Source organism: Rousettus aegyptiacus, unplaced genomic scaffold (assembly GCF_014176215.1).
Source record: "Rousettus aegyptiacus isolate mRouAeg1 unplaced genomic scaffold, mRouAeg1.p scaffold_m13_p_4, whole genome shotgun sequence".
Taxonomy (NCBI): domain Eukaryota; kingdom Metazoa; phylum Chordata; class Mammalia; order Chiroptera; family Pteropodidae; genus Rousettus; species Rousettus aegyptiacus.
In genome coordinates, this window is record NW_023416307.1 from 60,316,386 (window position 1) to 60,550,431 (window position 234,046).

The window sequence follows — 234,046 nt, forward strand, 5'->3', positions numbered from 1 at the left end:
AACAAAAATAGCAGAGAACTCTGAGTCTTTACCTCCATAAAAACAACAAATAAGCAGGCAAAAAAACCTGTCAGAACAACATATTCGGAACTCTGGAATTCAATCAAACATTTAACAATCAATGGAAAGCTTAATTAAGAAAAAAAAAAAACTGAGTCTCAGTAAAAGAGCTTTATGATGATATTTTAATTTACCCTGATAACATCTTCCACTCCATAATGACCTATATTCCCAGTGCTAGTATTGGAGGAAGCAGTACAGAACTTACTCTCAAAAAATTGTGGTTGTTTGCTTTGACCTGTTGGGTGGCTCCCTGAAGGACCAGCTCAAAGATTTGCCTTTATTTTACCTAACTCAGAATTCTCTCAGACATGAGACAGGCATCTCTAGGGTGAGGGGGACATTTGTTGAAAACATTTAAAGGTATATGTCTTAGCCATGGACACTTCAGGCTAAGAGAAAAGAGTTGAGGCAAATAAGAGACAATCTGAAAAGCTTGGGAAGAAAGGCTAGAGAATGAAATGTTTTGGGGAATAAAGGCGTTGAAAAGCTCCCCAAAATTTCTGAGAATCTAGAAAACCATCCACATACCTGCAGTTGAGAGCATGCACAGAAAAGACCTAAAAAGGCCCTAAACTCTCACCTCTGGCTGATCATCAGGCTCTGCTTAAGCAGGAGGGAAAGCTAAGGAGAAGTTAAAGCCTGCCTGAGTGTTGATGCATGACAAAGCGCATACACACAGCCCATCTGCAGAGACTGAGAGGTCTTTTATTCTTTCTTCCTTTTTTTTTTTTTTTTTTTTTTTTTGGTTCAAGAGTTTAAGGAAATCTCTGTCAAATCAGTAGCTGATCACTAAGCTAACAGAATAGATTTCTGTGGCCACACATGACAAGAGTACAAAATTTACAAAGTTAACTTATGAGATACCTAGAGTAGTCAAATCCGTTGAGAACAGAGAGTAGAATTATGGTTTCGGAGGTGGGGGGCACCGAATGAGGAGCTATTGTTTAATGGATACAGAATATCAGTTTGGAAAGATGAAAAAGTTCTGAAAATAGATGGGGGATGATTGGACAGCAATATGAGTGTACTTAATGCCACTAAACGGTACTTTCAAATGAATAAAACAGTAAATTTTATATTATGTATGTTTTACCACACGCAAAAAATAGTTCATAAAAGTCATCAAACAAACAATCAACAAATACCAGAAAAACAGCTACAACAAACCCCAGGGAGGGGATCAATCTGATTTCCTGAGTTACCACATCGAAATATTCAAAATGTTTTGTTTTCAACAAAAAATTACAAGACTTGAAAGAAACAAGAAAATATGGTCCATACACAAAGAAAAATTAATAGAAGATGTTCCTAATGAAGCCCAGACATTGAACAGATAAAATCTTAAATAAACTAATATATACTCAAAGAGCTAAAGGAAATTATGTACGAAAATGGAACCAATGCAAACAATGTCTTGCCAAACACAGACTACCAATAAAGAGATTATAAAAGTAATTCTGGGGTTGAAAAGGAAAATAACCGAAATTAAAAATTCTCTAGAGGGGTTCAATAGCAGATATGAGCAGGTAAACTTAAAGATAGTTCAGTTGAGATAATCAAATCTAAGGATCAGAAATTTTTAAAAAGCAAGAAAAAATCAACAGGATCTGAGAGCTCTGTGGAACATTATCAAGTGTACCAACATACACATAATGGAAGTCCCAGAAAGAGAGGAAAGAGAGAGAAAGGAACAGAAAGAATACTTGAAGAAGCAATGGCCCCCCTAAAAAAAAAGAAAAAAGAAAAAAAAATCTCTTTGAATTGATATAGAAAAATCTACAAAATAGGTTATTAAATTACAAAAGCGAAGTGCAAAACTACATATAGTCCCAAAAATGCATACTATGAATCTAATAATGAGGAAACATCAGACAAATTGATATTGGGGCATCCTACAAAATAATTGACTTGAATTCTTCAAAAAAATCAAGTTTATGAAAGCCATAAAAAGATTAAAGAATTTTTATTGCATATTAAAGGAGATGATAGACATATGGCAGCTAAATGCAATGTGCAGTCTTGGATTGGATCCTGAACCAGAATATATATGAAGCCTTTGTACTATTTTTGTAATTTTCCTTATTTCAAATAATTAAAAACTACTATAATCTGTCAAGAAGTGAAACCAGTCTGCATAGATGTGTGTTTTTCTGCAATTGCATAGATGCAAACAGAGAATGAGCAGAGTTGAATAGAGAAAAAGATCTAAAAAAGAGAAAGGGGTAACATTTTCTGGGAGAGTAGGATGAGATCCAGTGATAAAACAACTTCAGACACTCATAAAAGCTAAGGATACATGTGAAGAAGCTAGCGCTGGAGTAAAAAGAGAAGTGTAAGCTGAGAGAGTTCCTACGTCATTTGCTAAAGGTATTGGGTTTCCAGATTTCATTTCATTAATCTCTGAATTATTTAAATCTACCTTGAATCAATTTCTGAAATGGGATGCCATGTATTATATAATGTAGCACTATGATCTGTGGTATTAAATACATAAACACACCCAAATTTGACCTGCCATCTTTCACACTCCTCTACTATCCCTTTGCTTTAATGATAGCTGTTAACGTCACAAATTTATCATTGCCATTTTAAGTAGAAATGCTTGCTTTTACGAAGATAGAAACCAATGTTTTCTAATAGACTATTGATAGTGTAATTAAATTTGGAGATCATCAAACATGTTGAGACAATGTTTTCTTTTATGTACTACTGTTCCTGGAAATTAGACGTATTTAGAAACCACTTGTCTATTTTATTGAATCTAACAGGCTGCAGGACTATTATTTTTAAAAATCTCTAGTGAGATCACTTAAAATTTAGCAGTTATAATTCATGGGTAAGTGCTTTAATTCTGCCTTCTAAAGATAAGAATAAAAATTGTGCTTATTGTGATTAGAACCAATGCTAAATATATATAAATTGAAAACTATGTAGTATTTTTTGGGTAGCCGTATTTGTTGGAAACAGAGAAGCGAATACTAATATCAGTGAATATCTTGAGTTGGTTCACGCAATGGTGCATTTAAACCAAAGTACAACCCCAGAATACAGCACCTACATGCGATTCAGATCCTAAAACAGAAGAAAGACATAGAAAAAAAAGATACGGACATAAATTCTCAACCTCTGAAAATTGACTGCAATTCGAAGACCATATTTTGGTGAAAACGTCTCAAAACAAGATGTTTGTCTGACCATATTCAACCTGGCTGGAAAAATCATAGTAGTTATTTCTACTTAGTTTCTATGGGAGAGAAAGTGGTACAGATGGAGGAAATGGAAGGTAATGTGTTAAGTTCCGTTCCCTATAAGTTGAGCCTGAGAAAGAGATTCCTGCGAAAGTGGCTTACTGAGGGAGTGCTGCTCAGGTGAGACTTAACGTGGGTATGAGGGCAGCAGGAAAGGAGGGGCGAAGCAGATATTAATGTGGGTTCAGCTGAAATTTGTCCTCAGCCTGATCCCACCAGGAGCTCTAGAGCAAGGGTCTCCAACCCCCGGGCCACCGACTGTTAGGAACCAGGTCCGCAGTTAGGAACCAGGCTGCACAGCAGGAGCGGTGGGCTAGCAAGTCAAGCTTCATGTATTTGCAGCCACTCCCCAGCACTAGCATCACCGCCTCAGCTCCACCTCAGATCATCAGGCATTTGATTCTCATAGGAGCACCCGTCCCTGGTGCCAACAAGGTTGGGGACTGTTGACCTATATCATATCCTCAAAATGTATTTTCATGAGAAAATTAAATTAATCCCTAGAAACTTTGTAATCAGAAACATAGACTATTGAGTCAGTATATTGAGCAGAAGGGGAAACATAAACCTTGATTTTACAGCAAATTTGGCTGAAGTATAAGCAATATCGATTTAAGTGTTATAAATCAAAGATTCTAAAATTATACTTTATTTAAATAACTTGCTCCATAAACATGACAGGAGCAAGCCAAGAAGATGGGCTCGCTCTTTTGGAAAAGAATTCCTGAATTACGGTTTCATAATATGTTTAATTAAATGTATGTATATTTGTATTTCTTTATAGAGATTTAAAACATAGCTATTCTCATTACCATTTTTATCATCTCCCGAGAACTTCGTTCCAACAATGATCTCATCCTTAAAATATCATCAATTGCTCTGTTCCAACAGTCTGTTTCCCCTTTATCCAAGAGCTGGGACAAAATATCATGGTTAGAAGATCCCTTGCAAAGAGGCAATGTGATTGAGAAATTGAATTTTAATTTTAGTTAATATAAATTTAAATAGTAAATTGTGCTTAGTGGTTACTATACTGGAGAGCACAAGTCTAGATTCATGATTTCATACCTGTGATATCCAATTTTATCATACCATCTATATTTATTAGCTGGGATTTCTCTATGAAAAAGGTCTTCCAGGATGGCTTTAAACTAAATTCGCAGGTTGAAGTTTCTCTGGAACACCTAGGTAGTGTGAACATGGTCTGCAAAGCAGCATAATTGGTGTTTATAATTATAAATTTTCAGGCGTGTGCTCCCCAACCCACCTTCTCACGTCTTGCAGGCAGAGAGTGGAATGGGCCACGAGCTTATTTTAAGTTCGCTCCCAGCTCTCTAGGAAGGTGGTTTCCCATTAGACTCTCCACACTGGATCTTCTGTCATTCTCACCGGGCCATGAAAACTAAACGTTAGGGTTTGGCCAGATTGAGGGCAAAAGCAGCTTCATTACTTCATTCACTTTTCTGGGTTCCTTAGACATTGGCCTGATAAATCTTAGTACCTTATTTAGTTCTCTGATGACTTACAGATTTTTGGAAAAATTTAGTAAAGCATTTTTAGTTATTTTTAGTGATAAGGTTGATCCAGTTATGTGGCCCATCCTGTTACCAGAACTAGAAATGGAACTCAATCATGTATTCTGTAAACCTCACAACATCTCTAAGAAAGGGTTGCTTTTATTATTTATTTCCCTTTTTTCCAGATAAAGAAGAAGATGAGACACATAGAAAAACTTGTAAACAATCACCAATCCTACAGCTAGTGAACACTGGAGCCAGATTTTAAATCCACTTCTATTCTGCTCAAAGCCTTTTCCCTTAACCATCTAACGATATGCTTTATTTAGATTGAAGACTTTCAGTGACTTTTATGAAAAGTAACTTAACTTAACCTTTTTTATTTTACTTTTTAAAAGTATTTTTAAACCCAGATGCTAAATTTAAAAACAGTTCAAATATTAGAATCTATTTTTAAAACATGTTAATGGCTACTATTAAAAATGTTCTAGAGTGAAAATATACAACTGAAGTAAATTGGTGAGGTGTTATGATAAAAATTTTTTTTACCTGTAGTTGACCCTGTTGGTGACTTGCCCATAGCTCCTTTACCAGGCCAGTTCACCCATACTCCAACCGAGTGCTGGCAGTTAAGAACTCACAGCAGCACATTTGTACTGAAACTTGTCCTTAGCCAACAGTAAGGAGGTACCACATCTGATAATGCTTGGAAGATTAAGCAGTCTATATCTGCTCCGACCTCTCTCGGTGGTCATTTACGAGAATATCAAGGTAATGACATCCATGCTCTAGAGTAGTGGTCCCCAACCTTTTTGGCACCGGGGACCAGTGCCCCTATGAGAATCGATTGCCTGATGACCTGAGGTGGAGCTGAGGCAGTGATGCTAGCGCTGGGGAGCTGCTGCAAATACAGATGAAGCTTCACTTGTGGCCTGCTCACCTGCTGCTGTGCGGGTGGGTTCCTAACAGGCCAGAGATTGCCTCTATGCATTAAAATATATACTATTCATCTATCTCTCTTCAAAAACCATCTTGTGGACACAGAGCTGTGCTGTACAGATTCCCCTTCGAGGAAAGACTTGTTGCCCTGTTCCCAGGGTTGTGGTCGGCAGATGACCTCCAGCTATCAGCTACTTCTAGGTCAGGTCTGCAGATGTCACCTCACCAGAGGTCACACTCTCACGGGGCAGCCTGAACCTGTATTCCAAGAGAAGCAGGGTTAATAAGGTCTGGCCATTTTGGCCTGATGCCTGTCAACTCAGAGCAACAATATTTGCTCCGGAGCTTTCCCACAGGAGGGGCCATGGCCAGGGCTTTGTTGGGCTTGCTTTGTATTTTGATTTCCTCTATGTCCTACCCTGCTTCACCTCCTTTCTCTCTCAAGTGTTGAATCCAAATGAATAATTTTTACCCCAGCTTCCATCTCAGCATGTTTTTAAAGAATCAATGCTTTAGGAAATACTGTCCTAAATAATTTTTTTAGGACAAGTGTCAAAAGGTCTTTATAGACTTTAAGATACAATTTAGTGTAGGGCCATACCAACCTGAAAGTTCCTGATCTCATGAAGCTAAGCAGGATCAGGCCTTGATAGTACTTGGATGGGAGACCACCTAGGAATACTGGGTGTTTTGGCATTAAAAACAAGAAAAATGCAATTTAAAAATAAAGGCCATGAATATGGTTTTATGTGATTGAAGTCACTTTGGCTTTATAAAAGGTGTCCAAAATTCTCAGTGCAATTTTAAGAAATCTAGTAAATGCTAGATATACTATAGATATACTAGCTGTTTAGAAGTTGTAACAATTCAAGAGATATTTTAGACAGTTGAAAATCAAACTAAAAAAATTATCAAAATGGATTAAAGAAAAAAGAATTTTGATTCCTAGGACAAATGCTTTTTAAAAAATGGAATAAATTATATTCTTTCATAATTATATTCACAAGCTAAGCCTGTATATGACAAATTCAAATATTTCACAGAATTTTGATTCCTTTTTGAAATACCCTGCAATAAAGAAATGGGCAGAAGAGAAACTGCTGATCCGTTCAGTAAATATCTGAAAACCACTATATCAGAATCTTGTTTGAAATCCATATGTGTAACAATTATTACTGCTTGAATTTCATGATTTAGGAAAACTTTGTCCTACTGCCAAATCGTTCTGAATCTCAGAATAACATGTGACTCAATAGAGCACTGTTTAACATCAGTAACAAGGGACATTTCTTAAAGGGTAAATGGTTCAGGAAAATCTTATAATACTGAGGTTGTGGTAAAACTAGTTAACATTCAGAGAATACTTACTTAAATATAGGTCTCCTGTGTTACTTTTCCTATTTAAGCATTGAATAAAGATTCTTGTTTCCCCCAACTTGCCCCATGGTAAGAATTACCTAGGATTTAGTTAAATTGACTCCTGTACTCTTCCCCCTAGAACAGAGATTCCAATTCAGTTGGTTTGGTGCAGGCCCAGGAACCTATATTATTCATACAGTCCCATGTGTTTCATATTTTCAGACAAGTTTGGGAAACAGCTAATTAAGACATGTATAATTATTTAAAACATTAAACCTTCTTTTAAAAGTCATCCTCTGCTGCTTTGAGGACTGTAATATGTATTCATGGATACCCGAATATATATTTCTATGTGACTGGTTAAAGCACTGTTAATGAGCCGACAACATTCTGTGACTATGTGGTCTGGTTAGCTTCACTCTGTCCCAAATCCTGGTCAATTGTCTGACAAACTGATTGGTTGCAAAGAGAACTAAGAGTTCCTGAATTGAAAAATTCAAATCTATCACCCCTCCTAGAAAAGCTCAAGTTTAAAAATCAAACAAAAATGTAATTTTATTAGGTAAAATTTAAAACCATTTAAAAACCATCACTACAGAATTCTTAGTACAAAACTACTTTAAATAAATAGAAATCCTAAAGTGTATTCTTTGGGGGGGGGTAAATTATTAATTATGACGTACATACACAAAAATGCTTGATTCATGTGCGATTTTTTTTTACAAAATGAGCCCATCCATGTAAGGACCCACACCAAAAATCAGAACATTACCAGCACCCCAGATGTCCCCCATGTGCATATGTAGCTGCCAACCTGACTTAAAAGACCATATACTACTTTAATTTTAAATTCCATATAAATGGAATCATACTGTATGGTTCTTTTGTTTGGCTTCTTTAACTAAACATTAGATTTCTGAGATTCATGTGTTCTGTTCTATTAACTCTCATTTCTATATAGTGTTTCATACAATTTACTCAACTATTCTTCAAACTACCATTAAGTGGTTCCCAGTTTGGGGCTATTCCAAATAGTGCTGCCGTGAACATTCTAGTACATGTCTTTAGGCGAATATATATACATATACATATATGTATACACACACACACATATAAATTTCTGTTGTGTAAAGATCTAGAAATGAGATTCCTACGTCCTTAGGTTTTTCTAATTCAGCCATATAGATACTACCAGAATAGTTCCGCAAAGCGGTTGTACAAATTTACACTCCCATCAAAAAATCACAGTTCTGGTTGCTCCACATCTTCACTAATACTTGGTATTCTCTGTCCTTCCAGTGGGTATAAAATGTTATCACCTTGAGGCCACCGCCATTTGGGGCGGGAGGAGGCAGCGGAGGGACTCGCTGCGCAGTGAGAGCAGCCCCTGTGGAGGGTGGTCTGGATCGCGGAAAGGCAGAGCCGAGTGAGCTGCCTGAAGTGGCGGCGCAGGGAGACGGCGGGACGTGGCACCGGGGCCGGAGGGGTGAGGGTTGGAGTGTCGCCGGCCGGACCTGGTTCTCAAGCCGTCCCGGCAGCCCCGCAGCCTCGCCTCTCACAGAGGGCGGGGTTCTTGGGTAAGCACCGCGTGTTTCCCGAGACCCTAGCCGAGGAGAAGCCTGGTGAAACTCCTCTCCTCTGCTTTCCTTCCTCGGGGGTGCAGATCTTGAGGCCGAGCTCAGCCGAGTTCTTTCCCCAGCCTCGTTCGGCCTGGGCATGAAGGCGAGGTCCAGCGTAGCGGGACTCCCCCTTCGACGGGCGAGGTGCGAGCGACGCCAGATTCCAAAGCCTGGAGCCACGCGGGGAGGGTGGAGGTCGCAGCACTGGCCGCTGCTGCGCATCCCTCTGGCGTGGCAGTGAGCTGGGGCCTCCGAGGTGGGAGAGCCCATTGCACCCACCATCTACCCCATGCACCAAGGCCATTTGATGGCCCGGGTTGCAAAACGAAAGTCTTCTTCCCAGTGTAACAACCACTAATCTTTCCTGGGACCGGCTAGATAGGGGCATGTAGAACCTTCAGGAGCCCAATGCTTGGAAATTTCTGAGCGCTCTTGGCCTCAAGGTTTATCCTATCCAGTCCTGATTCGTGGACCTCGCACGCTGCCAGCCACTTTGGGAAAACGCCAAAAAATGTGCTGTTCCACTTCTCTTGAAAGTTTACACCAAAGGGGGATGATGAATTGTTGCTCTTGACAGGGTTGTGACACAGAATAACTTAAGAGTCGCCACGGCTCTGGGAATAAAAATGGAGTGGCCCATTTCGGATGCTTCAGGAACATCTGTTTGCATTTTGAAATCTGAGCCATAACTTTTACCAAAACTTGGAGAAATGTCTGCCCTCCTAGAGGAAAAAACGAACTGATTCCAATGTAATCTTTATTAGACTACAAATTCTTTCCACTTTAAAGAACTTTTCTCCACAAACTATATGGAGTATTTTGCCACTGGTGCATTGTTGCTAAGGAACCTCAATTTTGAAATTCCAAGTAACTGAGACTCTCTTCTGTAGAGCCTAGATGCTATCAAAATAGAAGTTGCAGGTTGGAGCTACTCCGTATGCGTGGTTTGGGGGGAGGGGAGACCTGCTTTGAAAAAAATACTCAATCTTACCAAAAAAAAAAAAAAAAGTTACCACATTGTAACTTTAATTTGCATTTCCTTGATAACTAGAAGCTGAGCACTTTTCTCATGTTAATTGGTCATTTTGTTCTGTGCCTGTTCAAGTCTTTATTCATTTATCTACTAAGAGCTCTTTTTCTTTTTGACTTGTAGTTCTTTATATATTCTGGATATAAGTCCTTTGTAATATGTTTATTATTCATATTTTGTTCCTCCCCACTTTGAAGACTTCTATATAATTATGGTAAAAATGCTTATCTATTCTAGACTCACCTTCCTAAACTCTAGCTCAAACTGATGTTTCTGTCACATTTTCCTTCTTAAAATGTCATCATGTTGCCCACAACCTTGTCTGGCCACTCTTTTCTCCTTACTTTTCTTCTGGTTACTTTATCTCATATTTATTCAACCCAGCTTCTTGGTTCTGAATAAGTACATACATAGGGAAAAGATATACAGTACTGTTTAGTGCAAAGAGACACTAAAAATCGGGAGGTCTGTGTTCTAAAATTAGGTAGCTGCGTGACACTGGGCAAATCAGTTAACATCTCTGGACTTCAATTTCCTCTCCTGAATTAATGAGGGGTTTAGAATAAATTATTAAAATTTCCATTAATCTGAGAAGCTGCTTTACTTTCAGGATCATTAAATCCCATTTAAAAGTCTGCCCACTTATAACCATAATTGATGTATTTGTTCTTAAAAAATCTTTTCTTACAAAAACAAACAAAAACTCTTGGAAGAATGTCCTCATCCTTTTACAGGGTGCTTCCTTATTCCGCAGAATGATGGCTTTTGTTACTGATTGAATGATGCTTCCCCCCACCTCCCACCCCAAACTTCTTAAGGAGTCTGAAGCAGTTGCTAGTAGTGCCCCATGTAAATCTCCCCAGCTATGACTACCATTGCAGTGCACACCAGCCTGACTTTCCAAGTGCTTGCACCTAAATCTCTTTGCAGAGGGTTTTCTGTGGTCACCAGTGTCTTATCTACCTATAGGTGTGTAGTGGGGATCGACTCTCCCTATCTTTGTAGGAACAGGTTTCAATGGATGATTGACAGGAGCTCTCAAGAACTGTGGAAAGTACCCTAGCTCCCTTGCACCCCAGAACTCCACAACAGGATTGTACTCAATAGTCCAAAGTATTGACTTGCTTGGTAATGAACACTTTTATGGACTTCCTTCAATCCTGTCTCAATTCTCTACTCCTCTACAGGTGTTTCTTAGGAGCACCTCCCAAATAAACTGCCTGTACTCAAATACTTGTCTCGGAGTCAACTTCTTGGGGAACTCCAACTAAGAGGAAGTCCTTAGAACAACTTCAGTGGCATCCTCACACCCTACTTGGGAAAGTTGGTTCCCTTCCTTGTGCCCTTATATTGTATCAATACATTAAAATTAATAATTGAAGATATTGGAATATTACCAAATGTACTAAAAATTACCCAAATATTCTATAAGCTTTCCCAAAATTTTAAAATATTTCTTCATATAAACTTAGCATTCAATAGTAATAATGAGTTGTTCACTTCATACTGCTTCTTTATTTACTTGGAAATTATTAAAAGTACATTTAAGAAAATAAAATATGTCCTAAGTAACATGTTGCTACATTGAATCCTAAGTAATTTGGATTGCAAAATCAAATTTACCAAAAATAGAAATTAGTACCACTGATGTCCTTTAATTTATAAGTGTATTTTTACAAACCATTTACTTCTTCGATTTAAAGTAATATTCAGAATGGTATGGAATTCTGTGTACTACATTTCCGAATCATAGTATATATGATTATATGACTTTTTATAGCTTATAATGAGGGCTCCAATTCAATTTCATAATCTTAAGTAACAATTTATAAAGAAAGGGAGAAATAAAAAATTTTAAAGTCATACTGAAAACATTAAGTCAAAATATAAGGTGGCATGTTTTCTAGCAGATCTTGCCCCCCCAACACACACAAATGTTAATTTAAATCCACTTTTTATTCTTTCATAGATTTTAACAATTATACACAACTGTTAACATAAAGATAATGAAATCTCAAGGATAAGGAGGCAATATATATGGTCTCTTCTATTCATTCCTTGGGATGGAAGGAAATTTCCAAAGGGTACAATGTGTGACACTTAACACTGGAAAAATACATATGAAACTTAACTGGCTCCACTTAGGACCAGGCACAGCACAATAAATATAGAACTGCATCATCTTTTTAAAAGACTGTTGTAATTTTAACACATTCTTACTAAAGAAATACGATCAGTGACCAATATGAAATTCTATAACATAGCTGAAGGAACACTTCTACTGAATATCTGAGCATAGTTTCTCTACTCTAGCATCTCCATACCCATATATCGACATTCTTAAAAAAGAATAAGAGTATACACTGCAAATTTGGAACGACAAAAAAACAAACTTGGTCAAGCTTTCTTTGTCATAGCATTCATCACCACCTAGTGTGCTGGTAAGTTTAAGGTAGAAATAGAAAGTTTTTAAATCCTTTTAATTTCCACTGGTCTTAGGACCTCTGGGCAGGAGGCCACACTGAAAGCAAACTGATTAAGCAGCACCATTAAATCCACATCTCAAGAGATCATTGTAAAATTTTTATCTTCCAGTGCTCTGAAAAGTTACAAGTTTTATGGAAGAGCCTCTCTCCTGAATAGTAGTCCACTGTAAGAACATGCAACCTGCAAGGATTTAAAAAAACCTACAGCTGAATTCTCTGACTGCATTTTTCCTTAACAGACCAAAAGAAATACATTACCTAAAAATTTAAATAATAATATACTGAAGCATAAAATAAGTACTTTATTTATGATATTATATTTAGGTATTTGAGATTGTTAGATATGTTTAAACGCCCTTCCTCTTTCCAAAGAGGAAGCGATCATGCCAGCACTATTGGTCAAAGTTAATGGGAAACTGTTGCTCTCAAAGCTGTTCTGCAGTGTACCTTATTGTACAAACACTGAAACTATTATTTTAAAATATATACTTCAAAGATAGGACGAAATGATCTTTCTTCACATGACCTAGATTTTGCCATCGGCAGACACAAAAAGTAATTTCATCCTTATTAAACCAAATGGAAACTGGTAAGCTGCTATGGCTACAGATATTCTGAGAACTCTTGAACCAATGAATCAAAACCCACATGAAAGAAAATATTATTTCTACAATTGGTAAACTGCTTGTTCAAAAATTCAATAAGCGAACAAACATGCAAACATGTGACACATGTCATTTTGTAAAAACATAATGCCACTCTGGCCCCAAGAATCAGTACAGCTCAGCTGGTCCTTAAAGGTGCAAACAGCCTTTAACCATTAATAAATATCTTCTTTGTGACATTTTATTGCCCATCAGCTGCCACATGATTCTTAGAAGTTTAAGCTCCTAAGATGTTTGAGTTACGGAAAAGGGTATGATGTGGATTAAGTTTTCAGTGATTGTTCTAAATGTAATTTAAAAGAGAATTTTCTAGTAATGTGGTAGACTATTCCTTGATACTGAATTTTTCCTAGTGAAACAAAATAAGATTTGATAAGATGACATTAATCTAAATTTGACCATCTGACTTTTTTACTTTTTTTTGAGGGTACTGATTCATATATTGTGCTGAGTCCCCACAAAAATACTATTTTAAAAACAGTATAGTCCCCAACAGTTTCCCATAAATATTCCTGATATATAGTGGGGAATCAATGCATAATTGGAACATTCATCATTCATCTTTTTAAAAAAGCAAACATTTCCTGCAAAGCAGTTACTTAGTAAAATGCTAAACTGCAAATAACCTTGACATGTAGATAGAGATCAAGTCACTTTATAAAGTACCTGTCAAAATGTATAGAAATCTGGCCTTTCATTCCAAATCTGTTGCAAAGTACATGCAGTAGTCCTGTTTACAATTTAATGGCGGGGAGGAAAGGGCAAACCTAGGACAAGGAGGGACATCACCCTACACACAAGTTTACAGTAGTGTAGCCATTGCATATCATATTTACTACATTCACCACTTTGGAGAAAGGATCAAGGAGGCCCTTCAAACACTGGAACAAAGGAATGTTTGTTTTATATAAGACCTACCAAATAAACAGGAAAACAAATGATAACACATATAGGCACGGATTTCAAAGCTGCACAATAAAAAAGCAAAGGGTATGAGATGAGAGATCTAGGAAAATATACACATATGAGAGCTTGCTGAGGAAAAGGAAGAAAGAAATCACAGTTCTAATCTTCAAGGCTACGGAATGCATTCTGCATATCTTCAAGAAGTTGTGCATAGTCTGCTTTGATCTTTGCCTCACCATCTTTCGCTGGATCCTATAAAAAGACAGTAGAGAATTCAATTTGCCTTTGGAAAATAACTTTCAGAACATGTAGTAAGTTACTTATATTTAATATATTCTGAGTACTAGGTTAAGTGAGGCACACTGGTAAACCCCAGGCAGGAGTGAAAACTATCCTTATTTCCCCTTTTCCTTTAAGGGTAGAAATGCATAAATGGAGTAATACTCCAACCAAACAGAAAGATGAAATTCTGATTTTGTATTTTGACTGTTGTGTTCAAAATTCAATGAATTTTATCTGCAATAATGTGCAAAACATTGGGAAATTATACAGCATCACATATTAGAGGCATTCCACTGCATGTTTATGACAGCTGGAATTAACTTAGTCAAACTAGAATTTACTGTTCGGGTCTGATAGTATCATATTGGAGCAGGAAAGTAAAATTTTTAAAATAATCTTAAAATACACCACAATTAAAATCCTTATGGAACGCAACTTAATTGAATAGTATGTATAAAAGAGACTTTAAAATGTATAAGCTCTCTGGCCCAATCATTCCACTTCTGAGAATCTATAGTTGGAAAATTCACAAAACCAACTACATGAACAAAGCATTCCATACCAATTGTAAATGTCCTAAGTGCCTAAGAATAGGAGAATATTACTCTCCATCCACAAAATAATGCTACAGAAAAATATTTAATGAATTAAAAAATAACTGTGATGTTAATTTGACACAATGTGCATGTAAATAGAAAAGATATCACCTTCAATCACTTTACCAGAAATCATTACTAGTAAATATATATTATCCTCTTCTTATATTTAATTTTTAAAAATAAATTTGAACCAAATTACATGTAGAATTTCTCTTTAAAAATTGATTTTTTTTCACTCATTATACCATAAGCATTTCTCCATGCCTTTTAATATTCTTTGAAAGAAAGATGTTCATTCCTTCATGATATTCTTGTCATAATGCACATGCCATATTGTACTATTCACTCTTGGATGGCATTTAAGAAGGGTAATAAACAACCCCTTACACATATCCATATGAAAATCTGATTATTTCCTTTGGTTACAAGCTTTGAAGTAGAATGACAAGACTCAGGATGTGAATATTTTTTAAATTCTTGAAACAGTGAGTATCTATTGTACAGTTTTAATTTCAGCCTATAGTATATATATATAATTTCACACATATACTTAGAATCATTCTCAATTTCTCAACAGGTAATTTGTAAATATATACTTGCATGGTATGGTTTAGAAATAATTAAATAGAATTCAACTGAAAATATTTAAACACCATCTTGCACATTCGAGTTTCTATTGATAATTCCATTTAATTATCATTTGTCTTGTGTACTTCCAAAAGAATGGCAGTCCACTTAAAAGTTAAAAATATTATACTTTAAAGTGGTAAACAGCAGAAGTCATTTCAGATGAGCATGGGGGTTAGATGATAATAGGCAGTTGAGGTAAGATAATTACTGCTTAGCAATGATTTTAGCACTAAACTGCCTGGTAGTTAGGACAAAAGGAAAAACATATCAGCATTTTTTTTTTAGATATGATGTACTCTAACTTTTATCACTAGACTTTCTATTTGAATACAAATTTGAGGCCTGTTCTGATTTTACATAACCTGAACATGTGTGAAAATGGCAAATGTTTTAAGTTTCACAAACCAGGTTTGGGACTCAAGTAGTTAAAAAATTAAAAAGAAACATTTACTACTAAAAAAAAGTTACAGTAGAAACTAAATATACCTTGAATTTCATGGAAGAAAGTTTATAGAGGATCTCCCCCATGTGCTCACGGATAATGGCCCATGTGATTTTATTATCACTCTGGGCAGTGGTTTCAACAGCTCTACGGGCCATATCATAAAATGCAATCATGTTGGACAGCATCCCTACTGTCTTATAGAATGGGCAGAACCTAGGGTAAATAAAAGTCAAAATAATTAACAAAAACAAAATCCAAAGCAGGTTCATTCTTTATACATAACTTTATAAAATACAAGAGCATTAGCTTCTTTATTTAAAAATGCAGACTACTTGTATTTATTAGATGATATATACAAAATAAAAAAGTAGAAAAGACAGTTTGAGAACAAAGATGTCTCAGGGTATGGGATAGATGGACAGATGGAGAAATATATACTTTTATTTGTCAAGGGTAATGTCATTTCTCAAGAACAATAGAAACAACACTGCTACAATCTAATCTCTCTCTAAGGGTTTGTTTTTGTATAATGCCATTAAAGGAATAACCCAAATGGTAAAATAGTTAACTGAGTTGTAAAGACTCCCTTGGGATAGCAGGTTAAGGTGTAATGAATAAGAGAACAGGAAGCAGCAATTTCCTTAAATTAATAGTAACCCCCTTTCTGTATTAAGTTCATTTTCATTTACCCATACTTTTAAATAATGAATACACACAAGCAATTTTCAACTTTATTCACACACATTCTTATTAACCTTGTGACACCTTTAAACACATGTGCATACAAAATTTCATGTATACTCTCTACTACAATCTTTCCAAAGAATTTTCCCCTTGTTGAGCTATGTTTGTGTGGATAATTGCTAGAGCTTAAGTTCCCAGTATAGATTTCTAAGACTTACTGAGTATATTGTCAAATTTTCTGCTTGTCATCCATTCTGGTAATCCTATTTGTTCAGTTCCCTCTTCAGTCTTATAAGAGGACAAATATAATTTGAGGGAAAAAAGCCAGCCTGTGATGAAAGGGCTCAAATTGTCAACGTTTAAAAGAAATGGGAACTTTAAATAAGTCATACTAGTAGCAGACACAAAAACAAAAAAAAGCAAGGACTAGCAAGGAGTAGTAAGGGCTGGCAGGGCACCTAACAGGGACTTTGGTAGAAAGAAAGAGAACAGACTCATGAAATGAGGCAGGAATGTAGAACATACTTATTTAGGAAAAGAGCAGAGGTGGCACAAGCAGTTGTAAGATGCAGTAAGAAAAGTTTCTGAAAGAGGAAATGAGCCCCAGGTTCTGCACATTTAGCCATAATTTAATTAAAGATGGTTGGACAATGAGTGAAAACACTGACATAACTGAACAAATGAGCAAAATCAAGACATGGGGACATATTAGATCATTGAACGTCTCCTGTAAAAATAAAAAAGGTTTTTACTGTAGACAGCTCTTTTTTCAAAACTCAATAAAGGGCTTTCCAGAACTGACTCGGAGCTTGAGGTGAGAGCCACAACTGAAGCTGCTAGCAGCTGCAATTTGCGACCCCTACAGCTACTCTCATCTTCTCGCCTCCTTCCCTGCTCCAGCATCGGCTGCCTGACCCAAGGGCTGCCCCAAGGGCTGCCGTGGGCCATGGAGCCCACGAGGGCGCCGCAGGCCCTGCAGCCCCTTTTGCGGTGTCACAGTCCTCCCACAGGACCGTGGCAGGAGCATAGAGCAGGACCCAGAGGAGAGGAAGGTGTCAGAGCCCCAGGCGGGAACAACGCCCTGGAAGTGTGCAGGCTGCAGGCTGCAGACTGCGGGCGGCAGCTCGCTACAGGGCTTTGGCCCACCAAGAGTATACCATGCTGCTCCTGTCATCTTCCTTGAATTGAGTAGGGCCTACTGACAACTCCAAGGTTAGGTGTTCTACATGACATTTTCCCTACACATTCCTCACGAGTAGTCTCATTCAAGGTGTAAAGGGCCTGCTCTTTTTCTGAGTGCCCGACATAGAGCTCTGTCCAATGTGTGGAAGAAGTCCTTTCTCTTCGGCACCTTCTTCTTTACTTGCTTCTCAATTCCACTGATGAGCGTCCAGCCCCATGGTTGGTAGTATTTTGCAGTGATTTCTATGTCTGGAGTGTTCTCAGTCACATTCCTTGTGATATTTGCCTACGTAATTGATGTTACTCAGGAGCATGAGTGAGATACTGCTTATGGATAGGGTCTCAGCCACCTCTGCAGCCAGCCTGGTCAGCAGCCCCGCCATTGGAGTATTTCTCTCAGGCATTTATGGAGACAGCCTCATTGTGCTGGTAGTCACAGTGGTGGATTCATTTTACTGACTGTTCCAGAATCCTTCCCAGAGAAAATGAGACCACTCTCCAGGGGAGTTCAGATTTCTTGGAAGGAAGCAGACCCTATTGTGTCACTGAAGAAAGCTGGAAAAGATTCTACTATCTTACTAATCTGCATCACTGAAACTGGACAGTATTCAAGTTCTTTCTATCTCAGACAGGTCATAGGTTTTAGATCTGTTAAAATTGTAACATTCATAGTTATGGTAGGAATTCTGTTTATTGTGGCTCAGATAGTCTTTCTTACTACCTTGATGAGATCATTAGGGAATAAGCAAACTGTCCTCCTTGGCTTGGGTCTCCAGATGTTCCACTTAGCCTGGTATGCTTTTGGATATCAGGCATGGATGATGTGGGTGGCGGGGACTGTGGCTACAATGTCCAGCTTCCCATTTCCAGCAGTGCCCTCGTCTCTCAGAATGCAGAGTCAGATCAGCAAGGAGTTGCCAGGGGATCATAATTGGCATAAGAGGACTGTGTAATGGCCTGGAGGGCTTCACATTCTACATGCTTCAAGTGTAACTGATTGAGTTGGAAGCGGAATTGAATTCTAATAATGCTGCCCTCCAGGGAGCTGTTGTCCCAGGCCCGCCATTTTTATCTGGGTCATGTATAGTTCTTATGTCTTTTCTGGTTGCCTTATTCATCCCTGAATAGAGTAAAGGCAGTGGAATTCAAAAACACAGCAACTGCATTAGTGACAACCTGATCAACACCCCATAACAGGGCAGTGATGAAGACAGTGAGCCACTGTTGTAAGACAGCAGCATCTGGGAGCTCTCTTCCTTTAAAGAACCTGGGAATCAGTGCAGTGAACTATAAACTTATTTTCTTTCTTCCTGTTTCTCTGAAAAGTGTCCACTTAGCCCATAGGTGTTGGTAAATGGCTGCTCCAGGAATCACTCAGTATCAGGGACCCTATTGCCTTTGTTCAAAGGTCGAAACAAACAAACAAACAAACAAAAACCCTAATCTTATTCTCCTTTCCTTGTCTCTACTTGATATTCTTGGCTAGAATGAAATTCAGCATATATACATACTTCTAGATATTAATAATATTGATTGGTGATAACCTTTACCAGTGAAAGAAAATTTTTAGTAAATTTAAATCATGAAAAACTAGCAATTCAGATTTTTGGACCTAGTGTCTTGATCAGATCCAAGGTGATTTTACTGAACACATACATCGAGCATTCTGGTGGCAACACAGAAATTGGAAGGTACTTCTAAGAAAGTTTTTAACAATGTAAACATTCCTAAGTGAGGATGAGAGTTAGTAACTGGATACCAGAGAAGTTTATATCCAAGTTCAGACTCATATAATACATCATTACTATTTGTTCCTTCTCACATCTCCTGTGTCCTACTTCTCAACTTTTCTCATTCATCACATTCCTTCCTTAACTGCTCTCTGTAGTATGCGTCTGTTTTCATTAGGTCTTTATTTCTGTTTATCTGATTTTTGAATCTCATGGAATACACACATCAAACTCCTTTCTAAAATATGATGATTTAGGAAGCTCAGTTTCACAATAAGTATCTTGCTAATTTTTCAAGATGTTTTATGGACAAAGAAAACTTTACAGATTTATATGTATTTTGCTGTACCAGTAAATGAACAATTAACTGGGACCTACCTTTCACAGAGCACTCCTTTGAAAGTTTTATAGGTATGAAATATATGTGGATATTTGTAAAAAGTTTTAATTGTTTTTGAAGTACTGTGCAAATCTTATATTTATAAATGTAATAAAGGTGTTGACAGAAAAATATCCCCAACTTTTATAAAAGACTATGTAGCAACTAAATATATCAAATATATACAGAAACCTGTTCTGCTATGAACAAAAATAACATCTTTTTACTATGGTGTTGGTTTTTAAGTTAAGCTGCCTAATGTATAATAAATTTGCAATGAATAAAAAAAACCTGACAAAATCCTCAAATAAAAAATGGAAGGAAAGGTTCACCTGTCATAAGGAGTATATCCATTTTGTTGTAGGAAATCATCTTTGATAAGTTTGGCTACCTCCAGAGTGATTTTATCTGTTTCTGCTAGAGAAGCCTATAAGAAAAAATACATGTAATTTTAGAAATCTACTTCCATAATGTGGGACAAGGTTAAAATCAATGAGCAGCAGAAACTATATAATCATATGCCATCACCTATTATTAATAAATTCACATCATAACTGCTTTTTGATGTTCTTTTTTATTGTGGTAAAAAACAACTAAAATTTATCATTGCAACCATTTTTAAGTGTAGTTCAGTAATGTACAGTATATTCATTGTGATTTTCATAACTTCATCTTGCATATCTGAAACTCTATACCCATTAAACAACAATTCTCTTTTTCTTCCTCCCCCTAGCCTCTGGTGACCACCATTTACTTTCTTATTTTTATAAATTTTCACTACTTTAGATAACTTTATATAACTGGAATCATATGGTATTTGTCTTTTTGTGACAAATATTTGTGGAAGAAGGGAATATATGCAAGTTCAATGACAGAAAGTAACTTCACAGGCCGATCTGATCATGGATTCTTAACTGAGCAGGTCATGGTGGGTAGTCACGCTCAGGCATATAACTTCTTTAGCAAAAGGTTTAAGCAAGCCCTGTCCATTGTTTTTGTGCACCTAGGTTAACACACTTTTGAAATGACAGTAGTAATCCTTTTTCAGACCCCGCCAAGGCTAACCACCCTCAAGGGAGCACACAACCATGTTAATTATCCTGTATCTCTCATAGTCAAGTAATCTTCCTTTCTTTCCTTAAAGGTATAAAAGAAAGGGATAAAAGAAACCGCAAAACTGTCCTTCTCTAAAGCATTTGAGATCTTGCTTCCCAGCATTGTTGTCAGCTTGCCTCAAATAAAGTCTTATAAAAATTCTCTACAGGTTTGGGTGTCTCTTATGTTGACACACTTCACTTAATTAAATGTCCTCAAGGTTCATCCAAGTCGTAACATGTGTTTGAATTTTCCTTCTTTTTTATGGCTGAAGAATATTCCACTGTTGTGTGTGTGTGTGTGTGTGTGTGTGTGTGTGTGTGTGTGTGTGTGTGACGTTTTGTTTATCCACTCATTGGTTGAAGAGCATTTGGGTTGCTTTAACCTCTTAACTATTACGAAAAAGTGCAGGCAGGAACAAGGATGTACAAAAAATGTTCTTTTTATGAAATACTTTCTTCTTCATATATTAGCTTACTATCTTAGTTATCTGAATTCTCAGTTTTAAGTTTCGCAAAAATCTATACTGCCCACAAAGTTAATTTTTTAGATTTAATAATACATGGTATTTAGAACAATGTAAATGCAAAGTAAGCATGTACTTAACTATGTTTGAGTGCTATTATTTTCTTTGGTATTGCTGTCATAGTTTCACTCTTTAAATATCACTGCCTCAAAAGCTTTAACTTTTACAATCACCCTATCAGCCCAACAAGTAAAGGTCTGTTGAGATTTTGTGGGAACGTGACAAGCCCAGTGAGTTAAGTGCAATCTTGTGTTATCTAAGTGCATTGAGCTCCTTAGAAGTTAAGATCAGGTCTTCAGTTTCTTTTCTTCTTCTTTTTTAACCCCTTTTATCCCTAACCCCTATTTGACAACATGTAAACTATAAAATGTTTTATGTTTACCCTTTTATTTACATAAATTCATGTAAAATGTGATTTTTATTTTATATTAGCATTTAAAGATATGTAGAACAGTCTTACTTGTGTTTTTGGCACTTTGTTTTTAAGACCCATCCTTGTTGCTGTGTGTCACATAGATTGCTGCTCCCAGCTATTGCAGTTTGTTCTCCATGGTATTCAACTTCCCTGTTTTTACCTTCCATTTTTACTCCCTGTAAAGGGCACTTAGATTTCCTCTAACTCCCTGCCATTACAAACACATTCATTTAAGGACCTGTATGAGAATTTCTTTTGAGATAAATATCAACAAGCAGAACAGCTAGGTCACAAGATATACAAGCAAGTACCATCAGACTGCTCTCCACAAAGCCAACACTAGATGACACTCCCACCAAGAGTATACCAGTTCCTCTATCTCCATAACTCTTGGCACTATCCAGCTTTCTCATATTTGCTGTTCTAACCAGTGTAACATGATATCTTACTGTTGTTCGAGCTTTTCTCCAGAGGCGTGTTAATCTTTTGTGTCTTCTCTTCTATAATCTCTCTACTCTTTCCTTTGCCCATATTTCTGTTGCAGTTCTGGTCTTATTAACTTCCAGCTCTTTGCACATTTTAAATATTATTAGTCCATCAGTTTTAGACGTTGTAAGCTCCCCCTCTCAATCGCTCACCTGTTTGCTAGCTTTATCCAGGGTGTGTCTTTTTTAAACAAAAAATCCTTACTTTTTATGAAATCAAAAAAAAAATTCGTTTCGTTTGTGCATATGGGAGTTTATTTAAGAAGTTTTTCAACCCTAGATCACAAAGATATTCTCTTGAGATGTTTGTTATTTACTTGAAAGTCTTATCTTTCACACTTAAATTGCTAATCTTTCTGGACTCTAATTTGGATGTAGAATTAGGAAGTGATTCTTATTTATTTATTTACTTACTTATTTACTTACTTAATATAAAAAAGAAACACTTTATTTCACTGATAAGGTTAACCATGAGCCAATGATAAGTTAAAGATCTATAGACAGGCTAGAGTGACATTTAGAGAAACTTGTTTAAGACCAAGGAAACTATTCTCCAAATAGTAAATAGTTTCCCCTCATTATTGAAACAAGCTATCTATCCATCTCTCACTTGAATTGTGGTGCCATCTTTATAATATCATGAGTCTGTTTGTATTCTGTTTCACTGATATATTTTGTTATTTCACCAATACCATATTATAGTTTTATATTTATACCCCATAGAGGAAAAGCTCCCTCTTTACTAATCTTTTTTTAAGGTTGTGAATCTTCATAACAAATAAATTTTGGAACAATTACTGCTTTGCTCAGAAGAGTCAACTGAAAATTTGATTGGCATGATATTAAATTTATAGATTAAAGAGAAGTTGTAGCTTTCTAATAAGTCCATCCAGGAACATGAACTATTTCTCTTTGTTTTCTTATCTTGCTTCGTTTACTAGTTTAAAAATGTTTCCTATAGAAGAAATATGTATTTTTGGTTAATTCTTATATTCTAGTTTCTGTTGCTGTTGTGGACATCTTATTTTTAGTTTTGTTTTCTAATTTATTACAAATAGAAAGTTAATTTTTTAAATGTTTATCTTTGACTCTAGAACCCTCACTAACCTCTTATTAGTTTTAACTGTTTCTTGGTTAATTGTTATTTTTCTAGTTACATGAGCATATTTATCTATAAACAATGACATTTTAATCTGTTTACAGCTTTTCTTTTTTCTTTTCTAACATTATTGATTAGGATCTCTGGTATTTTATTAAACACAAGCAATAATAGTAGGTATTCTTGTCTTAATCTTGATTTTTAAACGGAATGCATTGAAAATATTTTCATTAAAATGTTTTCCCAAGGTTTTAGTATGTTACTTTTAACAAATTAAGGATGTTCTCTTCTATTCCATGTTTGCTAAGAGATTTTTAAAGATCATAAATAATGAACTTCAAATATTTATTCGATATTTCTTCATTGGTTGAGATATCCTTTTTTCATTACATTAATTATATTTGTCAGTTACAATAATAGATTTTCTGTGTTGAATCATATTTGTATTCTTGAGATAAACTTTACTTCCTCTTAATATATCATGTTATTGTTTTCAGTGCCCTGCTGGATCTAGTAAGCTTAATTTAAAATTTAATACCTATATTCATAAACAAAATGAGCCTGCAATTTTTTCTTATATTGTCTTTGTCTGGTTTTGAATGCCTTCTGTTTCTTGTTCATCTTATGGGATACAGTACTCATTTATAAATAATGAGTCTTTAACACATGTTAGCTATCTAATAATGTTATCCTTTGTTGGAAAAAATTGGGAAGTGACTTTATAAGATATAAAGAGAGAGCAGAACTAGATAGCAAATTCTCAGAGTCCTGACTCGCACTGCACACTATCTGAGAAGTCATTCAATCATAGAATTTAATTTGGCCAAATTTAATCACACTATCTTCCTTTGAAACATCAAGACACAGACATATGAGTTTAAGCCCACTTGTTTAAGGTCACATAGCTAATTATTAGAGGAACTACAACCAAATCCAATTCTTCTTAACACTAGTGCTCCTGAAAAAAATGTATGTTAATAGATCCTAACTCTGCCATCTCTAATTTGGTTGGTGACAGGTATATTCTATTTCAAGAAATAAAAGTAAATCAAATGTTTCTTTGTTACCTAATGAAACCAAGACTACATTAAATACTATAAATAATTGAAAAGAATATAAAGGCCCTAACAATTTAGTTATTTCTTTTAACTGACCAATCTTAAGTGAAAGCCCCTCCCCTTGAATCTGGGTAAGCTGTGGTGGATTCTTTGATCAAAACAGTAAGACAGAAGTGATATTATACTCGTTTGGGAGACTAGGTTTAAGAAGCTGGTGGTTTCCACTTCCTTTCTTTTTTTAGTATTCACTTTGAGAGTCCTGAACGGCCATGTGGACACATCACACATAGAGAGAAATGCCCAGCCAATCCTTAGCTGTTCTAGCCATTCCATCCCCAGGCATTAGACACACGAGGGAAGAAATTTTCAGATGACTCCAGCTTTAGCCACCGCATAACTGCAATTGCATGTGGATCGCCAAATAACAATGCCAAAATGAGCCTATCAACCCCAAACCATGAACAATAAAACCTTGTTTAAGCCAGTAAGTGTCAAAGTAGTCTGTTACTTAGCAATAGAAAATCAAAATAATCATTGTTCTACCTTCCATAATAAAAGTAGGTCCCTGAAATATCTTCTGGATAAAGGAATAATCTAAAATTCTATTAGTTTAAAAATATTTTGTTAGGCAGGATTTTGCATATCCAAAGTTCTATCTATCTTTACAGCATGATAGTGTAACTCACAGATCTGTCCTCCATGGGATTTTATGACTCACCTTTCCCACGAGCTGTACAATTTCTGCCAGGTCTTCCTCTTCCTGCAGAATCTCCTTAGCTTTGGTTCTCAGCGGAACAAATTCTGTGAAGTGTTTGTCATAGTACTCATCCAAGGCACGCATATACTTGCTGTAGCTGATTAGCCAGTTAACAGAGGGGAAATGCTTACGTTGAGCCAGTTTCTTATCTAAGCCCCAGAATACCTGATTTCAAAACAAAACAAAACAAATTTGTCTTAAAAAATAAGAAGTTTTAAAAAAGTATTGATGTATATTTGTTCTAAATATGCAATTTTTGGTCAAATTATATATCTTTTTAGTACATACCAAGTATAACTGAAATAGAATAAAACTTACAATTAAAAAATATATTCCTTTCAAGTTTTAGGAGGGGTAGTATCTATAATCAAATCCAAAATTTATCTGAATTTCCTTAATAGTGTGTCAAATCAGATAGCAGAAAGAAAAATTGACTGTTTTGAAGTTTATTATGGTACAATATAAACAGATGAACCAGAAAATGCCTATTAAGATACAACAGACACTGTACTTTGATTGAAAACCTCGAAATGTTCTGATTATATTCAATTCCCTATTATGAAAGGACAACCCAATAAGATCTAACAAGTTATTTTTCTGAGGTAAAACATTCACGTGTATTTTATGCATCCCTAACTTTGCTCCCCCTTTACTTGCAATTTACAATTCAAAATTTTAGCAAAGGTTAAAGACCTTGAGAGCTGTAAATTTAGTCTCTGCCATTTCCTTTAATATGGTACTGACAAAAAAAAATTCTATTTTATCCCATATTAATAATCCATATACTTATGAATATATCAAGTTTTGTTTTTTTTTTAAGTACAGCACTATTTGTGCGCATCTTTTATTTGGGTTTCTTTTAATGCTCAAGTTAGCTAGCTTCCACAAAAATTCAAGCTTTGTCACTGAGAAGCAGCTGCTTGGACAGAAACTATATTTTCCAGCTTGGTTTTCACTGGGCTTGGCTAACAGAGTGGGTAGAGCAACCGCGTTTGAGCCGAAGGTTCAGAAAGTGGGTGTGCCTTCTCTAGTTTCCTCATGTGACAGCTAGATGCAGAAGACTACCAGGATAGGAGATGGTAGAGCCACAAAATGGAAGAAGCCCTGGTCTCTGAATTACTACTGACTTGAAAAGAGCTGCCTTCTGATAGGATCATCTGCCTTGGACTACACCATGAGGAGAAAAAAACTTCTGGGTTTTGCCATTATACAGATACATTCTCCACCTAGGGTTTGAATATATTTTCCGCTTATAGATAATTTTTATTATAAACCCTAGGAAAAGAGCTAAGAAAGAACAGACAGCATTAAAGGCTTTTGGTGATAAGACTGCTCCTAAAATACTAAAACAGATTTTACCATTGCCTATTCTTTAGTGACTAAATTAAATACTTCATGATGATTTGTAGAACATCAGAATAGCCCGTGCAGGAGGGGAGGTAGTGGTGAGCTCGGCAGTTAACTACATTAGAAAAGATATACCTGAACAATACCAAGAGTAGCAGATGTAACCGGGTCAGAAAAGTCACCACCAGGTGGAGAAACTCTAAATTTAAAAAAAAAAAAAAAAAGATTAGAAATGCTTATGAAAAATAACTTGTATCTAAAAGTCAATTTTGATATAAATGACTTTTTAATACAAATAACTTTAGAAATGACCTTTGAAAGAAAATCTTACATAAAAACTTTACTAGAAACCAGTATTAAATTGCCCATAAGAATGATAACTATTAAATACTTTCTATAAGAGAAATGAGACAGATTGTTTATTATAATCAGTTTCATTATTCTAATCAAATAGATGAAGCTCATAAATCTGCACATTTTTTTTATCATGAAATAATCTTTCCTTAATGTGTCTATAATTTTGTAAGTTATACCTAGGATATTGTGACTTAAATGTAATAAATCAGTCAAGTCACATTTATAGAAGAGAACATGTAGAAATGACCTAAGAGCTCCTTGGGTGACTCTGGAGTGCAAACTTGGTTAAGAATCACTGCCCTCAAAGAAGGCTAAATATTTTCTCTTTAAAATAAATGGTCCTTTTTTCCTTTAAAAAGTAAACAGTTTAGGTGCTTACGCTCCTACAATGCTGACACTCCCTTCTCTTTCAGGATTTCCAAGACATTTCACCCTGCCTGCTCGCTCATAGAAAGAGGCCAGACGGGCACCAAGATATGCAGGATATCCACTATCTGAAAAATGAAAAGAAATTTACAAAGAGAGGTTCTAGGGCAGCCCCCCAAATCCTATCAGTTTTGCTTACATAATGAGTAATTCCAAGACTTACCTGCAGGCATTTCGGCTAAGCGACCAGAAATTTCTCTTAGGGCTTCCGCCCATCTAGAGGTTGAGTCAGCCATCATACTAACGTTATAGCCCATGTCACGGAAATATTCTGACAGTGTAATTCCTAAATTGAGAAAAATATTACAAGTTATAATCCTACAATGTATAATCCTTACTTTTTCACCCTTGGGAAAACTTTAAAGCCATAGACTGCTACCTGTTCACCAAAATCTGTTCTTCTTCTGTTGGCACATAGCTGAATTCTATTTCCTATCCTCCTTTGCATTTAGGTGTGACTAAGTAACTGACCTCCGGTCAATAGAATATAATTTAAAGCAATGCGTCCCATCACCAGGCAAGCCACAAACCCTTCCATCCTCTTTCTTTCTTCTGGTTTACTGAGAGGGAGAGAGCTCCCAGGAAGTCTAGAAGGCATGTGCTAAAATGAAAGATCTCTTTTCAGGCTGGGTCCCAGCCCAGAATGACAGAGTAAAGAGTACCCTGAGCCCCTGAAATAAATATCTACTATATTGAGCAATTATATTGGGATTTATTTGTGGTCACAGCCTATACTCTACCTTAATATAATACACATTTTAAAAAGTAGGAAAGGCTTTTTCCTCCTATTCTTTTTCCTATTAATATAATTTAGTCTGAAATTAAATTCCAATATAGTTTTTTTTCCATGTAGCATATATATACATACAAAAATACCATTAACTAATTAGCTTATTTGGTTATTTTTCAAAAGTAACATGTTATTAACATGAGTAATAACTTAAATTATCCAGATGATTCTGCTATGCAGATCAGATCCTGTCCTGTAAAATTACATATAGTAAACCACTTAGAAGAACCTAATATACAGAAAGAAGCCCTGGGTTCTAGTTTCTAGTCTGTCATTAACCTTAGCGAAGTAACTCCATTTCCCAATGTGGTTTTCTAATCTGTTAAAATGGAAAAACTCCTGCTCTTTCTACCTGTACACATCAGATTAAATGATACATATAAATGTCCTCTGGAAAGTACAAAGAACTATGCTACTCTAAGACATCAGAAATATACGGTTGTTGCTAGATTATAAGAGTCCCAAAATTTATGGCTCTAATACCTTTATTTTACCAGTAAAAAACCCCAAAGGCTTAGATTAAGTAAAACAAAATAGTTGCTGGAAAATTCAGCACTTAACTATTTATCATAGTACATCTTTCAGAATAAAAAAATATTGATTTCTGAGGCTTCCAGAAAAGGGTTCTATGAACAAAGTCCTTAAAAATATATTACTTATCATTATTAAGGCTTTAAAAACAATAACTCTTACATATTTCAACCTGATAATAAAATCAGATCTGCTCTTACACAAGCACGACTATGTTTCTATGATGACATTCACTAATACTTGTGTGTATATACTAGAAAAACTTGGTAGAAGAGACAGATACACATGAGTAAACCTCAAAGAAGTTTCACAGACCTCTTTCATAAGATCTAAAGGTATCGGTGCCTCACCAGGGGGAAAAAATAAAACCTCGAACAAAATCGAAAGATGAGCAAACTGGGAAAACGTGCAACTTGGGACAGATAAAAGACTAATTTCAAAGAGCTTTTATAAATCAGAATGAAAAGCAACTATTATTCAAAAGGAAAACAGAGAGAAGGTAGTTTTCAAGTGATTAATATGCACAGGATAGATAACAGCTCACTGTTAAGAACAGACTACATAGGCATTTAATAAAGCAGGAATATTAATACGTTAATTGTCAAATCTAGGTAGTGGGTACATAAGTGTTCACTGTGACATCCTTCAATTTTTGTTATGTTTGATAATTATCATAAATAAGTACTGAAAAAACTAGCATTGGTGAAGCTGTGAAGAAAAAGAACTCTCATTGTTATTTCTTTTGAAGGACTATCATAATCTAAAATTTGTATTAACAGTTGTATTTTTTAGCAATTTTGTTTTTAAGAACTTAAAAAATTTACATAGAAATGTGCACACACAACATGCAAAGAAACAGTGTAAAAAATACGCACAAGAATGTTTTAGTGATGCAAAGTTTGTGACATCAAAAAAAACTACCAATAATCTATGGGTCCACTAAAAGGAAGCTGGTTAATAGATTTTCATATATCCATACAAAGCGATACTGAGTAGCCATTTAAAAGAAGTAGGTAGACTTTCTGTCTTAAAATAGTAGATGAACATGTCACTTTCTTCTTCTTGTCATGAAACAAGGAGAACAAGAAATACGGAAACGCAAACCCTATCATCAAAAATTAGGGTCATGTTTAGCTCTACAACAAAATAATGAGCAAAACCACTTAAATGAGGTAAAACCCAAATAATGGTGTGGGAAGGCACCAAGACTTCACCTGAGGCTGCATGCACATCTCAGATTAAGCTTCTGCAAACTAGGAGATACCTCCTCAGGGGCAAAACCAAGGATTGTTTATTTGGGACACTGCAAAAGGAGAACAGGTCTAGTGCTAGAAGTTCCTTAGACCCAGTATGGCATCAAGAAGAAGCAGTGAGATTGGGACAAATAAAATGCAAGTAGCAAACCCCTCTTTTTCATAAGTAAAAAGTTGGTGAGGCAGGGTGGAAGACAAAGAAATCATTGTAAGTGGCCTTGCAGCTGCAAATTTTTATTGGCATGAAATAGGAACAGAGTAAAACACGAAAAGAGTAATAAAGTAACTTACACAAATCCATGCCATAACAAACTTCACATATTATCATGAGGAATTCCTGCTACCCTGGACCATAGTAACAGTCACCCCCACCCATCTCCTGGAAAGAGGAGTAACAGTAATAATAAACATCAATATAAGAACCAAAAAAAGAAAAAAAAAACACACACAAGAAAGTAAAAGAGTAGACTATAATGGTGGTCAAACAACCTGCTAAGGAACAGATGAAAACTATGACCACAATTAATTAATAAAAGAAAATCCTATCACATAATGCATCCTACTAAAGTAAAATCTCAAAAAAAATATGGTAAGACCAGAAAAGATGTTTCATGAGCCAGCAGAATTCAACAAAAAGCTGGAAGAAATTGAGGGTTTTATTAGAAGCAACACAAAAAAATAAATATCATTATATTATGAACATATGGACAAAAGGCTAAATAAAAAGAATTAGAGAGAAAATGATAAATATGGAAACAGATAAACAAGATTCAGTATGTCTAGTTTAAAGAAGATAACCATAATGGAAGAGGAAAAGTTTCAGAAACAATTCTCAAAAATTTTCCAAAATAAAAGCATATTCACAGATTGAAAGGGTATACTATCTCAGGAAAAAGTCATCAAAACCACCAATACTGGAATACATCCTAATAAAGTTATGAGCTTCCAAAGTCAAAGAGAAATCCTTTGGGGCAAAAAGAAAAATCACCTATTAAAGAGAAAAAAGCAGGTCAGCAACAGATCTCTCACCAGCATTCAATGCCAGAATAAGAGTTCTCAAGGAAAGAAATATGATCCCCAAATGTTATACTCAGCCAAATTATTGTTAAAATTTAAAGGCAATAGAAAAAAAGCAAACCAATAAAAAAAAACAAGAATTCAGGGAATATAGTTTCCATAAGCCTTTCTTGAAGAAACTTCCAAAAATTTTAGACAATCACAAAACAAATGGAGAAACTGTAGCCAAACAACTGCCAGTGAGCACTGATTTCATTTTACTATAGGTCTAAGACCAATACAAATATTGAATTTATGGTTATGGATCAGAATGTATTATAAATCCTGGAAATATAAAAGTACTAAAAGCTGGGATACAAGTGAGAGCACAATGGAAGGTAATATATAAACATAATGATATTCTTATTTTTCATATCCAGCAGTCAAAATATACTAATTCAAAGCTGATAATTCAAGTTATAGAGATACAGGTATATTTAGAGATAGGTCAATGGTAAAAGGTATAAGGGGAAAAATACACAGTAGTAGAAGATACTCATTTCATAGTCATTTAAAAGAGTGGGGCAACTCTATAAATGTCTTACACTGATATATTCTCAAGATATAATAAGTAAAATATTTTTTAAAAACAAAGGATATGGTTGTAGGTATGGAGGTACTTTAGAATTAAAGAAAAGTTCTTAGGAAAAGAAAAAGTTTGGTGCTAGTTTTCAGCTTAAGAACAGATGTTAACTGCTTTTATTCCAATTCATATACTCACCAGTATAAATGGAGGCTTCTCTGGCAGCCACAGGCATGTTGGAGGTATTGGCTACCAAAGCTGTCCTCTTCATAATTGACTCTACCTTACCATCAACTTCCATAGTGAGCTAGAGACAAACAATCTATTAGTGATCCTCTAATTTCTAAATAGAACATTTGTCTCTTTTTTTTCCCCCACGTGTAAGTATATATTTAATCTCTCTTCTAATCAGTGTTCCCAAAGTAATATTCTCCATCCCTCCAATCTCTTCTCCCTTTCCCACTGTGCTGGGAAATCCATTATTTTTTGGAAAAAGCAACATTACTATAGTAACTAGTAGATCATATAAAACCTATGTCAAATTCACACCTATTGACTATTTTATCTTTCTACCAAAAACTGAAAACCAGCAGACTACAAAAAGAAACTTTCAAGTGTCTGACAAAAAAATTCAAATTCCTTTCTATGGATATACAGATTGAATTGCAAATATAATTAGAAAATTCTTTAAAAGATCTTTGACAAATGAGAGCATTGCTCCAGATCCAACACAAAGCTTTATTAATTGTCAATGAAAGTTGAATGTGGTATTTTCTATAGAATGTTATTTGAAGCTTTGTAAATACAGACCTCTGGGAAATCACGAAGGACTTCAGACATCTCATTTCCTCTTTCACCACATCCTACATAGATGATTACATCGCTATTGGAATACTTGGATAGAGACTGTGATATCACCGTCTTTCCACACCCAAAAGCCCCAGGGATTGCAGTAGTTCCTCCCTGAACACATCTAAACAAAGGAAACAAAGTGTGAATTACTTTTCTTGCTAATAAATACTAAAAAGTAGTAGGTAAGTTACACAGAAATATAAGTTAAAGAAAGCACTTTGAAATATTTTCATCTGCATCTATACATACACTTACAAAGACAGATGTAAAGATACAGATATATAATTGCTCCCCTAGTTTGGTTTGTACCTATACTAGTGTTATGTTCTTTATCATTAATTATTTCTAGCACCTTTAATAGTTGAAAAGTCAAAGTATATTCCACAAGGTACCTTAGGAAAAAGGATGCAAAAATAACGAGAAACAAAATAGTACTGATATTCTGAACCTTTATCTAAATTACTTAATGAAAGGATAATGTCGGAATTAAAAGTAAAGTAAAAATTTAAATAACTTTTGAAAGTTAGCTCCTGAGGCAAAAAATAAGACCTTAAATTCACATCTTAAAAGGGTAATGAACAAAGACTTTGGATAAGGTGTTAAGTCAATACCCTTATATCCATCCAACAACTATTTACAAAGTACTTCCTGAGTACTAAAAACTGTGCTTGAGGGTGGGGGGGGGGGGGGAAATGTGCTTGTTGATGCCGGAAAGACAACAGTGAATAAGAAAATCATGTTTCTGTACTCACAGAGCTCACATTCCAGTGGGGTAAACTGCAGTCAGTTGGTGATTACAGTACTACTTAGCAGCCACTTTCAAACTTTCCCTAAAAAGTGGCAGTGGAGTGTGAAATAATCTTAATGGCAGAAGAAAGTGAATGTTGCGGCATGTCTGTGTGGGGTGAGAGGGTCTGGGCAGGAAAAAAGAAATGTAACACAAAGGGAAATTTCTTTGTAATATTGTGTTTTATCATAAAAATTCACTGAAACATTGTAGCCCTAATAATAACAGATTTTTCGATATAAAACTGATATGCACTAAAATCTTCTCTTCTCCAAATCTTTCAGTGACTTTGATACATTGAAAAGGCATGTCCATTCATCTTATGGATTTGTGTATCTCTTCAAATCACTATTAACCCAGAGAGGGGAGGTGGGACTAGGTGTGTACCAGTTTGGAAGTTTAACAGGTCAATGTGAAAAGTACTATCATAGAAAACATCCAAGGTATTGGAGTACACAGGAAGGAATGCCAAGTCTGACACTGGAATGGAGTGGGGTTAGGAAATTAGCCATTCCAAGCAGAGGAAACAGCATGGCCGAAGGTCCAGGGGCAAGGGGAAGCATTGCTTGAGAAATTAACAATCCTTCAGTATGCCTGGAAGATAGTGTATAAGGAAGTAGTTGGGCAGTCAAGTGGCAAGGGCCAGATCTGGGTGGCTCTGTAAGGAGTTAAGGAGTGTGTATTTGTTTTAGCAACAATGAAGAGCACTTACAGGTTTCAAGCAAAACAGGGCAGGATCAGATATGTATTTTAGTAATTTAAAAGAAGGCAAGACTGGATATAGGAAGTCTGATTAAATGTGATTACTGCAGGAATTGGAGTAAGATGAATTACAGTTATGGAACAGGAATGACAGATGTACATAATAAATATTTAGGGAGTAGAATAAAAAATACTTGTTCAATAATTACAGGTGGAAGCGTAAGAATGATCCTTGAGAGAAGTCACAGATTTTAAATTAGGTATTCACCAGATGGGTGATAATGACATTTGTTAAGAGAAACGACAAAGAACGTTGAGCAAGTTTCAAGGAAGTAAGTGGTGATTCAGATGATTATTTTAGTTTTCAACATACTGACTTTGCAGCATCTGTGGGACATTCAAAAGGAGAGGTATAATCAGAGTGTCTTCTATATGAGTCTAGAACTCAGAAGAGATCAGGGATGAAGAAACAGATTTGGGAGTCTTTATATACAGATGAATATTTAAGTCACAAAGAGTAGGGGAAGTCATCCACAGAGGGTAAGATAAACAGTGACAAGAGAAGAGGCCCTAAAACAGGAAAAACTCTAAGAAATATTAAAATTAAGGGAGAAGAAACCTGCAATAGAGAATTAGAACTTGTGGAGAGAAGCTAACAGGAAGAACAAAGAAAGAGGGTGTTTCAAGAAGTTAGGAGTAGAAAGAAATATCCAAAGTCATAGGAATTAAGAAAATACTAAAATTTATTTATTGAATTATCCGTATGGGAGTAACCGATGATGTTAATGAGAAAAGTTTCAACTGAGTGATGGAGCCAAGGGCAGAGTAGTATGGTAAATTAGAGTGGGAAAAGTAGAAACAACTGTTCCAGAGGTGTGGCTGGTAAGATGAGGAGAAAAGTAGTGGAAGGTAGAAATGGGAAAAGAGTAGAGGGTAGATTTTTTTTTCATTAGATGGGAGATAAAAGGAAGATAAATGATAGAGGATGATCTTTGAGGAGAAATGAAGTGGAATGAATTCCATGAAAAGAAGGAATGAATGGGAATGTCTGATAAGTCAGCTGGGTGGCAGGAAACCGAAGGCGTTCCAACTCTGATGGCCTCTAACTTCTCTGTGAAGGGTCTAGCATGAATGTTGTTGAGAATGAAGGAGAAAGAAGAAAGGAGTTAAATATCTGAGAAGAGTGGAGAGGTTTCAAACAGGAGAGCAGGAGAATGATAATTAGGGAAATGAAGAAGGACTGCTACGCCGTAGTGAGATTATTTTCTTTTCTTAGCAGCCTTGCGTGGACTTGGAAGACGGAGATAACTGAACTGATTCATAGTTGGGATTCTTCCAGGTGGGTGCGGCATAAGACAAAGAAAAAAGAACATTTAGTATACTGGCAAATATTTGTAAAAGTGATAGACTATTCAGTTTAATCTGGATATAGAAACAGGAGGTGCTGACTAATAAGAATGAGAAAGTAATAGAACAATTCAAAGAGTAGGAGGGAAGAATAAGAGGTAGAAGGGTAAGTGGGATGTATATGGGTTTAGTAATCAGAGGTTGAGGGAGTTACTGTATCATAGCTTCAGTCTTTTCTGTGAATTAAATGAAGTCATTTGTTGAAAGTAAAGCAGTGTATGCTGAAGCCTGAGATTTAAAGAGAAAGGAGGTTTTTGAGTAGTTGATGAAGAAAATGGCAAAGAGCAGACTACAAATTAAGAAAGATTGCTAGGCAGTATAGTGAGCCCAGTTTATTTTAGAAATCATTAGTTTACAGTAACACCAACCTATGAATTCTAGGATAATTTAAGAAAAACAGTTATATTGTTTTGGCAAAGATTTTCTTCTGGAAACTACCCCTCCAGAAAGTTTTAGAAGTAACATTTTCCTTTCATAACTGTGAAAAAAAACAAGTCTTCTTCAATAGTTTGATTCTTTGATAAATATTGGCAATATACATATTTAACTAATTCACTATTACTTCTCTAGATAAAATTTATTATAAGATTAACATATAAAATCTTTATCTATAAAAAGTGAAACAATAAGGACATATAATAATTCTGAGGGAAAACTGTGGGACATAGCTCAAACTTACGGAAAAAGGGCATCAAGGACTCTCTGGCCAGTCAACAAAGGATGATTAGCCGGCAGCTTCTCAGTGACAGGCCGAACTTGACGTACAGGCCATATTTGGACCATGCTGAACTTCTCCTTTATACCTTCAAATTCAAGCTCCAAGACAACATCCTATGAAAATACACCAGGATTTTAAGAACAGTCAGATTAATGAACATCTATTCTTCAAAGTAACTGTAGATTCTTCTTGGGGGTAGGAAGGTGGTAGGTACATGGAAGTGGGGAGGGAGGTTTATACTTTTTACTGTAAATTTTATATTCAGTCCTAATCTTTTTAATCGGGTATGCTTGTTATTGTTCTAATGGTTAAAAACAGTTTAGGCATTTTTGAGAAAGAGATATCTCAAGTAATAGGAGAATAGTTAAATAAATTATGTGGATATACATAGAAGGAAGTCTTGAAAGATATTCCTGAGACTGGGGAAGTTGAAAATGAATGTTTTCATAATTTACTTTCTATTCTTTGTTTTATTTACTGTATGATAATGCTCTTATACTGCTTTAATAAAAAATACATATTAAAGAACCTTAAACTATTTAACGAAATTAAATGAAATGTTTTTAGATATTTATAAAAGCAAAAAGATAATGAGTAGTACTCTAACATTTATGATCTCTGAAATGATTTCAATTAGTTATAAATAATCCTAAGGTCCACAGACTACAGAAATCTGTAATTATGTTGATACATGAACCACTTCGGAGTAGTTCTTCCATGTAAGAGTGATGAGTCTCCAAGCTAGTGAATAAAGCTAGCTGATTGTCCAGAATTCCAATCTTAACTCTTTTGTTCTCTATATGTTATAGCATACGGACTTATATTTGTGGAATAATTACAAAATTATCTTTTACTGGGAAAATTACATGCTACAATGGTCTTCTTAATAGTTCTTTTCATACTCACGAAGACTATTTTGTACATGATATGATGTAACTTAGTACATGATATGATGTAATTATCAATAATATTAAAGACTTAAGTTTTAAATGGCTCACCCAGAACAAGAATTCATATACTCCATTATGTAACTAATTAATGTGACTATAGACTGACAATTAAAATCAAAGTTTTTTCTATGCCTGAAGAATCGGGGCTTCAAATAATGTAGCATAACTGAACAAGGTAGAAAAATGTTATATAAGATATCTCTCTCTTAAAAAAGAAACAATATGTTCTCCTATTCGCCTTTACCTAATAAGCCACCCCCATAACATAATGATGTAATGTACAGCACAGGGAATATGTCAATAATGTCAAAAACTTTGCATGATGACAGATGGTCACTAGACTTATGGTGATCACATTGTAAAGTACATAAATGTTGAATCACTATGTTGTACACTTGAAACTAATATAATATTGTATGCCAACTATGTGTTAATTAAAAAATTTACAAACAGAAACCATATATTTTTGTATTCCCAAGTCCAAGTTAAAAATAAATAAATAAATAAATGATTATGAGAATTACTTAAAACCTACACTTTAAATAACAATTCTATAACTAGTTATGACACTAAAACTGGGCAACTAGCAATATAATAAGCAGAGCCACTCAGTGAGATAAAGTTTATATGATACTTACAGAGGTATCATAATTTCCAGGTGGAGCGATATAAGTTACGGTTCCTCTGTTTCGTGGGGGTAACATGATTTTATGTCTGATGAGAGAATTCTCATTCACAATTCCATAAATATCTCCACCAGTGATGTGACTACCAACCTAGAGAACAAATGCATTTTCTGTTTAATGTTCAAATAAACATCAAGTAGACTTACCTTGCTATTATTTAAATCATCTGCCTCACTTATCAATAAAACATATTAGTTCTATAGTCCCTCTATTAGAGTTAAAGAAAAATTTAAACTATGTTTCTGTGGTCTGTTTTTATTTGTACTGAGAGTATAAAATAGTTCACTAAACATCCATTTTACAGTCTTTCACCAACTTTAGAAATTTTGGTTATAAAGACATACCCGTAGATTTTTGCAGGGTGTAAAATCCCATTTGATATCTCTGCTAAGAGCAGACACATTTATTCCTCGGGGAATGTAGATACTTTGGGTCTGACTGCTGATATCAGACAAAGGTCTTTGAATACCATCAAAAATGGCTCCCATAATGCCAGGACCGAGCTCTACTGAGAGGGGTTTACCAGTGCGGAGTACAGGATCTCCTACAGACACACCAGCTAGAAACAGTAGTTGAGGAAAACTCACTATGAAAGTTTAGAGATACTATAAAAAGGAAATATCACCATTTAACAAGAAATGATACTTAAAGGAGCTAAAATAGAGATTCTCAAACTTTCTCAGTTCACAACACCCTTAGCGTTTTAGCAACTTTTTCATAGTGACCTATGACAAAATACATATCTAATATTTCCATTTATTAAATAGTTATGTCCACACAATTTAATATATGTCCAAACAACTGAGTAGCACTTTGAAAAAAATATATACATAAATAGAAAAAATATTTTAATTTCATTCTTAAATAACCTTAGTTCTTATAAATGGGATATATGAGTGTGTCAGGCCCTGTACAATTTTCAAACCTTGGAATGAGATTAAATAGCTGATTCATATTCATTTTTGCATAATAGTTGCTTTTTACCTTAGCAATCACCAAAAACTCAACTTTGTAAAGAATGACATCATCGACAAGAAAAAAGTGCAGCTCAGTGTAACAAAACTGTTTATTATTTCAAGCTACTAGTTCATGTGGAATCTGACAAAATGTCTAAGATTCTGTGTTAATCTCAAAAATTTTAAATATCCTGGGATACCACATGAGTTTGCAGCAGCTGCCTAGAGTGCTTTGGTGCACAGGTGGGGAAACCATAGAACTAAAAATAGAAGCAAAAGCCTCTCCTTAATATATTGTTTCAGCTACACTTCTAAAGAGCATCAGTCTCCCAAAAAGGATTTTAGTACTCAACAAAAACTAAAAATCTTAAGACTTAAGAAGTGGTTTTGAAAAAGAATAATACCTTCAAATAAGCACACTGAATGCTCCTTGCTCTCATTTACTTGTTCATAGGAGTAAAATCAGTATAACTTTGATTGACGGCAATTTAGCAATATCAAAATTAAAATGCGTAAACCTTGATCCAAAAATCCAACTTCTGTGAATTCATACTATAGTTACACTGTAACGCTGTTTATAAAAGACTAGAAACAACCAAAATTTCTATCCTTAAAGATTAATAAATTGTGGTATATTCACATGATGGAATTCTATGTAGCTGTAAAAAAAGTAATAGAAGCTTCTATGAATTGCTCTAGCAAGATCTCCAAAATAGATTTTCGTTTCTAATATTTATGAAAATTTTCAAATCTAAAGTTAAAAGAATTTTACAGTGAACTCTATCTCTAACCAGCTAGATTCTACTACTAACATTTTACTATGCTTATATCTATCTATTTTCCACAATACATTTATTTTTAAGTGAAAAAAGCAAGGTGAAAATGTGAATATAATATGATATCTTTTAGGGAAAAAATGGAAGAAAAATACATATTTACATTGGTTTATATATGCAATTAACTAGAAGGCTGTACAATAAAAGGAATTAATAAAAATGGCTGCATGCAAATGTGTATATGTTTTTGAAAATTGGCCAGATACAGGATGACAAAGGCAGGGAGGGTTGTAACTGTATACATGTTCATTTGTTTATTTTAAATCTTCAAACCACATAAAAGATTAAATAAAAGATAAAGCTAACAGAAAAAAAGATCCTTTTGACTAGTTGTGATTTCATAGCTACAAAACTTCTCATTTTATTTAAACTTTTCACATTTGTTTTGAATTAGCTCCCCAGTGCTTGGACAGAGAACAGTTAGCTCAGTTACTGGCAAACATGTTTTTAGTATGGTGAAAAAGTTATACCAAATCAATGTTAAATAGCCAAAGAATCAATGCTGATCCTGAAAACCAATCTAAGGAAAATATAAGAATGAAGCAAAAAAAAAAGAAAGAAAGAAAAGAAAAAGAAAGTGGTTTCTCTTGACAAGGCTTAACCAGTTATCTTTTTATTTTTTAATAGAAAATTGAAAATAAATTCTGTTTAAAAGCCAAAATTATGGTAACCAAACGAATAGTAAAGATTCCCTAGTATTAAAGCTATAATGTAACACATCACCAAGCACTATTTATTAGAATAAAGATAGAGAGCAGTGGCTGGTTTATTTATGGATTTACTATTTTAACCAGCAATCATGATTGGAGAATTTTAACCATACAAATTGATGGCGTTCTCCCATTTATGGTTTCTTCTACAATATCTCTCCCTCTAACTGGTACCCCCCTTGAGTCTGTGAACTACTGAAATATTAAGAGTAATGAAAGTTCAGAACATAATTTTTAAGAGCACTAATTCCTAGTACCTTTCTTTAATATACTCCTGTATAAATCAGATTTCTAAATACCAACATTTCCTGTCTCTGATACCACTGGTTGTTATTGCTTCTACCTTTGCCATATATTCTTAAATTTTGGCTTGTAGAAAGTGGTAAAAAATTGAATCAAAAAGGATACAGGTTTCTTCATACACTTGGATAGTAGCCATATCCCCCTCCAATCGGATAATCTCTCCAACCAACTCGCTGTGGCCCACTCTCACCAGCTCATACATAGCGGCACCTGCCATGTCACAGGCTGTAACCACTGAAAAGAACAAATTAGTATTTTGATGGCTTAAGATGCTGTGAATAATTATAATTAAAACATCCAAAAATCCAATAATACAGCTCTCTTATAAATTCATAAAAAAAATAAAATACCCACCATGAAACATAGTTTCACAAAAAGATGCATTTTTTAGCATATGATTTAGAAAAATAAATAAATATACTAGACCAAAGATTATTCATTTATTTAATATATTCATAATAATCCATAATACTAATATAGGTTTTGATGAACCTAGATTGCTATAATACATGGAATGATGGGTTTAGGGACAATAAAAAGAAAAACAATTTTAAAACTAAAATTGAACAGAAGCTTTAGCTAGTAGCAGGGTAGGTTGCCACACAATTATCAGTTTGCTGTATTATCACCATTCCTTTGAGAGAAATATCTAAAACAACATCTTTACCCTTTCTAACACTTTATACCAGTGGCTCTTAAAACTCTTCTGGAACATGGACCATTTTCGTAAACTAATGACAGCCCTATCTAGCACAATTCACATACGCATCTACAAAATTTTTTCCATATATATGTTTATACCACTAGGTAAAGTCCTAAGAATACCTAACCAGAATTTGTACTTACTGTTTTGGACCATGTTGTCTAGTAGGCAAAAATTACTTTTCGGGCAGGGAAGGAAGGCTGCACATTTTCAGATGTGTATGGGAATAAATTTATTTTTAATATTAAGCCTTCTGATACAGCTGATCGGAACTATGAATTAGGTAATATTTAAGTGGAAACTATTAGCGTATTAAAATTCCACTAACTTGTGTTAGAACAGTGAAGATTTATTAACTCCATAAATATTTACCTCTATACCTACTATATGAGAATTAAGATACATTTAAATATATAGACATAAATAAAATTTTAAATTGTATTTCATAAACCAAAAGGTATCTCATTTCTTTATTATCTTATTAAGCACTTAAGAATTATAAATAGGTTCCAGGAACAGTTTATTACAAGTTTCAGAAAAATATTTTTACCTAAACTTTTTTGATTATATATTTTTTGCATTTTCTCTAAAAGTTCTTATGTGTAGCCTGTCTGTCCTAAAAACCCTTATGACTGTCAAAGGGAAAATTGTTTCTCTGTATGGCAGAAGAGATTTAAAATATGAAATGTATTATTTGCCAATGAGTTCCAGCTTAAACCCTAAGTTCTAAGTGGTAGAAGCTTCTTGGGGAGAAATAAGAGGCATAGTGGCTGACAGTCTTCATTTGCACAAACATCAAAAAGGATCATTACCTTCACTGTGATTAGAACAAGAAAAAGACTATCGCATAAGGTTCTCAAAAGATGTAAGAAAAAATGACTTTCCACTAAGAATTATAAATCGATGAGCAGGTTTTACTTATGAAAACCGTGAGTCACATTTTGCAGTAGTTATGTGAAATAACAAAATGAATACTAGAATGAGATTTATTATTTAAAATATAGTATCCCAAGTTTTGGCAAAATGAACATAAATTTTAAAACTGATTTCTATTATCATTGTCATGTCTTTGGACTTCTTTCCCATAGGTAGTTAGTTATGTGATCTCTGAAATACACATTCAGAAGGATTTATATGTATAAAGAGCCAGCGTTGATATTGCTGAGAAGTGCTCTGAAAACATTATTAAAGCTTAAACCAAATTATCATATTTACTGAATGCTTATAATCTGCAAGGTATTACATACTAAAAAGCTATAAAGATTATAGCTTTTTGATCACAGATTTAATAAAAAAAAAAAAAGGTAAAACTCTGAATAGTGATTATACATTTACATAGTAAACAGGATAATACAAATTTAGCAGTTATGAAATCTTTTGAGGACAAAATTTATGTAGGTGAACAGAAACTTGTGTATTTCTATCTAAAACACCTTAAAAAGACATTAATTGAAGTTAGGAATCTTTACTATTGAGATTATGATATATTACTTACCAGGTCCTGAGACCCCATGCACATAACCAAATGTGCTTTCTTTATCCTCATCGAGTATTTTGGGTAGCTTGGAGAAATCCATCATGTTAATTTACCTATGATATAAAAAATTAAGTTATAATTACAAACCCTAAAGCAAAAGAACCAATATAGGCAGTCAACTTTCATCTTTGGTGTATTCTTGAGTTATTACTACTTCTTCAATGTAAAATATAATATAAAATTCTTAAAATTCAGTTAAATGTACCTCATTCGTGAATACTCTATTGTTATTAATTTTCAGAATTATATACCCCTATGGAAAGTATTCCAAAGAAAATACCTAAGAACATAACAATGTGAAGTCTTTCCAATGGCTTATCCAGCCCTACATCTTGCCCTGTCCCCCATTCTCTCTCTCACCTTCTCTCCAATTACTTCTCCCCTTAATTATTCTGCATGTATACACTCTGTATATACCCAATGAACTCCTTGATATTTCTCAAAAACACACACACATTCTGCCTCAGGGTCTCTGTACACGTTCTCTCTGCCTGGAGTACTTGTCTCACAGATATCTGCTCCTATACTTCCTTCAAGTCTTTATTCAAATGTCCCCTACAACAGGCTTCTCTACCCATCTATTTAAAATTACAACACACCTCCCTCCTTCACTCCTTTATTTTTTACCATCTAACAAACGATGTCCTACATTTAATTTTTTTTTAATATATTACCCATCTTTAAAATTTTTGTGGAAGCAACCTCTCCCTTTTCTTTAGCAGAACACAGAGCACTTTAAGCAATTCGGTTCAACCTCTTTTCTTTAGAGATGTGCAATTGGAAAAACCCAAAGAATGGACTACTCAATTCAAATAGAAAATCAGTGGCAGATTCCAGAGTAGAAAGTTTATTTTTGACTACTGGTCTAACTTAATAATTACTGACTTAATAATTGAGATGAAATACATGTGTATATAAAAAGTAATGTCCCCCAAACAATTAAAGATTAAAACCATATGGAGGTATAGGAAACCTTCCTTCCAAGTGAGTTGAATATGATCTAAAGGCCAGGAAAAGTACCAAGAATTTAAAGATGGTATTGGTAGTACTACAGAGACTATCATCAGGTTGGTAGCTTACTGATAAAGATGAAAGTAGGGTGTAAGTAATTAGAAATAATTAAACTAAATTGGAAAGAAAAAATAAACCAGATACTACAGTCACAAATATCACAAAAAGGACATAAGAACTTGGGGGTCCTCAGTAAGAAAATTATATTGGAAGAAAGGCAGTTGAGGGAGGAAGTAAGGAAAAGGGGAAACTGGTTTACCAGGATTTTCAGCTTCCAATTAAGCAGGGATGGTACTGCGAAAGATTGGATTATAAAGAGATGGAACAAGTTTTTTTTAGAAACTACTTGGATAATAGGGAAAAAATACAAAGTTTAAAGACAAAAATTAGTTTGAGAAATGGCTTGGGCAAAGTTTTTAAAGAAGTAGTAAACAAGGAGATGATAGTTTAATTTTAATCTTCAGAAAATCAAAGATTTTCAAAGTCAGAAGAGAACTTGATAATCATACAGAATAACTTCCTCTCCAAATACGGGTATTTCCTCCATGGCATTCATGATACATGGTCATCTGCTTATTAAAGTGGAAACAGCATGACATCTTGAGTCAGCAGACTTAGGACACATCCTGATTCTACCAGTGACACACTACAGAAGATCTTGGACAAATCAACATCTCTTTACATATTCATTTGAAAAATAGAAATAATGCTATCACCTATCTCAGAGTTGTGATTAAATTACAGATTTGTTAAAATGTTCTTTGTGAAATGTAAAAAAATTGCATCAGTAATACTATGGTTTAAACAGGGCCTCAATTTTGAAAAACCTATTCTATTTTTAGAAATCTCCTCTTAGAGAATTGTAACTAATCTAAATCATGTTCCCAACTTCTATCCTCTGGCCTTGTTTCTTTCACATACTGAAGCCATGGATTACGTTCCCTCTCCAAGCAAATTATCTTTAGTGCTTTCAACTGGCCCTCAAAAGATAATCTACTTGCAGATCCTTTACTCCCAAGGCTACCCTTTGCTGGAGGTATTTCATGATGTCAATGTTTTTTTTAAATTGTAGAACACAAAATAAAAACAGTATTCTAGGTGTTTTATGAGTAAGTATTGACAAGTACCACTTCACTTGTGGATGCTTCTTTATATTGAGATAGAGACCAAGGCTTTAAGTCAGACAGAGTTTGACTTTATAAGTTGTGCCCTTGGGCAAATTAAATTCTTTCAACCTTATGCGCCTCAGTTGCAACTGTAAAATACAATGGGGTTGTTGTTAGACACCTAACAGTAAGCCTAACAGAAAAGTAATTCTGATGACTAATGTTACTCTGTTAATGCAAACGAAAACTGCCTAATTTCTAAAAAGTATCTAATGTATTCTTATTGTCTTGTTAATTAAACCAAAACCAATCACTTATCTAGTTTTTTTCTTAGCTATTATGCATATTTTACCATAACTTTATTTTCTAAAACATTAATGATGTGCCAGTTGCTGTATTATAGGTGAAAATATAATGGAGTAAGACATAATCTCTTCCTCAAGGAGCTTCTGGCCTTGTAGGATAAAAAGACAAACTGGTAGTTACAATAATGTGACATATGTATTTTCACAGAGCAGTGCAGGATGCTTTGGAAGAGCAGAAAGCACAGGCATCTAACCTAGACTTGGGCAGGATAAAAGTGACTTAGAGGAGGCTAAGCTAAGACTTAAACGATGAACAAAGAAGCAACAGAGTATTACAGCAGAGCTTCCTTACAGATGGTTCAAATCTCCTAGGGTTCATGAAGGTGTTCTAGAGAGTTCATGAGGCAATAATCGTGTCTTCACTAATTTTTTAATGTAAGTATTTACATACTTTCCTTTTAAAACAACAGCAAGCACCTCCAAATCTATGAGCAATGATTTGTGGAAATCAAATGAATTTGTTCATGATTCAGCTGCCTTGTGGGTTTATCACTCAGCTGGATTATCCTAGTCACCACGAGAACTGATGATGCTTTAATTTTTAACTTTTTTGTTTGTTTGTTTTTAGGCATATATAGGTTAATTCATGCCAAAGACAGCAAGTATTAGAAACAGTGACATCAAACTAATAAGACAATCAGGAGCCTAAGTGATAATTCTACAGATTTACTGCTTAGAGATGCTTTTTACCAGGTTCATAAATTTGCATTCATTCATCTGATTAATATTCTTATACAGGTGACACCTGAACAACACGGGGGTAGGAACGTTGACACCCATGAAGTTGAAAATCCACATATAACTTTTGACTCACCCAAAACTTAACTACTAATAGCCTACTGCTGACTGGAAGTCTTACCAACAACAAAGAGTCAATTAACACGTTTTGTATGTTATATGTAGTATATAATATAGTCTTAGAATAAAGTAAGCTAGAGAAAAGAAAATGTTATTAAGAAAATCATAAGGAAAATACATTTACAGTACCTATATGTATTCGCTGAAAAAAAAAATCACGTATAAATGGACAAGCACAGTTCAAACCCATACTGTTAAAGGTTCAATTGCATATTAACTCACAATAATTTTATTTTGTAAAAAGCCAGTGTTGAGGAGAAAAATATGATGATGATTATAACTTAGCTTTTTCTGCTCTACTGTGTTATATGCAGAGAAGTGGTTGCAAATACATCCTCAAATCAGCTTTTAATCCGTCTTTCAGGGTAAAATAAAGTTATGAAAACACCAGTTTTTAAAATATAAAATGAAGGAATTCCAAGCGCTTTTGTACACTTTTGATATTTCAACATAAATTTTAATCTCCGCTCCAGCAACACGAACCTATACACTGTGTCCTGCCTGAAATGTTTTTCCTCACTCCCATGAAATAGTCTCCTTCCTCCACTGCCAACCTCAATTCTCTTACTCTGCTTTTCTTCATATAACTATAACTACCTGAAAGAATGTATTCTTTTTAACTTACTTGTTTACTGTCTGTATCACTCCATAGAATGCAAGTTTCATGAGGGCAAAGAAAACAGTGCCTGGGCAAAGAAAACAATGACTTAGTGAATAGTTACTGAATAATGCCAGATCTCCCTAATGCTACTTCCATTTAACAAATAGAGAAACTAAAGAATGGAGATTTTAGTAATTCGGCACAAGATCACAAAACTTGCAAGCAATAAAAGTGGGATTTAAACCTAGACAATCTGACTCCAATGCGAATTACTAGGCTGCTTCCTACTGTCTACATCTAAACAACCCTATAAGGTACAAAGGACAACAGTCTCTGCCTCAAGGCAGCAGTTTTATCAAATTAGATGTGCAGAGATGCTGCACCCAAATTCCCCTTCCTAGATGGACAAGGAAGTGTGGATAGCCCACAGCTGTCAGCCCTTCAGGATAGGCTTCAGAAGCAGAGAGCTGCCTAGCTGCATTCACACCCTTCACAGGGCAACCTCTTAATACATCAAACTCTTTCTTGGCATCTGCTTCCAGAGAACCCAAAATACTCAAAGAAAAACATACTGAGCAGTTACTCTTAGAATAACTGAAACTTACTTGAATAATTGAACCCCTACAATTTAGGCCTGTTTTCTTAGTTATAGTAATTAGCTATTTTGTGAAATGGGAAAAGAAATACAAAAGTGGGTTTAGAAAACAGGGCATTTAGAACAGTGCTGAGGCTAAATCAAGCGACTGACACAGAGGTTGGGTCCCCATATAACCAAAGCCTTAGTTTCTATAAAGAATTTGCTCCTCATCCTTCAAATCTAAGTGGGAGCCCACCATCGGTAGTTATAGGAAAAGAAGTCCCAACTCATAAGAGTTTATTTAGCTTCTAAAGTACTATTTTCTGATGGAATGGGAAATATGTTTTCTTAGGTCCAGGCATTTCAGGTTCCAACTGCTTAAGAGTTAAACACTTAGAGAAATTTCAAGGATTGGTCCAAGGTAATAGGCTCTCTGAACATTAAAATCTGCAGTTCCTACAAGCACTGATATAAGGGTTCCTACTGTACTTCTAAAACTTTTTCATCGACGAACTCCAATCGTTGAAAAACAAGTAAAAACTGAATGTATAAATATCCTCCATACCCCCTTCTCCCCAGAATCTTGACCGAGAATAGCATATTATAGCAGTCTACTGTAAGCCTGGAAAATTTCTTTGCATGTTCTTCTTTATTCTCTTAAATCCAAACAAGTTCTCCACTCCATTTCATCATATACAAAATCTGTTTCATAAGAAAAATATGAAAGTGCTTCCTCACCACAAATAAAATAAAAATGATTTATTAGGTAGATATTATATTGTCTTAACCAATGAACTGGGCTAAGCATATAGCAGTTTGCTAAGCATAGTCGCCATAATAATTTGTATCCATTAACCACCCTTTGTTGTTATCTATGAAAACTGTGCAAATAAAAATACCCCACTAAAATCTTCTGCTTCACTCTTAAATGTTTATGCCTCTATATGAAAAAGTACAGGTTTTTAAAGATATAAAGAACGCAACCTCCCAAAACATTTTAACTTGCAATAAGCAAATTACAGTGCAAGTTAGATAATACTGAAAGTTAATCTTATCCTAAATCTCCATAAGGTCCCAAACTATCATATGATTTAAAGCTAAATAAAGTTTTATATGCTATTTAATTTAATAACACTTTCCCAATATACAGCTATTCTGTTGCTCTCAATCATTTAAAAAATGAAAGCATGACACCTACTTTAAAAACAGCTGCTTTCATGAAAAACAGTGTGGTATGCACAGGTGCATTCAGAGAAATCTACTAAATGATTACATAAAAAAATTGCCTTAAGCTGTTGGACTCCTACTTTAAGGATAAAAAGTAAATGTAATTTATAACTAAGAATCCTAAAGTCATACACCATAGGGTTCCCTACCCCTCATATTTGTGAAAGATTAAGAAAAACAAAACCCTGTTAAAGAAGGGGAAAAATCCAGAAGGTCAGAACAGGCAACCATCCCATCTAATGAGTCATCAGTCTCCCCCACAACACACTGCATAACACTGCAGTGGAAAATCATAACACCAGAGGCCCACTTTTTTTCTTTGCATTTTTCAAGGTCCACTCCAAATTGCTACTGGTTAATGCACTATACCTGGTAATTTCACTATTCCAGAAATAAAAGGACGAGGCGTTATATAAAAGCTAAATACCAAGGTTCCAAGATGATATTTATTTACATTCAATTCCCAGGGCACTTCATTAACACTGAAGTATTATTTTAATGCAATACTTGAAAAGTACATTCTATCCGACTGATTAAGGACTATCTTTAGAAATAATAAATAAAATATTTTAAAAATCTGGTTGATTATAATCAAATACTTATTTTTATACAGTTTACCTTCTTAAAGAAAGGCATCATGAATCTGTTCAATATTCTTATGCTTGGTCAAAAGTTATAGAATAGGTAGAATTCCAGCTAATAACATTACCTTATGTTTATACGATATTAAATCATCATTTTGTGAAGCACTTTTCTATTCATTTGATTTAATCTACCTACCTGGCAACCCATTAGAAAGATTTATGTGGCAGATTACCGACGATGAATAACTAGTTCCCCGAGTTTTTCATTGCCAGCAAAACCTTAACTCAGTTCCAATTCTGATAAACCCATCAAAGTAATTCTAATTCCCTTGCCAATGACTGGTTTGGAAACAAGCAGGTAATAATGCTCAGGTCAATAAGAGCTAAGGCAAAGTCTGCTGGGGAGCTCTAGGAATGATTTCTTTGCTCTTTTAAAAAGATATAGGCCATGAGAAACACTCTTTCTCCCTTTGGTCATGTAGCCATCTTGGGGCAAATGAAAGTAGCTAACCTAAGCAGACAGGCCACCTTGCTAAGGATGGCAAAATAGAAAGACGGAAAACATCTGGGTTCCTGTTGCCTTTACTATCCACAGACTTAATCAACATAACACAAAAGGAGAGCATTTCAAGAATAAATATATATATATATTTCATAGCTCTATTTAAGTAGACCAAAAGGTTAAGCATAAAGGCAAACATTAGGTCAATACTTAAATAGTTTACAAAAATTACTGAGATGAACTATAAGAAAATGTACACACAAAACTAGAAATCAGAGTAAAGAAGTGCAGAAGAATCACAGATGGCAAACTGGAATAACAGAATCAGGACAAATGTATTCCTACTGAAATACAATTTTTTGAGGACATGCACACACACCCTTTCATTCTCCTATACATCCCATGTTAAAACAAAGGCATTCCTGAAAAAGAAAAGAGTAAAGATAAAAGCTAGGGTGGACATTTAAGCTGGGAACAGAATTCAAATTCTATCAGCTACGTATGCTTAAAGTTTGTTGACAGGCTTGTCCAAAAACAATTTTTATAGCATTAAATAAATAATCGCAAGTGTCTTTTCAAATTTTTAAAAATAAAATTGTGCGATATTAAGTGTGAAAATCTGAAGTTTTAACCAGAGTAACAAAATACAATATTTAGTGTATAAGTTCTACAGTATGAATTTATAGGCTAGAAGCTTATGAATAACGTTAGAACTGTTATAGTAACACTCATGTTAATATGCTCCTTCAAAGGAGCATAACTATCATTTTCTTACCTCACTGCCTCCACATAGCTTACTGCTTTGTACAGTTGTAACTCAATACAATGTTTTGAAATTTAAAATAAATATCAATTACTATTTCTAAGCACATACCACACTCCAGGCATTATGTTACAAAATAGACACATCTCATTTAGCCCTTACCAACAGTCCTATGAGGTTGGTGTTGTTTAATTAGGAAATAGGATTTGAGATTGAAACCACAGACTCAAGATGACAAAGATGCAGAGTGGTAAAGCCCAGACTTAGTCTGATTTTAACAGCTAAGCGTTTAATAACAAATAATTCAAAGACCTTATTTTAGCCAGTAGCTTTAACCTTTATTATCTTTCTTTTTTAAACCAGACATGTCTATTTTCCATTAACTAACTCTAAGTTAGAATGACAAAGGATAATATGCAGGCAGAAAAATGAAAACAGATCATTCACAAACAAAAAGAAGTATAACCAAGAAATAACAGTTCCTAAAATATCTCCTAAAAAATTAAGATTTTTAAAAAATCAATGCATAATGCTTTATTTCATTAATATCTAGCTTTATCACACAAGCATAAATGATTATAATAGAAAAAGGTAAAATATCAAAGTAACTGCAAAGTAAATAGGCATATTTGGGACTAATAAGAATATTAATGAAAACAAAACTAATACAATGTTGCGACAAAGAATAGTAGTGAAAAACTTCTGATTAATAGACTCATAAATTTGGAACAATGAAGCTACCTAAAACACTGTTTGAATGAGAAAATTTCTCTTTTTTTCTTATTTCTTGGAAAAAACTTAATAAACTGAAGAGAAAAATGTTATAATGAAGTTAACACTTATAAGACTTTTGAGTAAATTTTTAGAATACTTTCTTGATTTCCGGTTACAAAGAAAAAAATGAGTCACTGATTTATACCTTAACTTACAAGGATATAAATTGCCAAGAAGATAGGCTAAAGATACAAAGAGTAAAGAAAATAAGTATTTGTTACAAACTTTTCCTTAAAATTTATTTTCAGAAGCAATATGCTTATAATTTAAAAAAAACCAAAGAATGAGTCTCACCACTTCAATACTATTGACTGTTGTTATTACTTCACAATTTTTTTTATAATTGTAATCGACATGGTAATATAACTTTAGATCGTTATTTATAAGTATCATCTTCAACTGTAAAATATTTCATTAAATAGATACCGTACTTTATCTAATAATTCTCTTTACTGGGTACCTAGATGACTTCCCATTTTTGCTATTTTTATTTTTTATACTTTGCTGATATACTTTCATTCATTTTAATTAACTACATAAAGCCAAAGTAAGGCAACCATCTAAGGATACTCTATGCTTATGTTCCACAGAGCAGTTCTTACATGCATACACACAATCACACACACACACATTTCACCCTAGAATACCACACGTTTCATCTAATCTAAGATACTATCAATTGTAACATACTGCTTTATTTGATGTACTACTAAGAAAAACTGACAGATTAAACTATGGCACTCCAGAAACTGCAGGACAAACGCTGATTTCAAAGATGTTAAAATGCGAAAAAAAGGTATGTCTTAGAAACAATAATATATGCTATTAGAACTAAATACAGTACAGTAATATTGATACGTAAAGTCAGACTTGCCAATCTTCATTCGTATAAAGACCTAAGAAATAGAAAACAAAAGATCTCTCAACTATTGAAATGACAGTCTCAAAGTTTCTGCATGTTGCAAGACACTTTTGTATAGTCTTATTGACTCAATTTATACAATTAAAAATTATCTAATATTTAGACCACTGCATATTTAAAGCAACAAATCATTAGAGAGCTACGCTGTAAGAATAAATAGAAAGTAGACAAAGAAAAAGTTATGAATTGATTAATAGTCATAAGAATGACCTACAACCATTAAGGAAAGGTCAATTGGGCTTATTATTTTGTAAGATATATGGGAAGCAATTTGACAATATGCAACAAAGCCCTTAAAAATGTTCAAACTCTTTGATTTGTAAATCGCATTTCTGCAAATATATCTGACATGTGGATAAGGATTTATATATATATATATTTTTTAAACTACGATATCAAAAAACTGGACATACCTTTAAAATTCAATAATGATAACAAAATGAAGTATTAATTTATTTGAAATACAGTCTCCACCTTCCAAAAAGTGTATTTAAAAATATTATTAAAATTTCTTATGTTAAACAGTCTGCTACTCCAAGTTCACAGTGCCAATGGCTGTTCTTAGTAAATTCTCTTCTGAGAGGATCCTTAACCTTCATAGCCTCTTGAGCATTGCAATGGCTATTTGGTGTTTGGATAGGTTCTCAGACAAACTGCCTATGAAGTGACTTTTCCAATTTTAAAAAATACTCGCAGTCACGCCTGAGAATTATCGCTTTCAAAAGCAGTCGTTGACCTAGAAATTTTACAACTATAGAAAAAAAAACACTGCTCAAATACACTTAGAAACTTCTCTTGGAAACTGCCTACAATTACCACATTACTCTTCTGAATGTTAATGAGAACTTTTCTTGACTGCTTTGCCAACAAATACCATGAGCAGCCAAACTAGCCAAATATAAGCAATGCATGTATTTGAGACCAATGTAAAAGCAAGAGTCAGCATCAACAGTAGTAAAATGCTAGTATATTTGTGTTATGAATAATATTTATATATTCAAATAGATCTGTGCTATCATTTATTTCATGGATGGACTAGAAGAGAAAGAATGTTCACAAACTGTGCGAAGGCATATTAACACCAATGCTTAGAAAGAAACATCACCACAAATAGGTCCACCTCAAACTCAGGCATAAAATCTCTGCAATGAAGATAGGACTTAAAGCATAAACTGAGGACAAAAGAAGAAAAGAATGTTGCTTAATACAGGTGAAAAAACACTTCACAACATGGATTTAAAAATATGACTTGAGTCAAAAGTCCACAGACATTTTCAACACCAAGGGCTAGAAATCTACATTTCTAGCAGTTTGCCTAGTATTCTATAATTAATAACAACCAGGGTTTACTTAACTAAACTGGCTGCAGCGAGAGAAGGACTTAATCACCGATGGATGTTTTCAATAGTATGGTTTAAGGAATTAACTTTCAACTCCCCTGGTATGTGTTCATTGTCTTCAATATTCCTCCTTTATAGCACTTTTGCATAGTCTTATAGCATCTTTGCCAAGATTGTAATAAAAAACTTGCGAAGAAAGTTTTTTAATGTCTCTCTCCATTGTTAAACTGTAAGTGCCAGGAAAACAGGGACGTCTGCTTTGTTCACTGAATACTCCAATTATACAGTAAAGCACCGTGACACACAGTAGGCAATTACTAAACATTGCCCAGTGACAGTACTGACCCAGGTATGTGGGAAAGTCACTCTCATTCACTGAACGAAACTGAGTGATACAACCTCTTTGAAGTGCACTGAATATACATTTTGACCAAATGCCCAGGGGCCATGATTTTAAAAAATTAATATTTATCTGAGGCCAAAGCTGAAGTCAAATATTACCATCATAGAATGACTTTCTGATATAAAAGAATAAAAAGTTCTGTTAAAAGTTAAAAATATTATAATTTTAGTATTTATTTTGTTTAATGTTATGAATGCTAGAACACCTAATAGTTCTACAATGAATAGGTAAGATCTCTATTATTCTGCCTGGCATTATTATGTAAAATTTTACAAACAGGATATACAACCACACACACATATGGACAAATGGCTTCTGACAAATGTGCAAAGGGAATTCAGTGGAGAAAGTATAGTTTTTAGCAAATGGTGGTAGAACAAGTGAGCATGTAAATGCAAAAAGAGTATCTCAATCCATACTTTGTACTATATACAAAAATAAACTAAAAACAGACAGATCTAAATGTAAAATCTAAAACTTTATTACAAAACCTCCTTTGTGAGCTTGGATTAGGTAGATTGATTAGATAATAGTACTGAAAGCACAAACCATAAAAGAACAAATTGATAAATTGTATTTACTTCATGAAAATTAAAAACTTTTGCTCTTCAAAAACATTACTAGAACAAAAAGACGAATTACATGCTGGGAAAAATATTTGCAAAGCATTAGCCTGATAAATGGACTTACATGTGGAATATATAAAGGACTCTCAAAACTCAGTACGAAAACAACACAATTAAAATGATGGGCAAAAGATTTGAATGTGTACTTCACCAAAGACATTTGGATGGCAAAATAACTATATGAAAAAACGCTTAACATCATTAGGAAAATGCAAATTAAAATTTTAAAAGACTAACTGTTAATTAGTGCTGGGAAGGGTGTAGAAGTAGAACTATCATACATACACTGCTGGTAGGAATGTAAAATGGTACAACCACTTTGGAAAAACACTTTGCAGTCTCTTACAAAGATAAATACATCTACAAATGATCCAGTCATTCTACTCCTTAGTATTTACTTATGAGAAATGTTCATGTCCAAAGACTTATATGGATGTTCACAGCACCTTTATTCATAATAGCCAAAAAGTGAAAATACAACCCAAATATCCATCAACAAGTGAATGGATAAATGAACTATGGTATATCCATCCATAGGATGGGGCAATACTCAGCAATAAAAGGAATCACTGAAACATGTAACGACCTGGAATAATCTTGAAATAATTATGCTAAGTAAAAGGCAGACAAAAAAAGAAAAAAGGTTCATTGACAGAAAAAAAAGGTTCCATTTATATAAAATTCTAGAAAATGCAAACTAACCTGCAGTGATGGAAAACAAATCAATGGTTGCTTGCGGATGGGCAGCAGTGGGGAGGCACAAGGAAACTTCTTTTAGGGGTGATGGATATGTTCACTACATTGATAGTTGCAATGGTTTCATGGGTGTATATGGGTGTATCAAAACATCAGACTATACACTTTAATTTTACCTCAATAAACCCTTTATTTTTTAAATTAATAAACCCTCTTTTAAAAAGCACAAAGTACTGGCAATATGACTCCTGTACAGGCGTAATGCTTACACAAAATATATCACATTCACTTTTGTTTTTATTTGTCAACTAATAGTTCTAAGACTATTAGTTTATGCGGCTGACAAGAGGACCTTAGCCCTAGGAGTATAGTAGGGATAAGGACAGAAAACCACCAAAGAGATTTTTGTCTGTTTAAAATGAATTTACATAGCTCTTGATAAGGCTATGTGGGTACTCTCTAGTCCTGTCGAGTTCAGCAAATCCTGAGAATTTCCACAGTCCCTTACTAGTTCAGGAGTATATAAATCAGACATACCTCTAAAGTATTTACTTATCTGTGTTTTCAGAACAGGGCTTAATGGTAGTATCTTGGGTGAGGATTTAGAAAAGTCTTAATCCTATCTTGAATAAACTTAGGAACCATGAAGCATAAAAGGGTTTGTTTTCCAAGACTCAGGCTAATATTTTGGATATCAAAGTTGCTATAATTTAATGATTCATTTGGAAGGTGGAGGTAGAGGGAGAGTTATTGTCTGCTGTTTTATATTGCTTTAAGTTGAGGTAGAAGTAGTTCACAAAGAATTGATTCTGTTTACCTCTGCCCATTTATAGGTACTTCCCCCACCCTCCTTATCCAACAGTATCTTTAGGTAAGGATGAGATCATATTTAAAACACACACCATTGATCAACAATAGGTATTATTCATCTACATTCAAGCACTGTAGGTACACTACGCTGAGATCTGAGGAAATTTCTGTATTTCAAGTATCTGATTTGGATCACATTGAAGAGTTTGGTATAAGTCACCTTGCTTTGTGGATGAACAGTAATATGTCTTTTTTTCTTGACACAAGTGAAATAGGACACAGAACAGAAGTACGTTATATTTTTAAAAAATTGTGGGTGTTTTAACTTATCTGAATAAAGCCCCTCAACTGTCTAATTCTGTATTACCTATGATTAGGACTTAAAGATTACTGAAAATCCATTTTTCACAAGAAAAGATATAGTTATTCCTACACTTGGCTAGTTATCACACTCTCAATGTTTATGGTAATTGGCAATTTGATTCTCTATTTAACTATTTGGAAGTTCTTACATAATTGTTTTGGTACATCAAATCAGCAACTTTCATAATTATTAACAATTTTAGCATTTTACTCTTTTAATATAGATTCAATTGATAGAACTTCATTGTATAAATCACATAAGGAGCATTTCAAGTTCTATCTAGAATGCTTAACTTTATTTGAAAGTAACAAGAACAAAATGTTCTTATACCAACATTGTTACACTGATTAGATATGACAGTAACTTATGTTACATGATGGTAGATCACATATAATACAGGGATGCTAGAAGTGTTAAAGGCATTCAGTTATTCAGCTTCCAAAAGACTCAAACTAAATGGTATTTTTCAGCTAAATACTGAGGACAAACCTGAACTTCAGTGAATCCCAAAATTGAAGAGTAATTTGGCAATACTCACCCAAATTCAAAATGTATATATCCTTTGACTCAGTTCTTTCATTTTTAGGCATTTACTTTATGTATACAAAATGTCTTATTAACAAATATTTATCAGAGCACTGTTTCTTATAGCAAAGATTGGAATATCCATTAATATGGAGGCTAAATAACTTTTGGTAGTACGAGAGGCTGTATATATACTTGGTAGTATTAACATAGCAATTCTCTGGAAAGAGACTACCTGGGTTCAAATCTCAAATCCTACTACTTATGGGCTGTGTGACTTTGTGGGGCATTTAACCACCTCATGCCTAAAATGCCTCATTTGTTAACTGGCAATAAAAATACTACTTATCACAAAAGGTTGTTTGTGAGGCTTCTATGAGTTAATACAACTAAAGTATTTTTTAAAGTGTCTAATCAGGAACAAACTCTCAATAGATGTTACATGTGATGATGATGGTACATTAGTACACTTGAATACTAGACTATTAAAAAGAATGAGGCAATTTTAACTGCATCACTGTGAAAAGATCTCTAAGATAACATTGTTAAGTGGAAAATGTAAGGTTCAGAATAATACGAAGAGGTGCTACCTCTATAATCAAATACATGGAGGAAAAAAAGAATAGAGAGGGAGAAAACACACGTATAAATATGTAATTTTTACTGCATTTGTACATTATCCATTCAACTTAATTAAAAAATATTGTTGAATGATTCAATGAGTGCTAAAACAATTAAGCCATGCAATAAAACTACTATATATACCTAGTTAACTAAACAGAGTACAATAACTAATATAATGGTAAATATTTAGGTGCCACATTCACTTAATCCTCATAAAACTTAGTGAAGTAAATACTCTTATTATCCTTATTTTAAAGCTGAACTTAGCCAAAGTCAAACTGCTAGGATGTGGCAGAGCCAGATTTGATACAGATAGTCTGGCTCCAGTACTTTTGCTCTTAATCTCCCTGCAACATAAAAAATTACTTTTTATTTACATACATCCCAACTCTTTTCAAAAAGAATTTGTATAGTTTACAATAAAGAACATATATGCAATTAATAAAAGTGGTAATAAAAAGAGAAAACCAAAAAATATCAACATGAGAAACAAATACAGATGCTTGAAACATGCAACAAATCCCACTCTAAAGCATCTGTCATTTTCTATTACGGCTTTGAATGATGTATTAACTTTAGACTCTTAAAAGGACTGAAATCAAGTATTAAGTAATTATAAACTTTTAATCTTGCTTCTTTACATTCTTATTTGAAGTTTTAAGAAGTTACTTACTTACATCTAGTTTATTGCTCACCAAAACCCAAATGTGAACTTTTCCTTATACTGTATGTGATATGAGTAAGTCAGCTGACAGACCCCAAACTTGTGCAATATGCTCTCTGTCTCCAAGGCAGAAAGTAATCTTGGAGGACTTAACATCCACACCAAAAATAAAATGTGTATTTGCAACCCTACCTAGTAATGTCTATCATTTTCCTGAACATTTTTAATGGCAAATTTTTATTGGGTGCCCAAAGGGCTATAACATATATAAAATTAAGGAGAATTTTGGAGTTATCAGTCATCAGGACTTTCTCCTAAGATATCTAAGTAATTAAGACAAAAAACAAAATTCAGACAATTGCCACTCTTGGTCATTTCAAATGGTATTTTTCCTTTTGTTTATTCCTTCTTTGCTCTATCACAGCAGTCCTCAACCTTTCTGGCACCAGGAAACGGTGCTCCTATGAGAATCTAATGCCTGATGATCTGAGGTGGAGCTGAGGCGGTGATGCTAGTGCTGGGGAGTGGCTGCTGCAAGTACAGATGAAGAAGCTTCACTCACTTGCCACCTGCTCACCTCCTGCTTTGTGGCCTGGTTCCATGACCCAGGGGTTGGAGACCCCTGCTCTATCAGATTCTTTCTCTAAACAGAAATAGCTATGCTTTTCTAATTATAAAAACTCTACATGTTAATTCAAAAAATTAAGACATGTAATATAGAAAAGTATAAGAAAGGAAGTAAAAAAAATCACCTGAAAGGCTCATCCAACTACACTGAGATAACCAATAAACATTATGACTATTCTTTCTGCAATTCATTTTGTACAGTCAAGCACAAACATGTAGTTTTACATGCATGTTATTGAAAATACTTTTTTTTTCATTTATATTCTTTCCAATTATGACAATCAAAAAAGCATATACAAAACTCATGATATTTGTTTTAGAAAAAAAATAGGATCTCACATTTTTCTAAACTTTGCCTTTCTCACTTAAGGTAGATGATGGAAATTCTTTTAGGATGTATTTGGAAGTCCTTTCAACTCACCAGTATAGACTTAACTCCTACTTTTAATTATCTAAAAAACATTCCATAAATATACCTGTGCCAAAATTTATGTATCGATATCCCTATTGACAGACATCCCTTGGTTTTTTGTTTTTTGCTACTATCTGCTACAATGAACATTCATGTTAAAAGCTTGCTTACTAGCCAATGCTTTTATTTCTAAGGAAAAGATTCCATAGAGTGGGATTGCTGGATAGAAGATATGTATGTATTTTCAAGATTAACAAATATTTCTGATTATTTACTAAAAATGGTGTGACAATTTACATCTCAACTAGCATCTAATGAGAAAATCCTTTACCGCACATCTCCGCTATCAGGTTTTACCACCTAATTTTTGTAAGTCAGAAAAGAATATTTGTTAGTATATTGGCTACCAGTTGCAATCGTGTTTTATCCATGTTTCTACTGTGTGGATTTTTCTTAACAGTAATAGTTCTTACAAATGTTAACTCTTTATCTATTATATATATTTCAAACATTTTTTTTTCTATCTGCCTTTTATCCTTTATTTTTGCCATTGAAAGTCTTCATTTCTACGTAGTCTCATATATCAATGTTTACTGTTGTGATTTTTAGATTTCCTATCTTGGCTTAAAAGGTCACATCACTACAACTAGATTGTACGTATAAATAAATTTAGGAGATTAGTATTTTAATGTTTTATTGTTTACATTTAAGCTTTTAATCATCTGAAATTGGTTTTTGCCTATGCTGCAAAGTAGTGGCTCAATTTTATTTCTTCCAGACAGATAAGTTGTGTCAGTTATATTTACTACATATGTGCCTTTATTTCCCATTCAATTGGAATATCACTGTAATGTATTAAATTCTTTTATATGCTGGAATTTACTTCTGCTTTTTAAAATTTTGCTGTACTTACATAAGCCTAAAAATATATCTGAACCTGTAAAATTTAAAAAATTATTCTGCTATCTGGATAAGTCACTTAAGATATCCAAGTAATTAAGAAGACATTATTATGTAAATGTCCTAATTCTTTCCATCAATTTAAAAACTTCCTGCCCAAAATAATGACTATTGACTGTAGAAAAGCAAATATACACAAAGTATAGTAATAAATTTTAAATCTTTCTTGAATTGCCTAACCTAGGGATGATCATTTTGATGAATGTCCTTCAATGTTTATACAATCATACTATATATACTTTATATCAGGCCTTTTCTTCAATTTTATAAGTATTTCCTATATTAGCCTTATCTATTTTATTTTTAAATAAACACTTTTAAGAAATTAAACTAAGAAATAACTAAAACAAAGTCTGGTTGTTTTACATTGTTCGAACACATCTGAAATGAAGCTCTTCTGTATCATGCCATGCATTACCCATTGTATTCACAATGAAATAAATAATTATTTTTCAGAAAACAAACATGGCATATTGTAGGTATAATTTTTAAAAAGGTTTATCACCAAAAGAACAATAGTTTGTACATGTAGCATAAAGATGCAAAAGTGAAAATGTTTTTGTAGTAAGCTAGTCATAATATTGATATAAAAAAATAGCAACAAAAAATCAGTTTAATTAAGAAATTTTCTATGGAATACCAACTATTTTTAAAAACTGAATAACTGCAGTTGTGAAGTTTATTAAAGAGCTAACTATGAACAAATATAAGGAGGGTTTCAAATAAAGTAATCATTAGGTAATTTTAAAGATGGCTTTAATAGTTTCTGGTAAATATAAAGATTTATTACCATGAAAATATACACCTATTTCAGCTGTCTTTATAAACCTTATATGTTTACTATACATTTACTATGTACATAATATGTATATACTACATGTAAAAGAACACACATATAAACCACAATCAGTTTAATTTCACAATGTGAAAAAATAGTAAAACTTTTAAAATTTCTACAGAAATTAAATAGAAAATATTGTACTGATTACACTTTATTTCATCATAAGAGACTTTGACATTAAAGAGACTATTCATCTATCTCTTATTAAAATCTTTCCCTAGAACAAAATGAGAAATAATTTTTTTCAGGATTAAGGTGAAACATAAATTCGTGATAGGTATATTTCAATTATTATTTAATTTACTGATATTTTCCAATACAAAACCACTAATCCTTGTGAATCATCTCAATCTAGGAAAGGAAAAATTTTATTCTAGTTCATGTTTCCATTATGTTCTCTACATTCCTATGTCTACTTCAGATGAGGATAAAAAAGATATAAAAATATTTAAATAAAAGGTAAAACTTTTAAACATGAGCATAAACTCAGAAGATCCTATTCTACAGGCCTGTATAATTTTGAAATATTCTATAATCCATTGTAGAAATAATAATTTAGAAATAGAAGAACTACCTCTTTAAATTGATTCCACATACTAATGATCATAAGTTTTGGAAAATCTTTTTATAGAAAATGTTAAGTCACTGCACTTGCCAAAATAATCAGCTTTATGTTGATAGTTCTTACCTCATATTAATAAATATTTTAGAATCGTTACTAAAAGTACATTTTTCTCGCTCCTCTATTTTTTGCAATAACCTCATTACAAATTTTACTCCTTCCTCCATATCCCCAAACCTCATTTCAAATTCTACTCCTTTCTCCATACTCCAAACCTGTTACTCACTTTTAAGTTTCCTTAAGTCTCCTTTACAAAGTATGTACTAAGCCTTCTGCATTCCTGATCTAATTTAATAGTACCTATGAGATGGATTTAAACATGAGGAAATTTAAGCTTAAATTGGGTAATTGTCCAAGGTCACAAAGCTTAAATAAGTGGTAGGGCTAGAACTTGAACTCAGGTCTATGATCGGGAAATCTATTCTAGTAAAGTCTGTACTACGCTGCTTTACATGTAAATATCACTTAGTTTTTAAATACTTTCACATAGGTTATCTACAGTGTAACCTCACTTGAACTCATAATATCCTTGAAAGGAAGGTTCCTAAGTATAAAACCCTAAGCCCCCACTCCCAACTTTACTTAAAGGAGCATGTAACTGAAGTGGCAGAGCTGAATGATGATCCTCTGACTTTTGGTCTAGTGTTGTATCACTCATTATCTGCGCAGAGCCACTTTTTCACTAAGTACAATTCACTCCTCTCCCTTTCCTTTCATCCAAATATGTTGTAACATATATGTACACACATATGTTGTGAAAATAAGTTGGTCATTGCATTAATAAAGTCCAACTGAGGTTTATATATAGTCTACAGACCATGATTTGGATAGTTATTATTTCTGATTTATATTTGAAAGCTAATATTTAGTGCACAACCTTAGAAGGAGCTATTATCTACAAGAACTTTAAAAGTACTTTATTCTCCTTGTCTTGTTGTCAAACACTCATTCAAAAAAAATTTACTTAGTACCCATCAGGTACTTCAGCATCCTCGTACTGAAGACACAACAGTAGAGACACCATCCTTGAACTCCCAGGAGCTTTAAAGTTTACTAAGGAACAGCCCAGAAAACAGCAATTAAATACAGTGTGCTAGAAATGAAAATAGAGGAATGAAAAATATGTATAGCGGTCTATAAGACTGAGTGGCTCTCTGCCCATAGAGAAAGAAAGCATTCTTGGTGGTGGTAATAACCTATAAAGGCAATGAGATATAAGAAAAAAAAAAAAAAAAAAAAAAAACAACCCTCAGACTATGCACACAGGAGATGTCAGGGACCCTAACACAAAAACCCTGTGTGTCATTTAATATTGAACTACAACAAAATTCCCTATGAATGTTAAGATTTCTACATGTAATGTTCATCAAGTGATAGTCTAAGAAATAGCTTTCAAACTTCAAATTACTTGTGTGTGTAAACTGTGTGTAATGTCAAAGCTTTTTATTATTATTTTTTTATATTCAACTTTAACAGCAATTCAGTCACCAATTACTGCTGCTAATTTTTCAAATTCCGTTAGTGGTCTAAGTTATTGCTTTCCTAAGTTCCCTAAAATTGAAGAAGTGTGAAGTAAAACTGCAAAGTCATTCAATCTCTTTCATACTAACTTTTCCACCCCTAGTACTCACTGCTTTTTAGTTGGTTTTCTCTTTCCCATTTTGGTCTCACCCAGACAGGACTGGTTTTAACTTCTAGGACACATAAGGAATTTGTCTAACTTGGTAGAATGTCACTGTGGGAAGGGAAGTCTTGCTAAATTGCTATTATTCTAGAATTTAATTTTTTGTTTCTCTTAACCAAATAAGACCAGCTTATCGTGGAGAATTTGGAAGATATAGAAAAACAAAACAAAAAGTAACGAACATCCAACACTCAAAAATGATGATTCCAACTTTCTCATTTTTCTTCTGTCTTTTTAATGGATTCAATTACATTGGTTAAAAAACTAAAAGATTTAACCAAGAATATGATTTTCAGATTAAAAATTCACATTTTAAAATCAATTTTGTAATTTGTCAGGACTTTCAATTTAAAAAACCAGAGACTTCCTAAGTTTTCAGTGTAAATAAAAGAGTTTAAACACCAAACTGAAAAACATTCTTCCCTAAAGCACATTGTTTGGAGTCAAAATATTGGTTACTACATTGCTAATGAAATGGCAGTACAATGACCTAAGCAAAATAATTCTGTATTTTCACAAAATTCTATTCATCAAAATCTGAAAAGGTCCCCTAGGGTTTTACAAATGGGTAAAGCTAAAGAGGGACACAAGTGCTACTTAAAATAAATTTACCACTGCTCAAGGAACTGATTAGGAGTGGCAATCGAGTAGGATTTTAGGGAGAAATGGCAAAAGAGGATGCCAAAGGCATAAAAGATGAAGTCAGCGATATTTCGACTTAACCTTTAAGTTTACGGTCAAACACATTCGATTTAATTATATTCCAGCCCAATTAGTTTTTAAAGAATTAGTTCCCTTTCAATGAAACCTCATCACTTTCCCATAAGCTAGCCTGGTTCTCCTGCAGACCACCACACTGCTTGCAGACCACCACACTGCAACACCATCTTTCAACGCCTCCCCATTCAACCGAGACTGTCGTATTAACATCTCCTGTTTTGAAGCTAGTACATCTTTATTCTCTCAACTATTCTCTCTCTTCCTGCACATAAAATCAGAGAAAAGAAAGGTAAAAGGCCTGCTTTTACCTTTCCAGTCTTTTCCAAAGCATGTGAACACCTATAAAACGCCTCCCGCAAGAATAGCAGATAAAAACTCAGAATTACTGAGAAAGCACGTTCGGAAGCAGGCTTTACAGTGACTCCGCAGTGAAAGCTACGTGAGTGTCATTCTCTCCCAAGCCAGTCTCACAGGAGACGCCTCTGCCTCCAGGGTTTTTCTTACCTTCCCGCTCCCCAGCCCCAAGCTGAAGGTAAAGACGGTGCAGGGCCTCTGCCAAAGAATGGGCTTTGGGGACTGGGATCTGGAGGTTATTGCAGACCCCAAGGAATAGCTGAACCCATCCCACTACCCGAAGCCCTAAAGACTCTAAGGGAACCATAATGGCCGCACTCACCCCCAATCCCGAGAAAAGTGGACATCTCAACCCCCAGGTTGCTGGGTGGGGTGCGGGGTAGGATTTAGTTGGGGAGAGCGGAGATCAGGAGAACTGGAGAAATGAGCTCCTTGCCGGTGCTGGATGACAGCGGGAAGGAAGCTCGGTACAGCGAAGGCCGCCATTCACTCTCCCTATTTTCCTCCTCCCACCCCTTATATTACCCCTACCAGCCGCCGTTTACTGGTCGCCGCTCACCTGCCAAGGCGCGAGGTGCAGAACCACAAGCGACCGCGCACCCGAAGGCTCTGTCACTGACGGAGGGGAAGCCTTCAGCTGCAGAGGGTGGGGGGGCGGGTCTACGTAGTCATGTGACCTTGAGCTCCGCCCTGACGTCGCCAGCTGGGTGAGCTACATCTTGGAGGCCTGTATTTTTACAGATTGCTTGAACATTAATTTTGTTGCGATTAAATTTTAAGAAATAAAAAAAACTTTCATAAAGATTATGTTGTGAAGTGCGACGTAGAAAGCGTGGGTGGAACGGGTTAAAGTGCATTGATGAGGAAGTGACGTACACGCCATGATCTAGGGACCGGAAATGGCGATGGAGTTCCGTCTCTCTGGCGCCCGCCGGTAAAATCCCAGGCTTAGTTTGGGGCAATCACGTGATCTCAAAACTTGAAGCATGCTGGGCGAAAGCCAAGTAATCGGCAATTGTTAATTGTCTTAAAAATATTTTTTACTGAGTTTTCCACAGATTTCTTTACATTTAGAAGAACCGACTTTACAAAATCTTATTAGGAGATAGGAGCATTTGAAGGTCATTAGGGAGACTACCAACTGGAAAGTACCGAGTCGCAGAAGATTGATCTTACTGACGTAAGAGAGGTGAGGGAGGCACGGAAAAGTCCAGATTTTACCCCCAGGGCCTACCGAGCCAACCCCACAAGTAGCGTCGTTAGGGATAGGAGGAGGAAGATGACGCTAGAAGACACAGTCCCGTAGAAAGATGGAGGTCCTGAAGTGGAGGGGGAAGGGTGCGCGGAGGCCAGCAATGCGGCTGCGCGTGAGGCGGCCGACGCGCCGGCGCGCAGAGGGGGCGGGGTGAAAGGTCACAGTGCGGCGGCGGGTCTGGCTGGCGGTGGCGGGCGGGAGTGAAGTGCCCCGTGTGCACGTGTGCAGAAGCGGCGGCATCAGTGCGGCGGCGGGAGAGACTCCCGCCCCCTCCGGAGACGCAGGGCCGCGCTCCACTCTCGTGGCCTCTGTAACCCGCTCAGCTCCCTGCCCTAGGCTGGGAGGCCGGCTTGTGAGGTTGAGTGGCCCGAGCTCAGGTCGCTGAGAGCTCAGGGCGGCGACGACAACGGCGTTGATATCGGTGGTAACAACGGCCTCAGCAGGCAGGGAAGATGAAAGGGTGAGGAAGGGCAGCCGGACAGGGCCCGCCCGTCAGGGGAGAGGGGTTGAAGAGGAGGGGAGACTGGGCGAAGACCTAGCAGTGGGAGATTCTGGGCTTCTCAGATCACGAAGGGGGCGGAGGCTCAGCTCGGGCAGTTGGCGGGATGAAAGGCTAACAGAGGTAAGACACCCGGAACCCAGGATTTCGGCCGGGAGGACGAGTGTGTGTTGAGTGGAGACTAGCAGCGGAGTGGGGCAACAGGGAAAAGCTCCGTGTGAGGCGCCTGGGGTCTCCTACCCTGGAACGAAGGGCTGAGACACCCCTGACCCGCCACTTCAAGTGGAGTGATTTGGTTGTCCTCTACAAATCAAGGCTCTACACTGGGAACCTTGGTGTTTGTCTCCTTTCAGTTTTATTCACATTTGCGAGTCGCGCAGAACCTTCTAGAGGGAGACGAAATTGGAATAAAGAGCAGGGAGATGAGTATTAAGAGCTAGTGACTCAACTGGATTTGGGTTGGGTCAGAGCGAGTGGAGGAGGGGGAGAGAGCGTGATCAGTGTAGACTTGGGGTGCCAAAATGTTTAAGGAAGTATTGTTGATCAGTAGGTGGAGCTATTGCTCCAGTAGTTTAGTATTGCCCCTGTACTGTGTGAGGGGGTCCTTAGTTACTACGAAGCTTTCTTCAGGTTATTGGCAATTAGTATTTTTTTAGTTGCCCTCATGAATAAAATTAGGGATTATTTTGGTTCGACTGTTTCCACTTGGATAATTGTCACCTTACTATAAAATTACATACTTTTAAAATATTAATTACATAGCACAACGTTTTAAAATATCTCCTAAATTGGCCGTTTGGGAATTTGCCTCTACCCTCCTTAGAGGAAGAAATGGAATCTTATCAATGCTAACAGCTTTCTGAGATGCTTGCGTTTTTCTTTTATAGCATGTCATTTAAAGAATTGTAACTAAGTTTTGAAATAGTGAAGCTTTTCAAACTATTCGGTGACCCTTTTGAGGATGAAGTGAGTCTTTGAAGTAATTTCATACTGCCTAACGCAGGGTCTAAATATTATTTCTGTGTGTTTATGTGTTTGAGGTCGCAAAAGAGGTACAAAGTTTAATTTTACCTTAGCTCTGTAATGTGATCCCTTCCTCTCATTTTGCTTTAAATATTGGAAATTCATTTTAATATTGAATCATATGTCTTGTAATTAAAGTTTCGAAATCAAGAAGAAACTTTTCACAGTACTTGCATTATTTCACATCAGATAGCTAAAGAATTAGAACCAGGATACCAACTGAGGGGTATGAGAAGTATTTGCTGCGTTTGAATCATGACCTAGGAAGTTTGACTGTTTTGTATATGACCAAATATAATTTGGCAGAATTATTTTTTTCTTTTCCTTGACTATGGGTGCTGTCTCTTACTCATTTTTGTATTCTCTCGAGCATTCAATCCTTATTTGTCTTGTTCTGTTAAATAAAAATGAAAGTGGAGAGTTCCAGTGTTGAGACTGTGCACGGATTTATAAAGGAGGGCCTCAAAGAAATTATGTATGTTTAAATCCAAAATCTTTCATTTAGCCTAGTCTCGCTTTCTGTTGTTACCTAACTTGGCAATAGAAATGGAGTCTCACATAGTGATATGCAGAATCTACCTTTAGTTAATATACTCGTGAGGTAGTCAGTTATCATTTTATTTTAAATGGTTATTTATGTGTAACAACTTAATGGAGGCAAATACCCAGAAATAAGTGAAATTTAGAGGAACTGGCCAAATTTAGAGATTTGTCACTATTGAATCTACTTCATGTCATCAGCTATGCCTGAAATGAGTCGTTAAGCCTAGTTCCTATCACTTCTTATGGTTGGGAGCTTAAAATTGTGTTCTTAGTGGTGAACTTTTAAAATGATTTCCCAGAGTTAGTTCCTTTAACTTTTACAATAAACTAACTCCCAGGTAAGATGGGAATTTAAAGTTTTTTTTTTTTTCCCATTTCTGAGTCTTGTATTTAAAACTGTGAAGAAATGAAAACAATAGATGTATTTAAAAGATTTTAAGGTCCTCAAGTTCAAAGACTTGTATCACCATTCACAGTACAGTAGTGTTATAGTAGTCCTGCCTCTCAGTTTGGAAAGGCCTGTGAAAATGAAACAGTGATTTTTGTTTGGAATTTTATTTGTTTAAGCGTTTTGTTGTATATTGAGCTAACTGAAATGTAAGTCGAATAGAACTGTCTAGAGTAGAACTGTCTAAAATCGGAAACATGCAAAATTCCCAACTAAATCATCTATTTAAATATTTACATTGTTGCTTATTTTGCTTACCATTTGAAACTTTAAAGTTACTATTTTACCTGTTTTTTTCTTCACATTTTCACTTTTTATTGTTAGTAGCAGTAAGACATTCCATTGTATTGGCACGTATTTGCCTTGCCTTTCCACGGTAGTAGATAAGTATGCAGTTCTTAATTACTGCATGTATTTATATGTGTGGTGTAGAAATTTGAGATATGTTATGAGATGTTACTTCCTTGGTACTGAGGTTGCTTGTTTTTATGAACTAGGAACATTGTAGGTCGGATTTGTGGGTGATAAGCTGAGTATTTTTATCTGTTGTTCCTCTCTAGGGAAGGTGACATATTCAAGCAAGAAGATATGCTGTACACAGCCATCACTGAGAATGGCAATGTAATGAGTCAATATAATGGAAAGTAAAACTGAATCCATTTATTCTTTATTTATACTAAGTGGTATAGTAAAAATTAGGTCTAATAAAAATGTCTAACAGGATGTGAATACATGTGCACAAAATAAAGATGAGAAAGTAGACATTGAAAATACAACTGGTATATAAAACACTGTAGTCCAGTAATTGAAATGGTAAACTATAATATCCTGTAGTCAGAAACAAATATGTTGAAGAACTCAGAACAGTGGTTACCTTTGACAGCTTATAGGCTAGTAAGGGCGCAAGGGAGTTTTTAAAGTGCTATTAATATTCTGTATATTTACTTTGGGTGTTCATTATGTAGCAGAAGAGATATTTTAATAATGAGCTGTAAACAAGATTTGTGCTCTTATATCTTTCACTTCAATAAAACAGGGTTTTTAAAAGGTTTTATTGCTGGTTTTCTTAGAAAAACAAACAAACAAAGCCACCAAGGCCAGAACAATTCAGGAACATTTGTAAACCTGTCATTCATACTTCTTGCTTTTATGAAGCCAATAATTTGTAAGATGTTGATTGAGATGTTGGATTTTAACAAATACTTTGTATTGACTCTAGCTTGCTATGTTGAGATGAATTCATATGTAGCCTACCTGTACCACAATTAAAAATATATGTAATGTCCCCACTAATGTAGAGGAAAAATAAAAGGAAACTATAATATATTTCAGTGTAAATGATCAGGCACAACTATACTGTAAATCATAAGATTAGATGTCTGCATCTCTCTATGAATAGAATCATTGTATAATTCAGAAAGCATATTTGCTACCAGTATAGTAGCAACGTTAGTAAAGTTCTGAACAAAACAAAGAATAATCAAAATTTTCTGGGTTGGAAAATATTTTTAATGGCATCCCTGTCAAGCATTTTCTTTTAAAGCCAGTGCTTTTGCTAGACCAAACTAACATCTTTTTGCTAGACCAAACCAATAACATAATTCCGATGTTAGTTTGGTCTAGCAAACTAACATTTTGCTACTCTATTTTGGTCTGTTGCAAATTCTTTTGACTCCAGATTTTCTCTTCTAGATATTAACTATGGTTTCACCTTTGTGCCATCTGAAAAGATACATCTTCTCAATTACTTAAATGGTTTTTTTTTTTTTAAGGCATGTTCTACATAAACCATTAGAATACCAGTAGTAACCAGTAGAAACTTCCTTTCCATCAAAGAAATGAGAAGTGTATGGATTATAGTTTAATAAGAACAAAATTATGTAATTGCACTATCATGAAACACTGCTTTCTCTTAACCTCTTCTCTTCCGTCATCTATTTATATTCATTCAGTGCGTAAATTATTGACAAAATGTTAGTCCTGTCCAATAAATTATTGACTAAGTTACAGTTGAACTGTTGAAATGTGGTTAGTGATAACTGAGGAACTGAATTTAAAATTTTAATTAAAAATTAAAAACATACTCAAAGTTGGTGGTCGAACAATTTTTAAGTATGTTTAGAACAACCTGGATATGTAGATCTACTGTAAATTTTATGAAATATAAATATAGATCAAATATTCCCAATGAAAATTAATATTTGGATTGAGATGAGCTATAAATATAATACCACTGGTATGAAAAAAGATTTAAGAAAAAGTAAAAGAGTCATTTTTATTTTGATTACATGTGGAAATGGTTTCACCTGTCTTTTTGGTTTGTTAATGTAGATACTAGAAAATTAGAAATTACATAAGTGACTCAAATTATATTTTTATTGGACAATGCTGTGCTAGACCCCCAAAAAACAAATTTGTGTGAAACATAATCTCTTCCCTTAGGATTTAGTTCCCAGATGGTAAATGTTTCAACTGGGGCTACTAGAAGGTGTGTGGCTCTTTATCCCTCTGTGGTGAAAGATTCTGAGGCCACTCCTGGTTTTGTTTTATTTATTTTTTTATTATTAAGTTGGCTTGACTTGCTTTTATACTTAAGTATTCTTCAATATCAGTGTTACACAGAAAGCTGATTTAAAGAATAATGCTTGGTTAGGGATGCAACAGCAGTAGGATAGGATAATTTGTTTTGAAGAGTCTTAGAAGGAATCTTACTGATATATAGCTTGGATCCAAATAACAGTAGGAAGTAAAATATGTATCTTTATAATATCCCTTTTTTTCTTTTTTTTTTTTTTTTGGATACCGTTGAAAAGTTCTGCTTACTATATTTACAGGATTTAAAACTAAAGTAATATGATCAGGAAAATATTTTTTTCCAGCTTTATTGATACATAACACTGTGTGAGTTCCTGGTTTTAGATTAAAATATGGTAATCCTTGTCTGCTGTGGATAAGGAAGGAATAATTGGAAGTATTTATTTGCCTTTCTTGATCTACTGCGATCTGTATGTTGCCTCTGCCATTGCTGAAGCTATTCTTAAGAGAGAAAAAAAACTCTTCCAAGTCCAGAGGCTTCTCACCTCTCAGTCCTCGATAGTGCTGTAGAGAATGCTTATTTGTGAAACTACTGAACACATTCTAAATTATTTCTTTTGCATAATTCCTAGAAGTGATTTTTTTTGGATCTGAAGGTACTGGCATTTTTAAAGCTCTGATATTTGCTGCCAAGTTGACTCCAGAAAGATAGTAGTAATTTATACTACCAGCAGTGTATGAGAGTGCCCTTCTCCAAGAGCTGATGGAGAAGGGTAGGACCACTGGGAAAAACCTTAAGAAAATGGAGGAAGACATTGTGGCTGCCATTTCAGCCATGAGTGGTATAAATTATCTTTGTCTGGGATAAGTGGCAAGCATTTGTAAAATGATAGAAATAACTAGTTTCTTTATAGGTTGGTTTTGAGGAAATATTCACATATAGCCTTAATGCTAGTTTTACTTTGCTGACTAGGTAAATGGTTTTTTTTTTTTTTTTATTGCCTTTAAAAAAAAAAAAAACTGACTGACCTGTTACTTGTATAATTTAACCAGTTTTTAATTTGAATATTGATTGCATTTTTACTTCAAATTACAAAGCAAAGATAATGTTCACTAAAAAATGGACTGAAACGTTAAAATTAGTAAATATTGTCAGAATGATGTTAGTTTAGGACTCAGATCATTTGAAAAAATTTTTACAGGTGGAGCTTGTTAAGCTATGGTAAGCAAGGAAAATATTTTGTACTTAGAAGCATTTTAAACATTTCTCTTTTCAGAAACCTAAGGTATATTTTTCCCCCTCTCATCCCTTATAGTTTATTATTTATAGCATCATTTATCTTCATAAAGGAGACTTACTATAATCCAAAAATAATTGAACTAAAAGTAACCACTTTTTTATAATTCAGTGTACTACTGATAGTTTGCAGTAGGATCAATAAGTTTCTTGACCCAGGCGTTGGTTTCTTTATCTTTAAAAAGAATAATGTTATCCTGAACAAGAACAACCAAGTATTCTAATTTAGTTACAAGTTCTAGTCTGTTGATAGAACCTATCTTATCAGTATGTAATCTGTCAATAGCTTTGATGAGTTCTCAGACTGAAAAATAAAAGTAATATTGTTGATTATTAATATCTACCATGACTACTGTGGCATATATGTCACATGTTTGCCATCCCTGGTCTCTGTCAGCTCTATTTGTGATACCAAGAAACAGAACTTTGGAATCATATTTGAATTGTTCTCTCATTCTTCCCCTTCATGGCAATTTTATTTTTTATATAGTTACCTAATACATATCCTGTTTAATGCCTACTGTACTGCCAGGCAATAAATCTCATTTAAAACTCAAAATCGCATTAAAACGGTATGTATTGTCTACTAATGTATCTGTAGGTATAGTATATATATTCTAATTAAAAAAAAAAAAACCATACAGAGGCGAGCCAAGAGGAAAAGAGAGTTTGATGAGTTTTGAGATCTTTGAGTAGTTTTATATGGCCAAAAAACAATGGGAGAGGAAAGTAAGGCTAGCTCAGTGGCCACAGCTAAGTGATCAGGGCGTTATATACAGTGCTATTTGAATTTCATTTGGTAGGTTATTTGTAGCTATTGAAATTTTTTAAGCAGAGAATTGATCAGATTTATATTTTAGAAAGATTATTCTGACTCCATTGTGTTGGCTTCCCTTGGCTCTGATATTATTCTCCTTCCTTAGGCTATAGATCTTGGACTGAAATGGCCTAAACCATACTGCTAAAAAGCTACAGGAACAGGTTATGAAGATATTTGGAAGCAGAATTAACAGATTGAAGTGAGACATTAGAATACATCTAAAACTAAATTTTTGTATTGGATGAATGAAAAGATAGAAATGAGATGTTCTCATTTCCCATAGCGGATGAATTCTGTTTTCGATGTTTTGAATTTGAGATTCCTGTAGCGATAACCATTTGAAAATGGTTGGAAATAAATATGTGCTTAGATTCAGAGATTTGGAAGTAAAAACATCAAATTTAGGTGTTAGTAAGGGAAAAACCAGAGCTGGGAAGGAACTCTCCTAATAGAACTATGGATTGTCATGAAAATTTTTTCAAAGAAGAATATTATTATTTTTAGGTTATAACCTTGAGTCGATTGTGTCCCATGTGTATGTTTAGCACTTCTAGTACTAAACATAAGAAGAATATTATTATTTCAAAGAAGAATATTATTATTTTTAGGTTATAACCTTGAGTTGATTGTGTCCCATGTGTATGTTTAGCACTTCTAGTACCCAACCAAATGATTGCTAAAAGTTTTTTACATCTGATACTTGCAGTCACACAGCATAGAGAGCTGATCCACCCACCACTACTTTTTTGATACCTGCTAACCCTCTGAAACACTGACTTTCAACCAGGAGCACACCTCCTGCCCCACCTCAGAAAACTGGTAGTGTCTGGAGACATTTTTGCTTGTCATGATGGGGTGGCATGGGTACTGGCATCTAGTGGGTAGAGGCTAAAGATGCTGCTAAACATCCTACAATGCTCTGGAAAGCCCCTCACAACAAAGAATTATCCAGCCCAAAATATCAGTAGTACCAAGATTGAGAAACTGCTGTAAAATCTAGATGACATCACAGAGCACCCATCAGTCACATTAAGGGTCTTAGAAGTAAAGATGATTCCTTTAGGGAAGTCATATGGTGTGGCTGATCTTGCACCATAATGGAAATTTATAGATAGAGGCAGATTAAACACTCTGCACAAGAAGTGACTAAGCAATTAAAATTTATGCCAAGGTACACTTGATACTTATCTAAAGTATAAATGGTTAGGCTTTAAGCTTTCTCTGTACTTCATTTTTTTTTTTTTGCTGTACGACAAGGCAGAGTTTGTAGAGAAAGATTACTTTTGTGTAGTCATATCTCCATCTTGTGGTCTTGTAGAATATTACCACTAAATTTTGTTTTTACATTTATGGGCATAATTGACATTACCTTTAATAGTTAAAAACATTTCAAGTATTTATCTGATATTGCTGTGCTAAATACGTAACATGTATTATCTTATTTTCTCACACGGCTGCTTTTATAAGCCAAGGGTAAACGTTTCCTACTGCCATATTCCAATCTCAAAAGATTATATATTTGACTCAGTAACAGACTAATCTTGTGGTGCTGACACAGGTGGTTAATGGATTCAATAAAATAGGCAAGTAGCTGTTTTCCAGATCTAAGGACTTGGTACACATTTCTGTGGGCACTTTTGCTGTATCAGTCTGTTTTGGATCCTTAGTCTAAAAGCTTGAGTATGAAAATGCAAGTCTCATCAATTTACTTCAACTAAGAGAATAATTTAGTGTCTACTATCTTCAGTTTGTTATAGTTAGGCTTATAAACTCTAGTATCAGGAAGCTGGAATGAAGCCGATAAGGTTAAATGAGCAAAACAAGAGAAGTATAAGCTTTTTGTAAAATCTGAAGATTTAAATTTTAGCAACCAACTTAATTTTTTTTAAAAAAACTGTTGAGTCAAATAGATGTGGTCACATAGCTGATTTAACTTTTAGTCCAGGATTTTAGGGTTTAGCTACAAAGTAGAGGTCTTAAATTCGTAAATTATGATAGTCTACATTGTTAACTTATATTGAAATATTTTCCGAAGTAAGTAAACAGTGCAGTGATTAACAATTCAGGTTTTGAGTCAGGCCGGTTTGAGTTTGGGACACAGCTCCATACTACGCATGCCACATACATCAAAGCTATAGTGTAGCATACTATACTGCTTGCACAGGGGAAATGATTAACATTTATGTGAAATCCACTCTAATCATATAGCATATTTTTTTCCAATAACCTATTCCATTTCTCAATGTCCATCTTTAGCATCTATATCTCTCACATTTAGAAATTTACACACACGCAGTGTGAAGTGTATTAGTTTAGGTGGGTGTTAAATTTGTATGGTTAACATAATAAGCTTAATTACAGAAGTGAAGATTCCAAGGTAGAATGTGGGAATCTGAATTTTTAACTGGCAAGGTGATTCCATTGTATACCTGGGTTTGGAATCCAATCTTGGATTTTGCAACACTCCTCCAAATTTTTTCCCTGCTCTTGAAAATTGTTTCTCAGACATCTTTGTGGGTTCCTGTACTTTACTCCTAAAATTGTAAATCTGTTTTTAGATGTTCTTCTCACTATGAACATTGGTGGATGTACATTATGCATTTTTTTTTAATATTGCAGGAAACAACTCTCAAAAAGTGATGTGTTACAAAAGGGAATTCTTTCTTCATGAGTTAAATTAATGTAAAAAGTCTAGGTGCGATCCCTCTACTCTTCATCTACTTAACACCAACATGCTTCCAATGATAATAGGTGGCATTTAAACTACATTGTATAATTTTTTAATGATTATTCTTACAGAAAAACTGATAGTAGTTTTAATGAAAAAAAAAAAAAAGGACATGGCAAAGATTATGACAGTCTATCCTGAGACTGCTGAATTTAGAAGGGGAGGTCTGTACCAGAATAGAAGGCTCATTCTCATCCAGCTCTCATTCACCTTCTCTTCTACAGAGGGCTTGAAACAGCTGGAAATTGAGAAGTTGTAATTTCTTTAATGTTTGGAGTTTGTGTCTGCTTTTATTTGTTCTTTCAAATAGTAAATTGTAAATAAGGCATCAAGTGCTTTCTGCCATGAGTTTTAGTATTAGAAATAGCATCTTTGTTCTTTCCTAGGCCAAGTTGCTATAAAAGTTAACATAACTACAAAATACTGTAGCTTTTATAGTGCCTTATATAATGAGTAAGATTTGTTTTATGCTTTGTTATGGAAATTTTCAGACACATACAAAAGTAAAGAAAATAGTTCAATGAGCCCTCATGCATCCAATTCCAGTAAGTACAGCTCCATGTAATTTCATCTTTGCCTGACCCATATGTTTCTTTTTTCCCTTTTTGCTGGAGTATTTCAAAGGAAATCCTTGACACACAGACATACCTGGTTTTATTATTGTTTGCAGATAATGCATCTTTACAAATGAAGACTTGTGGCAACCTTGCATTGAGCAAGTCCATCAGCACTATTTTTTCCAACAGAATTTGCTAACTTCATATCTCTGTATCACATTTTGGTAATTCTTGAAGTATTTCAAACTTTTTTCATTATTTGTTATGGTGATCAGTGATTTTTGATTACTGATTAGTGATCTTTGATGTTACTATTGTGTTTTTAGGATGCCATGAACCATGCCCATATAAGACAGAGAACTTTTAATGTGTGTTCTAACTGCTTCACGAACTGGTCAGTCTCCTACCTCTCTTCCTCTTCTCAGGCCTCCCTATTTCTTGAGACACAACAATATTGAAACTAGTACAATTAATAGCCCTACAGTAGCTTCTAAGTGTTTAAGTGGAAGGAAGAGTCACATGTCTTAGTGAAGAAGGCATATCCAAAGCCAAGATAGAACAAAAGCTAGGCCTCTTGCACTAAACCGTTAGCCACGTTGTAAATGCAAAGGAAAAGTTCTAGAAGGAATTTAAAAGTGCTACTCCAGTGAACACATGAATGATAAGAAAGTAAGGCAGCCTTATTGATGATATGGAGAAAGTTTTAATGGTCTAGATAGAAAATCAAATAAGCTATGATATTCACTTAAGCCAAAGCCTAACCTAGAGCAAGGCTCTAACCATCTTCCAATTGTATGAGGGCAGAGAAAGATGAGGAAGCTGCGGAAGGAAAGTTTGAGCTAGCAGAGAGGCCTCAAGAAAGAAGCCTTAACATGGAAGTGTAAGGTGAAGCAGCAAATTTTCCAGAAGATCTAGCTAAGATAATTAATGAAAGTGGCTACACTATATACAACAGATTGTCAGTAAAGATGAACCAGCCTTAAATACTGAAAGAAGATAAAGATCCTCCACTAGCAAAAAGATTTTGACTTAGCTTGCTGAAGGCTCAGATGATGGTTAGCATTTTTTAATAGTAAAAGTGTTTTTGAATTAAAATATATACTTTAAGACACAATATTGTTGCACACTTAATAGACTACAGGTAAACAATTTGTATATGCGCTGGGAAACCAAAAAAAAATTGACTCGCTTTATTGCAATATTTGCTTTATTACGGTGATCTGGAACTGAAAACAATATCTCTGAGGTATGTATTATCTCATTTTGTAGATACTTTTTATGAGTCTTTAACGTAGAAGGACTTTTTAAAGTACGATACTGTTTTACCTAATATCTTATGATCTGATACCTAGTCTCTTTGGTTTTTCTCGTTTTATAAATGTCTTTTTTTTTTTTTTTTAAGTAACAAACGTACTTTTAATTGATCTACAAATATAAACTAGTCTGCAAGGTCTGTAACCATTTCAGTCCCTAATCTGTTTGAGCTGTACCCTGTACAACGCTGAGGAAGAGGGTTAACTGGTTTTCATTACTTCACTTCATATGCAATATTAGAAAAACAAGGCATGATATCAATTTATATGAAATGCATGGCTAACAGCCTAATCCAGTTCCTATATTCCATATTTTTTCTTTAGTTCTTCTACGTGGTTGATATAAGCTTTCATGGAATCTTCTTCGGAAGTCCCTTTTAGCTCATTCCAGGCATCCCACTTGGCCTTGCCTTTGAAGTCTAGCATCCCAGGCCATTCTGTATTGATGTCACCCATAGTTGCTTGTTTGTAGTGGCTGTAGATGAACAACATTTCATCATCTGTTGGCTTGGTCTTGAGGTGCTTAACCTCATTAGCAGCTTTGTCAAAATTGGCCTGAGACATGCTGGCAAGGTAGGGTATAAAGATTCCAGGGAGCTCACAGAAGCGGCAATGAGCAGGAAGCAGTGTATAAATGTCTTTTAAACACATGTTTGTTCAAATTAGAGTCCAAAAGGGTCCACAAACTGCTATGGGCTGAAATGTCTCATGGTCTCTTAACCTGTCAATTCCTCTTCCTTTTTTAAAAAAACAAACTTACCTTAGAATAGTTTTAAATTTAGTGTTCCAATAGTTTTAGACTTACATTTGTGAAGATGGTACAGAGAGTTCCCAGTTTTCCTGATTAATAACAGTTTATGTCAATATGGTACACAGTTAAGAAAATGAAAAGACAAGCCACAATCATTAAAATTATATATAAATGATAAAGAGCTAATATCCAGAATATATAAAGAACTCTTAAAAATCAGTAAGATAAGCAATCTAATTTTAAAATGGAAATTCTTTTTTTTATGAATTAATGTGAAAATTCTAGGTTTACTCCCAGGTTTAGACCATGGACAAAATATTTAAATAGATATTTCACCAAATAAAATGTACAAGTGGCTAATAACCATACAGAAAGATTCTCAGCATCATTTGTCACTAGAGAAATGAAAATCCAATAAGATTATGACTTCACACCACTAGAATGGCTATAAACAGAAAGGCAATAAGAAGTGTTGCCAAGGATGTGCAGAAACTGGAACCTTAATATGTTACTGATGGGGATGTAAATGGTGCAGATGCTTTCAAAAACAGTTTAGCAATGTGTTGGTTTTCCATTACTACTATAACAAATCACTACAAACTTAGTGGCTTAAAACAACACAAATATATTACCTTAATTTTTAAGATAAAGAGTCCAAAATGGGCTAAAAGTGAGGTGAGGTGTTAGTAGATATAGTGATTTTAAATAGTATTCCCCCAAAATTTATGTCTACCCAGAACCCCCATATGTGATCTTTGGAAATAGGGTCTTTGCAGGTATAATTAAGATGAAGTCATACTCAGGGTGAGCCCTAACTCTTAATGACTAGTCTCTTTATAAGAAGAGGAGAGTACTCACGCAGAAGACCACATGAAGATGAAGGCAGACAAATTACTGCTCTGTGAAACACACTATTAAGAAAATGAAAAATGTAGTCTATGGCCATGCCACCCTGAACAAGCCTGATCCTGTCTGATCTCAGAAGCTAAGCAGGGTTGGGCCTGGTTAGTACTTGGATGGGAAACCACCTAGGAAGACCAGGGGCTGTAGGCGTAAAAAATAAAAAGGATTGTAAGATGACAAGATCTTTGCAATCTGTGAGGTAAACCAAGGGTTGTCTCACCTAAAAAAAAGTAAAAAATGCCACCGATGGAGAAATCATTTGCAGCATATGTAGCTTACAAAGGACATGTATCCATAAAACACTTTAAACTCAGTAAGAAAACCCAGTTTTTTAAAACAGGCAAAAGATTTCAACAGTTCCTTTACCAGGTATATAGATGGCAAAGAAGTACCTGAAAAATGCTCAAAATTTTGTTATTTAGGGACATGCAATTTAAAAGCACAATGAAATGTCACAACACACCTATTAGAATAGCATACATTTTAAAAGTCAACACTGCCGAATACTGGTTTAGATGCAGAACAACCGGAACTATCATACACTTAACACATGACTCAGCATTTCCTCTCCTAGGTATTTACTCAAGAAAAATGAAAATGTATGTTCACACAAGAACCCGTACAGAAATATTTGAAGCAACTTTACTCCTAAGCTTCAAAAACTGGAAACAACCCAAATGCCCTTCAACAAAAGGATGAACTATGACATCCATATACTGGAGTACTGCTCAGCAATAACAGAATGAACTGTTGATATAACAGTGAGGTGAATTCCAAAGACATTATACCGAATGAAAGAAGCCAAGCAAACGGCTGTGTTTTGTGGTTCCATTTATGTGACATTGTTGAAAAAGCAAAACGAGAACAAAACTGGTTGCCTGGGAGTGATGGTAGAGTTGAACTACAAAGAGTCATGAGGTAGATTTTTGGAATGATAGAAGTATTCTGTTTCTTGGTAATCGTGGTGGCTACATGGTAATACATCTTTGTCAAGACTCAGAACTATACACCAAAATAGTGAATTTAATTTTATTTAAACTTTAAAAATTGTTTTAACCAAGTAAGAAAATTGATCCCCCCATAATAGCTGGAAGATAAAGGAACAGCTAACGGTATACAAATTGCTGACGTACTTGAAAGACTACATCAGTAATTAACACTAAATCTGAACAGACTAAATACTCCAATTGTCAGATTAAAGGAACAAGACTTAAGTATATGCTATTTACAAAAGACACACTTTAAATATAAGGACACAAAGTTTAAAAAGTAAAAGGATGGCAAAATATACATTGTGCAACATTGATTAGAAGAAAGTGGTATTTCTATATTAATGAACAAAGTAGGCTTTGAGACAAGGACTATTACAGCAAAAAGACATTTCAAAAGGATCCACCAACTCATAACAGTCCCAAATATGTATGCTCTTATTACTTGAAAATACATGAAGCAAAAATTGACAATAAAGAACAAGAAGGAACACTGACAAACTTTCTTTGAGGCCAAAATAAGAAAGCCTATCAGGAAAACTACGAGGAAAGAAAAACGTATGTCAGAGAATTCTTTCTTGAGGTATCATTTGATCAGACTTAAGGAGGGTAAGAATACACTGCAGCCAAAGATGGAGAGGCTATCAAGTGAGATAGGGAAAGCTGCAGTTGAAACATTTCAGAGGAAAGGTCAGAAGTCTAGTTTTGGATACGTTTAACTTGAGTTGTTTACTAGAGATGCTTTAGAGTTTAGGAGTGACCTCTAGGCTAGAGACAGATTTGGAACTTGGCAGCATTAAAGCCATAAGGCTATGAGATTGAGGTCACCAAGATAAGTGTATATAGAGAAAGCCACCAAGTGTTGATGTGCAAGGCCTTCAGAAAATTGTCTTTCCTCTTCAACCCCAGCTCCCACATTCACTCAGAGCACATTTTGTTTAACCATATTACATTGCCTATAGTTTTGGGAGTACATCATTGCTATTTTGTTCAAGTTCTACCTTTTCCTTAGAATGCATTTCTTGCTGTCCCACAGAACAAACTCCTAGTCATCCCTAACAACCTTTCCCAGGATCACCTACATTCTAGTATTATTTTATACTTTGTATGCATATGCTATTACTTGTACATTGTATTTTGTGTATATTTTCTACTATGTAAACTTTGCATTTCAGGTATTAGCACAGGGATGTTCAAATATTGAAACAACTTTGATGTTAATAAGAATTGTAGAAAATTTAGCTTCATAAATAGAATTCTTTAAAGCTCTATTTACTTTTCTAATGGAGACTAAAATTTTTAATTTATAAATTCTTATAACTTTAAATAAAAGCTTTCTTATTGTTTATAGTCAAGTAATGTTCTCATTTTCTTGACATTTCTAAATAGCTCTCTGTGTCTTTGGTACTACACACGTTCTTTGCTAAATTATATTTACAAGTTGTTGATATTACTCTGATATATTTAGAATGTCCACATCTTAAAATAATTTAGAGCTAAGTGATCAGGATTACAGAAGTATTCTGTTTCAACCAGACATATCATATTCATGAGAGTTAAATTGTATTCGAAGTTGAATTTTGCTGACAGTTACATTTAATAGACATTTTAAAATTCTATTTGTAGTATATTCTGACAGTCTATTAATAATGAAACCTGATTAATTCCTTAAAACACTACTACACAATATTCATAGTATCCCAATTCTGTTGTAAAATATATTTGTCCATAGAAAACTATTAAAATACTATGTACATCAAACTTATTTCTGGTGAGATTCTTATAGGTTCTTTGCATTTCCGAAGTGATTTCCATGATGATAGACTTTTTTTTTAATGAAGACATTTATTTTTTTTTTAAATTAGGGAAAGACGAAGCTGCTTAATCCCTAATGATTCAATATGGTGTTCTATATTTAGACTTGGTCTGCCCACTACCCTAATGGAAACTATTAGTAATTAACTTTTATTAGATTCAGTCTAGCACACTGCACTCTAACCACCTTTTCTTCTGTATGAAGTCAAAAAATACCTGGTTATTATCCTTTTAAAAATTATACTTGAAGCCTAGTTATTACCTAAAAATCATTCTTAAAATTTTTTTTTAATTCATGTTCTTTAACTTATAATTTACAAGCCTAACTTCCTATGTTAAGTATTTTTTAATATTGTTTACTGTTAGACTTCATAAAGTAAGTTTTCAATCACTTTTAAGTACAAGGAGTAATTTTAAGTGGAGTGCTCTAAATATAATCAAAATAAACTATATTATAGTTAAAAGAAATTACTGCACTCACTTTGTGGTGCTATACTAAAATGAAGAGTAACATTATGCTAAGTTAAATAAGCCAGACAGAAAAAGACAAATACTGCATGGTATCACTATATGTGGAATTTGAAGGAAAAAAAAAAAAGTCAAACTCAGAAATAGAGTAGAAGAGTGGTTGCCAGGGTTGTGGAAATAGGGAGAAGTTGAAGGAGTACAAATTTTAAGCTATAAGATACATAGAGTCTGAGGCTCTAATGTATAACATGGTGATGACTATGGTTAACTCTAATTGAAATTTGCTAAGAGAGTAGAACTTAAGTGTCTTCACCAAAAAATTAAAAATATGTGAGGTGATGGATGTGTTAACTAAATGGGAGGAATTCTTAAAAAAAAAAAAATAGGTAAGATGTGACTTCTGTATTTTAAGGAATCCTGTATTTTATAGCATAACAGTGTCTGCCAATAAAAATCCTGTGAGTGGTAGCTGTTGGGTAAGTGAGCCCAGTAGATTTTAATCAACAAGGTTTGGGGTGAAATGTCATTTTCTTGGCCATAAAGATGAGAAAGTTAGGGTGTGATTTAATAAAAAGGGAGTTCTGTGAATGAGATGTAACCTAGTTAAGAAAGACATGAATCTCATGAAGGGAATCCATTTTAGTTGCCAGATACTTGGGAGAAAACTATATTTACTTGTAGATAGAAATTGGAAAATATAACAAAAAATCTTTTTTAATAAGATTTTTGCATCTTAAAAATCTCAGATTTTAAGATGACATACAAGATATGCAAGGATGGTTGGTCACAAATAAAAAACAACATAAAAATAAAATAACTGAGGCAGAAGGCTAATGTTTCAAATGAGCAAATGGTCTGTAATCAGGTTTTTTGTTTGTTTGTTTAAAGAATTGTAATACATTCTGTTTTCTGATTATCTAAATTTTTACATTTAGAAAATACTGTTTTTAAATTACCTACAGTTTTGACCATATCTTATGGAATGCACTTTCAAACATTTTTTATATGTGTTAACAAAAGTTGGGTCATAGTTTTCATATGCATATATAGTTGGAATATACTTTCCATTCTACAGAACAATATGTCAGCACCATCTTTCTATGCTAATATAATTTGTATCATGCTTTATTTTAACCAGTCCCCTATTGGTGGGCACACAACTTTCTGTTTTTCTTTCGCCATTTTAAAAGAGTGATGATTGACATTCTTGTTTAGTCATGTCTCCAACAGTTTTCAAAACCCATGTTGTGCCCTTCTGAGAATGACTAATTATGGTGTATTGTTTGTATTTCCCTGCTATTGACCAGTTCCATTGTGTTCTAGAACTAGCAATGAATGAGTAGGACCTACATCATCTTCTATTTGCTTGGTTGGCATCAGATTATCTTATTTTTAAACTCATTCTTATTTTGATTTTTTAAACACCCACTGCCAAGATTTTTAAGAAGGCAAATAATGTATATAAGCAACTTTACCAATGATAGTGCTAGTAGTAGGAAAAAAAATTGTAGATGCTGCTCAAGTTTGTCAGTCACATTTGATCAGCCTTTAACTTACGGTAGTAAAATTGAACTGTAAAAACTCCTGTTGTTGACAGCTCTATAGGCAAGACAACCTTGTTACTATAAATCTGAGACTTTAGCTTTAATCCTTTTTCCCTTGGGACCAATGTTTTGATTATATTTGTTTTCTTAGAAATGCTGCTGTTGCATTTTTGGTAAGTAGTTTTCAAACTGGGATATTTTGTAGGGTTGTTTGTTTTTAAAATATGGATTCCCTTCTTCCATTTCCAGAGATTATGTGGTGGGGTCCAGGAATGTAGACTCTGGCTACCACCCCATGTGACTTTATCGATGGTTACTGGCTCCAATAGAATGTGTGTAATTTTCTAGAGTAGGATTACTTGGACAAGGGAGATGTACTTTTTAGGCTTTTTGGTACATAGTGCTAGATTGACCTCAAGAGATATTTTATCTATTGACATTCCAGGCAGCATAGTATCAGAATCCCATTCGCTACCACCTTGCCAATATTAAGTATCATCAGTCTTTTTGGTCAGTAATAGATGTCTTAAAGATTTTTGGAACTGTAAACTACAGGGAAAAATTTGGCATTTGTATAGAATATTATCTACCTTTTTTGTAATCGTTTATTGTATTTGTCTATAAAAGTATACAAGTGTATAAAGTTAAAAGAGTCAAATCTGGATGGAATGGCTGGCAGAATCCGTTTATGAATGATAATCTTCATAGGAGTATAATGTCCCTGGAAAAGGGTTGAATTTATCATGTAAAAAAGACTTTGTTAGTCTTAATATGTTAGTCTCAACAAGTGTAGCTAATTATATTTTATTGAGTACATTTTGGTTTGTTCCAGTAGCCGGATCGAGCTGGGAGATGTGACACCACACAATATTAAACAGCTGAAGAGATTAAACCAGGTCATCTTTCCAGTCAGCTATAATGACAAGTTCTACAAGGATGTGCTGGAGGTTGGCGAGCTAGCAAAACTTGGTATAATATGGTTTTTTCCTCCCTTCATTTCTTAATTCATGTTCTTGACCCCTAGTTTTTACTATTAGAGCCGAAAGAGTTAACCAATTTAATCTCCTTATTTTACAAGTGAAGAAATGGGAGTGATCCAGGTTCTGAGAAAAATCTCAGAGAAATCATAAAATATTTGAATTTTAAAAGAAAATGCTAAGTATCTTTTATTTAATGTTTGCCTCTGTGTTTCACATATTTGGCTTTACTTTAGAGGATTTAGAGGAGACTTAAATGCCTAAAAATGGCACAGGAGGTTTTTGAGGCTATTGATACTCAGAATAACTGATAACGTTTAATGTTGATAGCAACAGTTTAGTTCTTATAGGGTGAAAATGATTCAGTAAAATGTGTTATTCCGTCGAACTTTATATCTTTATGTTTTCCATGGCAGCCTATTTCAATGATATTGCAGTAGGTGCGGTATGCTGTAGGGTGGATCATTCACAGAATCAGAAGAGACTGTACATCATGACACTAGGATGTTTGGCACCGTACCGAAGGCTAGGAATAGGTAAAATTATTTGTGTTTTCTTATTTCTTCAAAGAAGCATAAGCACATTGTTACTGTTCCTGACCCAGTAAGTCATCCATTTCTTTTAGGAATACTGGGAAATGGTTAATGAATTATATGAGGTGAAAAGTAATTGTTTGTTAACATAATTCATTTGGAAGCCCTATATAGACTTGTTACTTATGTCTCTTGCTTTTTCTATTTTCCTTCTACCTGAAAGGGCTAAAGATTGCTTTTCTGATAGCAATTCTGAATATAGTAGGTAGTGTAGAGAGAACATAATTTTGGAAAATCAGTATGTCTAGTGTTTACCTCATAAATTTTATTAGGACTCAGCTGGATGTGTAAAGATTGATTTTTATGAGATTATTTATTTGTTTTGTTAATAGGAACTAAAATGTTAAATCATGTCTTAAACATCTGTGAAAAAGATGGCACTTTTGACAACATCTATCTGTAAGTAAAATGATGTTATTGTTATTTAATAAAGAGTTTAATAAATTGTCAGTAGAAATTTTTACTAGAAATTTTAAATTCTGGTCACTTATTTCATCGTCATTTGGAAACACCATGGAAGGTAGGAGTTATGTTGTTTTATTGTTTTGTTTTAAAAATAAATAAGGAACTTGAGACAAAACATTCTTGTTTTGCTTTATTCCGTTGGGGCAGGAGTCATGAGGATAAAATCAAGATTAAAACTCAGTTCTTAAATTTAAGAATTAATCCATTAATATTACTGTTTTTCTTTTTTCATGCCATCTGTTTGCCCTCTGCAATTTGTTCAAGTCTCTCAGTGATGTACTCATTAGTAGTAGAGTTTAATAATCAAAATCGGAGAATAGCTGGCCGATCCTGTACTAGAGCTTGAGAGAGCTCAGATTAAGAACCAAGAATAACATCACAACTATGGATTGTTTATTATACAGATATTAAGATTCTCATTTTCACTTTGACAGCAGGGTACATTAAGTTCTATAATTGTATTTTGTGGAGTAATTGATAAAGCTCAAATTATTTCTTTTCAAACTATACCATTAAAAAAAATTTTTTTTAATTTATGGTGACATTAGTTAACGAACTCCAATAATACAGGTTCAGCTGTACACTTTAACAGTAAGGCACATGTATATTTACACTGCACATTCACCTCTCATAGTTAGATTTCTTTCTGTCACCGCATGTTTGACCCCCTTTATTCCATCAACCTCCCTCCTCCCCTCTCCCCTCTGGTAACCACTAGTCTATTGTCCATGTCCATGAATCTCTGTTTGTCCTGTTCATTTGTTGCTTATAGGTTTATATCCCACATATAAGTGATATCATGTGATTTTCAACTTTTTCTGTGTGGCTTATTTAGCTTAGCATGATTTTCTCGAGGTCCATCCATGTTGTTGCAAATGGCAGTATTTCATCTCTTCTTATGGCGAAGTAATATTCCATTGAAAGAATACTATGTTTTCATATCAGTCAGAAAGGATATATTCAGGCATTTGAGACCCTGATTTTTAATTTTTTTAATCATTTTTTTCTGCATGTATTAATATGGTCTTTGAATCATCCCCATAGTTATTCATTTTTAATTACAGGAATCTTTTCTCTCCTTGCAATAAAAAATGTTACATTGCCTTTTGCTAATTATTTTTCTCTCCTTGCAATAAAAAATGTACTTTGCCTTTTGCTGATTATATAAAAGTAAACACTATTCCTTGAGTCTCCTCATCTCAACCAGCTATCTTGCAAATGTAAGATCTAGGTTAAAAGTATGAATCTGTCATCAAAAGTTTTTCTGAAATGAATACCTAACCTTTATCGATGACTAGTAATTGTACAGAGAATCTAACTAATGTCTGTAGTATTCCAGCTCCAACCAATTTGAATTTATATGGAGAATACATAAAAGCTGATGAAATTTTATTGTTATTTACTTTGATACATTTTTCTATCATAGGCATGTCCAGATCAGCAATGAGTCGGCAATTGACTTCTACAGAAAGTTTGGCTTTGAGATTATTGAGACAAAGAAGAACTACTATAAGAGGATAGAGCCGGCAGATGCTCATGTGCTGCAGAAAAACCTCAAAGTCCCTTCTGGCCAGAATGCGGATGTGCACAAGACAGACAACTGAACAGATTACAAATGAACTTTCTTGCACTTGCTTGTCGCCAAATAAAAGAGAGGCCCATTGATTTTTTTCCCCCTTTCTTTTAAAGCTTTCCTCCCTCCATGTTCTTGTTTTTCCTCCTTTCCTTTCCTTTTCTCTAAAAGTTTTAATACTTTCAAGGACTTTTAAAATTAATCATGTTTGGATTGTTTTAGTTCTTTTATTTTTGTGAGGTGGTTTCATTGTAGGAAGAAGGTATAGATCAGCTTAATTTCACAGTTAAGACGTATGGTCCCCAAAACTTGGGTGTCAATTTCATTTTTTTAAAGTTTTTTTTTAATGTCCTGCTTTCACATTGAAGGGCAGAGCCTACAAAAGACAAAAAGCAGCAGTAGCAATATTCTTGTTCGCTAATTGTAGACAAGTTTAATGTGCTTGTGGTACTTTGGTTTTTTTAAGACTGTTTGTGGGATACTAATCCCTGACATTGCCTTCACTCCACCTATTGTCCTTCTGAGTACTGTCTCAGGAGTTGGACCATTGTTATCCTTATAAGAAATACTAAGCTTTTTTTTTTTTTAAGCAGTTATTTTTTCCTTCCTTGCTGGTGACTGAGGGTGGGTGGGACAGTTTGGGTAGGTAGTGTTAGACTTTGGTCTCAGTATTTGAGTTAAACTGCTTTTTGCTAATAAGTGGGCTGGTTGTTAGCAGGATTCTTTTTCCTGCTGTCGATTGTTATTAGTGGCATTAACTTTTAGAGTGTGGGCTGGTGAGATTAATTTTTTTTAATATCCCAGCTAGAGATATGGCCTTTAACTGACCTAAAGAGGTTTGTTGTGACTTACTTTTTTTTTCTCCTGATTTTTTCTTCAGTAATTCCACAGTAGTTAGTCTAACTTTAAAAATGGAGTTTTTGTCCTTATAGGTCAATACCCCTAAAGAAACCTGAAGCAGGTGTTGTCTTTTGGACATACTAAAATATACCTAAAAGGAAGCTTAGATGGACTTGTGGCGCAATAAATGCATTTAATGTCAGCTAATGCAGTCTATTAAAAGTGAAGCCACTGAGCATTTGATTATAGGAAAGAATATCTAGACAGTATTTTTGAGAATAACGTAGCTGTGCTATTGCTTATCTGTTGGAGAACATCCCAGATTTGCTTACATTCTGTGCCTATGATATTGAGTTTAAGAATTTGGGGAGGGAAAATTGTTAAACATATTGCTTCTGTTCTTGGAAAAGTAAAAGTCTAGAAGTGTTAATAATACAAATGTCACTGTGACCTCCCCTACTGACAGGACTGATTAATGCCAGATCATTTTTTCTGGCACATAAAGAGTGGCTTTGACGGGTTGATAACTCTTTATAAGACAGGAGGCATCTGAAATTTCATTGTTTTCCTCCATAGTCCCATCACCAATATTTAAAATTTCTAGATTGCTATTATTGGTGGTCCAATAAGTGTTCTCATTAGACTTTAAAACAATGCACAGAGCTCGAAGATTCTATTGTTTGACTTTAAGAGGAAGGTTGATTTATAATATTTAACCTCTTATGTAAATTCTGGTATAAAAGTTTCATCTCTCCAAATATGTTAAATGACAAAATTATTTTACACAATGTTTATGCACATTTTATAATCTTAAGTTCTTATTTGAGAATGTGAAAGTACAAAGTACAAAAGAAGTCTTAATCGAGTGCCAAGAATAATACAAAAAAGGAAGATAGTTCATGAATTAGTTTATAGGGTTTTAATCTTAAGATAGGAAAAATTTAGAAAGACCATGCTGGTTTCTTGGGTACCAGTTTCTTCAGCATTCTAAATCTAAGCTTAGAAGTTTAGCATTAAGCACCTTTACCTTCATGGATTACCTTCAGCTTGCTCTTGCCAAGAGAAGAGTGCTTGAGTTACAGAAGGCATAATTAGTTTGAAGAATTCAGCCTTTTTGTAAACTTCCAGATATCAAAATAGATTTTGATATGTAAATGAGTTTTCTGAGATGACACTGCCTCTATTTCTATAACCATTTCACCTGGACTATCTAATCAGTCCTATGAATGTATCCCTAAATGTGGTTATTGAAAAACCGAATAGCTGCCTCATGACAATTAAGTACATATTATTTAAGGAGGAAAAAATATTAAATTTGAATTGAGTGTGTAGGCTCCCTATTATTATAGTGTTTCTTTTTCCACACTAGTCAATGACTTTAACCTAAATTATAAATGTTTGTAAATGGTCAGTTGTCCTATATCAAACTTGTATTAAATAATTCCATCCACTTGAGGATTTAGAAGAGGTAGAAGCTGGGCACTAGTTCATATGCCTGTGAGTCAGTAAAGACTGAAATAATGTCCTATGTTGAGTTGGTTATTTTGAAATAGGATAAAAATTATCATTGAGGTAAAACAGTTCTATTAACTGGAAGATCATAGGACGTATCCATATTTTTCAAGACAGATGGTTTTACTGTGGAGTGAATAGGTAAAAATTATACTCTGGTAATTGCATTTAGGTTCTAAAGGAAAGAATCTGCAGAGAAATCTATGCAATATATAATTTGTCCAGATTAGTTTTTATTTGGGGAAAGAAATTCTGAAGTATCCCCAAAACAGTTTACTCATCAATTGAAAGTCCTCCAAAAACAGAACTATTGGGAAACCATGATATGTGGGGTGGAAAAGAAAAGCTCCCTCATTTTTTTGGAGGGAATAACTTTAAAAATACTTAAATGGCTAAGTTTACTTGGTGCAGTTAAGAATTAAACTTGTTGATTTTAACATTGCTGTTACATCTGAAATAAACTTATGTGATGTTCTGGTAGTAATCTGTGAAGTGTGGTAAATCTCAAAATCCTGCATTACGTTGAATTCTGAGATCAGCAGCTATATGTAGTCATTGTTTGCTGTTGCCCGGTTTTATTTTCAAAATACTTTTACATATCATTAAGAACTAAGTTAAAAGTTAAGTAGGCTAAGTGTAATCATGGCCTCCTAATTTAAACTTTTTGGAACTTGATAAGAAACACTTCCTAATATCTGCAGTTCAGTTCTCATGAGGGAAAATAAATCCAAGGTGCTATTTTACTGCTGCTATATTTTGAATATAATTATTAAAAACACCTGACACTTTAGGCTTTGATCTCAGTGGTGTGCATTGACTACAAAGTAACGTATATTCAATTTTTTGTTGTTGTTAGTGAGGAAGGAGGTTACTAGTTGAGTGAGTTGGGAAATCTTCAGAAGTGAGATAACAATTCCACTGTACCCACTGGTCACAGACCAACCACTGTATAATGTGGTACAGTGTGAGAGGGGAATACACAAGGATATTAATCCTGGAAGATGGGAGTCAATGGACCTAGCTCCATGTTAATGCTTGGAAAAAACATTGGGCTTTGTTGACAACCAAGGCAGGTAGTTGGAAAGGTTGTGTTTTTACTCTCTCAAGGGCTTAGTTTTATAAACGAGGCCTAGGATGTATTACGCTTTATCCTTTTTCACAATGTAAGAGAAATCGTTCCAAAAATTCCTGCTTTTATGGTTAGGTTTTTGGTTGGGTGGGGGTAAACACCAATCTGCCTCCCAGATTGGTGCTTTTGTAGCTTGGTGATTTGAACATTCCTGGAAACTGGATACTACAGTGAGTTGGAGTAGTGAGCCTATGAGAATTTTTCAGGGAAGAAATCATGGCAGAGGGTCCTGAATTGGATTTTCCTCATAAGGCTCTACAACAGGAATTAAGGCCTAGTTTATGATACAGCCAAATAACAGTCATATGGGAAAAAGGGTCTGAGTCAAATTTTATTTAGGTGTAGTTATCTTGGTACAACATTCAGGAACGTGAAGTCAAAATAATCTGTTATTAGGGCAGAAATTCTCAACTTTTCTAATTCTCTAAAATACTTAGTTTCTTAGGTAGAACTTGTTTAGAATCATAGCCTCAAATAGTTGGGAGGATGAAGTTAGTAGGAAGCAATCACTACTTAGCCCAGAATTTAAATCTCAAAGAATTATGACTTGTTTATTTTATAATTGTGATAAAGACAAATAACTGGCAAGATATCTTTTGGGGAGGGAATATACTGGAACTTGTGAACTTTGAATTAGCTATTTCTGATTTACTAAAACTGATTTGCCACATAGTTGAATATCATCCGTTTTACCCACCGTCCTCAAAAACTTTAGACATCTGCATTTATAAAGCATCTAAGAAGTATAAATCATAGCTTCAGCTTCAGAGGATATCTGACTATAAGGTTTTTTTCATTTGTTCCCTTCATCAAACTTCTGTAACTCTTTTGCTAAGTTTTATTTTTTAGGAACCATATCGACAACATCGAAAATTCTCTATTAAGATTCGAACAATCAATCCTATTTGTCACTAGCACTCTGCTAAAATATAATAAAACCGTCAGGTACCACATGTATAACTGCTTATGAAGTAAAATCTGAATATATAATTAATAGCAGTCAAGTAAAATGAAGGCTTTCTTATAGCACCCTCAAAGCAATTTTATGACTGTTCTTACCATCTTCCTATGTGAGTAATAGTCTGGTAGGGAACAGACATTACATTATTTCAATTGCCATGAGATACTCTCTTGGAGTGGGAGGCATAATTTTACAGAATTTTTGAGAAGTTTAAATCATTTTGTGATTTAAATTCATAGTACAAAATGATTATTTTTAAGATTGTTCTTTTCACACCTAAGTGAAAAAAAGGAGGGAGATAATTACCATAAAACTGGAACTAAAAAAGCCAAGATATCAGCAACATTTCAATATTGAACCAAATTTAGTAAAAGTTAGACACAAGTTATCAAGAGCATTCTGTCAGCACTCACCAACTACAAATGGAAAACTAACCTGTTCACACACTGATCACAAGGAGAGTGATTTACTTAAAAAGATATCCTCCAGGAAAATTACAATAAAAATTAAAAAGTTTTTTTAAATGGTCAGATTTAACAAATGTGTATTAAAAAGGGCTACAAAAATTTGCATTAAGACAGTTTTAAAGAAGTCATACCTAGGAAAAACATTGAGATCTTCATAATGAAGGATTTAATTCACAAAAGAAATTCAGTTAATGGAAAAAGGAATTTTAATAACTAGACAATTTGTAAAACTGGCTTTATTTTTGTCTAATGAGAATTTGAAAATATTCGAATCCTGCCTGTCCTAATCCTGCTGCCTTGCACTAGATTCATTCATTAAAACACTTGCTGAAACTTTCCCATGTATCAGGCACTGTGGTAGATGCTCTATACAAGTTATCTCAATTCGCACAAGTTTTTTGTCATAGGAACTTTGATTAGCTCCATCTTACAGTTTCAGAAGTGGGCTTAAAGAAGATTAAAAAATAAAAAGGATAACTTTTTCAAGATCACAACTAAAAGGGCTGAGCTTGGTGTGCATGTTGGGTAACTCCACCACCTAAGCCATAACTGCTCCCCACTTTGTTTTAGAGAAGTAAATCTTGCTAATATAAACCAAGTTTGAAGTGACCTGTACAGTATTGTTCACAATAAATTAACTGGAAGGAACCAAAATGCTGGATAATAAGGGGAAGCTTGAATTATGATACCTCAATGTTACTCGGCATTTAAAATATGATTAAAGTGGAAGAAGGCAAGATATAAAATTGTACAGAAATAGCAAGATAGAAAATTTAAATCCAACCATATTGATAATAACACTGAAGGTAAATAGTCTAAACATCAATTAAAAGGTATAGATTTTTCATACTGGATATTAAAAAGCAAAAAACATGCTATCTATACGAAACCCACATTAAATATAGGTGAGTCAGTAGGTTAAAAGAAAAAGAATGAAAAAGATATATCATGTAAGCTCTAGTTAAGAGAAAGCCAGAATCGTTAAATTAATACCAAAGTGGATTTGGGAACAAAATATACTTTCAGGTATGAAGAGGGATATTTATGATGAAAGGATCAATTGACCAAGAGAAAGCATCTTAAATTTACATGAACCTAGGAACAGTTTCCAAATACATGAAGCAAAAACTAACAAGAGAAATAGACAAATTCACAATTGGAGATTTCAAATTCTTGGGAAATAGTAAGACAAGTATATAGAAAATAGGTAAGGTTATAGAAGATGTGAATGACATCTTCAGCTAACTTGACCTAATTAACATGTATAAAATATTTTACCCAACATAAGAATACACATTCTTTTCAAGTGCACCATGATTATTCACCAAAGTGAACCATATCTTGGGGCATAAGTTGCAATAAAATTTAAGAGGACCGATGCCATGCAAATCATGTTCTTTAAACACACCAGAACTAATTAAGAAATTAATAACTATCTGGAAAGTCCCCCAAATATTTAGAAATTACACAGCATGTTGCTAGATAACTCTTGTGTCTAAGAAATCACAAGAGAATATTAGAAAAAAATTGAACAGAAGGAATATGAAAACAATGTTTCAAAGCTGTGAGATTAAACCGAAGTGTTCAAAGGATAATTTATAGCATTAAATGTGTATATGAGAAAAGCTCTTGAATCAAGGAACTAAGCTTCCACCTTAAACTAGAGATAAAAGAGCTGGTTAAACCTAAACTGAAGGAAGGAAATAATAAAGAGCAAAACTCAAAATTGAAGACTATAGAAAAATAAATTTTAAAAAAAGCTACTTCTTTGAAAGAATAAGTGATACACCTCCCCTCTAGCCAGACCAAAAACAAAAACAAAAAGCATGCACGCACACGCACAAAGACACAAATAACCAATATCACTAATGAAAGAAGACATCACTACAACACTTACAATAAAAGGATAAGAGATATCTCAAAAACTTTATTCAATAATTCTACAATTCTAGACTCAGTGATGCCCACTCAGGTATACAATTAAGAAAAATGAAAACATATGTCCACACAAAAACTTGTACGTGGGGGTGGCAGGGCTGGGGGGGGGCAGGTGAGGGGGGGTAAAAAACTTATACTTGAATGTTCATAGCAGTGTTACTCATAGTAACCAAAGTGTCAATGCAACCCAAATGTCCATTAACTAATGAATAGATAAACAAAATGTTTCATATCCACACAAAGCAATGTTATTTGCCATAATAAGAAAATTGTATACTCTTAACCTAAGAATCAAAAACTAAAAGGAGAGGCAATGAGCATGGGGGGGGCGGGGCAGGTCAGGTGGGGGTGAAGGATCAGGAAGAATTGCAATTCAAATAACACAAATTTAGGCAGAAATTTAGTTACTGTTCTCATTATAGGGTGAGGGCGAGGATTATTACATTTTTAGAAAAAGAATGGAATAATTGCATGAATAGAAGAAATTTCTATTGATGTTACTGAGCCGAGTTACTCTTTAGCTATATATTAGCTATATGTGGCTGGTTATTGATTCTATCTTCAGAAAGGGAGTCCATAATCATTAGGCTTTGTGGTCAGGATGTCTGCTTTCCTATTAACTTTGCTAACAGTTGTTTGTAAGGTAATGTTGACTTGGCTTAGTCCGAAGGTTATTTTGCCGAGTTCAAACATTCCAAAGCTTCAGGAAGCAAAATCTGCAGAGCCTCCAGAATGGCTGCTCTATCTCCAATAAAAATGGCTCCACTTATATCAACTTTTCACAATGGTATGTGAATTTTATCTCAATAAAACTGGTATTCCAAAAAAAAATCAAATATTGAAAGAAAAGAAAAAGAATAGGTAACTCGAGTAGACTTAAATATGTAAAAGATATTGAATTTGTAGTTAAAATCTTTCCCATGAAAAAAAGTTATCAAGAGTGGTCCAAATGGCTTCTTTTGTGAATTCTGTCAAATATTTAAGAAAGAAATAATGCCAAATCTACACTCTTCAAGAAAACAGTACAGGAAAGAATATTGCCTAACTCATTTTATGAGAATAGCATTATATTGATACCAAAATGAGACAAAAACATTACAAGAAAACTATAGACCAATCAATATCTCTCATGAGGATAGGAAAATCCTTAAGAAAATTTTAGCAAATCAATCTAGCAATTTATTAAAAGGGTATATGATGATCAAATAGGATTAGTTCCAGGTTTGAAAAGTTAACAACTGAAAATCAGTTTGTATAATTTATCATATTTACAAACTTAAGAAAAAAATGTGATTATCTCAATAGATGCAGAAAAAAGTATTTCACAAAATTCATATTTCAATATTCATTGTAAAACTTTGAATGACAAGGAATAAAAAGGAAGTTAACTCAGGAAGGGATCTATAAAAAGCCTACAGCTACCATCATACTTAATAGTGAAAAACTGGATGATTTGTTTCTAAGCTCGGGAAGCAGGCAAGGAAGACTGATCTTTCCATATCTATACAATATTGCATTGAAAGCCTTTCCCTGTCAAGTAAGAAGAAAGAGAAATAACAAGCATGCTGATTGGTGAGAAATAAAGAAAATGGTCTTTATTTCACAGATGACACAATGAAAAAGAAAATGCTAAGATAACTAAAAAAAAAAAAATGCTACTAGAACTAATAAGTGAATATAAAGAGGTCATAGGATACAGATATATATGTATATTTTTTAGACGAGGCAACCCTTGGTTGACCTCACAGATTGCAAGGACCTTGTCAGGTTACAATCCCTTATTTAAAAAAATTTTTTTTGCCTACAGCACCTGGTCTTTCTAGGTGATCTTCCATCTAAGTACTAACCAAGGCAGACCCTGCTTAGCTCCTGAGATCACATGGGATTGGGGTTGTTCAGGGTGGCATGACTGTAGACAGATACAGATATTAACTGTAATTCCAGCAATGTAAATTATAAATTGAAATTTAAAAAATAACATTTACACTGTCATAAACATATGAGCTATTTAGGAATAATTTTTTAAAATATATGTAAGACCTGTATACAGAGAGCTATAAAACACTCCTGAGAGATTTTAAAAGACTCAAATAAAGGGAGAAAGATAACATACTCATGAACCCAAAAACTCAATATTAAGTCATAACTTCTCCAAATTGAATTATAGGTACCAGTAAAAAGTTTTAGCAGGCTTTTTTTTTTTTTTTTAACACGACAAGCTTAAATTTATTTGGAAATGTAAACCTAGAATAGTTAAAACAATTTTTTAAAGAACAAGAAAATTGGAATACTTACACTACAATTCTTATACTTCAAGACTTACAAAGCTGTAATGATCATAATGGTGTGGTACTGGTGTGACTGACAATAAATAGATCAATGGAACAAAATAGAGTTCAAAAATACAATTGTAAATATATATGGTGAATTTATTTTTGTTCAAGGTACAAGGACAACTCAGTGGAGAAAGGATGGTCTTTATAATTGGTGTTGGAAAAAATGAATTTCTCAGTGCAAAAATAAACATTTTGATCCATACTTCTACAACATACAATAATTAATTCAAAAGGTACTATGGATCTAAATATAAAATATAAAACTATAAAACTTCTAGAAGAAAACATAGCAAAAAAATCTGTGTGACCTTCTGTTAGTCAAAGATTTCTTAGCTATGACACCATAAGCATGATCCATAAAAGAAACAATTGATAATTTGGACTTAAAATTAAGAACTGCTATTTGAAAACACTGTTAAGAAAATGGAATGACAACCCAGAAACTGGAATAAAATATTGCACATCATATATTTGACAAAGGATATGTATCTGGAACATATAAATAACTCTCAAGACTTAGAGTCCAATAAAAATGGGCTATTGTATACGAAAAGGTGCTAAATACCATTAGTCATTAAGAAATGCAAATTAAAGTCACAATGAAATACCACAATAAATCTATTAGAATGACTAAAATTTTAAAAGAATAACCATATTAAGTGTTAGAAAAGATATGGTGCAATTCAAATTCTCATATTCTATTGGTGGGAATATAAAATGATACAACTTCGGAAAACAGTTTAGCAGTTAAAAAAAAAAGTTACAGGTACCATATGAATCATCCATTCCACTGGATATTTACCCAAGTGTTACCAAAGAAAAATGAAAACAAATGACTAAAGATTTGTACACAGATTTCTGGCATCTTTATTTGAATAGTCCAAAACTGCAAACAATCCCACTGTCCACCAATGTGAATACACATGATAGATCCATGCAATGGAATGCTAAATAGCAACAAAGGATAATTAATTATTAATACACACAACAAAGCAGATGAATTTCAAAATAAAAAAAGTATGCCAGATGGAAGAAGATAGGTTTTTAAAAAGTACGATATATATTGAAGGATTCTATTTATATAAAATACTAGAAAATGAAAATGAACATGCAGTGACAACAGATTAGTGATTACCTGGAGAATAGGATGAAGGCAAAAGGAAAGAATTAGCAAGTTGTATGAGGAAATATGAGGGCAAGATGGTTATGTTCATTTTTGATAGTAGGTATGGTTTCATATTTGCATACATATGCCGAAACTTATCATGTTGTCCATTTTACATATGTTCAGTTTGTTATACCTCAATAAAGCTATTTTGTTTTTGTTTTTTCAAGACACAGACTGGGTGGAAATATTTACACAACATATATATAAGAAAGACCTCTTATTCAGAACATATAAAGAACTTCTACGACTCATCAAGACAAGTATCCTGACTTAAAAATGGGCTCAAGATTAGAACACTTTACCAAAGGAGCTATGCAACCGGCCAATAAGCAACGGAAGATATGGTCAACACCACTACTAATTAGAAAAATGAAAATTAAAATCACGAGAGTCCACTTTACACTCACTCTAATAGCTATAATTCAAAAGACTTGACAAGGTTTGGCGATGACCTGGAGTATCCGGAATCCGCATATATTGCTGTTGAAAAAGAGAAATATTACAATCATTTTGGAAAACAACTAGGGGAGTTTCTACGGGAAATACGGAAGAAGATTTCAAACGTTGACCATTAGCTTGTATCACTGCCATTCACTTCTGAAAGCTAAAAAGAAAACGCAAGCTTCCAGCCTCTTTCGCCCCGCGCTCGTCTGGTGGCCGAAGGGCAGCGCGAGCCCCGGACGGGCCTGGCACCAGGGCGAGCCGGGAGCCCGCAAGTTGGAGAGAAGAGAGGTGCACGTATAACCAGCGTTCGCACCCCAACAAGCTCTGCACTCAGGGTCCCCACCAAGGAGGCACGCTTTGGCTAGCTCTCGCCTCCCATAGCAGCGATGGAGTGGGTGGAGCCGAGCCGCAGCCGGGAGCCGCCCCCTGGACTGCCGGCCCCTACCCTGGCTGTCAGAAATACTTGCCCCTTGTCTTTTATCCACTAAGTAGGAAAATAAGAGATATCACGAAATGAAACTGGGGATGCAAGCAAGAGGCTCCTAAATTATGCAACTAGTCTTTTAGAGCCATTGAAGAGTCCTCAAGTATGTGGGTGAAAATCAGATTCACTCCGACTCGTGTGAAAAATGGACTTGCCCTGGAGGCAGGGAAACCAGTTTTGGTTGGCCACCATACTTTATCATCAGCATAGGCACAGGAAGCACGCACCAGCTAGCTCGAAAATTGGATAGATGAGATTACTTGATGTCATCCTCTCATGTCTAGTGCAGTAAACCAATGTCGAATGGGCAAAGCCAATGAAAAGACCCACGAATGGGATTTGGGCCTCAGTCAGGAATGAGGATTAAATTTAAAAAGCTAACATTCGGACTTTTTATCAAATGGAAGTTTTCCTTATTTAACACTTCTAAATTGTGCCAGAAAAGTACTGATCTATATTTTTAATAGTGGTCCAAAGAAACTCTTAAATCCCGTTTTCTGAAGTATCAAAGATATTTATTTTACTTTAGACTCCATGCATGGTAGTCATTTAGAAAGTCTGACATAACTCTAGATATAATATTTATTAACCAGAACAGTTTTTAAAACAGGATACCTTATATTCTGATCATGATAGGAATTATTTCCTACAGCTGGACATACTGAATACTACATGATTTCATGGAGGTGCTATTAGCATTATTATTAGGCTGTGAATCCTAGGGTCTTACTCATCTGCAGCTTTGATTTGGGTGTGCTAAGTTCATTCAGAGGCTAATTAGAGCTTCATAGGCCGAGATGCTAAAGAAAATTTCCAGACTGTTTATAGTGGCATAATTTATAAGCGACTTTGAAGGCCTTCTGTTTCATCATAGCTTTAAAATTGTTGTAGAAACATAAGATGCGGTTACTGTTTAACTTTACACTTATTTCAATACAAGTTCGGCTTCGTTTGTACAGAGTCAAGTAACTTCCCTTATGCCATGCCCTGTGTGCACCTTCTGGAAGTTACCTGGTCTAACTAAGCCCACGGACATCTAAGATCTGGGACATTTCCAAACCTGGTTGTGGAAGCACTTGGAAATCTTTGACTACCAATAGGTGGAAGACACCTGTTTCAGGAGGGGAGGGGTTAGGAAATATGAAGCAAAACCAGGAAATCGGAGTTGTAATCACAGTTCTCCAGCCCCAAACCCATCTTGGAGTTAGGAGAGCCTCGGGTCTCTATTCCATCACCCGCGGCTCCATACCTCCTAGATTTAGGTCTCTAGGAACCCAAGTTTGAAGTTTCAACTCCCATTCTCCCAATGCCACATATTCTCTTCCCCCAGATGCGAAGCCCCAGGACACTTCTGAGCAGGGTCATCTCCAGTTCGCAGGAATCCATGTTTTATTGCAAATGAAAGATGACAGCCTACAAATTCGAGCAGCGTTAGGTCAGCAAACATCTTTCAGTGAAAGGGCAGTCGAGGACGTCTGGATTCTCTTCTTTTTCCCCCACCTCCTCTTAACAGAGGCATCGTCCCGCCTTCCGGCTCTGTAGGCTTTGAGGAGCACGCTAATTCTTGGAGCCCTCTAGTACCCTCTCCTTTTTTCAGTTTTTGCACTTATAAACTCCTACAGGAAGACGTGGAAAGCGTTACAGAACAGGATACAAAGAAGTTTCTTAAAACACCTCCGTTTCTAGGTTCTCGAGGCGTCCCCTTTAAGGAATCAGGCCCACCTCTTTCCCATTCATCTACTGGCTTTCTTTCCTGCCCATCATTCTACCTTTAAGAATATTTCCTGTTCCTTCAACCTAACTTGCACACCTCCGCCCCCCGGCCCTCTTCATTGGGCCGCCTGAGGCCCGTTCAGTCTTCCGTTTTCCTTCCACCTGCTCCCGCCCTCCAGCCTAGCACAACGGCGTCCTGCGTTTTGATTGGCTATCGTGGCAGCCTCTCCCGGGCTGGGTTGGTGGGCTGAATGGCAGGGGCGGGAGCGCGGCTCACACAGGGTAGGCTGTTCGCTTGCTGAGCGGCGGCCGCGGGAGGGGCGGGGAGGAGCGGGGAGGGGCGGGGGGAGGGGGGCTGGGAAAGTTGAGGCCGCGCTGCCGCCGGGTCTCCGGCCTTGAGGGCTCGGGCTCGCAGCGGCGGCGGTGGCCGCAAGAAGAGGCGGCGGGGGCGGGGGGAGAGGAGGGCCTGGGCCCGCGCTCCCCCAGCCCCAGAGGAGCAGGCGCCTGCCGCAGGGGGAGAGATTCGCCTGGGCAGTCGGACACCCCTGCCGTACCCGTCTGGGATCATGACCCAGGCGGGGGTCGCCGCTGCCGCCGCCGCGGCCAAGACCGTGCAACCCGCGGGTGAGTGACTGCGGGAGGGGGCCGCTGACAGCCGGAGCGGGGGGCGGGGGCCGGGACTGCGGGGGCGGCTCCGGGGGGCGGCTCCGGGCTCTGCTCCACCCATCCCCTACCCGCTCCGGGAGGCGGGGGCTGCGCAAAGTGTGTCTCCTTCGTGGGGACCCTTGCATGTGGAGCTTGGTGGGGTGCTGGCGCGGGCGGTACGTGCACCTCTCCGCTCTCCGACCTGTGGGCTCCCCGCGCCCCCTGGTGCCAGGCCCGTCGGGGGCTCGCGCTGCGCCACGGCCCCCAGATGTGCGCGGCGCGAGAGAGGGTCCACGTTGCCCCGGGTGCATAAAGAGCTGGGCATCCAGGTTCACACCGGATGGTCTTTGCCCACCTCCTTCACCTTTTCCTGTCTCCATCCTCTCTTTCCTTGCCCTCTGAATTTCCTTCGAACCCACTGGTCAGACTCACGTGACTTGTTTTTTAACTCTCACCCCTATGTTGAGAGTTAGGCTGCGTTATCTATTTAGAAGCCTTTCTTTTCCTTTCTGAACAGGAGCGGTAGAAGCGAACTCTTGGAATCTAGTTCCATATTTCGAGGAAATATTTCTGGGTTCTTATTCATGTTTAACATTTGGATTATCGGGTTCTCTCATACTCATTGCCCCCTTCTCTACTTACCCTCTATGGTTACGCTGGAGTATGGTCTTTTGAATTCATTAACTTCATATGGAAATGAGAGACCGCATAAACCTATGTGTGTGGAATTCCAGCTATAGGCTTCCTACTTACGTTTTTATGCCATTTTTACCATTAAGTAGATACAGTGACTTAGTACCATACAAAACAAGACAGTTGTAGCTTAAGTTTTCATGAAGACAATTGTTTACCCCTAAACAAAGTACAGATTTCTTGAATAAACGCTTCGGTGAGTAACATGGAACCTGAGGCATATTTGTACGTATGCTTTTTCTTTAAAAAAAAAAAAAAAAGGAAGAAGAAGAAGAAAGGAAAGAAAAAAAGAAAGCGAGCGGGGCAGGTGGTGGGGTGGAGGATGGGAGAGACCCGCTTTTTGAAGGATCATCCGAGTGTCGTAGTCTCTGATCACCTTGATGACTTTTACATACTTGCTATAGGGGATACATTTGTTGTTTCCCTTTATTTGTAAGGTACTGCGAAAGTATTTGTTGAAAAATAAGCAACATACTTTGTAATCATTACAGTAACAATACAGTATAATGTCTCCAGGTACTATAAGAATGAATATTTAATATCATATTTTGCTTTAGTCTGAGAAATTTTATAAAATTCAGACATAGATGCAGCCTAGAACATTCCTTAATATAAAAGCACTTTATTTCAGGGACCTTAGGACAGCATAGGTTGAAGTAATTATTTTCTAAGTTAGTTGTGAGACATCATGGAAATAAAATTAAAAAATTGCAGACTATGCAGTCATTGAAACAGTCATGTAAGAGAAATCGATCGGTTATTTTCCTATTTTCAGAGCTTAGCATTGTCAACAAGGGAAAAGATTAAAACTGAGAATGTTTAACTCAGGTTAGAAGATAAGCTTCACCAGATAATTGCTTATAAAAATGGACTGAAACCAAGCTTGGATCTCAACTATATCTGTCAAGCCTTACCTTCCTGTTCTTTAGCCAAGTGGTTCTCAATCAGGACTATACATTAGAATCACCTTGTGTGCTTTTACATTTTAATGCTTAGACCAAGTCTCCCAGAGATTCTCTTAGTTTTGGTATGGGGTGAGTCTCAGCTATAGGTATATACATATTTCTTTTTAGTATTCAGGGTTTCTTTTTAGTATTCAGGGTTGAGAACTATTATGAGTCCAAAACAATGTCCAATCTGCTAGGCTTGTGTTCCAGGCTCTTTTAAATTAAGGCCTTCACTCATGTGTCCAACTTTTCCCCCACTGCTTCCCAACATGAGTCTTCAGATTGCCTCGTAGTCCCACAAATATGCAATTCAGATTCTTGCTTCTGTTAATGACATTGGTCTTTCTCAGCATACTAACGCCCCTCCCTATGCTCCTTTTCCCCATCAATAGTTCTGACTCTATGACTGTTTTCCTGATGGCTCTCACTTTTTGTGATTGGCTTCCTTTGAACTTTGGTGCCACCTATTGTTAGAAGACTCCCTTTTTGCTTCTACCATGGCGGTTTAACTTCTCTTGTATTTGTTTTATTATTCTCAAACTTAATGGCAAGAAGTATTTCATTTTTGAGTTCTCCTAAAATGGTTTGCTTTGGGTTGAATTAGTTTGCTTTGGAACTCTATAAACTCTGCTTGCAACCATAGTTTCAGGTTTGAGTCTATCTCAGATGTTTGTCTTGTTATATTGCTCACACCTTAACTTGCATTGAATTCATGTATGGACGTCAATTTCTTCCATATTTTTGCTTGGCTTCTTCAATAGATCGACTCGTTTCTCTAATGTGACTCCATAACAGCTTGTGTTAACACTAATTACATTGCCATAAGTGTTTTTATCTACTTTCTCCACCAGACTGTTACCCCCAGAACTTCCATGTTGAGCAACTCCAGGAAGTATGATTCACATTGTATTCTTAAATACCATTGTAGCATAGCAGAGCTAGAACCCCATCAATATAGGAACTATGTTCTCTTCATTTTTCTATTCCTGTGACCTAACACAGCTCTTGTTATTAGTAGGCACTTACATGTTTGTTGTGTGAGTAAATGACTGTTACTGTATTATGCAAAGATAACCATATACTTGTTTAAGATAGGTCGATTTGGCATTAATTGACTTTGCTATTAAATATTCTTATGTCTTATACTCCTAGTATGGGTTTGTTAAAGGTTAGTAGAATTTAAGTAATTATGGTTGTGACAGACTCCTTAAACGTGTAATCTTCCTTGCAATATACATAAGGATATGTACCTTCCTTGAATCCTTTACCCTGAGCTTTAGAGGTTGGGTCTTGATATCCATAAAATATTTGTGGAACTCTTACTGAGAGAAAAGCTGTTAACTGTCCAATTGGATAATTTTTCTTTTTCTCATTAAATTTTCCATATGGGTACAATTGCACTCCACAAGGCCAGATCTTTTAATTAAATCAGTAGGGCATGATAAGTTGCTCCTATTAATGTGCTAATACTCTTTTTAATTCAGTTCATCAAGTATTAATCAAGTGCTTACCATGTGCCCAATACTCTTAGGTGCTAAAGAGAATACAAAACTAGTAAATAGCTCTTAAGAAGTTTTTAGACCTATTGGGAGGATCAGGGAACACTATATCAAATAATTAAAGAACTGAACACAGTATTTATTAGATGCTAATTTAAACATAAATACCCAAAGGCTATGATGCAGTGGTTAATACCACAGAAAATTAAGAAAGACCATTTATTACTCTCATATTTAGTACTAATTGTTGAGAATACAAATATGAAAGATGTGGTTTCTACCATTTAGAAGCTTATTGTCTAATGGGAAAAACCAGTACGCATATAGAGTATATTTCATGTTAAGACATTGTAGAATATTATGTCAGGATATTTGGGACTAACCTCTAGGGATCAGAAAGTTTCAAAGAGGATAATTAGGAGTTTCCAGGTAGAAAGTTGATATGAGTATTCCAGACAAAGCAACAGATACAAAGCCATGGAAATGAGAGAGGGGGTTTCTTGATTAAGGAGCTGCAAGTAGAATATCAGTAGAAAGTTTTATGTTAAAGAACCTGAACTCTGTAAACAGACGCATATGTTTTGCAAACTTTTATTACTGAGAGGTTTGAGCTTTTGCAGATCTTTCCTCTGTAGGGTAGCAGTAGTCTACAGCTAACTTCTCTGCAAGTGTTAGTACAAAAGATCCTTCCAGTTCCCATCTATGCTCCTTGAAACTTCCCCTTTGTCTGTTGCCTGGTTGCATGAGGAGCCCCAGATAGCCTTTCCTTTCAATTAATGAAGCCATTATTGGTCCCCTGGCAAAAGCATTCTTCCCTTAGCTACCACAATTTCTTAAATAGCAGAACTCATGGTGAAGGGGACAGGGAGAAGAAATTTGTTGTGTAACCATGAGATGTACCACTTCTATCTCTACTTCACTTGCAGGACCAGATTCTCTTTGGCTACAAGCAACAGAAATTGCCTTTGGCTAACTTAAGCAGAAAAGGGGGATTTATGGATAGATACTGAGTAAGCTCACAGAAGTGAAGGAAAATAAAATAATGAAGACTTGGAAAGGCCAGGGCGCAGCAGCTTCTAGAATCACCCGAGTCCGTGAGGCTAACTCAGGCTCAGCCATTTTTCTTGTGCACAGAGTCTTTTTGGTCAGCCTTGTGCCTACCCCAGAGTTGAGACCATGTTTTGTAGTACTATCAGACCTCAGGAATGAGGCAGAGAAGCTCTCCAAAGGAAAGACGAAGTGTTTTAGCCAGAAGGCCAAAAACAAGATATTTCCTATAGAGTTCGTTGGATTTGGCAATGTGGAGATCTTTGGGTGAGTTTGACGTAAGCAGTTTTAGGAATAAAAACCAGGTAACAATGAGATGAAGAGTGAATGGGAAGTGAGAAAGAAAGGACAGTGAGTATAAACTACTCTTTCAAAGAGCCTGATGGTCCGGAGGGAGAAAGAATAGAAACACCTAGAAGCTGTGTCAAGGTGAGCAAAAAGAAAAAAATCATTTTTGCCTCTTAAATGGAAAAAAAAATAAAGATATATTTTAATGGGAAAGCATTAATAGAGGAGAGATTAATATATTAGAGAAACAATATATTTTATAACAAGATTACTAAGAAGTGGAGTGATAAAGGTCAGAACAAAGGTAGAAGGTATAGTTAGTGTTAGCTAGAACCATTAGGGAAGTCTTTATAGAGATAGACCCGTCTGGACTTTAAAGAGTAAATAGGATTTAGATAAGCAAAATGGAAAGGCCATTTCAGTGAGAAAATAGCATAGATTTAGCAAAAAAAAAAAAAAAATACCGTTAGTTCATAAGGGGCACAGGGAAGAACTGGATTGAATTGGAGAGTAGAAAAGAGTAGATGACATGATTAGCTATATAACCTTGTTCCTATGTGTGTTGTACTAGGTGAAAGTGGATGAGTGAGATTGGCCAGTGAAGAGGATTGTGGTAGAGTTATGAAAGGTAGGACCAAGAGTGTGGATTTGATGCAGTAGATGTTTTGTTGCAGTACGGTGCATTCTGCAGCAGGAGAGGTACATGTTGGAATACAGTGAATTGGAAAGAATACTGAGGCATTGGTGTATAAAACCACTGAAGAATAGGGACAAGACTGGGAGCAGAAGAAGAGTAGTAAGAGCCAGACATGTATACAACGAGGCCTAATCTAAGGTGGTAGTAATACATAGGGGAGAAAAAAATTGTGAAAAAAATTGATAGGATTTGATGAGAAGATTTGAAGATTATTTTTGAGTTTAGAGCCAGATTAAAGTTTTAGTGTTATTGATAAAATGGAGAAATTGGAAGTTAGGTCTCTTAAGAGGCAAGGCAGATTAATATGTTGTAAACGACTTGTTAATTGGTTTTGAAATGAAATGTTCTGAAGAGTCTTGCCTAACCAAAGATTTGGAGCAAGATCAGTGTTCAAAGGTAGCTTCATTATAAAAAATAATGACTTTTTCATAGAAACAATTTGAAACGTTGTAGGGAGAAAGCTAATAGAAAAACGCATTGAGCTTTGAAAGTCTCTTTGACTAAGATTCATGGTAGAGAAAGGTGAGGCATAATTGGAGAAGGGAAAGACAACCTGGGAGGTAAAATTTAAAAAAAAGGGAGAGTTCAGCAGCCTCAAATCGTGCAGAAAGGAGGAGGAAGATAGAGAAAAGACCATCAATTTGGTGAAAAATAGGCCCTGACCTCTAAGCAAGCAGTTTTGGTCTGCAGGAACACTCAGAAAGCATACTCCCAAGGATTTAGGAGGAACTGGCCAGTGAAAGAAAGGTGAGATGCTTCACAGAGATAGTAGGAGAGAAACAGAATGATAGTAGAGTTGGCAAATTCTTGTTTACTATGAGGAAACTATATTTTGGAAGCAAAAGAGAAATCATTAAGGGAGAAATAAAGTGCCGAAGAGGAAAGAATCAAGTATAGAGTCCCTCTCCACAGATGGCGAGGTCAGCTTCAGAATTTCTGGTGGGTTGAAAGGATAGATGTTTAGACAGAGGTCTGTTAAGATAAATGTAGGATCCAGTCATGAAACGCGTGCCACATGATCTCCATCTCTCTAGTGAATTAAGGGGGACATAGAAAAAAGGCACTTTGCTTGATCTGTTAAATGTATTATTATGTAAACTCACAACAGTCATCTGAGGGGTTGGTGATAATCTCCCAGTTTTAAATGTGAAGATGCCAAGACTTCAAGGAGTACTTATTTGAAACAAATAGCTAGTAAACGTCAGCTTTGAGATTTAATCCTAGGTCTGATACTAAAGGCTGTTCCCATTCTACTGTATCATTCATTCATTAATGTAAAATGAAGGATATGTGGGGGTTGAAGATATCTGTATGAGTGATTATAGCGGCTGTGCATCAGATTCTCTTTAGGAGCTTTAAAAAAATTCCTGTACCCTACCGAAGTTATTTATTCTTTCATCCTTATTACCTACAGTATTAGTCAGCCTTCTCCATAGAAACAGAACCAATAGGTTATATATTACAAGATAAGCCTGGAGCATCTTATAGGGCCAAAAAGTAAGAAAGTCCTAAAAAAACAGATGGGAGAGAGGTGAGGAGGACACATGTAAAGGACACAGGAGCCAACCCAAAAGAGTGCCCAGTGGCCAAAGCTTGAACAAATTAAACAATAAAATAATTATTGCATTAAATTTGACCCAAAGAATAAAATTAATATTCATATGTCCATACTGATACAAATGATTAAATAAATAAATGGAGAGAAGAGACAAATCTTTAAGAATTCTAAAAAAATATGTTTAGATACTCTTTTCTGTAATAGGTGGAAATGAATTCCTTTCTTTTAGTGTGAGCTATACTTAATACTTCCAAAGAATAAGAGTGTGAAAAGGAAAAAATAGTAACATCGTAGTAATTACTTGAGTAGTGTTGACAGCAAATTTGAGGTAGAAAATTGGTGGGGAAGACTACCTTTTTTTTTTTTACAATTTAAATTCTTCATTATGATCTGTTTAATATATAGCAAAATACCACAGACTGGTTGGCTTATAAACAACAGAAATTTATTTCTCATAGTTCTCAAGGCTGGAAGTCCAAATCAGGTTTGCCATCATGTTTGAATGCTGGTGAAGGTCTTCTGGGTTTGCAGAATGCCAACTTCTTCATGGTGGAAGGGGCAAGCAAGCTCTCTAAGCCCTCTTTTTAAGGACACTAATCTCATTCATGAGGGCTCTGCCCTCATGACTTAGTCATCTCCCAAAGGCCCTACCTCCTAATACCATTGCCTTGGGGATTAGGATTTCAACACATGAATTTTGGAGGACACAAACATTCAGACCATAGCAGTGGTCAAAAGGTAATTAATTAGTAGACTGCAAAACAGCTGTTCCAGGACCATTTAGAATAGCTTAATTACTGCATTTACTCAAATGGTAAGTGGTTAAAACTTATTTACATAAGTTGGGGCTATCTCCATCATGGGCTTTAGGGCCAGAGAGAGAATCAGGGTTATACTTTATAGAACTTCTAGTTGCCACTATGAATATGGAGCTTCTTCCTTGAGAAGATACCCAGCTAGGTGCTCACCTCCATCCATGTGTGATACTCTTCATAGCCAGGACTCGTAATCGGCATGCACATTCATAATGGGAGAGGGAACAGAACATGACCAGTGTAACAATAATTACAATAAATATGATGGAATAAGTTCTCATTTTTTTTTTAAAGTTCTTAAACTATAGAAACAAATCTCTGGATTTGTATTGCTACAGACAAATATAAAAACAAAATAATACAGAAAAGTTAAAATACAAGTATATACTCTGCAGGTAAATGTCGAATGAAAGAAAATGTATATTAATTTGTTACCAGGCAAAGTTTAATTCTAGACAACAAATATTTAATTTTAAAAATATTTAATAAAACTTTATACCTAAGGAGCTAATAATATATACTCTTCTTAAATACTTATCTAACACTTAAAATAAATGAGGGCTACAAAGAAAATCTCAAATTCTAAAAAATATTTATTGCTAATCATATTGTAAGGAAACAGTTCACACATGAAATTAACAAAAGGGGAAGCAAATACATAACTTATTTCACAAGTTTTTTCAACTCAGGTTGAAGAGGATATAAAAGCTGAAATTACAAGGAAGAAAAAAAGTCAAGATAATAAAAACAAGCAAATTATTGAAAAAAATGATTCATAATGTGAAAAGGAATTCAGTCTCACTAGTCATCAAGGCGATACAAGTTAAGCAATAATAAGATATCTTGTATTGCCTTTGGACTAATAAATATATAAAAGATGTTGATTACAGCCTCCCCCTCCCCCCAGGAAAACATATTTCTAAGTAAAAATAAAGCATGTTTCAATGACATATATAGCATAATATCATTTTCTAAAAAAATTTATGTGCATGTGAAAGTGCATAGATAGATAGAAAACTCTGTAGAAAGATCAAGAAAACTAATATCAAATCGGTTTCCAACTTGAAGGGGGTGGAATTGAATAAGTGGTAGTAGGGTCTTAAATTTTCCATCTCAAATGAAAGAAATATGCTTAGGGGTAATATTTACTTTTTTATCTTTCAGTATAGTATTTTAAAAATAGTTTAAAATTTAACCAAGATTACATACTATTTAAAAATTAATGTCTTGAAAATATTATGTATAAAAATCTATAGCCTGTGGACAAAGTTGTACCTTGAAGAAATATTATAGTCTTAAACGGATTTATTAGAAAGACTGAAAAATTAATGTGTATATTGGAAGGGAAAAGGCATGCATGTGGTGAAAAATTAAAATTGTATATGAGAATGTATAGTAAGTCTTCCTGGCCACCCTGTCCCCCATTTCTCCTCAAGGCAATCCTTCCAGAGGAAGTTGGCGCATTCTTTGTGTGTGTGTGTGTGTGTGTGTGTGTGTGTGTATGCACCCCCCCCCCCCCCATATATAGTTTGCTAGGGCTGTCATAACAAAATACACACTGTGACTTAAAGAACAGCAACAAAATTATTTTTTTTACAGTTCGGATGGTTAGAAGTCCAATATCAAAGTGTTTGCAGGTTTGGTTTCTTCTGAGGCTTCTGTCCTTGGCTTGTAGGTGATTACCTTCTTACTGTACCTTCCAGTGGTCACCCTTATGTCTGTGTGGTCTAATCTCCTTTTCTTATGAGGATGTCAGTCGCTAGATTAGGCCCCATTCTAATGACTCCATTTTAAATTAATTACATCTTTAAAGACCTATCTCAAATATAGCCACATTCCAAAGTACTGGGAGTTAGGACTTCAACATAAGAATTTGGGGGATACAGAACACAATATAACTATTGTGTGGGTAGAACTATTAGAGTGAAACATCCGAAATTGCAGTTTCTAGAGGCAGAAAAGATCAAATATGGACAATTTCAGATGGTTCAACATAACATGGTGACATATTTCATCAGTCTCCTTGTAATGAGCCTTTCTTTGTCTTTTGAATATCCTCGAATAAATGTCTTTGTGCATATACATGAATATACTTGTGGGGTAAATTTCTAGGAGTTGGTGTATTATAGAGTATGTATTTTTGTGGACCAGATATTCGTCCAGAATATGTCAGGACGGAGCTGGTGTGGGCATTCTGCCTCAGGCCTTCCTTACAGAGGCAATATCTCAAATGTATTAAGATATTCCCAATGGGTTGTTTTGTGACTAGAAATGACTAGTGTATTTTTATTATATAACTGTGACCAGTAAAGTCATGGGATGTGCCCTAAATTTTATCCATGGAGTAGGTAGGATCACCCCACAGAAGAGATTTGAACTGATACTATTTGCATTTCATGTGTCCTCCTCTCAGTGTAACAGTTGCGAATCTGGACATAAGTAATTACTTGGGCATACATAGATAGGGAAATGTCTGAAATCGATACTATTAGATTGTTAAAAGCAGAGAAGCACTGGTATTTCATATATCTCTGAGCTGTTTAAAATTTTTACAAAGAGCAAAAATTACTTTTGCAATTGATTTAAAAAAAAAAAGCGTTAAATCATGGCGTTCCCTTTGAATTTAGGCAGGATATAATTTCGGAGCCAGAAGTATTTATAGTTTGCCTGGACAAGAGCAAGGTAAAGGTCTAAAAAATGCTGAACTATTTACAGTTGCTATTCCTGAAGAGTATAGTTGGAGAGCCAAGTAACTTTTCCAGTTAACTATATATTTCTGTATATTCTTCAAAAAATATATATTTTTAATAATACTGTACTGTGTATTTGAAAGTTGCTAAGAGAGTAGATATTAAAAGTTCTCATTAGAAAAAAATTGTAACTGTGTGGTGATGGGTGTTAACTAGATTTATTGTGATCATTTCACAATATGTACAAATATCAAATCATGTTGTATACCTGAAACTAATATAATGTTATGCGTCAATTATAACTCAAAAATAAAGTTACTTGTGTAGTTTAAAAATAAAAATTAAACTGTATTCAGAAAATTATACTTTTGGCTCTTTTTTTTTTTTTTCTCTTGAGATATAGTTAGACTCAACTTCATAGTGAAATCTCTAGTGGCAGGATTTCATTATCTCATATTCTTATATATGTCATAGTATCCTATGGTTGGCATTATGAACCTCCAATACTGTTGTGCCGAACATGATGGTGACATATCGACAGGAAGGAGCCAACAGACATTGTTAAAGGATGTGAGATTTCTTTGATGGTAAAAGAGATGAGAACTTCTGATAGCAGTTACACAAAGCAGAAAACAATATAGCACACTCATAAACAGTGACTCAAGTTCCCATTGAGATGGAAAGCTGCTACTGAAACCACAGACGAAGAAGAAGGATTACTTTGGGTGTTAAAAGCACCCTCTGCTATCCCTGGGCTACAGTGCTGTTGGGTCAAGATTTAGTGAATTGAAACAGTTGGACCAGGTAATAGGACATTCCGGGTAGAGGATTATTAACTGACAATGCTGGAGAAGATAAATGTGAACAGTAGCTCCTATAGCAAAATACAGAGAGCGTAGATGCCTAAAGCACTAAATAAGATGATAGATGATATATATGTGATATTAAACATAAATGCTATAATCATGATTTTGAATATTTAATGACATGGAGAAATACTCACCTTTAGTAAAAAGGAGAATATAACCTTGCTTGTGGTCTCGCATTTATAAAAAATGAGGTGTGTGTAGGAAAAAATCCACAAGGAAATCCAAAAAGTGTTAACGTTGATTCTTGTGGATTCTTGTAGAGTATTGTGATTGAGAGTAGTTTTAATTTTCTCTCCGTGCCTTTGTTTTCTAGGTATATATTACTTTTATTGTAAGGAAAAACTGTTAAAGCAAGGTGATCAAAATAAGTAGAGGCGAAATAGACTAGTATAGTATAATGGCTGTGACCCAGACTGGGGATTTAAGATTAGTCGTGAGATAATTTTTTTGGATTATATTCTAGTTCAGTGGGGCAAGTCATTTTGATTGGAGAGGAGTAAGGATTTACTAAGAGAGTTCATATAAAGAAATAGAACACATTTAAAAATTGCATATCTATGTAGCCATTTCATAAAACATTTTAAATAATTGTAAAATACATAGGAATGCATTAAACAACAGCAAAAACAAGATCTTCCTCAAACAACTGACAAATAATGTTTAAGTAATGTGCCATAAAATATTTCAATTCAGACATTTTAATTCGACTTGAAAATTCTATGATAAGAATTAGGTTTTGGACTGTATTTAAAGACACCATTTAAATTAACCTTTGCTATTAATTTGCTTTTTGGTGAGAAGAAAACAGACTTTTCCACTAAACAGTTAGACTGAGTTTTCTCCTAAATAAATGCTGTACTTATTTTTAGTGACTTCATATTTTCCTTGTATTTGGGAAATTGGGGATGACTGGTAACTAAATAGAAATTTGAAATTATACACTGAAAGAAAGCAGATATATAATTTGAATTTAGTTATCATAGATCCCATTCTTCAAAGTGCTAATGAAAATATTGTTTCTATCAATTTCCGTAACACTAGTTTTGAAATATAACATTCTTAGAAATCTTTTTATAGTTAATCTGCACTGAGGATGGGAGTGCAAATGGTACCATCACTCTGGGGAAAGTGTGATAAATGTTATGTAAGTCTTTTTGTGGATATAGTCTTTCATTTCTCTTGCCTGAATACCTAGATTGGAACTATAGGGTATATGATAAGCAATTCTACTCCTAGATATTTACCCAAAAGAAATGAAAGACTATATCCTCAAAAAGACATATAAGAACATTCATGGATAGCAGCTTTATTCATAATAGCCCAAGCAAGGAAACAGTCTAGGTGTTCAACAACAGAAAAATGAATAAAGAAACTGTTTGAAACTCACACAATATGTATTCATAGTAGTAAAAAGCACTGTTGGATGAATTTCAAAAATGGCAAGCTGAGTAAAACTGACAATAGAATTTTCAGTTACTACATTATAAAGTTCTATGGTGAAATAAATGAGAACATTGGTTGCCTCTGTGGAAGGAGGGGAAGGAATTGATGAGGAAGAGTCACATGAAAACTTTCTCTAATGATGTACTTTGATAGGAGTTGGATCACACAGGTGTGTACATTTGTCAGAACTCATTGAATGTTATACTTTAGATTTATGCATTTTATTATGTGTAAGCTTTACCTCAAGGGGAAAAAATTTTAAAAGATGTGATGCTAATGTAAATGATCTGAAGCCCCCCCTTTGAGAACCATTGGATTTGACTAATTTCAGAAATAATCCTTTCTTACCATGAAAAATAATAATTCATATATTACTAATGTAACATTTTGAAGTTTTTCTTTAAAAATTCATGGCACTGTCAACATAAGAATATCCACACCTGTAGAGAATTTTTATGAGCTTAATTGAACAGAACTGACACCCTGCCAGGAAGCAAGATCTCAAGATCTCAAATGCTCTGGAAAATGAATTTTGCAGTTTCTTTTATACATTTGGAATCTAGGGAAGGAGGGAACATAGGAAGATTATGTGAAGGTGGGAGAGAGAAAGGCAAGGAAATCTCTGATTGGATTATAGTATAGTTAACAAGATTATGTGTTCCTTCAAGGGTGGTTACTCTTCTAGGTCTCTGGAAAAGAGGATTACTTCTGGCATTTCACAGGTGTGTTAACTTAGAATCACAAGAGCAATGGACAGGGCTTGCTTAAGGCGAAAGTAAATCTTTTATAGACCTAGGGCATAGCTGCCCACCATGACCTGCCCAGTTAGGAATTTGTGATCAGATCACCCTGTGAGGTCACTTTTGGTTAGATTTATAACGGAGCCCCTTTTTTGTCCATAGCACTTTAAATATTTTAAAGGGTATATTTGTATATACTTAAATAAATATTGTACTAAAAGTGCCGCTTCCTTAGATTAGTTAATAAGTGGACAAGGATTTATGACAAAATTATGTAGTTCCTTATTCCAATAAATGTTCTTTTTAATGTTAGGAATGCAGTTTTGATACCAGAAAGAATTGGACGCGGAAATAATTTTGCATGGAATTAGATGTAATTGAATTGGTTAAAATGTGGTTTGAGATGGATGTTTGTAGTGACATTTAGTAAACTGGATATTTTTGATTTGCAGTTGTATTTCTTTTTCAGTTGAACGCCTGGCTTTCATCACAGTGTCATTTACTCTAAGATTTTAGATGTTTAGAAAATTAGAACTTTTACGTATCTTAATTGTAACATGAATCTGCAGATTTTCAAAAGTGCTACCAGGGAGCAACTAGAACTTGGTAGTAATGACCAAACATTGACTCATGGGTATGAGGCAAATCTGACCTTACTGATTTATAGGTTAAATTATGTTGTCAACTGTCATGCCACATCCCAAATAATCAGATGCTGGAAATTTCACCAATTAAAGCCACTTGCCTCTGTTTCTAAATTTTCTATATAAGAATCACCCTAGGCATTTTTCCTTTCAAAATTGAAATTCCTTAAACTGATTCAAGGGGTCTGGGATGGGCCAAGAATTTATTTGTATTATTATGATAATTCTTATCAGGAATATTTAGGAAACATTGCCCTAATGTAGAGCTAAGTTTCTCAAACTTTTTTGTTAAGGAAAAAAAAAGTGAAGGAGGAGGAGGAGCAGAAGAAAAAGAGAAATCACCCAGAGACCTTGTTGAAAATACGGATTCCCTGTGCTTTTTATTTGTCTGGGATGAAGTCCCCAAATCTACATTTTTAAAGAGCCGTGGATGCCAAGAAGAGATTCATTTGATGTGAACCCCGAGAAAGGATTTATCTGCTGAGATAGACTCACAATGATTGACCAAGGGCCCAAATTTTATGAATAATAAGAGTCTAGCAGCCACTTGCTGACAGGATCTCATCAAGTACTCTGTTTGCACGGAAAAACCTCAGACTGAACTCAGGCTTCCTGCACTATGCCCTGCTTGTTTATGCTGTCTGAGCCAACCACTGCAGGGAAATCCTGGTTTCCTCTTTCTGCCCTATCCAACCAGAAATGAGTACCTCATTTACATAAAATGGACTTAATTGGGAACCTGGGTGGTAACTTTCCTTATGATAGGTAGCTTCCCCCTTTTCTCAGTGGAACACAATTTAGATTGCTACCTGAATCTGTCTCTCCATTTCAGCTTGTTTTGCTCAAATAAATGCTTTTAATTCTTTATTAAGGCAGAGTTCATGTAATACACATATCTGAGGGCTGTCTTCCTAACGTCACTGCCTTAGTGGAAAGTCCTTGTGTAACTTTTCAGTTACTCTCATGAGAGGAGGGGGGAGTAGGAGAGTCAATGAAAGATAATTTTAGAATTAAAGACAGATTTTTTTCTCTTTTTTTAAAATTAAACTTATGGGGGTGACATTAGTAAATAAAATTACGTAGGTTTTAAGTGTACAGTTCAATAATATGTCATATGTATATTGCATTGTGTGTTTACCACCCAAAGTTATATCTTCTATCACCATGTATTTCACCCTTATCTGCACATGGACAGATCTTAGTATAAGAGCTCAGTGGAGAACCAGAACTTAAAGCACAATGGGCATAAGAGAAAGGAGAGAATCACCTCCTGGTTGCAGTACTACCATCTTTTTGGATAAGCTATTGGAAAGTGACTTTTGAAAGCAGCTACATTCATTATTTTGCAAGTAAGGGGCCGGGAATTCAGGATCATCCTATGTGCCACTGAAAATCTGCCTGCATGCTATAGGTTATCAATTCTTGTTTTACATGCTGCTATAAACATTGATATTTCTCTTGTGTAGTAAGAAGAAAACATAACTTATAGACCATCTTCTGGCAGAAGATGATAAATTTGGATCAGAAACGGGAGGTATTGGAAGCCAGGAATCAAAAGTGAAGAAATTCTGCAAGCCCTTAGGTGAGAAAAGTGACAGGGACTTTTTTACTTACCTGTCCCACATTATCATTACATGGTTATCTAATGTGAGCATGTTGCTTTTAGGTGGGTATGTGCCCTCACAAATGTTAGGGAGAAGGTGGAATAAGCTGCTGGAAATGGGTCTTGGGCACACGTTTCTCCTCAGGCTGCTTGAGTCAGTGCTCTGTCATGACTGTCTGCATTCACTTCTCCTTATTTCCCAGGACCTTCACCCTCTTTCCCAGGGTTAAAGCCTTTACCTGAAATACCTCATTACTATTCATAGCTAACATTTACTGAATTCTTCTTACTGCTTGCTAGGCATTGTGTTGTGCCCTTCCTTCATTCTTTCATTTGCTTCTTAAAACAACCCAATGATCTACATACTGTGATTATGATCCATTTTGTAGATGAAACATCTGTGATTCCAAGAAAATATATAACTTGCCCAAGACCACAGCTAGGAAATGGGAGAACCAGATTTTAAAATCATGCTGACTTCCAATTCCATACTTGTTGCTTGCCTTCTTTCTTTCTCAGAGAGAAAATGGGCAGCCACATTTGCACGTCCTCTAGTATACTAGAACAGGTAGCCCAACTTGACAGACCTCTTTTGAAAGGTTGTCAGTTTCTGGGATTTAAAAGCATTCAAGTTTTCGTTATGAAATATTCAAAAATCACAGATGAGAAAGAAATCAGCTCTAATATTGCTGGCCCTATAGAACTATCATTAATATTTTAATGTATTTGCTTTGAGACATTTTGGGCATATGTTTATATTTCCTTATAGTACATATATTCTTTAGTATCATGATTTTTAAAATATAAATAGAATTTTTATACTCATACTCAGATTTTAATGACTCCCAAATGAAAACATAAGACTTCTAACAGTTTGAAATGAAAGAAGCCTCGCAAATAAGTGAATTAATGAATGATTGCTTGCTTCTATGTTTGGAATGTTACATGTTTGTCTGCTTGTCTGTCACTTTAGTTTACCCTGAGTTCAGTAATGGGGACCATTGTTCTAGTTTAAATTTCGTATCATGAATAAACAGTATCATGAACAAAAACATACTCTTCCAACTCAAGTCTGTTTTACCTGTCTTTCCAGGTCTTCCTCAAATTGATACTCCCTTTAAGTTTTTCTTGAGTCCCAAGCCATAATGATTTTTCTCTACTCCAGTCTTCTTAAGCACTTTCTGGCTATGTCTCACATTTGACATTCACCATGTTCTTAATCTGCTGGTTGTAATATTTTGTGTTCTGTTTTATTATACCTTTTTTTTTTAACCATGACACCTAATCCAGTGCTTTTTCATGATGTTGCTGTTATTTTTTAGCATTTTGGTATTCAAACCAAATTGCTAATAATCAGCTTCTCTAAGATACTATAATGACTTTAAATTTTCTGGTGTGTCTTTCCATGCCTTGTAGGTTCCTATCTTTGTAACCATGCCAGAAATGACAGAGAATGAGACTCCTACAAAAAAGCAGCACAGGTATGTAGCAACAGTCCAAAAATAATATAGTTTCAGAAGATAAGAAGAATTAGCTCCTACTTTGTTAAATAGGTTGTCATTTGGGAACTTGGATGCCTAGCAAACCATCGTTCTTCAAAACTATTTGTGGATAAATAGAAATAGGTTTATGGAAGGGGGTACATAGTTAAAATTTACCTGTCCTTCATATTCTACCAGCAATGTAACAACTAAAATGGCACTCAGTTTCTCCTAAAATTTTTACTTGCATACAGTAAGTTCACTTAGGCTGAAGTCGGTTCGAATGGACATTTAGTGACATTAGAAACCATTAATGCCAATATGTACATCGGTATAATATTATTTCTGGTTCTTGTATAACCCTTCTTCTGGATTTCTAATATTTTGGCCAATATTTCTGCTTAGAATTGCATGCCCAATGCTTCCATTAATATTAAAATTGTTCTCTTTCCTTACCAAATAGCTATTAGAGAATGCTAATATATTGATTAACTGTACTTGAAAGGGAAAATCAGTGTTTTCAGTAGATTAGCTTTTAAGAAAATTTAAGAATTTGGATAACCTAAGGTACATAAATGTAAAAGATAGCTCAAATGCCAATTGTCAGTGCATGGGTGTTAGCGGCTGCCACATTTCCCTTGGGATTTCAAGTTTCCTCTCTACTGTTGCTTGTCTCCTTTACATATTCCCACCTTTGGGCTGAGTGCCAGGGCAAACATCAGAAGTCACCTACTTGACACATCTCTTTGAGAGTTGACTAGCTCTTTAGTTACATTTTTTAAATAGTTAGTTTTCAGTGATTGAGTTACTTCCCAACGAATGACTTCTGGGTATTTAGGAATAGAGAATTGCAGTTGCTTTCAGAAATTGTGGGTTTTTAAATTTATATTGATGTATCTGCAGTTAAGTTTTCATACCATAATATATATTAAGAACATTTTCTTCAGATTGTTTGATGCAACACATATGAATTCATAAAATTTATTTTTATGTCTCAAAATATAAGGTGGTGAAAATATTTTCCCATTATTTTCATGTTCCTTTTATCTACATTCTTTCTTTTTTTCAGAAAGAAAAACCGGGAGACACACAATGCAGGTAGAAACAACAATTTAAATTTTATTTGTTAACCTTTTTGCATTAAAAATAAAATTATACTGCAGTTGATTATAAGTTTTTATGTTATAAGCATGGAATCATTCATTATGTTTTAGGAAAGTATTCCTTTATTGTTTTTAATTGAAAAAACACCCCCGAGTCTTATGAAGAGGGCTTGCTTATCTTCTGATTTATTGTCTATTTAGATAATTTAAGGATTATCTACAGTCAGATCTAAAAAAAAATTTAGAAGTTAATTTCAATTACTCTATAAATGATATCTTTCTTTCCCTAAGGAAAGGACTCTGGGGAAAATTTTATCTGTGGAGAGATGTGTTGAACACTGGTAGGATATTGCTGTTCCCCGGAAGGGAGTTTCCTGCCTTTGAATACCCCTTTATCACTGTGGATAAAGAGTCTTAATGTTTTGTTTTGTTTCTACCTCCACACATTAAAAAATCTGTTTTTAGATAACAACAAATACTATTAGAGAATGCAGAAGAAAGGTGAGCTGTACTTTATCGCTTTGCTTTTTTTTAGCCATGCTAAATTAGCCATGTTAAATTTAATCTTTTTTGGCTATGTAAACTCAATCTTTTTATTAGAATCATCTGTCACATGGTGCTATAAATGTGTCTTGATAGTAATTGATTAAGAGAGAGTAATTAGATGTCATTGAAAAGGACGTCCTTACTGCTAGATTCTGAAGCAAAAAGTATATATTTTGCAAAGCAAGATTTACCTATGCTACAATCTGAAAGATCATTCTTTTAGAAGGACTGGAATTCTTTGTTAGAAAGGAAAATTTTAGAAGACTTTCTAAGAGAAAATAGCCAAGACTAATGTTTCTACCAACGGTGTCTTACAGAAATTATTTAGCTTATCTCTTGTATTTTCTCACACTTTCCATACAATTTTTAAAGTTGTAGCATGCAAGCCTGGAACATTTCTTAGTTAACTGAGAAGTTGTCAGTTTCCCAGTTTCTTGAATGGGAAAAAATCTATGTAGCCAAAGTGAACAGCCTAGACCCCCACAGGGGGGAAAAAAAAAAACCAGCGCTTTTTCTTGTCTATTTTAAGTCATAACATGATTCCAAAAATGTCTTCTGGTCATCCTAAAGGGTGTTTGAATATGTCTAGAAAGGTCTCATTTGCCCATCTGCTGTAAAGAAGCAGCTTTCTAGCAATTTAACTCATTAGTGGGTTCTTGAAATTTAGTTATCATTAAAATCTCTAGTAACTACTTGAAATATAATGATAATGGCTTAATAGTAATATATTATTAGCAATTTCTGTTTATAATTTGAATTTAGTTATTATAGATCATTCTTTAAAGTGCTAATAAAAGTATTGCTTATATTAATTTCTATAACACTAGATTTGAAATATGACATCCTTAGAAATTATTTTACAGTTATTCTTTAGTAGATACTGTTTGATAAGATCTTAGTGTTTTTTTTTGGTTGTTGTTTGTTTGTTTTATTTTTACCTAAAATTTCTTTACCCAGGGAGAATGAGGCAGTTTGGCTGTAGTACTGTAAGGTTTGATAAATGGATTTTTTTTCTCTATCTAGTGGAGAGGCATAGGAAGAAGAAAATCAATGCGGGGATTAACAGAATAGGAGAGTTGATCCCATGTTCCCCTGCACTGAAGCAGGTAAGAACTCTAGTCCTATTTTCATTCATAACTTGTGAACAGATAATTCCCTGTCGTTTCCATGTTCAGAATGATTATTTTTGTTCCTTGTCATTACCAGTTTTTTGGAGTTGATGAGTGCCTCCTTGTTTTTCATTTGCTTAATTTTATATATACCCATATTTAATTCTTCCTACACTTCTAACAGTCTTCTACTACAGTTTTCTATATGATCAATGGACCATATAATTTCTAGATCTTTAAAATCTTGAATTACTTGGTCCCATGATTACAGTTATATATGTGCCAGTGTATTCACCAAGTATTTCTTTTATTTTCTGCCAACTATGCCCTTTACTATCTTAAATTCTTACCTAGAATCTTCTAAGGGTTTCTTCTTTATTTTATTCTCCATGCCCTATCAACCTTCACTAGTACTTAAATCTTAGTGTATTAAAGATGACAGTTTTCCCTAATGAAGATAGCTTTTTGTTTCTTCTGATAATGAAGGTAAAGAGTGCACATTGAAAACAGAACAAAACAAAACAATAAAAATGGAAACAATAGAGAAAGCATAAAAGTTTAAAAATAAATTGACACGCAACGCTGAAATTATAACCACTATTAAAAATGTTATTAACACATCTCTCCAGGCATTGCTTTATGGGTATATCTGTATAGTTTCATGATCTGCTTTGTCATTTTTACTCAGTGGTACACAATAAGCTTTTTCAAATGTGATCTCTTCTTTTTTTAATGGTTATGTAGTATTCCATTGTAATGGGATATCAGAATTTGCATTAAGCTTTTAAAATTAATTTTAATTAACATATACAAAATTAATATATACATATAGCAAATAGCACAAAAAAAGCATTAAACAGTGTCTTGTCTACTGCTTCCCAGTTCTAATATAGCTTCTTAGAAGCAATCATTCTCAATTGTTTTCTTCTAGTATTTACCTTTATATTTTGAAATAATGTGGTTATGTTACTATATCCTTATTTTCCATTTTACATATTATCTGTTGACTTTCTATTATGCTTTTCCCTTGATTTCCTCTTGTCTAATCCTCACAAAATGATTCTACCACAACTTTTGATTAAATTGATATTCAGTTTTTCTGTTATTATGACTGTGAAAACGTTTATTGTTGATTAAAGAGTACTATATTATGTTTCATTTCATATGTGATTTTTGTTTTTTGGAGTTAATAATTGCCTCATTGTTTTTCATTTGCTTGATTTTCTATATACCTATCTTTAATTTTTTCCACACTTCCAATAGTCTCTTAGTACAGTTTCTACATGGGCAAATGTACCATATAATTTACATTTTCCCTTTGAGACTTTACTTCTGGAACCCTCTACCCTTTTTTTATTCAATCTCAATTGGTTGATCTCTTCTAGCTCTTCCGTTTTTAATTGTAGCTCTCATATTCTTAATTTCCAAGAGTCTTTTGTCTTATTCTTTTCGTTTCTTTTCATGTTACATATTTGTTTCATGGATATAATATCTTATCCATCTCTGAAAATGTTATATAGAGTTTTTAATTTTTTTCCCCTCTATTCTGTGTTGTCTTGGTTTTGTTTCTTCTGATCTACAACCTCCCCCTCCTACCCCTCCCAGTCGCACCACCCCTGGCTTGATGTCTGTTTTTCACTTTCCTTACATGTTTAGTGATGCTTGGTTGTTTTTTCATTTTTGAGAATAAGGTATTAAAAGCTGATTGCCTAGGCTTGTCTGTTGGTGGCCTTAACTGTTGAGTGATTAGGTAGTGAACTGCTGTTGTTGTGAAACTCAAAAATATCAGTATATGTAGTTTTTTTGTTTTGTTTAGTTTTAGGGGTAGCTATTAATTTTTTTATTTTTATTTTTCAGAGCAGGATTCTTTATCCCTCTACCTAGCAGTGGGAATGGTTGGAAGAGGAGTCTGAGGCTAGTTGCCATTATTCTGGGAACTGGAGAATCTCATGCTTTTGGAGGCAGAGTTTTACTTTACCCCCCTGTTTTCACTCGGGAGCCTCATCTTGTTCACTTCTGTGCCAGGTATCCCTGAGGCTGAAATTCTCTGGTTCACATTTCACAGAAAATAAACTTGTCTCCTGTGGTCAGGGCAGAAAAGGGAAGTCATCCAGCTGCTTAGAATGTACGTGCGGGGGTTGGTTCTTATTCCTGCACAAGAAGAGTCTTTCCAGCAGTCCTTTCAGTTTTAACCCCATACTTCACCCCACCTTCCGTGGGAGCTGGAGCTTCCCAGTCCTGAACTTCCCAGTCCTGACCTGGCTTTTGGAAGGCCGGATCGGTTTGCTGGCTTCTCGGCATTATCTCCTTCAGCTTAGGTCTTAAACTTCAGTTTCTTTTTATTCTCCCCTACATGGTGGTACTTAGTCTTGTGTAAATGTGTTTTTTAGTCTTTTTAGAAACACGTTTTCTGTTTCTTTAACACAATTTCAAACTTAAGGGTAGGCACTGTCTTACTGTTTTTCTTCCTTCATATCTCAATATATGGTAGCTACTCAATAAATATTGCTATTTTCCTAGTAATCTCTTATTTTCCTGTTCTTTGCTTTCTTACCTGCAAGTTTCTCTGAAAGGAAACTGTAATCATTTTACTTCCTTCGTGACCTAGAGTATGCAATATAAGTCAGTATTTGGCTCCCAGAGGCAGAGTAGATTTTCTTCACTATTGCTGCACTTCCCTACTCCCATCTGCTGTAGACAGGCTGTAGGTGGGTATCACCAGGTTCTGCCTTTGTCTCTACTTTTGCTTTTAAAATAGACAACATCAGTTTTCTCTCTAAAGTGTTTCCTTGCTTATATTGGATCTCTTTTGGGACTCAGACTGGTAATAAGTACAGCCTTTAGAAAGTATGACAATAGATATATTTAAATGCTACATGGAAGTATCTCCAAGATATATTTTTAAATTAAAAAACTAACGTAACATACTGTTTATAGTATGCTTGCATTGGCTTTAAAAAATATATATACACAAAAATGGGCATAGAATGTTTCTGGAAGGGTACACAATTAACTTTACAGCAGTTTCCTCTGGAAATGGGTCTGGAGAGTTAAAGTGAAAAGGAATGTTACTTTTCATTATATATCCCTTCATGTTATTTACACTTTTTTTTTTTTGCCATATACACACATTATGTTTTCAGTTTTAAAAATTGCTAATTAAGAATAAATAATAAAAGAACATGTTGACATAAAATGCAATCTTTTTGAAAAGTTTAGAAATAGACTATACTGGTATCATGACACCAAAACACAATCAAGTGACATTATTTTCTCAACTTGTTATGTGGAATAGTTTGTAGTTGTAGTTGACAGAGTAAAGAATAACATCAAATCTAAAATTTTTACATGGTTTTGAAGGTCCTCATTGGCCTTTTCTCCTCCTACTCTTCTACTATATACTTCACTCTAGTCCCACTCACCTCCTTACTGATTCTCCGATACACCAAACACTACCCTGCCTCAGAGCCTTGGCTTTTGTCAGTCCTGCTACCTGAACCCTCTTCCTCCAGATACCCACAGGGTATACTTCCTTGGACTTCTTTCAGGTCTGTGTTCAAATGTCACCTTATAGAGAGGCCTTCCTCAACCTCTCTATAGCAGAGTGCCTTAGTCATTTGGGCTGTCATAAGAAAAATAATATAGACTGGGTGACTTAAACAACTGAAATTTATTTCTCACAGTTCTGGAGTCTGGGAAGTACAAGATCAAGGTGCCAGCAGTTTGGTTCCTGGTGTGGGTTCTCTTCTAATTATATCCTCACATGATAGAGAGGAAGTGATCACATGTCCTGTCTTTTCTTCTAAAAGGCACTGATCTCATTTATGAGGGATCTACACTCATGACCTAATTATTTTCCAAAGGCCTCACCTCCAAATACCATCACACCAGGAATTAAAGTTATTGCATGAATTGTAGGGGAACACAAACATTCAGTCTATAGCACAGAGTAACCTCTGCCAGCTATCTGGCTCCTGTTTACTCTGATTTATTTTTCTTCATAGCACATCACCATTTGATTTTATACATATATGTAAATAAAATTCCTCAAATTGGGAGCTTTTTTCTGTTTTGTTTGTTATATCCCTAGTACTTAGGACAGAGCCTGACATATAGTAGATAATAAATACGTAGATGAACAGAAGTTTCTGAATGTGGTGCCTTTAAAAAAATTTAAAGATACATATTATATATATGTGATAAAACCAAAGCTTCAAGTTTCTTCTGGCAAGTTCTTACTCTTCAGTGAAACTTTTAAATGGTTAATTTTCTTTGGCAGAGCAAGAATATGATCTTGGACCAAGCCTTTAAATATATAACAGAATTGAAAAGGCAAAATGATGAACTCTTGCTTAATGGAGGAAACAATGAACAAGGTAAAGATTTTAAGATTCTTTTGTTGTTTTTTCACTGTTCAGGCCTTTGTGTCACTGTGCAACTTATATTAGGATACAGAAGGCTTTTTTTGCCCCCAAACGTTATTAAGACTATACATTCGGTGGGTCTGTGAGAATAGTGTTACAAATAAATTCATTTTAGTTTACCTCTTTTTCCCCTTCTGTGAACAACTCTAATCATGCAGGCATGCATAATTTTAATTTTGGACTCTACCGTGTATTTCATGTTTACTTAACTCATGATACAAATAATACTGGATCGCCTTTATTGCTGTTGGATCTTCCAGCTAGGGGAATCCCATAAGAGGATGTAGGGGAGAATCCTGCTCAGTGTAACTTAAAAACAACACTTAACTGTGAATTTACTCAGAAACCCAAAACATTTAGTTCATAATTATTTATATTATATGTAATGTGTGCATCAGACTGCCTAACATTTAATGGTATTTGATTTTTAGATAGAGATGAGTTTTTTTTATGCTATCAACTGAGTTATCTTTTTCCACTTGAACTGGAAAAATGTTACCTTATAACAGCTAAAAAGAAAAATATCACTGGCAAATATAAAGCTCAGAGTGGTAGCCCACTTCAAATTATCCTTTATTTATGGCTCTGACAAGAGCAGAGAGAGAATTGTCCGTGACAATGCAGAAGGTCACATTAAAAGGAGAGAAACAAAGGCAGAATTTTGTACAGCTGGGGGGTGATACAGGGATGCGTTTATTGTAAGAAGCTGCAAGGTTATTGGAAAGCATATCCAGGAGGTTAGTCTTCAGAATTCTTGTTTACTTTTAGTTAGATGACAACGTAGTCCCTCACCTAGATCAGCTATCTTTTATGATCCAGGCCCTGTTTTATGATGCTTTTAGGTAGTTAGATACATAATATATGTTTGGTAACCATTTTGAGGCACTCCACAAAAGGGACCGTTAGGCTCTAATGATATGTGGACTTTTTTAGTGAGGACTTCTTTGGTTTCACAGTCCAGAGGCTAAGGCAGTCAAGTTACTTTAAGGAAAAGGAAAACTACTGAAAAAATACAATTTGCATGGGGCTCAGGAAAAACTGAATAGCCAGGCCAGGGTTGGGGTAGCACTTGAGGCAGCTTAAGTGTGACTACATTGTCATCTGTGTCATCAACCTTTTTTTGCCTCTTTTTTTTGTGCATCTGCTTTCTCTTCATCTCCCAGCAGCTTCCTCCACATACTCACCATCCATATGACAGTCTAGAATAGTGGTCAGAGCAATGGCCTTGAGAGTCAGGCCCATTTGGGTTTGTGTCTCAGTTGTGTTTACTTACTAGTACCTTTGACCAGTTACTTAACCTCTCCAAGTCTCAGTTTCCCTATCTTAAAAAGAGGATAATCATAGCATCTATCTGGTTGACTTCAGACAAGTTATATGACTGCTCTGAGTCCGTTTCTCACATCTGAAAATGGCGATGACAGTAGGTGCTTCCCATGGTTATGAGGAGTAAAAGAGATAAATAATCTGCTAGTTTTCATCTCATCCTTGTCAGAACAGAGCTTTACATTTCAGGCTACTTCATGGGAAATTGGCCTTGATTGGCTTCCTTGGGCAGAGGGAGTGGGGAGAGTACCTACCACTATGGCAAGGCAGGTAGTGGTGTATGGGGTCAGAGAGCATAAATAACAGCCCCTAAAGCTGCCCCATAGTAGGATCCATTGGTGAGACTGCCTTCCTTAGAAAGGAGTAGGGGTGTGACAGACATCTTCATTACTCAGTAGCATATATACGTTGGCTCTCCCAAGGAAAATGCTGGTTCCATTGTTGATGCTTTTCTCTGTGCTCTACCGCTTTGTTTCCTACATGTCCTACTTGGTCTCCATTGTTTCAAAGGGTAAAATGGAAACCAGTTTAAAGCCATTTATAAAAGAGACTAGCTATTACCACCATAAGTAATGTTAGCTGTTGTAGCATTTAAATACTGTTGTATTGATTCAATGTTATTTTCCTAATTTGTCACCATGATGTCAATATGTTGTTCCTTGTTTCACCTTTGTAGCTGCCCCGTTGGGAATTTTTGAATTGGGGATTTTGAGATTTCTACGTTATTAATGATTTTTTACCTTTGAGTTGTCCTTTAAAGATATATATATATATATATTTTAAAAGTATGGGATAGAAGTTTGAGATAGCATTCTAACAAGAAGAGAGAACTTGTATTAGAAAAGAGATGATTCTCAACTGAGGTATTTAGAACATTAGAATTAGAATTCAGGAGTTTTAGTACACAGTTCTTTCTTAAGTTATTGTAAATACTGACATTTACATGTAATTGTTTCATTTTTATTTTTAATATTGTAGCTGAAGAAATTAAAAAGCTACGTAAACAACTGGAAGAAATTCAAAAAGAAAATGGCCGATACATCGAATTACTGAAAGCAAATGACATATGCTTATATGATGACCCTACAATCCACTGGAAGGGAAATCTTAAAAGCTCAAAGGTCTCTGTTGTTATTCCCAGTGACCAAGTTCAGAAAAATATTATCGTTTATTCCAATGGGAGTCAGCCTGGTGGAAACAGCCAGGGAACAGCTGTTCAGGGGATAACCTTTAATGTTGGTCATAATTTACAAAAGCAAACCGCCAATGTGGTGCCAGTACAGAGGACTTGCAATCTTGTGACTCCTGTGTCTATTTCTGGAGTTTACCCTTCTGAAAACAAGCCATGGCATCAGACCACAGTTTCTGCATTGGCTGCCAACCAGCCTGTTCCTCTTTGTCTTCCTGCTACCATTTCTGCTCAAAATGTTCTTGAGCTTTCCACCTCTGAAAGTGAATCAAGTGTGCTTGGTGCCACCAGTGGCTCACTGATTGCTGTTTCTGTTGGGCCTGAACCTCCCCAACATCGTTCCTTGCATACAAGTCTAAATGATCAAAATTCTTCTGAAAATAAGAATGGGCAAGAGAGCCCGAAATTGTTGAACAAAACTGTCCCTTGTGCCACAAGCATTCCCTCCAGCTCTTCAGCAACTGCCGCTAAAGTGAACTATGGAGGCAAGTCCTGCCTGAGCATACAAGATTTCACAAGTGATTTTCAAACCACCTTTGTTGTTTCAGTTACCACCACAATCTGCTCCCAGCCTCCCAGGTCTGTAGGTGATTCTTGTCCGGTGAGCATAAGCAAGGGTGCAGACTCGACAAGTGTTACCACAGTGGTCGCCCCATCTGCCCCTGGAGCAGAGAAGAGCACCACTCCTGTGGGCAGTCTTTCTGCAAACCCTTTGGATAATAGTTGGACTCTTTCTTGTTCTTTGCCTTCTTCAGCTGTTAGTGCTTCAGATTTGAAAAACATTAATAGCCTTACCCGAATTTCCTCAGCTGGAAACACACAGACAACGTGGACTACTTTGCAACTGGCAGGGAACACTATTCAGCCCTTAAGCCAGACACCGTCTTCTGCTCTGACTCCAGTGTTAAATGAATCTGGGACTAGCCCCACCACAACCAGCCGCAGTAGACATGTGGCTACAGGCATCAACTTGAATAATTCCTTTCCAGTAGATGGGCAGCCTGTTGAGCAAGTAGTTGTAACCTTGCCTTCTTGTCCATCTTTACCTATGCAGCCACTCATTGCCCAGCCACAAGTTAAATCTCAGCCTCCAAAAAATATCCTTCCATTGAATTCAGCAATGCAAGTGATTCAGATGGCTCAGCCAGTCGGAACAGCTATTAATGCAGCTCCAGCTAATCAAAACGTTATCATTCTTCAGCCAACCAGCACCACCCCATGCCCAACAGTGATGAGGGCAGAGGTTCCCAACCAAACCGTAGGTCAGCAGATAGTAATCATACAGGCAGCTAATCAGAATCCTTTGCCGCTCCTCTCAGCTCCACCTCCTGGTTCTATTCGACTTCCTGTCAATGGAGCCAGTGCTATAATAGGGTCTAATTCAATGCAAAATGTTTCAACCCCACAGACTTTTGGAGGAAAGCATCTTGTCCACATATTACCAAGACCTTCATCTTTATCAACATCTAACTCAACACAGACTTTTTCTGTTACCATGTCAAACCAACAACAGCCTCAAACCATTTCTTTAAATGGACAGCTTTTTGCTTTGCAGCCTGTGATGTCTTCATCAGGAACTACAAACCAAACCCCTATGCAAATCATTCAACCCACCACCAGCGAAGATCCAAATACCAATGTTGCCCTGAATACATTTGGCGCTTTGGCCAGCCTCAATCAAAGCATATCACAGATGGCTGGGCAAAGCTGTGTACAATTGTCTGTTAGCCAGCCTGCCAATCCTCAAACTGCTGCAAATGGTCAAACCACCCCGGCAAACTGTGTTTCATTAACAGCAACTGTAGCATCTCCCGTGACAACAGATAATTCAGCCACACTACCCAGTATTTATAATCTAGTGACTACTCCTTCGGTGAACACTGTAGCTGGTTTGCTTAATGTGAAGTCGAAAAGGTTGAATAAGAAGCTGGGTGTCAAGAAACACTTAGTAGCTAACAAGTCAGTGTGCTCCCTGAATCCAGTCAGAGATGTGGGCAGGGCAGACTGCCCCAGCACTGAAGGCTCGGCGGGGCCACCGTGTAATGATGGACTGCTGGAAAGCCCCCCTGTTGTCTTACCATCTGTCACTATGTCCCAGGCGAAGAGTACTGTAAGTGTTTCTGGTTCACATTCTTTGGATGTTCCGAATTCTGAATCAGTGATACCTGAGTCTGTGCTCAAATCTAAGTCAGCAGAAGAGTCTAGCTTATCCTTCCAAGAATCTGTAACAAGTGAACATTTTGCAGTGGCCCCAGCAAAATCCAAAGATTCTGCCCCTGTTTTGCAACGAGAAACATCTCAGGATAAGCCACCAACTAGTTTAGCATTGCCAGATGCTGCCAAATCCTGTACTTCAGCCACCGTGTTGATTTCATCACCAAGTGATGCCCACATTTTGGTTTCTCAGGTTTCTGCTTTATCATCTACCATGAGCACTGTAAGTACTGACTGTGTTTCTGAGGTAGAAATCATTGCTGAACCCTGCAGAGTTGAGCAAGATTCATCAGATACAATGCAAACCACGGGTCTCTTAAAGGGGCAAGGTTTAACTGCATTGCTCTCTGGTTTTGCTAAAGAAAAAGACCCTCAGAAATCTCTTTCAGTTCAGATGGACCACCCTGACTTTTCTTCAGAAAATTCTAAAACGGTTGATTCAAGTGTTGATTTACATCCCAAACAGGACCTATTACTGATGAGCAGTGATGAGAGAGATCCAGGACAGCATCCTTCCTGCATCTCCGATCAGGAGGTTATTCATGGTTCTTTGCTCACCAGTAGACAGACTGACTCTCCCATGTCAACCAGCTCTGGCAGTAGTCGTAGTTTCTCAGTTGCATCCATGCTGCCTGAAACAACTAGAGAGGATGTCACTAGCAATGCAACAACTAATACATGTGACAGCTGTACCTTCGTAGAGCAAACTGATATAGTTGCTCTTGCAGCAAGAGCTATTTTTGACCAGGAGAACCTGGAGAAGGGAAGAGCTGGCACCCAGGCTAATTTAAGGGAAGTTACTTCAAAACCTTCTGAAGCATCATCTTTAGAGGGAGACCAGCCTTTCAAAGCACAGACTTCTAAAGACAATGGCCCAGGACAGGCAGAAGCAACACCAAATGAATTTAATTCTCAGGAGTCAGTTGAAGTAACTATGGATAGGCCCCTTGAAAAATCAAGTTGTTCTGCAGGAATTAAAACATCAAATGCCTCTTTACAGGTTTCGACTTCTCAGCCACCAAGCATCACCAGTTTAAGTGTGAATAATCTTATCCACCAGAGCAGCATCAGCCATCCTCTTGTTAGCTGTGCTGGTTTATCTCAAACTTCAGAGCAAACAACTATTCCTGCTACTGTTAATTTGACTGTTTCATCAACTTCCTATGGCAATCAGCCTCCTGGACCATCTCTGATGACTGAATATTCCCAAGAACAACTAAACACTATGACTGGTACCATACCAAATCCACAGATTCAAGAGCCACTCTTAAAGCCAGGTCATGAAAGCCGTAAAGATTCTGCTAAGCGTGCCGTCCAAGATGACCTTCTGCTGTCTTCAGCTAAACGTCAAAAGCATTGTCAGCCAGCCCCCCTTAGGCTTGAAGGTATGTCCCTGATGAACCAAACTCCAGACAGCATTTCTGATCAAACTCAGATGATGGTTAGCCAGATCCCTCCCAACTCTTCAAACTCAGTTGTGCCTATTAGTAACCCAGCACATGGAGATGGCCTTACACGATTATTTCCACCTAGTAACAACTTTTTGGCCCCTGCATTAAGACAAACTGAAGTTCAGTGTAGCTCTTCAGTTGCTGAGCAGCAGCAAACCCAAGCCGGTCAACATCTGCAGGCCCTGCAACAGCATGTTCCAGCTCAGGCGGTATCTCACCTGCATAGTAACCATCTCTACTTAAAGCAGCAGCAGCAGCAGCAGCAGCAGCAGCAGCAGCAGCAGCAGCAGCAGCAAGCAGGGCAGTTAAGGGAGAGGCATCACTTATATCAACTGCAGCATCACATACCTCATGCAGAGACCTCTGTCCACTCTCAGCCCCATAATGTCCACCAACAGAGAACTTTGCAACAGGAAGTTCAGATGCAGAAAAAGAGGAATCTTGTTCAGGGCACTCAGGCCTCTCAGCTTTCCTTACAACCAAAGCACCATGGAACTGATCAGTCCCGACCCAAGAGTGGTCAGCCACATCCCCACCATCAGCAGATACAGCAACAGATGCAGCAACACTTTGGAAGCTCCCAGCCAGAGAAGAGTTGTGAAAACCCTTCAACTAGCCGGAACCACCATAACCATCCCCAGAACCATCTCAATCAAGATATTATGCACCAGCAACAGGAAGTTGGAAGCAGGCAGCAAGGTTCAGGGGTTTCTTCTGAACATGTATCTGGGCATAATCCAATGCAGAGGCTCTTGACATCCAGAGGCATAGAGCAGCAAATGGTGTCCCAAGCAAGTATTGTGACGAGACCTTCAGACATGACCTGTACTCCACACAGGCCAGAGAGAAATAGAGTTTCAAGTTATTCTGCTGAGGCCCTCATTGGAAAGACATCCTCTAATTCAGAGCAGAGAATGGGTATATTGATTCAGGGTTCTAGAGTTTCAGATCAGCTTGAAATGAGAAGTTATCTTGATGTTCCCAGAAATAAGAGTTTGGCCATTCATAATATGCAGGGTCGTGTGGACCATACTGTTGCCTCAGATATCCGCCTTTCTGACTGTCAGACGTTTAAACCAAGTGGAGCCAGTCAACAGCCCCAGAGTAATTTTGAAGTACAATCTTCAAGAAATAATGAAATAGGTAATCCTGTATCTTCATTGAGGACTATGCAGTCCCAGGCTTTTCGAATTAGTCAGAACCCTGGTCCACCACCAGTCGACCGCCAAAAGAGATTAGCTTATCCACCAGTTCAGAGCATCCCAACAGGAAATGCTATCCCACCAAGGGACAGTGAAAATACATGTCATCAAAGCTTCATGCAGAGTTTACTTGCCCCTCACCTCGGTGATCAGGTCATTGGGAGCCAGAGATCACTTTCAGAACATCAAAGGAACACGCAGTGTGGTCCATCCCCTGCAATTGAATATAATTGTCCTCCAGCTCATGAAAGTGTCCATATCAGAAGAGAGAATGAGAATCAGAATAGGGAAAGTTGTGACATGTCCCTAGGTGCAATTAACACCAGGAATAGCACATTGAACATTCCTTTTTCGAGTTCTTCTTCCTCAGGAGATATTCAAGGACGAAACACAAGCCCCAATGTTTCTGTACAGAAGTCCAATCCCATGAGGATTACTGACAGCCATGGGACCAAAGGCCACATGAACCCTCCAGTCACAACCAACATGCATGGGGTTGCAAGGCCAGCTTTGCCACATCCATCTGTGTCTCATGGAAATACTGATCAAGGGCCTCCCGTCCGTCAAACTAATTCTTCAGTTCCCCAGCGTTCAAGGCATCCCTTACAAGACAGCAGTGGTTCCAAAATCCGTCAGCCTGAAAGGAATCGTTCTGGAAACCAAAGGCATAGTAATGTCTTTGATCCAAGTCTTCCCCATCTTCCTCTGTCTACTAGTGGCAGTATGATTCTTGGACGCCAACAACCCACTACAGAGAAGAGAGGAAGTATTGTTCGTTTCATGCCTGATAGCCCACAAGTACCTAATGATAATTCGGTACCTGACCAGCATACACTATCACAAAATTTTGGTTTTCCTTTTATTCCTGAGGGTGGCATGAATCCACCAATAAATGCTAATACTTCTTTCATTCCACAAGTTACCCAGCCTAGTGCCACTCGAACTCCAGCCCTCATCCCTGTAGATCCCCAAAATACTCTACCTTCCTTTTATCCTCCATACTCTCCTGCTCATCCTACACTGTCCAATGATATTTCGATTCCCTATTTTTCAAATCAAATGTTCTCAAATCCTAGCACAGAGAAAGTAAACAGTGGAAGTTTAAATAACCGATTTGGATCAATTTTATCTCCTCCAAGACCTGTTGGTTTTGCTCAACCAAGCTTTCCTCTTCTCCCTGATATGCCACCAATGCACATGACCAACTCTCACTTATCCAATTTTAATATGACATCTCTGTTTCCAGAAATAGCTACAGCTCTTCCTGATGGCTCAGCAATGTCACCTTTGCTTACAATAGCAAACTCCTCTGCCTCTGACTCTTCCAAGCAGTCCTCAAACAGACCTGCCCACAACATAAGCCATATTTTAGGTCATGACTGCAGTTCAGCTGTTTAAATACTGATAGACTAAACATAAGTGTAACGGATGAGATTACAGATGTATTTATGTGTGCATGCACACATACGGGCACATGAAGAGAGAGTGTGTGTTTGTCTTTGTGCTTGTATAATCAATTTCCAGTTATCTTCTGAATGTAGGAAAGCCATGTCAGAGAGGATGCGAGTACTGGGTTGTCAAAAAAAATATCTTTCATTTAAGCTGCATGGTGTGCTTTTTTAAGTTTTCCAAGCAGATTTACATTTTCAAGTTTGATTTGTATTCTTATGTTCCCTAAATATTAATAAGCTAGAAGTTGGGGGAGATCATTTTGGCATGGGCAGAGTACTAGGAAGGAACCTAGATTTTAATCTTGATTGTTGATAATTTATAAAATAGTTGAAATAGTTGAGTTGCTCTCCAAAAATACATATAGTTCAATATAACCAAATGCTTGCTGATGTCAATGTCTAGAACCATTTCTTACTCATGGCAGGTGTTGAATTGATATAGAATGAATGTCCATCATTGTAAAGTCAAGAAGTTAGCAAATAAGTGGGTTATTTAATCAGCCTTTATTCCCAAGATTTGGTTTAGGTAGAGGCTTCTTTCTTAATTATAGCAATTCATAAATTACCTGAATTTTGTGTCCTGGTCTTCAAATTAGGGAGCTTTGTTATTCTTTAATGTGCCAAGATCCTTTAAAGTAAAGATCTTTCTTAAACAGCCTTAAAAATAGAAAGCTTAAAAGAAAAGTACATAGATATTCCATTTTGTACTGCGATTTGCATCAGACTATAAGGATAAGAGCAGTTGTATTGTGGAGTTTTGCATGTATTCGGTTAAAGATTGTTGTTTCATCAGTTAAGTTTTGTTTTCATATTCTCTCCATTCTATTTATTGATCTCGCAATAAATTCTTTTACATTTGTTTAATCGGTAGAGACTGATCAGTAAATAGTATGTTTGGAATCCACACAATAATTTGAGCCTTACTTTTTAAATATTTCTGAGCAGAGTCTTAAGCTCTTTCATTATTTTCATTTAGTGATATTTATATTTAAAATACACATTTGTATATTATCCTTCATAGTAGAATTACAATGAGAAGATGAATTTGTTCATTATTTTTCTGATGGTAGATGTGAAATGGTGCTTCAAAAATTGTCTATATATGTCCGTGTGTATGTGTGAGTGTGTGTATACACAGACAGAGATTTTAAAGTATAAAGTGGTCATTTAAAAATAGGCTTACCACCTGAAAATGGGAAATTGAGACCTGAGACCTGCTAAAGTACAGAAAAACTTGATGTAAGGGTTTCAAAAAGCCCCACTGAATATAATAAACTGAAAAACATATATGTACATACTCATATACTGAATTTTGAAAACAAAGCCACAAGAAAACCATATATGCTTATTTTCTCAAACCCACTATTTGTTGTTGTTATATTCTACCAAAAATGGGATAGAGTAGTAAAGATGATATAAATTGTTTTGTCTGCTCTGTTAACAAAGTGAACCCTAGGACCAGCATTTTTTTTTTTTCTCCAAAAAAAAAAAAAAAAAGCTTCCAAAGGCAGGGTTAGAGCAGTGAACTCCAGTGAATACCTCTTCTAAAGACTCAGCAAAAGGGTCATCTGTGCCTCTTTAACTGTTCTTACCAAACTTTCCTGTCTACTCCTGCTGCTGACTGAAGCAGCCTCTTGGGGGCCATACACACACACACACACACACGTACATATTTATGTATATATACACACACATATGTAATATATACATACATATATACACATACATACATATATATATACATACATATATATATGAGAGAGAGAGGGAGTGTGTAAGTGAGTAAACCAGAAGCACTTCTGTATTTTCTCTCTTCAAAATGGTCATGGGGAGGAATAGGAGAGCTTCAGTAATAAGTTACTTCAACAAGACCACAGATAAACACAATAGTTAAAACTTTTAATTGAGAAAGAATGTGAAATTTATGACTTGTTTTTTAAAATGATCTTAACTGAGTTTTAAGCTTTAACATTCAAGTTTTTCTTTGTACTTGCAAGGTCCAATCTGCTAGTTTCAAGGAGAGTTTTCAATGTGTTTGACATTTACTCTGTCCTGCCTCGCCTTTCTCCACTCTCTTCCCTCCCTCCCTCCCTCCCTCTCTGTCTCTCTTTCTGTCTCTCTCTGTCTCTCTTTCTGTTTCTCTCTCTTTCTGTTTCTCTCTCTCTCTCTCTCTCTCTCTCTCTCTCACACACACACACACACACACACACACTCACACTCACACACAGTACAGTGGCTAGTGAGTTCTGAAGAACTGGGGAGTGTTAGATATAATTGAAACTAAGTTAACATGCTAAGATACTTAATTTGAACACTGCAATGAAAAGGCCTCAAACCCTGGAACTTTCAGATGCTTCTCTTTTGCATTGATTGCATTTTTCTGCTTAGCTCTGTTCAGAGATAGCATTTATATTTCTCAGAGCTTTCATTCTAACCATATAATACTTTAATCCCAAATAAGTCTATACCCCTAAGTAAGGCTAATTTGACCATCCAAGGAAAGTGCTGACCATCTGCAAATAATTTGGCTTCTGCTTACATGTAGTTCTAATTATCATACAGAAATGTGCATATATATGTAAGATAATTTTATATAGAACTCAATTCTAGAAGTGTTCAGGGTATAGTAATCTTATTCGATTTAAAAAACGTGAGTGTATGAGATTTACCAGCAGTATTAAGTATTTGGTAATTAGAGCTACATGATTTTGGGGAGGAAATTTATTTAATATCTAGCGATCTTGATATAATTTTTTGGCAAAGGAATGGCAGAGAACATAATCAGTTTTAGTTATCGTAATTTTAATGTTATTTTTGGCTTGCTAATATATGACTATAGAATGTAAAACCATCTTCACAAATAATTTTGTATTTTCTAGAAATACACAAACACGTATGAGTCAAAAGTGAGAGTCTGATTAAATCATCTCTTCTAGTGTTATCGATTACATAAAATCAGTTGCTAAAGTGGTTGATTCCTCTAAAACAATATAACTTCTAATGAGGTGAAAAATTTCAGAGTTCTTATGTATAAACTTTTAATATGCCAATTATGGATAAAAGAAATCAAGTTTGATATTATGGTTTTTTGTTACATACAGGTTGTTTTGGGATGTTTTATGCCCTGTCAGAAACTTTATTTTTATGTTAAGACCTTTTGAGGGTGCCAGAGATGGCACCCTTTTTCTAAGTGAGGACTGAGAATTCCAGAGTGATCATGCTTTATAAAATTTTACATACCAGAACTGTAGAGCGAGAAGAATGAGGAAGGAATGTTCTTTTGCAGCAATTTCCAGTCACATATGAAGGTGAACTGCAATGAGGGTCAAGTTTTAAAATCAGCCTTTTTAAGTGCAAAATTATTTAAACATTTTAAAGATAATTCATTTATCACGTGCTTGCCTTCTAATGTTAGCCATTTCATGGAGAGCCTAAAATTTGTATTCCAAAACATGTAGAAACACATTTTAATGAGAGTAAAGTTTTAAAAATTTGAGAAAGGGTAAAAACATATGCATCTTCTTAGCTTTATCCTTCCTTTGATATATAGGTACCTAGGCTCTTATTTTCTTCCATCTGCTCCATGTCAAACAGATGGCAGGGACCTGGTCATTTCCTTAGCATGATTATTACTCCTTTGCCTTGAAACATTTATTGAGCACACCATCTACTGGATTAGTGTGTAACAGGAGGTCGAACTCCTGAATCAGTGATCCCCAATTCCTGGCTTTGGGAACCACTATGTCTCCTGCTCTATAAGGAGTGATAAGAATTTCTTGAAACAAAAGTAGTTCAAAACTAATTTAAAAATTTTAATGTGCCATAAAGCATCCTTCCTTGTTTTATGAACTGTTTCCCCTCCCCTGCACAGAGTTGTGGAGAATGGGCAAAGGTAGTACCAGAAGACGGCTGTGGGTTAATATCCTTAGGAACCTCAAAGTTGTAATTCTGTTGTCTATATAAATCCTGTATTTGCCTAAAGATAATCACCTATGGCTGTGTGCATCCAGAGGGCAAAGTCATAGCCAGATAAACTAGTGTGAAGTTAATCTGTAAGTGAGGATTTTATGATACCTATTTTCAAGTTAAAGGCCAAAAAATAGTTTCTCCTCTTGATAACTTTTTGGCTGAACGCTATCATTTCTCTTTCCACAGAGTTCAACAGAAAAGGGTCCTTTTTTAGACTTACCACGTTCTCCCTTTGTTCTACACTTCCTGTATGAGCCTGAGGGTGTTTCTGCTAGAGTTTGTGGGAACATCAAGTTTAACTGAGGCCGTCCAGATATGCCAGTAAGAAGTATTGAGGACCTTCTTGGACACAATTTCTAGTTCTGCCCGCATGCCTCTACCCTGGTACTGCACTTTAACTGAAACTGTGCCTCTGGTCCTAAGACCAGCAATTGGAACATATTATACACCCACTCTTCTGTTTTAGCAAAGGACCAGCCGGGATGGTACATGTTGAGTAATCAAACACCTAGCAGACAAGTAAAGCTGATGTTTCTCACTGTTGCCTTATCATTTTCTGAGCCATCTTTGATGCCGATCTTGTAAAAAACTTACTAGGTAGAAGCAAAACTTTTAAACTCAGAGCTTGTATGTGGTGGTCATCCAACACCCTTATTTCTAGATTTGTGCAAACCCTATCAACCATAATCTTTGGCATATGTGTGTATTCATATGTTAATAAACATGAGCCAACTTGGGTTGAAAATATTGGGGATAATATCCAAATTGGTGTTACTTTGGATGACTGCGGAAACTTCACTAGAGATTTCATGAGATATAGAAGATAACTATTTGTAATTTAACCTTTTAAAAAAAAGACGATCATGATTTTTGACTTGGTTATGTGCACAGTTACACATCATACTATGTTATAGGAATGTACTGTTAACTCCATCTGGATCCCCTCTTCACTTTTCTGGCTCTCTGTTCCTCTACCCCTTAAGTCTTCAAACCATTTTCATCTGTGAGGTCACTGAGGCACTGGACTTGACTATATTGGTAACCTTTGAGGGGAGTTAACTGTTGATCTTCCGAGAAGAAAGGGACCAGACAGTGTTGCTTGAAATGCTGCAGTTGTGTTACTGTGAAGAAAAGATTTGCTTCCACTTTCAGCAGGCCATATATATATTCCTTTTGGTAAAAATGGGTGGAAAAATCTAAAAACATAATTACCTTCACAAATTATTTATAGATACACTGGGTGAGAAGCTTACTGTAGGGCAGTCACCAGAAAAAACCTAACTGTAGTGCTTTCAATCATGTAATATTTGTATCTATTTTCATGCCAGCAGTGTCTGCTGTACACTGTGTCCTATTACTGTAAATCACCTGGTTTATAATCCTTACGGGAACTAATTTGTTTTGTAATGGAATCCAGAGCAGATATGTATAATATCAGGATTGTCCTACAGCTGTAAATAAGAATAGGTCCTGTTTATTTTGACATCTTTTTACAAATGCATTGTATTAGGGTGTGAATATTCTGAACCATGCTCTTGTTTAAAGTTTTGAAATTTTTATTGGTAAATGTAACATTTTAATGGTTGTAATAATTATTTGTATAGATATGAACATAGTATTTTATTTAAGAAAATAAACTTTGCATTTTTGCATTGTGAATTCTCTCTTTTCTGATCACTGCATGTGCCACTTCAAGCCTGGTATTAAAATGACTTCTCTTGTATGACAAAGTCTTACATTCAAGTAATCTTTGAATTTTGCCAAAGCATCCGAAAATGATACCATGACACATTTCCCCTGACAGTTGTGTTCCTGACCGAAGCATCAACCTAAAAAAAAAATCACAATTATGATCAGTGCTATATTGTTAGATCAAACAATACAACTTTATTGTAAAAAATAAAATTAGAATTTCAGATCTGGAAGAGTATTGGGACATGATTCAGTTTATACTCTCATAGTGGAGGAAACTGAAGCGTAGAACTTTGGGACAAGAGTTAGGTCTGTCATGGCAGCCACATCAACTTGGTCACTTCTCACAGGCATGAAGTTTGAGGGGGAAAACATGTTGCAGAGAAATTTGTACAGGATAACACTATGTAAAGCTCAAATTTCTATTAATCAAACTATCCAGGGAGAGCCTACAGGTGTAAAAATTGTAAATTAAGGAAATGGTAAACCCAAAGTTCAGGCTAATGGCTACTTCATAGGAAGGAGGGGGATATCTAGGAGGGTACTTTAGAAAACATTGGTATGTTCTATTGAATTAGAAGATACTCAGGTGTTTATCTCATTTACACATGAAGTTTTTGTCTTATGAATTATAAAATATGTCCTAATATTAAGACAGGTAAAATGAGGACCTTGGGAGTCATTTACTCCCACGTGTGCTATAGGAAATTAATGCTCACAATATTTTCCTTGTTCCAGCTTCTTGGGACTTCAGATTAAAACTCAGTTTTCTGACTATAGAGTGTTTAGTGTTCTTTCTACTATTGCACACTGCCTCTCATACAGAGGTCATAGATGTATCATATATTTTGATTACATGGGGAGCCCTAATGTGCCATAAGGGGTATACAACCAATAAAAATATAATCACTATGCATAAATTGAATCACTCTAAAATGAATGTGCAAGTTATAACAGCTATATTCTTTAAAGTTTTGTTGGCTTTCCAATAGTTAGATGTTTGAGGAAAATTTGCTTTAATAATATATCTCTTTATAAAACCATCCTAAAAGTGAAAAGTATTTTCATAGTAGGGAGGATATAGTAGCTAGTGGCAGCTCATTATTCCACTGCAACAACTGGAGGAAAAAGATAAATTAGAATAATATTTTAAGAGATACTAAAATCCATCAAATATAAGATAGGCCAATGGATTTTAACATTATCAAACATGAAAAATTCACTGATATGATTTCAAAGTTTAAATTGCAACTTGTCTTTGGGAAACTACCATTTGCTGGGTTTTGATATAGTATTAGAGAAGCATAGCCACAATTATCTGGAAAGGTTACTCACTTTTCCAGTTATATATTTCTGTAAGGCTAGGTTTCCTTCATAAATGTCAAGCAAAATACAAACTACAGCAGAGTGAAGGCAGAAACTGACATGAGAATCCAGCTACCTTCTATTAAGTCAGATGCTACATAGATTTACAAAAATAGAAAACACTCACTCTTCTCATAATTTTTTTGTTTTGGAAAATAAAATCTAAAATAAATTTTATATGTTATTTGTTTTATGTACTGTTTATTGCTATCTTTAAATGAATTAATAAATATGTTTATATTTTCTGCTTTTATTTCTAATATAGTAAATATTGATAAAATTTACACAAACAAAAAATCTTCAGGGTTCTCAAATCTCAATCTTTAGGAGTTCTGAGACAAAAAAATTGAGAACTAATGTTCTAGAAAAAAAAAAAACTTTAGTAATATCATCTGACCATAACCATAAAATAAAAAATTGTTAGAGTTTATTAAAATTAAGAATTTCTCTTTATCGAGTCATAGACTGCCAAAGATTATAATATCAAAAAGAAAAAGACTCATGAGCCGATTTTAAAAGTGGGCAAAAAACTTGAAAACATTCTTCACATAAATGGCCACGAAGTCTAAGAAAAGCCTCTCAACATCATTAACTGTCAGAGAAATGCAAAATAAAATGCAATCAGATACCATTACACTCTCACTCAGAAAGGCTAAAATTGAAAGAACTGACAAATGCCAGTGTTGGCAAAGATGTGGAATAATCAGAATTCTCATCAGTGATAATGGGAGAATGAATTGGTACAACCACTTTGGAAAATTGTAGGCCGTTTCCGTTAAAACAAAAGACTTATCTACTCTGTAACTGAGCAATTCCATAGTGTACTATGTATGTACCTTGGAAAAAAATGTTTGTATAAGTTCGCCAAAAGAAATGTATAAGGATATTCATAGCCACTTTCTTTACAGTAACCGAAAACAGGAAATAACCCCAACATCCATTAATAGGAGAATGGATGAATGAAATATCATATATTCACAAAATGAAGCTACTGATACATGCAGATCAATCTCACAGACATTATATCATGTGAAAGGTGCCAGACAAAAAAGAGTACATACTGCATAATTCCATTACTATGACATTCAAGAACAGGCAAAATTCATCTAGGAGGAGAGAAGTCAGAATAGTGGTTATCTCTTGGGCAGGGATTAACTTGGAAGAGGCATGAGGATGCTGGAAACACTTTGAATCTTAATGTGGGTGGTGGTTACACTGGGGTATGTGTGTGTATTTACACAGACAAACATACATAAAAATTCACCAATCTATATAAATTTAAGATTAGTGCATATATCGTACATTACTGAATATATATTACCTAAATAAAAAGGTTGAAAAAAAAACTATCTGTGGAAGTCTGAACTGATGTTTTTCTCTTGGTAAATTTCGTGAGTCAGCCAGATCTAAAAGTTGTTTTACTAAGTTATTAGTTGTGTGGCTTTGGGCAAGTGGCATAACTTCTTTGCATCTTAGTTTATTTGTTGGTACGTTATCTGTCCTGTCTCCCTCATAGTGTTGTTGTGAAGGACAACTGAGGTTTTAAATTTGAAAGTGTTTTCACACAGTTGGAAAGGGTTATTTAACTGTCAAGTGGCGATTTTTTTCCATGACCCAACTCATTTCCATCTCCCCTACACGTGAGATGCAGTTGCAGGACTCTGGTAGATTATAGTTGCTGGTCAACGTCAACAGCTCTTTGACCCATTCTTCCTGTGAGAAGTTAAGGCAATAAGTGCTAATTTGCTGCCTACATAAATTCAGAAGCCAGGTAGGTTGGTTAACACTATATCAATATGCTGCTTAATTTTTCACATGGTCAGTAAGGTACAGATTTTGGGGAAGATATGAAAATCCAGTTTTAACTGTTTTGTGCTGTGCAGGTCTGGTTTTGGTGTTTTCTTACATGGTTTAATCACATTCAGATCCATGGTTTGGAAAGAGGCTGAAGCCACATTGTAGTGGTGGAGAACTTACTGCCTCGGGGAGTTTTCCGGGAATTCATGATTCAATTGGGTTAAATCCCATTTTAAAAAAAAATGCTGCCGAGTTCCAAATATGCACATTCACATTAAATATATATATATATTTTAAAGAGCCTAAGAGACAGCTTGGTATAGAAGAAAATTGGTTAGTATGCCAGTGTTTCAAACCAAGTCACAATGCTTTTTTTTTGTCTTACTTCTGGATACATTTAGAAATACTTATCACCATTATCACTGTACCCCAAATGAAGAATTATAATTTTATACTTCGATACACTCTAGTTCCTCTGACTCAGTTTGGTGGATAAAACCACTCCCTTATAGGAGGGGCGGGCTGGGCACAGCCCGTTAAAACAGCCACCCATGGGAGTTGTAGATGCTGCTTGATCTACTGGGCCAGCACGGATTCGTTTCCAAGGCAGCTTTAGAGGACTATTTGACTCTTGACAGTTTTTTTTTTTTTTTTTTTTTTGTCTCTGAATATCTTTTAGGAAATAAAAAACCTACTGCATTCCTGTGCTTTCTCTCCATTGTTAATTTTTTTTCTGAACCAACAGGCTCCCGGTGGAAACTTGAAACCTTATGCAACATATATTTTAACTTAAAATGAATCCTTGGGTCTATAGCCCTTTGCCAAATGCAATCATTAAATTTATAAAAAGGATGGTGGTTCTTAACTTTACAAGCTTAGAAATTGAAGCAACAGTCCTCATATGAATCCAGCTGTTCCACTTTAGAGACCCAAAATGATCCAAAACCGTAGTTTTATTGGTTGGCTTTCCTAAAGCATGGTAGGTTTCATTGTCATTTGGGTTTTTATAACAGATGCCTGTTTTCTGAATTTTGGAGAAAAACCTTCTCTTTTTGTTAATACGTTCAATAGTTATATAATTCTAGGCTGTGTTTTACATATATATAGATTCATGCACAAATAAAAGTTGAATCATCATTGCACCACAATGGGTCTTCCCCTTCTCTAGTCTTATTACCTAAACTCCTTACGTCTGACTGCTAATCCATATTTCGGCACCGTCCGCTTCATCTAATGAATGGTGACTTCGCCAAGTTTCAGCTTCTCCATCCGGGGAATAGGGGTAATAGTAATAGTACTGATTTTATTGGGGGTTGGGAGGCTTGTTTTCAAGATTAAATATAGTAATATATATAAAACTTTTGGCAGAAGGCCTGATGACAAATATTGACTGTTTTAATGATCGGTTCTGCCGACTTTAATCTTCTAGGAGTTGGAGATGGGAACTGAGGGCAACAGTTTCCAATATAATTGTAAGACCCTACTGAAAGGGCAGGCTGAGACACTCAGTGCCAAACTTATCCTCCAGTCGGGCTTGGTTGTTGAAATTGTTAAGAATTAGGGAGATAAAGCTATTTTTGTTTCTTTAAAGCTATTCTCTTCTTGGAGCTCTTTGTCTACTTATAATTAACAAATTACCATTATATGTTTTATGTACATCTTCCCTTTTGGATGTAGACCCCATGATGGAAAAAACTGTCTATCTTTCACCCATTGTTGTGCCCAGCTCTTTACAGGGCCTGCCCAAATATTTCTTGATTGACTATTGACTGAAGCAATGTTTCTGATTCTATGTAAGTAAACAGAGAAGCAGAGGAAGGAGAGGATAAAAGGGAAATAGACCCCCTAAAAAGGAGATTACTTTACAAGATGTCTTACATGAAATAAAAAACAGTAGATCTCAAGTCTGAATTTGTCCTCTTCCTTGAAGAGGTCTATTTAGAACTGAATATTAAGACTTGTTTTCACAAAAAGACTCAGAAAGACTCAGATAAGCAATGTAATAAAATCATCAAACGCAAGTCAATTTTCTTTCTCTGATGGCAATGTTATAGCATCCTAAAATGGAGAGCTTTCAAATCATTTTGAATAGTCTTCCCTGTAAAGGACTTGGAGTCCTAATTCATGAAGTGTCAAGAGTTAGAAGAAATTATGGGCCAAGGAGCTAGCCATCATGGGATTTATGTCAGTTTTTTCTTGTCCTCACTTAAAAATCTTTCACTGTTTAAACTTTTTTCTTTATACATCATAACTATAGTGCTGGGCCACCCAGACTTTATTTAGCAATTGACTGAAATTTGATATGACTTCATAGCTATTCTATTTTAAAATATGGCGATTTGCTATTATTCCTCTCCAGTGAACTAGATGTCTTAGGTGGCAGAAAATTCAAAGCAATAAAGAGAGTATAGGGCAGAGCCAAGGAATTTTTTAAAATTTAGAGTTCCAGGAGAATTGTGAAATCCCCTAACCTAGAGATATTTAAGAAGAGGCCTGAGCTTCATTTCCCTAAGATTTGGGGGAGCAAAAGGTAATTCTATGTGAATGATAGGAACCACTTAGCCTTCTTTGTATTTTAATAAGAATAGCAAGATCGCACTGAACTCCAACGCCCCTTGGAGTTCATAGCCAATGAAGGCTGATCTGTGACTCATGTCAAGCTTATTTGAAATCATGTGTGTTAAGGCCTAAGATTTAGCAGGCACTTATCTTTGCTGACAGCGGCACCTTAATATTGTGGAGCTTTAAGACTTAGCCACACAGGTATATCTTGTCTCCACCAAACAGCATTAAAAACAAAACAAAAGAACTGCTTTTAAGAGGGCGGAATTGTGGTAGGCAAGGGTTTTACACTGTCTCAGGTGGAAGCAAATGGTATCTTACTCATCTTTCCTTTAGTTTCACCAGGAGACGTTAGAGTCATTTTAAAACCTGAGTGACCCTCCCATGTTTCCTGTTTCTGTGACCGTTTTGTCACCCACAAGCTGAAGCCCTTTTTCATCCAGGCTGAACATCCAGGTTTTCCCTACAGAACATTTGGTGATAAGGGTGGGATGGGTTGGGGGAATACTTGCAAGTCACATTGCCTGAACCACAGTAGTTACAGCTACTGGAGAGAGGAGAACATCTAGGTTTTCTTTGAGACTCCCCGGACAGGGAAGGCAGTAATGAAGTGGGACATTATACTAGCCAGATTTTCCACTTGGCCTTAGCTGTGGTAGCAATTTTTCGTCTGAGTTTGAATGAGTATTAAGGGCCAGGGGCAATGAAATGCAGCCGTAAGGGGCAAGGAGGGGTCCGGAGCTGAAAGGTTTGATAGATCTGGGAAGTATCTCTGAAGGTGAGACGGACTTCCAGTCCCTTCAGGACCTCCTGGAACTGAGCACAGGAAACAGAATAGCTGGTTTTAGTGGAGAGACACTGGAGGAGGGCGATGCCAGCCCAGTGGAGAGATCTGCTCTTGCCCTGCATCCCTGTGGGATTCAAGAGATGCTGGGTGCCAATCGTCTCTGTGCCAGCACTGCTCCTGGTGCTCTGCGCCTCTCCACTTTTTGCCACCCTCATGTAGTGTCTTGTACAGGAAGTAGGTGAGGATCAGAGAGTTCCAGCGACTTGCTGCATGTCACACAGTGACCATATTTGGACTAAAGTCTGACTCAAGAATCCTTCTCCGATTCTACTGTTTTTTCTATGATGAATGTTTGTCTTTGTTTCTCCCTTTCCCCCAACTTTTACATAGAAAGTCTATCTCCAAGAATGAGAAACATTTGGTCACCTGACACATGCATTTTGCGGCCCCACAGAACATTCTGGTGACTGTTTGGAGCTACAAAGGAAGCAGCTGCCACTTTCTCTGCCCTAGGAACTTGCTCAGTGATCTCCTTCATGGAAAGTCCCCTCCCCCAGAGACTCTGGTTTTCCACTGGCTTCTCCTGCTGCTAAAATAAAACTGGCCTAATCCCTCAGCCTTCCAGCATGGACAGGTGGGAGTGCCTCTCCAGCATTAGTCAGAGGTGTAAAGAGGTCATTTTTTATGTGCACTCTTTTGCCCCTTTGGCTGCCATGTAGCTGTCCTGCTCTAGCCGAACTGCTCTTATTACTTCTGTGCCTGCTCTTCCAAGAGCCCTGCACTGTGGCTGTTTCTCTCCAGTTACCCTCCTACTGAACTCGACTTCCAGAATTACCTTCCCTTCTTTTTTAAAGAGTGAACTCCATGGACACAGGCGAAAGTCACACAGGCATTGTACTACTAAGGACGAGGCGCCGTTCACTTATGAAGAACTGGTTGCCTCCCTCTGTCCCACATTCTTATTAACTACACAGATGCAGTCAAATCATTCTCTTGAGTCCTTGAACCACAAGATTGGCACTGTAGAAAGAATGAGCAACAAGTAATTTTAAAATTGATATTTATAAGGGCAGGCTTGGTCTGGGTTTTTAGTCCTGCTGCAGAGAACAAAACTGACCACAATGTATGTGCACAAGACAGACATCAGAAAAAGATCAAGAATACAGCAACTCAGTCCATTTATTCTACAGGCCCCTCCCAATTTCCATGGACATATTTCCCAAAACAAGCTACTGAACAGGTAATATGTCACACGATTTATGCACTTTCGGCCACAGGGCTGCTTGAATGAGCTTTGTTCACATTCCTTAGTGGATTTTTCTTTTCTTTTTTTTTTTATTTGAAACCACTAGTGCATTAAAATAAAAGAACTAGGTCAAATCAGCCATAGTTAAACGGATTTTAAATTTGTTTTAGATGTTAGACTAACACAACCATTTACTAGGTGGTCTTCATAAGGCCTATGAAAGCAAGCAATTTTTAAGGAATAAAAACTAACAGAAGACCACTTACAAATTTGGGGGCATTTTAGAAAAAAAAAATCACAAAATATTTCATTAAAAGCATATTTGTGTTTTTAAAATCAGGGAAAGTTTGCTATTCAAACTTCTAAAATGTGTTTTTAAACATTATGCACATATTTTAGACAAGGATAATAGTTTTAAACAGAAAGGATGGCTGATCCCTTTCCCTAAAGAATGATCAGGAGAGCAGAAGTGAGACATGACTTCGGTGTCACAGGCGAACATGTCTACGTGTATACCTGCGTATGGATATTTTCTGATTACATCATATTCTAGGTAACAAGGGCGCCTGGCCAAAATAGGACTCTCAGGGGCAGAGCTGCCAGACTGTGTGAGAAGGAAGGTGGGATGCTGAACTTTCAACACCCACTGGTGTTCCTGGAGAGAAAATGAGGGGTTAAGGGGCAACCAAGACGACTTTAAATTGCCTGTGCTCTTTGCAACTAGAGTTAGAGTAAAATACGATTGCCATGGGAGTTACTTCTAGAGAACTTCAGGGAGAAATTCTGGAGGCCCTGAAGTGCAGCAAGTGATGGATAAGGGGCCGGGTTAGTGGTGGAGGACCCTTCATGCAGTGCCCCTGTTTAAACACATATTTCTTCTCCAAAGGTGATGTGGACACAGAATTGAGCTGTTTGAATTGGAGGCACGAGGAAGCATTTTTGTCCAAGTCCTGATAGTGAGGCCTGTTCGCTTGATTCTGATGTCACCAGTGTCTTAGTGCTGTCAGCCATTCCTCTTGCTGCTACTGCTGCTGGAAAAGTTTTCCCGTTTTCCCTTCCACCTTGGACCCGGTCTGTGGATGAACAGGGCCTTCTCAGGAATGTAAAGCCTGCGTTACAGGGTCAGCACAGCGGTGAGATGAAGATACTAAGAAGTAGGTAGGCACCCAAGCCTCGGTTCCAGAGACAGTTACCTGTTAGTAGGATGTGTGTGCGACAAGACCCAATCTGGATTCTTTCTAAGGGGGTCAGGAACCTGGGGGGGGGGGTGCGGGGGGGGAACATACAGCATTCCTTCTGAGATGACTGGCTGGTGCTGCTAAAATATCTATCCCAGTGGGGTCCACTTCTCTACCAGACTCTGAGGAACCACGTCATCCCTAGATCCTGGAGAAATGAGCTGGTGCTTTGGGATGTATAGAGCAGCAGATGTTGCAGAGGTGCAAAGGGGGACCACCTAGAATTTCTGGGCGGGAAATCTGAACCGTTGGCCTTTCGGGGCACGGAGGCAGCTGGAGGGAAGAGTGAAGCATCGTTCTGCCATTGCTGGCAATCCCAGGTGAAGGTGGGAGGGGTCCCAAGATAATGAGTTGACTTTGATGCAGCATTTGTCCATGTCTAGCTCAGAGTTGCAACATAAGCGGGTGGGTGTTTCTCAACTCTTCGGGGCTTGCCTCTGTCCACGGCCGTGGCTTCCTTTCTGCCTCCCTTCTTGCAGGTTTAAATCTCCCTCTTCTCCTCTCCTCCCTGTGTGAATGTATGCAGAGCTGACTCCACGGAGGGTGAGTGGAGCATTTGGCAGTGGTTACATTGCGGCAGTCCCTGTATTTTTCAGGAAACAGCACCAAGATCAATCGATCTTTCCCTTTTTCCTCTTTAATGCTGAAGGCTCAGAAGACAGGGATCTGGTCCCTCCGAACCACATCCAGGTCGTCATCTAGGGTTAACAAAACCTGAAAGGAGTGGGGCAGGGAGAAGCAAGGAAAGCACAGTCACAGGCACAGTAAGTCCCTGCTTTCTCTCAAAGACTCACGCAGACCAAAACCACAAATGCCCTTCTTCATTTTCATGTCTTCCACAGCTTCTTGCAATGCTGTGCTCTTAATGGGCACTTACAATAATTACGTAGTTCATTTATTAATTAATTCAAATATTTATCAGGGGCATGTTATGTGCAATTCTAGGTGCTGGAGATCTATCTTCAAACAAAAGAGATGAAAGTTCCTACCCTCCTGGAGCTTACATTAGAGAGAGGGCTTCAGACGTGAAGCTAGTACATAAGTAAAATATAGTATGTTAGATAGAAATATGTGCCGAGTATAGTATATTAGATGGTTATATGTACTAAGGATAAAAATTAAACTACGGAGGGGACATAGGAAGAATGGAGTAGGAAGAGGTAAAAAAATTTTGATAAGGTGGCCAGGAAGTCATTACTTAGGAGGGGACCATCAGTCCAAAACCTAAAGGAAATGAAGTCTTATTGCATAGCATTGCTGTATAAGAAATGTATCTTCTTCCTCCATTTTTAGGTTCCTCTACCGCCACTCTGTCCACATGGAACCATTCCATCCACTTTTGCTTTCTCTCTCTAATGAAGGTTACCATAAAAAATAAAAGAAATGTTTATACAGATTGGCTAAACTTTCCAAACTGGCCACCAGGGGGTAGCCCTGCTCCACTCTTGTGGTAATAAAGCCGCCCAGACTGCTTCATGGGGGCGGTGTTGGGAGTCCTGGATGCCTAGTCAGGGCCTTATTTGTCAACTAACATTGCAGGTGCCATGGACTTTTAAGTTGGAAGAGTCAAAATTAAGATGAAAGGATGTGAGGAGTTAAGGCTTTTGTAATATGCCTGGCTTCTGGGAAGGCATTTGGGTAAAAAAATGAGAGACTACAGAGGAGTTTGGGAACTGACTGGTGAGAAGGCAACAGAGTCCTGGATGCTATCCTGAGCCACTCCAGGAATTTACAAATTATTTTTAAGATATTCAGTGAGACCGGAAGAGGAGGAGGAATGTGAGTATATAGCACAAGAAGGAATAACCTAATGTTATCGAAATTTTAGTGGACACCAACACTGATTCCTGCGGGGATTCCGGGCATGTGAGTTCTAATAATCAATTCAGTCCAAATGTTGCGCAGCTTAAGGAAAATCATGCGGTCACTCTGTGTCTTAAGATACTGAAGAGTAAAGAGAAATGAAAATAATGTCTAACCCAAGGATACAGTATAAAAAGAAAAAAAAACAATCTGTACATTGAACTACAATGGCCACTTGGAAAGGGAAATTAGAGAGGAATACAGAAGAGGGTGTAAGGAAGAGAGGAAGAGAAAAAAAGAGAGAGTACAGAATGTAAAGAGAGAAGAAATTAACTATAAAGGTATTACAAACTCACCAAGAATGAGAAAAAAAGGGCAGTGGCAGACAGGAAGTGCCAGATGTCGTGGTCATCAAAGAAATCCAGCAGGATACATTCACGGTTCTTCTCCCGGGATTCGGCTGGAGTCCCCTGGAGGAAGGCGAGGCAGGACGTGGGCGAGCATTCCCACAGTTCAACTGCTTAAAAGGCTGGGCATCCAGAAAACTACACAAATGCTACTAGATGCCTGGCTCAAAAAGTTAGCTTCCAAGGAAACACATGTTCACACAAAAACTTGTACACAAATGTTCACAGCAGCATCATTCATAAGAGCCCCAAGGTGGAAACAACCTAAATGTATATCAATAGATGAATGGATAGATAAAGTGTAGTGTATCCACATAATTGAATATTACCCAGCAACCAAAAGACATGAAGTACTGACACATCCTACAACATGAACAGATCTAGAAAACATTATGCTCCAAGTGAAGGAAGCCAGACCCAAAGGCGACATACTATATGATTTCATTTGAATGAAATATCCCGTATAGGCAGATCTATAGCGGCAAAAGATAGATCAGTGGCTGCCCAGGTCCAAGGGCTTAGGGAGAAATGGGGAGTCTCTTTTTGGGGCGATAAAAAGTTGTACAATTGATTGTGGTGATTGTAGAGATGGAGAGCGGACACTTCCTTGTTCTGTACCTCAGCTATGTCACGAATTGCCTAGGCCTCAGCTTTCCCATCTATGAAATGGATTTATAAACACCTGCACCTGGATATCTGTTTATGGATTGTGATTATGATGAGAAAGGTGGAGAAGATAATCGAGGTTTGCGCGCAAGTTAAACATCCTCTGGGAGCAGGCTCGTAACAGAATACATAATGAAGACCAAATTCGCAAAGTCTGTGGGGCTTACACATTCACGAGAGCTACCTTGATAATGATGACAACGGGCCGTTCATTGTGTGAATATTAAAACTTTTAGAGAAACCTTTCGTTTTAGAGAATGTAAAAAAGATAAACAGCAACAAGCACATGAAAAGAGAGAGGTGGCATAGTTGAAAGGCAAGATGGAGAGAGAACATCTTGGAAAAGAAAACTGCCCTCTTACCTCCCAGCTGCTGAGATTCTGGAAGAAAAAATACAGGGCAGCGGCCCACACCACAGCCGTGGCAATGATGCAGAAGAACGGGATGGGGAGGACCTTCTCGGAGCTGCGGAGCTGTGGGTGAGAAGCAGAGGCCGCCCAGCTGCCTGCACTGCCTGTGGAGGGCCTGAGGCGGTGGGGCTCCCAGGCTCCCCGCGGCCGCGCTTACCTTCATGATGATGTAAAAGGCCAAGTAGAGCAGCAGGTTGCAGATGAAGATGCCCAGCATGTAGGAAGCAAAGTCCCTGGGTCGGTAGATGAGTCCAAAGAGGGCACTGAGCACATGGGGAGGAATTATTTTGCAGCCGTGAAGGGGGATTTGGTGGCTTTTTCACTTTCCCACTCCCATTTTGTCAAGGAGGGGAATTTTTTAAAACTATGTTAATATGTTGTAAGTGACTTTAAATTTATTACACTTCCTTCAAAATATTCATTTTTAATGATCGTAAGGTTCCCATAAGTGGATGTACTGTATTATAAAGAATCATCTTTCCTCCCTGGTCGAAAGTTTTCCCTCCCTCCTTTAGTTTTTCACTATTATAAAAAACACTGCAATGAATAAATGAATATCTTCAGACACAGTGTGCTTTTTTTTTCATTTAAGATGAATTCATTGGACTAGATTATTAGATGTAGAATTATCTCAATAGTTGGCTTGACACACATTATCAAGTTTTGGCTATCTATCTATGATTTTTAGATTAATATCGACATTTATTAACCTACCTATGGAGTCACCAGGACTGTGTGGTCTGCTCTCAAAGGGTGGTACTGAAGAGGGCTGGAGGTGACCACCACCAAGAATTTCTCATCTCCACTTGTCCCCACGTAAAGAAGAGGTTTTTCACAGATATGACTCTTACCCAAGGCAATCCCTGGGGTGACATTATGGGGAGTTCCTTCTAGAAGCATATGGTGCCCAAGTAACATTCAAATTTTCATGACTAGATTCTGGCTTCCTTTGAAGATATGCCTCTTTCTTTGTTCCTTTTATGTTTAAAGGGCAGCAGGAGTAGAGAGCTATCTTTCTATCAGAGGTCACTAGCCCAGAGGAGCACATCAGCTAAGAACCACTAATAAAAGCAGCTAAACTTACTTATTTTTGAGGGATTAATAAAAAACTCACTTGTGCACATTTTTGAGTTGAGACTAGGTTGTGTAAAATAATTATAGCTATCAAAAATATACATCTGTCGTACTGTTCTATTTTGAGGCCATTTGAAGAAAAATGACGAAGGCAATAAAGAGGCGGGGGAAGGAAGAAGAATAACATAGGTGGAGTTGGAAGAATGAGATCTAGAGGGAAAGAAATAAATAGAAAAGGGACTTACACACACACGCGCGTACACAAAGAGAGAGAGAAACGCCTACTGGGTAACCTTTACGGAAAGTTTTACAAAAAAATTAAGACTATGTTGCAATTCTGCAACTACTAGAATAACATCTGTCCATCTGTCTGTCTGACCATCCATCCATCCATCCATCCATCCATCCATCCATCCATCCATCCATCCATCCATCTATCCATCCATCCATCCATGTATCTAATCTATCCAAACAGTTATAAAAAATCTGATGTTTGTATTGTCGAGCAAAGGAACTAAATGCATTAATGCACTGAACTCACTTCTTTAAGAGAGACCACTATTGATATTCAAGAATTTCCTAGTACAGTCTTTGCAGGAGAGAAAAACAAACAAACAAATCTTTTTCTCAAATCTTTAGGGCGAGCAAAATCCTATGCTCTCCTTAATTTCAAATATTTTTACAAAAATGACAGGAAAGGAAAGCTAAACCACAGTGTATGAACATTAATAAAGAGAAAAACGTGTTTTCCTAAGATTACTTACAAGGACCAGTTAACCAGATTCCCCACAATGAGCAATACCATTCTGTCCTGGAGAGGAGGAAAGAAAACATCAAAAACCCTCCAGCCTCTGTTCCTTCACTTTTTAGTGCCTGTAGCTCCTATTTAAGCTCTTGGGGGCTAAAAGGTTTCCACATTCCTTTATGTAAAAATCCTCCTGATTATAAACTATTAGCAGATATTTACTGAACTCTTGTGTATCAGGCCCAAATAGCATCAATAGTTCTGACCACAACTCTGTGTAAAGATTGAGGCAATGGTTCAGAGGAGGCGCATAGTTTTCCCAAGGTCACAGCCCAGTGAGCCAAGACATAACTATGAGCAGGGCCCTGATTCCTCTGCTCAGTGTACAAATGTATAATATACTGAAAACTATAATGGAAAAAAATTTAAAACTTGTATTTCATCCATTAAGCAATAACCACAGGCTTGGAAAAAAATATTCTTACTCATTGTAAAAAGCAAACGATGTATAAAAATCAAACCAATGTATAATGTAGAAAGCCTAAGTGGCTAATGAAAGTGATTGGAGTGACCATGTGTCCCAGTTTGCTCGGGACGGTCCTGGTTTATGCCTGCTGTCCTGGTGCCATTATTAGTAGCACCCCCTTTCACTTTCACAAGTGAAATAATCATACCTCTTTGGATGGTCATTTACAGGGACACCTGTCTTGATCCTTCCCCACAGCAACAATCACTATTTAGTAGTTTTATACATATATATTTTTCTTTTTTATATACTAGCAATATTTCATGTACGAAAGTGGCACCATCCCAGCTTATTATTTTTTTATGAACTAGAAGGATAAACAACATGCTTCTTCCCCCTGACTGGACCTTAGCTCCCCTGGGCCATCTGGCCCTTTGGGTTTTAGGCAGCTGGATGACTTCCCTGAGTCTGCCCCTCCTGCTAGTCCCCTGCTCTCTGGGAGGAGGCCAGGGAACACAAGAGTATGCACGTACCATGTACAGAGGCCGGCTGCACTGCTGGATACAGTCTGTGTAGACGACCATAGCGGCCCGCCGGAAAATCCCCAAATCTGCCGATGACACAACCACATGGTAAGAAGGCTTATCAGAGATGATCCAAAATACTCCCAGGTAGCTGAAACTTTTGGGGCCAGGACGATGTCTTCACCTCATAAAAACGGTGCTTTGCTCCGAATGAGTGTGCAATAAATGTTAGCTTTAAACAATGGCACCCACACCATCTGTGCTTTCAGTGGAGGGTGTGCCATGTCCACGGGTCATACTGCAGAAAGGCAAGCAAGATGGACACGAGTAACCAGCACTCACAAATAATGTGAGTGGCTGGCCAACCCTTCTATGGTCTCCTTCAGCTAAGTTTGCCTTTGTTTACAATTCACTCTAGCGGTGTTTCCTTTATAGCAGAGGTGTTATTGGGCCCCTCGAACTCACCTTAAAACATCTGCTTGCTCTAGAGAATTGGAAATCTTTGCCTGTAAAAGTTTTAATCTGTATTTCTCAATGTGGTTATAAGTTGGTAAGAACTGAACCAAGGGGTACTGGGGCCTACTGAGCATGCTCAGAAAGCCTAAACCTATACCGAGTTAAAGAAATTTAGTTAAGATAGGTAGAAGACAGGAAAGGTGTTTTTAAATGCCGTTCTTCAAAAAGACAGTATGAAACACAGCAGGTGTGGGTGTTATAATTATTATATGATTCAGGGTCATGGGTGGAGCTGTCTTTCTGGGAGCTGTTCACACCATAGACATCACAAGCAAGCATTCAGAGAGGGTAAAGTTCAACTCTGTCATGAATGCTACTTTTCCCCTAGGCTACCCTTGGGGTCAATTTAACCAGTTTCCACTAGACTAGATGCACTGAGGGAAGGAGGAGAGGGAGGTCCACGTGCAATAGCCCAGAAGGGGTGCGGCAGCTGGGTTGGAGGGATCCTGGCCTCTTAGCCTCTGTCTGGCTCCCCCCTCCCACCAAGCTGCCCAACCTGGAAGGGAGTGTTTAGGGGGCAGATCTGGCAGGACAACCAGAAAACAATCTAGAACTCTGTGAAAGGCGGCTGAACATTACCTGTGTCAGACACATCTGAATCAGTGGGAAGCAGAGAAGAAACGAGGAAAAAAAAAAGAACTGTAAGAAGGTAGCCAAACAGACAAACTACTGGTCATTTCGTTTTTCTCTCTAAATGGATGACTTTAATTTTCCTTTTTTTTAATATATATTTAGCATTTTAAATTTAAATTTTATTTTCCGATTATAAAAGTAATGTTTGCTCATCATACAGAACACGAAATTTTCCTGCGTGTCTCGGACATTCAGAAGTCTGCTGTTCCTCAAGGAAGGATCAGGCTTTTTTCTCTCTCTGTCTCCTTTTGTGCACCACTTATAATTTATAGTCGATTCTCTCTCATCCCTGTGGCCCTTTTCCAGGGCTCTGGTAGTACAGTAGTTCTGGGCAAAGTAGTTCTACAGTTTTCTGTCCTACTGTTGCCTTTCCTGTGTCCATGTTTGTCTTCATGTGTGGCCTCAGGGCCATGGAGAAAGGAAACGTGGTTTGAGAAAGCAAAGGCAGCTTATATGAAATGAGTTGAGAGGTTGGTGTTACTTGAACCGCTGTCCACTAACTCAACTTCCTGCCTTTGGACTAAATTTAGATGTGATCATTGTCGCAATGAAATAGAGAGTTTTCCATTTGACTCTGGTAAATCTATAACCACATGGGGAAGACTCCTGGGTCCAGAAATTGAAAATATTCAGGTAAGCTAGACACTGGCCATCTTCTATTTGCCCTTTCAGACCTACTTGCTACGTTTCTCTTCCTGCACCATGCCCAGGGAGGCTCACTGCATGGACGTCAGTGGACTTCCCTACTCTCCACGGATTGGGACACTGGGAAACTCCAGCAGGATACTGGGGGGACAGAGGAAGGCGAGTGAACTCAGAGTATGTACCTGCCTGGTGCCCTCCCTGTGAGGTGGCCTCAGGCTGGCCGTGTCTGTCAGCCAACGGTCACTGTTCCTTTCAGAGTGGCTTCCTCCCTGTGATGCTCTCTAACCACTTTTTCCCTGTCCTTTTGGGGTATGGATGGTAAAAGCTTCTCTGCTTCTAACCCTCGGTTACCATGCTACCCCTTTCATTTTTCTTTACCCCACCCTTGTCTTATGAATAATCGCTTTGTGAATAAATCTTCCTCAGTCTTTGTGTGACAGCTTTTTCCTGTTGGGACCCGGACAGATATATTACGCAGTCATAACATGATACATTAGATTTCTCCTTTTTAAAGGAAAACTAATTCAGTATTGCAAAATTGTATGGGGTAAAGGTGGTATAAATATCGTAAAAGCTCTGCTATGTATTAATGGTCACCATTATATATACAGTACTTCCCCCTTATTCATGGTTTTGCTTTACGCAGTTTCAGTTACCCATGGTAAACCAGGGCTTGAAAAAATTAAATGGAAAATTTCAGAAATAAACAGTTCATGTTTTAAATTGGGCGCCGTTCCGAGTAGCATGATATAATCTCGCGAGTCCCGTGAGTTGGCCTGGGACGTGACTCATCCCTTTGTCCAGTGTCTTCATGCTGCATATGTGCCCCACCCAGTAGTCACTTAGTAGCCATCTTGGTTATCGGTTGGACTGTCCAGGTAGCTCAGTGTTTGTGTTCAAGTAAACCTTATTTTACTTAATAATGGCCCCAAAGCGCAAGAATAGTGATGCTGGCAATTTGGATATGCCACAGAAGAGCTGTAAAGAGCTTTCTTGAAGAGAAAAGGTGAGTGTAGGACAATAAGATATTTTGAGAGAGATTGACTACATTCACATAACTGCTATTACAGTAATTATTATGACTATTCTATTTTATTATTAGTTAATGTTGTTAATCTCTCATTCTGCCTAATTTATAAATTAAACTTTATGATAGGTATATACGTATAGGATAAAACAGTATATATAGGGTTCAGTACTCTCTGCAGTTTCAGGAAGCCACAGGGGGTCTTGGAACAAATCCCCCATGAATAAGGGGGGACTACTGTTCTGGTTCTCTGGGAGAGCCCAAAGCCACAGTGATTCAAATTTTTTTTTTTTTTTTTGAAGTTGACTTTGTATGACTTAACTCATCTTTGAGTCTGGAGGATGGAAAATAACCAAAGCATCAAACCAAAGGAACACACAACCAGCTAATGATGCATCCCCTGGGGGATTTGGAGGTACACTGGCTTTTAGTGCCAAGGATAAATCTACTGACCACGCCAAAAAGGAAACCTAAACTGCCAAAAGAAGAAAATGTTTTATTTGGTCTTACAGTCTTAAACAAGCCACCTGTTTACGTAAAATTACCCTGAGCAAGAAGGATCTCATATTTTAGAGACCCTTGTGCCCCATTGAGTGAGGAGTCCTCAGGGCAAGGGGACTGCTTCTCTTTCTAGAGCACATAGTGAATTCCCGACCCTAGAATTCCCAGCCCAGGTGGCCTCAAGTTTGCTCTCAGAGCCTGCCTAGTTCCCTTCCCTGATCATCTTCATGAGGCAGATGGCACCACTAGAGTATGCATCATTTGGATGTTGAGCAAGGGTATCCATATGCATATTTGTGAGGCTCCTTCAGATACAGGACAAAGACGGGGGTGGGAAGAAAAAAGGGTGGTGCTGGGGACCAGCTCTTCTGTATAGCTATGTTCTGAGGAACTGAGAATTCTAAATTTGAATCTGGACCTTTTAGGTTGTGATGAAGGCATATTACATTTATTAGTTTGTTGGTCATCCTTTCTGTCTTCCTTTCCTTTCCTTTCTTCCATGTGTTTAACAGTTTTTTAGTCTGTGTCATAACTTTAAAATTTTTACACATGTGGTATGTGAGCTTTTATTTGAAATCTTGCCTTGGGCTCTACGAATATTAGGAGTGGGCCTTTGTTTATATCTAATGATTTCCTTGACATATACAAAAGAATATTTAAGTCTAACATTATGAACTTTAAAATGACTGGTGAAATTTAAATGCTCTAGAAATGACGTGAACCTGCTCCCATGTATGATGACTGACCAACAGCGGATCAGAAGCTGATTTCTGTAGAACACTCAATGTTGTAATGTTTACATTGTCATAGGGAGTTCAGAAGGTGAGAATGGCAAGTTGGTTTCCAATAGTTCCAGTCCTAGAAACTGAAAATAATATCTAATTCATTCTTGATAACCATTTAGCATGGTTAGAGAAATGCTCCTTTTATATACTACAAACCAAAAAACATCCCCTACATAGAACTAGTGGTGTGATGATCATACTGTTCTGTAAATACACTTTCAAAGTTTGGTGGGTTGTAAAGCATTTGGGACTTGGAGTTGGAGGTATGTGTCAGCTCTCAGGTATGGCAAGCTTAGTTTTTCAGGTGACTAGAACTAGTGATTACAGTTTATTGCAATCCTATAAAGGAGAGGAAGCTCTTGAAGAGAATGCATGCTATAAACACAACACAGAATTCAGAGTATATGTTCACAGTGACCAGTAACACTTCTGTTTAGGATCAGTGAAGACAATGCTTTCTTAGGGTAAGTTAATTAGTGTGTTTAGTATAGAGTAACAGGTGACTCACCTATCTTGAAGCGACCCATGTAGTAGATCTGGGTGCTGAGGGCCAGAGATGCCAGAATATGGATCACAGAAAAGATGGCCCAGAACCACACATCATTTTTTCCAAACACCTAGGAGTAAAGGTGGAAGTTATCTTCATCCGGGGGTTTTCCCAGAGAACTCACTAAAATCATCTGTCTCTCATTCCTGCATAAGGAATCAAAAACGGAGCAGTGCATGCATTTTGTTTTTTCCCTCCTTCTCTGAGCTCACAGGGATCTTACTGCATCCAGGGCAGGAAAAAGAATAGCCACCTGGCCAAATGAGAATGGAAAAGGGAAGAAACAAGTGAGGCAGCTGAACAACAAGAAGAAAGGGGCAAAGGGTCTAAACTTGGGGGCTAATGCTCTTCAAATAACTGAAGAGAACTAACACTTGTTATCCACGCACATTTAGAAAGTGGTTTCTGTTCGTTTAAGTCAGTCTCTCCAATCTTGTACATCTCTTTTGCAACCTCTCATGAGTCAAGCCCCTGCTTTACATTAAAACTCTCCAGGGGGTAGTTTCTACAGGTGTCAATTACATTATTAAAAATAACTAGCCAAATAACTAAATAAAGTGCCACAAACGGATCAATGATGAGAGTGTATCATGAACCAAAGATTATAATTAATTCAGTTCTGTTCACCTGTTCACACAAACAAAAAATGAAAAAAACCAAAAAAAAAAAACAAACCACAAAACCCTCCTTAGGGGAAACTTTTTGAAAGCCAGGCTGAAGGCCGCGGGGAGGAACACACCACTCCGAGGACGGTGAGTGTGATGACCAAGGCGAAGGAGGCATAGGCAGCGTAGGCGCTGGCGTTGATGTCCGGGTGGCGGGTCTGATACAGCTTCAGCATGCAGAGGCCAGCAATCATGTACATGAAGGAGGTGTCTGAGGGCACGAAGGAGGAGCCAAGACAATCAGGATCCAGTAGCGACAGAGAGGTTTCTCTTCAGCCTCAGAAAACCCCCTCCTATCAGGCCTTGGCATCCTTGCTGCCCTTGGACTGCATGGAGACCTTCAACATGCCTGCCTCCCCAGGCATGTGCTTAGGCAAATCCCACATACTCCACTTCTGAACCCCTCCAAGGCTGTTCCTAGTTCACGGGAGGAAAGTATCTGATGATATGATATATAATTAATTGACTATCCCCACTTGCAGAAGTATTTGCGTTTGAATGCTGGTGTTCAACAACAATGACTAAAGAAGCCCAGTGGTGACAGTTAGGGCAGTGTGACAATAAAATGAATCCTAGGTGAGTGTAGGAGATCCTTCTCAGCATCCTGAAATATAACCACATTGATTACTGCTCCTATATAGCTCTATAGCCTAAGGGTGGAAAACAGCTAGAAATTGAACATGGCTTAGCTGCATGCGAGTTATAGAAATGCAATTAAAATGATGCAATGCCCCATGTTACTAAAAATTGAAGAATTTAAATGTCTGACAATAACACATGCTAGTGATGATGTGGGGCAACGGGAACCCTCACACAGCTAGCAGGAGTGGGAATTAATACTCCAGAGGGAAACTTGTCAGTTTTTGGTAAAATAGAAGATGCATATCTTCCATTGCAGGTGACCCCAAAATTCTACTTCTAGGTATCCTAGGGAACCTCTTTCACATGTACAAGAGCCATACATAAGGATATTCATTGCAGCACTGTCTGTAATAGTAAAATATTGGCAACATCTAAATGTTGTTCAGTAGAAACATTGATAAATATGGTATATTTTTAGTACAGAAAATGACAATCCTTAAAAATAAATGAACTAACTGTCCTTGATTCAATACTGATAAGTCTTAAAAACATATTGCTGGATGAAAAAAGATTGCAGAATAGAGTAATACATTAATATTAATTTTCTAAGAATGTAGTAAAACTATAAAAATAAACTGGAAGGATAAATACCAAATTAATCATAGTTAATGACCATAATTATTCATTTGATTACTATGATTATGATTATGAAATGATTATTATTTCTTTTTGGGAAGGAAAGAGGGGAATAAATGTGGAAAGCAGTTCAAAACAGGACCTCAACATTATATGTTTTATTTCTTAAAAAGTGAGTTTAAGGTAAATATTTTTAAATATGGGCATTTGTTTATAGAGTGGTGAATAATATTGTTCTCTACAAATATCTTTATTAAAAGTGTTTTCTAATTTTAAAATATTAAAATGTGACAGAATTTCTGTGGTGTTCTGAGTTGACAGGCAGAGGCTGAAGCACAAACATAAAAATGACTTTTAAAAATCCTTATACTTGAGTGAGGAGGACAGTGTGAGCTGCCAACTGTCAGAGTCGGCTCCTCCCTTCTTCCTTCCTAACAGCATCTCGGTACTAACTCAGATGTCTTGGTCCTGTTTTCAATTCAGAAATGCACACTCTTCCTGCCAATTTGCTTCCTGAAGTTTAGCTCTGCCCCTGGTTCTAGGAATGGGTCTCATTGGTCCAAAACAGCGGTCTCCAACCCTTTTGGCACCAGAGATCAGTACTCTGATAAGAATCTAATGTCTAATGATCTGAGGTGGAGCTGTGGTGGCGATGCTAGCGCTGGGGAGAGGCTGCAAAGACAGATGAAGCTTCACTCACTTGCCCGCTGCTCACCTCCTACTGTGTGACCCAGTTCCTAACAGGCCACGGATGGGTTCTGGCCTGCGGCCTGGGGGTTGAAGACCCCTGTTCTAGAAGTAATACTGTCTCCTTTGCCACTGCAATTGGTGTAGCAATCCCGGCTTGAGCTAACCAGCACATGGCAATGATTCTGGAATGGGCTCATGACTGTTTATGCTATTGAGGTATGAGGGGACATTATCTGGGGGAGTTTGAAAAAGACAGTTTCCTTGCTCTTAAATGAAGGCTGTTGAAAGCCAGCTTGCTGTGTCTTCCAGACATTGTGGTTTTGAGATAGGAAGCCAGAACCTGCTGTGGCCATATCTGCCACCATGCGTTCCCTGATAGCCTGAGCATAAAAGCAACATGCAGGCTAGGCTTAAGGAAGGCATGTGAGACGTGGAGCCAGAGCCACCAGATAAAAAAACCACAATCCCTTTCTACCTCTGGAGTTTTAGATGGTAAGCTGATAAATGTTGTTATTATTTAATCCAATTTGAATCAGCTTTTTAATTAATTTCATCTCAAAGCAGTCTAACTGCTAAATTAGGCCAAATTATACTGAAGGACCTATATGGACGTTTGTTGGTGAGTTCTATCCGACCTGCTGTCCAATGCTGACCCCATGGCCCAGGTGCAGATCTAGCCATGAGGTCATCATTCAGTGTTGAGAGTTTCCTAGTCTGAAAGGAAGTCAGAGAGGAAAAATGGTACAACATGTAGAAAACATACCCTCTGCTGAGGTGTCCTCAGATCATTCAGCTCATGTAAAATGTCACTTAATTCTTGCAAGTATAACCTTGGCATTTTTGGGAGGATCCCAGGACAAGACTCCTATAACTCAAATCTGTGTAGTTGATATAAATTCTAATTACCGAATTGGAAGTTGGAGTAATTAGGGCAGACATGGTAACAGGCACTGAGCACTCCTTCCATCATCAATGCAATGCCCATAGCATAGAAGAGACCAAAGTGCTTGGGAATCCCATACTCCTGAAAAAGGAGACAGCATGGTCAATAGAAAGATACCAGTGAGTGACAGCCACGGAATCTGGATGCCCAAGCTTCTGGCCTCAAGTGTCATAGTCCATCATCACACCATCAAGCCAGATGTCCCTCTTCTTTGTGGACCCTGTTTGGAATCATAACCCTTCTCAGCTCCCACTTCCAATTTATCCACCCTCTTCTCACCATGGCAAAGATATCCTTGGCTTCTAGGGCTCTTCGATGGAGAATATCCCGGCGCAAGACTACCAGCAGGAAGAGGAAGCCCAAGAGCACATGGCCGAGGTTACTGAGAATGTTGTTGAAGGCACTAAAGGGGCGAGACAGAAACCATGAGAGTCAGGCAGTCAAAGAGATTCAGAGAATGAATTCACGAATTAGTGAAAGAACTCAGCATTCCATGTTTTACACCACTAACCTTTTCATAAGATTTCGAGACTAAAGAATCGTCAGAGAGCATCTTTAACCTTTCATTTTTGAGTGCTTAGCCTGTGAAATGTGTTTGTCCCCTCTCAGGATGCCCACTTCTCTTCTCTAACACTTTCTCAGTTCTCTCTGGTCCCAATGGCACTGGCATGGAATAAATCCTGACAAGGCCACTCCAAAGATGGGTAGATTGGCCAAGTGTTTCAGCTACACAGTGAGAGAGAAGTCCTATAGATGGACCCATGTCATGTGTCAGTGCTCAGCTCTGTAACTATGAATTTCAGGATAACTGTCAGCGGGTTACAGCCACTGGCTTTCATTCAGGAAACTGAGGCTAGTTCAGTTCTGACACAAGAAGCCAGGTTCCCAACTTTCAAACAAATGCTCTTTCCACTGTACCATGTTCTGGTGGCTATAGGATGCCCTTGGAGGCAGCAAGCACGGGTTCAAATTCGTGCATCATTGACAGCTGAGGGACCTTCAGCAAGGCCTTACCTTTCTAAACCTTAGAGTCTTCATCTAAAATGAGGTTGTTCCATCCTCTGCATGGAAATGATACCCATGCAGGTGGACATGAAAACATGAATGTTCAGTTTTCATCTTTCACATGAGGCTGTTTAATGGATTGAATGTACTAGCAGCTCATACCCATGGATGAGTGCCATTATAGCTAGGGACTTGATGTTTTAAAAAATATCCCTGCCCTTTTCTCAGCAGATTATTCTTAAGAATGTTCCCTGAGGCCTTGTGCAGGAATGAAAGAAGCACACCTGATCTCGACTTCTTGATTTTATTCCTCTTTATCCTTGACTGGGGTAGTTTTCCACAGATGTTTTTAGTATTTTTAAAAACAGATATTACAACATTACACAGAAAGGCATCTCTAAATGCCACATGGGCAACCAGAGGACTGCACTTACCTCAGGACGCCCAAGGGGTGAGCACAGAGGAAGTTGTAGTAGCAGATGTCTTGGTCGCCAGTGACATTTACCACCTGCAAAATCAAGAGCGAGAAGAGGCGATGCAGTTTTTCTCCATTCCCCGAGCTCAGGCTTGAAATCACAAAAAGCAGACACTGCTCACAGTGATACACTGTCAGGGATTTACAGAGCACCTCAACAGGACTGAGTTATTCTCTGCTACCTTTATATAGCACAGGCACATTTCCTTTAAATGCTACCATCTTGCTTTGAATTGAAATATTCTGTGTCTTCCATTAAATGGCTTCAAGGTAGAATACAACTAAGTTTCCTTTGTTGTCATGATAAAAGAAGTATGAAAGTATGCTGACATTGGAACCTGCCTATTAGGACTGTCATGATACCTCCTATTTTCTAGATGAATGCTAGAAGGATATGGAGCTGTCCCATCCTCTGCATGGAAATGACACCCATAGAGGCAGACATGAAAACAGTTTTCCATATTTATGATCATCTCTGTCATTAGAAACCTTTCCAGACCATAGAACAATCCATATCTTCTGAGAGGGCCTCAAAGTATTCAGAGAATATTTAGATTATAAACTGTGGCTCTCAAACCTCATAAAGTCCTTTTCCTCATCATGTAATAAGTATGGAATTGGCTGAATATTATTAGATTATTGGCTTTCAAACATGTTTGTACCTTGGAATCATTGGGAGTTTGATGAATACTAATGCCTGGTTTCACTCTCAGAGAATCTGATCTAACTGCTATGGGGTACAGCTTGGACACTGGGATTTAAAAAAATTCCCCAGATGATTGTAATGCATAGCAAAGTTTGAAAGCCACTGCATTAGAAATACCTTCAGCCTCATGCTATTCTAAATGGTCTTCCTCATATAAAATGAATCTTAGAGAAGGTCACTTAAGTGACTTGGACCCCAGGGTCAGGGAGTGGTGGGGATTCTCAAGCTGTTTTAACTACTATTTTTTCTTTATTCTAGTTTGTAGTTTAGGTTTTTAAAATTTTATTACTTTTGTGAAGCTGTTTTTACTTTTACAAAAAAATATTTCCCCTTAATGAGAGGGCACAGGCTAAATTAGACATCAGATTTCCTTGTTTTGGTCTGGAACTTTATTTACTCATTACTCCATAATTTTCAAAAGTTCAGAAGTTCAGACTGGAAAATAATAGACACAGTTGATAAGTACTATGACTAAATGAGTGCAAGGTAATAATTTCAGATTGGTAGACAGAATAATTCAAGAGGTTCCAGGTCCCTCTGTGATAAAACAATTGGGAACTAGATTTAAAGGTCAGTCAACGATGAAGCAATGGAGAAGTCCAATTGGAACCCAAGTGAGAAAATAATTTTTGGACCTGCCCCAAGTTATACCTTTCTCTGTAAGTCACAACAAAGATCTTTCCCTGCAGTGTGAAGCTTGGATTCTGGGGTTCAGGGCAGCACTTACTGTCTGGTAGGTGATGACCAGCTGGATCACAGGTAGTGCATAAAACACAGCGATAGTGATAATGTTCCTATGCAGGCAGAAAGAACCAGAAATAGTTATTTCCAAATCAACAATGGAATCTTTGCTCATTTTTTAAAAAAAGAATGCTTCCACCCCGTGACTCCCTAGTCAACTTGGAAAAGCAATTAGAAACATTATGTGGTTTCTATTTCTCCAGTCATTTGTAAAAAAGTGTAAATAATACTTGCTCTGATTTAACTAAATTATTAATGAGAGCCTATCTTTTAAAGATGCTGTTAGATTAAAAGCGATCAGAGTGTTAAGTAATGAGAGATGGATCACATGAAGGGATGTGAATCTCTTAGATACCTCGTAGTTCCAAAATGATGGTCCCACTATGAAATTCCATGTGGCCCTCATTGTTCTTTGTTTTCCTCTAATATCTGTATCGAATTAAAGGGCATCTTTCTAGAGAAAAAAATGGGAAGGGCTGTCACAGTGTCAGCCTGGGGTTTCTGGGAGGAGGGAGGGGTCCCTGCCAGGCAGCTCAGCCTCTCAGCTTGAAGGAAGGCTGCATTTGTGTGTTTGACTATCACAGGTCTATTTATCATTGGCTGGTGGTATCACCTCCTCTTAGGATAGTTTCCTGCTACTCTGAGGTTCTCTAGGCACCTAGTATCTGAAATCACTGCTTCTTCCAAGAGCAGGACCTGGCGAGGAAAAGAGGGAGTGGCTGCAGTTTAGTGTGCCTCAGGGAAGGTAGTTACACAAATGTCATCGTTATATTATCCTTCTAGAAGAGGATTCAGTGTGCTCCCTAAACACACGAGGTTCTACTACCATTCTTTGTATTTATTTCATTTAGGGCTAGTTGCCTTTTGTAGTTTATTTTTGTTCTTCTTATGAAATATGGAATGGATCCTTGAAACACCTATGCCTGTACCTCATTAAACACTGAAACTTGTGACATCAGTAACTAACTTATACAAAGAAAACTTTAATTTTACTAAAGATAACTATGGTCCTGCTGGTCATCTACTCACCAAAAATAAATCTTATATTTTTTACTGACAATTCTCCGGTCCTTCCTGGACAGGTCTGACAGGTAAAGGAACATCTAGGAGGACAAAGAAAAAGAGAATGCATAACCGTACTTTCTTTTTTTTTCACATGCGAGACAAAGGAGAGCTTTACAAATTTCAATTCAATCTTTCGCTAGAGATTAACAATATTTAACAAGACTTTTCTTTTAATTTTGCTTTTCCCAGGATACCTTAATGAAAATCTTAGTATTTCCTTTGGAATATTAAAGATTGGCTAATGTGGGATAACCATTGGGAGTCGAATACTTCTTATAGTGTTGGCGAGGATGTGGAGAAAAGGGAACCCTCATACTCTGTTGGTGGAAATGCAAATTGGTACAGCCACTATGGAAAACAGTATGGAGATTTCTCAAAAAATTAAAAATGGATACCTTTTGACCCAGTAATTGCACTTCTGGGTATTTATCTAAAGAAAAGCAAACCAATAATTCATAAAGATCTATGCACCCTGTGCTCATGGCAGCACAATTTACAATAGCTAAGATATGGAAGCAACCTAAATGTCCATCAACAGATGATTGGATAAAGAAGTTACGGTTCACATGTGCAATGAAATATTAATTGGTCATTACAAAAATGAAATTCTACCATTCACAATGACATAGATGAACTTAGAGGTTATTGTGCTGAGAGAAGTAAGTCAGACAGAAAGATAAATACCGTATGATTTCACTTATATGCAGAAGCTAAGGAACGAAAAGGACAAACTAATCAAAAACAGACTCACAAATATAGAGAACAGTCTGGTGATGGCCAGAGGGGAGGGGGGTTGGGAGTCTGGGAGAAAGGGGTGAAGGGTTAAAGAAGTAGATGGTCATGGAGATGGGGAGCACGGCATAGGGAATGCAGCCAGCTGTAGTACAATGGCTAGGTGTAGAGGTAGAGGAGCGAAAGAGCAATTAGGGGGATTGTTTTATAGACTATATAAATGTCTAACTCTGTATGTGAAACTAATAATAAAATTAAATTTTTAAAAAAAAGCCCTCTGAGAAATTTGACTTCTCTTAAAAGGGAGGGGGAAAAAAATAAAGGAAACTAAGGCATTGCTAAAGTTGTATTCAGCTTTTGAACTTTCTGCCCTTTTAGAGAGTACGTCCAGGCAAAGGTACCTTGGTCCGGATGATATTCTTATCACTCTCAATGTCTGGCATGGTATCAAAGTCACTCTCTTCCACAGAGCTGTCTGTGTCAGACTGGCATGGCTTCCCACCATCGGAGGAGGACATCTGCCTGCCAGGACTGGAGTTTGACTCATCTGAAACAGAGAACACTAATCTGCCTTCCAAAGCCAAGAAGAACCCATGGAGCCCATTCTTCTCCGCAAAAAGCTCTATGCTGACTCATTCTTGAAAATGTTGTGTTGGTAAAAACTAACTCCTTACCCACAACACATGATCTTTCTCTCAATTCCTCCTCAACAAATTTTGAATCTTCTTCTCCTCTTATTTTTATATTTATATTGTCTATTTCTAGGGCTGAATACATACTAATATATAGACATCTGCTCTGTTAACTATTAGAGGCAAAAATAATATGCCATATTTCATTTTTCATATTTTAAAATATGAACATAAATATATAAATGTACATATGTGCGTAGTTATGTTTGGCACCTACCACACATACATGGAAACACACGCATATCCGGCAGCTTTCATGGCTTGTGGATGAAGTATTTGTATATGGAAATCCCCCACATGCCACATCTACGATTACATAACAAAAACAATATTCTCAGGGAGAAGAAGCCTTGTGTTCCTGTGAATGTTTCCCAGAGCAGATGGGAATTTGTGCAGCATGATGAGCACATGAGCCGAGGCTTCCTTCTGCTTTATTTCTTCTGTTCAGATGGTTAAAAAAAAAAAAAAACTCGAAAAACCCCGTTATGGCAGAGCCAGAAATAAGTTGCCTGCGTGGAGCCCACATGCTTCTCAAAGTTATATAATAATAGGGCAGGAATACAGGATTCCAAGTTCCTCTACACTGACATTTTAAGGTGCATCATTCGTAGGCCCATAAGCATGGAAGTGCATAGAAGCATCAAAGCACTCCTGCTCTAACAAGACAGGGCTAGGAATTCTCTTCCTTTCAGTCCCACTTAATGAACACTGGGGGCTGCTAAGTGAACAATAGGATGGCAGTAAGCAGGTTCAACTATGAAGTTAGCCAGAATGAAAGATTGTTAGGCTTTAGCCATGTTCACATGCAGCACAACCTTAGCCTTCTGATTGCTCTTACTCCACTGAAACCTGAGAATGAAACAACTGGTCAGTTGTGGCTGGACTCCCTGATATCAGACTCTGACACATCTTTCATGTCCTAAAGTCAGGCTGGGTATGAAAAAAAACCCCATGGGGGTCTTGGGTGTTGATGGCAACCACTGCAAGGAATTCTGCTCATGAGGCTAGAAACAATAATAAATGTAGAGAAAGTTAGAATTAGAAGGAACCTTCCAGGTTATCCAATCAATTTATTTTATAAAGACAGTGCAGTCTTATGTAATAACTGCCTTGCTCACTCTCTCAGTTATTAGGAATTCTCCTAATTCTCTGGGGAATTAGGAAACATTTCAATGAAAGGACTCATTGTAGGAAATACCTATTGCCCCATAATTGCTCCCTTCAGGTGTGCTGGCAGCTATGGGATGTGATACCGCCATATTTCCAGATCCTGTTAAAAAGAAAAGCAAAGAGACGAAAACTTTATGTCCAGTTGCTAAAACAAAAGAACACAACTCTTAGCAGTTTGAATCATCAGGCTACAATATTTTACATTTGATTTTCTTTTCACTCTAATACAAGAGTCACTAAACTATGACCTGCAGGGCAAATCTAGCTTGCCACATTCTTTTTGTGTGGCCCTTGAATTAAGAATGGTTTATAAAATTCTAAGTGGGGAAAACAGTCAAAAGAATAATATTTCATGACAGGTAAAAATTATATAAAATTCAAATTTCATGACAGGTAAAAATTATATTAAATCAAATATAATAAAAATTATATTAAATTAAAATTATATTAAATTCAAATATATAAAGTTCTACAGTCCCTCTCATTTGGGTATGTCTATGGCTGCTTTTGGCTACATTGGCAGCATTGAGCAGTTATCACAGAGACTATATGGCTGGAAAAGCCTGAAGTATTTACTGTTTGGCACTTTAGAGAAAAAAAAATGCTGATTCCTGCCGGATAGTGTTGCAGAATTATAAAAACAAAGGAGCGCAGGTCCTGACATCACTGTGAGGAAGGCCACCACTGAATAGAAACACCAGAAATAAACTTCTATGATTAAAAGACTGTAATTTGGAGGTTTATTTCTTATAGCAGTTAGCACTACCCTCACTATAGGTAGGATAAGCCTAAATAGGGAGGAAATTACTGCACTCCTTGGAGCAATAAATGATGACAACACAAACTAAGGATGTGGAGGAACATGGGTCATCCTGAGGGATATTTAGGAGATAGAATAGGTGTATCTGTTGTTAAATGGTTGTTGGCTGTGAGAGAAAAATAGATGGGAAGATAATGTTCCTCAAACTTTTCCAAGTTAGCACTCCTCATAATGGGGGGGGGGGAGGTGAGGAGTCATTCTTCTGGGAGTCTGGGGGTGTCATCTAGAACCACCCTACCACAAGCATTGGGGGAAAACGTCTCCCAACCTTCTCATTGGTTATTAGGCAAGATGCTATCCCATTGAGTTGATCTATTTTTGAGAGTTGGGTGATGCTTAATAGATAGAGCAGAAACCACAGATAAGCAGGTATCTGGGCAGTTTCTCTGACTCTGACTTAGTGCCACTATATTTCAGGAACCACACTGATGTGGAGATGCGCAAGAATGTTTTTCCACTGCCTTCTGTGTTTTACCCTGGATCTGGGATATTGTCGGGCTGGTGAGAATTTCTTATTGAAATCTTCTTTCTGAGAGGTGAGATTGCTTATATTACAACACAGGCAAAAAAGTCTGTGAGTTAACTTGTCAATCTCTTGTACTATTGCGGGGGAATATATTTTCAGTGGAAATACATAATTGAGAATATTCTTTAATATTCTCACTAAATAAATAAATACATACATAAATATATTTCCAGCTCTTCATTGAAAATATGGTTCATTATATTTTACATTAATGCTGCAGTGCATAACACATGTAAAAGAACCAAAAGCCTCAAATGATTCATCGTTTGTCACAGTCAACTCTCTTATTCTGGCTTTCAGATTTCATTCCCACTGGTAGGCAATAAAAACATTTGGTTTTGCAAAGCAACTTTGTAGGCTTTATCATGTGTTTTACTTTTTGTATGTCCATTCGTTTCCTCTGTGAAGAAAAATAATTAAATACCAAGTTCAAAATATTTCGCCTGATGATGAGACAAATCTGATGGCCTTAGAGACTCAATTTCCTTCCTTACTTTGGCTCACCCATAAATATGTAACATGGTATCAAAACCATTTATTCTTTTAATCCAACTTCAAGGCAAAGAAATAGGTTATTTTCAGACTCTTAAGTATGAGAGATTAAATCTTTTGAGTATAATAACAGTATTATGGGAAGATGTTGCCTACGATTTGACTGACTCTTTTTGACCTAGGACAGATTTGGTCATAGTTATGGCATATAGTTGCTGCTTGTTTCTCTGCTGCTGCTACTATCGACTATAACGAGTACTAATATTATTACTGCCATCATTAGTACTGCTACTACTACTAATGCTACTGTTATGATTACTGCCGCTGCTACTACTATCCATAGTGCTCGCTAGTGTTTATTGAAAACTTACCCTTCTGAGTTCTTTACAAGAATTTTAATTTTTCAACAACCCTATATGGTTATCACCATTTTAAAGGTGACAAAAGGGAAGCCCTCAGAAATCAAGTAATTGATAAGATGGTGGATGAATAGTGGCTCATTGTATTGGTCTCAGTAAAAACGTATCTACTTAATTGAAAAAAAAAATACAGGGATTTTCACTTCAAAATATGGGAAATAACTGGGAATAAGCATTTTACTTTTGTAGCGTGCTCAAGAACAACTTTCGAAAGAGACAAGGAAGTTGAGACTCGTTTGTCTCTCCACTATCATAAACTCATACTTTTTAAAGAAGTATCTAAGCACAACCTTTGCTTTTTAGGTTGGCTGCTGTGCTTGCCAATGATTCCCTATTGGGTCGTGCTCATGTCTTTTTCCTGTCCAGTTCATTGTAGGGAGTCTCAAAGAAATCACTGTGTTGGTCTCATCCCCAGTGATAATTTCTTTTACGTTTCCCTCAGCCTCTTACACAATTTTTCCTTTTCAAGCTTAAGCTCCTTATTTTTAACCATTAACGTCTGTTCATTATTTAAGATTTATTTTTTAAAAATATTACATCTGCAAATAGTAAGCGAAGAATGACATCAAAATCATAAAACCTCCAATTTTTGGCATTTTGGTGTAATAGCCATGTCTTGTGATAAGGGAAGTAGAAGTGTGCATAGGAAAATGCTCGAGTTTAGTTGTGGCAGGAAGTTGAAATGGTTCATGGGAGCCAATGTGTCGTGTGTGTGTGCACATGCGTGCGTGTAATCAAAAGAGAAAAAAGCACACAAAGAAACTAAAATCAATGTGAGCAAGAAAACGAAAACAATCGCTATTTTGTTAGGCGACAGCTTTATTAAAAAGAAAGAGCCAGCTGTGTAGGTCTGTTCAGATTTTAATGTATCACTGATTTCTGCACTCTGCTCTGGCTCATAATAGAGCATAATCAGGTTTTGATGTGGCTAGCCCTATTTATTCTGAGGCAGCTGCAATACCAGTGGTTCTATGATGGATAAGAAAATTGAGATTTTCATGAGCAATACAATTGCCAGCACAGGGAAATATTTGAACTCTGTAGACTTTTATAGGCACAATTTAAATATGAGATTAGCCAACATGAGATAACAGTATTCTGTCAATTTTTCTTATGTCTAAGGCTTCTTCGAATGTGAAAACCAAAGCATTTTTTCTCAAACTTCAAGTATGATCAGTGGTCCCAGAAGGCAGCTGTATTTATACTCAACTGTATTTAGAAAGCAGAATTAAATATAAAAATATTAGTTTATAGGACAGACCAAGATGTACTGGCTGGAAATAAGCAAACATATAAGGTTGTGAATGAGCTTATCTAACTTGTTCTGGTATGTTTTTCTCTGAGCATGAACCCCTTGCCATCTGTCTACTTTACTAATATAGATAGGATATGCTTGCACGCTTGCTTTTTGTGTTAGATGCTCTATATGAGGGGAAAATTTTCATTTTGAGCATGTTTGGATCTTTCAGAGACTTCATATTTGTAAATGTCCTGCCCCCTTTTGTCTGTGGGCTCAGGAGGCTGGAAGCTAAAGAGAGAGTCAGAAATGAGGTGGACTAGCTGCCATGAAATTTCTTTTTTATGCCAATTGGCTATACATTCCCCTCAGTTTCATGTTTTGTTTCAAAAGTTGAGGAGAAAAATGAAGAAAACCGCTAATCTTTGCAGAGGGATAAAAAAATTTCTCTAGAAGAAAAAATGGGCCAGAAAAGTCAAGGAATTTTGGAAAAAGAAGAGTAGAGAGTCAAGACAAGAGTTTGAGACCCAGTGCCCCAGAGCCTGATGATGGCCTGTGTTTCTAAACTCTTCCAAGTTCAGCGCACAGCTTGCCTTATGCCCTCTGGACCCTGTTCTTTGCTAAGAGGCTGATTCAATAACAGGTCTATCTGGGAAAGGATTTGATTGGCCATTTGGTTCTTAAATCTACAAACTTGTCAGGTTTGTCCAGCTCTCTCACTTGAAAAAGTAACCTTCTCTTATGCTGCACCCCAGGTTTGTGGTGACAGCTCATAGGTCCCAGGGACCTATGAGGCACGCTTCACTTGTTTCTCTTCCTAGGTGATAAATGAATTTCTGTACAGGCTCTTTAACAATAATATGAAACGTGGGTTTTCTCCACTGAAAGAGCCAGAGGAAGAAATGATTTCAGAGTACAGAGCCTCTCCTAGTACTCCTCAGATTACCACAGAGGCCCCTGTCTTAACTGCTAAGTGGTGAATGGAGAATACAGTGTCCATCCATTCGCACCACAGGAAAAAAGTCCCTGCAAGGACCGAAGCAGCTCTTTACCAACACTATTTCCACTTCACTTGGGTTCCAGAGTCTCATCTTCTTCTGTGTCCAATGAAATATAAAAGAAGTTCTTTCTCTGTTGACATTTTTCAAATATGAATTAAAGAATTGCACACAAACAAAAACAAAAACAAAATGCCGAGGAGCCGACGGTTTTTTCAAACGCAGCCTCCCTATCATTACCTAATTAACACAGAGCTGCCATCAATTTTTCAGCTTTTAGGGACCTGGACTCATCTCCTCCACCTCAATTAAACCTACAGTGAAAGCATTAGGCTGACTTCCTCAGATGTCTAGCTCCATCTTGGTTTGGGCAGACACCATGCTAAGTCTAGCAGGATTCCCTTCCCCTTTCAGACACTGTTCCTAGTATTTTTCTAGGCACCAACCCCCAAGGCATTTCCTGTAGCTCTGAGCACCACTGAACTTCTTATAGCCTCCAGGTCACACTGTCCAAAGGTTGCTCTCCTGAATATCTCACATTAGCTTTCTGATAAGGTCCCTCACTTGCTCCAAGCTGGCTTCTCGATGCTCAGCCTGACATGCTTAAAAAAGTCACTGACTAGCTTTTTTCTTGGGCCAGGCTTGTCTTCTCTGTTCTTCTTTTAAATTATCTAAGTCTTGCCTCACTAGTGGTCATATGACTTCTCAGGTCCTGCCATTTTTCTCTGAAACCTCTCTGCATTACAAAGGTTCCTTATTTCCTCCCTTATTCCCTACTTTTTAACTAAGCTGGGATTTTGTTTAGGTATCCTCACCTGTGCCTGGCAGCCCACATATTTAAGTCAGTGATTCTCAACTGGGGGTCAAGGGACTGTTTTGCCCCCAAGGTGACATTTGTCAGTGTCTGCAGACATTTTAGTTGTCATAAGGAAGAAGTGCGCTACTGGACTCAAGTATGTAAAAGGCAGAGATGCAGTTAAACATCCTACAGTATACAGGACAGCCCCTTCTAACAAACAATTATCTGGCCTACAGTGTCAATTAATGTGGGTTTTGAGAAATCCTGGTCTTAGAGAAAGATGGCCTCACTCTAATTCTATAAGTAGGCTTGACGGATATGTAGGCAAATTATTCTTTTGGAGGGACTGGTTTAATAATAAGCATACAATCCACTCTAGGCCAATAAAATAAAAACAAGTTGCTGGGTGTTTCTGAAGAAGTCCTTCTCTCTGAACATTGTCAGGTGACAGGATGACCCTGGTCCATCTCACCACCAGCACTGGGAGCAAAGCAGAACCAAGGGAACGGCAAGGAAAAGGACAAGAGCCACCTGACAATCCTGAAGCCTACCCTCTGCTCAACTTCCAGAGAGAGGGGTCTCTATAGTTTAGGCACGTTTGAGATCTATTTTCTTGTTACTTGCAGCCACATGAATCCTAATCGATGCATTTTACTATTCTTTTTTTTTTCTCCTTTTCTTTTGATTATGTATTCATTTCTTCTTACCATCTGAAGGGTGCCTCTAGCTCTTAGCTAATTTTCAGAGCCAGCTTGATCTTGGACAATCATCTGGCTCAAGTCCCATCTCTGTCCACTTATGCTTTACTGTTCAGGAGAGCAACATGGTATTTCTTTAATTATCAATACAATAATAAAATGACTTCATTCATACAGTAAAAATAGCAGACCATCCATTCACAGAGCACCCAATGGGATCCAACCAACCCACCTTTCTAAGTTCGAACAGGCCTAAAATAAGAGTAAAACCTGGGGGCCCAGGAGGGAAAAAGATGAGATCCAGAGAGAAGAAGAATTTATTTAAACATTTTATGAATAAAAGGGAAAATAGTACTTTGCATTTTAAAGACAGTAGAGCAGGTGTCCTTTTACAGTCTTTCATACTGGCAATTGAATGTTATTAAAATAAATTGGCTGGTGACTAGAAATACAGACAGGCTGACATTGAGGACAAAAGTCAAAGGAATTGAGGAGAAGCAACAGGGAGAAATGTTCCTGCTGGGAGAGGTAGGGGATCATTTTGTGTCTTTTTAAGATTCCGTGAGTTCATTTAAGTGCAGAAAACACAAAACTAAACATCTGCTGCTTGTTACTTAAAAATCAAGTCTCACTTCAGCATTCTTTTTCCAAATGATCACTCTATGCCCAAATGGCTTATAAGTACTATGTAACTCATGCTGATTTAAGCTTTTTATAAATAAGGACATTTACAAAAGGTATAAGCTTCCAGTTATAAAACAAGTAAGACCTGAAGATGTAATTAATATACACATGGTGACTATAGTTAATAATACTGTATTGTATATTTGAAAGTTTCTAAGAGAGATTTTAAACTTCTCATCACAAGAAAAAAATTTGTACCTATGTGTGATAGTGGATGGTAATTAGACAAATATCACAAATACCAAATCATTATGTTGTACACCTGAAATTTATACAACGTTATATAACAATAATATCTTAATTTAAAAAATAGACAATTAATTACAAAATTTTTTTTTGATAAAAGGGTTAGGCAATTGAATTTCTTCGTTCAAATCCTCTGAGTGGAAGAAAGGGCATATTACAATGGATGGATAATCAATTACTCTGAATTTTGCAAAGTTATTAATACTCTTTATTATATTTGCTAGTTTCAAATAGTTCAGTTATCTAGATACTTGAACAAAAAGCCTCCATCGCAATTTGGGAAAAGTAAACTCTATATTAGAGTTAACACTATAAATTTTTAATATTGTTCACAAATCAGCTTTGGGATAAGATAGATATGAATAATTTATATCCTAGAAAAGATTAAACCTTAAAAAAAGATGAATGGCTGACAAATGGGCTGTGGATAATTGCAAAAACTAAGCAAAGGTTCTTAGTGTGAGCTCCATATGTCAGTAATTATCAACTATAAAAATTGGCTCTCACTGAGCTCTGCTTTATGTAAAAAGATTGCAGATTAGACTACTCTAGGGGATAGGAATCAAGGGAGGGTCTCAAAACGACAAAAGGCAGAGACAAAAGAAGTACCAAATGTGATATTACTGTATACATGACATATTTTGATGTGAAACCAGGGATTTTTCTTACCATCATTGGAACCAAAGCCTTCATTGATAGATTTTCTCTGAAACCTGTAAAGAAAAAAAAGCACATAGAAATGCTCCCAAGACAGCAAAAATCTCAGCATTTTATATTTGCTCATTGTACAGTAATCAAAACTCTTTCCTTATGTTAGTGGCAGAGTTTTGATTACTGTAGCTTTGTATTAAGTTTTGATATCAGGAAGCATAAGGCCTCTAGCTTTGTTCCTTTTTTCATGATTGTTTTACCTTTTCTGGGTCCCTTGCACTTTCAAATGAATTTCAGGATCGGCTTGTCAATTTCTATAAGAAAGTCAGCTAGGACTTTGATAGAGATTGTGTTGAATCTATAGATTGGTTTGGGGAGTATTGCCATGCATTTTACTGCTGCTATTACAAATTATCAGAAACTAAGTGGTTTAGGCAATACAAATTTATTATCTTACAGTTCTGGATGTCAGAATTTCAAAATTAATCTTATGTGGTTGTATTCCTTTGGGAGGCTCCACAGCCATATCCCTTTCCTTGCCCTTTCCAGCTTCTAGAGGTGGTCTGCATTCCTTGACTCATAGCCCCTTCCTGTATCTACAGAGTGCATTCCTCCAACCTCTGATTTCATCATCACATCTCCTTCTGCCTTTGACCCTTTGCCTCCTTTTAATAAGGACCTTTGTGATCACATTACACTCATATGGATGATTTCAGGATAACGCCATAGCTTTATTACATCAGCAAAATCTCTTTTGCCATGTAAAGTATCATATTCCCAGGTTCTGAGAATTAGGACATGGTCATCTTTTGGAGGCCATTATTCTGTCGATTACACTATCTTAACAATATTAAGTCTTTCAATCCATGGACATGGGATATCTTTCCATTTATTTAGGTCCCCTATAATTTCTTTTTGGATGTTTTGTAGTTTTCAATGTGAGAGGCTTATATGTAATTGATTAAATTTATTCTTAAGGATTTTATTACTTTCGATGCTATTTTAAATGGAATTGGTTTCTCAAATTTATTTTTGAATTGTTCATTGCTAGTATATAGAAATACAATTGATTTTTGTTATTGGTCTTTTATTTTGTAATCTTAGTGAACTCAGGGCTTCTTTTTAAAGATGATGAAAATTAATGGTTATGGTTGCTCAACTGTGAATATACTAAAAAACCACTGAATTATATACTTTAAGAGGGTGAACTTTATGGTTCAAATTATATCTCGGTAAATCTGTTATCTAAAAAACTATGTATACCATTTGGAAATCTTTATCAAAATTAAAATGTGAATCGCCTTCTTCCTCCAAATGAGCCTCCCTTTTGGATGTGAGGTTGGAGTTGGGGTGGGGGGAGGAAGAGCATTAGAGGCTAAATGTGCTTGAGCTTTGGTACATACTCTTACTTATTTCCAGATGGAGACTCTAAAAATTGCACACTCTGATCCTGGTATGTTTGGTGGAAGAACTTCTCTTCATACCTTGTCCCTAGACACAGCAAACTCATCCCTGCCTCAGGGCATTTGCTCTTGTTCTCTGTGTGGGCCACTCTCTCCCCAGATCTTCACATCACTGGCTCCTTCTTGCCATTCAGGTATTGGTTTTGAGATATCTTCCTTGCTGAACAAATCAAATCTAAAGTAGCTTCCCCAATCCAATCATTGTCTATCATATTGCTCCTCTGTCTTTATTCTCCTCCTGTCGCTAGCTAAAATTATTTTATTAATTGCTTGCTTGCTTGCTTATATGTTTCTTCTCTGTACCATGTAAGCTCTATTAGAGCAGGAACCTAGATTTTCTTGTTTACCACTGTATCCTCAACCTCTGGGACAGGCCCTGACACATAGAAATGATAACTAAATATTTGTTGAACGAACAAAGCATATTATTAAGGAGAGCAGTTACAATTTGACCTGACCTAGCTTGGCAAATGAAGCTTTAGTGAAGTCCTCTTTTGAACCAATTTTATTGATATAAATTGGCAAGCAATTTTATGGTCTCATAAAAGATGATGTGTTTCGATTGTGTCTTTATATTAACAGGCTTTACTCGCATTTGCCCTAGGTTTCAGAGTTGATAAAATTTTCATTAGAGGAGTTCAGTGATTTACAAAGCTAAAGGGAGGCAGGTAGTCGCCAGTGAGCAAAGAAAAAAAGTAAATGAGATTATGCTAGAGTGATTGCTAAATGGCTATACCTCATCTTGTATTCCATCTTGTATTCTTCAATCAAAAGGTAGACTCTATATGTTCAACTCTTGAATCTGGACTGGTCTAATGACTTGTTTTGATCTATAGAATGAGGCAGGGGCGGGGGGTGATACTGTGCCACTTCTGAACCTACATCTTGAGGAAGACTTGCACTCTTATGTTAAATAACAAAATCTTGGAGATTCAACAAACCAGGGCTAGCCTGCTGGGGGACAAGAAATCAAGCACAGCTAAGGGTAGTCTAGAAGAGCCATTTCCTAGATGACCTGCCAGCTGGTTGCATTTTGTGACTACACCCAGCTGAGATCTCGGAGCTCAGTACAGATTAGCAGAACTATCCAGCTGACCCATAGATTTCTGAGCAAACTCAAATATTTATTGCTGTATGCAGAGTTATTGTGGCAATAATGACTAATACAAGAATGAAAGGAAGGATGAGCACTAAGGATCATTGAACTCAATGTCTGGCATGGTGGTTGAGAGGAAAGAATGAGAGAATATGTGTGTGGCACTTGGCCCAGGGTCTGCACATTCATTGTGAAGGCTTCATAAATACTTGTTGAATAAATTGGGTCTAGGAGATGGGAAGGGAATGGTGTTTAGTCATGTGTTCAAGCCAATACAGCATGTAGATGTTTTGGAGTCTTAGTTCCCTGAGGGCAGGGGCTATCTCTCTTACCAGTGTTTTCATCCTTATCTATTAGCATGTGTTGAAAATTCCACCTGTATTAATAACAAGGTACAGGGGACTCACTGAACAAATGGCATTATGCTCTAGGACTGGCCTCATTTGGTTTTGTAGAAAACTTTTTTATTTCTGCTGAGTTCAATGAAGGAAGAGTTCTGTTAGCATTTTTCCTCAGTCTATTTTGTTATTTCAAATGCCAAATAGTTCTTATGTCTCCAGATTTTTATTTTCAGTTTGTCTATATTTGGAAAGAATCTCTGCTTGTGCCATTGACTGTAACAAAATAATCTTGCAGGCTAGAGGTTTCAAGAGAGCCTTATACCACAACCTTGAAAACCTTTTGAAAAACTGTGCTCACTTCAGTAGGCTGAATGACAACTTTACAGAGGTTGATATCCACCTATTAACTTAATTTTTTGTCTGTTTGTATGTTGACTATGCATGCTAGCTAAAGACATGAAATCCTATTTTCTAAAATCTGAAACATCAGGAGTAGAGACAGTCTTCCTAAGAGAGGCAGAATAGACAAACTTCTTTTTCCATGACATTGGAGCTCATCTGAGTCAAAATTGTGAGCTTTTTGGACCTTTTTATAATTATATCCATGCTAGGGTGCCAGGCTTTTGGTCTAGCCTCCTTGATGAGGACTGGAGCCAGGCTGCCTGGGTTCAAATCCCAGCCCTTTCATTTACTGGCTCTGAATTCTTAGTCAAATTGCTAACTTTTCTATACCTCAATTTCCTTAACTGTTGGAAGGAGATAATACTGGTATCCATTGTTTTACGGCATTAGATGCGATAATCAGCTTAGACAGCTCTGCACAGAGCAGGTACTTACTAAACGTTAGTGATTATGACCTGATAAATTGAGCTGATAATTAATGTATATAGTTTCCAGGATATAAAATATGCCTATAGGGTTTTTTGTTTTTAACTTTTAATGTGAAAACAACTTCAACTTTACAGAGAAGTTGTAAGAATAAGAATAGAACATAGAACACCTGTACACTCTTTATGTAGATTCCTTTATCGTTAGCATTTTACCCTGTTTTCATTCTGCTTGTCTCTCTTTTTCTGTGTGTGTGTACCATTTGAAAGCAAGCTGCATATCATGAACTTTTATTCCCAAATATTTCCCAAGAATAAAGATATTCTTTTATATAAATATATATAGTTGTCAAATTTAGCAAATTTAACATTTATATGATACTCTTCTTTGATCTACTTTCTGTATTACAATTTTGTCAATTGACCCAATAATGTCCTTTATAGCATATTTTTCTTTTAGTAAGAGATCCAGTCTGAGATGAGGTACTGTCTTTAGTTGTCATCTCTCTTTAGTTTCCTTCAATCTGGAACACTTCCACAGCCTTTCTTTGTTAACTTTTATTACATGTTGTAGTAGAATCATCATCATTTTGAGTTTGTCTAATTTTTCCTTAAAGATTATGTTCAAAATAAGCATTTCTAGCTGGAATGCTGTATAAGCAATATTGTGTCTTTCTCAGAATGTCACATCTGGAGGCACACATACACATATCTATCTTCTCCTCAGTCATATTAATTTTGATCATCAGCCACTTCTCTGATTCTTCACTACTTTCCCCCTTATAACTACTAAGCAATTTGTGGGGATACACTTTAAGGCTATATAAATATCTTTTTCCTCAGCCAATTTCCCTCCTGGTTTTAGTACCCACTGATGATTCTTAACCTGACCTACTGAAGATGATGATTTTCCAATTCCAGCACTTCCTCCACATTTACATTAGCTTTTGGCCTTCTACTATAGACGAAGTCCTCCTTTCTGCTGTCAATATTTGCTAATAACTCCTTTGCCTAATGTGTGTCTGATTTAGTAACTTCGTTGAATTAATTGGACATATATCTGCAGGTATTTAGGTCAGTCCTTTCTTCTTTCATCAATATGGACTCATGACTCTGTTTTTCTCAGTGATTTATAATTCATTAGTTTCCTCAATTGTCTTGTGCTCAGATTGTCCAACGGTAATCCCAGGGTTTTTGAACTTAGTTTCTTGACTGAAAAGCTTCATAAAGGTCACAAAAGGGAGTTATGTTTTGAGTCAGAGGTAAGCCTGTATCACTGAGATGGCTGTATCACTGTAGTAGCCATGAGGCTTTTCTACAGATGAGATCTTGCCCAATAGTCAGAAAGCTCCATGCTGGCTTTTGTTTTCTTTACACTTTCAAGAGGAGAAAGAACATGTGTTTTTTGTAAACCTCCTACCATTCTTTTGTAGTTATTTCCCACAGACCACAACAAATACAGAATTCTCAGAGTTCAGGCCTGCTGAGAGAGGCAAGTTTTTAGCTCGTTTTATTAGGGGCTCCAAATTCTTGAGAAGGGAAATCTCCTCGGTCAAATTACAGTACAATTATCTCCTTTTTTCTCTCTCTCTCAAGGGACATTTTACTGGAAAATTGATGCTATGACAGTTAGAAAACACCTGGTAATGTAGCATCAAAGCTTATTATTCCTGCTATTAATATCTAACTTCTGTTAAGATTATTCTTGCTAAAATAAACACTCTACCAGCACTTACTGTTTGCAGAACATTGCTGTAAACACTGCAATTATACTATTCTATGGAGTACATTATTCTTTAATTTTACAGACGAGGAAGCTAAAACACAGAGAGGTTAAGTAAGTTGCCCAAAGTCACACAGTTAGTGACTGAGGTAGATTTGAATCCAGTCAATATGGCTATAAAGTCTAATTCTCTAATTACTAACGTTTCTTGAAACTCTTGACTTACCTGATATAATGAACAAACGCAATAAGCAGGCATCCCAAATAGAAGGAGAAAAAGATGAGGAAGCTGAGAAGAATGGATTTCACAAAAATGGATTCTGAGGGAAGAGAAAGAACTTTAGTGGGGATGTCCTCAGGAGAAGAGAGGACCATGTTTGAGACTGGACAACTTCAAGGGCTCATCTCTGTCATACTCGTTCCTCAGTCCTGCGAATCTCCACTGAAAGCAACAAAGCCACGGTACGTCACCCAGCCATTACCCACAAAAGGCTGCCTTTCACAGTGGTGACTTCTAGTGGAAGCTGGGAAGGGACTTCCTGTATACTACTTCATAAGTGAGTTCCCTTTCTGGAAGGTATTTAACAAACTGCTTTGATTGTCTATTCTATTTCTAAAGTAAACATTAGTTTCTTTCCATGATGTTTCTCTGGAAGGATGCTATTAGTTTTGAATTATATAACTGACTTCCTGACACTGAGTTCTAGAGCCAATACTGACCTTTAATGGAAGGGACGATGGTCACTTTAAGGTTCTTTATTCGTTGTAGATTCCAGGTCTGGTTCTTCTTTTCTGGCAAAGAACAAGACAAAATGGATCAGATCCTGAGCTCTTGGCCTCTCATGTGAATAGTTGTTCAAAAACTGTCCAAAATTAACTCTGGTTGCTGAAATTTCTTTTAGCAAGAACTGAGGGAAATCTAACCCCAAATCTTCAAACATCTAATATCCATTTTGGTTAAACTTTCGATTTGGCCTTGGCTTCGTTGTGTTTTGATAGCAATAACTGACAAGAATGAGACTGCAGCCTCCTTTCTCGAATGAAGAAGGCTTGACCCTTCCCCTGATATCCGGGAGGCCCAATATGCCACAGACCCCTGAAGAAAACAGCCCCAAAAACAGGAAGCTACCTCATCTTTTGGTTTGCATTTTCAGGCCATGAGAATTTGTTTTTTCTTAAATAGTAAACAAAGGGCTTATAGTTTACCAAAGAACATCAGACATTAGCAAAACTCTAGAGCTATGTAATTAGGAGATTAAAGAATACACAAGCAGAAATTTCACCTCAGTGCCATGGGAACCATGTTACAACCAACAGTAAACACCCTTTGTGTTGATCACATATGGCTCATCAATCAGCTGCTGGGTGTCTGTGTTTTCAATCAGCAGCCTATCCCATTTCCTAGGTAGTGACTGGATAACTAGGTAGTTACCCACAACCTGTGGTACTATGCCTCAGAGCTTATGCAACATTGAGATAAGTCGTCTCACTTTGCTTTCTTACTATTTTGCAAGGTACAATTTTGGCAACGGGAATCAAGAACTTTAATTTTCCTTGCATATTCTTGTGTAAATGATGACTACTGATAAATATGAGTGACTATTACCTCTGGCTGCCAAACTGATCTTAGAAAATGAACAGTTGGTCTACTGTATAAAATCATTACTTTGTAGCAGCAAATATTTGTTGAGTAAAGAGTCAACCTCACATGGTCTGAAGGAACAGAAGATTTGGAAAAGATGAAATGCACTAAGTGAGATTTTGTAGTATCACTACTACCTTTAGATCTATCATTTTCTTCCCTTTATTTTTTCTGAAGAATCTCTCAGACTGCCTTGCCAAGTGACTGCTGATAACCCTCCCTTAGTGGGAACTAGAAATGGCCCGAAGGGCCTAAAGTGAGCTTTTGGCTTCCCTTCCATTCCCCATTGTCAGGTTTTTCTAAGTAGTCAAATATTCCTCACTATCTCTTACCTCGAGTGAAGAAAGATCCTCCACAAGCATAATCTTCAGGCTTTATCACAAACACCACAAAGAACTGCTCGTCTGGAAAATCCTTCTTCTGTATAAGACATAACAATCTTATATATTCTTACATTCTTATGATAAGAAAGATAGAGGAGGGGAGAAAGTCCATGGCAGTGGGATGGGGGCAGAAAGAAAGAGGAAAAAGAAGAAAAGCAGAGTTCACTCCTGCCTCCTAACTTCTTAGAAAGGACTTTCACATACCCACGATCTACTCCAGATTAGCCACAATAAAATAATTGCTACATCCAAGAAATTAAATAGATGCACTATTCTAATTACAATCTATTTTGTGCCCACTTCAGTGCTTAAAACTGTCATAGGCACCATATAAATAATATGTCAATAGCCAATGTTTAATAATACTTGTACATTACATTTTTTTAAAATGTATCAACTTTATTTTTTAAAGTAGTTTTAAATTCACTATATTGTTTTTATTATTTTAAAGTTAATGATAAAGGACTTTCCCAAAAGTCATATAGTCAGCAGTTAAATACGTAGTTTCGGAGGCAGAGACAAGTCAGAGGCCTGAGTTACAGTCCTGGCTTTGACTTTGTCTAAGTGTGCTTCTTTGTGTTCCAGTTTCCTTTGAAGCATGGCTGACAAGATGATCTTTAAGGACTATTCTGTTTCTACATCTCTGTCTTCTTTTCTCATCCCGAAAGTTCTGGTATCATGTTTAGTCCACTGAGAAAACAACCCAAGTGTGAATCTATGGGCCCAAAAGAGAAGTAACAATTTATTACCAAACACATTCAAAGTAGAGATGTACCAATATGCTTTGGGCTTCATTATTTAGTGTCCTGGATGAAGTAAAATCTGAGTTCCCTACTATGGTTATCTTTCTGACCTTTTTTATTTGGGACTACATAATATTGGTATGGTAAGGAAGAAATAAATATTAAAAACAAAAGCAGATATTTGGATTATTAAACATGAGGAACTAGAAGATTAAAGCCAATAGAAGTTTTTAGGTCTGATAACTAAGCTCTCATTCTTTGCTGTTATTCAGTAAACAGTATCATGTTACCCTAGAGAACAGATCAAGTCACAGATACCTCAGGTAAGTACCATCCCAAAGTTGGGGACAAGTTTTCTTAGAAAACATACTGGTGTGTATGTATATTTTTGCTGTAAAATTACCATTAAAATAATAATAATTTAATTACAAATACCAAAAGGACAAACTGCTGCACTTAGGTGGTTTGTATTCCTTTGAACCTGTCCATTCTGTCCAGAGTCGAAGTTCTCTTTTGCTTACTATTACTGGTACAAATTATTATTAGACTGTTTAATTGCTTTAAATAGATCAGGTAAATTTTACCCTAAACTGGCATCCCCCATTGAGAAGATTGACATTTTCTGCCTTTATCTCTGTAAGTAATCTGCCAGATATTTGTCTCACTGCAACTAGAGTTCCCAAGATTCCCCAGGGGATATGGGGTGCCTGGCAGGGTAGCGTTATCCACCATCGCCTAACCTTTGATTTCAGATATAGCAACCTTTGTTTCAAAACCAGTCAGAAAGGAACGAGGTCCGAGGCACACAGTGAATGGCGATCCCTTCTGAATGCTGCTCTAGTAGGTAAACTGATCATAAACCGCACATTGTCATTGACAATAGTGACCACGAAAGCGAAGTCTCACCTGTAGTGTGATGGCAGCTTTCTTGGTCATGGACTGATAGACACCATCGAATTCCACATTGTGGTCGAGATCATATACTGGGCACTGCAATGTACATGAGAGATAAAAAGGAAAGCCTCGCTAGTGTCATATTATGTCATACTACACATACAGAAAAGGGGATTCCTTACTGAGCCATAAACCATAAAAAGTTTTCTCTAGAACAGTAATGAATGGTCTCCTAAAACTTGGTGCTTTGTCCTCTAAAGTCAAAGTCACTTTATATCAAAGAGAACTGGAAAGTTGTCTTAAAGTTTATGATACCTTTCCATTTTTTATTAACACCTCTGAGACTCTAGAAAGGGCCTAATGTTGCAATAATATTTTTAAAATTAAATTTATTGAGATTTGGTTAATAACATATACATTCAGGTGTACAACATTATAATTTGATATCTGTATACCTTATTTGTGTGTTCATCACCAAAAGTCTAGATTCCTTTATTATATATTTGACCCCTCCCCCACCCCTTCTACTCTAGTAACCACCATTCTGTTACTGCTATCCATGAGTTTTTGTTTTATTTTGTTTTGCTATTTCTTTTATTAATTTTTGTTTTCTATTCCCATACGAGTGAAATCATACGATTTTTGTCATTTTAAAACTTAGAAAAAATGATAGGTTCCTATTTTTTCTCCTGTAGTCCACAACTTTGTTTTCCTTGTACTTTGTCACGATCATCCCTCCCTCCCTGCCTCTTCCTCCCTTTGTTTATTTTGGTGAAGCATCAAGTATTCTCTATCTCCCCAAATCAAAGTCTCCAACCATTGACTGCCTACTGTGTGTACAAGGTACTGTTCTTACCATTTAGCAGTTTTACAGGAGATATACAGACATGGCCCTCACCCTTCTCTTTCATTTATCCTGGGACAATTTAATGTTCCATACTGGAAGTTTGACAAGTGATTAAGACTCACATTGCTATTCTGGACTGAGACAACAGCACATGGATAAGTCATTTCAGAAACAACTTTAATGATAACTGAGTCCACATCTTCAGGAAATTTGTATAGAAAATACTGAGAATAAGAAAAAGAAAGAAATGATTTGTTAAAATCACGAACTCAAACGATTTTCATATGAATAGGACTCTTTCTTCTAATATTAGGCACAACGCTCAGATGCAAATCCCTGTAAACCTCTATTAGCTCCGTCAGTCATTCATTTCACACATTTTGAGCAACTGCTCTCTGCAGGGCTCTGTGCAAGATATTTAGAATACAGTGAACAAGTAGCCATTTCACACAATGTTGCCACTTCATTCTCCATGGTATTTCTTTCTCAACTAAACTTTGCTACACTTATTTCAGTTTCTACTTAAGAAGACCCTCCAACATTTGAATTAGGAATATGTAGGATGAATATGAAACAAGATTTACCTCAGTGTGGTCATTTTGAAATACGAAGCTCCACTTCGACAAGCTGATAAGCCTGTTCTTCAAGAATCTTAATCACCTTCCTATAGGAAAGAGTTAGCACTGGACCCAACCCTTCTCCTAGACTTTTTGCTAAAGAATTTATTTCCTGGGTGGAATATAGTGAAATAACATTTGGATTCAAAGACCAAGGCTTCTATCTAGCCCTCTGAAATAAGTTCACCATTTTGGGCAGGCTGAGATATCTTTAAAAGTATTTCTCAAATATCATCAGAATCAGAAAAAAATTACAGTAGAAAAAGGTTATACTAGTCACCTACTTAGATTGTAAATCCATTCAAAAAGTATATTAACTCTAAGTTTTAAACACGTTGCTAATAATGAAGAAAGGACACTTCTGCCAAATACTTGTAAATAAGGTAACTAGTTGAGAAACTTGACATGAACTATGTGATCAAATTTTGAGGAAACCAACCAAAACATATGAGGACTCAGATAAATCTATCACTTTAAAATGAGAGACAAAACATGTTAAAACTTAATGTTGTATTCCAACATCCTCTTTACTAACCTTATTCTGAGAACCAGAGCAATAAAAAATATAACATTTTTCAATATTCCAAAGCTTTCTGATGGAAGGAAAAATAATCCCAGGATTAAGAAGTGTCATCAATGGTACTGTTTGGAAGTCTGTTAGTGTCTTTTAACAGATGGCAAGACTCCCAAGAACCCACCTGTGCTTTTATTTTGGAGCTTGATTCAATTCATGTAATACAGGCCTCTTCCAAGGGGAATCCTCTGGAATTCCCAAGAGGTGCCCTTGGTTCTTAGGGGAACCAACTCTAGTAATTTAAAAGCATTACTGTGGTTACTTTTAGCAATAGTGAGCATCCACCACACATATACCTATATAGGAGTTGGTTTTGTGCAAGCAGTAGACATCTACTGAAGCCTTATCTATATGCCAAAATATTATCAAACTTATTTATCTCTAAATTACCAGAAACCCCAAATAAATGTGTTTGACCCTTGCCTTGTTAACCTACTTTTATCAGAAATAAGCAAATAACAAGCATCCAAAGCAATGGCTGGAATTTAGGCCAAAGATCATCATCTTGGGTCCTGATTACCTGCCTAGTTTCTATAACCTGCTTCTATTTACAAGAATAGAGGCAGACAGTGATGATAAAGGTTGTCTGAAAATGTGCAATAGTTTGAGTGAGTTCGTAGGAATATAAAATCTTTTCTACAGTTGAAGATGATATAAAATTCAGGCCAAAATTAGAGTAGTTAATACTAAAGTAAGACTTTCATAGATATAATGAATTTCTATTTTGTTTTATTAGTTTGTTACAAGTATATTTTACCTTAGTTTGGGGTTAATATATACACTACTTAGGCTTTAATATTTACGTACTTTTTTTCTTTTTAAATAAAAGGAAGCCACAGTATATAATCATCATGGGTTTTCCATCTGCAAACTGAAAGTGCATTCCAACTTTCAGTATATCATATTAACTATAGCTCTGCACAAGACTATCAGACTATACTCATTCTGTAGTTGGGGTGCAAGTTTTTCCTCCCTTTCTATTTATCTCCCATTGCACCTAGCAACTAGTGCTTTCAAATATTTCATGAATTAAGTGGCCAATAAACGTTGAGGGAAATGGGTTGTGAGTCTGTAGTCCTCTTCTGTCACTGGGTGGCAGTGTATATGCACTGTAGAGGCTTTCACCACTGAGAAACTTAACTCTTAAAAGACGTGTGGGAATGGGCTCATACAGTTTTGGGGAGCTGATTGTATACATTTCTCCCCAACTCTGTGTGCAATGACATCATACTGGCAGCATGAAATCAGCCGTGGCGAAGGTATTTACACCACAGAAATGGGCAAACGCTACAAACCAAGGCTTTCTCTCTAAAAACCAGTTGTTAAATATTCATCATCACACAGGCAGTTGTAATAGTGTCACAATAGTGTCCATATAACATGTTAATCCCAGTTTCAGCATATCCAAAGCAAAGATTAAGTAACCATTTATGGCCAAAGCTGTATTATAGCCTGCAGAAGAGTTACAATAGATATCAGGACATTAAGCAAATCTGTTTTAAACTATTGCATAAATTTTAACTCTTTCAGAAGTTGGGGGGGGGGGGAGGGAGGAAGTTAGCTAGAAGTGTCACCAGAAAAGCAGCCTGAATTAATCACAGTTTTCATGTCTTTATTCTGTTTATAATTATGGCTTAATGGAGAGCACAACACAAATTTCTAATTTTTCTAATAATTTTTGTCAGTATTCCTGTTCTTTCTTTATGACAGGAGAAACTAATTTATTCCACCCACAACACCGTAGAAATTAAAATCTATCTTATTTTTTTTATTTCTCCATGCCAATTAATTATTTGTGTATCTGTTTAGTGTTGGCCTTCCACTCTCTGCTCCCTCACCCCATCCCAATTATAAGGCTCATGAGGGCAGAAGTTGCATCTCTCTCTTCTTCACCCTGCTATTCCCGGCACCTAGTACAGTCTAATACTGCTTGGTACAGAATAGGTACACAATTTTCTGAAAGTTGAGACAAGGAACATCTACAAACAAATGTCATGTCTCCCATTTCACACCAGTTCTGGTGACAAGATTAAATGTTGTGTCCAAAATCACAGTAACATGAATAACATTCCAAAAATACAAACATATCTTAAGTTGTGAAAGATCAAGGACAACACCACATGCTGTCTCTACCTGTTACCATGGTTCGTTGGGTAACACTAACAGGTAGAACCATAACTTTGAACCCCTTTACTTACCTGAGGTTGAGAGGGGCTGGCAGTGAAGTGAAAGGCAACATTTGTCCTGAGAAATGTAAATGGGAGTGAGGAAAGGGGAAAAGTGAGAAAAAAGCATAAGTTAGCAAGCAGAAATTATTTATTTAAAAGAAAGCCCTCTTAAACTGGATGCAAGAAAATGTTAGTCATTTGTGAAGTACTGTCTGGTCTCTTCAGACTTACAAAGTAAACTGCATGGGAATTTGGTGGTTTCAAGAATGATCAAACTGAAGATGGACTCAATTCTTGTCTTTAAATGCCCATTAAGTCATATCTATACAAATACTTTGTTTATTTTTGTAGACACTTTTGTCTTTGGATTCTCTTAAGATTTTACAATCGAGCATAGGGTTTAGGTGTCAGAAGTGGGCTGAAGAGAGAGAAAAAGAAATTTTGAAGTCTTTGTATATAACGAAGACAATTCATCAAAATAATTTTGATGTATCCATGGCAAAAGATCATTTTAAAAAATGTGGTTAATAGATAATCACCATGTGGGGTCTCTAGGGATAGGAGTATGTTATTCCTGCCCCCCATGTACCTCCCTAGTTGCCTGCCACTGGGTTGAAATTTCCCTCCAAGATTTTGTCCTCTTTGGGTTAGGTGTTTCCTTTTAAGGCACCCCTTTAAAATGCAAGTACCACCAAATGAATATAATGAAGTTATTTTCTCTCCAGATAGTAATTTATTGTGAATTATCTTATTAGGTACTTTCATTCTCCTGTGAAAGACAGCAATAATCCAGCACTGAGGAAAGTAGAGTATGAAGAGCTTGTGGGAAGCATACGTTTGTGCGCTGTCAGGAATGAACATATGTGAAACAGTCCAAGAGACTAAAAACACAAAGACAACTTTGGTCCTCTCTATAGTTTTGTAAAGGCTGTCTTTGGCTTTTGCTAAAGTTTATAATTGGAGGTATTGTTTAGAAGGCATAAAATTCAAAAACTATTTCTAAAGGTAATGAACAACAATTTAGATTGTTGGCAGACTGGGCTCAGAATTTAGTAATAGATGCAGTTTTTATACATCGAGTCTCAACAGAAATCATCTTCGGTGTCAAGGACTGGTTCTGCTGAGGCCCTGTTACAAACTTGTGGCCTTTGGTACCTAAAGAAGCCAAAGTCAGTGTCAAACCCAGTTATATTTGTGCTCCTGAGATTCCGTGGCCAGAGTGAGGACCCACAGCACTGTGTGTGGCTAGGTAGAACCCTCTTCATGTGGGGAGTGTCGTCTGTTACCAGGACAACGTGCGGCCTTCATTTCTGTTCCTTGCCAGGTCAGGGGAACAAAAAGAATACTGATTTTCTTGGCTAGTAACAGACAGCATAAGATTTCCAGAAGTAGCCAGTTTTCTTTGGCCAGAAATATGTTTTTTTTATTCCCCTCTATCATTTGAATTCCAGGTGTAACATGGAATGTATGGACGTCAATATGAATTTTTTGAGGTTTTCATTTTTTTTCTTGTTCTTTATGTTTTCCTTACTGGTACAACACATACGACTTTGAAAACATATTACTTACTTTAAGATTATCACATTTAAGTCATCTCTTTTCACAGAGTCAATAGTGTATGCAAAATAAACATCATGTCTGTTACAGATGAAAAAGTACTGCTTCCTTCCCCATGGGCCCTGACAGAGGTAGGGAAGGATTATTTTAGCAAGGGTCATTAACCAACAGAACAAAGCTAAGTGAGACTCATGTACACCTTTAGTTTTAGAAAAAGAAGTATACAAATTTCACCTTATTTGTTTTAAACACAGGAAACAAATGTTTATTCAATTAATATGAGAAAAATAAAAATTGACTTTGTTCTCTTGTTTTGGCTAGTTTGAAGAAAAGGAGAAAAGGAATGGGTGGAGTCAAGAGAGATGGGTGTGCAGATAAGGAAGACAGGAGAAGGAGAGGAAGACAGAGGCCCATGGGTAAGGTAGAGAGAGAAGAAACATATGTGCAGGAGAGTAATAAAACAGAAGAAAAAGAAAGGGGGATGGGAAGAAAGGGAAAGTGGAAAGAGGGCAGGGGACAAAAGCTAAGTAGTTTTTGAGGTGAGTACCAGAGAGGACCTTGAGATTCACAGCGTATTATTCATTTTATGATAGTAAGCCCTAGTACAGAGCACAATGGGCATTCAAAAACCCTACTTTACTGTTAAAAGAAATTATACTCTGTTATTCACTTGGACTATGGACTTCAGAATATCACTTCCCTTTATCTACTCACTGCCATCTGTCATGATCTTCCTTTGTTTACTCCAACCCTTCCACCAGCCCTCTCGTCCTCTGTAACCTCCACCTCATCACTCTGGTCTAAGTATAAACTTTGCACACATATGCTAAATCATAACCTTTTTTTCCTTCTCTGGGACTTTGCTTCTACAAAATCCAACTCTCTTATATATCTGCCTTTCTACCCCTCGGTTTATAAATATACTATAGTCTCAACCATTTTCAAAATAAATAAACAAAACACCTCAACAAAATTCCTCCCTTTTTTCTGTATTTCTCTCCTTCTGTGTCATTCTACATCCTCCCTCTCCTCCACAAACCAGCTTCTTAAAAGAGTATTCTGCTCTCATCTCTCATTCTTTCCTCTCTGCACTGCTATCACGTCTTTCCCCTCCACCATCTCCCTAATAGTCGCCTCGTAATGGCTAAATCCCAGCACTTTACCTGTGACATTTGACACTCACAATCATTCCCTCTGTCTTGAAACTCTTTCCTCCCTTGGGCTCTGTGACACCTATTTTCCTGAGTTTTCTCCCATGCATCTGGCTATGTCTACTCAGCTTCTCTTAGTTTCTGTTTCTCAGACCATTCCTTAAACGAGAATGTTACCCACACTCCTGTTTTTGATCTCATTTTCCTTAGCCACATTCTATCTATCCATCCATCTATCTATCTATCTATCTATCTATCTATCTATCTATCTATCTACCTACCTGCCTACCTACTACCTATACAATTGAAATAAAAATCACATATGTATTCAGCTGCCACAAAACCTACAAAAATGTTGGTGAAACTCAAATGTCCATGTCCAGCCTGGAGCTATCTCCTGAGCTCCAGGCAAGGAGGCTAATCGCCTGCTTGGCTTCTGCCCTTGACTGTCTCTCGAGCACCTCAAACTCCATAAGATTACAATGGAATGTGCTTTCATTTCCCTGATCCTGACCCGGTATGTCTCTCTGTCAGTAAGCCTCACGAGACTTCGGACATCATTGTCAGAGTCATCTTGGACTCCTTCCTTCTGATCACTTCCCGCACTTGATTGGCCACCAAGTCCTACTGATTGTAAGTAAGCTGGATGCAACTGCTCCCACCTGAAGCACTGTCTTTGCCTGATATATCATCCAATAAGAAAAAAAAGTTGAAAAGCAATGTAAATCATTACTGTAGTTTACCCCCAAATAACAAAGGGTGATTACATAGTACGATGCAGAGCAAAATGGTCTAAAAGTCTCTTCACTCTATGGCCATGCCACCCTGAACACGCCCTATCCCGTCTGATCTTGGAAGCTAAGCAGGGTTGGGCTTGGTTAGTACTTGGATGGGAGACCACCTAGGAAGATGAGGCGTAAAAATAAATAAATAAAAGTCTCTTCACTCATTCATTTCCTCAAAAAATCTACTACTGCTCACAGCATGGTAAGTGAGCTATGTCACTCAAAACTCTCTCAAAACAAAGACTCAATAGTGGTTACCAGAGGGTAGCAGGGAGAGGGGAGGTAGATGGGGTAAAAGGGGTCAAATATGTGGTGACAGAAAGAAATCTAACTATGGGAGGTGAACACATAATGTAAATATAGATATGCCTTACTGTTAAAGTGTACAGCTGAAACATTGGATTTCATTAACCAATATCGCTGTAAAAATGAAATAAATTAAAAAATATATACATTATCAATATTTATCTATATAAATAGGCAGAGAATGTATATCTTTAATTCTATTTATAATTTGTGGAGAGATTTATTATAGACTCATATATCATCTAAATGGATTTATCTATATACAAATAAAAGAATATCTTTGTAAAGTAAAAAAAAAAAAAGACTCAAGATCCCTGCATAGAAAGCTAAAGGAAGGTTGAAGCCTGCAAGTATTCATGTAGGACTACAGTTTTTATTCTGCCACATATACCTGTTGAATTTTTGAATTATCCTATATATATATTACTTAACTCTTTTTATCCCTTACAGCTTTGTTGCTGTTATACCATATTCAGACTCTAATCATTTTTTATTTTTCTCTATTCAAATAACTTTTCATTGGCCTATTTGCCTCCACTCTCTTCTCTCTCCAGTTTATCTTCCACATTGCAACTAAAGTCATCTCTAAAAATTAAATCTGTACATGTTATTATATTGCTTAAAATCCTTTAGTGGCTCCCATAATCTGAAAGATGAAGTCTTAACTCCCTCATGTTGCATACAAGATCTCGAAAAAATGATCCAGTACTGCCTGCCCAGTCCTATCTCCTATAATTCCACCTCAGGACTAGTCTTCCTGAAGCACTTCTACTCAGTCTACTATCTGTAACCCAGAACTCTCTCCTGAGCATCATGCTGGTATATATCCAACACTCTGCTGGACACTAGTACTTCAAGTTTGACATGTCCCAAAGTGAACATACTATCTCTTCCCTATCTCCTCAAAATTCTCATTTTCTCTTAGTGGTACTGCTGTCTACAAGTAAAAGGTTATCCTTGACTCTCCCATATTCCTTACTCCTCATATCCAATCAAATTTGTCAATTTTACCTCCAGAATCTTCAGTTCATCATTTTATAATTTATTTTGACCATTGCATCAGTGCTCTAATTTCTCGGCATCTATTCTTGTCTCCTTCGAATCCATTCTCTACACAACTGTCGCAATTTAGACAACTGCCTAAATTAACACCCTTTCTGAGCTTCTCCCACCCCATGATCAGGTGTCTGCCTGCTCCTACAGCCTCCTGCTTTTCCCTGTCTGCAACTTCACACTCTGCAACACACTCTAAAACACTGAACATCAGGGCACTGGAATTTAGAAAAATGAGTGGTGGCAAAGCTGTGTATACATATGTGTGTATGGAGGTGGGTTGGGGATAGTTAGATGGCAGGGAGCAATGCTTTAATGCAAAATTTTATTTTTTAAGCTGGGCTTAAATAAATAAATGTTTCAGGGACTTAAAAAACATATTGAAGGCGATATAAAATTTGTGAGGAGAATTTTAAACAGAAAGTAGAAATAGCACGTTATAGTAGGAAGAACTCAGAACTGGGAGTCAGAAAAGTAGGATCTAGTCAATTTTGTTCTTTCCTAGCTGTGTGAGTTCAGACTGTGTGAGTTTTAATTTCTCTGGTATCAGTTTGGTCATCTGTAAAAATAAGATGAGTGGATTAGTTCCCCTCAAAACCTTCCATTCTGAAAACTTATGATTTTAGAAAAAAAAATCCTGGAACACGTTTCATATACCTTCTAGTCTGCCACTAAAAAACGTACAACGGCAACTGCAATGTTAGGAATTTTGAGTTAATTCTTCAGTGTTTCTCTCAAAACGTAGAGTCCAGATCTCACCACAATCCTCGGATCTTGCCCTTTACCATCCTCCTCTGAATTTCCGGGTCACTGGCAAGACTAGTGTGGAACAATCCAGAGCTGGGGTGGGAAGAAATCCTCTCTTCTCAGGCTTATCTTATTCTCATAAAAGCGCTAGTAACTGTGTGCATTTTGAAATCCTCTGAAAGTCTGGTTGCTGAGGTCAAGTCACAGTATAAGAGGTGGGAACAGAAATGAATTTGCACAGAGTTGTGATCTACGGCTTCGATTTCACAGAATTCAGTTCTCCAAAGGGTCTAACTAATCTCACAGAAAACTGGCCCTAGAATCTAAGTACACTGCCCCCAGGTGAGAGTGACAGGTGAAAGACACAGAGACCAATCAGTCGAGGCAAGGCTTCTCTTAAGTTCAAACTGCTGCCTGTCCAGCTGATGTGGTGCCACTTCCTTCAAATGTGAAACCATGAATTCTCATATTGCTTAATCTCATAAATAGATTTATTTATTAAACCAATGAAACATAAGCACCATACTTAGAAATTGCTTAAGTGTAGTGATTCTCAATTCGGGCTAATATTAGAATCACTTAGGAAACTTTAAGAAAATATACATGAATGCTCGAATCTCCCTCTGATTTAATTGATCTGGGTGGATCTTATCCATTAGGGAATTTTTTCCTGCCTTTTCTTTGGTGGTGGTGGTGGCGGGGGGGGGGGGGCAGGTGGAGGGTGAATCTTTGTTCTTGAATTATCACAGCACCTTTTTCTATGCCAAAATTAATGGAAGGTCTTGGAAAAAATGCTATGACTAATTCTCCGTCATTCTGACCGTTCATTCATCATCTGTCCATCTGTCTGTATGGATATACATGGTCAAGGGGTGTAGAGAAAACTGAGATAAGCATTTGATTCCTTTTAGCAACTCTATTGGCTACAGGATTTTTTGTAAACTGCCTTTAAAAATTCAAGAAACATTTTATCATAGAATGGATTATTCTGGTCAGAAAAATAGCTGCAAAAAAAGTAGGATATACTATGCTTAGATATCCTAATTTTTAAAAACTTAACGTTTTTATTGAAATATAACACACATAGAAAACAATACAAGTCGTAAATATGCATATGAATGAATTCTCACCAGGCAAACATAACCATGTACTTCCTCTTTCCTTCCTATAGGTACCACAATCCTGATATTTAACATGACAGAACAGTTTTGTCTGTTTTTACACTTGATATAAATGGAAGCAAACAAGTTGTATTCCTTGTGTCTGCTTTCTTTTGCTCAACATTGTGTTAGTGAGATTTTTCCATGTTGGTAGGTACAGCAACAGTTTGTTCATTTTTACTGTTGTGTAATGTTCTGTTAAATGAATACAACAATATATACCTAGGAGTTAGGTATGTAACTAGGAGTGGAACAGCACTGTCAGTCCTTTTGAATTATAGCAGTTTGGTAGGTATAGTGAAATCTCATTATTGTTTTAATTTGTATTGCTGATAGCTAACGAGATTGTGTTTTTGAACCATTTGGATAGCTTTTTTAGTAAGGTGTCTGTTCAAGTCTCTTACCTATTTTTTCCCCCAGTGGGCTTGCCTGTCTTTTTTTTTTTTTTTTTTTTTTTAAGGTATAAAAATAATAGTCATTTCAAATAATTGGCTGGTAGTTTGGTTCATTTTGTCATCTGTCAATATGTTTTCTATTTCATTTTTTGTACTCTTATTACTTTCTTTTACTTTTTTTGAGTTTTATTTTCAGTTCTTTTTTCTAACTTTTTGAAATGGATACTTAATACAGTAATTTTCAGGCATTTTCCTTTTTTTTAAACATATATACTTGCTATACATTTTTTTTTAAGCAGTGCTTTAGTTGCATCCTAAAAGTTTGAATATGCCATATTTTCATTATAATTTATTAAAAATATTTTCTAATTTCTATTGTGATTTCTTCTTTGACTCATAAGTTATTTAGAAGCAGATTACTTAATTTCTAAACATTTGTGGTTTTCTATATATCATTTTGTGGTTTATTTCTATGTCAATTCCGTATAAAGGATTTTAGTCCTTTGAAATTTACCAATATGTATTAGAGCTTGACAATTTTGGTAAATGTTGCATGTGTACTTGAAAAAATTAGGCATCATTTTGGGATGAGGTTTTCTAAAAACATTAATTAATTCAAATTTATTAATCATGTTGTCTGCTCTTTTATATCAGGTATTGGCAAACTTTTTCTTGAGGGGCCAAACAGTAAATATTTTAGGCTTGTGGCCATAATGTCTCTGCCCCAACCACTCAACTTTGCCATTTAGCATAAAAACAGCCATAGACAATATGTAGGGCTGTGTCCCAGTAAAACTTTATTTACAAAATCTAGTGGCCAGCCTATAAGTCATAGCTTGCCAATGCCTATTCTATCTAATTACTTTATATACAGAGATTAAAATTTTTGGTCTGCTTATTTTATTAGCTGTAGACATGTCTCCTTCAAAGAATGTGGAATTGTCCAGTTTTCCTTTTCATTCTGTAATTTTCGTTTTATATATTTTGAAGTAATGTCACTAGGTGCATACAAATTTAGAGTTTAAATTTAAGTCTTCCTGGTGAATAATTCTTTTAGAAATACAAAATGTCTATCTCTAATAATGCTTTTTGCACTAAGAGGTATCTCATATAATATTGGTAGACTACACTAACTTTCTTCTGGTTAGTGTTAGTATAGTATTTCTTTTACTATCTTTTTATTTACAACATATATATGTTCTTTTATTTAAGATTGTACTCTTGTAAGCAACATATATTTAGTTTTCATTTTTTAAAATCCCACTTGACATTTGTTTGTCTTTACTTGGCATATTTGAGTCTATTTATATATATTTATTTATAACATATTATGTTTATATATTTATAATATATATTCTATATTCTATATTCTATACTATATATTCTATAGTATAATATAAATTTATATATAAAATAAATAATACTCATATATAAATATAAAAAATATATTCCCACTCCCTCTTGGGTAAATATAAACATTGATTACCCTTCTGAGATTTTTCTGTCTCTGTTCCAAAGTCCTAGTGACAGGTACAGGTCACAGGATTGTTTTCTCAAGTACAGTTTCTGCTTCCGAGATCTCATTTTTGCCTCAGAAAATCTATTTGTTCCATGAAGCTGTGTCTGGACCTTGTCCAGCCATATAGACTTGCATCCACCTGGCGCAGTGCCCAGACTTATAGGCAACAAGATTCTTGCCCATAAGAAGCCAGAGCCACAGAAGGGTAGGTGGTAAATAGGGATAGCAGCCAGGAGTTTGTCCATTTTTCTTATTGATTTGTAGGAGTTCTTTACATATTCCACATAAGAACCCCTTTGACATTCTGTGTGTTGGAAATATATTCTCCTAGTCTATGGTTTTATCTTTTTGTTCTCTTAATGATGCTTTGATGAGTATAAATTCTAATTTTTATATACCTGATTTAACAATATTTTCATTCAAACTTTATTTAAAACACTGAGAGGGGAGGAAATGGTTTGGACCCTTAAAAAGCTTTGAGCTTGGAGTAGCATAGGGCGGAAAAGTTCCTGAAGTTTCTTGGCCTTATTAAGAAATAACTTTAGTCTTTCTGTTTAAATTTACACACAGATTTACACAATGTCTTACAAGAGTAACCTCAGGGAGAGAACAATGGGGACAATGCTGCCAAATGAATTTGTTATATTCCACCTCTAATATAAACAATTGGAGATGGTGTATTCCAACTGATTTTGTTACAAAGGATGGGAGTGCAAGGAGAAGGAGGAAATTGTACAAAGAACAAAGCCGTATACTTTATCATTTTCTAACTCTATGCCTTCCTAACCTGGAAGGAGAAAACTGAAATAGCAATAAAGATAGAAGAAAAAAAAAAAGCTTAAGGTCTTCCTTAAAACAAACAAAAAAAACTTCGTTTAGAAGAGTGGTACTGGTGAGTAATACAAAAGTACCCAGTCACCAGTGACTCTTACCTGGACTGCAGACAGGACAGGGCCCTCATACAGACCCCCAAGAATAGACACACCTATAAGGTCGACCACCCTCCTTCTCTGCACTAGTCCTCTACCGCCTTCCTATTGCACAGAAAATATAAAGCTCTGCTGCCCAGCTGTGAGCAGGAGACATCTAAAGGTATTAAGACAATATGCCAAATAGAAAATTTCTTTCTAGAATGCTGATCTGTAAGGAAGAAAGCTAGATTGAGCATGCACAAGCACAGGAAGAGAAGACGAGTGAACAGAGAAAGGCCCCAGTGAGTCCTGCTTACTGCAGCTGGAAGTGCTTGATCTTGGTAACCAGCAGTTTGTACTGGGCACCCAGAGGTGCCATGGATGCTACATCTACAAATATCAGTTGCTCCAGTGGTCCTGTTTCATTGGTTGCTTCTGAGGGGCATAAGGTGCGGCTTACTTCCTGGTAGTTGTAGCTCTTCTGGTATCTGTAGCAGCCAATGGAGGGAAAAAACCAGCAAGAATGAGAAAGAGTCTCAATGAGCAAGCAGGAAAGAAACCTATTGCATTTCATTTCTCCTCGAATTTGTTTTCAAGTCCTTATATTTTAAACTTCATACTGGACCTATTAATAGTGATTTTAGAATCAGTGCTCTGGACGTAGGGTTCTGTGACATAATAACAGGGATGTGAGGACCATTTTGGATGAGCAATTCACTTAGGCTGTATCTACATTACATGAAACCATCCTCCTAATTCAGGGAGGAAACATATCAAATTACGAAAGGGAAACTGTCCTGATCAAACAATCGGTGAGTCCATTTTCCCATTATTTAAGCTTTTGCAAAATGGAGCATAAAGAAAGCCCCAGAGTCCAAGTCAAGGCTCTCAGAGTCAGTATTTTAATCATCAAATTCCTCAACTTCTAAAAACAATTTAATACTATAGTATATCTCCACGTCTGTATGCACTCCTGGGTTTTTTCTTACAGTGCCAGAGTGCTTTGGATAGTTTCACCTGTAAAAATATAAACTCAATGAGGGCAACGACTTTGTTTTGTTTTGTTTTCACTGTTATATCCCCAGCTCCTATCACTTAGTAGTGCTCAATAAATATTATGAATAAAGAACACAAACTCGGTGGGCATTCTGAACAATGGAGGAGGTGTTACTCACTTAAGTCGACTGCTGGGCCTAGCTCTGTCCTCAGTGGATGGCCCGCTAACCAACCAAGAGCTATAGGACATTTATTTAATTCTGGATAGAATTGAAATGGTACGAATTCTTTTGGGTGCTACAAATCTAGGCAAAATAGCTTTTCTGAACTTCAAAGAGGACAGAATTGAACAGAGCTGAGCATGCCAGAGTATGCAACACAACCACTGTTCGCGATGAGCACACACAATGTCAACATTCCAAATGTGAAATTTATCCTTTCCCTAGGGAAAAGACCAATTAAGGTCTAGGACATTGAAAAACACCGATGTAGTGGAAGTGTTTGGGTGAAGACCCACTCACAGTCCTTGGAAGAGCAGAGGAACCTGCCAGGACAGTACCCCTTTCTGCTGGCGAACCACGACGAGGACCGGGTAGTCGAGGTTTTCTGAGGAGCTGTTCACATACACCCGTATGGCGTTCACCTGTGAGCCAGGGCAGAGAGAGGTCATGCACATTACACCTGCACATACATGCACATGCACACACATCATAGCTGCCGCCTGAAGCTCTGAAAAGCTTTTTCACATGTATTCTGACCATAGATAATTCAAATGCCCCTGCTGTCTTTTCTTTCTCATATTGGAACCACTTGACCTTGATCATACATTCAAATCACCAGGGAAAAGTTTTTTTAAAAACCAATGTCTGAGTCTAACCCACCAAAATTCTGATTTAAGTGGTCTTGGGTGAAACGAAATGATGGAGGCTTCTAATGGCAGTCTGCGGAGTTTGAATTGGGCAGTCAACACAAGATTCTGCGAATAAGCCCAGAACAAAGCAAGAAAGGTATTAACATCCTTCTCTTTTTCTTTAAATATAAATACTAAAGATACCATTATCTTAAAAAGAAAAAAAAGACCAACAAGAGCCTCAATTGCTGACAAACTTGAATTTTGCTCTGGAAAATCGTTCTGTGCTTCAAACCAAAATGTTATCGTCATGTTTTATTAGGGCCTAGCAGATGGCCCGATGCTTCCCCAGCAACAAATACCACAGAGGCTGAGTTTTCTTCTCTTTGCCCTGTCCCAGGCATAAATCAATCCCTAACACAAACTTTTTATATCAGCATCTCCATGGCTCCTTCTGAATACACGTGTCAACCCAAAGATTTAACACTATCTTGGCTGTTTTAAGGACAGAAAATTGAACTGTGACCCTGGATCTAAACGGTTTTGATGTTTTCCTTCAGTTTCCATGATACTGTAGGCAACATGGAGAAAACAAAATAGAAGAAAAAAAATAAACAAAGTAAAAAATAAAAAGTAAGATTTTATCTTTCATATAAGATTTCCCCCACTCCCACCCCCAATGTATTAAAGCCTTAATGTTCTCTCGAAAGCTCCTTTATTAGGGGAAAGAAAATGAAACAAGAAAATCCTGCACTTAGACCTTGAGTATCACCTGTTCAAAATGGAAATTAATAGGAAATAGGACCAAATAGATATCATATATCACTATTTCATTCTTTTACATCATTTTCCCAGTTTAAGCCACTTTGTTCTTTTAATGTTAAAACAGCCCAAAAGTAATTTATTAATTTGGTAAGAAAAGCATGCTCATAAAGGTAGTGTTTTCTTGAGCCTATACTCCACATGTTTCCATGGAAGTCATGCTGCAGTTGATAATCACCGAAACACTATCTCTATTGCAGACTTCTTTTCTAAACTCTGATGTTCCACATTGCACCTCAAATGCAATCAGTCAGAAATGGAATCTTTCACTCCTTTCACTCCTAACTTTAAGCTCTTCTGAACTGCCTTGCTTGGTGAATGGCCCCAACACGCAGCCATTCATCCAAGCCTGAAACCTGACAACAATCCCTGATTCCTGTCTCTTTAGCTTCTCAACTATTTATTAGATCGAGTTCTACTACTTCCATCTCCTTCATACTGTCCAATTCTAGACCCTCCCCTCCACTCCCAATGACACTCTCAGAGTTCAGTCCTTTATCACTATGAACCTCCTTGGCAGCACCCTATCTAGTCTCTTATTTCTAGGGCTATTCGACCCTCAGATGCCAATTTCATCTCGGCATTCTCCTGCTAAGAAGACCATCAGTGCTCTGGGAAATTTTAGATTTACTTCAAAGTAACAAGAATAGTATAACGAATCCTCATGTACTTATCATCCAACTTTTATAAATATTAATCGATGTACTATTTAATTTCATTTATACCTCCTATTTCCCACATACACCCTTACTGGATTACAGTGAATACCAATGATCACACCATTTCATCTGTAAATAGTTCAATCTATATCTCTAAAATGTAAGGCCTCTTTTTTTACATAAACACACTTCTATTGCACTTAATAAAATTAATAATTCTTTAAAATTATCCAATTATTCACACGGTGTTTGAATTTTGTTTCAAAATTGCTTTTAAAATAGTTCTTTTTAAAAAATGGGTACAAACAAGATCCACATATTGCATTTAGTTAATGTGTCTTTTTGAGTCTCTTAATCCCAAAATACCCCTCCCTCATTTCTTTTTTTTTTTTTTTTTTTGTCATTTGATTGTTAAAGAAAACCACTCACAAAGCAGAAGTATCCACATTCTAGATTTTGTTGATTGCACCCTGTGATGTTGTTAAACTGGTTCTTTTATCTCCTAAATTTCCCATAAACTGATGGTTAGAGCTAGAGGATTGACTAGACTCAAGCAGCCAAATTTCTTAATCCTTTCCCTGGAATTTGAGTCAGAGCCAAGAAAGTTTTACCGTTCCAAGTTACTGAGGCCTATATTTTCTTCTAGTATTTTATGGCTTCATTTTTGTAATTAATACTAGCATATGGTGTGAAAAATGATTTCAATTTTATCTTTTTTTTCATATGGCTCTTCAGTTATCCCAACACCATTTATTAACAAGTCCATCAGTTCTCCCCTGATTTAAATCCCCAAGGTTCTTCTTGATTACTGCCTTCTCTAGTTTAATTGCCTGCCAACCCCCGACATGCCCAATTACCTGCTGTTTCTCGAAAGGGTTATGTCCCAAAAGATGCTCCTAAGTGATGAGAGCTTTAAGAGCCTCTTTTGTTCTAATTCTTGATTTTTGACCCTGGTTCTTAACAGAGTTTATAAAATCCCTTGGAATTTCCTGGGTGATAGGAGCCTCTTTTGCTCCAATGAGGAGACTCTGGCTGGGCTCCTGGGTATCTTCAGGATATGAGCTGGTTGCCAGAAAGACCAATCGAGCCATGATTAGAAGGCTGAAACTTTCAGCTCCACATCCCTATCCTCTGGGAAGTGGAGGGCACTGGAGATTGAGCTAATGATTGATCGTGCTTATGTGATGAAGCTTCCATAAAAATCCCCAAACTAGGGGTTTTGGAGAACTCCTTGGTTGGTGAATATATCCATGTGCTGGAAGTGTGGTACACCTAAACTCCACAAGGGCAGAAGCTTCTGCACTCTGCACCCTTCTGGACCTCACCCTATGCATCTCTTTCCTTTGGCTGTTCCTCAGTTATATCCTTTATAATGAACCAGAAACCTAGTAAATAAACTGTTTTCTGTGAGCTGCTGTAGCAAATTAATCGAAACTGAGGAGGGCGTCATGGGCACCTCTGATTTATAGCTGGTTGGTCAGAAGCATTGGTGACAGCCTGGACTTGTAGTTGGTGTCTGAAGTGGTGGGTGGGCAGTCTTGTGGCCCCGGACCCTTAACCTGTGAGATCTGATGCTAACACTTAGTAGATAGTGTCAGGACTGAATTGAATTGCAGGGTACTCAGCAGTGTCACAGAATTGCTTGATGTGTGGAAAACTTACATCTGGTGTCAGAAGTGTTGTGGGTGTGAGTAGAAGAAAACAGAAGTGAGTTTTTCCTATAGACTATCGCAAAGCATTTTTTTTTAATGTGGTCAAATTTACTACCTTTTTCTTAGATATGTCTTCTGTCACTTTTTAAAATTGAAACATAATTCACACACAACTCACTCTTAATAATTCAGTAGTTTTTAGTATATTTATAGACCTGAGCAATCACCACCATCTAATTCTAGAGTATTTTCATCACCCCCTGAAAAAAGCCCTGTACCCCTTAGCAGTCACTCCTTATTCCCTCTTTCTCCCAATTCCTGTTAATCACTAATATAATTTCTGTCTCCATGGATTTGCCTGTTCTGGACACTTCATATAAATGAAATAATATATTCCCTTTTTTATATGGCTAATTCCCTTAGCATAATGTTTCCAGGGTTCTTCCATGTTATAACATGTCTCAAGACTTCATTTGTTTTTATTGATAAGTAATATTCCATTGTACGAATATTCCACATTTGTTTATTCTTTAGTTGATGGTCATTTTAGTTGTTTCCACCTTTTGGCTATTACAAACCATGTTGTTTGTATACAGGTTTTTTATGAACATGTGTTTTCAGTTATTTTGAGAGTATATTATTAGAAGTAGAATTGCTGAATAACGTGGTAACTCTATGTTCAACTTTTTGAGAAACTGTCAAAATGTTTTCCAAAGAGTTACATCATTTTGCATTTTGGTAATTTACATTAGCAGCACTATATAAGAATTCCAACTTTTCCACACCCTTGTCAACACTTGCTGTTGTCTGTCTTCTTGATTATAACCACCCTGGTGGGTGTGAAGTGGTATTTCATTGTGGACCTCACTGTATTGTAACTGTTAATTTGCCTGCCTGGCTTTTCTAGGAAGCTGCAAACTTCATGTTTGGCATTTCTAGCCTCAATTAGCTTAGAAGCAGGTGCACTTTTGAGGTTTGTAACACACTCACCAGCATTATATAGCATAAGGTTCCAAAGCACACTTTCTCTTGCTTAAATCCACCCTAGTGAGAACTGCAGTAAAACCTAAGGAAAGCTGTGAACTAGGCAAACTTCATCTTTAGCTTGCTTGCTTCCTATTTCTTCATGGAGGATTCAGCCTCCTTCTCCCTTCTTACTTAGTGCCAGAAGGGATTTCCCTCCTTTTTTTTTTTTCACACTTTACTTTAAGGCAGTGATTCTCAAATTTTAGTGTGCTTTTTAGCATTCAGATCCCTCAAGCCCACCCTCAGCATTTCTGATTCAGTAGATCAAGAACAGAACTTTAAAATATGAGTTTTTAACAAGCACACTGGGTGATTCTGATACACACGGATTGGAGCCTACACTTTGGGAAGTACTGTTTCAAAAAAACCATCTGGTGGATGGCCCCATTTGTCAGCAACTTGTCAACATTTGGAAGCTGGTGTCTCTTAGGGCTGACTCAGGGCTAGCAGGAAGGAGGTCTGCTGGGAGAAGAACAGAACAGGCGTTTCACTGCTATGATTACCCCACTCTACTGTTGGTCTCCGCATCCTAATTTAATTCCTGGTCTGGCTCTTTATTATTATTTAATAATGATCTTACTAATTATAATATAAACTCAGAGATACTAGCATAATAAATTGAAAAAATATATTAAAGCAGGAGATATAAGACACTGGGCAGTTTTTCAAAATGAACAGATAATGCATTACCCTCAGGAAAGGATAAAGAGCCCCATTTAGAATTTGCTTTGCCTTTCCAGAAGCTAATGTGCAACTGAGAAAATTGGATTACATTTGGACAGTGAAGTAAGCTGTGTAAAGGCAAAACTAAATGAAGAACAGTGTATTAATCATGCATAATGGACCTTGACACCTTGTAACACACTATTCTTTAGAGCCAAGATTTTTCCTCCTGTTGTCATGACAATGGAACTTTTTTAATGCATGGATCTTGTTTTCTCCTTGTTTATGACAGGGAGAATTGTATTCTAGATAAGGGAGAAGAATTATTTAAGGACGTGGTTCCGAATTGTAGCAATTAGCATGTCTGCTTTACACGCAGAAAGTTCTGGGTTCACACCTCAGTGGAGCCACAGTCCATAGTCTATGGCCATGCCACCCTAAATAAGCCTGATGTCTGATCTTAGAAGCTAAGCAGGGTCGGGCCTGGTTAGTGCTTAGATGGGAGACCGGGTGCTGTAGGCATAAATAATAACAATAAAATACAATTATTTAAGTACTTGCATCTCTGATATTATATAGATCATGATAATGAAAGGTTGTAAAGCTTAGAGACTTCCTTTTTAATCTTTTAAAACATGTCAGTAGAGAAAAGTTCAGAATTATAGTAATATAGCTCTATTGCATAGAGAGAATGGAAATGAGTTTAATTCAAAAGCTAGTTTGGTTTTGTTAAAGTAATGAGACTGTAGGCTCCATTAGTTGGAATATCAGATTATAACAGAGATTGATTTCCATTATTAAGCACACCATTATTTTCCTATGTGATCTTGAAAAACTGATTCCACTTGTAAAATAGTTGCAATAGTGTTTGCTAATGGTTCCTTTTCCTAATGTAAAACTGTTTTAGTAAATCTATGATCTTGGGGGTGCTTAGGTTCTTTGGTCCTTCTTTCCTTCCTTCCTTCCTTCCTTCCTTCCTTCCTTCCTTCCTTCCTTCCTTCCTTCCTTCTTTCCTTCCTTCGTTCCCTCTTTCCATTTTTCCTCCTACCCTCTCATGTTCTCTCTATCATTTGTCAAACATTATCTGAGTCAGGAGCTCTGGGAAGTGTTGGGAGATACTAAAGGCAAACCTGACCTGGAGGAGCTCATGATCTAATTAAAGAGACAAATGGTGTTACTACCAACAGCATAATGTGATGATAGTATGGTAACAATGGAAGCAGGTACTGGGCACATGGAGGACGAAGTGGCTACCCATGTGGGGGAGTCAGATAAACAACACAGACGCTGGCCAGTGAAGTTGTGCTTGTCCACATAGGTCCTGCCATTGCCTGAATGATGTGCATGACCTTGACTCAGTGTTAGAGAACCTTAAATCTGGGAAGTGGTCAGGGATACCATTTAGTCCAAAGGTTCCATCTACAGATGATGAGTCTGAGACATATGAAGTGATGTGACTTCCCTAAAGATACTCAGCTATGGAAGAATTGTGAAAACAACCTAAGTTTCTTATGTCACAGTCCCCATGTAATTCTTGGTAAGATCATGCTTGCATCATTATTTTGACCCTGGTTCCACTGAACATCACTATGAACATAGGTTTCTCCAACAATTCCACTGTGAAATCTTTAAACGTCTCTTGTTTCACTGTGGAGCTATACAAACTCCATACATGAAAGGGAGATGCAAGCCACAGACTAGGAGATGTTATTTCTACATATATAAAAGCAAACTACTAGTATCTTGACTATTTAAAGAACCCTAATGTTCATAAGAAACACACACACACACATAGGAGAGAGAGAGAGAGAGAGAGAGAGAGAGAGAGAGAGAGAGAGAGAGAGAGAGAGAGAGAGAGAGAGAAACTATATGTTTTAAGATGTGTTGCTGAAGAAACTCTGGTTACTAGCTGCCTCTCTTTTTAATTCAGCCAGCTGCAGAATTTACATTGTCTTTAGTCTCATTGACATGACTCCTTTATCCACTGCTCTGCCCTGAAAAAAGGAATATGGTCAGATAAAGCTAGTAATACCTTGAATAGTAACATACTAGACTGGATTCTGTGTTATCAGGCGTATTAATTTCCTAGGGCTGCTGTAACAAAGTACCATAAACTGGGTAGCTTACAGTAACAGAAATGTATTCTCTCATAGTTCTGGGGGCTAGAAGTCTGATATTAAGGTGTCAGCAGGACCATGCTCCCTCTGAGACTCTGAGTAGAATCCTTCCTTGCCTCTTACTAGCTTCTGGTGTTGACCATACATCCTTGGTGGTCCCTGGCTTGTAGCTGCAGCTCTCCCATTTCTGTCTCTGTTGTCACATGCTGTTCTGTGTGTTTCTGTCTTTACATGCTGCTTTCCTCTCTGTGCATGTCTGTGTTCAAATTTCCCACTTCTTATAAGGATTTCGGTCGCACTGGATTATGGCCCACCTTAATGATATCATTTTAACTTGATTAGCACTGCAAGGACCTTACTTCCAAATTAAGATTACATTCACAGGTCCTAGTGGTTAGGACTTCAACATGTAATTTGGGGGGACATAAATCAACCCAAAGCATTAGAGTTATAGGATTTTTAAGCAATAAAGTCATTTTCCAAGAAAGACTTTGTACCTCTCCCTGACTATCAGCTTTTCTCTAACTGAGACCCACCTGCCAGACCCTCATGCTGAGTGAAGGCAGGCCTGCTGGGAGAGTCTGTTATGCAACTGCTGTGAGAAAACGGCTGCCCTCAGGCAAAGCAGCCTTGCCATTTGAATCCCTTTCTTATTAGAGGCTAGAAAGTCCTATTAAACAGTGCATTCTCCTCCAAGCTTTTCATAACTATTGTAGGGAACTGAGCTTCAATTACAAGCTATACTTTTCTTTTTTTAAAGATAAGCATTAAAATAGTTATTGTAGTTATTGATGTGACTGTTTAATATTCTTTCTACCTGATTCAGCCTCGGAAAATCATCTTTGTAAACTTATGCCATAATGAAGAAAGATATGTAGACCTGGGTTTTATTTCTGGCACTCACATCTACTATCCGGGTGACCTTGGATAAATCACTGAAACTCTCCGGGACTCACTTTCTTCAACTATAGAATGGAATAGTAACATCCAGACTATCCACTTCCTTAGTCTGTGGACACAGCTGTTCCACCCAGACCTGGGAGCTATCTACTCCTGCATATTCACCAATCAATCAGTTATTAACTATCTCTTTTCCATGTGTGGAGACACACTTGTAAGCCCAACTGTCCCTGACAAAGGAGAAGGTTATATTGTCCATTTCCTGTAGAATATTAATTGTCTCTCACAACTTAGCTTCTAGCTTTCCTGGAACAGCTCATTCATCTCATTGAAAAGAGCAGTTTACCCCTTGGGAGCCATTTATTCTCTACACTTTTAGATTCTCTGCATTTTGTATTCAGAGCTCTTTCCTAAGAAGCCTGCTTTATAGATCTCATCTTACCAATTTCATTATGGCAACTATAGCTGAGACACAAATACATTTATATAAGTTTTCCTCTTTTGGTTTATGATCTAAATTTTATATTGAAAATTTTAATTCCAATAAAAACATAGAAGAATACGGAAGAGAGATAAAATAACTGGCAGGCTAGGAATGCAGAACAGTATACAGTCTTATTCCAGCTACTTTAGAATGAACTTTGTTCATTCAATAAATATTTGACTGCCCCTCCTGTGCGAGGCATTGTTCTGGGCACAGGAGATGTGTCACTAAGCAGTGTAGACATAGCCACTGCCCTCGCTGAGATCAAAAGTTTGCACATGAGATGCCAAGTAAATCAGTCATCGCATTAAGATTCAAGTTCCTGTGGAAGTGCATGGCATAGACTTTCAGGGGGAGTATTTCCCTAAAAGATGAGTAGGAATTAACCAGAAAAATGTGGGACAGAGCAAGAGAAATGTCCAAACAGGAGAACAGTGCAGTAGATATAAGGAAGGAGAAAGGGAGGGACAAAATGAGAGAGAAGAAGGAGAGAGAAGAAAGAAGGAAGGCCTGAGGCATATTTGAAGAATTAGGAGAAAATCAGGCTGGCTGGAGCATGAGGCACGTGAAGAGCCACTGTAGTCCTAGAAAGTCTTATAATTCATGTTAGGGAGCTTGGGGTTTACTCGTAGGACACTAGAAAGTCTCTGGATGGTTTTAAGCGCCGCCACCCCATCACCAGGGCCATCTTTGGAAAACTACTGTTGCCTCAGTTGGTTGCTGCCGGACAGCTGCTTCCCTGCATCACTGGCCCCAAGTCAAAGTCTGGTAAAGCAGAGGTGATTGGCAGCGTTGAGACCACAGGCCATGCCTGAGCTTGAGGTGGGGATTCGGGGGAGCAGGGGAGGATGAGAAAGCAGGTGCTACTTCTGAAGCGCAAATGATTCTTCCTGCTTTAGTGGAGACTCATGAAATGGAAAAGTCACTCAAACATAGAGGAATGGGGTTCAGATGTTAGGCAGTCAAAACACTGGGTTCCAGTACATTCGGAACCCCTTTTATGTGCAACACAAAGACTATCCTACAGAACAAATGTTTCTCAGAACACACTTTGGGAAATGCTGTTCTAGACAGTTCTTACAAGAATTGGTGTCAAGTCAGGTATGTCCTGAAGACGCTAAGTCATCCTGATTTTAGCATTTTATACTCATAAAACTTACGGACTGTACCATCCAATTTAGCATTTAATTACATCACATCTTCATGATTCATAATATTTACTAATTGTTCCATGTATTTGTTTTGTCTGTTTGAGGATTCATCTGTGACATATTTGGAATCAAACATGTATTTGACACTTAGTACATAGCACTACAAATATTTACTGTTTTTATATGAGAAAGTCTAGCTAAGGTTGTAGCTTTTAACAAGTCTTAAAAAATGTCAGAGAAGAGGCTGTTCTGAATTCGTCAGCATTATTTCTACAAATATTTATTTCTCTCAATGTGTTTTCTTCTTGTGGGGCTTCTATTATGTAGATGTCAATACTTCTCCTTTTGCCCTCCCAATTTCTTTTTCTTTCTGTTCTTTAGGTAGATCCTCAGCCTGATCCTCCACTTCCTTAATCTGTTGTTCATGCTAATGTCCAATCCCCTGCTGAGGTCTTTTTGTAAACAGTATTATTTTAAAAATCTAGGATTTCCAGTTGTAACCTGCTTTATTTTAACAACGTTCTATTTATGGCTCTTTGAGGTTATTCACTTTGCTTATTTTAAAGTCTTTCTGTATATTAATTCTGCTGCATTTGGGAAAGGCCGTTCAATTTCGCTTCTCATATAACTTCCTTCTGCAGATCTGTTGTGACTTCTGTGAGCGCCATCAGCTCCTGGGGTAGTACTGAGAATCCCGGAGGGAAGGGGCTAGATGTGAGGAGAGTTCAGAGTAGAAGGGAGATGGGAATGGAAACCCCTTTAGGGAGGAGGGCCTCTGAGCTGACCATGCCCTTTTTTACTTCCATCTCTAGAAGTCCAGTCTGCCCATTCCCATCCAATTTTACTTTTACATCGCACCCAGCCTCTTTCCTCTCTGAGTTGTAATCTGGCTCCGCCTCGAGAAGGCCATGGGGAAGGAGGGAATGCTCAGAGTCAGCAGGTCAACCTGCACAGTGGTTCTTCTCCATTCCAGCTGCCCTTTACAGACATCATAGAACCCAGTCAGCTTCTTTCTAGGAGGCAGCCGCCTACACCAAACTGGGGGAGGCAAAAAAAAGCACAGTGAGAAAGTTCTCCAGCAACCTAGTCCTCACCCATGGCCTTTAAATGGGCATAGGTGGAAGGCTGCAGGAGTCCAGCTGTCCTCCCTACCGCACCTTGATCCCTGATCACCCATGTCTGGGTCCTTATAGCTGTCTTTCAACAAATGCCCACCCCATGAGGACTTTTCTTGGGGGGTTGACTTGGGGGCTACCTAGGATTCAAGTCCCTGGCATATGTTAGAGGAGCTTCCTTAACTCGACCCCCTTGTGTATGTTTTGTGGGAGGCAAGGCTGCCTATGGATGTCGAACGGGGCAGATACATGACCCACGCTTGAGCAGTTGGTGTTCCCACTTGGTACTTTCAATAATGATTAAATAATACAAATAGGAAGAGAGAATTTAGAATTTACTGCAATGGTGACACCACTGGAGTCCATGGCAGCAGCGTCCAGGGGTGACCATGTCTAATGGCAGTGGAGGTCGTGGTGCCTGGGTAAACAACCCAAGCAAACCATTGCTGTGGCAAGGCTGTTGTTATAAATTTTTCTTTATTTAAAGTGCTAAAAGTATTTTACATTTATCTTCATTTTCTTTAAAAATTTTCCCCCTTCTCTCTACTCCCCTCTTTTTTGATAAACATCCCTTTTTCTCTGTATCTATGGGTATTTTTCTGTTTTGTTTTGTGTATTCATTTGTTTCATTATTTTAAAAAAGTTCACTTATAAATGAAATAGTAATGGCATTTATCTTTCACTGTCTGATTTATTTCACTTATCGCAATATCCTCTAGATTCATCCACATCATAAATGGCAAGATTTCATTCTTTTTTTTATTGCCGAATAATATTCTATTGTGTGTGTGTGTGTGTGTGTGTGTGTGTGTGTATCAGATCTTCTTTATCCATTCATCTATCGATGTACACCCAGGATGCTTTCACATCTTGGCTATTGTAAATAATGCTGCAATGAAAATAGGGTTGCATATATCTTTTTTGAATTGTTGCTTTTGTTTTCTTCAGATAAATAGCCAGAAGTGTTATTGCTGGGTTGTACGGCAGCATTATTTTCAATTTTTTTGAGGACTCTCCCTACTGTTTTCCGCATGTTGCCTGACTCCCCCCAGCTTAGCCTGCTTTGGTCCCCAATTGTAGTCTGAGCCTGGTAATTCAGATTTGAGTGCACCACTCAAATCTTTCTGCTTATGTTAGCTGGTTGATTTCTGTTGCTTGCAGCCAAAAGCTTGCCAGACCCCACATTCTCTTTCCTTCTGTCTACTTCAATCATATCCCATAGCTATCTTGGAGACTTACTGTCCACAGACCTCCCCAAACTCCCTCTGCACACCATACTTCACCGTTTGCCTCTCTCCTTATCCTCCACTTTTTCTCTTTATTATCAAAGTAAACACTATCTTTCTCTTAGAAAGCTATAATTCCTCCACTCTGGTGAAGATAGCGTGAGGGGGAAAAGGGAGACAAATACAGGATCCCTTTTTACATATACTGGAGAGGATAGAATAAAATTGTTGGCATTTACATGTTAATTTTTTTTTTGAGCATAACATATGCTTCCAGTTAAGTTAATTAAAATAGTGTGAGTCACTTTGTCCACAGAAGGGCAGTTAAATATAGAGGGACAGAAAGAGTCGGTTATTCCTGTTTGCAATGGCTTATCTTCATAGCTGTTTCATGGGAATCCAGAAATACCAGTTCTCAGGATTAATACTGTCTTAGAGTAATATAAAGACTAGCTGCTTGGGTCTCCAAGCCGCCCTGTGTCTAGCACAAAAAAGGAACCCAGCACTGATGAAAATAAAATACAAAAGAGATGAAGATTGGCCCTCTTGATCCAGAGGGAGCCAGAGTAATATTATGGTTAGTGAGTGGATATGGCTCCAAGGAACACCGAAGAAAATCTGCCAACATCTCAATTTTACTTAGTGTCAACTCTGCTTGCCTGACTTACATAGACAAATGGGTGCCTGGACAATTCATGGGGGAAAACAGAAATGAAAGACTTCCTACTTCAATTTCTGGTAATTGTCAGGGAGTCAGACATGAAGCTCTTAAATTGCATGGCCAAACGACCTGACTGTGGAAGTATGACCTTGGTATTTTAAAATTATTTTTATTGTTGTTGTTAAAAAGATGTGCTCACAGGGGAGGGAGAGTAGTTTAGTAGAAATATCCTGAAGAAATATCCTCAGGAACCTGAGTTACTTTCTAGCCTTTACTTCAAGCCAGTTGCAAGATTTTGGACAAGTTAATTTATTTAACTGGCTCTCAGTTTTCCCTCCTGTTAAGTAAGAAGAGATTGGGTGATTTAAAAGATCCCTTTAGCTCTTAAGTTTAAAGTACATTTCCCTTTCTTATGGTTTTGAGGGGGATATTTTATGTTTCTTTTAGTGACGGGAAAAAAGAACAGACAAAAATCTCAAATGTAAGCCCAATTACATTTCTGTAGCTAAGTAGACTTAACAAACAAAATCTTGTTGATGTGAATAAACAAGATGATGGCACATGAAGTCAACACAAATACATATTGACTGCTCAAATAACATATGTTCTTTATCCTCCACCATTGGTATTATTAAAATTCTATAGCATAATTTTGAAAATTGGGAGACCAGCTCTCTAGTATTTGAGATTACCCATCAGGGCTCTGAATCAGAAAATAAGGAACAAAACTTATCTCTTGAGATGTAGAAGAAGGACTGTCTTTGCCAGTAGCAAAGCCTCAAACAAACTGAGGAGATCAACTACAAAAGAGGAAGAACCTTAATGGGCTGAAAGTGTTCAGAAAGGTTTGAAAAACAAAAGGAAGGGAGAAGCAGAGAGACATAGATACATAATAAGAAAGAACAACAAAAGAATGGTAGAAACTAGAGGTGGTGACTACAGAAGGGAATATTGGGAACAATGTTAAGAACAGTGAGCTCCAGGCAAGAAGCTGCTTCAGCCTCTTTGGTTCAAGGCAGGCTGTAAACGCGGACACACATATATGATACTGTAACACTAAACATATTGGGTGGCCTTTTCAACAAACAGTACTGGAACAATCGGACATTATATGCAAAGAAAAAAAAATTCTAGACAGAGACATTGTTATACCTTTCACAAAAATTAACCCCTTATGTATCATAAACCTAAATATAAAATTCAAAACTATAAAACTTCCAGAAGGTAACATAAGAGAAAATCTAGGTGACCTTAGATTTGGTGACGGCTTTTTAGATTCAATATGAAAGGCATGATCAATGAAAAAAACTTAAGTGGTACTTCATTAGATTTTAAAATGTCTCCTCTGTGGAAAAAAAAATTCTACTAAAAGAATGAAAAGGCAAGCCCCGGATGGACAAGGAGAAAATATTTACAAAACTTATATCTGATAAAAGACCAGAGTCCAAAATCTATAAAGAACTCTTAAAATTCAACAATGAGGAAACAAACAATGCCATTTGAAAACAGACAAAAGATCTGAACATACGCCTCGCTGAGGAAGGTAATGTGGATGGCAAATAAGCAAATAAAAATGTACTCAACAATATATGCCATTAGGACATTACAAATTAAAACAATATCACTCTGTACCTATCAGGATGGCTAAAATCTAAAGCACTGACAGCATCAGATGCAGATGAGGATGTGGTGGAAAAACAGACTCTTATTTGTTGCTGGTGGGAGTGTGAAATGACACAGTCACTTTGGAAGACAAGTTTGATAGTTTCTTATAAAACTAAACATACTCTTACAATATGATCCAGGAACTAAGTTCCTTGGTACCTATCCAAATGAGCTGAAAACTTAAATCCATACAAAAATTTGCACATAAATGTTTACAGCTGCCTCATTTATTTAGTTCTTTGTGCCTATCCAAGTTCTGCTTACCTATTTACATTTTTAAGACTCATTTCCTCCAACAAAGCTGTCCGTGGGATGTATGACTTATCTAAAGTGTGTAGTACTTGGAGAAGTGCTGTCTAAATAAAAATATAATTTAAGCCACACATGTGTTTTTAAATTTTCTAGTAGCTATATTAAAAAGGTAAAAGAAACAGAAGTGAATTTTATTAATATATTCATTTAACCTAATATATCTGGTACATAATATATAATCAAAAAATATTAATGATACATTTTGTTATTTTTTTCATACTGGTATGTATTCTATACTTACAGTATATCCCATTTTGTGACCAGTCACGTTTCAAGTGCTCCCTAGTCACACATGGATTGTGGCTACCATACGAGATAGCACATACCTACAGAAACCATTATACAATTTAGCACATAATCATCAGGTCTAGGCAGGAAGAAAATGTGTCCCCTATAAAATCAGACCCATAATTGCAGTAACATCAGGTCCTAACTATCCTTATGATATGTTGGTGTTCCATTTTCAAAGCCGCAGAAAAAAATGTGGGAGGTCACTGCTCTGGGTTAAATATCTGTGTTTCCCCATTCCCCAATTCATAAGTTGAAGCCTAATCCCCAATATGATAGTATTTGGAGGTTAAGACCTTTGGCAAATAACAAGCTTATGAGGTTAGAGCACTTATGATAAAATTAATGCCCTTGTAAGAGAAGATAAGAGAGCTTGCTTCTTCCTCTGCATTCTGGGCCATGTGAAGACACAGATAGAAAGCACTGTCTACAAATCAGGAGGCCGGCTCTCACCAGACACCAAATCTGCTGACTTTGACCTTGGACTTCCCAGCCTCTAGAACCATGAGAAATATTCCTTTTTCAAAGCACCCAAACTAGGGTATCCTGTTATAACAGCCTGAATTGACTAAAACAGTAACCAATCAATCACCCAGGTAACATGCTAACAGACAAGCACCAGTCCAGTTCAGTAAGGGGATGTGAGAGGATAACAGACCAGACTTCTCTGCCTCAGTCAATAGAAAACAGAGGGAGAGTACATACTAGAGTAGGAGAACTGAGGGTATCACATCAAAGTTTTTAATTCTTCTACATAACTAGGGATGCATATAGCTAGCAGTTACCATGAGAATATCCTGATATATATTTCGTTGTTCATGAGAACTGGATAGGCATTTTGAATCTGGATCCAAGAGTCTGGTGTACTGGTTATAGATATACAACAACTGGTTGATATCAATAAAGCCAAGGATTGTTCCTTGGGTATAAAAAGTATATGTCATTAAAAGATAAGTGCCTCAGTTTAATAAACAAAACAAAAGGACTATTTCTAGGGAAACATTTCAAATTCAAAAATGTATGGCAAACAATGAATTTTGTTACTGAAAGCCTCAGAAAAGACATCTTGTTGTTGCACGGTGGGTAGATTTTTATTTAAGGGCTCCTTATCACCATCTAGTTCAAATATAAACATCCAATTGTTGCTGCCATCTGTCTCCGTAAGAGTATCACACTTCCAATAAATCTGCTTTTGTGCTCTCTGTCTTAGTCAAACATATTCCCAGTGACTTTCTCTACAAGGTGATTTCCTTCTAGTTTTGTTGCAGCCCTGTGGTTTTAGAACACCCTGTGAACTGAACCTTGCCTAATCGGTACTTTCATTTGTTTTTTTCATTATTTAAACCAGTCACTCTATTCTTTAAGTATTTTTTTTTTTTCAATAGCAACTTCATATTTACATTACCCTCTGCCTGGAAGGCATGTGAGACTTTTCCTGGTGCTGAGCTCAGCTAATTAGCATGACACATGCTTGGCTAAATAGTTCTCTGGGACACTGTTTTGTATGGGAGATGCAGGGCTGACAGGAAAGATTAGGAGGAAGACTCCCACTGCAGCTTCCTTTTGCCACCAAAGCCTAAATTTAGAATAGCCTTTCTCTTCCAAGCTGAAGGAAAAATAATGGCAAACATAACAATGGCTTGAAGAAAAAAGGAAAAGAGATTAAAGCTCCAAAAATTAGATTTTTTTTTTCTAAATCAATTCTTTGTTGCACTGAAGAGGAGTAGGTGGGAAATGACCCTTGCAGGGAAGAGAGCCCTGACCAAGACTTGCTCAGGTGAAAGGACGAAAGTCATGGCCAAGTTCTTAGGTTCATATATCTGCCCTTGGGTTCATACATCTGCTCTTGGTTTATAGATTTTTATTTAGCAGAATTTGGGGTTGGAAATGGAGGCAAACTGCTTGACATAAGAGAGTAACAAAAATTTAGAGTGGGACGCTAGCATTTGGGGTGGCAGGTGGCCAAAAAGATGGTGACAATCCAGGGCCTCCAAAAGAGTGCCACCATCTTGAAATTTCCCTTGTTGAAAAATAGCTGATAAAGTGTTATGACAGTGTTGCTTAGATTTCTGATTTAATCTATCACTTATCCTGTGGTGTTCTGCAATTTCCTTATGTTATTCCAAACCATCGGTAAAATTCTGCTACATCCAACAGTAGTATTTTCATGGTATTGGAAGGAGCAGTTGCTGGTATTCAACCTGGGGCAAAAGAGGCCAAGCAAAGAAGAGGCTATCGATAGAAACAGAGTAATAGTTTGGATGGGAAAATCAGAAAAATGCCATCTCTGGAGAAATCAACAGAAATACTGGATAGAAGGAGAAGAGGGTAATTTCTAAAGTAAGTGGGTTGAGAGCTCCACTGTCTTATTTGCACATTAAAGAGGGGTCTCAGAAAGTTGTAAGATTTGAGAACATCTGGTTTATATTATTGTATACTGTCACTAAAAAAATTAAAATGCTTGAATTATCTGCTAGTCTCATGGTCCCCAACTGTATTTCTCAGACTAGTAAAATTTTAGGGACTGTTGAGGTGGCCGACTTTTTATTATATTATGCAAAGATATTTTAAATACTGATTATCACCATTGATTTTAACACACGTACAGACAAAATGGAAAGGGCATAATCTCAGAACTTTAAAAAATTTTTTGTTTTTCATAAAATTTTTTCATGAAAAAAAACTTTTTATCTGAAATGGTATCACGCTTTCAACCTATTAAAATAGTATATAGTTTATCTTATTTAGCTTCAGCCTAAATATTCTTTAAATCTTTCTTCACTTAATCATTTTCCCCCCAAAATGTTAGCAACCCTTTTATGTGCCAAGCACTGTGCTAGGTACTGGGGTACAGAGATGAACATGACTCTGCCCTTGTCCTCAATATCTCACAGTTTTCTAGGAAAGTCAAGCAGGTGACCCCAACTGCAAACAGTGCAAACCATGTTGTATTGTAGCATAGGAACTTACCAAATAGTAAGGGTAAAAAGGCCAATGACAGTTAAACAGCAGCCAATCTATTTCTAAGCAGATGTATGAGAAACAGTAAGCCTGATGTCAGGGCTTACTTTGAGCACATCATTTGATGACACCTCATGTGTAATACGTCATTTGGTCCATACTGCACAGCAAATAGGAAGAGGTCACTTACATGGGGTTCGGAGAATAAAAACTGCCCCCTCCCACTCGTCTATGATGAAATGGCTCTGCCCACAGCCTTTCTGCTCACTTCAGAGCGCATGACCTCAAGGTCAGTGGAGGACGGGACAGGGTCAGGGCTGTGCTGCCATGGTGACAGCACCTTAGGAATGAGTGCCAGACTGGAGATAGAGAACTTGCTAAATACACACAGATGTCTGAGAGGGTGATAGGCACACTAGTCCCTCCAGCTCAATACTACCGGAAGTTACCAGGTTTCTGAGTTCTGATCTCAAGTGAGAGTTAGAGAGGGAGGCGTGGTATCCTAATCATCAATTCTGGAATTTCCCTGGGAGTACAGAATGCTGGAATAGTAAGGGACACATACACACATTTACATGGAAAGAAGATCCAGAGACAGGTACAATGGAGAATTTTTTCTTTTCTTTGGGCCCCAGAGGGTACCATATTAAAGGAAAAAAGGCTAACTGTATGCATTTTCTTACATTATATAATCAGAGTATATGTGTCACAGGGATAGTTGCTGGAACAGTCATTTCCTCCCCTTGTCTCACCTCAATTCTTGTCTGAAACAAGTCTAGAACTTTCGCACAATTACCTATCCTTATTTAAAATCAATATCTCCATAGATCGGGCATGGCTGCAGTTCCAACATTTCTGTCGGGATCTTTTGGCTTCTCTGAAGCACATATGTGTGACAATGGTACAGAAACACACAGGAAGCGACAATTTAATACAGAGGTTCTACAGCTAGCGTCCATTCACACACATTCCCATTTTAGATTTTGATCAGCTCTTCTTCCCCAGGCGCTATGAAATAGAAGGGTCTGGCTGACTCATCCCAATAAAATTAGGTTCTTTCCTCTCAGGGGATTAGAAACATGGTCGCGGTCCTTTACCTCCGCGACCCTAGGAATCAAGATTTTCCTAGAGAAAGGCCCAGCAGGGGGCCTGGACTGCAGACCGTGCGGGGAACCAGAGCCTTGGAAAGCTCAGAAATGCCCAGGACCAGGCCACGGGAGGCGTGAAATGAAGTGGAGTTGTCGGCGAAAGCGGTTGCGAAGGATGCGGCAGCTCGGGCAGGGCAGTGATTGCTTTGAAGGAGAAGGGAACGAGAGTCCCCCCTGGTCCCTGCGGTCTCCCGAGGTCGATTCCCAAGGGACCAAAGCAGCGACGGAGCTCTGGGATCTGGCAAGTCCCTGGGAGTCGAGAGAGTGTCTTACCTGGCCCGGCCGGCTGGTGTAGTTGAAGGAGTAGATGTTCTCGGTGCTGAGGTTCACCACCCCGCTGTAGACTTGGTCGAAATCCGCGCCTCTGGCGGGGTCGCGAGGGTCGCGGCGCCGCGCTGGAGGTTGGGCTGGGTGCCCGGGTGCCGCCGCCCGCAGGAGCCAAGGCAGCGCGCAGAGCAGCGCGAGCCGCGGGCAGCCTCGCATGGTGGGCGCCGCGCCCCGCAGCCAGGCAGAGCGCGCTGGAGAAGGGGCGAGCGCAGCGCCGCTTCTTCCAAACCCCCTGCCGGCCCCGGCGCCGGCGCAGCGCCGCGCAGCGCCGCGCGGGCGATGCCTGGCAAGCCCCACCGGCGAGTGCTGGCGACGCGCTGGAGAAGGGCCGATCAAATATTGATGCAGCCGCGGGTGGTCTCCACGGGAAGTCACTCACTGGGGGTCGGGGAGGCAAGAGGTACCGGGGCTGAGGGCTGCTGCTTTGCTCTCCGACTTCTAAGATCGTTTCCTTCTCCCTTGCTCATATCTGAGAATCCTGCACTTACCAAGCCAGAATTTCAACCTATTGCTTCCCCCTAAACCTTAAAAAAACAAAAAAAAAACAAAAAAAAAAACAAAAAAAAAAAAACAAAAAAAAAAAAAAAAGAAAGAAAAGAAAAGAAAAAGAAAAAAATGCTATTGGAGGGAGACATTAAAAAGAAATATCCACTGGTCTTGAAGAGTCAACCTGGCCAGCCACTGAGCAGGAAATTCAATCCATTTCAAATAAATGTGCACTCTGGCTGAAAGCGAAGGAATAGAAAGCAACAGAGCCTGTCCCCAAAAAGAGTGCACGAGTTCTCTTTTCCAGTCGGTTACCTGCAGGGAACTTCTGCCTGTCTGAATGCTGGTTAACTCACTATTCTCTCTCCTTTCTCTAAGAGACACCTGTTTTACTTCCTTATCATCTCCTATTCTCCAAGGAGAGCTCACGTCATCGCTTTCTCTCTCGCTCGCCATACGTGCATGTAAATATGTACAGGCACTAAAAGATATAGATAGATATGGTTAAGAGGACAGTTTCCAACACTGCCTGAAGTCTGGTCCCGGAAGTTGTCAAAGACGACCGAGTAACTGGATTTATGCAGAGGTCATGTCTTTCTACTCAATCTCTTGCCTACTTCACACCCTGTAATGACTTCTCAGATTCTGGGAGAATTCCAAAGATTCTGTACTGTTTTTTTAAAAGAGAGAGACACAGCCAGTCATTAAAAGGAAAAATCCTTCTGGCAGAAATTAGGGGATTTGATTTAAACAGTCAAAGAGCCAGAATAAAGGGTGGAGTGAGAAGAAGATCCTTTGGAAGTCCTTGGAGAACATCAAACAATCACAATTCAAGTGTAGAAGAGGATTTACTGTTTTATTTTGGCTTCAAGTTATTTGTAAACTAGAAAAGCATATCATTGTGTTCAACCTGAAGGAATGTTAAATAAGAAGCCACCAATAAGAAACAGATCTTGTTCAAACGGTTAAGATTACAGATTAAAATCCTAACACCATTCGAAGGGATTTTTTTTTTTTACCTTATTGAATTCCTACAATTTATTAAAACTTCAAAAATAAGTGCAATACGTTTGGTATAAAATTTTATAATTGCACAATCATAAAATGATGCTAATGAAAAATTGAGTTAGACAATCCTTTATTAGGACACTTTTCATTTTAAAAAAAATTTTCTTGAAAATGTATGGCATAAAGACAAAAATACTAATTCAAAGAAATGTCCAGTAGTAAGGTCTAAAATAGAGCTCACTGTTTTTAAGAAACATAACATCATAATTTTATCCTGAATTCTAATGACTTTAAACTGCTGTATTTAAAATGTCTACACCTCTTTTTAGAACTTAACGAAATTTCATAAACCTGAAGTTTATGAAGCCCTTTGAGGTCAGCCTGCCTTTCCAGTTCAAGAACTCTAGAGTCGTAGAATCATGGAGCCCTACTCAACACTAGGAGAGGTGAAGAACTGACTCTTTCATGAAAGGACCCCTTCTTTTAGGGGCAAGTGTCTCATTATTAGAAAGATACTTCACATTCTAATGGAAATTTGTCTCTCTTTCACTCACTGGTGTGAGTCCCGCCCTCTGGAGCCATCGGAATAAACCTAATCCTTCTTTTCAGCCTTGTAGGTATTTGAAGAGAGCTATGACCCTTTAAGACTTTATCTTACCTTTAAGCAATGAAATTAGAAACAATTGGGATAGATCCTTTATCATAGTATAGAACTCAAAATATTTTGAAGTTAGTATAGATGATATCTATGCCAGGCAATTTGAGTAATATATTACAAATCATTCTGTACTATGATCTAATCCTAATTCTAGCCCAAATCCATTGAATGACTTTAGGTAATTAATCTCCCAGGATCACAAGACTGCTATAAGGATGAAAGAGGGGAAGAATGTATTTGAAAGTGTATTAGACAGTTTAAAACATTACATGGCCAACTATTGTAGGACTCCTAGTTAGTTCAACAGCTAAAGAGTAAAATATTATCAATTTAAAAAATATCTACAATACAAAGCTTCCACTGTGAGAGACTGAATATACAGACAATGGCTAGACCATATATGACATAGATAGACCTCTGACCCACAACAACTGCAGCAACCAGTCCAGGAAGCCAACCCACAATCTCTAAAGCAAATGGTCCAGAACAGTCAGGACTTGGTCAGTGATTGCCAACTTCCCCAATTTTTGCCCCTACTTCCATTACAAGATCAAAGAAAGCCAAATATGCTCTCCAAACTATAAAAAGCCCTGCTTCTAGTTAGCTTGTCTCTAGCTTCCTCATGTCACCAAGATCTAATCAGAGCATTTTTGAAAACCTCTTTTTTTTTTTCACTACAAAGCTTTCCCAGTCCCCTGCCTGCTTTTTAGTCTCTGCCAAACACAAATAATGGAGGCTTGCTATAGCAAGCTCTGAATACGTACCCTCTGTTTGTTTTCATTTGGGTAGTCTTTGTTTATTTCCCTAGTTTTCCTAAAGGTTCCACCAAGATAGTGTCTGCTCTATAGTAACCATGGACCTTAACCTTCAGCTCAGTGTGGTACTCACCCAGGTATCCTGTGCCTACCACTTGTAGTATGTGTTGACATGGTAAGTCAGCACTGGTGTGAACTCTGCTCTTTACTTTTGCGTTCTTTGGCTATCTAGTCTCAGTTGGATACCAGGTTTCGTTACTGGTTCCCCTTTGTTTGGCATTTTTAGTGAAATCAGACCATCCCTTTTCATTCCTTTTTGTTTTCTTCTCTGCTTCTGATTCATGTTATGTCTAAAAGTGTTATCACAGAATAGAACACAGGCAGAGGCTCTTTAAGCCTTTTGTTTGAGCTGGACTCACTGGACTGGTATTCTTTAGGTTAAACTTTGCTTTGAGTCACCAATAAAAGCAGATAAGGTTATCTCAATTTTTCATCCTGAGAGTTTGGCTTTGATTCACAGAGAACATGCTCTTTAGTCTTCCACCTGCCTGGAGGTGAAAATTGTTGGGTCTGCCTTTGGAGGCAGCTACTACCATTTGGGGGCTCAACACAAAGTAAACAAGTATCCCTTTCAACTGACCGTTGCCGGCTCTTATGGGGCCAGCTAAGTCTAATTCCTCTCTTCTTTCCAGAAAAACTTCTGCTTCTTGTATGTCTACTCATTACAATTCTAATTCTTGCACTTATGTTTCAGATGACATAACTTCATCAAGTATAATCTGAGCATTCAATGGCCACTGTGTGGAACACTGGACTTGAACAAAATTGTTCATTGGAGAGGCGCCTTTAAAAAGAAAGAGGATAAGATTTCTGAGACCCAATGGGCAGCATTTTATGATTGGTTTGCAGAGGCCTTTTGATTAAATTCTGTTCAAAATTACTTCACTAAAAGTTTCTTTGGTTAAAGCTAATGAGCAATTTGGTAAACTTAAACAACAACCTAGACTCATTTCCATAGCAAGTCCTCCTCCTCCTATCCTCCAGTTGCTTCCCTGTAGCCACTTCTTCTTTTTCCCCATTATCCTTCTGATCTCTCTCCTTCTGCACCTCCTCCTTTTCCCCAAAACTCTCCTAAAAACCCCAAATGCCAGTTGCCTCTAAGGATCCATTCCTCTCATGAACCAGGAATGCAAGCAACTGTAGAATTTAAACCTTGGATCTGAGTTAAATTAATAGGTGTAATGAAAGACTTCCCCAAACCCATGCAAGACCAGCAAATATTCATAGAACAATTTTGAATTATTTGGGTGCATATGACCCAGGATTACCTGATCTATATCAATTTGTACATATGTTGTTCAGAACCTCAGATGCTAAATTCTGGATGACAAAAACTTTTTGGACCAATCTGGAGAGGGATCTGACCCCTCTGCACAGAAAATCACAGGGTCAAAAAAAGGCCAGAAAATAGGTCAAAGTCTCCTGAAGCCACACCAAAAACATTTTCAATAAAAGTTAATTGATATGTAATTTGATCATGCAAACAAATAAAAAGTTGAAACTATAGGAGATTCTGGGATAAACAAAAAGATACCTCTAACAATACTAGTCCTTTAAGCCATTTTATCTTTCCTCAACCTCTTCTTCAGAGTAAACATAGCACACGAGAGGTAGGTATTTCAAATAAGTCACAGATTTCTCCTTATCTCTTAGTCCTTAACTACAACCCTTGGATCCTTGAAAAAGCATTCCTTCCTGCTCTGTGATATCATCCCTACAAATTTATTAGGAAAAGATATACTTTGTAAATGGAACTGTAATATTAAATGCACACCAGAGGGACTATTTATTGAGATTTCAGAGGACTTCTCTGCAGTATTCATAATCGAGTTGCGTCTACTTTATATAAACCTTTTTTTCTCTAGTGTACTCGATGTATACTCCAGATGAAGATCTTGACATTATACCTGACCCTCTACAGGCTAAAATTCCCATTGACAAAGGAAAAATAAGTGAGGTTTATTACATTTCAGATAGATTCTACCAAACTGTTATCCAAACCTCCTCAAAGACAGACGCTAGAACAAAGAAAAGCCATAGTCAAGGGTCTTATATCTAAAGGCCTTTTCAGAACCCGCACTAACCCTTCCCTTGTAACATTCCTGTCCTGCCAGTAAATAAATGAAATCGGCAAGGATATTGATTTATTCAAGATTTCTGGGACATCGATACAATTGTATTCCTCCCTTTCCGTTAGTACCTAATACTAAATACTATCCTGTCATCAGTTCTTCCCCAAACCACCTACTTCCTTATTGTGGATTATTGCTCTGCCTTTCTCTGTGTGTCCCTATACCAGGACAGTAAACATCTTTTTGCCTCAAATGAGAAGACAATACTATAAGTGAACAGCTAGGCCATGAGAGTTCACTGAAGCCCCCTCCTATTTTTCCTAGGTCCTTTATTAAGAACAAAAAGATCTATATTTCTCTCGTGATTCAATTCTGGTATAAGATACGGACAATATTCTACTTTGTACAGAGAAACCTTTAAAAAAGGATTCCATTTACTTGCTCTCAGCCTTAGCAGCACACGAGGGGCATATGACTTCAAAAAAGATCAATTATAATTTTGCCAAAACATAGTCCATAATTGAAGTCATGACCTATTTAAGGAGGGCTATAGACTATTCAAACTTATCCTGGACTCCTGATGTAACTACAATAAAGATGACGTCTTTGTCTAACTGAATAGTTCAGACAATGGGTGCAAATTTTTTTCTGAGATTGTGACACCTTTTTATGAAATGGCTAAGTCTTCAGTGATAACTACTTTCTTTTGGGAGCCCAAGTATTAAACAAACCTTATATAATCTGAAGAAGGCTTTTCAACAGCCTGCTTCCCTAATAACAAAAAACTCTTTTGTTTATTTGTACATGAGTCTCCTGGACAGACCTTTGGGTTTTAACTCAGCTTCACGAAAACTATCACACACCCATCACTTACTGTAGCCTCACCCTTGATTCAGTAAAGGCTGATACCCCTTGTCCCAGGGCAATACTGCCACTGCAAAACTTGTTGATGCTTCTGCTGAATTCATTGTAGGCTCCCTGCTTGCCCTTATGGTTCCTCATGCAATACAGACTTGACTACTGACTGAGAACATACAGCACTTTCAGTCAGTTTATTAACCTCTTGTGAATTTCTTTTCTTCTCACATTATTATTAATTGCCACAACCCCTGAACCCTGCCACTCTCCTACCCTTACTGGAAGAAGGGGAACCTCATGATTATCTTACTTCAGTCAGGGAACTTTCTGTACTACTCAGCTTTATTAGGGATTCACATTAAGAATTTTGACCTAATGTTTGTTGATGGATCATACTTCAAAATGGAAACTAGAAATTATACATTTATCTGTAATGTGATCACTAATCTAACCCCTCTAAAAGATAGTCCTCTGCCTGAGGTAAAATCAGTCCAGATGGCAGAATTTGCCCTACTTATTAGAGCTTGACAACTAGCCAAAGACCAGAGAGTAAACACACGTACAGATGGCAGGTGTACTCTGGAGTAGTACCTGAGCTTTGGAAACAAAAAGGTTTTCTTGCCTCCGCTTGAACCCCCCATCAAAAGTGGACAGCAAGTTAAGGAATTTTTAGATGTACTTCTGCTTCCCAGTGAGACGACTATTGTAAAGACTGAGGTCCATGCCACTAGAGATAATATGGAAGTTAAAAGAAATGCTCTAACAGATCATTTTGCCAAATAAGCAACCTTAACCACAGTTATGTTACAAGGTTATGATACTTAACTCCCAAAGGATAAATCTCTGGGCTAAGTCAAAGAGGCTACTATCAAATATCCACATTTAGTCCCTGATTTGGAAAAGGAAGTATGGAAAAAATGTGGTGTATCCTTCACTCGGGTAATCCTTGGCACACTCAAGATAGCCATTTGGTGGCACCAGATGATTTTAAGTGGATATTAGTTGAATTTATCCATGAAAATACTTGTCATGATAAGAACTTTTGCTTACTATGTTAAATCGACATTGATGAAGAAACTTTAACAAGATAGCTGAGATTATTTTGGGGTCATCTGGTGCCTGTGAACATAATCCTGGAAAAACTGAAAGATGAAGCATGGCCAGGTATCAAAGCCTTGGACAATTTCAAGTGAATTTTGTCTAGCTCTCACTCACCATGGGATTTGTTTATTTTCAAGGTTGAAGCATTTATTTGCTGAAAATCTGGGCTGAATATTCCTTTCAGTCTCTAAAAAGCTGTTTGATTTTGTGTTTCCAACCTGAGATATGCCAACTTTCATATCCAGTGACCAAGGCACTATGAAACATTACCCCTTCTCAAAAACTGTCCTGCCCTCACCTCTCATGAACTTCTAGAAAGGTGAAAAGAATCAATGGTGTCCTTAAATTAAAATTAGCAAAACTTTCAGAAATCCTCGAGTTCCCTTGGCAAAAGGTACTCAGACTAGTTCATATGGCCATATGATTCATTCCCTCAGAGACACATCAGTTATATCTTTATGAACTTAAAAAGAGGGCTCAAATATTTAGAAAATTTACCCTGATATTAGACTCTTCTCTGCTGCATGCAAAAAAGGGAGTCACATATTCTACCTAACTCTATCATGAAAAAGTTAGGGCCAGTTTCCCATAATACTACTTAAATAGATTCCTGATAATTATCAGCCAAGAAACTTCAGCTATTGGAAGACACATTGGATAAAATGCTCTTAAACTTCATTAGGAGAAACCTTATTAGGTACTCTTAACAAGAAACAAATTAGTGAAACTTTGGCAAGTCAGTCTTTGATTTCACGTTTACAACTAAAGAAACAACTCAGAATTCTATACAACTGGAAGGCTACTCCAATAGGGGACCAAAATGTTGAGGATTCTCAGAGATCCTCTAGAAGCAGCCTTTCTTTGGATCCAACCTTTGGAATAAACACATAGTCTCAGATAACTAACAGCTTCCACCTAACACATTGAACCAAGACTCCAGTCTAATTCCTGTTTTGTTTTTGACTTGCTAATTTCTTAGCATTCTCCTTCTCATTTAATGTAAATCACTGGTGTTTTCTACCCTTAATGGCCCTTTTTCTCTTTCTCCCCCATTTTTATTGTAATTGTTAGGTCAAAACATACCCGTTCCAACACCATTCATAGGTTATCCCAAATAGTCGCCTCTTCCCTCAGTCTCACTAACTGTTGGATATGCCATCTATCATTGGATCCTCACTATAAAAACCTCTAGACTATTCCACTCTAATCAAATGAAATCATAGGGAATTATAGCCAGTGGTGGTTCCACTTACACCTACATGAACAAGTGAACTGAAACACATTAACCTATGATTTTGCTAGTTTTCCTTCTCTCAGAAAAAGTACAATTATTACATTCTATTTATCAGACCCCAAGCAATTCTCAATTTAAATTCAACAACCTTTGTAGGGTGATAGACCAAAAACTTTGCTACCTGCAAGAGGCTAATAGAAATCCAAATATGTACAGCCTTGTTTCTTCAGGTTTTGATCAACATCTTTTTCACGGATCTCCATGTGCCCCTACAGGTTACTACTTTTTTCGTAGGCAGGACACAAGGTCTTGTTCATCTCAGATTAACATTTCATACACTTTAGTAATAGTATTGCAAGACTTACTTATACATAGAGACTCTAATTCTATAAACCACCAAGGATGGAAATTCTGACTCAGATACAAGCTCCTAAAGGAGGCACCCTTGACTGCTCAGGTACTCTACCTAGAGTAATTACTGATTCTTTGTTTATCTTAACAGTCAGACCAGTCTTCTCAATGGTGAAAATTACATAAACGGAAACGACTATAAGAAACTTAGTAACTTTGACAGAAATTGTTAATGATATCACCTCAGCTCTAGATGGAATACAGATCAGTCTTAAGTCATTGACGTGAGTAATGGTAGACAATTGCAATCCTCTTTATTTTTTGTTTGCTAGACATGGTGGTATCTGTATCATTGCTAATACTTCTTGGATTAATAAAACAGGCATAGTAAAAGAAGCTATGCATTGTCTTAGGTAAAAAGCTACTTGACTCTGTAAATTTGATCCTCATGACTTATGAGGTTTATTCTGTAGGCCTGAGTTGGGCAATTGGGGTTCCTGGTTCTGAAATATCTCATAAGGAATGTTAACTGTCATTGTTTTTGTTGTAATGGCCATAATTTTGGTCCTTTCTATTTTATTTAGAGTCTTAAATGCTTGTGTGTACCTGCTCACTTGTCAGATGACTGCCATGATGATGCAACAATAAAAAAGGTTGAGAAGATCTTACAATACACTTGATTATGGAGACAACTGGATATCTCAAATGGTGAAGATGTGGATCTCTAGCCTTTCTTGAATGATCAAATTCTTACAAGTGGGAGAATGACCAAAAGGAGGGACTGAGAGACTGAATATTCAAACAGACAAAGGCTAGACCATACATAGCAATAGAATTTGACCCACAGTCTCTGCAATAATTAGTCCAGGAAGCCAAATCATAACCTCTGCAACAATCAGCCCAGAAGGGTCATGATTTGGTTATAACTGACAGCTTCTCTATTTTTTTTGTCTCTCAAGACCGACCAGAGATCCATATGATTTATATCCAAGTTTAGCTATTTTTACATTTTAAAAATTAAAAAATATAAAAAGTATGATTCATCTCATTGTAGTACTCAAGATGAATCTTTATAATATTAAGAAAAGTCAATATCATAAAAATATAAGTAGTTATGGAAAACGTAAGTAGTTATGGAAACAGTAGTTATGTATGACATGAGAATAAACAGAGATTATTTATTCAGAGTTTGATGTAGGAAGCATTTGAGCCACCATCACTTAGAAACTGAAAAACAAGAAGGATGTGGATAATAATTATAGCCAAATAAAGGGAAGGCTTCAAAAATACTCATTAGAAGTTGGGATGGCCAAGATGGAGGTGAGCTAAGTAGAAGCAGGACATCTTATGATTTGGGGAATATACCTGGCTTATATTTGGACCATTTAGAGACCTAAATAAATAGTTTTCTTGAGGTATAATTGACACATAACAAACCCCACATATTTAAAACATACATATCATCCGTGTCATATATACACACCACAAAACCATTACCTATATATCCGTCATTCTCTAAAGTTTCCTCACTCCTTTAAATCTCTGTCCTACTTCCTCTTCGCTTCTTGTCCATTCCCAAGCAATGACTGGTTTGTTTTCTGTCACTATGTCAATTTTTATTTACTACAGTCTTATATAAATAGACTCATGCAGTATGTATCCTTTTTTTTTTTTTTGACTTCTTTCACTAACATTATTATTTTGCTAAATGTGTTTTGCTAAAATTTTGGTAAGAATTTTTCAATCTACATTCATGTGAGATATTGGTCTGTAGTTTTCTTTTCCGGTAATGCCTCTCTCTGGTTTAGGTATTGGGGTAATTCTGGCTTCATAGAGTAAGTCGAGAAGTATTCCCTCCTCAATTTTTTTGAAAGTGTTTGTGTGGAATTGGTGATATTTTGTCCCCAAATGTTTGGTAGAATTCACTAGTGAAGCCATTTGGCCCTGTTGTGTTTGTTTTGTTTGTTTTTTTTGGAGGGGAGGGGAGTGTTTGTAGAAAGATTGTTAAAAATTTATTAATCTTTTTTACTGCAGTGTTAATTTCTTTACTATTGATAGGGCTATTCAGGTTATTCATTTTTTTTTTTGAGAAAACTTTGGTAATTTTTGTCTTTCATGGAATTTATTTGTTTTATCTATGCAGTCAAATTTATTGCTATAAAGTTGTTCAAAATATTATATTATTCTTTTAGTATCTGTAGAACCTATCAACTATCATTTCTGATATTGGTAATTTACATGTAAATTTTCCCTGATCAATTTATTTAGAGGTTTATCAATTTAATTAATCTCCTTAAAGATTCAGCTTTTAATTTCATTGGTTTTTCTCTATAACTTTTGCTTTATTATTTTATTGATTCAGCTTTAATCTTCATTATTTATTTTCTCCTTCTTTGATATTAATTTGCTCTTCTTTAATTACTAAAGGTAGCAGCTAAGGTCATTGATTTGAGACCTTTTTTTCTAATATAGGTGTTTAGTGCTGTAAGTTTCTCTTGAAGTACTATTCTTGGTTACATCCCACAAATTTTGATATGCTGTATTTTTGTTTTTATTGATTTCAAAATATATTCTATTTTGAATTCTTGTTTGATTAATGGCCTATTTAGAAGTATATTATTTTCTCTCAAATTTTGAGGTATTTGCCAAGAATCGTTATGCTATTTATTTTTAATTTAATTACATCGTGGTCAGAGAACATACCTATGATGACTTGAATCTTTTTGAATTTATTGAAACTTGTTTTATGGTCAAGATTATTGTCCCTCCTGCTCTGAATATACTTCATCTAATATGGATAAAGCCATTGTAGCTGATGTTAGCATGCCTTTTTCCATCCTTGTACTTTAAATTTACTTGTGTTTTTATATTTAATGTTTTTTTTTTCTTATAGGCAGCAATTTAAAAAATACAACCTGACAAACTCTGCCTTTTTGTTTGTGTTTAATGTAATAATTAATATAAATCTATCATTTTGCTGTTAGTTTTCTATTTTTCTCATCTGTCATGTTGCCCTTTTTGCTCCCTTTATGGCTACTTTTAGATTACTAGACTATTTTTAATCTCTCGTAATATCTCTTTTAAGAGATATCATCTCTTTTAGCTATAACTCTTATTATTTTAGTGATGACTTTAGAGTTTATAGTATACATCTTTAACTTATCACAGTCTACCTTCAAGCAATATTATAATGTATCAGGGGTAGTATAAGAACCCTAAAATAATATACTTCCATTTCTCTCCTCTGGCCTTTATGCTATTATTGCCATGCATTTTACTTTTACATATATTATAAACCTCAAAACACATTTTTAAAATATGTTTAAGTAGTCAACTATCTTTTAAAGAGATTTAAATAATAAGAAAATTAGTCATGTATTTATCCCTGTAGCTATTTCAGTGTTCTTCATTGTGTAGATCCAGATTTCTATTTGATATCATTTTTCTTCTTCTAGAAGTACCTACTTTAACAATTTTCTCATAGAGAGGGTCTGCTGGTGATAAATTCTATCAGTTATTTGTAGAAACATTTATTTCATCCTCACTTTAAAAATATTTTTGACAGATATAGAATTCAAGGTTGACAGTTTTTTTTCTTTCAATACATTAAAGATGTTCTACTGTCTTTTTGTTTGCAGTGTTCCTAATGAGAAATACGATGTCCTCATTTGTTCCTCTGAAATGTCTTTACTTTTCTGCTGTTTCTAAGATTTTTTTCTTTATCACTGATTATGAACAATTTGATTGTGTGTGTGTGTGTGTGTGTGTGTGTGTGTATTACATAATTTTTAGTTGGCTCTGAGTCCTGGTGACCATATGAATGAGTGTCGTCCACAGTATTTTGTCCTCAACAGCCCTGCTCAGCACCTGTAGACTTATCTCTAGAACTTCTTTAATGCAACTCAATTTATCTCATATTTGGTCTTCTTTTCCTGCTGCCTTCTAGATTACTATATACGTCGATGTAATGTTCTTTATTTTTCTTGTGTTTGGGTTTTGTTGAGCTTCTGAAAGGCAGGTTTCGGGGTAAAAATGCAGATAGGATGATTGAATTAGTGATGGGAACTTATGGAAGTTCTTTTTAGATTGCTTCAATGTTGTCAGTGAAGTAGAAAGCAAGGTCACTGGTTGAGACAGCATAGAGGAAGATATTTTGAGCTTGTGAGAAGGTATAAAGTCATCTAGAAAGGTAAGAGAATCAATGGAGCACAAAACCATAATATGGTCTTTATGTATCTTTAGAGGCCCACTTAAAATTAATTATCATGAACTTAAAGTCTGCATGATTGAGTGTTTTTCTTCTTCCAGTTTCTGATTCAAAGGTGCAGGCACTTAGAAAGTACAATATTGGGAGTGCCAGGATTACGGTTTTGCCAAATGTTACAGTAAATCAGAGGGAGACAGGGAGTTGGGGATGTATGTAGGGGATGATTGTATTGATTGACCATATTTATATATTTACATCAAACTTCCTTAATTTTTTGCATGTAGGTGTTGAATATGTATATGCTG

The 234,046-nt window shown here is 36.7% G+C and overlaps 5 protein-coding genes and 3 pseudogenes across 11 annotated transcripts; 5 read left to right on the forward strand and 3 right to left on the reverse strand.

Moving 5' to 3' along the window:
* Positions 1-11,712: 11,712 nt before the first annotated feature.
* Positions 11,713-64,874, reverse strand: ATP6V1A (ATPase H+ transporting V1 subunit A). Of its 2 annotated transcripts, none has more exons than XM_016150670.2 (15): positions 64,750-64,874; positions 42,587-42,681; positions 40,494-40,622; positions 37,928-38,142; positions 37,536-37,673; positions 35,909-36,060; positions 32,292-32,454; positions 31,680-31,788; positions 27,492-27,614; positions 27,282-27,396; positions 26,681-26,744; positions 25,160-25,363; positions 20,096-20,190; positions 15,830-16,001; positions 11,713-14,084 (listed from the first exon to the last, which is right to left on the reverse strand). In XM_016150670.2, exons 2-15 carry the CDS (start codon positions 42,669-42,671, stop codon positions 13,992-13,994), a joined length of 1,857 nt encoding a protein of 618 aa, XP_016006156.1. In that variant the 5' UTR covers positions 42,672-42,681; positions 64,750-64,874; the 3' UTR covers positions 11,713-13,991. The 2 variants fall into 2 exon arrangements, with proteins under 2 accessions (XP_016006156.1, XP_016006157.1); XM_016150671.2 differs by lacking the exon at positions 64,750-64,874 and adding an exon at positions 46,594-46,654.
* Positions 16,182-18,947, forward strand: LOC107513683 (annotated as a pseudogene).
* Positions 64,875-65,601: 727 nt separating the features above from the next.
* Positions 65,602-90,118, forward strand: NAA50 (N-alpha-acetyltransferase 50, NatE catalytic subunit). Of its 2 annotated transcripts, none has more exons than XM_016150673.2 (5): positions 65,602-65,905; positions 84,514-84,647; positions 85,072-85,191; positions 85,581-85,647; positions 87,140-90,118. In XM_016150673.2, exons 1-5 carry the CDS (start codon positions 65,898-65,900, stop codon positions 87,315-87,317), a joined length of 507 nt encoding a protein of 168 aa, XP_016006159.2. In that variant the 5' UTR covers positions 65,602-65,897; the 3' UTR covers positions 87,318-90,118. The 2 variants fall into 2 exon arrangements, with proteins under 2 accessions (XP_016006159.2, XP_016006158.2); XM_016150672.2 differs by having other exon boundaries at positions 65,603-65,905; positions 84,511-84,647.
* Positions 77,509-77,772, reverse strand: LOC107513705 (acyl-CoA-binding protein-like). Its single transcript, XM_036218464.1, has one exon. It carries the CDS (start codon positions 77,770-77,772, stop codon positions 77,509-77,511), a length of 264 nt encoding a protein of 87 aa, XP_036074357.1.
* LOC118602668 lies at positions 78,894-79,012 on the forward strand (annotated as a pseudogene).
* Positions 90,119-100,639: 10,521 nt separating the features above from the next.
* On the forward strand, positions 100,640-139,577 carry USF3 (upstream transcription factor family member 3). Of its 2 annotated transcripts, XM_016150674.2 has the most exons (7): positions 100,640-100,902; positions 116,320-116,435; positions 117,873-117,937; positions 119,007-119,035; positions 120,610-120,692; positions 124,975-125,071; positions 127,421-139,577. In XM_016150674.2, the coding sequence occupies exons 3-7, from the start codon at positions 117,891-117,893 to the stop codon at positions 133,894-133,896; spliced, it is 6,732 nt and encodes a 2,243-aa protein (XP_016006160.2). In that variant the 5' UTR covers positions 100,640-100,902; positions 116,320-116,435; positions 117,873-117,890; the 3' UTR covers positions 133,897-139,577. The 2 variants fall into 2 exon arrangements, with proteins under 2 accessions (XP_016006160.2, XP_016006161.2); XM_016150675.2 differs by lacking the exons at positions 100,640-100,902; positions 116,320-116,435; positions 117,873-117,937 and adding an exon at positions 122,553-122,720 and having other exon boundaries at positions 119,004-119,035.
* A 3,866-nt stretch (positions 139,578-143,443) lies between these two features.
* On the reverse strand, positions 143,444-221,122 carry SIDT1 (SID1 transmembrane family member 1). Of its 4 annotated transcripts, XM_016150676.2 has the most exons (26): positions 220,898-221,122; positions 201,446-201,567; positions 200,246-200,416; positions 190,375-190,420; positions 187,108-187,209; positions 186,151-186,234; positions 184,451-184,538; positions 183,197-183,268; positions 182,703-182,796; positions 177,045-177,088; positions 169,485-169,556; positions 167,996-168,141; positions 166,827-166,900; positions 165,784-165,850; positions 164,310-164,383; positions 163,150-163,273; positions 162,834-162,951; positions 160,094-160,230; positions 159,316-159,424; positions 155,796-155,810; positions 154,710-154,786; positions 153,730-153,776; positions 152,049-152,154; positions 151,844-151,954; positions 150,765-150,878; positions 143,444-149,319 (listed from the first exon to the last, which is right to left on the reverse strand). In XM_016150676.2, exons 1-26 carry the CDS (start codon positions 221,105-221,107, stop codon positions 149,257-149,259), a joined length of 2,487 nt encoding a protein of 828 aa, XP_016006162.2. In that variant the 5' UTR covers positions 221,108-221,122; the 3' UTR covers positions 143,444-149,256. The 4 variants fall into 4 exon arrangements, with proteins under 4 accessions (XP_016006162.2, XP_036075255.1, XP_036075256.1 ...); XM_036219362.1 differs by lacking the exon at positions 155,796-155,810; XM_036219363.1 differs by lacking the exon at positions 220,898-221,122 and having other exon boundaries at positions 201,484-201,567.
* On the forward strand, positions 193,860-193,975 carry LOC118602021 (annotated as a pseudogene).
* Positions 221,123-234,046: the final 12,924 nt, after the last annotated feature.

Excerpts from the sequence above, each read along its gene's own strand:
- ATP6V1A (XM_016150670.2), bottom strand. The coding sequence starts at position 42,671 with ATGATGGATTTCTCCAAGCTACCCAAAATACTCGATGAGGATAAAGAA. Across the intron at positions 38,143-40,493 it reads CCAAGTGTATGAAGAAACCT|CTGGTGTGTCTGTAGGAGAT; the intron begins GTATCCTTTTTG and ends TACTGTTTCTAG. Across the intron at positions 27,615-31,679 it reads AGAAGCCTCCATTTATACTG|GAATTACACTGTCAGAATAT; the intron begins GTGAGTATATGA and ends TTCTCAATTTAG.
- NAA50 (XM_016150672.2), top strand. Across the intron at positions 84,648-85,071 it reads TGGCGAGCTAGCAAAACTTG|CCTATTTCAATGATATTGCA; the intron begins GTATAATATGGT and ends TTTCCATGGCAG. Across the intron at positions 85,648-87,139 it reads ACTTTTGACAACATCTATCT|GCATGTCCAGATCAGCAATG; the intron begins GTAAGTAAAATG and ends TTTCTATCATAG.
- LOC107513705 (XM_036218464.1), bottom strand. The coding sequence starts at position 77,772 with ATGTCTCAGGCCAATTTTGACAAAGCTGCTAATGAGGTTAAGCACCTC.
- USF3 (XM_016150674.2), top strand. The coding sequence starts at position 117,891 with ATGCCAGAAATGACAGAGAATGAGACTCCTACAAAAAAGCAGCACAG. Across the intron at positions 119,036-120,609 it reads CCGGGAGACACACAATGCAG|TGGAGAGGCATAGGAAGAAG; the intron begins GTAGAAACAACA and ends TTCTCTATCTAG. Across the intron at positions 120,693-124,974 it reads GTTCCCCTGCACTGAAGCAG|AGCAAGAATATGATCTTGGA; the intron begins GTAAGAACTCTA and ends TTTCTTTGGCAG.
- SIDT1 (XM_016150676.2), bottom strand. The coding sequence starts at position 221,107 with ATGCGAGGCTGCCCGCGGCTCGCGCTGCTCTGCGCGCTGCCTTGGCTC. Across the intron at positions 201,568-220,897 it reads ACACCAGCCGGCCGGGCCAG|GTGAACGCCATACGGGTGTA; the intron begins GTAAGACACTCT and ends CCTGGCTCACAG. Across the intron at positions 182,797-183,196 it reads CATCGTCCCTTCCATTAAAG|AATCCATTTTTGTGAAATCC; the intron begins GTCAGTATTGGC and ends CTCTTCCCTCAG.